The sequence below is a fragment of the Talpa occidentalis genome, unplaced genomic scaffold (assembly GCF_014898055.3).
Source record: "Talpa occidentalis isolate TD23 unplaced genomic scaffold, MPIMG_talOcc4v2.1 talOcc4.15, whole genome shotgun sequence".
Classification (NCBI taxonomy): Eukaryota; Metazoa; Chordata; class Mammalia; order Eulipotyphla; family Talpidae; genus Talpa; species Talpa occidentalis.
Genome location: NW_023601543.1, coordinates 66,144,169 through 66,432,526, shown reverse-complemented (window position 1 = coordinate 66,432,526; position 288,358 = coordinate 66,144,169). Strand labels below are relative to the sequence as shown.

At 40.9% G+C, this 288,358-nt stretch overlaps 6 protein-coding genes and 1 pseudogene across 8 annotated transcripts; 3 read left to right on the top strand and 4 right to left on the bottom strand.

Annotated features, from left to right (window-relative positions):
- The first annotated feature begins 56,415 nt into the window (after positions 1 to 56,415).
- On the top strand, positions 56,416 to 245,673 carry PRRG1 (proline rich and Gla domain 1). 3 transcript variants are annotated; one of them, XM_037512544.2, is made up of 5 exons: positions 56,416 to 56,655; positions 130,891 to 131,042; positions 184,827 to 184,877; positions 202,844 to 203,004; positions 241,420 to 245,673. In XM_037512544.2, exons 3-5 carry the CDS (start codon positions 184,868 to 184,870, stop codon positions 241,903 to 241,905), a joined length of 657 nt encoding a protein of 218 aa, XP_037368441.1. In that variant the 5' UTR covers positions 56,416 to 56,655; positions 130,891 to 131,042; positions 184,827 to 184,867; the 3' UTR covers positions 241,906 to 245,673. The 3 variants fall into 3 exon arrangements, with proteins under 3 accessions (XP_037368441.1, XP_054551762.1, XP_054551763.1); XM_054695787.1 differs by lacking the exons at positions 56,416 to 56,655; positions 130,891 to 131,042 and adding an exon at positions 140,171 to 140,211; XM_054695788.1 differs by lacking the exons at positions 56,416 to 56,655; positions 130,891 to 131,042 and adding an exon at positions 140,598 to 140,643.
- LOC119246239 (ferritin heavy chain-like) lies at positions 58,263 to 59,176 on the bottom strand. The gene has a single exon (XM_037512546.2). The coding sequence runs from the start codon at positions 59,012 to 59,014 to the stop codon at positions 58,460 to 58,462; it is 555 nt and encodes a 184-aa protein (XP_037368443.1). The 5' UTR covers positions 59,015 to 59,176; the 3' UTR covers positions 58,263 to 58,459.
- On the bottom strand, positions 81,061 to 81,822 carry LOC119246238 (ferritin heavy chain-like). Its single transcript, XM_037512545.2, has one exon. It carries the CDS (start codon positions 81,756 to 81,758, stop codon positions 81,198 to 81,200), a length of 561 nt encoding a protein of 186 aa, XP_037368442.1. The 5' UTR covers positions 81,759 to 81,822; the 3' UTR covers positions 81,061 to 81,197.
- Positions 81,788 to 91,141, bottom strand: LOC119245707 (putative protein FAM47D). The gene is made up of 2 exons (XM_054695899.1): positions 89,764 to 91,141; positions 81,788 to 81,947 (listed from the first exon to the last, which is right to left on the bottom strand). The coding sequence occupies exons 1-2, from the start codon at positions 91,125 to 91,127 to the stop codon at positions 81,788 to 81,790; spliced, it is 1,524 nt and encodes a 507-aa protein (XP_054551874.1). The 5' UTR covers positions 91,128 to 91,141.
- Positions 100,138 to 100,750, top strand: LOC119245706 (MOB kinase activator 1A-like; annotated as a pseudogene).
- Positions 123,262 to 124,284, bottom strand: LOC119246235 (coiled-coil domain-containing protein 25-like). The gene is given in 2 exon segments (XM_037512542.2): positions 123,262 to 124,118; positions 124,121 to 124,284. Coding segments are annotated over 2 exon segments (624 nt in total). The 5' UTR covers positions 124,257 to 124,284; the 3' UTR covers positions 123,262 to 123,630.
- A 30,771-nt stretch (positions 245,674 to 276,444) lies between the features above and the next one.
- Positions 276,445 to 277,439, top strand: LOC119246752 (ferritin heavy chain-like). Its single transcript, XM_037513091.2, has one exon. The coding sequence runs from the start codon at positions 276,535 to 276,537 to the stop codon at positions 277,105 to 277,107; it is 573 nt and encodes a 190-aa protein (XP_037368988.1). The 5' UTR covers positions 276,445 to 276,534; the 3' UTR covers positions 277,108 to 277,439.
- The last annotated feature ends 10,919 nt before the right edge of the window (positions 277,440 to 288,358 follow it).

Below are 288,358 nucleotides of genomic sequence, written 5' to 3'. Positions count from 1 at the left end.
AGCTAGAGTGACTAAAAAAAAGAGATAACATTTAAATTATTAAAATCAGAAATGAGGGCCTCCCCAGTGGCACAGCGGTTGAGCGCTGAGCGGCAAAGCTGCCCGCAGCCTCTGCAGCACTGGTTCAATCCCCAGCCGGTGAGGGTCTCACATGGCATGACAGACCGCTCCTGCAGTGCCCGCTGCTCCCCTCAGCAGTGTATTTTGTCAGTCTGACTGTTCTGTTCCCCGCTCTGGCTCTGGTGAATTCTCTCATCCCACCGCACTTCTGACTGACAGTGCTTGTATAAATAAATAAATCTTTAAAATCAGAAATGAGATAGAATAAGTAATTCAAACCTTCCAGTAAAGAAAAGCAAAGACCGTGTGGCTCCACTGGTGAGTTATACCAAACAGCTTTATAATGTATACTACTGTTTCCTGAACATATTTTTTAAAAAATACAAGAGGAAGGAACACTAACTAGTTTGTACCATAACACTGTCTTTATCTTGGTATCAGAACCAATTAAAGTTATCATTAGACAGAAAACTACAAAATTATATATCATATAAATATAGATAGAAAATCTTCAACAATGTAATGGCAGTACTAACAGCATATTAAAAGGATTATACAACATGACTAAGTGGAACTTACCCATTAAATCAAGAGCAATTTAAGACATACAATCAATTTATCATATTAATAGAATTAAGGTGAAAAAACACACAATCATCTCAATTGATGCAGACAAAATCCAATAATATCCTTTCATGATAAAAAACACTCAACAGTCTAGGAAACCCACAGCTAATATTATTGCTGATAGTGAACTACCAAAAGATTTCTTCCTAAGAGCAGGGAAAAAATAAAGATGCCTACTTTTGCCACTTCTGTTTAACATGGTATTGGTAGTTCTAGCTAGCTAGAGGAAATAGGTAATAAAATAATAAAAAGGCATTGAAATTGGAAAGGAGAAAGTAAAACTGTTTCTACTTGCTATTGACCTGATTATATATAGAGAAAAATCTGCAAAGATTCCCCCAAAGAACTATTTCAATCATTAAATGAAATCAGGAAAAAAGCAAGATATAAAATGAACACTCAAAATGGTTTTACTGCTATACATGTACAATGAATAGTCAAGAATAAATTAAGAAAGCAGTTTCATTTATAATAGCATAATGAAAAATAAAATACGTGGGCCTTCCTGGTGGCGCAAGGACTTAAGACGCAACCTATGAAGCTGTCCGCAGCCTCTGCAGCATGAGTTCAATCCCCCGGCCACCAGGGAGCAACCCACATGGCGCAGCAGACCTCTCCTGACTTGCCTGCTCCTCCCCTCAGTAGTGTACTTAGGTCAATCTGCCTGTTCTGTTCCCCACTCTGTCTCTGGTGAATCCTCTCACCCCCGACACCTCTGAGCTGTATCCCAGCTCTTGTATGCATAAATAAATAAATCTTTAAAGAAAAAGAAAATGCTTAAGAATAATTTTTTTAAGAATAAATTTTTAACCAAGGTAGTAAAAGATTTACACACTGAAAACTACAACACTTTGCTGAAAGACATTTTAAAGACATCCATGTTTTTGGGTCAGTTTCCTAAGTCTTTAAGTTAAGAGAGGAAGTCAGCGTTGTAATCACCATCTATTAAGCTTAATAAATTATTCTTGTGACTATGAATAGTGCTGTTAGTCAATGAATCAAGACCAAAGACCATTCTTTTAAAGATTTATTTCTATTTATGCATACAAGAACCGGGGTCTAGGCCAGAGGGGCTGGTGGAAGAGGGGTGAGAGGATTCACCAGACAGAGTGGGATGCAGAACAGGCAGATCTACTGAAATATACTGCTGAGGGGAGCAGCGGGAGACAGGAGAGGTCTGCTGTGCCATGTGGGTCAGCTCCCTGGTCGGGGATTGAATTTATGCCACAGTGGCTGGCAATATCTTGATAGCACAGAGACTTTAACCCCTGCGCCACCAGGGAGTCCCAAGACCAAAGAACATTCAGTATTAGAAAGTAGAGATACTTCCTTTGAAGCACTCTAGATATCTAATCATAATCAAGTAGCTGGTTCATACTGGAACTAACACAGGTTTCTCTTGTTAAAATATCCATATTCTTTTATAATAAGAGATTATTCCTTTTTTAAAATGTATGTATCAAATTATTAAAAATAACTACAGCTGGTTTGGTGTTTATTTTGAGGAGAAAACTGTGTTAGTCACCTCCATTTTACAGATGAGGAAAGAGATTTTAAGGGGCTCAAGTATTTAAATGATCAATATCTAGCTGTTTGGTCTGATGTTAGAGTTGAATTACATCTGTGTGGTTCAAAGCCCTTGTTCATTTCATGATACCTGTGTCTTTCATGAATTTTATATTGTGTACTACCATCACTGGTATTTTCATCTCTGCATGCAATATACACTATTATATATTGAATATTTTTAAATGAACTATGAAGCTTCTTGCTTTGGATAGGTTTAGACTATGTATCATGGAAGTCCCAAAAGTGAAATCACCAGTTTGATGGACTAGTTCTATTATTGCTAATACACAGTCAAATATACAAATAACTTTAAAAAAGAAAATTTAAAAGACATCCATGTTCATGTAGGAAAACACTTGATATCATTAAGATGACAATACTTCCCCAAGTGATTTACACTTTCAGTGCAATGCCCACAAAATTCTGGGGTTTTCTGAAGTGGAAGACTGATTCTAAAATGTATGAAGAGTTTCAGGGGCCACAGATAGCCAAACAATCTTGAAAAAGAAGCTTCAGCAATAATGTGGAACAAAAAGACTGAGAATAACTCTGAAAAGGGTAGGAGAATCAGTTCGGTTTTGCCTGCATTATCCTATCCTCTGGGCCAGCCCTGATCAGTGCAAATAGGGAACTTCCCCAGCCTTTCAGGGCACTGCATGAAAAACTTGTTGTGTTTCACCCCAACCAGAGACTGGCAAATTCGAGAGGCCTGGAGATGGCTTGGGACAAGGAAGAAGGGCAGAGTCTACCAGTAACAGCCATACAGAGGGGGTGACTGTGGTTTTCAGTGGTCTGCTTTGTAGAAGACCTGGTAGCCTCTACCACCAAGGACCTCAACAGACATTGCAGATGCTGCAGACCCTTCCTAGCTTTCATCTTGGAGTATGTCATTCTGAACCCTAGCAAACTGTCCTGTGCAGCACCCAAACAGCTTTTGCCTCTAAGGAAAAAATGGCCAAAATAGCCATGGCGGACCCCCTGCATATTTCACATTTCACCATTGAGATTTCACCCCTTGCTCTTCCCAGCTTCTGCAGCTGCTCCCTTCCTGCAAGATGCCAATGTGGACTTCACTTGACTACCCCCAGTCATCAGCTTCTGCTGCCATATACACACCTATCGCTAACTCCTGTAGCTACATGATTACACACCAAATTAAGACTCATGGCCGCTATGGGCCTAGATCCTGCCCTGACTCCTATAACATGCCAAAAGGTCGTCAGTGCAGCTGTGCAGCTGCACACCAGCAACCAACCCCTGGTGTCAGCCTTCACTGCTGAGGGCTGACATTTGGCTGGCCACTGCAGGTACATGGGTACCCTTGCAGGGTGACAGCTGAGGCCCCCACAGATGCTCATGGGCCTGGATACAGCCATGATATATGTCACTGGCCTGTATGACTGCATGTATGACTGCATGAGAGTAGAACCTTAATGTTCTCACCATAACAACAAAATGGTAATTGTGTGAGGTCAAGAATGTATAGACTAGCCTTGTTAACATTGTGCAATAGCTACACATATCAAATCATCACATGTATGCCTTAAGCTTACACAATGTTATATGTTAATTATATCTCAGTAAAGCTGGAAAAAAATAATTTTGAGGACCAGTGATCTAGCTCAGTGTTTCTAATGTACTGACAGTACCACCTTGGGAATCTTGTTAAAATGCAGATGTGCAGATTCTGACTCAGTAGATCTGGAGTGAAGACTGAGATTCTGCATCCCCAAGCTCTCAGGAAGTGCCGATGCTATTGGTCCTAGACCACACTTGACATGGCAGGATGCCAGCCAGCCTCCCTGTCACAGGGGTTGGATCAGAATTGTGAATGCTCTGATCTGGAAAATTGAAAATAGAAAAATAATCACTTATCCCTGTGTTGTGCAGGCAAGGAGGTGAGGAGAAAGAATCTAGGTCAAGTGTTGGGTAGTTTATGAGCCCTGGTTAAAATTGAAAAGTGGTGAAGAAGGGACAGGAGAATTCCAAAGGAGTCTAATTAGAGACATAAGACACAGGAGGCAGAGAGAAGAATGGATTGGAGAGTCAGAATAATGGGGGGAAGAACACTGACAACACCAGTACACCTGGCATTTCTGGTCTGAGTTTCATTGGGTGCACACATTGCCAAATGCTAGTTTTGCTGTATTCCTAAGCAGTTAAGTCCTCATTTTTTTTTTTTTTGAAGACATGGCTTCTACCTGTGCACAACCTACCAACTCTTGCCTGTTTTCTCCACACTGACTCCCTTATTTAGGAACTTTTCTTTTGAAGAGCGTCCAAACTGAGAGTAAAAATATTGCAGAGGTTCGAAAAACTAGAATTCAAACAAAAATGCCACCCTACATAATGATATATTTAATTATCTTTAGTTTACTGGAGCTAGTGTAATTTCCAGTGTTTTCCTTGTCAAAGACTTTTCACCTGTTATTTTGTTTGTTTAGTTAATACAGATGTTTTGGGGAGGATTAGGGTGTTGGTCATTTCTAGTGGTATTTTGGGGGTAAATTTGTTTTTTTTTATTTTTATGATTTTTTAAAATTTCATATATTTTACATCATTTTTCATTTTTGCACAATGTATACATTTTCATCTTGGTTATAGTCCCCATACAATTCCCACGCCCCTTGTTTTGATCCTACTCCCTCCTCCCCCATCAAATATTTGGGGTAAATTTGAAGCATCCGTTAGCATATGTTTCCACTGCTGGACTTCAGTGTCCAGGAGGCAATGACCATGTTCTGTTAAGATCTCTTACAAATAACAGAGCATCTCAAATAACAGAGTATACTTTACTCCCTACTTCTAAATAAATATGTTGAGACAAACTTTTAAGTGAAGTATTTTGCAGCTACCATAATCATTAGGTGCTAATGGATCTGTGTGTATGGTTCAATGATATGACCAAAAAAAAAAAAAAAACTGAAAACAAATGAAAAATAGTATATTTTAGCCTACTGACTGGTTGAGAGGAAAAAATACTTTCATTTATAAATTTTAAAATATATTACAATGGTTCCATTTATACAAAACCGCAGGTTGTTTTCACAAGGAACTTACCCTCTTATAAGATGAGAAATAAATTTTGTTGGCTACCCCACCTATATGGTTGCTACAAAATGAAAGTCTTTACAAAAGTGTCAAGCCAAGGCTATCATTTACTGTCTAAAATCTGTGTTCTCTTTACTTTAAGCAATAATTTTCCCAATAGTATTTTTTTATTCGGTGTCATCCCTATTATTTCTGTCTCTACGTTGGGGATCAGATTTCTAGTGGTTTCATGATAGTAAAAAATAAATGAATTATGAAGATTATTTAAATGAATGTTAAACCTTATTAAAGTAGTTGAGTTATTTGTATTTTCCTCCCACTGGAGCAATAAAAATATCATTTAGTCAAATTATTTTCACTTTTCTATCAGTTTCTGGATTTCTTATACCTGAAAAATCTTTAGAGCATTATTACCCTCTAAGGATTTTAGAAGCCAAGTGTTTGACCTTAGGTGGGAAAGATGGATTTATCATTGTCTTATGCAGTCACATGAATCCTCTTCTACACACAAGAGGTTTTGAAGGAAAAAAGTGAACGATGGGATAATCAATAGAATAACCATTCCCATTAAAGTAATTAAATCTTTGAACTTCCTTTTTTTTTTCATTTCTGATTATAGGCTTTTCTCCCTCTACCTGTCTGTACTTCCCCTGATGTGCGTTCTTGTCACAAAATGCTCACTTTTACCCATTAACTGAAAAAATTATCAAAGATTTCTTTCTTAGCATTTCAATCATACTGATTTGAGGACTACCTTAGAAGTTCCCAATTAATGCTGGTTCTTTTGAACCTTGTTCTCACTCGATATTACCCTTCAAGTGGAAGTTTTCTGTCCTTGTTGAGGCTACCCAGGATATTTTTCATAATCTGTGGCCCTGCAGGTTCTCTAATGTTGTTAAATGCTATTTACATCACAGAAATGGTGTTAATTTCTTCCCTGACACTTCACTCTAGTCTGTGAAAATCAAGTACTCCTAATGCTTCCCTTAATGTTTTCCTTGACAGATGGCTCGGATCTTTGAATGACTGAGAATTAACAATTTTCTTCATACGAACTCCCTGACTTACAATAAATAGCTTCCCATTTTATAGGAAACATAACCTTTTCTTTTTGAATATATTAAGAGCAGCTGCAATAATATAAACTCACAGGGAAGGGTTTTTGAATAATTTTACATATGATTCTTTTAGTATTTATAGTCACACCAAAATAATTCAAAAACAAAAAGTCGTTTTCTGTCCAGTTTTAGGAGAAATGGCCAATATTGGCATTGGGAAATATTTATGAGATTTAAAAAAGGATTCACATTCTGGTATAGAATTCTAAATTAAATCCACTAACATATTTTAAAGTGTATGTAGGTTTATATTTTTGGTTTTGGACAGAAGATAGGTGGGTGGAGATATGTAGGAGCTGAATGGCACAGGGAACATGCTTATTATTCATTTTGGTTCTGTGGAGAAAGATTACTGAAGGAGTTGGGCTATAGCCAGAAGGATTAGCAGCAATTCTTTGTGATGAGGATGCAGTGATTCATGGGAACTCATGTTCTTAGGGCTATACTGTGAAAGAGAATGCAATTTCAACAATATTAGAGAAGATCACCACTTAGCATGGATTTGTGGTGAAGTGGCACCTTTCTTAGAAGGAACCTATTGATCTTTATTGATGAATAAATGACTAATTTAAATACCCACTGCATTTTGTCTGATTATAGCTACATCCATTCTTGGCTATCCCAGAGAAACAATTCTCTTTTTAAAACAACTTTATTGAGATATAAATGAGATACCAGAACTGCACACATTTAATATGTACAATTTCAGTTATTCTTAAATAGCTAGTCTCTTCTTGTCCTCACACGCAGGCTGTTATACATGGCTGTGTGGTGTGGCATTCCCCACTCTGTACCAGGATTAGGACCCAGAGTGGAGAGTCCCTTAGGAATGCAGTCAGATAGGGAAGCAACTCCCATCATGCAGTGCATGTTCATGGGGTATCTGGTGCTAAACCATTCATAGATAACCTGCTTCTCTTCTCGGTTTGGTTTTTGAATCTAACATAGCAGCTCCCTCACCATGGTACATATACTGATCCATTGTCACATATGTTTTCAATATGTACAATTCTGCCGTTAAAAAGGAGTGCAGTACTGAAATGTACATATATAGGCAGATCTCTGAAATATTATCCTGAATGAAAGAAGTCAGACAGAAAAGATCACATACTGTATAATCCATATGTATGAAATATCTAAAAACAGAAAGCCTACTGGCAGTTGCCTAATGAGGCTAATAAGAAAAATATTGGAATAACTTCTGCATGAAATAATAAGCGGTGGTCTTGAAAATTGTCGTTTTCTATAGGAAAGTAGTACTATTTTTCTTATACCACTGAGAAGTAAGATTAAAAGCCTAAAGTGCTACATAGGTGGGATAAGAAATAACTCTATAAATTGGCTTCATAAGGCTGATGTTTCACAGCCTAAGATTTGGAAAATACTTAGGACAATACCGGACTTGCAAGACTGCCGCCTAGTGTCATAATTCAATTTAGAAAATGAATGAATATCACCTAGTTCTTCATACAGTTACCTCTCAGACAATTGGATGCCTCGGCAAAATCAAGTTCATCATAGTTTACAGAGGAAGACATATAGTAACTAACCTGTTAGATCAGGGAGAACTGATAGATGAAGACATTGTGATAATAGCATCAATCTGTGATAGCAAAACAACATAGCACTAGTATTTTGGACATTGTATCTTGACATGTATCTTGACGTCGTATCTAGTGTATCATACATGATCTGAGTGTTGGGGGTGGGGGTTCTCTGATTGTTTTCATTGCTCAAAGAACATTTGACTGTTAACATTGAGCAAGACAGCACTGTCCAGAAGATCTTCATCCCTGGAGACTTGCTTTATTTACCTTTCGGGGTTAAAGAACAAAACAGATGGAGATAGTATATGTTTTATATGCAGGTATTTGAAATTAATAAAATTTCCTAGTCTGTGGTCATCTTAATGACTATTTCCATTTTTCCAATCAACAGTCTGATTTGCTTGCTGTGCAATTCTCTATTATAATTATTCTAGAATTATGAAAGAAATACCAGATATAAGATGTGAGCATTTCCCTAATCAGAGTAGAAAACTGAAATTTTAATAAGCCTATTTAAAATGCTCTAGGGTCTTTAATAAAAACGCTGATATAACACAGAATATAGTATTAAACATATGTACACACTAAATGTCCCCTAATGTTGTATAAATACTAGATCTTAACAGAGCCTAGTTTATATTCCGTATTATTAAAATCCCATTTTTCCCACTCCATAAATTATTTTACAGGCAATTTTTACCAGCAAATGATAGTAAAGTGCTATTATCTTTCTCCTCTTTAAATACATTTCAAAATTTAACACAGTGGGAAATTTCTGCTCTGTAGGAAATTATATATAGCTGTGCTAGGCAAATGAATTTGAGTTGTCTTTCAAATAGAACATGTTAATTTGTTTCCAGTTTTATTGATGTATAATTGGCAAATAAAAATTATATATAAGGTATACAGATAGTTTTTGAAATAATCACCATAATCAGACTAATTAACATATAATCACCTTGCTTAGTTACCATTTGTGTGTGTGTGTGTGTGTGTGTGTGTGTGTGTGTAAGAGCAATGATGATTTACCACTTAGAGGATTTCAGGTATGCAATACAACCACCATTCTACATTGTTTCTATACTTCATTGTTTTTCAGTCCACATAAAAGTGAGATCATACAGTATTTGTTTTTCTGTGTTTGGCTTACTACAATTAGTATAATGTTCTCCAATTTAATTCATGTTGTTGCAAATGGCAGAAATTCCTTGTTTTTTTTTTTTTAATTTTCAATGGAAAGCAACTTTAATAGAATTAATGTGCAGTAGAAAGAAGAGAACATAATAGTTTACAATCAAACACCCAAAGTTACCTATCCCCTCATGGCTAAATGCCCAGCCAATCAGGCTTGGCCTAAAGCAGGGCCGCCGAGGCCCAAAAGCTTGCCACAAGATTTAATGCACCTTCTGGTGGTGAACTATAAGAAAGGGGCAAAAGGCAAGTTTGGATGGAAAGGAGCAAAATTAAAATGCAAATCAAGATAAAGGCTGCCATTGTCAGCCTCCCCACAGGTCTCTCACCCACGTCTCTGTCTCTTTCAAGTGTCTTCCATGTCCCCCAAGTCCCTGTACAAGCCCCAAATCCAGGAAACAAGTGTTGCTCCTTCGTCACATGTCTCTGTTCCATGTTCCTCCTCAAGTCTTCTCCCAGCCTTCTCAAGTCCTTTTTAGCTTCCCCTCTCTACTCAGCTCCACCCTTCCTGAGGTAGGTTAGGGAACCCGGAACCTCCCCTTTCTATGGGGATTACACTGTTACAATCCCCCCCTTTTTATTTTCTTCCAGCCATTTCTATAGTGGCGAAGATCTAGAGATAGTCTTTTGCAGGGTTCCAGTGCATTCTAGAAGAACAACAGTCACCAGGCATTCTCCATGGATGTCCAGTGTGGCAAAGTCCTTCCTCCACTTCTGAAAAATAATTCATCAGTCCAAGCCAAAAGGAAAAAAAATCTAGAGGCTTTGTTCAAACAAAGCAGCAAACAGAATATCAGAAAATTCCCAGCAAGAAAAATCTTAAAACGGGGCCAACTTGTTTAAAATCAATTTCTCTCCACCTTGATCCCAATTCTAATAGTAGAGCAAAATAATTTTACAAACTAAGTCCACTTCCAATCAGTTTGTTCTATTTTTGCATAAACTCACAAGGCAGAATAAGCAAGCAACAATTTAGTAGTCTTTGTTGGAATAGTCCATATGGGTTTGGAGTGGGCTGTTAACATCTGGTCTGTACAGGCTTCAGGATTAAGTCCACAGCCTTAGCAGACTCCACTCTTTCTTCTTCTCCATGTTCCAGGGCTAACAGTCTCAGGGTTGTCCAGTCCTGCCACTGGAGGCAAGCTCCCCCACCTTCATTGGAGGTCTCTGGAACCCTACAAGCAAAGTGGCAGGTTTTCTTCTTCTTGGCTCAGCTCAAATTCAACTCCTGGAATAATTTCAATCAAAGCCACAAAATGAAACATGTTTCCAATTCTTTAGTTTGAGGAGATGAAATTCCATATTGAAATTATGTAAAAGTAAGCCCACTGCCATGAGTGATAAGAATTATTACCATTTTTTTCATATTATGGTGAAATCAAGGAGAGAGAAAACACAAACGCAAGTTAGTTCTGCTTACAAGAATGTAACATGCTGCAAATTCTGGTCAGTCAAAATAAATTTTTTCTTGAGTCAAAACAAAACAATATAGTGGAAAAAATAGCATTATTTCAAACAAAACTTATGAAAAACCATGTTCTCCAATAATCTCTTGAGTTCCATTTAGAAATTTGCATTCTTAAGTTCCATCCATTAGCGTGACTTGAGGTCTTTTTCCCATTAATTTTTTCAGAAACATGTTCTGCAGACCTCAAGCCACTGAAATAACCAACAATATTGTAGGACCACAATAATCAAAACTGACAATTTACATATCAGCACTTAAAGTTTTCGTATATATTTGCGACCGTCAGTGTGCCATAGTGCCCATAATCAAAAATGCTGTATTTATGCTTTTAAAAATATAAGAGAGTAAATTTTATGTTAAATTGTTCTTACCACACACAAAATAAAAGAGAGATAAAGAAACTTGAGATGGATATGTCTAGTACATTGAGGGTGGTGGTGCTTGCATATATTCAAATTAATTAAATAGAGTACGTTAAAATATATGCAGTTTTTGCATATTAATTATACTTCAGTAAAGCTATTTTTTTCAATTTAGCTTGGTGAAATTCTAAACTCTTCTACCTTTCTGTTTATGTGGGAAATGTACAAATTTCTGTCTGAAGGTAGAGTTAGCAAAGGAGATGTGAGAAAATATTTGAGTGACAACATAGAGGTTGCAAATAATTCTGCTTACTGTTCTCTTTTTATTTTTTTCTTCTATATTTTTCCATAGGAAAAATGAGAGAAGTAGGCTATCTCTGCAGGAAAAGCATGACATTGTCACCACATGTTCAGCAATAAAAAGGTATGTCTTATTTCAAAAAAATATTTGAAACATGGAAAAATGTTGGGTGTGCCAGGCTAAGGCTCCGCCGTCATTTTGCTCATATTCAAAATAAGTAGCCAGGCTTTTGTTCAGAAATCCTCTACCCTAATGCTATTGGATATGCTTTAGAAGTAGATGAAATTCATGAGGTGAATTACCATGGCAAACTCTGAATTTTTCACCCCTGTCTCTGCTTAAATTCTGCCCAGAATCCACTGTGCTAAAAACTTGGGCTTGCTGAAATTACATGCTAAAGGACAAGAAAGCTCTATTGGAGAAATCAAGTATGTAACAATCACAAGCAGTGTGGCACAAGTGTGACAATAAGGGCACCCTGTGTGTAGAGTAATCATATCCATTAAGGAGGGAAAATAAGGAAAGCTCTTCATTTATGAGCCAAACCTATTTCCCGAGGAGCAAATATGTTGACTAATATTAGGATTTTAAAATGAAAGCAACTTGGCTCCTTTTTATTTTGTGCTAGTAGAAAATTAATAGGGAGGGGAAGGAGTTTCTGGAAGTTTTTAAAAGATCGTTGTCTATGGTGGGGAGTGTTTTGTGCTTGACATTTTATGTTTCCAAGAAATCCGTCATTTTGCAGTGGGATCTCATTCCCGTCCTCATCCTCACGGTTGTGTGTTCATGCTGATGCCAAAGTGTGGCCAGGCCAAACCTTGTCTCTTGGATTTACTGCCATTTTATTCCAGCTATTTGGAAATATGTTCCTGTTGCTGCAGTGATGTCAAGATGAGTTGGGAATGTTGATTTTTTTTTCAGTGTGTATTCTTTCAAATCGGCCTTTTCTTTGGCAGTCTATTTCAGTTAGTGCAGCAAGAACGAATTGTATTATCCAAACAGAGGGAAATAAAATCACAGCTGGGTGTTATCTCAGCAGCAGGCGTCTAGTAGTGAGCACCCCCATATCATCTGGCTGATTGTTCCCTAAATTGCCCCAATGCCGAGAAACTTCTGTCACCAGATATCACCATGAATTGGAATGAGAAGACTTCTGTGATCTTAGAGATACTTCGTCTCCACACGGCCCTTGGAGGCTCCTTCCTGGACTTAAGTTGCTCAGAGTTCGAGTTGGTGACAAGCTTTCCTTTGTTCCCCTCTCTGAGGAAATAGTGACGTGCTCCTCCCTCCCTCCCCGCAGTGAGAAACAGGTGCGCTGTGTGTTCTTGGCTCTCACCAGTCAGGCGCCTGTGCAGCGTCGTAGCTGCAGGCAGGTCGTGCTGTGTGTGCTGAAAACAATCGGTGATAGAACATCTTGGGTCTGACTTCGGAGCCAGCTCGGCAGTGCAGTGGAAAGCCCAGCGAAAATCTGGGAGTAGGCATGGCAGAAAGAAGGGCAATCCCATCTTGCTGGGGTGGCAAGCCCGCTGGAATAACTGCTATTTTCTATTTTCGTAATGTCACCCACCCTCGCTGTGGCATATCTTGCTCTGCCACTTGTGCTTCTGTTCAGCATGTGTGATGCTCTTGGTCTGCTCCTGCAAGAGAAAGTGTTTGCCATTTCGTCAGGCTCACATTGCTCATGAGTTGGATTTATGGAAGGGAAAACATGATTTTAGCACTGCGACTTTATGCAGCTGTCTTACCACATTTCACTCATTAGCGTAAGATGAAAGATGTTTATTGGCATAAAGAGAATCTCTCTGTGCCTTTCTCAAAATAATACAGGTTTTCATTTTTGTTATAAAGTCATTCTCTGTAGAAGTCTCTGTCCACAGAGAGTAGTAGATGGTGGGGATTTAGAAGAGGAAGCCAGGGATTTCTCAAAGATGTAGAGCTAAAGGGCTTCTTTGCACTGCTTCTATTTACCCACATAATTTCCAAACTCCAATCCTGACCCACAGTCCACTTATGCCCCAGGGCCCATAATGAAGAATAGATTATGTGGAAAAGTACTTGTTTCCTATATGTTTGGATTAGGAGACCATGAGGCTGTATTATTTAAAATTCATTGTTTCCTCTCTGACCTCCCAGCTCTAGATCCATCCCATCAAGAGGGAAGTCCACCACAGCAGAGGTCTCCCCTGCTCCACCCACCACTGAAAGTGGCTGCCAATCACCCACTGGGCCCAGCCTTCCCAGACTCTTTGAACTCTCCAAACCCTAACAGCCTTCACTTGCTCCTCTTTCTCCTCTCTTTTTCTCTCTCTCTCTTACCCTCTCCTTCAGTCTGACATCCTGTCAAGTATTCAACGTTTCATTCATCATTGGTTGATTCCACATTTTTTTTTCATGACATTTAGCTCACTTGGAACTATTGTCTTTTGCCGGTTGCATATAATTCCCTGTGTAAACCTCTTTTCTTATCCAGATTTCCTACAAATGCCAAGGTACAGCTCAAGATTGACATTTTATTTCTTTGAATGCTTTAATGCCTATATGACTAATCTAGTTTCCATGAAGGATTGTTTCTGTGAATTCTGTACCACACTATTTAGTACTTTGTGATTGAATAGCATAATCTTCTAGTATTGCCTAAACATTTCATAGACACACATACACAGCAACACATAGACTTAATCTTATCCCCTAATCTGATATCCTACACTTCGTATTTCAATAAATATCTATTACTCTTTTGCCATGGGTCAAATACTGTGCTAAGAATTATAGATGATAATAAAACATAAAATATATGGTCTCTGCTTTCAAGGAGACCACAATGCTGTCAGTAAACTTTAGGTACATGAATAAATAACAGGAGGAAGATAATTCTGTATAGTGATGATTACATTGAAAAGCATATAGACATGGGTCTTAAAAACTTAAAAACTCAAAGACAAATAACAGAGAATATGTCCCTAACACAAAATGAAAATACAAAGAATTCCAACTAGATGAATAGTCTCAGCAAAAGTAGTTTATTTTATTTTTTAATTTTATATATTTTTTACATAATTTTTCATTTTTGCACAATGTATGCATTTTCATCTTGGTTATAGTTCCCATACAATTCTCACCACTCTTGTTTTGATCCTAAATTAAAGAGCTTCTGTACAGCAAAAGAGACAGTAACCAAAACAAAGAAACACCCCACGGATTGGGAGAAAATTTTTGCACACAACACCAATGATAAAGGACTGATCACAAAAATCTACAAAGAGCTAATGAGATTCAACAAAAACAAAGTAAGCAACCCAGTCAAAGAGCTAAAAAGACACTTCTCCAAAGAGGAAATGCAAATGGCCAGCAGGCATATGAAAAAATGTACAACATCACTTGTAATCAGGGAAATGCAAATCAAAACTGCACTGAGATACCATCTTACACCAGTGAGAATGGCACATATCAGCAAAAGTAGTTGTTTGTTTTTTTTAAAGATAGATTTATTTATTTATTTATTTATTTATTTATTTATTTATTTATTTATTTGTTTGTTTGTTTGTTTGTTTGTTTATTTATTTATACAAGAACCAGAGTACAGGCCAGATGCGAGGGAGGATGAGAGGATTCATCAAAGACAGAGCGGGGAACAGAACAGGCAGACTGACAAAATACACTGCTGAGGGGAGCAGCGGGCGCGACAGGAGAGGTCTGCAGCGCCATGTGGGACCCTTGCCGGCCGGCCAGGATCAAACTGGTGCTGCAGAAGCTGCGGACAGATTCACAGTGTGGCGCTCCACTGCCTGTGCCTCCAGGGGAGGCCCAAGCAGCAAAAGTAGTTTTGACAAATTCTTCTACAGTATAAAAATGTTGACATTTATTAGATTTGATGTTGATAAGATCTTATACTATTTTTCAGTTCTAAGCTTTGAACGTGTGGAAATATATCCCCATATGCTGGCCCCTCTAATCATCACAATTGTACTCTTAAAACTGAAACTGTGGAAAGATAGACAATTACTAGAAATTCTCCAGTGCTCAAAATACCATGAAATGTAAGGGCCGCTGGCTTGAAATTGAGAGGCCTGAATTTTGGCAGATTTACTACATTCTCCATATAAAAACAGTAACAGCAAGAAACATTTATTAAGCACTGATTAGGGGCGAAACATTGTGTCACATGGGGAGATGTAGCAGTCAGTTTGATGACATGAAGTAGATGCCCCATTCAGAAATGACAAATTGAGATTTAGTGAAAGGTAGACTTAAGGGGAACTGACAAGGCGTGGTAAAGTATCCTGGGGCTAGTAACTAGGGAGCTCAAAGAGCAGTTAGGCCTGAAGAGATAAGGGAAGTCAGCTACCTGAAACCTAGGGAACTGATAGCTGGAGGTGAGGGCCATCGAAAAGGAAATGAAGGCCTTGGGGGGAAATGTCACTGTAAAATCCTGGCCCAAGAGACAGGAGACCCTTAGACCCTGATCTCTGATGTCTAGCTTTGCCTAAAACCAACCAGGAAAGAGCCTAGTTGATACAGTAGAGAGAGGTCAGCCTCCTGAGGCACAGATCATGGTGCAATAATGTGTTTTGGTCAATGTCACTTTCATTTAGATATTTGGTTTTGTTTTGTTTTTTTTCAGCTTCCTGCACTTCCAAGTTTCAGTTCTTTCCTTAGGTTTGAGAGGCTCTTGTCGCATTCTTTTCTTTCACCGGGGTCATTTGCACACTTGTATCTTCTATTTCTGAAATTCTCTCTTAAACTTGCTTAACTTTCTTTAATGTGCTTTCCATATTTTTCATTTCATTTAGTAGCTCTTTGTGTGTGTGTGTGTGAGTGTGTATGTAAATATGTATTCTCAATCTCTTTAATGAGGAACTATTTTTTTCCTGAATCTATTTCCCAGGATCCTGTACCTGCCTTTCTGTGGTTACTTGTCCTTACAGAATTTCATTGAGCTTTCATATACTTGTTATTCTGAAACCTTTGTCTGTTGGGTCCTCAAATTCTGTGTCCTATATGTAGGTTTTCTGGGCTTGTATTCTTTTTTTTTTTTTTTTAGAGGCATGTTTATTTATTTATTTGTTTGTTTGTTTGTTTGTTTATACATGCACTGGGTACAGTCAGAAGTGCAGGAGGGTGAGAGAATTCACCAGAGCCAGAGCGGGGAGCAGAGCAGGCAGAAGGACCGAAGTACACTGCTGAGGGGAGCAGCGGGCTGCGGGAGAGGTCTGCGCGCCATGTGGGACCCTCCTCCGGTGGCCGGGGAGCAGCCGGGGATCGAACCGGCACTGCAGAGGCTGCGGGCAGCTTCACAACCCAGCGCTCAACCGCTGCGCCACCGGGGAAGCCCTGGGCTTGTAGTCTTTTAGGTTTTCCATCATGTGGTCTGATGCTAGATAAGTATAGTGCCTTTTTTTTTTTTTTTTTTTGATTTTTGCATTTGGAACCCAGTGCCTTTGCTTTTGTTTGTTTATCTTCTTTGTTTAACATGGTGGCTGCAGAGGGAGGGAGGGAATGTGGATACAAAGATTTGGATCGGTCTGGTCTGGAGGAAGGGTTAATTCAGTAGATCTATTTATAGCCCTTCTTCCCTTATTCTGTAAGGCAAATGCTGTTCACTGCTTCATGGAACCCAAACACCCAGGCCCCTCCTCCTTGCCACTCCTGTGCTGGTGGTGGGATGCGTAGGCCTCCACTCAGGCGAAAAAGTCATTGCTGAGAACCATTTCAATCTAAGAAATAAAACAGATATTCCAATCCAAGAGGCCCAAACAGATCCAAATATAAAAGCTTTTACATGGCAAAGGAGAATAAAACTAGATCAAAAAGACATCCTACTGATGGGGAGAATATATTCACACATTATACACAGCAGCATATCCAGGATAAATACAAAATTAATACAATTCAACAATTCAAAAAACAACCCAATTAATAAGTGGGCAGCAGAACTAAATGGACAGTTCATCAAAGAGGCTATCCAGGAGCCAATAGATACATGGAAAAATGGTTACCATCACTTCTAATTAGGGAGATGCAAGACACAACCACAATGAAATAGCGTCTCAAACCTGTGAGAATGGCATGTGTTAAAAAGACCCCTGACAACAGGTGCTAGAGAGGATGTAGAGAAAGCAGGACTGTATTACACTGTTGGTGGGAATTTAAATTGGTGTGGAAAGCAATCTGGATTTACCTTAAACAACTACATTTAGAAATACTGTATGACCCACATCAAATTAAAGAGCTTCTGCACAGAAAGAGACAATAACAAAAACAAAGAGAAACCCCACCAACTGGGAGAACATTTTTGCACCCAACACTAATGATAAAGGACTGATCACAAAAATCTGCAAAGAGCTGATGAGACTCAGCAACAACAAAGAAAATAATCCAGTCAAAAAATGGGCAGAAGAGCTAAAAAGAAACTTCTCTGAAGAGGAAATGCAAATGGCCAACAGACATATGAAAAAATGTTCAACATCACTTGTAATCAGGGAAATGCAAATCAAAACTACCATGAGATACCATCTCACACCAGTGAGAATGGCACATATTAAAAAAACTAGCAACAACAAATGTTGGCGAGGGTGTGGAGAAAAAGGAACTCTTCTGCACTGTTGGTGGGAGTGCAAACTGGTCCAACCACTATGGAGAGCTGTGTGGAGATTTCTGGACCTACTAAACATAGAGCTTCCATATGATCCAGCAATTCCACTCCTAGGTATTTACCCAAAGGACACAGAAACATCAATTCCAAAGAGCACCTGCACCCCTATGTTTATAGCAGCACTATTTACAATAGCTAAGCTTTGGAAACAACCCAAATGCCCAAAAATAGATGACTGGATCAAGAAGATGTGGTACATATATACCATGGAATATTACTCAACATTCAAAAAAGATAAACACATGCAATTTGCAGCAACATGGATGGCGCTGGAAGGGATCATGCTCAGCGAAATAAGCCAAAAAGAAAAAGAAAAATACCGGATGGTCTCACTCATAGCAGGAATCTAGAAAACTTAAATAAGGGACCAGGAAAATGAATATAAGAAAGTGAAAATCAAAATCAACAAAAAAACTATGAACCAGAGACACTTTTTGGGGGGTGGGGGCGGGAGGGGAAGGATTGGGGTCAGAATGGGGTGTTTGCAATTGTATGGGGGAATATAAAAATAAAATTTATTATTAAAAAAAAAAAAAAAAGAAATACTGTATGACCCAGCAATCCACTGTTGGTCATCCACCCAAAAAACATGAAGCCATCCACTCAAAAAATTTGATACTCTTCAATGTTTAGTATAGCATTTTATTTAAATAATAGCTAGAACATGGAAACCACCTAAGTACCTACTGATAGGAAGACTAATTCAAGAAGGTGTGGTATATCTGTTCAGTGGAATACTCTTCAGCCATAAGGAAAGATAAAATGTTGCCATTTATAGCAAAGTGGAAGGCATTCAGGGGAATCATGTGTAGTAAAGCAAGTTAGAATGACAAAGACAAGTATTGGACACTTACATAGCAGAAAATTTGACAACACAAAATACTTATGCAAATTATTGTATACTAATAAGTGAAATGAGATTTCTGAAGAGAAATGGGGAGAGAGGAAGAGTGAAAGGGGTATAAGACGTGTTGGTGGAGAAAAATTTAGATATTAAGAAATGACACTACGGAGCACTTTTAAGAGAGAGGACATATTTTACAGGGAATAATCTCCAAAGCTTCTAGTTGTTTCCACATGTCTTTTGTCTCTGTCAAAGAAACTATTGCATTTATGATCTAAAATTTCTAAGCGTGGACCTTAAATACCTTAAATACCTAATGACCATATCAAGTCCCAATTATCTATTATGCATATTAAAAATATATTAACAATTATTTTATTGTGATTTAGATTTGTTTCAAAAAAAGAATGAAAGCATTACCGAAGGTCAGTAAATAAAATGCCTGAGTAATTGCCAAGAGAAAATAAAAAGAAAAGAGGGGCTGACTATGCATTCTCCCTATTTTACTCAACATTGTCTTGCTAGTGTCTGAGACTATATGAGCTCATGTTCCTTGGAATTTTCTTTACTCGAGTGAAAAAAAATCAAAGAATCCTGTTACCAGTCCTTTTGTCATTACATTACTTGCTCAAGGGGACACTTAGAATGAATTCAGAGAAGTGGTTTCTGATCAGTAGTCTAAGACTCTCCCCTCTTGTAAACTGGACATTGTTTCTATAAATGCAGCCAATGATGGAGGCAAATGGGCTGTGGCATTAAGTATTGCCAGATGTTCATGGAGAGACTCCACTGTAGCTTACACATTTCTAAGTGAAAGTGAATTTATAAATAGCTGAGTTGCCGTTCTAATAATTCACAGTTCTCTCGTGTCCTTAGAACTCTGTTTTTATCAAAAATCACTGCCAATCATGGCAAGTGACTGCCTGATCTATTTTTTTAAAGATTTATTTATTTATGCATACAAGAACTGGGGTACAGGCCAGAGGTGTGTGGTGGTGGTGATAGGATTCACCAGAGACAGAGTGGGTAATAGAACAGGCAGCTTGACCGAAATACACTGCTGAGGGGAGCAGCGGGTGAGTCAGGAGAGGTCTGCTGCGCCATGAGAGTAGCTCCCTGGCCAGGGATCGAACTCATGCTGCAGTGGCTGGGGATAGCTTCATAGGTTGTGTCTTAACCCCTTGCACCACCAGGGAGGCCCCGCCTGATCTATTTTTTGGTGAGGGAGGTTTGGGGAAATACCTTTGCTTTCTCTCATATTAAATAGTGATTATTTCTTACCTCATAACTTCTAAAACTTTCCCTATTTCCCCTTATACACAGGACCTCAGTGGAATTCTTTCTTTCAATGAGCCAGTGTGTTTCTTTTTATATCTATTATCTCTTTAGTCCTCTAAAAGCTGCCAGAAAGGACTCTTGGGAAGGATGCCCTTGGGGGAAAAAATAGAGTTAATCATTCCTTTAGCTCTGTTGAAAGTGAAAATTCATGTTGAAAACTTCCTGATGTTACAAGATGCAAATGACTTAAATGTAGACACTGGGAGACTGAGTCAGAGAGGGCAGTATTTTTCCCTAGAAATATAGTCACGCTGCAGTGAACTGTAATGTCATGGGCCTTGTCACGTCCTTGCCAGGGAGTCTATATTTAAACCCAGTAGAGGAAATGAAGGGGCGGGGGAAAGAGTTGGGTGGCAGCAGCAAATATAAGGGCATTTCCACAGTGAGTATGTGTGCTTCTTAGAGGATACATAACTGTCATCATTTAGTTATTTATCACTTTGCTGACCTAGAAAATACCATTTTGATACTAGTGTTAAAGAAAACAGCTGTTTAGTGCTCGTAGAGTTTTCTCCAGAAGCGTGCATGACCTTTACTATTTCATGCCTGGGAAGGAAATATTATTTATAGGAACAATAGGACTACTAAATTATTAAGCATATGAAAAGGGTTTAGAAGATGGGACTTTAATTCTAGTCTGCTTGCCAACACACTGTGTGGAAGAATTCCAATATCTAAATAACTCAAGGCCTTTATACATAGGATGGGAACATTAAAGTTTGTTTTTTATGGCTCCTATGTTTTCTCATTACAAATTAAATGTAAGCTGAAACATATATGTGATTGTATAAAGAGTGTGCTACTTTATGAGGATTAATATTATAATGCAATCAGTTAAAAAGTGGAAAAAGTTATTTTCAGGGTCTCCCTGGTGGCGCAAGGGGAGAACCTATAAAGCTATCCCCAGCCACTGTAGCACGAGTTTTATCCCCAGCCAGGGAGCAGCCCACATGGTGCAGCAGACTTTCCCGCTGCTCCCCTCAGCAGTGTATTTCAATCAATCTGCTTGTTCTGCTCTCCACTCTGTCTCTGGTGAATCCTCTCACTGACCACACCTCTGGCCTCTACCCCAGTTTTTGTATGCATAAATAAATAAATCTTAAAAAAGTTGTTTTCAAGCAGAATAAAACAAAATAATAAATATTATGTTGTTCACATAAGCTAAACTATAGATAAAATCATTTTTATCATGAACAAAATGGACATGTAATATGGTACCATCTCAATTTGTATCATCTACACACATTGTTATTTAAGGAATTTTATTTTGTATGGTGTGCTTGCATTATTATTTAAGAATATATAGTTGCATATCATATAAATATAATATATAAATACAATATATGTATAAATAAGTAAAAGTGAGTGTTTTATAAATATTTGGTAGGAAAAATTCAAAATCTAAAATTCAATAGTTCATTAATATATACGGACACAAAATCCATTTTTGTCACAATAAACCTAACAAATTAGCGATCTCTGTATGTATAATTAAATAATTGATCTTCTCTTCACAAATAATGGTTATTTTGTAAAATTCTCTCCAGGATTATGTGAAGCATAATAAAAATTTCAAGACATAATACTTCTATAATAAGAATATGGGGTAGAGACTTAAGTATCATCTTTTTCAATAATAACTGTAATAGACTGTGTAATTTCAGTAAGCCAACTTAAATTCTACATTTTATGTCTCAACCATTAATCTGACAATTTCAAAGTGATGTAGGAAAATGAATTACTAAAAATACTGATGGAAAGTATGTTTTATTTTCTCTCAACTACTTTCCACTCTTTTTACTCTATAGCAAGATGGGGATTGTATTAGCACTGCCAACAGAATTTGGAGTGTAGATGTTAGGTGATTCTAATAATATCGTAAAATAGTGTAGGTAAAATGTTTGGACATACTATATTAATTTTTTTAAATTATATATACACTCAGCACCAAATATGAAACACACTTTCTTTCAACTTCAGTTAAATAATCGATTAAAGTTACCCCCTCTTGTCTTTTTCCCATGTCTATCAGTTCAAATTCTCCAGAGTCATCATCAGTCTCCAAAAATCTTTACAAAATCATTCATACAAACTGTATTCTAAACAGTTTTAAAATATTGTAAGTTCTGTTTTACCATTTTATTTTTTAATTTTTTAAAAATATTTATGTGTTTATGCATACAAGAGCTGGGGTACAGACCAGAAGCATGGGAGGGTGAGAGAATTCACCAGAGACAGGGCCAGGAGCAGAACAGGCAGACAGACCAAAAACACTGCATCGGGCAAGACAGGAGAGGTCTGCTGTGCCATGTGGGCAGCTCCCTGGCCAGAGTTAGAACTCCTGCTGCAGAGGCTAAGGATAGATTCATGGTGCTGTGCTTAACCCTTTGCGCCACCAGGGAGGCCCTGTTCTACCATTTTATAATATTTTCTGCTCAATGATGAAGCGGTTCATTTTCTTCTTCTTGATCTGCTGTTTTCATTCTTGAAATTGCCTGATTTTGCAGGTTGTGACAGAAGGAAGGAGTAAAGGGGAAAAGAAGTCTTGAAAAAGAAGCAGAGTATAGTCAGTACCAGGAATGGGGCAGGATGATATTTAGGAAAAAATTTAAAAAATTACCCTCTTATTGGCTCTCTCTTTCTTCCCTTTGACTATCACCTCTTCAGTCAAAGAGCCACAGTGCATGACTCAAAAGAAATGGAGAAAGGGGAACCTATAAATAATCAAATTTTGTCTTTTGAATTTTAAGCATCTAGGGTGAAAGGAGATAATTAGAAATAGAAATAATTAGTATTCAAAGATAATACATTTATAAGAGGTTATGATAAAGTAGAAAGAAAATTCCCTAATTTGAGAAAATAAGTGATGGCAGAAGTGTGAAAACTAAGAAAAACCAGTGACAAAATAAAATTTAGCGTGAAAGGGAGTGACATCAGCAAGATGGTCAAATTAGAAATCCCTGTTCACATTACTCCCTCAACAATATTTTAGCATGCATCCACAGACAAATGTGTCTGTAGGAAATAGGGGTTCCCAGTAGGAGGTAACAAAACCCGGGTGCAGTCCAAAAATGAGGCAGCTGACTCGGTGATCAGGGTCCTGGCTAGAAACCTGGAAACATTCCAGAAAACAGAGGAGAAGAGACGGAGATTTGGAAAGTAGTTGGAAATTAACAATACACTTCTGAACAATGAGTGGGTCAAATAAGAAATTAAGAAAAAAATAAAAATATCTTGAAACAAATGAAAATTAAAATAAATTCCTGACCTCCCCAGTGATGCAGCGGGTTAATCACAGCACTGTGAAGCTGTCCGCAGCCTCTGCAGCGTGGGTTCAATTCCCGGCTGGCCAGGAAGATACCCACATGGCGCGGCAGACCTCTCCTGTCTCTCCCGCTGCTCTCCTCAGCAGTGTTTTCAGTCCATCTGCCTGTTCTACTCCCAGCTCTGTCTCTGAATTCTCTCATCCTCCCGTACCTCTGGCCTGTACCCCAGTTCTTGTATAAATAAATAAATCTATAAAATAAAATAAAATAAAATAAATGCCAAAACATAATGGATGCAGCAAAGCTATCCTAAGAGGGATGTTTTTGGCAATACTTACATTTACAAAAAGAAAAATCCCAAATAACCTCCATATAATATATTGATTATATTTTACAATATATTCTATACATATTTATATCTTATATATGTATAAGAACATATATACAAAATGGAATATTTTTCAGTCATGAGAAAAAAAGGAACATTTGCAACATGGATTAACCTATGCTAAGTGAGATAAGTCTAACAGAGAATGGCAAATATTGCATGATCTCACATGTGGAATCTAAAAATGTCATACTCGTAGAAGAGGGTAATAGAACTGTGGTTGCCAGGGGCTCAGGGGCTTGGGAATCAGGGAGATATTGGTCAAAGTATACAAAGTTCCAGTTATAAGATAATATGTATCAGGGTTTTAATATACAACATGGTGACTTTAATCAATAAGACTGTATTATGTATTGAAAATTGCCAAGAGAGCAACTCTTAAATGTCCACAAAACAGAAATGGTAATTATGTAAGGTGATGGAGGTATTAACTAACCCTATTGTAGTAATCATTTTATGATATATAGGTGTATTGGGTGATCATTGTATACTCTAAACTGTACAATGTTATTTGTCAACTGTCAATTATATCTCAATAAATCTATATAAAAAAAAAGGAATTTAGAGCGCCTCCCCGGTGGCGCAGTGGTTGAGCGCTGGGTTGTGAAGCTGCCCGCAGCCTCTGTGGCACCAGTTCAATCCCCGGCTGCTCCCCGGACCACAGGAGGAGGGTCCTGCATGGCACGCAGACCTCTCCTGCCGCCCGCTGCTCCCCTCAGCAGTGTACTTCAGTCCTTCTGCCTGCTCTGCTTCCTGCTCTGGCTCTGGTGAATTCTCTTACCCTCCCGCGCTTCTGACTGTACCCAGTGCTTGTATAAATCAATCAATCAATCAATCAATCAATCTTTAAAAAAAAATTTAGAATGAAAGAACCCGTCCTGGAATGAATAATAGAGAGGAGCAGTGACTAAAGTTCATCACTAAAGGGGCAATTTAGTTGTCTTAGAGTTGGTAAGTGGTGAATGTTAAAGAAAGAAAATCAAAATCAACAAAAACTATGAACCAGAGACACTTTTTGGGGGGGTGGGGAGCGGGAGGGGAAGGATTGGGGTCAGAATGGGGCATTTGCAATTGTATGGGGGAATATAAAAATAAAATTTAATATTAAAAAAAAAAGCCCCTTGGATAACAGTTTATTTTTGATTGCATATTCAGTAGGTATGTTGTCAGGCTGGGCTCAATTCCCATTCAGTTTTGTCAATTTGCTCAATTCCCATTCAGTTTTGTCAGTATATACCCCATTTTCCTTGTGTCAAAACAGTCTTAAACCTTGAGAAATGGGGTGGGATCTCAACCTCTTGAGAAGGTTACATGAAAGGAAAAGTATCTTGCATATGTGCATAGGTGTAACTAAACAGGTTCAACTCAGTAACAAGGTTTTTTGAAGTCACTGCCATCCTGTGAACCTGAGTTTGTATTGCAGAGTGCTCCTGTACAAGAGTTGAACTTGTTTCTCTACTCTTTGAGCCTAATTCAAGGAAGTGAGTAGTTTGTGCATAGAGCTACCCAGGTATAACACAAGCAACTTTGTGATCTACATTTTCCTTGTGCAAATTTGTAGTTCAGAGGTAGATATATCAGTAGGATATTAGTTCACATATCATTTTGTATAAAATTCATAGTGAAAGCATATGTGTATAAAATAAACTAAAAACCATAGAGGAAAATTGAGCCCTTTGTTAGTGTGGGTTCTGCAAAAAACAACATGTGTCAAGAAGCTTAGGTGTTAATACATTAAGGAGCACAACTCTAAGAAGAAGAGGTGGTGGAAGGCAACATAGTGAGGTTAAGATGGAAAGAAAATCAATACAAATTTATACAAGATGGTACTTCAGACTGGTCAGATTATCGGTGTCAAGCACTACTGGCTGGTATCAAGCCATCTCTGGTATCATTTTTAAAAATGCCATATGAAAAACTGCATCTCAGGGGAAGCCCTTCCATTGGTACCACTGGTTCCAGTTTCCCATTGTCCAAACTTCTCACCACTGCAAGATTTGCTCTGCTGCTCTTGGATGGTATTTGCATCAGAACTAACCAGGTACTACAGCATTTCATGTCTTGGAATCAATGAAGGATGCCCTAGAGAAGTATGATGCACAGAAAGTTGCTATTGGTCTGTATTTTTGTGAAGTTGGTCAGAATATATCCCAAGATGGCAGTCACAAAAGTGGCTGGACCACAAGTACCCAAAAGACTGTGACATACTGGATCAAGATTATTATTATTTGAAGTGATATTTGAGATGCATTTATATAATCTTTCCCATCCCCACCATTAGCCAAGGGTAGCCCCACTTAGAGTATGAATTCCCTTCTAATTAGCCTAAAGAATAGATAAGACCTACACAGCTATGGAGAAAATAGCCCTCCGGTTCCTACATGAAACAGTTATTAACAGATGAGCTATTTTTTTTTTTAGAATTTTGGCATGGATGAAGCAGAGGATTGAGATATGGATGGGTAGTCAGAATCTGATTCTGAAAAATGCTCCAGAATAGATTGATGACACTTCTGAGAGACTAAGCATGGAGGTTAGTAGCACTCTCAGGACAAAACATTGATTACTAGCAGAATGTCTAAATTAAGTTGAGCCAAGTAGAGATGGAAGGAGTAGCAATTTCTATAACACTCTAGATGTCTACAGAAAATAGTAACTATATTTGTGCTGAGTTTATACAGAATTTGTTGCATTCTGTGTTTACTGAGACAGTTCTAAGTGATCCTCTCATTCTAAGCTTAATTGGGTTAAATTAGAAGAAATACAAGAAGAAAGTGAAAGTAACATGTCTCTTAGAAACCAGAAGTTAAAAAAAAAATTAAGGATGCAAACAATCCAATACAAACCTTAAATTAATATATCTGTTATATATGTACCTAGAACAAGGAAAATAAAATTTGTTTTTCAAGCACTCATATAATATTGCAAAAACTTAAATTTCAAAATTTCCAAAAATGTCAAATTTCCTAAAACTACCACACAAGTAATCGCAAAACAAAATATGGTGAAATAAAGTTGGAACAATCATGACAAAAACACTAATACAGTTATCTCAAAAATTAGGTGTGCATTTGAATAATTTGTAGGTAAACAAATTGGAGTTCAAAGTGGAAGTAGCCAAATTTTTTAAAGAAAATTAATAAACCACTATATTTCAAACCTAGCAATAGTATAGTAATACAGTATAATAACTATATTTACTCAAACTAGAAAGTTTGAAAAAAATGAATTAATATTTCAACTCAAACAAAAATATACAAAGGAAAAAACACACAAAATAGAAGACAGTGACAATTAAGATCATTTGCAATATAGAAATTATAAAAAAACAAAATTCACCAATCAATATTTGACAAGAAAAATGAAACATAGGACATTCTGTCAACTATTATTTTGTTTGTTAAGTGGTTGGAAATAATGACAGTAATGAAAAATTGAAATATAGCTTAAAATTATTTTATACTATACATTTTAATATTTTATGTGAGCACTTTTTTTTTTTTTTCCATTTCTTTTTTTTTTTTAATCTTAAATTTTAATTTTATATTCCCCCATACAATTGCAAACGCCCCATTCTGACCCCAATCCTTCCCCTCCCGCCCCCCACCCCCAAAAAGTGTCTCTGGTTCATAGTTTTTTGTTGATTTTGATTTTCACTTTCTTATATTCATTTTCCTGGTCCCTTATTTAAGTTTTCTAGATTCCTGCTATGAGTGAGACCATTATGTGAGCACTTTTTAAGTTTTAAAGTCTAGTTCTATATATTGCACTACATTTGATAATTCTTTTTATTCCAGTTTTGAGTCACAATTGACACATAACTTTGTATGGGTTTAAGGTATGCTACATAATGATTTGCTATGTGTATATATTGCAAATGATTCCCAAAGTGAATTTAGTTAACATCCAATACCTCACATAGTTACATTTTTTTTCTTGTGATGAGACTTTTTAATATATACTCTCTTAGCAGCTTGCAAATCCAATATTGTATTTTTTTAAGATTTATTTATTTATACAAGCACTGGGTACAGTCAGAAGCACGGGAGGGTGAGAGAATTCACCAGAGCCAGAGCGGGGAGCAGAACAGGCAGACTGATGAAATACACTGCTGAGGGGAGCAGCGGGTGGCAGGATATGTCTGCGTGCCATGTGGGACCCTCGCCTGCGGCCGGGGATCAAACTGGCACTGCAGAGGCTGCGGGCAGCTTCGCAGCCCAGCACTCAACTGCTGTGCCACCAAGGGAGGCCCTTGCAAAAACAATATTGCTAACTGTAATCACCATTCTGTATACCACATCCCCTGAACTTGGAAGTTAGTACTTGTGACCACCTTCACACAGATCCCCACCTTACACCCCCATCTTTGGCACCATCAATCAATCTATTCTGTATGAGTTTGTTTTTTTTAGATTCCATATATAAGTGAGATCATAAAGTATTTGTCTTTCTCTGACTTATTTCACTTAAGACACACTATGTGTATTGTGTTCTGTTTTAGGTTGATAGCTCCTTGACTTTGAACAGATTCCAGAACTTTACATTTTTAATCCTCCCCCCCATTTTATGTTTTTGATGTTTCATGTTATCTTTATAGTATAAACGCCTTATTATTATAGTTTGATTTTATTTATTTTTTCTTCTACTCTTCATACTTGCTTTATAAGTGATTGAACTCCTACTTTTATTGTATAATTATCTTTTCAGTGAGATTTTTTTTCTTTCAGGTGTTTCTTGCTGTTAGTGCCATTTCTTTTCAGTTTAAGGAAGTTCCTTTAACATTTCTTGCAAGGCTGGCTTACTGATGAACTCCTTCAGCTTTTGCTTATTGGGGAAGTTCTTAATCTCTCTTCAAATCCTAAATGATAACCTTTCTGAGTAAAGAATTCTTGGTTGTAAGTTTTTTTTTTTTTTCTTTCTTTTCAGCACTATGAGAATGTCCTACCACTCTCTTCTGGCCTCTAAAGTTTTTGTTGAAAAATCTTTTGATAGTTTTATAGGATTTCTCTTGTATGTAACTTGCTGCTTTTAAGACCTTCCTTATCTTTAACTTTTAATTATAATTTTAATTAAAATATGTCTTCACTTGGATCTGTTTTAAGTTCTTATTTAGAACTCTGGTACTTCTGATTTGGAACTACCTGGATGTTTATTTTCTACCGCACATTGGGGCAGTTTTTGGCTATTATTTCCTTAAATGACTTTTCCAGCACTTTTTCCTTCTTCCCCTTCAAGGACCCCTATAATGCAAATATTATCCCCTTGAAGTTGTACCATGTGCCTCTTAAGGAGTCTTCACTTTTCATCATTCTTTTCTCATTTTGCTTTTCTGTCTGCATGAGTTCTATTACTTTGTCTTCCAGATGACTTACCCAGTCAGTCCTGCTTCATTCAGTTTACTGTTGGACCCCGCTGTTGTATTTTTTGACTTTATCATTGTATTCTTCAGTTCTATAATTTCTGTTCAAAGGTTCCACAATTTTTCTAGATCAGCCCCTCTTCTCCTGAATTCAATGAACATCTTTACAACCATACTATGAACTATTCATCAGGTAGTGTTCTTATGTCTATTTCTTTAGTCTTCTTCAAGGGCTTTGTCTTGCTCTTTCCTTTGGAACATGTTCCTCTCTTTCCCCATTTTTCCTGACTCAATGATTGCTTCTGTATGTTGGTCAGCGCTGCTACCTCTCCTGGCTTTGTAGGCCAGAATGCCCTTCTTTTTTTTTTTTTAAAAAAAAAAAAGATTTATGTATGTATGTATGTATTTATTTATTTGTTTGTTTGTTTGTTTGTTTATTTATTTATACAAGCACTGGGTACGGTCAGAAGTGTGGCAGCCTCGCAGCCCAGCACTCAACCGCTGCACCACCAGGGGAGGCCCCAGAATGCCCTTCTGCAGGTGCTGTCCTGTGAAGTCCAGAAGCACAAACCCCATGGCCATACCCAGCAAGGTGCTCAGGTCATCTCCTGTGTGAGCAGCACCCACCCTCCTGCTATGTCAGTGTGACACAAATATGTGGGACTGTTAGCCCTGCCTGTAGTTCTTAGATTCTTCTGGCTGTTTTTCCTGCCAGCACTCAATACCAGGATCTAGAGGCTTGTCTCTGCCTTGCAGAATCAAGTGGTTTGGGTGCCTGACTTAGAGCACCACACTCCCCAATCCCCAGGGGAAGTTGAACACCTATAGAATCCCTTCCAACTGCCAATCTTCACACCCAAGATGAAGTGGAGTATCTTCTCTGTGAAGTTGTTTCTGTTTTGTTTTGTTTTGTGTTCAACCCATCGAAGTGCTGTCCTCTTAGTTTATGTTATGGGATCTCTACTTGACTGGTTTTCAGGTTTCCTTCCTTATAAATTATTCCACATGTAGTTGTAGACTTGTGTCCATGGGAGAAGGTAAGTTCATTACACTGCCTTCTTGAACTAATTCATAATTTAAGAGTTTAAAAATAAGCCTAAGATCAATATAATAGTATGAGCAAGCAGATAGGGATTAAATATGAAAAGTAGTTGGCTTGGAAAATTTTCTAAGGAAGGGATAAATTAGCAAGATCGTCAACAAGGAAAAGAAAACTATACATGTACAGTAAATGAAAGAAAAGTGAATTCCCATTAGAGGAATATAAATAAACTTAAGAAAGTGCAATTTAAAGTCCTGACATGTTCCTTGTTTTTGTTTTTAATATATTCCTCCCAGAAAGTCAGTTGAAAATCTCTGAGAACAGTTAGCTTCCTTAGTGGAACAAAATGTCCTGCATAATCAAAATAATGTGGTTGAGTGTCTTATTCAAAGGAATATTGTTTAGTTAAGGAATGATAAGCAGAGATGAAATTATGTTCAATGCAAAACAAAGCTAGCATTATTAGAGGTGTTGCTTCAAGAATAATATATAACCTTTATTACTCTCTTGATGCATAGTTACGACAATAAATAGACCTTGTTTGTGTTGATAACAGCATTCTATCAGTTCTGGAATATGCAAATTGCATCATGTAGTTTATTGTTTAATATACACATGAATAGAGATCAAAGGAAAACTCATTTTTCATATTGAAATGTAAAGGGATGAAGAAACAAAGATAGCTACATATACTTTGCTCAACCCTACTGCAGTGTATTGTACCACATTAAAAACATCTTTATTAGATCTTAAACCTGTTGATTGATGAACTATTTAATATTCTTTTTCTTGGAGATGCACCAGGTATGCACACACATAATGCAATTCATTTCTCATATATACAGAACCACTTAAAGTTGAATAAAAACAAACAGCCTTTTAATCTCATGACATTTGGAAAACAGCATGTGGAAAAGAAATTAGAGCATGGATTTGGCAGTAAAATAAAATGACAGAATTGGATTCTCTCATCTCTTCTTTTCCAGCTTGAGGGGGTCTAAATTAAGGAGATGGTAAAGAGGTAAAATGAGCCAATCAGAAATAAAATCATCTATTTGCAGAGCATTTCATTTTTAAATGTGCCAGTGATTTATTTATCTACATATGACTCCAACATTTTTCTTTAGTTTGTAAATGTTTAGAGTTTGTCTTGTGGCCAGTTACTGACAATGAGCTCAATCTCTTTCACTTTAGAAAAAACAAGTCTACTCAGATTGGTCTGTAGGTATAACTATGGATTTTGAAAGCTAGTAAGCCATTATAAGGAATGCAACCCTGCCTCTACCCTAATAGATTTAGAAGCTTCCAATGTAGCAGTGCTAATAATAAGATTTTGAAAGCAATTTTAACCCACAAAGTCAGGCAGTGACCTGTAAGATTGATTCTACTTCCCCGAAGATATATTAATATGTCATTTCTTTGGATTTCAGAAATAACAGTTATTTCACTATAAATACAAAAGCTCTGAAGGCAGCTGTAATATTGAATTATTAGAGTTATTTTGTGTCTACAAATATTACAAAATATTATTTAGAATTAGATACTTAGGAACTACTAAAATGTGTCAAATTAATTTTCAGTAGCACCTAACAGTATAGCTCCTATTAGCCAAGTGCTTTGTTTTAATTTATTGTACAAAAAATGCTCATTTTGGTAGGGTTTATAGGTAAGTTTCATTTTCGAGGCTGACATTAAAGCATTTATTTAGCATTCTGGTAATAACAGATCGATCATGTTTTTCCCACATGTAAGGAAAATAAGAAATCATTTCTATATGTAGAAATATTAACTTCAAAAGACAAATAAAAAGCACATTGTTAGTTGTTGGTGCCATCTAGTGCTGAATAGGTGGCAGAGGATGGGTGAAACACAATAACAGAGGAAGCAAAGAGTACAAAGTAATTATTTCAGCACTTCAATGTGTGCTGGTAAGATGGGTGAAATGTGTTTAGATGTTGCACAAAGCTAAAACATTTTCAAGTTTTAGATAATATTCAATTCTATTTCATCTTATGGATCCTGACACTCTAAAGCAAAAATCAGCAAGCTATCACCTAGGGGCTAATTTCAGCCTGTTTTTGATACCTGTTTTTGTACAGCGCATGAGCTAACAATGGTTTTTACATGATTACATAGTTGAAAAAACTGAAAGGGAGAATACTAGTTAGTTACATAAGAAAAGTATGTGAAACTCTAGTTTCACTGTCCATAAGCAAAACGTAATTGGAACAAAAGCCCTTTTGTTTATGTGTTGTCTGTGGTTGCTTTTGAGCTACAGTGTAAGAGTGGAGTAAGTGTAATATATGGTCCACAAAGCCTAAAATATTTTACTTATCTGGCCTTTACAGAAAGTTTGTTGATGCCTGGTCTAAAACATGTCAGATTTTGAAAAACATCCCGCGAAAGAACACACGCATATTTTATAGTTAGTACATGTAATTTATGTGTTTCGATATGTGTATCTGTAGCTCGCTCTCTAGCTTTATACATATATTTGTCATATTATTTATCCAGTTCCAATTAAATGCCACTTTCCTTAAATACAGGAAAGTGTATTTTTTATATGCACTTTTATATAGCTTCATTCTTGGGAAATGTAGGGTACAAGGCTTAAAGGTTAAGCTCCATTATTTTTGTCCCGTATGTATTCATGGCTGGTTTGAGCCTAGTCCTGAGTATACAAAGTCTGTAGGATTAGTTTATCATAATCTTTGGGTAAATGCCTTGAAGTAGGATTAACATCTTTATAAAAAGAGGAGACCCTAGAACATCCTCTCTCCTCCCTGTGAGAACACAAAAACAAGGCAGCTATATGGAAGCTAGGAAGAGTGCTATCAATAAACAGAATCTGCAGGCATCTTGATCTTGGACTCCCCAACTTCTAGAACTATGAGAAATAAGCCTCCAGTCTGTGGTATTTGTTATAGAAGTCTAAGCTAACTAAGACAGTATTACACAGTATTTGCATACTATAATTTACTAAATAATTCTCTTTTTTAAAAAAGATTTATTTATGCATACAAGAACTCAGCTGTAGGCCAGAGGTGCGGGAGGTAAGAGGATTCACCAGAGACAAAGTGGGGAGCAGAACAGGCAGATCTACTGAAACACACTGCAGTGGGCGGGAGCAGTGGGCGAGACAGGAGAGGTCTGCTGCGCCATGTGGGTTAGCTCTCTGGCTGGCTAGGGATCGAACTCATGCTGCAGTGGCTGTCAATAGCTTGATAGCGCTGAGACTTTAACCTCTGTGCCACCAGAGAGGCCCATAAATAATTCTTAACTATTTGCTTATTAACACCCTTTTAGGTTTTCTCCCCAATACCTTGCTGTTACAAAAAGGCTGGAGCACATATCCATTCTATGCATCTGTGTAAATGTTTGAGTATTTCAGTAGGAGAGATTAATAAAAATGGAATTGCTTGATCATAACATTTGAAGGAAATGTGTAAGTTACCTATGTCCCCTCATATACCCCCAAATTGGAGATTTCCCAAACCCTGTTTTCCTTAGAGTGCTAACATACTTATCCTTCCCCTCCCCCATCTAACGATGAACCTATGGAAAGATATGATTTAAAATTAACATTGCATAATACTTTTGAATTTTGAATTTTGCCCTCTATATCAAGTTTATCCCTATACAAATGCCAGAAGCTGGCTCTTATTAGTCTTAATTTTTGCTAAATGGAGTGAGGCATTTTAATAAATGAGAAAGTTATGAAAAAGAATTATAATCAAATATTCTGATGCTAATTTCTTATATTATTGTATTCAGTGATTCTGGTTTCCCCGATACAAGGTCTGTGTAATGCATATATCAAGAGGAATGCAAGAACTTTCCACTGGAGCATTTCTAGAATGTATTTCACCACCCAAAGGCAACTTCATTATGTAGCTTCATCACATTTTCCAAAACTGATTTTCATGGCAGTAGGTGTGCAATCAGGCCTCATAGTGACCCTGAAGTCAACTGAAATTGCAATTTCTTGTTCAGTTGTTTGCTGCTGCTACTGTTACTGTTGTAATATTAAACAAAAGACCACTTATCTAGATATCCCCAAACTGTTCATATATGCGATGGATTCCTTTCTAATCTTCAGTAAAGAAATTCCATATATATCTTTACAGGATATGAATATGTTGCCTTGCTATTTTTGTCTCCTTTATCCATTTGTCCAGATCTTCTTGACACTTGGTTCTGCCGTCTGTCATATTAGCTGACTCTTCCATTTCTGCATCATCCATGCATTTAACAAACACATTTTTTTTGTGGATTAATTCAGCTCATTAAAATGTTAAGTGGGATATATCCAAATGCAGCACATGTCTGTGCCACTAGCGTCTTGTCTGAACATAGACACCATTCTATGTATAAAAAAGCCTGTCTCATCTTTCATCAGAAGAGCTGTGACCCTGAATTGAAATGAGTCTGATGTCACTAGCTGAGGCACGAGGTATATGAGATGACTGTGGCCGAAAGAAATGTTAATGGAAAGTATGAAGCTGCTACTTTCCACACAGATCTATATTTAAACTTGCCTCACAGGAAAGATAGTAGAGGAAAACATATAAATTGTATTAAATTCTCATAAAATGAGATGCCTTTAATTTATTTTTTCCCGAGTATCTGTGTAATGAATAATTTTAAATGCCCTTTCTCTTCTTAGATTTGTAGAACGCAGTGAACTTTTCATACTCACTTGGCAGGTTTATTGGCTAATCTTTTTCCTTTTTTTCCAAAGGGGTCATCTGTCTGCTGAATAGTATTTTTGTCATCTTAGCAATTATGTATTTTTAATTGAGATAAAATTCACATAACTTCAAATTCACTTTAACCATTTAAAAATGCTCAAATCAACGTTTTTATTATATTCACAATCTTGTACAAACATCACTACTAAGTAATTCAAGAACATTTTCCTTACCCCGAAAGAAATCCCTGTTACCCATTAAGCAGTCACTCGATAACATGATCCCTGGCAACCCTTTATTTATTTTCTCTCTCTATGGACTTGCCTATTATGGATATTTTACATTGCAGTTTAACATTACCAGTGGAGCCGAATCAAGGGACAATGAAGAGCACAGGGCTGAGAACCACCAACAGGTGATTGACTCAGAGATGAGGTTGAACATGGCACTTGCCTTTCCCTGGCTGGTTCAGAGACCCCGCTGTTGGACTGTCTCCTGTGAGCTATATCACGTGGAAGAGCTGGGTTCAGTGGAGGTTCAGGAAGACCAGTCCTGTCAAAGCTCCTGATTATCCCCTTCTCGATACATCCCCTCCTCCCTTGAGAATCAGGGGTCTCAGTCTCCCAGCTACACTGAGGCTAAACTAAAAGATCCTGCCTCTCCACTCCAACTGCAGCATCCCTGCCTCTGTCCACTTCCCTCCTTCACATAAAGTCAGTTCTACTCCAGATTTGAATGGTTGCTAATCTGTGACCCCATGTGGCTAACATGTCTGCATGCCAATAGGGACTTTCAGGTGTTCTTCCTTATGGCAGTTGATAATGTGGGACTTATAGAGGAGAAGGGGAGGGGTTTTGGAGGGTGGAACTGGGGTTGGGGACGGCAGTTCACATTGAAGGTATTTGGGAAGAGGCACATCTGTTCCAGAATCATCCAGATAATACCCCACCAGCCACAGCTTCCTATTCTGCCTAGAGTGGATCAAATATCTTAGCAGCCGACTGTAACCTGATCGCTAAGGACTTGAGCAGAACTTATCCACCTTCCCACCCACCCCCATTTTCACTGACTAGTAATTTATGGATGTGCACACCCCAGACTCCCCCACAAGGTCTGAAATCATTGCTTTTCCAGGCAGACACACTCTTCAGTGTGGGTTGAGGAATTGAACAGGAGACCTGATTCTCTCCCATGATTTCGTGACATGTCCCCTGTTGTATTCACATGGTCCTTGCTATACAGCCTCTCCAAATGAACGTTCTTAAGCTGTGCATTTCTGTTGATTCCCTGCCTTCAGTGTGAGCAGCTGTGCTGCTCTTCACAGCTTCATGTTCTTTGGGGAAACCATGTGACCATGTAAAAGTCAATTGTGTCCTCATCTCTGATGACAGGTAAAACCACTTGTGGTATCATACCGTGCAACTCCCTTGGGAGGGCTTGCACATGGACGCCACCAATATCATTTGTTAAATTTTAAAAACACAGGCTTAAAGACACAGTGCATTTCCATGCTTGTTGAAATGCATTATGTTATAAAACGAATCATATTTCATAAATGAATTGAATGAAATTTAAGAGCACAAATCCTAACACCTGAAGTCTGAAGGCTACATTCTTTTCCCACTTAATGTTTACTCTCAAGTCTATTTGATGTCAGTCCTAAATGGGTTTGATGTGGTATTTCAGACATACTATACCTTCTACATCTTTATCAGAACTTGGGAGAGCTGGGTTTGTCAATAGACTATTCAGATAGTAACAAAATAAATAGGAAATCAGAGCAAGAACTTTCACAAGTTAGATACAAAACATCTTCCATCATCTTCCATGGCTGCTGAAGCAGCTCAGTGAGGTTGGATACAAACAAAACCTGTGAGATCTTATAACATGTAGTTTGCTCTATAATCACTAGATTATGTTTTGTATATACATTGCAAGAAAAAAAATAAGTCATTACTCAGGACACAACTGCACTTAACAAAAAATAAAATAATGTATTGATTTTTATGAAGACTAAAATCAGGAATTTCAACTCCTTATGCTTTCATTTGTAATGTTTAATAGAATAATTCTAGCTATAAAGTTCCAAAGACTTAAATGTCTCCCTTGTTATAAGTTCATCCATCAATGCTAAACATGTGTTATGCAAGTTATAAAATTTCTAATATCTATTTTAAGAGGACTACAAAGCTATATAACTGATATAATTTTTTCAAGAAAATATAATCGTTTCTAAACCAGAATTTATAAAGTTCAAGCAATCACCAAATGAAAGGCAGTGTTTTTTAGTTACTTTAGAGAAACTGGCTGATTTGCAAAATGGGTGCTATCCCAGTGGATTAACTGAAGGGCATTTGTGAATAGAGATGGAAATAAAGGCTGTTTAAGTGAGTAACCAAATGGCCACTACAGTCCATCAAAAACAACCAAGCCATGATTTTGGGTCTCTGGAAAATATGTTTCATCTGCCCCAGACCCAGTGAAAGCCATTCTCTGCTCCTGTCTGAGTCCCGGGAGGCTGAGCCCTGCTGTATGTGTGATCCGGGCTCCTCTGCACTCTGGCTGCTCTTGGGTTTGGCCACTAGAAGGTGTCAGCAGAAGCTTGGGGGGCAGGAGGAGAGCCAGTTCGTGGACTAACTCTCACCTCTGTCTGACTTGGGCAGTTATGGTGGTGACTGTACGCCTCCATGGAGACTGTTCCTGCCAGAGACCCCTCCTGGGAGGCTCCCCCTTTCAGACAGCTGCCAAAATGCCTTTCCCCTTCAGCTGTGGGAAGTTTCTGTTGTTTTGGGTCCCAGAGTGTCTCAGCAACCCCCCTAGTCTTCTTTAACCCAGCCACACCTCTTTAAATCATCAAATACTAAAAAAATCACCTAAAGGATCATCTTGTCAGTAAGTCTCCCAACTTTCTGACAGATGACATTAATCAAGTGTCCTATAACTATTGCAAAATTAGGGTTAGAAGTTAATTCCCTGGACTCCCAGCCTAGGCATTACCCACGCAGTCCTCTGCCACCCACCCATATGAAAGGACTGGGGGCAGGGGTGATGATAGTGGAAGGTAAGGCCGTGGCACGTGGACAAGGAGAGGGGTGGAAGGGCATGGGGAGAGAGGCGTGGTCTGTGCACCTGTGTTGGTGTCGACAGCATGTGCCGGGGGCCACACCCCTTAGATGTCAGAGATGCAGAAAAATTTCAAATTGAGAAAAGTACTCATGCAGATTTCATGCCTCCTCCTGCAAGCGTCAACTCAAATCTCACCTTCTTTTTCAAGCCTTCCTGGAACTGAAACCACCTAACAAAATTAAATTCTCATAGAATTTATTGCTGGTAAGGTTGTTGTGAAGATCAAATGAGATCGTGCATATTGGAATGGCAGAGTTACAGAATTATTACTGAGCACCATCAGTTAAGGAAGAGAACCCTGGCTCCTAGATATGGGGTCCGTGGGACATGAACGGGAATGTGTAAAAGATGCTGCTATGTCAACCTGTAATGAATAATTCTGAACTATCTAGGGCTTAATGAAGGTGCTCGATAAAAAACGAGTAAACAACTTGATTTGACTTAGATTGTCATCAGAATGTTTGCTTCAATGCCTGTTTTCATCTTCACTTGTACGTCTTGACTACAGGCTGTTAGTAACCAGGTTTCCTTTCTATAACAAGGGATGAGCTGGACTCAACAGACCCCGAGGGTGTCTGTCTGTAGAGGGGGGCAGGACACGATCTCCCTGGGTGTTGAATTCCCAGAACATAGCAGAGTTGGCCAGTGTTGGGGCAATTACATGATTCCCAGTGGGTTTTCCACTAACCTTGAATATAACAGCTCCCACAAAAATTGAGGATTTACTAAATATTTTTCAGAGGTATCATTTGACTCAGAACTGGCAGTGTCAGTTCTAAGTGAGAAGGAAACAAGGCATCTTTCCCTGACCTCTGCTTAACATAAATGTGGCCAGAGAACTCTCTGAAACTCCACTTTGCTAGGAGAACATGGCTTCCAATGCCTGATAGAGATGCCAGGCTCTGAAACCCATAAAACCCTGACCATCGCAGCATCAGACATCCGCGCTCCCACCTGAGCTGAGGATACAGAACCAACTAGAGAAACAGACTAAACAGTGAAGAATGAAGCCATTCTGCAGAGAGGATTCTGGACTCTGGTAGGCACTTCACAGAGGGTGCAGGAGTTAGTGCCCACTAAAGTGGCACCACACAGATGAGGCTGCTACAGACTCAGCTGCTACAGATGACAACTGGACCAACAGACACAGCACCATGATCCATGTGGACAAGTTGCTTGTTTTCATGAGCGTGAATCTGCAACAATGTCAGCATGTTCGGAAGAAAGCAGATAAGCGTGTGACGGTACTTCTGGCTTAGAAGAGCCAAAAAAAAAAATTACCTTTATTTAAAAGACCTCGGATATGCAACCCTGATTCTGACTTAAGACAGTGGAACAGTGTGTTTCAGAGGTGGATTCCTAGGGGAGTCCGTCTTCGTTTAACCTCTGTTGCTGGTGTGTTTGAATGCTGCTCGCGAGCCCTAGAAGTTGGGCAGCGGGTCCCTGAATTCGTTGGAATACAGCCCTTAGGTTATAAGTCAAGAAAACATTTACTTCTGGAACAACAAAAATCAAGTGAATTTTCCAGGCTGTGAGAGGAAGCCTCGCAGAGAACCATTTGGCCATTCGCCTAGGGACCATATGGTGACCTTTTGTCATTTTCACAAGGGCTAGGTCAGGCACCTTAGCAGCCCACCACCTGGACTAACCCTTCCCAGGAGCTCGACCCCAGGGGAATATCTCTGATCTCAGGGCCTAAGCTGACATCAGAGATCTCAGGAAGCACTTCCTAAAGAGCTCACCCCGCAGGCTTTCAAATCAAATGCTGTTTGCCCACACCCTTGTATGGCACTGCTGGGCTTCTCACTGGCAACAAACCTCTGGAAGGGCTGCACAGACTCGGGCTGCATCTCTGCTCAGCTTGTCTTGTGGATGAGTGCCCTCCTGTGCACATGTCTGTTATTGCACTGGAAAGAAACGCCATAACTCTATTTATGGATACTGGCTCTAATGCTAGAAAGAATTGTAGAAGACTGTGCCAGGCATGACACCTTAGTTGCTGCATAGGTCATAGGTAGTGAGGGGGACTGTCTAAGGCAATGGCAAAGAGAGGTTTGGGAACTCAAGGAAGTAACTAATAACCAACTGGTACTCAGACACCTCCATGTATCGATATAGTTTTCCCATCTCTCAGGAACCAGATTTTAATCCAGGAGCCTGGAGGCAGTTTAGATGACAGCTGCATGTTGGTCCAGGCGAGGAGTACAGCATGGCATTGGAACACACAGTACCAGCCAAGCCACTTGCTGGTTGTGCCTGTGGCATGTTCCTTTTCTCTCCAGCAGTGAAATGGGGTGACCACACCTATCTCACAAAGGTGTTGTGAAGTCAATTAAATAGGAAAATGCTCAGTGTAGTAGCCCAGTAATCGCTGGAATATAATGTCACACTGGAAGGGTGTACATAAGATCTCAGCCAATTCCCTCGTTCTGTAAATGAGAAACATTAGGTCCAGGGATGCTTGTAACTTCCTCACAGTTACCCAGTATATAGCCACAAACTCAGAAGACGAACGTGGTCTCCTGTTTCTCAGCCAAATCTTAACTGTACATTGCACCGTAGCCCTTATTTTTATTTTTTATTTTTATTTTATATATTTTTTACATCATTTTTCATTTTTGCACAATGTATGCATTTTCATCTTGGTTATAGTCCCCATACAATTGCCAACCCCCTTATTTTGACCGTAATCCCTCCTTTTCTCTTTGTACAAATAATTTTCTGTAACTTTGTCTCTATGGTGTGTTACTAAGATACATTCATGTTAATTTTTGCTGTAGGACACATAGTAGGGCAGGGGGGAATCTAGACATAGACCGAGGTTTTATGCATAAAGGATGCAACCTATAGAGATGCTTTGCGGTGCAGGCTGGGGAGTCCAATGTCGATATCACACATATATATATAAGCTACGAGCCCATTCCTTCAAGTATTTCCCAGTTATTCTCCAACTTGATCTCCAGAAGCTCAGCACCGGGAGTAGATTCTGAAGGAACATGGCCAACCTTGCCTTGGGAACTGTGCCCCCAAGTCTTCCGTGAACCCGCATTTCTAAACTGCATTGCTGGCTTCACGATGTCTACAAACAGCAGTCGGTCAGTGAATGGCCACAGCATGAAGAGACTGTCACCAGAGTAGTCTACTCCTGACTGCTAGGGACTGCAAACACATTTAAAGAAAAATGCCAGGTGTGTCACCCTGGTCTTTGGTTTTCATTTATTTATTAGCCTAAATCAATACACATATTTGTGTGTGGAGAAAGCAAAGAAAAACCAGCATCAGGCCTGGATTTTAGCAACCCTCCATTCCCTACCTTCTCCCCAACTTGTAGATCTGTGGGTGAGCAGCTCCACAGAGGGCAGTTGAGATCAGGAGTGTGTGTGTGTGTCTACGTTTTTTCATGTGCATAAACTCTCAGTAGTCACTAAGGCAGCCGGGCATGTTCTACCTTTCAGGAAGCAGAAAAAACAGTCATAATCTGTCAGAAAACAACTGTTTGCCAAGGAACTCTTCCAGAAGCACTAACCTTTGTTGAATATGTTACAGATTTTCTAAACTGTGTGCTTTATAATAGCATTAACCTATATAATACCAGTCATTACATCAATTAATACCTAATTCATTAACACAAGTGTGTTTGCCATATGTATTTAAGTGGAAAAATTGTGTGTGAGAGACTTGTAATAAGAGATTTCCAAGTGAACATTAGTTAACTCTTTTTAAATGACTGATAGGAGTTTTGCTGTTCATCCCAGACTCTTCTTGTCCTTTCTTCCTAGAGGAAGCAAGCCTGCTCTTTGCACGTCTGTCTGAAGCCCCTCTGGGCTTATCAAGATAATCTACAATTAGGCATTAGAAAGCAATGTGTGGGGGTAAAAAAAAATCACAACTGATGGAAAGATCTATTTGTGTGGGTATGTGCATATGCACAGGTGCTGAACTTGGATATAGGCTAAAGAATTTTAAACTATACTTGGGGAAGGTAAGATTCATGTCTTTTCTTTTACAGGGAGTTTATTAGTCGGCTAGGCATGCCATAACAAATTACCAAGACAGGGTGACTTAAAAACAAAGGGTCAGGGGACCTTCCTGGTGGCTCAACAGGTTAAGTCTCAGCAATATGAAACTATCAGCAGCCACTGTGGCATGAGTTCAAGCCCTGGCCAAGGAGATACCCACTTGGCGCAGCAGACCTCTCCTGTCTTGCCCGCTGCTCCCCTCAGCAGTGTATTTCGGTCAGTCTGCCTGTTCTGCTCCCCACTCTGTCTCTGGTGAATCCTCTCACCCCCCTCCCCACCCCGCTGCATCTTTGGCCTACACCCAGCTCTTCTATGCACAAATAAATAAAATAAATCTTTTTTAAAAAGATAAAGCCAAAGCAATAACAGATAAAGCCAAACCAATAACAAACCCTAGATATTTCACTGTATAATTAAGGCTATCAGAGTGCCAGGGGGAGTAAACATGGGGAGCGGCATAGTGGACTATGGTGGGGGACTAGGGGTGTCTTGGTGGTGGGTGTGGTTTGGTAACATCTGAAGGGGGTGATCCTATACCGGTAAATCATATAAAAAGCTATAAGCCAAGGTTACTTCAATTCAAAAAATCATAGATTTTCTTACAGTCTAGGGAAAAGGATCCCTGTGGATCCCCCACCACACAACTCTGGTACCCACAGCACTATGGGAAGCTTGGACACTTGATGCTCACTGGAGGCAACCTTCAATACCCAGCTGTCCTACTTCCTTCCTACATAGCACCTCTTACCAGCACCTGTGCCCCAGCCATTTGAATGGGTGCAAAGGCATCCGCCTATGAAATAATAAACACCAAAAATCGTGGATAAAATAAACAAGCATTATACTCAGCTTCTTGTCAGAGGAGTAAAAGGTCCATTTACCAAGATAAAAGAAATAACCTCCCTATTACAACTCACAAAAACTAAAACTGATGAGATGGAACAACTTATCACAAATCCTAGAATAAACAAGCCCCAAGAGAAGTCCCAATTCAGCCAAACTGTTAAATGTATCACATGAGAAGTTGACGGTAACAGTTATAATAACCATGTTGGCTGAATTCAGAAAAGCAGTGGGTTTATTCCAAATCTCTCCCCTTTCTTCTCTAAGACACACACCACGTGGGCCACTCAGGTCACGGGGGCCACTCTTGTGGGTGTGACCCTGTGCACCATGTATACCCTTGCTGCATGCCCCCTACCCAGGGGGGAACCTGTGAGCCTGTGCTGCCTGCAGGGCAAGGCGCTGCTCTTTGAGAATGTGGGTCAGTCTGAAGCACAGTGCTAAGGACGCCACCTGATGAATGAGATACAGCAGGACTTAGGGCCCAGGGCCTGGTGTGCTCAGCTTCCCATGCAGCCAGTTCAGGCATCAGGAAAAACACCAAGAATGAAGAGATCCTGAATTTTCTCAGGAACATCCTACCCAGAAACCAAGTTGACCCCTAGTCTCTAGTGCCATGATGACATGTCTTGGAACACCGAGTAGTTCCTGCGGGGCCGGCATGGTGTACCTGTGCATAATGTGGCCGCACTCTCTTACCCCTGACATCCCCGCCCTGCTGTCCCAAATAACCATTTGTCTTATGCATCTGTCCTTCCCTTCTCACCCATTAAATACCTGCAATTGTGAAGAGAAGAGACTTTACCAGTTCAGTATCTGGCCCAATCATTTTTCCTTTTAGTTTCTGTTGCTTCTAGTTCAAGTTATCGTTACCTCTTAGCCCTAAGTGATCTTCTGTTTACCAGCTTCTCTCTGTTCTAGATGGATGTTAGCTTGGATCCTCCTCTCACACCCCGCACCTCTGGCCTGTACCCCAGTTCTTGTATGCATAAATAAATAAATCTTTGAAAAATAAATAAATAGGGCCTCCCCGATGGCGCAGCGGTTGAGCGCTGGGTTGCAAAGCTGCCCGCAGCCTCTGCAGTGCCGGTTCGATCCCCGGCCGCCGGGCGAGGGTCCCACAGGGCGCACAGACCTCTCCTGCCGCCCACTGCTCCCCTCAGCAGTGTCCTTCGTCAGTCTGCCTGCTCTGCTCCCCGCTCTGGCTCTGGTGAATTCTCTCACCCTCCTGCACCTCTGACTGTACCCAGTGCTTGTAAAAATAAATAAATAAATCTTTTTAAAAAAATAAAAAATAAAAATAAATAAATAAAATTGGCTAAACAAGCTGACTCCTTTAAAAAAAAAAAAAAGGGAATAGGAGAGCTCCTTGTGGAGACGGGGTTTAATTAAATGATAGAACAGCTCCTTGCACAGAGAAAGGTCCTGAAACAGGGTTACTACCTGTGAGTTCAAGTCTAGGGGTACTTATAGTGCCTTGTGAGGGTATGAAAATCCTTTAGACATTCTTTTTTTTTGCCTATGCATTGTTTTTACATACATTGTTTTTGCAGTAGAGTTGAATTTTGCAAAGCTATTTCTCACATTCTCCCAGCTTCCCTCATTTCCCATGGATTTGCACAAGCTGGAGTTTTTCTACCCATTTTATCTTGTAGCTGCTTTTCCTTCTATTAGTCTATAGATTTATACTTGCCCAGCGTGGGGCCCCTCTAACTTGGGTATTTTTCTGCCCAGTTTATCTTTGTAACTCTTCTTCTTCCTATCATTCTATAGATTTTTACTTGTCTAGCCCGGGGCCCCTCTCACGTGCTCTCATCTCTTTTAAAAGAGTAATGTTTGGTCGCTTTCTGGAGCTTCTCCTGTGTCTGCTGTTTTGTAAAATAGACAGCACAAGATAAACCTTATGCTAAAGGGTCGCATTTTCAGGTGACATATTCTGCTCCCTTCACCTCACATCTGGGACTGTAGTTTAAGGTGGGTATTTTCCTGTAATATATTGGGATCTGGGATCTGGCAGTATATATGGTCTTGAAAAACTGCTATGGGATGTTTTAAGTTTGAATTATCATAGTAGTTCAGAGCAAGTTATGCTGCCTTCCAACCAGCCTGAATTTTTAATATCTCTAAGTTAAAATGGGTTAGGATGGGCTGAGGAATCATCTTCTCTGATATTCTCAATAAGAGGAAACACACGAATCGGCCCCTCGGGCTCTGATTCATGTTTAACATGTGGCAAAAAAGGAGAGGGTGTTCTACCGATGGGGCATGGAGAAGGCAGAATGACCTAGAGTATTTACAACTCTCCTCCTGCCAAACTCTTTGCCTGCTGATTCTGGGGCCTTTGGTTGGACAGGCTTGGTGAAATGGCAAGATTAAGGATGTTAGGGAATGGATAGAGCTAGGCTACATTGGAATCTGTGCTTCTGATCTAACCAGGTCACATCCTTCACTGCTCAGAAAGCCAGACTCTGAACCATGTGATTATTTTTACAAAGGAAGCCCTTTTAATGAACCTTGTGGTACCGGGTCAGGAGAATGGCAGTTAGCGCTCTAAAAAAAATGTCTCCCCAAGTGATGAAGAAATAATGCAAAGACTTGCTGGCATGAGATGGGTTTCTTCATTTCCAGGTCCAGGAGAGCACTGGGCAATCGAGCAGTTAGTGAGAGATTATCAATGACTTCCTGGAATAGCTGCCCCCTCCTGTGTTAATCAGTGTAAAAATGACCCCCAGGTGTTCACCAGGCACTGACATTATCAGCATGCTCAGAAGGAGCAAAAAATATCTCCTTAAGCATTAAGCAACCGTTTGCCATGTAGGTGAGGAATGCAATACACTGTGTTTAACTAAATTGTTAGGTTACAGTTTAAGGCAGGGGTCATGTTGCATTCACCAGGAGGTTGTTGTAGATGAGCTCCCAAATACATGACACGACATGGTATGATGAACCCGGAGCCATGGCTGGTGGAACAAAGACTTGAAACACCACAGGCAAACAGCAGTAAGCATGTTACAGGGCAGGGAGAGGGGCAGCCCAAACCCCGCAAACCTGCCTATTCTAAATGGGTTCTGCCATCCGCCTCATCAACACAAAACATATGAGACTTTAATGGGAAGGAACTTTAATACAATTAGGAAACAATACAGGAAAGGCAAAGAATCTAATTTCTAAATCAAGCACCCAAAGTTACCCGTCCCCTCGTGGGTAAAACTCCATCCAAATGGGATTGGCCCAGAGCAGGGCCCCAAAGCCTGCCACAAGTCTAAAGCATCTTCCAGTGGGGACCCACAGAAAAGGGTCAGAACCAGACAAGCCCGGAAGGAAAAGAGCAAAATCAAAATCAAGATAAAAACTGCCATTGTCACCTCCCCACGGGTCTCACCCACATCTGTGTCACCCAGTCCACGACCAAAAGAGAAGTGCAGTTTCTTCACGTGTCTCTAGGCTCCATGCGCCTCCTCCAGGTCTCCTTCTGGCTCCATCCTGCTTCCTTCCTCACTCTCCTCTGCAGCTTCTTCTCTTCCTGCTCAGCTCCACCCTCCCTTGGGTGGGGCAGGAAACCTGGAACCTCCCTCTTTCCTGGGGACCACCCTGTTACAAGCAGACCAAAGGAAGTTGGCTCAAAGACACAGGCCAGCTCTCCAATGCAAAGCCGCAAGGGTTAAAGAAACAGGCTAATGGCTGCAGCAAGCTAGCCTGAGATTTATGCAAAGACAGATAAAAAGCAAAAACAGCTCCCGCTGGCGGGGTCCCGAATGGGTTGCTCCTGGTGAAAACAACTACGGGGTTTTTATAGTTAGGCTCATGTTTTGGGTCTAGGAGGTGAGCCTTGGTGATGGTGATTGTGATCATGCAGTTTCTTGATGGGTCAACCTTGGCCAGTGTCCTAACAGATTAACAGATGATAGTGTCATGGGCTTTTTTTTTTGTTACTGACTTTTCTCTCTTGTTATGTGTCCACTGGATCCCCGTTTCTTGTCACGATCTAGCCCCTCAATGTCATTGTCCTCAGTCTAGGCCTCACCACAGCAGCAAAGAGAGACTATGAATTGGACTGTATTTGGGGAAAAAAGAGCTTATGGACTAGAGACTAGATTTGAGGAACTGGATCATTTCATTTAAGCGAAGGGAAAGACAGATTCTGTTGCCATGCGATATTGTAAGTGAAAAGGACAAAGAGTTTTAAATTGTATAGACTGTTAAAGAGAATTAACATCCATAGCCATCTCTTTAAAGACTAAAGTAAAAATATTGCTCTTGTGAGGTGTGTCTCCCCAGCTGGGTCAAATAGGCCTTTCTCCGTATGCCCAGAAGCCTCTTCCAATAAATGTCACTTTGATATAAACTAAAGGTCAATTGAGGCTATATGAGCTTCAGGAAGTCTATTACCATTACTTAAAGAAAGAAGATTATTTTTAGTAAAGAGTAGCAAAGGTCTAGGAGATTTTTAGCCTTTGCCTTTTTTCCTGATCAGAAGCTATCACTGTGTTAACATGAAAATGAGGCACACCTTGAGACCCCCAAACTGCACGGTCTAAATGGGTCCGGCCATTAGCTCTATAAGGACAAAGCAGACTCTTAGTGTGAAAGAAATTTAATAGGATAGTGCGCATAGAGAGAAGGAAAGAAAGGATAATAGTTTCCCAATAAAACACCTAAAGTAACCCATCCCTGCGTGGGTAGATGCCCAGCCAAACAGGGTTGGCCCAAAGCTGGGCCACTGCGGCTCAAAATTTTGCCACAAGTCTAAGGCACCTTCTGGTGGAGAACAATAGGAAAGGGGCAGAAGGGACCATACAATTCTGGAAGGAAAAGAGCAAAATCAAAACCCAAGTCAAGCCTCCCCGTCTCTTCCAAGTTATTCTTCTGTGTCTCCCCAAGTCCCTGGTGCAAGTCCAAAGCCAAGAAACAAGAGTGACTCCTTCTTCATGTCTTTTTCATCCATGTGCTTCCTCCTAGTCTTCTTTCCAAATTTTGTTCTCTGCCTTCTTCTGCTTCTCTCCACTCAGCTCTGCCTTTTCTTAGGTGACTACTGGGAACATGGAACCTCCCCTTTTTATGGAGATTACACTGTTACAGCTTCTCCCCCTTTTATGACCTTGAAGAATGTCATTTGAGGGAAGAACTGCTTCCCATGATATAGATTTATCACTAAGCATGTTCTCTTCTCTATCTGAAAATTTCATCCTTATTGTCATAGTGAAGATGAGGTTACCCCTTCTTAACTATCACGTGAAGTCTCCCCCTTTCTTTCCATAATTCCCCATATTAAGCAATTAAATTTTGACCTTTTCCCCTATTAATCTGTGTGGTGATAATTTGTCCATCAGGCCTTAGAAGAACCCAAGTGAGGTGACTAGTCAATTGTTTTTCCATCTGAGATCCAGCTACTTGGTGCTTCAGTTTTCCATTGGTTTAAACCATGTTGGAATTGAAATGCTTAAATGAGGATTCTTTACTTCTTTCACTTCCAGCTGAGGACAGAAAAGTACAGCTTTAACTTTAGCATCTATATTATTATATCTAGAGGGTAGATAGATATAGCTGTAGGTAATAAGATGGCTATCATTTACTGAGACTCTATAATGAGTTGTGATATTTTGTATACAATATCTAATCCTGACAAAGTAATGACTGCTGTGCTCATCATACAAGTAAAATAACTGTGGTTCAGAAATGTTAATTGATTTATTCAAAACCACACAGCTACTAAGTTGGGCTGCTGGAGATCTGTATCAATGCAAAATCTATTAACTTTGTGACTCTTTCGTGCTGCTGTTCCCTGCATTCTTCTTGCGTGGAGGAAGTATAAGCATTGGAGAAAAGGACTATTAAACTTTCCCTTTTATCGCTGTGCTGTCAAACATAAATATTTATTCCAGAAATTCATTTTAATCAAAACTGGAGCATGGGGAAATAGGAAGGCACTGGCCAAAGGATAAAAATTTCCAGTTATGGAGGCCTCCCCTGGTGGCGCTGCGGTTGAGCGCTGGGCTGCAAAGCTACCAGCAGCCTCTGCAAAGTCAGTTCAATCCCCGGCCACCAGGCAAGGGTCCCACATGGCGCGCAGACCTCTCCTGCTGCCCGCTGCACCCCTCAGCAGTGTACTTCATCAGTCTGCCTGTTCTGCTCTCTGCTCTGCCTCTGGTGAATTCTCTCACCCTCCCACAATTCTGACTGTACCCAGTGCTTGTATAAATAAATCTTAAAAAAAAAAAATTAAAAATTTCCAGTTATGAGATGAACAAGTTTTGGTGATCTAATGCACCATTTGGTGTCTGTAGCTAATAATATTGCCTTTTATACTTGAAAGTTGCTGGGAGAATAGAAATGTTCTCACCACAAAAAAGAAACACAATTTTATGACAGGATGGAGGTGCTTGCTAATGCTATGGTAGTAATTATTTTGCAACAAAATTCTCAAAGCAACATACTGTACACTTTAAACCTGTACAATGTGATATGTTAATCAGATCTCAATAAAGCTGGAAAAAATTAAAACTAGAAAACTAATCTTTTTTTTAAAGATTTATTTATTTATTTATACAAGCACTGGGTACAGTCAGAAGTGTGGGAGGGTGAGAGAATTCACCAGAGCCAGAGCGGGGAACAGAACAGGCAGACTGACGAAGTACACTGCTGAGGGGAGAAGCAGGTGCGACAGGAGAGGTCTGCGCACCTTGTGGGACCCTCGCTGGAGGCCAGGGATCGAATAGAACCAGCACTGCAGAGGCTGCAGGCAGCTTCTCAGCCCAGAACTCAACCCCTGTGCCACCAGAGGAGGTCCTTAAAAACTAATCTTTATTACATAATAACATATAATTTAAAGGAACAGACAACTATCTGGTTCATTGAATTTCATTTGATTTATTTCTTCAAATAGACACCACTTTTATTGTGGGTGACAGAACACACATAGAAAGAGGGAATCATCAGTTTGTGATACCATTACGTGATAGGTGTGCTCCGTCCCTTCACACAGATCAAAAGCCAATATGTGTTCTCAAAGACTGAAAGAGTTGCAGCTATGAGAAAAACAGAAACCAGTACTAAAGTCTCCGTTTTCCAAAGAAAAGAGGAATAACACAGAAATATGAAGTCGTGTGGCTTCACTGATCATTTTTTCTTCCTGGGATATTTTTGTGGGTAATGGCTCACTTGTATGCTCAGTGCTCAGCAGATATCAAACACGGGATGCCAAGTGTTTGAAACAGGAAAAGAGTTTAATATCTGGGTGCTACAGATCAGGGTACAGGCTCTTTCACAGGGAAATTTATGAGCAGAAAGATGGGAAGTTATGGGAGCCATTTGGGGAAGAGGTTGGGTTGGGCAAGAGATGTATATTGTCAGCTGTGAACTTGAGGGTACCATGGTCAGAAGTTAGGAGTGTCGGATGTTTGTCATTTCTGCTGGTTCAGTGGGTTCCTGCAAAACATATTAGTCCTCATCTTGCATCTGTTGAGTTCCTCAGCCTATAAACAGAGAGATAGTCAAGTTGTGTTGCGATGATTTCTATCTGGCTGAGACTTACGTTGTATATAGATTGACCATATATCTACCGGGCCAGTGTTGGGCCTGACTTTAATACTTGAATGCTTGTCTAGTACAACATATATAATATGTCATATGTTGCTGACCTCTGACAAAAAGCAACTGATAATTTCACCAACAAAATGGGTTTATTTGGAAACAGCAACACACAGGCAACTTGAAAAGTGCAGTCTCGTGAAAAGACACATGCATTTTTCTAGAACAAAAGCCAGCACCCTCTTGTACAGCTTTTGGAGGGGGATGCCAGTGGGCAAAGAGGCACCTCCTTCCTTCCTCTGGTGCAGGGAAGCATCTTCCTGTCGGAGATGCTAGGCATGTTGGGTCTTGTAGTTTGCTGACTGCAAATGTGTAGGAACTTTCTTCCAGCCTCCTGACCTTATTTATTTCTTTTCTCTTTTTTACAATTTCTTGGTTGATTTTGGGATTATATTTTCACACGTCCATATGTGCATATGCTTCACTCACCCGTCTCCAAAACTCCAATGCAGTTCCCCTGTCCCCTCACCCCTCCCCTTTATTTCCTCTGGTAACCAGTGTATTTGTCAGTGGGTAAAGGTTATTTTTACTGTGCTTTGTCCGTTTGCTTTCTTTGGTTATTTATATTCCATAGAAGAGTAGCCATAACTATCTTCTACCTTCTGACTTATTTCACTTAGCGTGATCACCGCAAGATCCATTCATTTTATCTCAAAGGGCCCTCTTTCATCTTTGTTAACAGCTGAGTAGTATTCCATTGAGTATATATTCCACAATTTCTTTATCCAGTCAACTGTCCTTGAGCATTTAGATTGGTTCCATGACTTGGCCATTGTATATAATGCTGCTGTGAACATAGGAGTGCCTAGATCCTTTTGTATTAGCATTTTCATATACTTTGGACAAATACCTAGCCATCATATTGCTGGATCATACAGTGTTAACATTTTATTCTTTTAAGGAATCTCCATACTTTTTTCCATAGAGGCTGCACCAGATTACATTCCAACAGTAGATGAATATGCCTTCTCCACATTCTTGCCAACATTTGTTGTACCCAGTCTGTTGGATATAGGCAATTCTCACAGAGGTGAGGTGATTATAGAAAAATCAATATATTTTTTAAATATTTAACAAATATTTTTTAAATATTTGTTAAAATTCACCAGTGTACCCTGGTGCTTTATATCTTAGAAATTTACTAATTATTGATTCAATTTCTTTAGTAGATAAAGATATAGTCAGATTTCCTATTCCATTCAATTTAAGTAGAAAAGACCTCAGATATATATACAAGATTTACCATTGCTTTTTTTTTTTCCCACATAAGGTTTACCATTGCTTTTCCCACATTTAATTTCACAATTTTTTAAAGTTGTCTCACCTTCATGGAATCATACAAAAGTATCCACCTTAGTTTTCATTAAGTTACTGTATCTTAAATTGTTTCCATTGCTTTCAAAAATTAAATTATGAACTTATCAGAACATGTACAAGTACTGTAAACAAATATCATAACAAGCACATATCGTTCTTGTTAGACATTCATCTCCAGGGGGATTGGGCTTACAATAGAGCGGTTTACTAGCCCTGAGTCTTGAATGTACCCTGGTCATTAGTTGGCTTGCTTTACAGAGACAGTGCAGAGCACTGGTTAATTTCGTGAATTGGTTGAGTAGACATAGGTTTGTTAAATGAACGCATGATATATTAAATGACATATAAAGTATTGCAGTATGAAAGAAGTATGAAATGAGACCTCCTTGCTGGCCTAGGGCTTAAGTCTCAGCGCTATCACCTCTACCGCCTGAGTTCGATCCCCGGCCAAGCAGCTGACCCACATATGGCACAGCAGACCTCTCCTATTTTCCCTGCTGCTCCCCTTAGCAGTATATTTCAGTAAAGTTGCCTGCTCTGCTCTCTGCTCTGTTTCTGGTGAATATTCTCACTCCCTGCAGCTGTGGCCTGTACCCCAGTTATTCTACACACACACACACACACACAAAGAAATATGAAATGGAAAGCACCAGTGGCCCAAAATGTTTTATGTCTGACTTAATCTTCTAGGACTTCAATCTCTCCTAGTGCAGTGGTGATAATAACGGTGCCCACAGAAGGAGTGCTCTGGAACAGGGAATCCCTTATATTCCCTGGACAGGTGTTAGAGGAAATCATATTTATAGTGCACTTAACAAAGAGCTTTGCATATCTTTTATCTTTAGACCATACGAGTCTAAGCTCCTTAGTTAACAAAAGGCCACTTCTATAAAATAAGATTATTTTGACACATAGCAGATGGCCAAGAATAATGTCATTTCTAAATTGATTATAATAAAAAAAATTTTCAAAAATTCACACGCCAGATGTCTTCATTCATCCCTGGTTAATATACATTTTTTTTTGTTTAATTATTGAGATCATGCTTTGCACAATGTCAGCTTGATGTGAGTTTTTTTCTAACTATTGCTAAATCTGAAAGATTAAATTTCGAGGTGGGGAGAAAGACAATTATTAATGACAAGGGAAAGGTAAGGTTGAATAAGGTGTATGCGTTTTCAAAAATTTTGAGTCACTGCTTTCTTTTTGAAAATGAGTTTGTGTGTAGATTATGTGAGAGACTAAATATGACAACAGAAAAAGCAGTAACATGAGTGATGTTTCTAAAATGATAAAAAGTAAGTCGTGCACAGTTGACCTTTGAGCAATGCAGGGGTGGGAGATCAGGGGCATCAACACCCCCCTCACCCAGCAGCCAAACATCCCAATATAACTTTTGATTCTCCCAAAACTTAACTACTAATAAATAGCCTGCTATTGACCAGAAGACTTACTCATAACATCAACAATTATCAGTTTACTGTGGACAGTTTACTGTTCATCAAGTAGAAGTTGATCATCATTTAGAACTTCCAGTTCTTGTATGCATAAATAAATAAAAAATAAATCTTTTTTAGAAAGAAAGAAAAGATCTTCATCTTCCATGTTTTCATTTTGAATACGGTGAGGAAGAGGAGGAAGAAAGGTTGTTCTTACTGTCTCAGAAGTGGAAGAAATGGGCCTCCCCTGGTGGCGCAGGGGTTGAGCGCTGGGCTGCAAAGCTGCCTGCAGCCTCTGCAGCGCTGGTTCCATCCCTGGCCGCTGGGGAGGGTCCCACATGGCGCACAGACCTCTCCTGCCGCCCACTGCTCCCCTCAGCAGTGTACTTCGGTCCTTCTGCCTGTTTTGCTCCCCATTCTGGCTCTGGTGAATTCTCTCACCCTCCCGCACTTCTGACTGTACCCAGTGCTTGTATAAATAAATAAATCTTAAAAAAAAAAAAAGAAGTGGAAGAAATGGAGAAGATGAAGGGGAAGAATTTTTGCTTTATTATTGCCTTAAAAAATGTTTCTGTATGGTACTAATTCTTCCACTATTTGTCTTAGTTTCAGTGCCCATATCACAAAAGGGCCCATGTCCTAAAAGAAGTCAAAAGTGGTCTTGAATACAGGAATCCTTCTGCTAGATTGTCCAATGTCAGTTTGTTTTCTGGAGCTGCTTCTTCTATGTCTTCTGCATCGTCTGGCACTGGTTTGGGAACACTGATCTCCGTTAAGTAGTCATTTGTTAATCCCTCTGTTGTGCTGTTTGTTCACGTGTAAGTGGACCCATGCAGTTCAACCCCATGTTGTTCATTGGCCAACTCTACTTTGTTAAGAAATGCCGTCTTTATTTATATTTTTTATCTCTCTTACTCTCCTCCCGCTCTCCCTACCTCCTGCTTTCGTGTAGGAGCTTAGGAGTAACCACTGAAAAATGAAAATAGGAAAATACCAATAATTTGAAATATCCTAAATGCATGTATAAGGGTTGAGTAACTGAAAGTATTTTGTAGCAAATTAGCAACAACTAAAACATGCCCTTTTAAATCATTGCTATTTTAATTTATATTAATAGATTCAATAGATTGTTTTAATAGGTTAAAGCATAGCTTTAATTTTCTTTTTAATTTAAATAGAATGGTTATGAAAATTGACAGTGATTTTGTTCATATGGAGGCAAAATTGTATAAGAATAATCAATGATATTTGGGGGGAAAATCTCAAGTAGTGTGTATGTACAATATCATACATCAAAAGAGAGTATGGTATTTAAAACAGGCTTGTATTGAGCCAGCAATAGGTAGTAAGTCCATGGAACAGATACTAGACAGAGTCCAGAAACAGAATAGTGCAACTTTAATTTTTAAATTTTCTCATCTTATTTTGCAATGAAATCAGAAACTTAGGCAACAAAAGGAAACCAGACTTGCCTTTTCTATGTGAGCATCTTGCTTTCTTAAAATGAAACCTGTCTCTAAAATAAGAAAATTTCACAAGGCATACTAGGACAATCATGAGCATCAGCAGTGCATATCAACTCAATTTATAGAAAACATATGCCCCTTCCCCCACTGAGACACAAAAAATATTAAAACATAAGAGTGAAAGAGTGTTTAAAGAATGAAATGAAAGTTACAATGAATTGGCAAAAACATTTAAGCCACTAAAAAATCATTTCAGTAGGTCCTGAAGAGAAGAATATATTGAGGGAACTATACATCTCTGAATGTATGATTCTGCTTTATCTTTCTTGTTTTATCAAAATTTGTGATATCTTGCTAAGTAATAATGAAGTGTTAGAAATCACAGCTTCACTTATTTCACTCCAAAGTGATAGCCAACATAGAAATCCGGTGTGAATCACCCTTCTACTATGCTAGTTATGAAAAAAATGTTTCTTGCAAGGGTTACCACTTGACTTTCTGTCTTGTCAACTAATACTCATTAACTTTTTTTGGTTTTTATACAAAATAGCAACTATTAGTATAAGTTGAGCTTTTATAATTTTTTTAAAAGATTTATTTATTTTATGCAAGAACCAAGGTACAGGCCAGATGTGTGGGAGGGTAAGAGGATTCACCAGAGACAGAGACGGGAACAGAACAGGCAGACTGACGAAGTACACTGCTGAGGGGAGCAGCGGGTGGCAGTAGAGGTCTACCCCGCCATGTGGGACCCTCGCCCGCAGGTCGGGATCGAACTGGCGCTGCAGAAGCTGCGGACCGCTTTACAGCACGGCGCTCAACCGCCTGCCCAACCAGGGGAGGCCCTATAATTTTTCTTTAAACTTATCTTTCACTTTCCCTCCATTTTCCATTTATCTGGTCTTCACGCATAATAGCTTTTGCCCCCAGTTTATTGGGGAGATGGGAGATGCCCTCAAATGCTGAACTCACTGGCGTAGCTCTTAAGCAAGGCAAAACTGTGGAATCCTGGGTATTGTTTCTATCTTGAATGCCATGGCCTGCCACCATTCTTACTTAGAGCAGTAGATGGAGTTAACTCTCACGATCGGTTTAATGATAATATATATGCATATCTATGCATGTATATATGAATATTTTTCATCCTTAAAAAGGTATGGAAATCTGATTCAGCTGCAAAATGAATGAACCTTGAAAGCATTATGCTAAGTGAAGCAAGCCGAACACAGAAGAACAATTATATGATTCCACTTAGGAGAGAGGGAAAGTGGCTCCCTGCTCAGGGATTGAGCGAAGGCACCTTCGAGGAATTGTCCGGTCCGGTCGGGAAGGGGGAATGAGAAAGCCGCTCCTGTCAGCACGGAGCAGTGGCCAGGCTGTAGCAGCAGATCTGGAGTCTGGTGCCCCGGGGTGCTTACACACCCGCGGGTCCCTTCCAGCTTTGTGCGCTGCTGCCTCCCGCTGCCCGGGGAGGGGCCGGGGCGGAGCGCGCTGGCAAAGTGTGCACAGCTGGAGCTGAGCGCCCCACCGGGGCTGGCGGCAAAGGTCCACTGCTCCTCCCGCCTTCGGCTGCAGACCATCGGTGCCGGCCGGAGGCGCATGCAGCCCCGAGGAGCTGCACCCAAGGAGCAAGTCTCCGCGTCCCCGTGCGCCAGATCGGCCGCCTCCCTCCCGAGGAGGTCGGGTTCCCGGCTCTCCGGACCCGCCCGGCGTCCTGCTCTCGGCGGGGCGGGCCGGGCCGACTGCGGCGCCCGGGGCATGGCTTCGGCGGGCAGCGGCATGGAGGAGGTGCGCGTGTCGGTGCTGACCCCGCTGAAGCTGGTCGGGTTGGTGTGCATCTTCCTGGCGCTGTGCCTGGACCTGGGGGCCGTGCTGAGCCCGGCGTGGGTCACGGCCGACCACCAGTACTACCTGTCCCTGTGGGAGTCCTGCCGCAAGCCCGCCAGCCTGGACATCTGGCACTGCGAGTCCACGCTCAGCAGCGGTGAGGGCCCCCGCGCGCGCCCCCTGCCCCGCCGGCGCGCCCGCGCCCCCCGCGCCCCGGCCCGCGCCCCGCGCCCCGGCCGCCTCCCGGGTCCCCGCCCCGCCCGGCCCCCGAGCCCACGGCGACTTCCCGCGCCCTCTCCCGCCGCCCCTGGACAAAACTCGGGCTCTGGAGTAACACGTCGGCTATTTTCGGGAATTGTTATCGTTTAAGGCGAGAGCCATGTGGCTGTGTTTGAAATGCAAGGCTTTGCACACCCCCGTCAAAAATCAAGCCAAATGTGCAGGAGTTCACCTCGGAGCGCACACGTTTCTTTCTGCCTGTCTTAGTGCAGTTTATCTGGTTTCCCCCCAATGAGTTTCGGTTTGGATGTTCTTCTATTTTTGAGAATCATGGAGAGTTCAGAAAGGGTAGGCTTAATTTCCTTTTTGGTGACAACCTTTGTTGGTCCTGAGTTGGCCTTCTACCCCACTCCCAATACCGCCTGCATTTTCTAGACCTTTCTTTCTCATCATGAGATACTCACAGATGCCTGGAAAGTTGTGGCTTATTTAGCCAGGTTTAGAAGCTGCAAATGGATCCCCACGTGAGGGCTCCCAAGACACAGTTGATGCCTGAATTAGAAGTTGGAGAGGAAACAAAAAAAAATGCTATAAAGGACATTATTAGAATGACTGTGCAATTCAGATAGGGATATTAGATCATTTCATATAATTAGAAAATATTCTATCAATGTAAAAATCCTGATTTTTTAAACAGATATAGCAATCTCTTTATTTTTTTTTTATTTTTTAAAGATTTATTTATTAATGCGTACAAGAACTGGGGTACAGGCCAGAGGTGCAGGGGGGTGAGAGAATCCACCAAAGACAGAGCAGGGAACAGAACAGGCAGAGCGACTGAAATACACTGCTGAGGGGAGCAGCGGGCAAGACAGGAGAGGTCTGTTGTGCCATGTGGGTAGCTCCCTGGCGGGCTGGGGATTGAACTTGTGCCGCAGAGGCTGCCGATAGCTTCCCAATGCTGTGCTTAATCCCGTGGGATACCATGTTACCTTAATGGAAGAATTAGTGCAATTGATGGAAATAAAACATATTTGGGTGACCTATGTAGTCACTCCCTTATCTCTGGGAAGGCTCTGTTACCATTATCACTGTTGCCAGGGTGATCTTGTCAAAGAGATGTTTACTCTGTCATATCCACTCTAGGAACCCCATGTTGCCAGTCAGACTTAACAAATTTTAACATTTGCTTATTTTAATAAACTAAAAGTTTTCAGGTAAAGTTGAAGACTCCCTTTATTTTAATCCCTGTTCAATCCCATTCATCATCATTAGAGGCAGCACTATGAATTCTATACTATAGCTTTTTGGTATACTTTTACCATCAATATGCATGCAAGGTACCAGGACCCCAGACCACCCACCCACCCACCCACCCTCCCCACTCCCACATTGTTTGTAAGGGGAAAGTTAACTTTGTGATTTCCAGGGTCCCTTCTCCCTGCACCCCTAGAGACCCAGAGCAGCATGAGGATGGGGCTTGGGTAGGTGGAAAGTTTCCTGGGTACCTGTTTTAAAATATAAAAGGTAAGAGTTTTGCACATACACATAAAACAGAGAACTTTATTTAAGAACCAATAACTTTACTGGGAAACTGGTAAAACTGAAAGAAGGGAAGAAAAAAGAAAACAAAAAAAACTGAAATGAACTTTCTGAAAGGCAATATTGCAAAATGCATGCACCAGATGGTGAGCCGGGGGAAGGCATCAGGCTCCCCGTGCTACGGGCCAGACAGTCCAGTCTCAGTGCTTGTCGGTGTCACTCAGGGAGAGCTTGTCAAAGAAGTACTCTGCCATGAGGGATTCCGAAGCCCCCATCTTCCGCAGGTTGGTCAGATGGTCCGCGGCCTCTTTGATGGCTACAACTTGCTCATGCAGGTGGCGGCGGTCCAGGAAGTCACACAGGTGGGCATCTCGCATCTGGGTGGCCAGCTGGTGCAGATTCAGCAGGTTTTGGTTAACGCTCTTCTTCAGGTGCAGGGCGCACTCCATGGCCTTCAAGCCGCTGTTCCAGGTCTCGCGTTCCGGCTTCTGGAAATCATGGAGACGGATGCGGCCCCCTCGCAGATTTTGGTACTCCATCAGCTTCTCGGCGTGCTCCCTCTCCTTCTGGAACTGCTGCAGAAAGTACTGGGCGAAGTGTTTCAAGGCCACATCATCTCGATCGAAGAACGAAGCCATGGAAAAGTAGATGTAGGCGGCGTAGAGCTCCAGGTTGACCTGGAAGTTGATGGCGGCCTCGCAGTCGGGGTGGTAGTTCTGGAGCACTTGTGAGTCACTCATCGCGGCTGGCAGCATAGTGGATAGAACACCCGCGGATGGCGGCTGAGGCGGCTGGGTCCTCAGAGAGTTTCTAGGATTAGATGACTAGAGAGGCCAGAGGCAGTCTGGCAGCCGGGCTAGGTGACAGTTGGATGGCGGATGTCCCCCACAATGGAACCGGAAGTTGAAGTGCTGAAGGTGGAATGCTTTACTCAGTATTGAGGGGCGTGGTGAAGGGAGGCGGGGCTGAACTGAATCTATAACAGGATTGGTTGAGAGCAAGCAGAGGGCGGGTCCTTTACATTGAGTGGGAGGGGCTGAAGGGCTGATCCCTGTGTTCCAAGTTACCTCAGCACTTGGAGGGTGAGACAGGGGGGCTGCTGAGCATCTCTCATCTAATGATTTTTTAATTTGGCAATAATATTGCTAATGTAGAACTTTATCCTGTTCTCTAATATTTCCCTTCTCTAACTGCCAGTTCTTATTTTATAAATCCATTTCTTTCCTCAAAGTTCTGAGAATGTGTATTTCAATTTTTGACAGATCCTCTTCTGTTTCCTGATTTTGTTTTCTTTTTCCAGAAACAGTTGTTTATTCATCTTGAACGTCTCTTTCACTTTTTTCAAATACTTGGCAAACCTGTGTTCACTTATATTTATGTATCAATGACTCATTTGATTAGCCCAGGTAATTAACATTGATCTGATATAGTGTGATATCCATTTCACACTTCTTGAAATGTGCAAAGTGTGTCAATTATTCACTGGTCTTCTCCTCTGTAGGTACTTGACATGGGGTTTTAGAGACCCACCCTGTTGTCAAAACAAGCATTTCTGACCTTGGAAGACGTATTACTCCTTTCTAGAGTATGTATTTTTCCTGTCTTTGCAGATCTGCTGTTGTCTTAAATTCATTCACTGTCTTTGGCTGGAAGTGTTGGGGGATTAAAGAGGTTAATGCCACACTTATTTATTGCTCAAAGTAGTGGTGGGGGAAGATAAGAGCAGGACTGAGCAAACAGATGCGCTGTTCACATTGTAACTCTTTATCTTACAAGGGACTAAGGAGCCTGGAAGGTACTGCAGTTTCACTTACTGTCCTTAAAGTTTCTCTGAATTTTGATCTGATTTCCTACTGGAGATGTTTAAAGTTCTCTGAACTAAGCAACCTAATAGTATCTGCTTTTCTTCCAAGAGTTCCTCACATTTCTGATGTAATGGCACCCTTTGGGTGTGTGTATAGTATAGATAAATGTGTTAAGTTCACCCCTATGATTCAATTTGTTTTCCATTTAAAAATTAAAATGCCTACTTTTGTTTTTTTTTAAAAGATTTATTTATGCACACAAGAGCTGGGGTACAGGCCAGAGATGCGGGGGTGAGAGGATTCACCAGAGACAGAGCGGGGAGCAGAACAGGCAGACTGACTGAAATACACTGCTGAGGGGAGCAGTGGGCGAGTCAGTAGAGGTCTGCTGCGCCATGAGTGTTTCTCTCTGGCCAGCTGGAGATCGAACTCATGCTGCAGAGGCTGCGGATTGCTTTGTAGTGTGGTGCTTAACCCCTTGTGCCACCAGGGAAGCCCAGAATGCCTACTTTTGAATAGGCAATACCTTTCATTAAATTTTATTAATTTAAAATACTAAAATTTGGAGGAGTACAGCTCCACACCTCTACCTGTGCATAAGCCTCACATCACCCACCACCAAAGTTCTAGTGCCAGTATCAGATTGACACCCTTTACCTTCCCCATCCCTTTCTCAAGCCTGTCTGGTAACCACCATATAATTCACAGCGTCTAAGTGATTTTTGTTGGGATTTGTTAGTTCCTTTTATTTGGTTATTCATAAGCCTCATGTGACAGAAAACACTCATTAATTTTCTTTCATTTTCTGACTTATTTGGCTCACCATAATCACCTCAAGTTCCAATGTGTAGTTGAATCACATTCTATTGAGTATATATGGCATGATTTCTTTCTGCAGTCATCCTTCCATAGGCATTTGAACGTCTATTTTACTTGTTTCCATATCTTGACATTGTGAATAATGCCACTACGAACTTAAAATGTTATATATCTTTTTTAATTCATGTTTTCATATTCCTTTGATAAATACCTAGAAGTGGTATTTCTGGATTATTTATTTCTCTTTTTAGTTCTCAATGAGACCTTCAGACCATTTTCCCTAGAAGCAATATCAATGTACATTCCAGTGAACAGTGTGTAAGAGTGCCTTTTTCTTCACACCCTTGCCAATACTTGTTTCTAGTCTTTTTGATATAAGCCATTTTCACAAGGGTGAGGTGATACTTCATGGTGGATTTAATTTGCATTCCCATATTAGTAAGTGAAGTTAATAATTTTTTCATGATCCTGTTAGCCATCTCTATGTCTTCTTTGAAGACGTGTCTATTCAGGTCTTCTGTTCCTTTTTGACTGGATTATTTTGTTGTTTGGGGCTGTATGAGTTCTTTATATCGTTTAGCTATGAGCCTTTTATCAGACCTATGATGTACAAATATCTTCCCCCATCGGCAGTTTTGGGGATTAAAGGAGGTTAATGCCACAGTTACTTATTGCTCAAAGTAGTGGTGGGGGAAGGTAAGAGCAGGGCGGGACAAACAGATGTCCCTAGTCCCAGGAAGAAACCTGGGCCCTTGAGTACCTCAAAACTAAGATTAGAATGATGAACTCAAGGTGCTGGTAAAGGAAAGATTTATTGAAAAGAGACAGAGCAAGAAAGAGAGCCTCGGGGAGCCCTCCTTAAACAAAGAGGCTCTCCAAGAGGCCAGGGCTAGGGTACTTTGTAGGTTTTTAGGGTACTTTGTAGGGCTGGCGGTTGGGGACAAAGGAATTAAACTTTATTGGCTGAGAAGGGGTCACCTCGCAGGGTAGCAGCAGTGGTATGGGATGAGGGAAAAGATTACTCGAAGTCCTTGTGGAACACTGAGAAGCCTAGAGGGCCTATACCAGGAAGTAATGTGCAGCCGCCATCCTCAGGCAGTCTTGTATTTATTAGCATCAAGTACAAAGGTGGGGCAAGTAAGGAGTGTACATGCATGGGGGAAGCAGTTATTGGGGATGTAAGCTAGGGTGGTGAGACCAGGGGCTATTCCATGGGACCTCCATTGTTCCTGCTGGTAAAAAAACATATTGTCTGGTCTCACTCATAGCAGGAATTTAGAAAACCTAAATAAGGGACCAGGAAAAAGACTAATTAATACAAAGTAAAAATCAAAATCAACAAGCAACTATAAACCAGAGACACACTACCGTGGGGGGGAGAAAAGGGGATTGGAAGGACTAGGGTCAAAATAAGGGAGGGGGTGCAATTGTATGGGGAATATAACCAAAATGATAATGCATACATTGTGTGAAAATGAAAAATGATGTAAGAATTATATAAAATAAAATATTAATTTTAAAAAAGCACAAAAAAATGAAAGCTAAGAACATGGTAAAAAAAAATAATAAATAAATAAATAAATAAATATTTTCTTGTGAAAAATGAAAAAAAAAAACATATTGTCTGGGGCCTTCCCAGGGTGCAGTGGTTGAGCGCTGGGCTGCAAAGCTGCCTGCAGCCTCTGCAGCGCTGGTTCAATCCCCGGCCACCAGCGAGGGTCCCACATGGTGCGCAGACCTCTCCTGCTGCCCGCTGATCCCCTCAGCAGTGTACTTCCTCAGTCTGCCTGTTCTGTTCCCCACTCTGGCTCTAGTGAATTCCCTCACCCTCCCGTGCTTCTGACTGTACCCAGTGCTTGTATAAATAAATAAATAAATCTTTAAAAAAAAATAAAACATATTGGGTGTCTTCTAATACCTGCCTACTGTTTTCAGCAGACACTGGTTTCCCAGTATGTTCCTGATACCGGGACTTTTGTCCTTGGTTAGAGGCCTCCTACCTGACTGTATGCCTAGCTGATCAGCAAGAACTCTGGGTTCCAAGATAGTAGCCCCAAGAACAAGGAGGGCCTGGGATCCCACCACAAGGCAAGGAGCGTGGACTTGACTGAAACCCATATGTCCTTCTGAGTGTTGCCAGTATGAGCATCAGTCAGCTGCTGCTCGGTGGTCACGCAGGGCTCATGAACGTCTCATATTTGAATATCTCATGGCGACCGTGCCTGGGGCTCCAGTCTGACCCAGTTTAGGCTCAAGGTCTGTAGCTTCTTCAACAAACTAACTTGAGAAGTTGCAAAGAGATAGCTCAGCAATGCTGGGAAATTTTAAAAAACAGAAACCATTATGGACCAAGGACATTGATGGCAGCATTTATGGTCTAGTGTCAGATATACTTGGCCTCCTCTTACCAGTCTGAGAAAAACAATGGGAATGTTACAGGGCAGCCCAAATGTGAAGTGGGTTGGCCTGAGTGTGAGTCCTCACCTGCGTGCTAAAAGAGAAAACAATTTATGAGACCCAACTGCAGGCCCACACAAAAAGGTTAATAAAAGGTTTATTTGCAAAAATGGGGAAATGAAGAGAGGAATAACCCAGGGAGAAAGAGAGAGAGAGAAATTGGTGAGTGCATCCTACCAGTTCTGCTGAGCTGGGACCCCAAGAACATGTTGCAGGCCGGAGAAAAACCAACCACCCGAGGCCTGGGTGCTTATCTCCACCTGGGTGCTTATCTCCACCTTTAGTTTCCAACAATCTTCCCTTCGGTGGTGATAACATAATGGGATTTGAAGTCCTTGGTGACTTGGATCTCTTTGGCCTGTGGTGGGGGTAGAGTCCATAAAACCTGAGTGTGTGGAGTTCGTTCAGGACATCCTCTCCCCTCAACAGGAACAACAAAGTTCTGTACTTGAGTCCTGTAGCTCTGTCCTGGGACCTTTCCTGTCTCATAAATAACTGGTTGAAGTGAAATAAAAGCATTTTATGTGTTTTTTGTTTTTTAAGGACTGCAGCCCAGGGAACATGCTTGAAGTGCTTGAGTCGTGGGCCAGAGTTGCCCATGGTGGGAAATGCTTATACGTACAAAATAGGCGAGTTCACACTCATTCCACCTTATGCAAGTCAGTGGTTTTCAGTCAGTGCAGTTTTGATTGTTGGAAAGTTTGTCAGGTGATGATTGGTCAAGTTGCAGACCTTGGTGGTCTGTGAAGGGCAGGCTTTACTTCAGCTCTGTCCTAAGGATGATGCCTGGATATTTCTGGACCTGCCTGGGGCCTGCCACTCAAGAGCCTCCCAACTCTATCAACAGTTACCAAGGCCCAAATGACTCCAAAATGTTCCATAATTCTTGTAGAGAATCTTGAATGAAAATTATACAGAAATTCTTTAGTCAAAGCAAATAATTTCATCTCAGCAATATTGTAAGAATTATGGTCATTCTCACAGGCTCACTCAGTCTCATATAATCAGTTTTTGCTCTGTTTAAAACAAGTTATCCAGGGGCCTCCCTGGTGGCACAAGGGGTTAAACACCGCACTATGGAGCTATCTGCAGCCTCTGTAGCATGAGTTCGATCCCCGGACGGCCAGGGAGCAACCCACATGGCACGGCAGACCTTTCCTGACTCGCCTGCTGCTCCCCTCAGCAGTGTATTTCAGTCAGTCTGCATGTTCTGTTCCCTGGCTCTGTCACTGGTGAATCCTCTCACCCTCCACATCTCTGGCCTGTACCCCAGTTCTTGTATGCATAAATAAATAAATCTTAAAAAAAATTAAAAAAAAAACAACTTATCCATAAGTTCTGGGAATTCTACCAGTTCAGTTTATTAATTTTAATGTTATCAGAAATCTATATCCTAGAACATTTGAACATTTTTCGTGTGGACTGGGCTGGGGAAAGCAAGACGACTCCTCCGCATGTCTGGGCCAACTTTAGTGGGGCCAGAGGTAGGAGCTGGGTGCCCCTGCTCAGCCTGGGTCCTGGTCAGGAGGTTACAGCCCACCCTCTCGAGGCCTAATCCAAAAGCCTGGGGGGGTGCCAAGGGGAAGTCTCTCTCTGACCTGACCCCCATTCATATCAGTGCCAGTCACCTGCAATTCAGGCATCCCCGCTGCAGACCTCCAGGAGATGAGAGGGACAAATCAAAGTCCTGGACACAGTCATCGTCTGGGGTGGACCCTAACAGGGCATGGTCGGGGCCATGAGAGATAAGACCGTGAGATGAGCTAGTGAGGCGACCTCCCATATGAGCTCCATCCCAATGTCTCCAGGAGCTGGGGAACCAAACTCCTGGAGTTTTTCCATGAGTGAGGCTTCATCCTTTCCAACTGGGGGAGGAAAAGATCAGAGATGTGACTGGGGGACACAGGACAGGACTGGAAACCACAAAAGCATTTTTCCTCCGTCACATCTCTTGCACCCCTTTAGACTTTTCCCCTCCCACCCTCCCTTGTCATCTCAAAAGCCTCACTTCATTTATTCGTATCTGCTAGTGGGTTTTTTTAAGATTTATTTTATTTATTTATGCAAAAAAGAGCTGGGGTGTAGGCCAGAGGTGCAGGGTTAGTGAGAGGATTCACCAGAGACAGAGTGGGGAGCAGAACATGCAGAATGACTGAAACACACTGCTGAGGGGAGCAGCGGGTGAGACAGGAGAGGTCTGCTGCGCCATGTGGGTTTCTCTCTGGCTGGGGGAGGCCTCTGGGGCCCTACAAATAAAATAGCAGGTTCCCCTCTTCTTGGTTTAGTACAAGTCCCAGGCCAAGAAGCAAGCATGGCTGCTTCCTCACATGTCTTTCTGCCCCAAGTGTCTCCTCCAGTTGTCTCTTTCCAATTCTTCTGCAGTCTCCTCCCCACATGCCCTTTTTAGTTTCTCCTCACAGCTCAGCTCCACCCTTCCTTAGGTGGGGCAGGGAATTTGGAACCTCCCCCTTTTAGATTACACTGTTATGGTAACATATATACATCAGATTGTCTGTCAATAAAGAGTGTTTTCTTCTTCCTTTCTACTCTGGAAGCCCTTTCCTCTTTGACCTGTTTTGTTTAGCTGGCTGCTGTTTCCTGAAATTGATTAGATGTGGTGACAGCATAGATACTCTCTTTATTTCTGGTCTTAGAGGGAAAATGGTCAATATTTCACCACTGACTAGAACGCTAGCTACAGTAGTACTTCTCTACGGGGTTTGTGATGTTGCCTTCTGTTATGTTTGTTGAAAGTTTCTATCATAAATATTCATTAAATTCTGAAAAATGCTGTTCATGCATCCATTGAGATAATTACAACTTCTGTCCTTTATTCTGTTATTATCCTGAATTAAATTGACTCATTTTTGAATTGTTACAGGGCAGATTGAGGGACACCCCAAAACCCCCAAACTTGCCTGTTCTAAATGGTTCTGCCATCTGCCACATAATGACAAAACATACTCTGGCACATAAGCCCTTCAGTGGAAAGGAACTTTAATACAATTAGTGTGTGATAGAGAGAAGAGGAGAGAAAGAATATAGTTTTAAAGTTCCCCCATGAAACACCCAAAGTTACCCATTCCCCTCTGACGTGACCTGATAAACCAAACCAGGAACTGCAGCCGGTGTAATAAAGAATTGAAACACCTCTCGCAAACAGCAGTAAGCAAGCCAAAGAAGTTTTTTTAAAGATTTATTTATTTATACATACCAGAATTGGGGTACAGACCAGAGGTGCCGGGGGTGAGAGGATTCACCAGAGACAGAGTAGGGAGCAGAACAGGCAGATGTGCTGAAACACACTGCTGAGGGGAGCAGCGGGTGAGACAGGAGAGGTCTGCCGCGCCATGTGGGTAGCTCCCTGGCCAGATTCCTACTGCAGAGGCTGCAGATAGCTTCAGTGCTGTGCTTAACCTCTTGCGCTTTAAGACACAGGCCAGGTCCTGGGAGCAAAGTTATAAGGGTTAAAGAAACAGGCTAGCTCCTGGCAGCAGCAAGCAGGCTTGAGGAAATTTATGCAAGGACAGATAAGAAGCTCCTGTGCATGTAGGAGGGGTCCCAAATGGGTTGCCACTGGTGATGACAGCTTCGGGGTTTTTATAATTATGCTCATGTTTTGGGTCTAGGGGATGAGCCGAGGTCTCCATGCAGTTTCTTAATGGGTCAACCTTGGCCGATGTCCTGACATAGACTAACTGCTGGGTGATGTGTCATGGGCTTTTTTCTTGTTACTCAATTTTCTCTCTTTTTAAATTGCTCAGGGGGTCCCATGTCTCCTGGGGCCCCAGTCCCTGTCCCTCCTGTTGTGTCTCCCAGGGCCCCAGTCCCTATCTTTTTGTCAAGGTCTAGCCCCTCACCTGCATGGGTAAATGTCCAGCCAAACAGCTTTGGCACAATGGGCGGCCACTGAGGCCCAAAAGCCTGCCACAAGTCTAAGGCACCTTCTGGTGGGGACCCATAGGAGAGGGGCAGAAGGGGCCAGGCAAGTCTGGAAGGAAAAGAGTAAAATCAAAAGCCACACCTAGATAAAGACGGCCATGGTCAGCCTCCCCACAGGTCTTTCACCCACGTCTCTGTCTCTTTCAAGTTCTCCTTCCATGTCCCCCAAGTCCCTGGAACACGTCCAAGGCCGAGAAGCAAATGCAGCTTCTTCACATGTGCCTCCATGTGCCTCCTCCAGGTCTCCTTGTGGCTCTTTCCTCCCTTCTCCCTGTGTTCTCTAGCGCCCCCTGGCTGCTCAGCTCCTCCCTTCCTTGCGTAGGGCAGGGACCCTGGAACCTCCCCTTTCCTTGGTTCTCATACTGTTGCAGAATGTTAAATCTCCCTTGTATTCCTGGGTGAAGCCCTCATAATTCATGATGTGTTATACTTTGTTCTATATCGTGATAGATTTGTTTCCCAGTGTTAGTGTTTTTCCCATGCATGTCCACAAGGATTATTTGTATTATTGTTTGTATGAAATCATTTGTATGCATTTGGTAGATTTTAGTATCAGGGTAGTACTAGACTAATAAACTGATTGTAGAAATAAATTCTACCTTTTACCCAGGCAGAGGAAGAACAAGCAGTACTTCAGGAATAGTGAGATCAGGAGAAACTTTATTTCTCATGCATGAGGTCCCAGACCTGGGTAGCCCAGTAAGGTCTGAGCACCTGTTTAAAGACAAAGAATTTCTTTTAAACATAACTATCCTTACATTGATAACATCATTTGCTGCAAAGTTCTTAAACAAGGTGCTGGGAAAAAGCAAAAAGGCGCAGACATCAGGGGTAGCCTGGACGAGATAGAACAACTTGGCGGGCTACCTGACCTTGTAACTTTGTTAGCCTTCTGAGGAAAGATTTGTTAAGTGAGCAAACTTGTTAATTACAATTGCGTTGGATTATTAAGGGCACCGGGCCTAAGACCCTTTAGCAGGGAGCTGGAAAGATTTATTTGCTTAGCGGTTGCCCTTCAAACTGAATTAGGATGTATTCTTATATTTTCTGAAAATGTTTTATAGGGTTATTATTACTTCTTAATTTAAATGTGCAATAGTGCTCACGAGTGAAGAAAATTCCCTGGCATTTTATTTATGGGACAAGTTTTAATAACAAATTTAATTATTTTCATCAGTTTAGAGCTGTTCAGATTTTATACTTCTTCTTGCATAATTTGTGTATTTCAAGGAATTTGCCCATTTAACCTACATTTATAAAATGTGTTGATATAAAGTTGTTTGTAATATTCTTTAATTATACTTTTAAAGATTGTGTCATGTATCATTGAAGCCAGTGTGTGCTGTTAATTTAGCCCTTGAGCCACCACAGGTTCCTGTCCTAAGAAGCCATAAAAAGGAATTTGCAGACTTTTCAGATAAGTAAGCAGGGAGATGCAAACCGCATTCAAGAAAGTAAAGAACGGTTTATTTAAAGGAAAAAGGCAAGGACTCCCAGCTACGCTATACTTGGGAGGGGCAAAGAAACCATTGTGGGCCCGTGTCTAGGGGCATTTAAACCTTTTTTCTCTATACCAAAATCTCATCATCCTATTTGTGACTGGCTCATTCTCCTAGTCCCAGCTCTTCTCTTAGAGTTTACCAACCCTGTCCAGGGTCTTAGTCTCTCAAGTTTTACTGTCTTGTTTTAGTCCTCCTGGACTTTCTGACCTCATCTCTGGAGTATGGTTTTGGTTAGCACCCCTTAGAATTTACTGTCCTTATCTCAGAAGCTTCTTTAACTCTCCTGATGTCCCTGCCTGTATTGTCCCTGAAGCTGCTTAATGAACCCTAACTTACCCTGGGACTCACCCACTCTCAGATGGACCCCCAAACTGCTATTAGGACAAAAGGCATCAGGCTGATCAGTAACTGCTTCCTGCTGAAAAAGGGTGTCGTTGTGGGATGCAGTCAGGGCTTGACCTCTGGGCAAAGATCTAAGGGACCTCAGAAGAAGCACAGTGGAGGCTTTGTGTTGGACTCCATCTCAAAGACCACTTGTAGTTTAACTGCCTTTAATCTAGAAGAAATAAATTTGACAATTAGGTTGAGAATGTATGGGCTCTTTGGAGCTCTGGTTTATTGACCTTGATTTGATTTGTCACCACACTCTAGACGTCGGCCTTACCGACTCCCTGTTCTTGTTTCCTGACTTTGGTCACCTTTGAGAGGAAAGAATAGCCCCCCACCCCCACCTTTTTTTTTTTTATCCAAGCCAGGTAAAACACAGTTTGGACTAGAATTTGAGATGGTATAGCAAAGAGGCATCAGATCAGCAGTCTCCACAGTAACCTGAAGTGTTATTGTACGTAGCATTAATTGAGTAATTAGCAATGCAAGCCAATTCTAGGAATGAAAGGCAAAAGTCAACAGCAGAAACAGTGGTAAGTCTTTTTTCTTTTGGCAATACACAGGTTAAGTTCCCATCAGAAAACAAGATTGTGGCTGGCAGCAGTGGCTTGCTTCCCAGGCTGGGGGCGTTTAGTCCAAACTGGGCAGTGCTGGCAGCTAAACACTGCCCTGCCATCCAGTCCCGGGTTAAGTCCACAGCCTGTTCTTGTGGCTGGATGGGGGCGGCAGCGTCTTCACAGGGGTCAGCTCTACTGGGCCAGTGGCCAGGGTCAGCGTGGGAGCCACAGCTTGCAGTTTTTGCTTCAACCCAAGGATGGTTGTCTGCTGGCATATGTCAATGGAAAGAAAGCATGAACCAGTTCATGTGTCCAACATGTGGCTCAGACCATCCTACAAGCATAACAAGCCTTTCTTAAACAATCTCGTGCCCACACTTATCTCCTTCATATGTCTGCTCATCATCCTCTTACCCTCATAGCACTTGCTTTTTCATTCTTGTAAAACCTTTCTTGGGGCCTTCTCTGGTGGCGCAGCAGTTGAGCGCTGGGCTGTGAAGCTGCCCACAGCCTCTACAGCGCAGGTTCGATCCCTGGCTGCCGGCAAGGGTCCCACATGGCGTGACAGACCTCTCCTGCCACGCCCGCTGCTCCCCTCAGCAGTGTATTTCATCAGTCTGCCTGTTCTGTTCCCCACCCTGGCTCTGGTGAATCCTCTCACCCTCCTGCGCTTCTGACTGTACCAAGTGCTTGTATAAATAAGTAAATAAATCTTAAAAAATAAATAAATAAAACCTTTCTTGGACCTCAAGGGTCCTGTTTTTCTATCTCTTCCCAAGAAGAGAATAACTTTTTTCCCCCATCTTTTTGAAAACCTTCCTTTTTCTTTGTTTCTCCATGAATCTCCCCTCTCTGACCCTCTTTTCACTTACTTTCCCCAGGTCTGGGGCATGATCCAAGAGTTGCTCGTTGGCGTGGGCTCTGGCTGTCTCCAGAGTTGCCTTTTGTTTAGAGCTAGTGAGCTCTGGTTAAGCAGAAGGACCACATTCTTTCATGCTGAACCAAAAACCTGGGAGACTGTGAAATGTCTCAATGCAGAAGGGGATGTGAACTCACTGAATGCCCTGAAGTACACTCACTACTGATACTAAACTTAAATATTTTTATCTCACTCAGAGCTTTAACAGTTTTTACTTTAAACAGTGTAAGCTTTTTAAGACTAGGAAGACACAGGGAAAAAAATTCTCTACCCATAGAAAGGACCAGAACAGTGTCTCAAGGTGGACCAGTCCCCAGCATTTTCTGAGCTGGAGAAAAGTATTACAGCTGAGGATGCTGTTTATAGGCCAGATGTTTCTACTGGGACCAGGCAGCAGTTAAATAAATATTAGATATTAGGTGATTTTTTTCTTTAGAGTCTGAGTTGAATTTGCTTCAGCTTTTTAAGAATGTAGCTTAAGAGCAAGCCCTGTAGAGCTGAGACGATAGAATCTGTTTTAAAAAAGATTTATTTATTTATGCATACAATAACTGGAGTGTAGGCCAGAGGTGTGGGGGGTGTGAGGATTCATCAGAAACAGAGTAGGGAGCAGAACAGGCAGACTGACTGAAATACACTGCTGAGGGGAGCAGCGGGTGAGACAGGAGAGGTCTGCTACACCTGGAGAAGGCACATGGAGCCGAGAGACATGTGAAGAAACTGTGCTTGCCTTTTGGTCCTGAAACAGATGTGGGTGAGAGACCCATAGGGAGGTTCACAGTGGCAGCTTTTATCTTGGTTTTGATTTTGCTCTTTTCCTCCTAGACTCATCTGACTCTTTCTGACCCTTTTTTATGGGTCCCCACCAAAAGGTGCTTTAGACTTGTGGCAGGCTTTCGGGTCTCGCTTTGGGCCAATCCTGTTTGGCTGGACATTTATCCATGAGGGGATGGGTAACATTGGGTGCTTGATTTAGAAACTATATTTTTGGTTGTTTTTTTTTTCTGTATTGTTCACTAATTGTATTAAAGTTCTTTTCCATCAAAGGTCTTATATGTTTTGTTGATGCAGTGGATGGCAGAACCTATTTAGAGTGGGCAGTTTGGGGGTTCTAGGGTGCCCCTCTCCCTGCCCTGTAACAAAGGTAAGGGTCTTCTTCTAGATAGTTCTAGATAGTCAGGCTTCTGTGACTCTTGTCTAGGTGCCAACCTAACAGAATGCCTTGTCTGTGCCGTTGGATCTCCTGAATGTACAGGGCTCCAAGGGCCACAGCTTGATTGTCCTGAGCGCCCTCAAGAGTCCACAGATGATAGAGAAAAGCAAAGAATTAGTGACAGGAGAATCCCGACATTCCCTCTCAGTAAGTGGGGGATCAGGAACCCTGCCAACTGAGAGACTCACCTGAGACTCAAAGAATGGTGATCTCATGCTAGCCATTTTTACCGGGCTGACAGGTGCCCCTTAATTTTGTAACAAAATAAAGGACAGAGAACGTTTGTGAAGTATCTACAGCCTATCTGAAGCAACAAGGATCAGAGGACAAAAATCCAAACCCAACAGATAATAAAGAAGTAAATCAGGGCCTCCCCGGTGGCGCAGCGGTTGAGCGCTGGGTTGCGAAGCTGCCCGCAGCCTCTGCAGCGCTGGTTCGATCCCCGGCTGCTCCCCGGCCACCCGAGGAGGGTCCCACATGGCATGCAGACCTCTCCTGCCGCCCGCTGCTCCCCACAGCAGTGTACTTAGGTCCTTCTGCCTGCTCTGCGCCCCGCTCTGGCTCTCTGGTGAATTCTCTCACCCTCCCGCGCTTCTGACTGTACCCAGTGCTTGTATAAATGAATGAATGAATGAATGAATGAATGAATGCATAGATAAATAGATAAATATATAGATAAATAAATAAATAAATAAAATCTTAAAAAAGAAGTAAATCATAGCAATGGAGGAGAGATTGAGAGGAGGATGGGGGGGGGGAGCGAGCTAGGAAAGACAAGGGGAGCCATTCAAATAACTCTGACAGGGATCTGCGGCTAGGTGGGGTTCTGTGTCTGATTGTATGTAGTGTTTAGTGAGGAATCACTTTCCCAATTGTCACATGGGGACCATTCATCTTCTACTTAGTCTTGGCAGGGGAGGAGGGACCGAGCTGCTGGGAGATCAGCTCCTTCTGTGCAGCTCTGGGATGGGCCTCTAGATCATGTATGTGCCTAGCTCTTCAGAAGCCAGACTTCCAACTGGCAGATGGGCTAGTCCTCTTACCTGGTCTGGTTAGCAGTTTATCCTTCCACAGGAGTCTTTAAGGTAGCTTCCCTTTGGCATTTACCGACTGTCCTGTGCCCTTTTGATGGCTTTGTTTTTTTTTTTTTTTTTTTTTTTGATGGCTCTGAAAGAAAGGAAACATTTAGCAGAAGGAACATAGGACAGAATACAGAATGAGAGCAGAGCAAAATTTGTGTTTCTCAGCCCACTTACCTTAAATCTTGCAGGATCCCAGACAATTGAGCCCTCAGTATGAAGCCAAATTGCACTGTTAATTTAGCCCTTGAAGCACCACAGGTTCTTGTCCCACGAAGCTGTAAAAAGTAAGCAGAGTGAAGCATACTTTATTCAAGAAAATAAAGAACGGTTTATGTAAAGGAAGAAAGCAAGAACTCCCAGGTGCGCTGTACCTGGGAAGGCCAAAGAAGCTGTTGTGGACCCTCTGTCCAGTGGTATTTAAACTTTGTTTTCTCTATTCTAAAATCTCATCACCCTACTTTGTGATGGGCCCTGTCTCCCAGTGGCCATGCTCCTCCTGCAGACATGTCCATTTTCCCAGATTTTATCTTAGAGTTTGTCCTTTTACCTCCCCTGTCCAAGGTCTTATTCTCTCAAGTTTTACTGTCTTTGTTTATTTAGTCCTCCTGGACCTCCTGACCTCACCTCTGGAGTATGTTTTGGTTAGCACCTCTTAGAATTTACTATCCTTATCTCAGAAGCCTCTTGAACTCTCCTGCAGTGCCTGCCTGGACTGTCCCGGAAGCTATATACTTAACCCTAACTTGCCCTGGAACTCATACTGACAATACTGGTGATTTGTTTCCCTCTTTTTTCTTATCAACCTTATCCTGAAATGTATCAGTTTGTTTTATTACTTTTCTGTATTCATATCTATAAATTTTATTCTAACTACTGCTTTATGTATGTCCCACACATTTCTATACATGGCTTTTTATATTTCTCTGTTCCTTGTCATTCATTTCATTTTCTAATTTCCCTGCAAGTTTTCTCTGAAATATGTTATTTATTTATAATTCTTCTATTTAATTTGCTGTTTTCAAGTGGCTGCATATAGCTCTCTGTTATGGGGAAGAATTGGGGTGTAGGCCAGAGGCACCAGGGTGAAAGAAAGCACCAGAAACTGAATGCAGAACAGAAAAGGGGAATTTATTGAAACACACTGCTGAGAGAAGCAGCAGGAAAGACAGGAGAGGTCATCTGTGCTGAGAGGGTCTTGAGGCTCTATTTATCCCCAGGCATCAGAGAATGGCTAGGATATTTAGCCTTGGGCCTGTCTTGACTCATGATGTGAATTATCAGCTTAATGGCCCATTGCCATGGCAGTCCAGCCCACTCCCCTTTATACATCCAAGCCTTCCAAACTCGCCTACTGGGCAAGCAGTGGGGGCCTAGTTTGCAATCTTAGTAATGATGCCACAACATTGCCCTTCTACCAAGAGGACAAAAGGAAAGTCCAGCCCCCCATCCCCCACAACTGGAAGGCAGCAGAGACATGCCAGTGATCTCAGTACTGGAGCAAAGGTCCAGGGGACTGCTTGCTAACAGCAAAGGCAGTTGCAATGGCGTTCCTCACTTGAGTCTCCGGCACGCTCATTGTTGATTTCACTTTAATTCCATTCTAGTCAGAGCACATAGCCTCTTGATTTAATGTTTTTCTAAATTAATTATTTTTCATATATCAGTATATACTCATTTTAGTGAATATTTCATGTGCTCTTTAAAAGAGTATATATTCTGCTATTGAGTGAAGTAGCCTGTAAGTGTCAATTAGGTTTAATTTGTTGTTAGTTTTGTTCAAGTCTCCTGTATACTTATTGTCTGCCTTCTTGTCTTGTTAATTAATAAAGAAGAACGGTTATAGTCTCCCATTATAATTTGCATTTGTTGATTTTTTTCCCCTTTTAGGTCAATTGACTTTGTGTCATATTATTATAGGGCAGGAGGAGGGGTACCCCAGGACCTCAAACCTGCCTCCTATAAGTGGGTACTGCCCTTAACCATATCAAGACAAAACATACTAAATGTGTAAGACCTTCAATAGAAAATAACTTTAGTAAAATTAGTGTGCAATAAAGAGAAAGAATATAGTTACCAAATCAAGCACCCATAGTTACCCATCCCCTCATGGGTAAATACCCAGCTTAACAGGATTAGTCCTAAGCAGGGCCACTGAGGCCCAAAAGTTTGCCTCAAACCTAAGGTACCTTCTGGTGGGGGACTCATAAAAAAGGGACAGAAGTCTGGAAAGAAAGGGAAGTCTGGAAAGAACGAAGCAATATCAAAACCCAAGTCAAGGGCTTCCCCGGTGGTGCAGCGGTTGAGCGCTGGGTTGCGAAGCTGACCGCAGCCTCTGCGGCGCCGGTTCGATCCCCGGCTGCTCCCCGGCCACTGGAGGAGGGTCCCACATGGCGCGCAGACCTCTCCTGCCTCCCGCTGCTCCCCTCAGCAGTGTACTTCGGTCCTTCTGCCTGCTCTGCTCCCCGCTCTGGCTCTATGAATTCTCTCACCCTCCCACGCTTCTGACTGTACCCAGTGCATGTATAAATAAATAAAAATAAATCTTAAAAAAAAATGGTCTTAATAAAAATAAATAAATAAAAATTAAAAAAACAAACAAACAAAAAACCCAAGTCAAGGTAAAGGCTGCCATTGTAAGACTCCCCCACAGGTCTCCCCAACACTTCAGTCTCTTTCAAGTTCTCTTTTCATGTCCCCCCAAGTCCCTGGATCAAGTTCAAGGCCAAGAAGCAAGTGCAGCTTCTTCACGTGTCTCTGCTCCAGTCTTCTCTATCTCCTTCTTCCTTCTCCCTGTCTCTCTCCAGCTTCTCCTGGCTGGTCAGCTCCACCCTTCCTTAGGGTGGGGCAGGGTACCTAGAACCTCCCCTTTCCCTAGGGATTACCCTGTTGCAATATATTTTGAAATTCTGTTATTAGATGCAAACAAATATAAGATTGCTATGGCTTCTTTCTTGTTCCTTCACCTGTGCCTTTGATAAACCACTTATTTGTTTTCTGCCTTTATGGTTTTGCTTTTTCTGGATGTCTTCTCTAAATGGAATGTTAAAATATGTGAGTTTTTGTGTCTGACTTCTTTCACTTACCTTTCGGTATTCAAGATTCATCCAGGTTGCAGTATGTACAAGTACTGCATTCCATTTTATGGCTAAATAGTAGTTCATTGTACAGGTAATGCTATATTGTGGCTATTCACTCTCTGTTGATAGACATTTGGATTGTTTCTACCTTTTGATTATTATAAATAGTGTGGCTATAAACATTAACGTACAAGTTCTTGTTTGACTACCTATTTCAGTTCTTTTGTATATAGATCTAGGAATGGAATTTCAGGGGCATGTGATAATTCTATATTTAACTGATTGAGGAACAGCCAAGGTGTTTTCCAAAGTGGTTGCAACCCTTTACATTCCCACTAGCAATGTATGAGGATGACAATTTTTTTCACATCCTCATAAGCACTTTTTTTTTTTTCACTGTAGTCATGTAGTCATCCCAGTGTGTGTGGAGTGGTATCTGATTGTGACTTTGAGTTGCATTTCCCTAATGACTAATGATACTGCATATATTTTCATGGGTTTTTTGGTCCTTTGCTTATCTTCTTTAAAGAAGTGTCTGTTTACGTCTTTTGTCCATTTCTTAATTAGGTTGCTTGTCTTCTTGTTATTGAATTGTAAGAATTCTTTATATGCTTTGGATACCAGAGCTTTATAGGTTTATTATATGCAAATAATTTTGTTGGGTTTTCATTCCCTTAATACTGTCCTTCAGGGTCTCCCTGGTGGTGCAAGGTGTTAAGTCTCAGCACTATAAAGCTATTGGCAGCCACTGCAGCTTGAGTTCGATCCCCAGCCAGGGTGCTGACCCACATGGCACAGCAGACTTCTCCTGTCTTGCCCACTGCTCCCCTCAGCAGTGTATTTCAGTGGATCTGCCTGTTCTGCTCCACACTCTGTCTCTTATGAATCCTCTCATACACACACACACACACACACACACACACACACATTCCAGCACCCGGCAGCATCTCTAGTCTACACCCCAACTCTGTCTGCATAAATAAATAAAATCAATCTTAAAAAATACTGTCCTTCAGTGCACAAAAATTTTTAATTTTGATGTTAATCTATTGTTTGATGTTAATCTATTGTTTCTTTTGTTACTTGTGTTTTGGTGTCATCTCTAAGAAACCATTACCAAATCAAGGTCATAAATTTTTACTCCTATGTTTTATTCTCAGAGTTACATAGTTTTAGTTCTTATATTTATATCTTTGATCCATTTTCAGGAATTTTTTTATATGTGATACGTAAGATCAAACTTCATTCTTTTAAATGTGAATGTCCAATTATCCCAGATAAGGAAAGTGAATTTTCTTTCCTTATTGAATGGTTTTAGCATCCTTGTCAAAACTCAATTAACTTGAGATATATAAGATATATTAACTTATGCCACCAGCACCATTTTTTTTTCATTATTGCAGCTGTAGTAAGTTTTGAATTCAGAAAGTATAAGTCTTCCAGCTTTTTTCTTCTTCAAGACTTTTTGTCTATTCATGTTCCCTTAAAATTCCTTATGTCCCTAAGATCAGCTTTTCTATTTCTGCAAAAAGGGCTATTGGAATCTTGAGAGGGATTACATTGAATCTGTAAATTCCTTTGGGGAATATTACCATATTTACAATAATAAATATTCCAGTAAATGAAATGAGATGTCTTTGTATTATGTAGGTCTAGCTTGATTTATTTCAGCAATGTTTTGTGATTTTCAGTGTAAATGTCTTACATCTCCTTGGTTGTGTTTATTCTTAACTATGTTATTCTTTCTTGTGCTATTGTGAGTGGAATTGTTTTCTTTTTTAAGATTTATTTATTTTTATATAAGAACTGGGGTTCAGGCTAGAGGCACGGGAGGGTGAGAGGATTCACCAGAGACAGAGTGAGGAGCAGAACAGGCAGACGGAACGAAGTACACTGCTGAGAGGAGCAGTGGGCGAGACAGGAGAGGTCTGCCCCGCCATGCGGGTATCTCCCTGGCTGGATGGGAATCGAACCAGCGCTGCAGAGGCTGCAGACAGCTTCACAACGCTGCTCTCAACCCACTGTGCCACCAGGGAGGCCCAGAATTATTTTCTTAATTTTCTTTTCAGATTACTCACTCATTGCTCAGGCATATAATACACCTGGACTGCTTAATGTGTTGATGTTGTGTTCTACAACTTTGCTTAATTTATTAATTCTAATTCTTTGTTGTTGATTATTTAGGATTATTTATGTTAGATCATGTCATCTATGAATAGAGAGTGTTCTAGTCCTTACATTCCAAATAGGATGTTGTTAATGTCTTCTTCTTGCCTAAGTGCTGTGACTAGAAATTCCAATAAAATGAACTGAATGGAAATGGCAAAAAACAGGCATTCTTTTATTTTTCCTGACTGAAACAGTACCTTACATATAGCATGTCTTAAACGGAGTATTCAAAAAGAAAGAAAAAAGGTGGATTTAACATTGAGTGACAACTACTTTCTCCTTGTAATTGGCTTATAAAGGTTAAGTTAGCCACAAGTAATAACAAAATATCAACATAAACACATAGACACACACACACCCCTACCCCTAAGATCTGAGACAAATAGGAGAGGAGAGGTTCTCGTAGCAGGTGGAGAAGGAACAATAATGAAAAGAGTAACTTTGACTAACAAAAGTTAATGGTCAATAGCATTTCCTGGAAACATCTAAAAGAATCATAATCCTCATTTTTATTTTTTAAAGATTTATTTATTTATGCATATAAGAACCGGGGTACAGGCTAGAGGTGTGGGGGTGAGAGGATTCACCAGAGACAGAGTGGGGAACAGAACAGGCAGATTGTCTGAAACACACTGCTGAGGGGAGCAGCGGGCAAGACAGGAGAGGTCTGCTGCGCCATGTGGGTCACCTCCCTGGCCAGACATTGAACTCGTGCTGCAGTGTCTGTAGATAGCTTCATAGTACTGCTTCTTAATCCCTTGCGCCACCAGGGGGGCCCCATAATCCTCATTTTTAAAGAAGGATTTGAAGCCCAGTCAGTCATGTGGGAAATGTGGGGTGTAATTCTGCTCACCTAAACTTGTTTATATTTTTTGAAATGCTTCAAGACCATCTGACTTTAAAAAAATTCTACCTTTTGTGTTTGAATATAAGGTTTAATACCTTATATTTTTAATTTTTGTCTTTGTAACCCCACACTTGGCAAAGAAGAATAGAATGTTTTGAGTGTTTTTCTCAGATATAGATGGCACTAGGTATTACATGGGTGAAAATTTTATTGGATTAAAATAGCAACGGACTGAAAAGGAGGCAGAATTTTGAAAGGGGAACATAAAGAGAAAAACATACAAATACATGTCTGTCATTTCCTTTGGGAATCTCTTTTTACTAGGAAATAGTTTCTTCCTACACATACCTATGAAGATAAGAAGGAAGATAAATCTCTGCTTCTTGAAAGGAGAAACCAGGGGACACATGAGTTCAGGAACAGGTTGATATGGGGGTGGAAAACACACGTAAGTGTACATTGTGTGGAATAAGGGTCAAGGTTCAGCATCAACTCTCTGGCTGTTCAAGTATCTTAACCTATTGTCTAAATATTATCTGTCCCAAGCCGGGGGATGGCTGTCCACACCCTCTCTGTAATCTCTTGTCATCTTATCCAGTCATAGTAGCTCCCTTATGCTGACATCCCACCTGAGCTTCAGATTCATTTTTATTCCCAGGTACCTGCATGACAGTTTTATTTTGATGTCTAATAGGCAACTCGGATTTTGCATGGCATCTTTCCCATCCCTCCACCCCCAACCATGTATGCCTGGCCAAAGCTCCTGAATTAATAAATAGTGCTACAGACAACCCAAGTGTTCAAGCCCAGACACCAGAATGTGGATGATTTTTCTCATTTCTCACTCTTTACTTCTGGCCCACAAGCAGTATCCACTCCATCTGGATTCTCTTATCGCCACAGTTCAAGCTACCATTATCCTTCGCTGGACCCACTACAGTATCCCCCCTCTGGTCTGCCAGCTTCAACTATCCCTTACCTCCTGCATTCTTAAAGCAACCAGAGTAACTAATAATCAGGGGGGCATCTTTCTACTTTATATTATATATCACAAATTTCAGCATAGGCCTTATATTTTTTTTTTACTTTTTTTTTTTAAAGATTTGTTTATACAAGAACTGGCATACAGGCCAGTCGTGCGCGAGGGTGAGAAGATTCACCAGAGACAGAGCGGGGAGCAAACCAGGTGGATCGACTGAAATACACTGCTGAGGGGAGCAGCGGGTGAGACAGAAGAGGTCTGCCGCGCCTTGTGGGATTCTTGCTGGCCGGCCGGGATCAAACCGGCGCTGCAGAGGCTGCAGGCAGCTCCAAAACGCTGCACTCAACTGCCTGTGCCACCAGGGAGGCCCCTAGGCCTTATATTTTTTAACCCTTTTCTTTGGGTAATTTGTTTTTTGGGTACCATGTTAGCTTAATGGAAGAATTAGAAAAAAAAACTTTTAGGATGTTTTATAAGGTGCAACAAGCATGCGTGGCAAGGTGACCTAAGGAAGTCACCCCCGTGTCTGTGGGGGAGGCAGCCTAAGGTTCATTTACCATTACTACTGTTGTCCAGGGCAAGTTTGTCATGGAGGTGCTCTGTCAAGCAGGCTTCTGAGGTCTCCTTGCTACCGAGAATCAATAAATATTAACTGGTCTGCATCTGTTAGTAAACTGAAACTTTTCAGGTATGCTTTAAGAGTCCTTTATGTTAATTCCTGCCCAATCCCATTCACCCATTCATTCCCTTTACCTTTTCTCCAGAGGCAACTGCAACTCCGATTTGCAGGTCATGCTTTTATATTTTTATTATTCACTAGGGCCCCAGATCATCCACCCCCACCACGCACATGTTTATAAGGGGAAAATGGATTTTGTGATCCAGGGTCCCATGGGATACCTTCTCCCTCCATCCCTGGAGACCCTGAGCTGCAGGAGGATGGGCCATGGGCGGGTGGAGAGACTTCCGGATACCTGTTTAAAACTTAGGAAGTGAGGGTTTTGTGCACACAATAAACCAGGCTTTCATTTTTTTAGCAACCAATAACTTTACTGAAACAAATGGTAAAACTGGAAGAAAAAAACTGAAACAAGGTATTGCAAAGGCAGTACTGCCATGTGAATGCAAACTGGGTGAGGAGGGGAAGGCACCGCACCCCCCCTGCCATGGGCAAGACAGTTCAGTCTAAGTCCATGGAGCTTTCACCCAGGGTGAGCTTGTCAAAGTTGTAATCGGCCATCATGGCATCCTGCAAGTCGAGCAGGTTGGTGAGATGCTCCCCCAACTCCTTCATGGCTCTGACTTGGTAGTCGAGGTGGTAGGTCTCCAGGAAGTAGCACAAATGAGGGTCATTGATATTAGTGGCCAAGTTGTGCAGATCGAGCAGGTGCTGGTTGATGGTCTTCTTCAGGTACAGGGCGCACTTCAGGGCCTTCAGGCCGCTCTGCCAGTTGTCGCGATCTGGCTTCTTGATGTCGCGGAGACGGAGGAGGCCGCCCCTCATGACCTGGAACTCCATCATCATCTCAGCGTTTTCGCTCTCTTTTTCTGACAGCATCAGGAAGTACTCGGCGAAGTGCTTCAAAGCCGTTTCTTCGCGATCGAAGTAAAAGGAGATGGACAGGTACATGTAGGAGGCGTAAAGCTCCAGGTTGGTCAGGTTGTTGATGGAGTTCTCGCAGTCGGGGTGGTAGTTTTGACGCACCTGCGAATGTTGCGCGAACACCATCACTGGAGGCATCACCACCGGAGGCACAGGCGCCGCCGGAGTCAAGGCGAAGGGATAGGCGGAGCGAACGCGCGGCTCACGGGGCGGGCAGCGGCGTCGTGCGTGAAGGCGGCGGCGGCCAGGGCCTCGTAAGAGCCCATGATGGTCGAGAGAGTGGCCGAAGATGACCAGCGATGGAAGCAGTGGTGGTGGCGGGAGCCTCTAAGAGATCCCAGGCAGGAGAGGCAAGCTGTGAGCCCACACAGGCTCTGGCTGGCAGCTGGCGGCAGGCTTTGGAATGAGGAACCAGGCCGCGTTGCCTAGGAGATGGGATTGCGCTCGTGATTTGCACGTTGGTGGGTTCAGGGTCATAGGAGCAAGGGTAAAGGTTCAGAGTAGGGTGGGGCCTGTTTGAGCTTTCATCGAACCCCAGTGGGACTGGGCAACGCAGCGCCAAGTTTCTGGTCTATCTAATATGTTAACTTATTGATGGACATAAGTGCAACTATTCTGGATCAATCACTGGCATGATTTCTTCGAGCATCATATTTAGATATTGTCCTGAAGTGACTGTTTCTTTAAATACAGTGCTTTTGTGGTGTCTTTGGTTATACTTAATATCACAAACTTTACTTAAATGTCATTGTCCTAGGTGACTTCAACACCCTTCCTAATGAGACTTCTGATAGCCTCCTCACTCAGTCCCCAGACCTTATTTACTTCAGTGATCACCTTCTATTTGCTCCAACCCACGATGGAGTTCACACATCTCTGGCAGCAGTGCACCACCTCCAAAGCCACAGTGACTTTCCACCTGTCCATCTGTCACTCTTTCTGAACTTGTTTCTCATCCCCTTTATTCTATCTCATTGCTCAGTCTTTCAGTACAGTCCTAGAAACACAGCCCTTCTGTCCTGTTTGGACCTCAGTATTGTAGACTTTCAAAGTTTCTTGGGAGATTCCATTGTAGATTTCACTGAAAAAATCTATTTAAATAGAAGAGGTCTTAATTTTTGCAGAACACGTTCTCATTATATTTCCGAGATGATTTAATAATTAATTTATCCTGGCAATTTTATTCCTCCATATTTAAAATAATATTATTATTCAATGCTTATATGTATACTAAAGGGTGATAGTGGTGTTTCTCCCTCATCATTCCATCCCTCATCATTACCTCCTAAGTGAAAACTGACACTTCAAAATGAACATTTTTTAAAGATTTATTTGTGCATACAAGAGCTGGGGTGTAGGCCAGTGGTGCAGGGGGTGAGAGGATTCACCAGACACAGAGTGGGGAGCAAACCAGGTGGATCTATTGAAATACACTACGGAGGGGAGCAGGGGGTGAGACAAGAGAGGTCTATCACACCATGTGAGTCACCTCCCTGGCCGGTGATGGAACTCGTGCTGCAGTAGCTGCAGATGGCTTCATAGAGCTAACACTTAACTCCTTGCACCACCAGGGAGGCCCCTCAAAACCAACATTTTTAAGGGAAAATAACAAACAGGCATGGGCTGTGACCTCCAGTTACCGTGATGGAAATGTACATAAGTATAAACAAAAGCATCCCATCCAATTTTTCTTTAATGAGAAATATAAAAGTAAATGCAAATGTAGAATGAAAAGGCTTCAGAACAGATCAAGTTTTTGAAAAATGTGACTTGTTTGTTGTCAGTATTTTTATTAGTTAGGGGTCTCCAGGAAACCAATAACTATAACTATATATATATATATTATATATATATATGAAATTTGAAAGTTGTTAACTTGTTAATTTCATATTATATATGAAAATATCATATATATGAAATTTGCTCATGCTACTATGGAGGCTGACAAGTCCCAAGAGCTGTAGTCAGCAAACTGGAGACCTAGGAGAGCCAGTGGTGTAGGTCCAGTCATAGGACAGGAGGCTTGAAAACCGGGAGGAGCTGATATTTTAGTTCAAGCTCAAAGGCAAGAAAAAAATCCTATATCCCAGATGGAAGGTAGTCAGACAGGAGGAGTTCCCTCTTACTCAAGGGGGCGGGGGCAGTCTTTTTGTTTTATTCAGGCTTCAACTGAATGGATAAGATTTGCCCACATTAAGAAGGGAGATCTGCTTTATTCCTTCTACTGATTCATATTTTTTAGGGCGAGGATCCCCCCCTCCGCCCAGTTTTATTGAGGTATAAGTGGCATGTAGCATTGTATTAGTCCAAGGTATACAGCATAATGATTTGATATATGTACATACTGTGAAATGATTACCACAGTAAGTTTAGTTAACATTAATCACCACTCATATAATCACATTTTTTTCTCTTGTTATGAGAACTTTTGAAATTTACTCTTAACAACTTTCAAATATACAATATAGACTATAGTCACCATGCTATACTTTACATTCCCAGAACTTCTTTATCTTATTACCGGACATGTTTACGTTTGGCTTGTTCATCCATTTCTCCCCTGCACCCTCCCTAGCCCCAGCTCTGGCAATGGCCTGTCTGTTCTTTGATCTATAATGTTAATTTACTGCTACATCATTTATGGTATGTAGGTGCAGAATGATGCCATAAGCACTCTTTATTCCCTTTTTAGGAGACAGTGAACGGTATGGGATTTTGTGTCAGATAGTACTCAATTAAAAGTGTGATTTCATGCCTTCCAAGCTGTGAATATTTCATCTTCCATGATAATGCTGAATGTAAGTGTGGAAATAATACAGACAATTGGAGGATTTTGTCTTGGACCTCATACTTGACCTTGGATAACTCAGTTATCTGAAATTTTCTCAGTTGCAACATGGAAAGAATAATGCTTTTCTGTGTGGTAAACCTCAAAACAAAAAAATTTACAAAGTAGTTCTATGAATTCTGTGAAGACTTTACTAACCCAATTATATATCAGGTTCTCTTGATTTCCCTCTCCTAAAAAAATGGACTTGAGATAAGGTGGTTGTTTTTTTATTTTAATCTTACAGGCATTTAATCCAAATTCTATTTGTTTCTGTTCATTTTTGTATAACTCCTTATACCAATGTGGGTAGTTGCTTCAGTGGAGAAAACCATATAATTTCTCTAACGAAAGTTTATTTCAATAGAAGTAGCAATTACCAATAAGCAATAGGAGATTTACTAAAATCTCTTATTTTGCAAATACATTTTTTTTTCATATTAAACAAAAGCTAAGACTGAGTGAGGTTTAAAGGCTAGCACATAGAATAAATATCGTCAGAAAGTTTATTTCGCGCTCAGCAAAATAAGCCAGAAAGAAAAAGAAAAATACCGGATGGTCTCACTCATAGCAGGAATCTAGAAAACCTAAATAAGGGACCAGGAAAAAGAATAACTGTAAGAAAGAAAAAATCAAAATCAACAAACAACTATGAACCAGAGACACTATGGGGGGTGGGGGGCGGGGAAAGGAGGGATTGGGGTCAAAATAAGGGGGTTGCAATTGTATGAGGAATATAAAAATAAAATTAAAAAAATAAAAGTTTATTTCTTAGCTTTATTTCTTTGTACCTTTTTAGTGCTATTCTTCCTTATCCCCTCCTTCCACCTTTCCCACAAATATAAGCTATCAATTCCCTGAAGTTGGTAGTATTAGGCAACTTCTGTAAAGTAATCCTTTAACTCTCATCAAAATTGAAGGTTGATGATATGGTCTCCATTTTATAGATGTGGCATATTCTTTGAACTACAAAGTCATATAACTAAAATGTGGAAAGGAAGGTTTTCCAGTCTGTGTCGTCTGCCTATAAACGTGGTGCTATTCTTCGTGCATACTCTTTAATTTACTTTTGAAATAGACGGCAATCTACTTTATTGATTCTAGTCTTGGTTAGATGAGAGCAAGATGTCCTTTCTTACTTGTCATGGACATCATAGATTTTCCGATGAATTGCTGCCCCCTAAGATATTTCAAACTACAGTTTAATTTACCTGATTTTATTATTTATTTCAAAGATGAATGATTGAGTACCTATAGTGTTTAGAAAGAGGTGATTTGTATTAAGATACATTGGGATAGAGAACTAGCACGTATAATGTTAACCTTACATACACAGTAAATGATAACCTTGTTATGGATGTAATTATATAGATACTGAGAAAGGCATGTATTATAAGAAACTGGTAAATTTTATTAAATTAGTAAAAAAAACAAAAGAGGTAGTTTTTTTTTTTTAATTCGATTAGGCAAAATATTGAGATGCAATGCACAAATGAGAGGTTTTACCTCGGGTAGAATAAAGGGTTTATCAATGACTCAGTGTTGAGAATAAAAAGTGTTTCCTTTATTTTATCAGTGAAGTGTAAAGCGATGCTTTGAGAGGGAGGAATAGAGACATCATGTTGGATTCTTCATGACAGAAGTAAAATGGTCATCTTGGAAAGCAGGAGAACCTATCAAGGGATTCTTTTGGCTGGAGTTAAAGTCTCATTTAAGACCTCTGCATATGGGCCTCTCTGGTGGTGCAGGGGTTAAAGTCTGAGTGCTATCAAGCTATCAAGCTGTTGCTAGCCCCTGCAGCCAGAGTTTGATCCCCAGCCAGGGAGCTACCCACATGGCACAACAGACCTCTCCTGTATTGCCTGCTGCTCCCCTCAGCAGTGTATTTCAGTAGATCCACCTGGTTTGCTCCCCACTCTGTTTGTGATGAGTCCTCTCACCCCCCGCACCTCTGGCCTACACCCTAGTTCTTGTATGCATAAACAAATAAAATAAATCTTTAGGAAAAAATAGATTTCTGCATATATGTAACTAGTCAGCATGGTATGTGATTATCTTTAACAAGTTTAAACATTTGGGTGCAGGTACAAGAATGGTGATTACAATTTAACCCAGTTGGGGTTTTATTAGAAAATACAAGCGTGGGAAAGAGAGGCAAGAGAGTGAAAAGTATATATACTCAAAGAAGTGGATAATAATTGATAATAAAATCTAAGTTGGGAAAGTAAGGAACTGAAAACAGAAAGCATGATTAATCCTGAAAAAAATGGTAAGGGTCATTGGATTAGAAATAATGTTTGAATCAAAGAATTCATGGTTTGAGAATATTCAAAAGGGTGATCAGCAAGGTAAGATGCAGGGGTCAGTACTGGGGATAATTGAAATTGAGATTTGAAATCAATGTATTTATTGCCAATAACAAAGCCAAGAGTCTGACTGAAGGTACTAGTGTCTAAAGTGACACTGAAGAACTGGTGTCAGGTTTTGAATGGATAGTCTTTGTGAATATATAAATCGACAGTGTTAATGAGAGTAGTCACAGGGAACAAGATAGTATTTGAAATACTAAGAAAACTCAGTGAAAAGGGGAAGTGAGTGAAAGAAGAATAGTTGATCTCAACAAGGAAATTAGTGGGTGATGCAACCCGATGGCTTGTGTTCCCTTCTTACAAGGACAAAATATACATATATACTTTTATTTACAGATGGATTCCTACATTTCTGGAAATAGCAGTGTACTTCATATCTGTGCTATAAATCTATTTTTACATAGTATAAGTGTCCAATTTTATTTTCTGCCAAAGGAATAGCCAGTGAATGCCAGCACAATTAGAAAAGATAACTGAGGGCCTCCCTGGTGGCCTAGGGGTTAAGTGTCAGTCCTATCATGTGATCTCTGATGTGGCTTGAGTTCAATCCTCTGCCAGGGAGATACCCCCATGGCATGGCAGATGTCTCCTGTCTCGCCCGCTGCTCCCCTCAGCAGTGTATTTCAGTGGATCCACCTATTCTGCTCCCTACTTTGTCTCTGGTGAATCCTCTCACTCCTCTGCTCCTGCACCTCTGGCTCACACCCCAGTTTTTCTGTGCAAACAGAAATAAATAAATCTTTTTAAAAAATGGTAACTGAGAAATTATTTAATATTCTTTAGCTTTCCCATTGAATTGAGCTACCCCACTTGTCATATATTGAAATCTCATTGATACTGTAACTTATCTGGATTTGTCATTCCAATCTATGGATTTTTTTATATAGCAGAACTAATAACCTTATTGATTTAAGGGGCTTTACTATGTACTGACACCAGATAAGGCAAATTACCTTACCCTGGTATTTTTCTGTTCTTTTTGATAATTCCTTATTGAAGTATTATTGACATAAATTATTGTAATTCTAAGGGTACAACATAATGTCTTAGTTCTTGTGTACATTGTGAAATGTTTATCACAATAAGTCTATTTGTCATATTTTCTTAGCAACTTTTACCTTTGCAATAACATATTATTATAGTCTCCATGGGCTACAAATATCTCCAGCTACAAAGTTAGTTGTCCCACTACCTTATCTGGTATTTTAGAAATGTAAATAAGCTGTTTGATTTCTATTTTAAATTTGAGAGAATTTTAAATTGCTATCCCTGAATTCCAAAGTTGAGTGGCTGCTGAAAAGATAGGAAGCTGTTGGATGTTGCTGTTTTGTTCACACATCTATTTTATTCACTAGATTTGAATGGAAGTTGAAGCCCCCTACTATTCTGTATCTGAGGTGATATGGAAGTACTTTTATGGTGAATTTTTATGAATAAGGTAGAAAAAATTAAATACATTCAGTTGGGCAATATGATATATGAACATAACTAAGCTTTCAGCTATAATTTTGCCAAGCAGTTTCTAATCTGGCTTTGGGCTTGATACAATCCTAAAAGGGGAGATAGCAATTTCATTATTAAATGCAGGTAACATTATTTTGGCTACAGATCTCAACTTGGGGTTAACAAAATACTTGCTATAATTCATTGTAATTTTTCTGTAAGGAAAGCTATATAAATTTCCTTTCTTCATATTTTGAAATTCATCACACATTATAACTGACATAGTTAGGTCATTTCTTTTTCAAAGTAATTATTTTATTTTACAAGTAATGAATATATTAGGATAACGATGTGTAATATTCTATTAATATAACAATGTATAATATTCAAAGCACTTAAAAATTGAGAGTAGAATATGTGCATATTGATTTCATATTAGAGAAAATAAATAAAATGTTGATGGACCCTAGCTGAAGGTCCCTGAGAAATATTTATAAGCATTAGGTGTTAAAGTTACTGACAGTCAATGTACATCCACGGTGGGAGACATCATGAATTCTCAGTGATGTTAAAATGAGAGAAAACCCTTTTACCTGGGTTTTTAGCAGAGTCTTGGCTTGGGAAGTGTCTGGAGTCGGGGTTTGGGATCCCCAACTGGAGAGTTCTGATCCGACTTGGTAAAACAAGTCTGCAAAAGTGAACTCACGGTGACGTGTTGAAGCAAATCATCAGCTGGCTAGCTGTGACAGAGTTAAATGTCGAGTGCATCATTGAGGAATGGCTTGCCTGGATGACGACATGAATGGAGCCTTGGAGCAGATGTCATATGTCATATGCCAATGGACAAGCAAAGAGTCAGTAGGCGGATGCACCTGTCCAAAGAAACACCGTGCTGAGAATAAGTACACAGAAGAGAAGGATGTGAAGACACCGTAAGAACAGTACTTTTTTATGCGTGGATGTATTTTTTTAAATATTCTGTTTGTTCTTTGTGCTATAATCTCCCTTCTTTTCTTCACAGTTGATGTTTGACCGTCATGTAGGATATCTTAAAAGGCTGGTGTCATTGTAGAGCTCATTCACATTTAAGTTTCTATCATATTCTTTCATCTCTAGATCACTGTGCAGAATGATGAAGAATAAAAATACTGATTTCTCCCTAAGAAATGAGAGAAATAGTTGTAAATAAGTAAATAGTAAACAGAAGGCACTTTATTCATCTTCTCCTGCCTGATGATGTTCCTCCTCCTCCTCTTCCCTCTTCTTCTCCTCCTCCTTCTCTTCCTTCTCCTTCTCTTCTCTTCTCCTCCTCCACAATCTTCTCCTCCTTCTCCTCCTTCTGCTTTTCCTTCTCCTCCGCCGCCACCTTCTCCTCCTTGTCCTTCTCCTCCTCCTTCTCTTCCTTTTTTTCCTCCTCCTCCTTCTTCTCTTCCTTTTCTTCTCCTCCTCCTCCTCCTTCTTCTCCTCCTTCTCTTTCTTCTCCCCTTCCTCTTCCTCCTCTTCCTCCTCTTCCTCCTCTTCCTCCACTTCCTCCAACTCCTCTTCCTCCAACACCTCTTCTTCCTCCTCCGCTTCCTCCTCTTCCTCTTCCTCCTCCTTCTTTGCCTCTTCCTCCCCCTCGTCCTCGTCATCATCTTTGAGTGCATGGATTCGCATTGCTCTCTCCATAGGCGTCTTCACAGAGTCATATGTCCATCCCTTCCTGGCAAACAACCTCTCAATCATGGCTGGCATAGCATAGCCTTTGCTCAGAATGAAATCTTTAAAGGCTAATGTTCCATAAAGTTCTTCAAGAATGTCTGGCTCAGCAGGCTCTTTTCCAAAAGGACCTTCCTCTAAGACCTTGGGGTCAATCAAAGGTTCATCATTTATTAGCTTTTTCCACAGCTTGGGCTTCAGGTACCATGCTCCATACCTCATCTTCATAGGTTTGCGTTTGTAACGACCCGTTTCTTTCAGGAGTTTTATCTCCCAGTCATCCTCATCTAAGCACGATTCTATATCCTTCGTGTCACTTAACTCTGTATTATACATCAGCTCCGGAGGAATGTCACGTATTTTCTTTATGGTGGCAGTTTCATGGGTGCGTTTGTAGTCACGGCTAAAGTCAAACAGGTTCATCATGAAGTCTTCATCAATGCCCAAGTCTCCAAAACTAGCAACCCATTTGCAGAATTCACGAACTCCTCTTGGAACTCTTCTAGGACGAGAAAGACGTTCTTGAAAATCCTCTGACAGTTCTTTAGGAGACAAATTTAGACGACATGCCCCGGGCATCTTCTTGGGAGGTTCTAAGTAGGCCTCTGCATAATGAGTTTTGCAAACCCTCTTTGGGAGCTTCCTCTTTATCCTGGTGCCCTCGCAGTAGGCCCATGTGTCTTCCAGTCTCCTGTCAGGATCGACCACTTGCAGCACCTTTAGTAAGAGCTCTGCAGGTACATCTTCGTCCAGATCCGGGAACATAGCCAAAGGATGACGCTTCAGGCGGGCTTCGACGTCCTCCATGAATTTCTTCCGCTCAAACTGGGCTGGCGAGAGCGTGGAAAACAGGCCTGCATCCTTGTACAGCACTTTGTGACTCTTTGGGGGTGGAGGTTGCGGCACTCTTTGAGGAATCAAGGGGAGGAAGCTCTTCTTAGGGCCACGGGTGATCACATCTTCACAAGGTGGACAACCCTTCCTGAAGTCGTCCAGTCCCTCTTTCACAAATCTCCACCGCCGACTATCCAGGGAGGTGGGAAATTTGAGTACCTTGTGTTTTGCCAAACACTGGGAAGGTAGTTTATCTTTGTACCAGGGCTTGCAGTGCATGCCCAGAGGTATCGGATCCAGCCGCTCTGATTCAAACAACCGCTTCTTGTCTGCCATGCTGCGCCTGGCTCCCAGACTGTAGCAGACTTCCGAGGTTTGTTTTCTCAGCGCGCTCTTGTTGCTAGGAGACCAGGTGCTGCCGGATTCTTCCCAATGGTGGAGGCGGAGGGAGAGTAGGTGGGGGGACACAGGTGCACTCGCTGCACAGCCTGCCTTCTCCTGGGATGGACAAGAAGTTTCTTTTCTTTTTGTTGTGGAGTTGTAGTCCATTCTATTTATTTTTTGCATTAAAAATTGTCCATTCATCTTTACATGGACATTTGTGTTGTTTCCAGTTTCAGGCAATTGTACATAAAGCCGCCACAGATATTTGTGTTCATGTATTTGTATGCACATATACTTTCGTTTCTCTCCGGTAAACCTTAGCTATGCATTGAATGGTGGAGTAATATCATAGCTGTGTAACATTTTAAGAAATCACCAAACTTTGCCAAAGCAGTTCTTATGTTTAATATTCCTTCTGTTAATGAATGAGATTTGCATTTCCTCTGCGTACTCCCCAACACTTGTTAGGATTACTCATTTTAATATGGGCTATTTTAATAGGTGTGCAGTAATATGTCATAATGAATGCTGGTGTTAGGAACCTGTCCTGTGTTTTTCATTCATACCTCTCCGTTGGTGAAGTAGCTATTAAAATTTTTTGCACATTTTTTAACCGTGTTGCTTGATAGCTCATTAAGTTTTGAGAGTTCTTTGTATACTTTGGATGTGAGTCTCTTATCAGATACACGATTCGTAAATTTCTCTCTTCATCTATGCCTTGTCCTTTCATTGTCTTTACAGTATCTTTCAAAAAGCAGACTTTATAAATTTGATGAAGGACAATTTATCAGCTTGATCTTTTATGGATACTTTTTGTGTTGAATCTAAGAAAACTTTGCCTATTTAAAGGTCACACGAGCTTTTTCTTAATTGTCAAGATTTTATAATCTTAAGTTTTTCATGTATTTAAATTTACTTTTCTTAGATGATACAAAGTGTCAGAATTTTAACTTTTTAATAATTTTTTGTTGGTGAATATCTAATAGGTTCAGATTTCTTTCTTTTGAATACAGTAGTTCTAGAATTTCATTTTGAAAGGATGAACTTTTTTTCACTGAATCACCTTTGTAACTTTGTAGGTATAACTTATCCATATTTTTCTAGATCCATTTCTGGATACTCTTTTTTATTTCATTGATTTTCCTGCCTTAAACCAATTCCATATTGTGTTGATATACTTTGTATTTTATAATAACTCTTGAAATTACACTGTATCAGTCCTTCAATTTCTTCTTTTACAAAGAGTTTTTGACTCTTCTAGGTCCTTTGAATTTTTATAGGAATTTTAGAATCAGTTTGCCAATCTCTTCATAAATCCTGTTGGGATTTTTATTAGGATGCTGTGAAATCTATAAATCCTTTAGAGGTAATTGGCATCTTTACAAGTTTCCTGGCCCATGAGTATGGTACACCTCTCCATTCATATCTGTGTTCTTTCTGGTCTTATCATCAGTGTGCAAAGTGCCTGCAGTTACACACATATTAAAGTGCCAGTAATCTTAGAATCCATCATTCTGTGTCTAATTCTTTTCTAAAGTAATCTGTTTACCCAGATTCACAGATTCACTTTTTATTATTATCTGAAAGAAGAAAATGACTGCAGTATTGTAACTGAGAGCTCATGTTAGGTGTGAAAAGAGTTGATGCTGATGGTAGCATCTGAATTGTTGCCTATGTTTCAAAATATTTTATTCTGAGAATAGTTTAAATAACAAGGCAGATTTTTCATTTCATGAAAAATATGTAATTTTTACATGAGTTTAGACATCTACATGAAGTATTTCAAAGCATTTTTAAAAGTAGGTTCATTATCTCAGTCATACTTGGGGGAAATTAGTGACAATTCCAGTGGTCAACCATCATCTGCAAAAGATGCTCATGTAAAAAAATAGCAGAAGTTGTACAGGAGGGAAAAAAATTAAAGAAAATTCACGATGACAGCAGAGGGAACAATGACATAAAAAACAGGAGTAAAAAAAATTAAAGACAGGAGTGTTGTGTGGTGTAAGAATAATGCAAATCATTGGACTTTCCATTTTGCATTATATCACACGCCCCCCCAGTTAAGAAAACCTTTGTACCGGATCCCTTCTAATGCAAGGTATGAAAATTGCCACCAGGCAAGTCTTTACAGTAAAAATCACACACGTTTGTTATACTTAAGTATTTTCATCCCTTCAGTCTCCACTAAGACTCTCAATCTAGGCAGCACGCACAGTGCATCTGAGACCAGGGCCCTCAGGGATGTGTCACCTCAAGATTAAAAAGCAAACTGCCATTCATCCATTGCTTCCTGCTGACATTGCCCACCTTCTGACTCTTAATACCTCTGACCTATGCCCAGTGTTCTTTATAGGTTGGCTTCCAAGGGGGCAGGAGGAGGCATTCCCAGCAGAAGGGAGGAGCATAAGCAAAGGTGTCAGGGTGAGGACCGGTAGAGGACATTTGAGAGACTGCAAACAGTTGTGTTGCTTTTGTAGCAAGACAAGAAATGGGAGGAGATGAAGCAGGACACGTCAGCAACGCCAGGTTGGGAAGGGCGCCAGTGCCAGCTGAGGAGTTAGGCTGGCGTAGGGAGCTCTCCAAGGTGTGAGCCAGGGGCGATGCTGTTAGATTTGCACTTGGGCACATCACTAGGGCCGCTGTGTGCTTTCGAAAGTGTGACTTTGAAAAAAAAACAATACTGGAAATCAAACCCAGAGGAAAGAGATGATTGGTCTATAGCAAGGCGATAAAAATTGGGGAGACTGGCTAAATTTGAGTGATATTTCAGGGCAGGAGCAGGGCTGTTTGATTAGGTGTTTCAAAGGATCTGGGGAGAGGAAGAAGGAGTCCCAGATCTGGTGGGTGCATGAAAGGTGGTGGGGGACTGACCGGGGCCAGGAGCAGCAGCACCAGGCCCTTCTTTAACTCAGCAGTGTCTGTAGAGGTCCTCTCTCCAGGGTTGAGCAGCTGGTACTAGAGAGGGTGAGTTTGAGCTCTTAGTGATATATGTGTAAATGTCTGATGTGAGAAATGGAACTTTGAAGTTTGCAGGAGAGGAGGGGGCCAAAGACACCAGGTCTATGAGTCACCAGCTCACACGTGGTAATTAAAACTGTGAGAGTGAATTATCTCCCCAGGGAGTGTGTGACAAGCGAACACTGGGCTTGGTAGAACTCTGAAATATTTGAACATTAAAATGTCTAATTACCTTTTTAGAAGTAGGTAATACATGCGCATTATATGCAATTCAAGGGATTCAAAAGACATAGAGGGAAAACTGAGTCTCCAAGCTTGTCCCTCCTCGTCCCCCACCCCAGCTGTAATGTTCCCAGCTCTGGAGGTTACCCCCTTTATTGATTTCTTGTCAGTCCTGTCAAAGACAGTCTCCAAATATGCAAATATATGTGTGATTGTTGGGATCGCTTTGTTGTAGAAATAAATTCTAGCCTTTTACCCAGGCAGAGGAATAACAAATGGTACTTCAGGAATGGTGAGGTCAGGAGAAGCTTTATTACTCATGCATGAGGTCCCACACCTGGGTAGCCCGTAAGGTCTGAGCACCAGTTTAAAGACCAAGGGTTCCTTTTATGCACAACTGTGTCCATATCTGTTACTTTGATAGCATCGTTTTTCTGCAGGCACAACCATTTGCGGCAAAGTCCCCAGACAAGGGGGGCATGGCAAGGGGGGGATGATGCAGACATTCAGGGATGGCCTTGGAGAGAGAGACCAGCTGGTTGACTGCCCGACCTTGTAGATAAAAATGCTGAGGCCCTGGCCATGAATCTTGAAAGGGAAGGAGCTTTAAGTAAGCAAACGTGTTAATCATGCCTGCATTGGAATGTTCGTTGCACCTGGGCTGGAAGTTCTGCTGGAATCTTTATTACATATCATTTGCTCTATAATGTATTTTCTCATAAGTTTCACACAATGCTGTGCAGAGTTTATTCTTGTAGAGATAAGGTCCTAGTGATACACCCCTGTGTAAACGTCTGACACTCTGAAAAATAGACATTTGAAGGTTGCTGGAGAGGTGTGGGCTAGAGATAATAGGTTTCTAAGTCACCAGTTCATAGGTGGTAATTGAAACAGTGAGAGTGACTTTATTCACCCAATGAGTGTGTGTTTCTTCTTCTAGAAATGCAACAGAGAAAGGAAGAGAGGAATGAGCCATAGAAAGAAAAACAGGGAGACAAAGGGTGTATAACCTTAAGGGAAGTGAAGAATCGGTGAAGAATTATTGTTTTTTTTGTTTTTTTTTTTTTTTTTTTATAGAGGCATGTTTTTTTTTTATTTATTTATTTGTTTGTTCGTTTGTTTCGTTTATACATGCACTGGGTACAGTCAGAAGCGCGGGAGGGTGAGAGAATTCACCAGAGCCAGAGCGGGGAGCAGAGCAGGCAGAAGGACCGAAGTACACTGCTGAGGGGAGCAGCGGGCGGCAGGAGAGATCTGCGCGCCATGTGGGACCCTCCTCTGGTGGCCGGGGAGCAGCCGGGGATCGAACTGGCACCGCAGAGGCCGCGGGCAGCTTCGCAACCCAGCGCTCAACCACTGCGCCACCGGGGAGACCCCAAGAATTATTGTTTTTTTAAGAAATTAAATTATTGGAGGAAAAAATAAAACACTTATAATTGATCTTTATTCCAAATAGATAAGGGGGGGGGAAATAAAGCATTATGATTAAAAGGAAAGTGTAGGGTTTTGGGAAGTATAGGGCCGTTGTGTGCACGCATACACACACACACACACACACACACACATTTTTCCTATTTATTTACTTACTTTTTTAAAATATTTATTTATTTATACAAGCACTGGGTACAGTCAGAAGCGCAGGAGGGTGAGAGAATTCACCGGGGCCAGAGCGGGGAGTAGAGCAGGCAGAAGGACCGAAGTACACTGCTGAGGGAAGCAGCAGGCGGCAGGAGAGGTCTGCGTGCCATGTGGGACCCTCCTCTGGTGGCCGGGGAGCAGCCGGGGATGGAACCGGCGCTGCAGAGGCTGCGGGCAGCTTCGCAACCCAGCGCTCAACCGCTGCGCCACCGGGGAGGCCCCTACTTACTTTTAATTGAGGTAATATTAGGATACCCACCATCAGGTATTGCCACCATAATGCACCCACCACCAAATCACCCACAATCCTCCACCATATGCTCTTGCTTCCCTCTTTGTTTTTACCTCTCCCTGCTCTGGATGCTTCAGCACTAGAGTCAGCTTTCAAGGGTGAGTTTTTAACCTTGTCTTTATCTCACCCTTAGTTTGTTTTCTCTATATTTCACACATTAGTAACACCATCTGATATTTATCTTTCTCCTGACTTCACTTAGGATTTCCTTTCCAGCTCCATCCATGTTGCTGCAAATGGCATAGTTTATCTTTTTTGATCCCTGAGTAATATTTCATTTTGTATATAAACTACATCTTGATCCATTCATCTGTTTTTGGGCATTTAGGTTGATTCCATGGCTTGACTATTGTAACTAGCACTGCAATAAACATGGAAGTGCAAGTTTCCTTTTGGATTAGTAATTTGGAATTTTTCCGGTAGATGCCTAGGAATGGAGATGCTGGGTCATATAGTAGATCCATGTTTAATGTTTGCGACATCTCCACACTGCTTTCCATAAGGGCTGGACTAGTTTGCATTCCCATCATCAGTGTATGAGGAGTCCCTTTTCTCTACCTCCTTGCAGGCATTTGTTTTTTTTTTTTTTTTGGTCTTTTCAATATGGACCATGCTCATCAGTGTGAGACAGCATCTCATTGTGATCTTGATTTGCATTTCCCTGATGATAAGTGATAATGAATGTTTTTTTCATGCAAAGACACACAGTCTTTACTTATGTAATTTGCTTGAGTCTTTCAAGGAAGCCTGTAGGCGTCTTAGTGGTACACCTTGAAACCATATGTCTTTTTTCCTAAAAACATTGTAGGTTCATTTTCATTTTTTAATTTTTTGTAATTTTTATTTTTATATTCCCTATACAATTGCACCTCCCTTATTTTGGCACCAATCTCTCCTTTCCCCGCCCCCACATAGTGTGTCTCTGGTTCATAGTTGTTGATTTTGATTTTTTCTTTCTTATAGTTACTCTTTTTCCTGGTCCCTTATTTCGGTTTTCTAGATTCCTGCTATGAGTGAGACCATCCGGTATTTTTCTTTTTCTTTCTGGCTTATTTCACTGAGCATGATCCCTTCCAGCTCCATCCATGTTGCTGCAAATTGCATGAGTTTATCTTTTTTGATTGCTGAGTAATATTCCATTGTATATATGTACCACATCTTCGAACTGGACATGGTGTAAGAAGCAGCGTGCTCCAGCCCAGAGGTCCTTAATTGTGGCTTGCTGGTCCCTAGGAAGAAATCTCTGAGCTCCTGATGCTGCCTGGAATCATTATGACTGCAGAGAGGAGGAGAGAAGGTCTGGGGAAAGCTGGTTATACTGAGTATCTTAGTTACTGACCAAGTTAAGGACTTTTTGAGAATATTGGATGGACAATCTCCTTCCTTACTAAAACTATTATTTACCTGGATAAGAAATTTTCCTTGATCTAGAACAAATTATGGAGGTAGCATTTAGGCCCAAAATCGAGTTCCTCATTTCTAAGATGTGGGTGATGTTCTAAAATAATGCTTCCCAGCTTCTCGAATGCGAGATACAAAAATAGATGACAGGCAAAGAATATTTGAAACAGATTTTCATGAGCATGTGAGGATGAAAATGCTAAAAAAAAGTTTATAAACTCTGAAGAATTACATACATTTACAATTATACACATATTATTTTTAGAAAAATACCAATGATCGTGTGTCCTCTGGACAATACTTTTCTAAGCTTTGGTTTGCTCATCCATACATGGGAATTCCCATGCACATATTCCCATGTACATTCCACATGCACATATTGCTGAAATTATATAACAGTAGGTAAAGTGCTTACTTTATCTTTCACTGTGTAGGATGGACACTTATTAAACATTTAACAAATTTAGCTGTTATTATTATCTTTAATTGGTATTATTCTCTAGTAGATACAGTCCCTTGCTGTATGACAAGTGTATGACAAGTGTATGACAAGATGGACTTTAAAGCCCTCACAGACCTAAAAGTCCACACATTTATGACCCAACGCTTAATTGCCTACACATTTATGAGCAGAGGTAAACAGCAGGAGAGACCAGAGAATGTCATAGTACAAGCCCATGGTCAACTCTGCCACGCGGTAAAGGGGAAGGCCAGTCTTTCCTCCTCAGAGACAGGCAGTCTGGTCCCTTCCAGTGCCGTATGCCAAGAATGCTTTCCAAGTGGAAAAAAGATTGGAATCAAACAGTAATAAATCAAAGTAGTCAGGCTTTGCAGGATAGCTTAAAAAACTAAAACAGACTTAAGTAAATAGTTGATAATAAAAACTGGCAAGAATGATTAGATATCAATCTTATTTTTTGTATAATATGAATAAGTTCTTAGTATTTGAGTGGAAATAATGCAAATAATATCATAGACTTTGTCCATTCTGACAGCAATAAATTTAACAGAACCCAGTAATTAGTACATAGGAAGAAAAATATAGAACCTATATTCTATAGGGCATAGAACCTACATGTTTTTAATTCTTTATGAAAGGGTATAATAGAAGTTGGTCAATTAACTAAATAATAATAGACCATACTTTCCTAAGAAGAATCTATCAGTATAAGTCAGCAAACATGTCCATCTGGAAGATACTATAGTTTCTTTTTTTGTTTGTTTGTTTGTTTGTTTTGTGGGACCCTCGCCGGTGGCTGGGGATCAAACTGGCGCTGCAGAGGCTGCAGGCAGCCTCGCAACCCAGCACTCAACCGCTGCGCCACCAGGGGAGGCCCCTACTATAGTTTGGAATTACAAAACAAGAATATAACATCAAATAGCGTATTGGTGAGCATTTCTTGAATACCAGATACTATATAAAGTACTTTTTTGGTATTATCTTATTGAATCCTTGAGACATTTGACATATCACATTTTATAGATGAAGACACTGAGGTTCTTGATAGAATTTCTTTCCTTTCATCTAATTTACCACAATTTATAATTATATATTTGTTTTGGGGATTTGATTGATGTCAGGTATTATCATAGTATAAGTGAAGGCTCTTCTTGGCAGGTGTAGCTGGGTTTGCTTTTTGGTCAGCCAGGTGGAGGAGGCAGCACAGAAATCTACAACAAGTTTGCCTGTGGCTCAGAACAGCAGTAGTCTGGGCTTAGCTGTCCACTGAGTGGGCTGTCTTCCTCCTCTGGTCTGCTTCTGCAGGCTCTGCTCCTGCAGGTCTGAATACTGACTACCTTAGAATATGTGGACTCATATCTATACCACTTTAGTGTCAGGAAGGCACAGAGCAGGGTTTCTATGATATGAGCAGTCGGGTAAAGGAGAATCCTGGAACTCTCGGTGGCTTTTCAGGCTTTTATTGAGCTTTTTACAAGCCAGGAGGGCAGGGAGGCTGGGGGCCCGGGAGACTGGTAGGCCTCCCAGCCCCCAGCAAGTCTTCATTCTTTCTGGGCTCTCTGGTGTTCTCTCGTGTTCTCTGCTGGTTCTGTGCTCGTTCTGCCATTGTTCTTTCTCATTCTCTGCTGGAGTCCCTGTGATGCCACCCTTATAACCCCAGTCTCTCAGCCCAGGTGCGCCCACCTATGCATGCCCACACCCTATTCCAGTTGTCTCCCATCAGGCATGCATGTAGGACTGCAGGGATCCATTATTAATGCTAATGGCAGGAGGGCAGAAAAGCCTGATAATTTTTCACTTTCCCTATAACCATGTAATGTTAAATCATATAGACCACTTTTAATGACTATTGCACATAGAGAAACAAAACAAAGAAACAGATAAAAACCAAACCAAGACAAAACTAAGATATATGACTGCATAATTGAGGCCACCAGAGGGGTAGGATGGAGGTGGGAAGCTCATGTCCACCCTGCCATGGAGAAAAGATGATCTTCCTTTTCAGCAGACATTCTTCTAATACATTCAAGTCAAAAAAAGAACATGCCTGAGGGCCCTCATAAGCATCCACATTTAAAATATGCAGAAGCACTTCGGAAGTCGGAACCAGAACAGCTATCATGTTGCCAGAGAAAGAGGACCTCATTCAACGGATGACACTTAGCACTGTGGATTTCTTCAGCCAGGTCAGAACTCTGCACTGAAGCATGTTGTCCAGTTGTGTGCAGGTGTAAGACCTGAATGTCACTGGGCAGATGGTACTAATATTAAGAAGCAGGTCAAGTATTCTGCTGCAAAGTATAAAGTATTGGGTGATTGAATTTAGGATTAACTTGATTATAAATCTTTTTCTTTCCTCCTAAAATTGGTGCTCTACTTCCCTAAAATTTTCTATCAGTGGTAACAACTAAAGTGTCTGTTCAAGTTTAATCCCATGTTTCCCACCAGTGCTTTGATTCTGTGATGCAATTGCAAGAGAAGGCAAAGCTCAATTTGTTATTTAAGTGCTTCATTTTATTTGTTCAAGACTTCAACATAATTGATAGGTGAGAGTTGGCACCACTTCAGGAACTCACTATGAAAAAGGGGAGGAAACTCTAAATAGAATCTGGTCTCCAGCTATTACCATTTGGCCAAGGTACTTGACTACTGCATGAATTTTGAATTTTGCATTCAACACAACATATCCCTGTCGGTTTTCATATAAAAATCATACCCCTTAATCTCTGAAGTAAAACTGTAACTTCTAGGGTAGGGACTGATCTTGAAACTCCACAGCACACTATTATCATTTGAAAAAACTTGAAAAAATACTGACGCCTGGGTCCCATGCCCAGAAACTCTAATTTATTAGTCTAGGGTTAGCTTGGGAATAATCATTCAATTATTTCTCTAACTATGTTATTTTCTACTGAGGTAACATTGGTTTACAGCACTGTATATGATTTAGAGGTATAGAAACACACCTCCTCAGATGTACGTCACCACACCACACCCACCTCCAACACACCCAGAATCATCTACCACGCTCCATCTGGCCCTCACCACACTGTGCTCCCCACCTGCATCCTACCCCTCTGGTGGCCTCAATTCTACAGTCAGATTTCTAGGGTTTGTTTTGGTTTGGTTTTATCTGTTTCTTTATGTGGAATAGGCATTAAAAAGTGTTCTATGTAATTTAACATTACATGATATAAATCAGTAAAAAATATTTAAGCCAGCGCTACATCAATCCACATGGAGAGATCTTACACCCCCCCCCCCACCAAAAGCAATGTATAGGAAGTAATCACAATATAATACAACAATAACTTTTCTATGATGATTAAACACACCTGTAGGGTAAGGAAAATGTATCAGGCTTTTCTGCCCTCCTGCCATTAGGGTAGATGAGGGAACCCTGCAGTCCTGAATGCATGCCTGATGGCGGGCACCTGAAGTGGGTACACCTGGGCTGAGAGACTGAGTTTATAAGGGCGGTGTCGCGGGGACACCAGCAGAAGCCAAGAACGAACGGAAGCCGAGAGAAAAAGAGAATCAGAGAGCACGCCAGAGAGAACGCCAGAAAGCCCAGGTAGAGTGAGGATTTGCTAGGGGCTGGGAGGACTGCCAGCCTCCCGGCCCCCCCAGCACCCTTGCCTGCCATATGCCTGGTAAATCTAAATAAGACCTGCAAAAGCCACTGAGGACTGTGACTCCTCCTTTACCCGCTCTGCTGGATCAGAAAACCTGCCCTGTGGTCTTCCTGCCCCAACAACACCTAAGCACTAAATCTATCTGCAAACGTGCAGACAATAGGGTTATATATTATCTAGGAATAAAAAACTTTTTAGGGCCTCCCCTGGTGGCACAGCCGTTGAGCGCTGGCTTGCGAAGCTGCCCGTAGCCTCTGCAGCGCTGGTTCAATCCCCGGCCACTGGCGAGGGTCCCACATGGCGGGCAGACCTCTCCTGTCTCGCCCGCTGCTCCCCTCAGCAGTCTACTTCGTCAGTCTGCCTGTTCTGTTCCCCGCTCTGGCTTTGGTGAATTCTCTCACCCACCCGCGCTTCTGACTGTACCCAGTGCTTGTATAAATAAATAAATCTTTTAAAAAAAGAAAAAAAAACTTTAAAAATGGCACTAACCAAGCAATTGTAGTTAACAGTTTATCCTGAAGGAATAATTAAAGATGCCCAGGCTAAATGATTTCACCATAAGAATGTCCTCCCTGGCAAAACAATGGCAGTTCTTAAATGTGCAATAGTGATCTGCTGGAATAAATTGTGATACCTCATATGATGGAATGTCATTACCCAGTAAAAGTTACATTGGACTGTGTATTGACTTAGATGTACGTCCTAACACATCATTCCATAAGAATAAATGAATTGCCAAACAACATATAAGAATTCAATTTCTGTAAGAAGACTAGTAGCATGTGTATGTGGCAGCAGGGAGGAAGGTACACATGAATATATTTGTATGTGTATGTATATAGATACACCAAATACGACTTCAACGGTATATATTAAAAGTTTTAAAGATATTCTCTCAGGGAGGAAAGCACTTTAGTTGTCTATGTTCCATATATTCTGAGTTTTCTGTACTAAAAACAAACTAAAATTCATAAAAGTTATAAACAATCTTATAAATAAATTAACATTAACTAGAGAAAAACAGACAATGCAGCAACATATTTGTGCTGTTTCTGCCCATAGAAGCCCTTTGAGACTCAGTCCAGGGTTTTTGCTAGAGGCTGGTCACAGAGGCACCCTCTGCCTATCATGTAGAAAAGCTCAGACTTCCAGAAGGAAAGCATGTGTTCAGAGTAAGACACTGTAGGGTAAGGAAAAGTGTCAGGCTTTTCTGCCCTCCCGCCATCAGGATAGATGATGGATCCTTGCGGTCCTGAATGCATGCCTGATGGCGGGCACCTGGAGTAGGGTGTGGGCATAGGTAGATGGGATTCACCTGGGCTGAGACTGGGCTTTTAAGGGCGGCGTCACGGGGACCCCAGCAGAAGCCGAAAGAAAAGCCAAGAATGAACGGAAGCTGAAAGAAGAAGAGAAGCAGAGAGAACACCAGAGAGCCCAGATAGAGTGAAGATTTGCTGGGGGCTGGGAGGACTGCCAGCCTCCTGGCCCCCCCAGCACCCCTGCCTGCCCCGTACCCGCTAAATCCCAATAAAAGAGCTTCAAAAAACCACTGAGGACTCTGACTCCTCCTTTACCCAGTCTGCTGGATTATAGGAAACCTGCACCGTGTCCAGTCCTGCCCCCTAAAATTGGCTTAAGTAGGCAAGATGATCCATGCAGATGGGTATTGGAGCCCTCCGAAGACCTGGAGGGACTAAGGAGAAATAGACTGTGTGTGCCTGTGACAACGCTGGAGGCACCATGGCGTCACAGGAGATGCACAAGGTCCAGGAGCTGCAGGACGACACCTCGCGTGGAGGCGATGCCCGAGAGGACCAGCCAACGACCCCTGAGGCAGCAGCGTTGGGGAAGAGAGGACCCCAATTTGGAGCTCACCAGTGCTGATGCAGGGAGAGGCCAACGGACTTGGACTAATGGACTTGGACTGATGAACTTGGACTGACAATCCCGCCAGAAGGCGGAGGAACTTTGGCAAGTTAAGTTTTGGGGGCCCTGGGAGGATGCTATTGTTTGTACACCCCAGGAAATGGGAATCTGGGGGTGACCAATGGGCCTTAATGGCCAAAAGCAGCCTGTGTATGCCCAGCAGCCAGGCAGAGGAGAAAAGTCAACTGAGAAAGCAAAAGCTGGTGCTGATGCTAAGTTGAGAAGCCCTGAGTGGCTGTTAAGCACTAAGTAAGCTGAGGAAGGCCAGTGAGTCTCGTAAAATCACCTGTGGGTGATACCTTGCTCGTTCTTGAGTGAGGATAAGGAGCCGAGGAATCTGTCCTTGGGGGATGGGTGGGGAATGTAGCTTGGGGTGGAGCCCAAGCTGAAGAGGGGACCTGAGAGAGGCCGCATGTAGAGCTTGGATCCCTGACCCATGTGCTTGTGCAGTGGGTTGGCCTGAGTGTAGGGGTCTGCGTGTCTCATTGGTGGCTATGACAGCCGAGTGTTGGAGAGACAGCAGACAAACCCTGGGGGTTGGGCGGTTACCCCCAAAGAGTAGAGAATCCCCAATCCAGGAGTGCGTGCATCCTGGGGGTGGATGTGGTGTGTGGCTTGTAGCCAAGACTACAGCCAGAGAAGGTCAGGAAGCCTGACGGCTCCTGGCATGTGACAGAGATGTCTGAGTGATTCCCCTCCCTCGTATGAGCAGTGCCTTCAGCAGCAGAAGTGGTGGATCATCTGCTGGTACCAATAATTCTTTTGCCACTAGGTTGGGGCCCTGCCTGGACTTATTTATGTTCTGTTGTATTTTGTTATATTGTGATGTATTTCATTTACTTTCGTGGGCCATGGCTGCAGTGTTCATATTGCCAAGAGACAAGTGTTTATGACTTGTACATAGAGATTGATAAAGACTATATGGCAGAAAACCCTGAGGGGGTGGACTGTAGGGTAAGGAAAAATGTCAGGCTTTTCTGCCCTCCCGCCATCAGGATAGATGATGGATCCTTGCGGTCCTGAATGCATGCCTGATGGCGGGCACCTGAAGTGGGTACACCTGGGCTAAGACTGTGCTTTTAAGGGCGGCGTCATGGGGACGCCAGCAGAAGCCGAAAGAGAAGCCAAAGGAGAAGCCGAGAAAGAAGCAGCAGAAGCCAAGAGAGAGAGAGAGAGAGAGAGAGAGAAGGCCGGAGAGCCCAGATAGAGTGAAGATTTGCTGGGGGCTGGTAGGCCTGCCAGCCTCCTGGCCCCCCAGTACCCCTGCCTGCCACATACCCGCTAAATCCCAATAAAAGAGCTGCAAAAAACAACTGAGGACTCTGACTCCTCCTTTACTGGGTCTGCTGGATCATAGAAAACCTACTCTGTGTCCTTCCTGCCCCTACAGACACATTGTTGATATAAACAGTCAAGGCATAGTAAATACCTTTATCAATTAGGTAGTGTTAAGAACCCTCCCAAAATCCATGCTCCAGGCACTACCAAGGGGTGCTAAGTTTGCAAGCAGCCCTGACCAGGAATACCTGTCTCAAACTTACTATGTTGACTCTTTCTGCCAAGGACAGTTGGATGAGACTTCAGATAATGCAATCAGAGGTATTATGGAACCCTGTGGGATAAAATAAGGCAAAACCAACAAGGTGAAGCCTATTAAGGGAAAACAAGAGCTTTGCATTAAAGTCCGAAAGATCGATTACTAGTACTGGATGTAGGAGACCCAGCTTGACAGCAATTAATCGTGAAAAACACCCTGGGGGGTTTTTGCTCAATATCAATTAACAGTGTTAACTGAGCCATTGGAAAAACTAATGGAAACTTACTCTAAATTAATGGGAGTGTCATGTCCTGATCAATGGACTTAGAAATCCCATAGTATTCTTGAAATGATCAAACATCATTTGGAAAATGTATGTATTTCTAAGGTTGTTATTCTAATGTCAAAAGAAATGTGGGTAGTACAAGTTGCTAGGGTGACCCGGATATGAGTAGACTTAACATTTTTGAAATGAGTTTTTGAAAATTTTGAAATGACTCATGGTTGGTTATTCTCTTTTGCTCCATTTGGCAGAATTGAGACCCATGGTGACAGCTTTAGGAAGGCAGATGCAGAAGCAATATAAAAGGAATTAGAACAACCCAAATGGAATTAGCTGACTTAGACAGAAATGTGTTTCTCAATAGTGGAAGTATTTACACAGCTGGATAAACATGTACCTTTAGACTGGCTAATACATTGAAATTGAAGATCTAAAGAGTTTTCTTTCTACTCTAAAATCCTTGAGTCTAGTTTTATTAATTTAGATATTTTCCATTTTACCTCCAGGCCTTTCCTTAAATTCATGCTGCAAACCTCTTGTGGGCCTTTAATGGAGCTGGGCCATCAGACTAAGTTTCCCTAATCTAGTCACTCTAAGTGTATCTCAAACTGTAGTGTGCCATAAATCAAGGGATCTTGATAGTTTCTGATGTTGCCATAGAATATGAGAGCCTGTGTTTCTAACAAGCTTCCTGGTGATGCTGACACTGCTGGTCCTTAAATAGCAAGGTCCTAGGTGACTATTTTATATTTTACTAACTGTCCTCAAACTTCTAACACCTCTTCTCCCGCCTCCTACTTTCTACTACACTGGGAAAATTGTACAAATCAGAAGAAGACTTCATCATTAATTCCACCACGTCATCTCCTTACCTGCCAGCATCTTGACCCATATGTCCTGCCTCCCATCTGTTAACAGACATCTGAAACATTATCTTGCTCAAGATTGCTCTTCTGATGTTGTCCCTACAATCTCTCATATCATTCCCTTGCACCCAGCTTTGCAGATGGCAGCGTCATTTTCTCTAGTTATTGAAATCAAAAGCCTTGAAATAATCCTATTCATTGTTCTTTCCTCCACACCCTATATATTCGATCCCATTTGCTTTATCGTCAAAATGTATACATAGTCTGACCACTTTTCAACATCTATACTATTTTTTCTCACTCCATGTTATCTTGATTATCAAAATCACCTGGTAAATGGCCTCGCTGCTTTTATTGTTGCCCTATACTAGAGTCTATTCAAAATCAAGTAGTGAGAATAATCTTGTTAAACATACCATATGTTATTGGATGGAAGATGCCATCAATTGTAAGAAATATTTTATGTAGAAGTAACATTACCATGAACTAAATTATGACTCATTGCCTTAATAATAATCTTACACAAAAATCACTTAGTCTCACCAGAATCTATTTGTTTTGAAGATACTTTCACCATTTCGGGATATTTGACACTTTTTAGTGAGTTCAGTGTCATTACTTGATATAATCATAGTGAATCCTTTCAGATGTGTACCATGAACAACAACAACAACAACAAAAAAAAAAACTCACGTCCAACTATTCATTGTTTTATTTTCTTTGATAAGTACTTATTTGGTCATTGCCTTCCCAGAAATTATGTATTCTGCCATGTTTTCAGAGCTCTACCTCTCACGCTGAATCTCTCTGACCTTTGCTGTGAGGTGTCTCCCTCTACTACCCCCCTCTGCCACATCTCTCTGACAGTTCTGCCTTCCTGTTTTGCTTTTCTGAATTTGTTAAAATCAGTGCCATAGACAATCCAGGATATCTTCCCTATATTTTTTTAGATTTTTAAAAAAATTATGCATATAAGAACTGGAGTGTAGGCCAGAGGTGCGGGGTGGCGGGGGGGGGGGATGAGAAGATTCAGCAGAAACAGAGTGGGGAGCAGAACAGGTGATCTACTGAAATACACTGCTGAGGGGAGCAGCAGGTGAGACAGGAGAGGTCTGCTATACCATGTGGGTCAGCTCCCTGACCGGGGATGGAACTCAGACTGCAGTGGCTGGTGATAGCTTCATAGTGCTGAGACTTTAACCCCTGCACCACCAGGGAGGACCCTATTCTCTCTATTTTAAGATAACTAATAACTGCCAATCAATTATTAATAAAACCATAAGTCTATTATAAGTCTGAAAACAGTAATAAACTGATTAATTACATCTGCTAAGTCCTGTTACAACAGTATCTAGATTAGTGTTTCATTGAATTACCAGGTAAAGGGAATCTTTAGAATTCTGCCTACCACACTCTCTCTGTTTTTGAAGATGTATATTCGAATTGCTTTCCAAAACATTTATTACCAGGCGCGTGAGCTTTCTTTGCTTGTGAATATGAGGGCCTTCCTGCCTCGTGCCTCTCAAAATTATGCCTGGAATGGTGGGGGAGACATTATCTGAGGGAGGTAAGTCTAGGGGAGTAAAAATAATTTTCCCGCTATATTTCTGGGTTTTTAGCTTCCTGTATATCTGGGAGAGACTCATGATAACTGAGTAACTGCCAGAAATACCCCCAAACACCTCTTTCAATATTATCTCCAGCTAACAGCAAAAGATGTTCAGTAGGGAGGCCGGTTATGGAGGTTACCAGGAAAAAAACACAGTAAACAAGTGTGAAGATGTTATGCAGATATAGGTCCCTGGCTTCTCCATTGATGACAGTTTCTAGAGGTTGGTTCATCTTCCTCTTCCTGGTACCAGAAGGGAGACACCTTTATAAACAGGGATTTCCCTTTCCCTTTTCCTTATAAAGGTTAACTTCTACTAGATTTTCAGAGCTTCTATGCCTGGTGATTCTTAAAAAAAAACAGATGGAGATAATCCTTACCCAAAGGGGCATATTCTGGGGTACCAACTAGTGCTTCCCTTTGTAAAAATATAAAGTAAAAGCCTCGTGGAGATTATTAATTACCTTTTATGCATACCACTGTGTGATTTTCCAAGGAGACCTGGGCACCAAATTATTTTCTCTAGAAGTTCATAAACTGAATTTGAACATTTCTCCTAGATTGGGAGTTTTCAGATTGTCCAGAATCTCCGGAGATATTTTCAAATGCTAGCAATGTAGGGTTATACTTAGTGCCCTGGGGCAGGAATATTTAAATTTTAAAAAATATCCTCCAAGAGATTCTAATCATTTTTATCATTTCTTTCTTCCTGATGACAACCACCAAGGAAAGGATGCTTAACTTCAGCATTCCACCCAAATGTCCACGTGAGTTGAATATATTCCTAAATGATTCAACTGAAGTCCTTGATATCTGTCAGTGATTCACTCCACCCAGGGTGTGGAGGGCAGAGTTCCCCTACAGCTGCTCCATGGCTAATGCTGAATAAAAAGTAAAGGTCTAGGGCCTCCCTGGTGGCGCAGTGGTTGAGCGCTGGGTTGTGAAGCTGCCCACAGCCTCTGCAGCACCTGTTAGATCCCCGGCCACCCGACGAGGGTCCCACATGGCACGCAGACCTCTCCTGCTGCCCCGGCTGCTCCCCTCAGCAGTGTACTTCGTCGGTCTGCCTGTTCTGTTCCCTGCTCTGGCTCTGGTGAATTCTCTCACCCTCCCGCACTTCTGACTGTACCCAGTGCTTGTATAAATAAATAAATAAATCTTTAAAAAAATAAATAAAAATAAAAAGTAAGGGTCTAGGGCCTCTACTGGAGGCTCAGCGGTTGCGTGCTGGGCTGCGAGACTGCCCGCAGCCTCTGCAGCGCCAGTTCGTTCCCTGGCTGCCTGCGAGGGTCCCACAAAAAAAAAAAAAAAAAAGCAAGGGTCTAAACAGCAACTGTGAGCCTCAGCTCTCCACACAGTGAGTTTCTCCTTCGGCTGAACTAGGATGTGAGACTGGCAAGCTGCCTGGCCCATCAGAGAGTGAATGTGAATGAATTTATTGTGATTGAATGCAGGAGGCAGGAGAAGTGGAAAAGGTCAAGGGCATGGTTGAACTCATACATATGCCTGGTCTCTAAAAAGACAAGAGTGAAGTGTGTCTAAAGGAATGGAGTCTGTGTCCTCTTTATCCTTCCTTCTTAAATAATGAGCGAACCCCTTTTCACTGACACCATATGCTTTTGTTTTTGTTTTTTGGTTTATCTAGAAGCTCTAATACCAAAAGAAATGACTTTCCTTGAGGTTTTTACATTCAAATTTTGACATAACAAAAGAGCAACTCCTGAAACATGTTCTGAAAGATCTGGAAACACCACAGCTCTGCCATTTCCAAATGATAAGCTTGGACAAGTCATTTAACATATCAGTGCCTTATCTGTAAGATGTAAATATAGTAGTTCTGACCTCACAGGGTTATTTTAAGAATTCAGTGAGTTCATAAATTTCAAGCACTTGTAACTAGGCACTGCATGGGAAGGCATACAACAAATGAAAATTAGTATTGCGGTTGTAGTCATTTTCCTTCCTTGCCCTGTATCTTTTTTTTTTTTTGAATTTTTTAAATTAAATGTATTTAAACATATGTATATATATTTTTGTGTTTTTTTTATTTTTTTACATCATTATTCATTTTTAAACAATACTTGCTTCCCCCCACCCCCTCAGGTGTAGTCCCCATAGAATTTCCTTCCCCAATGCACCCGGGTACCATCACCTTAGTCCCCTGTGCTCCTCCCTCCCTCCCTTTATTTTTTACCTCTCTCATTTCTCATCCCTCACCCAGTAAATACCATTCGCCAGGTAAACACAACGAGGGAGAAGACAGGAGCTATTCATTTGAGGTAAAATGAACACTGAGTCTTCCCAAAGTGCCAATGAAATGGCAGAGGTGAATGAGTAACAGTTATTTTAATCACTGGAAATATGGTCTTTTGCAATTTAGAAATGCAAAAGGTAGAAACTAGTAAAAACAAATTTTCACTATAACGTACAGGCTGTATCAGTCAGAATGTTCTAGACCCCGAAGCCTCCTTGCCTGGCTCTCACACATTAGTCCCACACAAATTTTGAAAGGACCAGTGGGTTTCAAGCAAGAAGACCCTCCATGATGCCTCTGATCTCTAATCACACGATAAATATCCCTGGTCTGTCCCATTGTTCTTTAGCATTTGCAACCATGTAAATTCTCCAAATTTATGCTTTTATGGTGAATTTTACTTTGCTAATGCAGCTGATACTCTTTTGATTACTCACCCAGCCCAGGAGGGGTTGGGGGCTTTCTTTTTCTTTTCTTTTCTTGTTTTCTTGTATCATTGTTCATTTTTGTACAATATTTGATTTCTACCCTCAGGTGTAATCCCCATAACTCTACCATCACCACATCAGCTGTGAACTGTCACCCTAGTCCCTCCCCTGTTTTGACCTCCCTCGGAATGGGGGATTTTCCACTGTGCCCCAACAGCTACCAGAATCTAGAGACTTGCTGTACTGTCACCAGGACATACGAAAAAGGGCACAGGAAAATCACACATGTGCTCTTAAATCTATAGGCCAGAAATGAGCCACTTCTTATATTCTTTTGGCTGAAGCAAATCACATATCTGTGCTTAATTTCAACAGGGGATTAAAAAAAGGGCAGTGCTACCAAGTGCTGTGCAAGAAAGTAGACACTGGAATATTTGCGAGACATCCTAATGACTACACACAGAGGTAGATTTACATTATTCCTTTTTATATTCAGATGGAGAAAGAGGCATCACCAACAAGCAAATGCTTCTCGGCATAAATAAAAAAGCTACTCAAAGGAATACTTTATAGTTTCTCAGTTGCTCTTTCTTCATTTTTGAAGGAGGCAGTCACTGTTCTGTACATGTTAGATGCCGTTGGGAATATATATGTATACATACACATACACATTGCCCACTTCCTATGTAATTCTAATATTCTAGTCAGAGTTTTTAATTTTCATGTCAATACAGGGGCCTCCCTGGTGGCTCAGGGTTTAAAGACAGCGCTATCAAGCTATCACCAGCCTCTGCAGCACAAGTTTGATTCCCCGGCCTGTCTGGAAGGTGACCCACATGGCACAGCAGACCTCTCCTGTCTCTCCTTCTGCTCCCCTCAGCAGTGTATTTCAGTAGATCTGCCTGCTCTGCTCCCCACTCTGTCCCTGGTGAATCTCTCACACCCAAGACCTGCTGACCGACACCCCAGCTTTAGTGTGCATAAATAAATAAATCTTAAAAAGTCAACACACCCCCAGACCTACCCTGAGTCTAAGGGCAGACCAGATCATCTCCCTTTCTGCATGCTTGGAAAGGATGGGGGAGGATGCCCTAAGTTTGATATTTATTTGAAATAATATTTATCTAAAAGCTATTGTGTCAACCAGTTCCCTCCAATCCCAGTAGACCAGACAGAGGCTGCTTTTGCAGCCTGGCTCCTGTTATACAGGCAAACTGGAGTAGAGCACCGTCTTTTCACAGTCATCATGTCACACACATGAGTAATAAAATACCTTTATTCCACACCATTGATAGTTTAAGTTTGCTTTTTATGGCTTTATGTCATAGCCTTTTTCACCCATATGCTTAAAAACTAATTTTTAAATAAATGGGATTCTATTTTAACTCAATAAGTATGCTTTTTAAAAAATCTACTGGGGCTTCCTCTGGTGGCGCAGCAGTTGAGCACTGGACTGCGAAGCTGCCCGCAGCCTCTGCAGCTTTGGTTCGATCCCCGGCCACCGGTGAGGGTCCCACATGGTGCGCAGACCTCTCCTGCCGCGCCTGCTACTCCCCTCAGCAGTGTGCTTCGGTCCTTCTGCCTGCTCTGCTCCCCGCTCTGGCTCTGGTGAATTCTCTCACCCTCCCGCGCTTCTGACTGTACCCAGTGCTTGTATAAATAGAAATTAATTTAAATAAATAATAAAAAATCCAATGGCAAATATTTTACTAAAACAACCCATAGCCCATTTAATTTATATTTTGTGTCATACCAATTTTATGTTCAGATATGGTAAACTACAGTGTGCATATTCAAAAATAATCTGTAATGGTCAAGAATATTTGGACTCAGTCTTAATTCCAATACTGAAAGAAATATTCTGAAAAATTCTTATTTTGATTATTTTTCCTTTTTAATTTGGCTTTAATTTGATTTGACATTAATGTGGCAGTATAATATCAGGGGAAGGCTGGAGGTGCAGGGGTGAAAGAATTTTCCAGAGACAGAGTGGAGAACAATAAAGGTGAATTTTTTGAAGTACCTTGCAAGGAAGTAGGGGGAGAAATGGGAGAGATCTCTGCAGTAAGAAGGATTTTTGGCTCTTTCATACTCTACTTTCATGGGCTTTTGAAGTTGGGGCCCAGTTTGCCCCAGTTATCTGCTGGGATGTCTGGTCTTGGGTGCTGCCCTTTGCTACAGAATGTGTCCTGGCCCTGCTTCAGCATTCCTGGAGCTGAGCTGGCATTCCTGGTCACAGTGGTTGGTCTTATGGCCTGCTTCCTTTATCATTCCCTTATCTATTCGAGCCTCCCAAACCTGCCTGCTGAGCCAGTATTGGGGGGCTTAATTTTTAAACTTATTAAACAGTGCCCCGACAATTAGCAAATGTAGTTTTAAATATTCTGAATTAAAGTTCCCTCAAAGACACTTTAGTGGGTGCATTAAGCATTTGAAACCGTATTCTGAAAATCATAAACACTATGTTTATAGTTACTATTGCTTCAAAAGAAATAATAAATGTAATATTTAGCAGTATAAAAAACAAAAATCAAGCTGAAATGAATCATCTCAACCCAAATTGCAAATTACATAAATTCCGTTTTTTCTGTCTTTAATTTTTACATGATTAGTGTATACTTTGGAAAGGATATTTTTGAGGAAACATAATCACAAGCAGAATGATATAATTTGCAAACATTTCAATTGTCTAAGAAAGAACCACATACAAAGTTCAAGCTGATTCCCATTTTAGGACAATAGATAAGGAGAAATTTTTTCCTGAATTGTTTATATTATTGTAAATTCATATATATGTAATTACTGAAGTATATTTTTCTATAATTTTCCCTGTGTTCAGTGTATTCATATATTTAGCAAATTGCTTTAATCCAAAATAATGTTTTTAAGATGTATTTTGACTATGAGGAATATTTTTGAGAAAGTCTACTAAGTTTACTAAGTTGTAAGGATGGACTCTGTTTTTTTTAAGTTAACATTGATAATAATGGCAATTCATTAGATATTTACACTTAATTCTACTCTGAATTATTGATAGTCATGGAATAATAATAACATCATTAAAGGGCCTCCCCGGTAGCGCTGGGTTGCAAAGCTGCCCGAAGCCTCTGCAGCACTGGTTCGATCCCCGGTTACCTGCTGAGGGTCCCACATGGCGCGCAGACCTCTCCTGCCACCCGCTGCTCCCCTCAGCAGTGTACTTCGTCAGTCTGCCTGTTCTGCTCTCCGCTCTGGCTCTGCTGAATTCTCTCACCCTCCCGACTTCTGACTGTACCCAGTGCTTATATAAATAATAAATAAATAAATTTTTTAAAAAAATAAATAACATTAAAATGATATCATAATTTACTAAGTTCTGTGTACTTTTAAAATTTAATCATCTCAATGCTCAAAAGAAATAGCTATTATTTCTTTTTTTAAAGATTTATTTATTTATTTATACAAGCACTGCGTACAGTCAGAAGCACGGGAGGGTGAGAGAATTCACCAGAGCCAGAGCGGGGAGCAGAGCAGGCAGAAGGACCGAAGTACACTGCTGAGGGGAGCAGCGGGCGGCAGGAGAGGTCTGCGCGCCATGTGGGACTCTCACCGGTGGCCGGGGATCAAACCGGCGCTGCAGAGGCTGCGGGCAGCTTCGCAGCCCAGCGCTCAACCGCTGCGCCACCAGGGAGACCCCAGGAATAGCTATTATTTCCCCCCCTATTTTACACATTAGGAGGTAGAGGAGAGTTGAAGCACTTTATCAGGATCACACAGTGTTTGGGAGATAGAGCACTGAAATCCCAGTCTTCTTGGCACCAGTCAGTACTCCTAAATAACACTCTAGGCTCAGTCTCTGTCCCAGCTTCACAAAATGAAATAGGGCCTTTTTGATTACCTAAGTGAATTTATCCAAATCTATCCCTGAATAAATAAAGCAAGAAAAGGATACTTAGGGCCAGGCAAAGATACATCCCAACAAGATTAGTGTAGGTATAGCTTGCCCAAAAGGATCATTTATCATTTATCTACTAGTTAAATGAATGCAATATAATGATAAAATATTAAATATATATCAAGTAGTAGGATTTTTAGGTTAAAAGATTTTTAAAAAATTGTGCTTAAATTAGTACTTTAAGATGGGGAGTTGAATTCTTAAAGGAAAAGCAAATAGGGTCTCCCTGGTGGCACAGCGGGTTGAGTGCAGTGCTATGAAGCTGTCCTCAGCCTTTGCAGAGCTGGTTTAATTCCTGGCTGGCCAGGGAGATACCCACATGGCGCGGCAGACCTCTCTTGTCTCGCCCGCTGCTCCCCTCAGCAGTGTTTTCAGTCCATCTGCCTGTTCTGCTCCCTGCTCTGTCTCTGGTGAATCCTCTCGCCCTCCCGCGCATCTGGCCTGTACCCCAGTTCTTGTATAAATAAATAAATCTTAAAAAAATGAAGGAAAAGTAAATATTAAAAAAATTGAGTTAAACTGATAGTTTTGTCAAAGGCTTCTTTATTAAAAGTAGGGATAAACAGCAAAGGCTTTGCAGTGACTTCAACTCACCTGTTGATCTTAGAGGAACTGAAGTGTCATAATAGGCTTTTAGTTTTCAATAGGCTCAGAGGGATTACATTTGAACTCAAATTAATCCCAACATCCTGTTAATTGAATACCTTGACAAGCTGGTTAATGAGACCATTGAAAGAAGAATGTAAGATCAATTGTTATTATTATGAGTTTTTAGTTTATATCCTCTTCATAAAAGCTGATAAATTACATTGGAAAATCTATAACTGTAACCAGAGAATAAATTGGTATTACAAAACTTTGCTGAGAGCGATAACCTACAGTATAAAGGGCATTTATTTTTAGGTAAACGGCTGGTGTTCCAGAATGTTCTGTTTGTAAGACTAGTTTAGTTAGCCACAGTGAGGAAAAGAGCTGAGATACCATGCCTCAGACTGTTCTCCTAAGAAAGTGTGGACTCTTGCTGGCATCTGGGAACTTAAGTTGGTGGGGAGGGGACTTGTCACCATTCCCAGAACTGAGAAGCATGGCTCACTGTGTCTGGCCTGTTTGCACAATGTTGTTTATGCTGAACACCTTTCCATCTGGAAATCTGGAGTTTGGATATATGTTTGATCATGAGTATGCATGTTGTCAGTCTCTAGTCAAAACCCTTGATTCTGAAGCTCATATGCTCTGGGGGAGAGAGAGAGCATAAAGAGTTATGAACATGGATTCTAGAGATTCGGCTTGTGCCTTTTCCCCGATGATCTGGTTGTGTGTCCATATGACATCATTATAAAAAATCTGTCATGTGCACAACTGATACCGAGGTCGTGAGTCCTTCTTGTGACTTTCCTCTTGAGGGGCTGGTCTTGCAGGGCCTTGGCACAGCCACTCTCCACAGGCATCTTACCTCCACAGGTTTTCAATTTAAAAGCAGTTCTGAGTTACTGTGTTTCATCAGAAAGTTGTGGAAAGACTTGGCATTTGCCCCTGTTCTTACAAGATAAATAAAACTAGAAATATATTTGCAGTCTGTGATTTCATTATATCACCTCTCAACAAACATTTCACACAGTTAGAAACTCTGGAAGGGAGTCAGGGAGGCAGAGAATGCACACAGCAGAAACAATAGTGCACTTTTAAGGAAAAATAAGCAGAAGTGTCATTGTGCCTTTGGCCTTAGGGCACAATTATTCTTTGTTCTGAGAATAGGAAGATCTCCTGTGGACTTTCAAAAATATCAGCATAGGGAGAAAACGGGCAGAAATAGAGAGGGACGGTGATATTAATGAATGTCATTATTAATGTATTTGGACTTTTAAAATTATTACTAGTATTTTGAATCAGATGACATGAGGACTTTGAGGAGAAACACACTGGTTCTTATAATTCAGCATTTATGTGGGATATGAAAAGGGCCTGGAACCCAGTGGAGAAAATCAAACCATGAGGAGAGGGTGCTAATGGGATTAGGCAAAAAGCCCTGAACTCTAATGTCACTGTCAGAAAATACCTCTTGCAAAGTATTAATAATGACAGATGAATGTGAATGTCATCTTTTGAAATGACAATAACATTATCTTCACTACAGCATATGTAGTTTTGTTTACTCTCCTTTTTGAGTGCTGGAGGGCTGTTAAATATTTGTGAACAAAGGATGGAAAAATATTCATACAGTATGGTTTGGCATTGAATTGAAAGCGAAAGAACAAAGCAGTGTTCATTGCAATCTTCATATTAAAAGATGCCTGACATGAGATTGAATTAAAAGGCCAATTGCATTATAAATGCCATGAAGAGCTGCTGCAACACTGGCCAATTCCATAATAAATATGTCATGAAGAGCTGCTGTACTATAAAATATTGGAAAACAGAAATGCAATATACATCCTGTAAGCATCATGATAAATATTTTCTCATTTTTGAAAGCATTGCGATTTTTCAGAATGCATAAAATGCAATGTTGTAACAGTGTTTAACACATTTTATGTAGTTTCACAGGCTGTTTCCAGAAAATGGGTAATAATTTAAGAGTTAATCTATTCGGGCTATGGCTGGGAACTCTTTCTCCTTCCTCTAAGATTCTCCTGTGTCCTCCTGTGACATTTATGCCTCCTTACCATCTACCTCCCTTGTCTTTCTCCTTGCCACCCACTTACTACTTTGTAATTAACTTTATTTTCCCCTGCATACTAAGTGACATTTAATGGAAGAGAAGTTAAAAGACTGGCTTTGAGGAGAAAAGGGTTTTGAGATAAAGTTGCAAGAGGATAAAATTAAAAGAAGAAAGGTAGTGATGGATAGTTTGAGGATTATAAATCTTTATCACCAACATGAAGTTACTCTAATGGCATTGCCTAAGCCTTTTGAAATGACCTGTCATTAACATAGAAGTGATGTGACAAAAAGAATGTCTATCAAGGAATTTTAACATTGTCATAGAAAGGATTATTTTCCAGCACTCTTAGTCTGGTTAGAATATATAAATCAGTTGTAACAAAGATATTTTTATTACATTCTTCATAATAAAGGCGAAGGGATTTGATTTCACAAACTTCCAAGACTTTTAAGTCCTTTAGGGAAGGGAAGGGAAGGAAATCCACCACCCCTTACTTATGTTGCTCCCCCCACACCTCAGATTCTATTCAATGTTTACTCCATAATAGGAATTTGGAGAAAATGGTAAGGGTTCACGAGGGTGTGTAGTGCAAGGATGGGCCACTGAGCAGGTTTTCTATGATGCGAGCAGACCGGTAAAGGAGAGTCTTGGAGCCCTCCGTGGCTTTCTCAGGCTTTTATTGAGCTTCTGCATGAGTGCAGCAACCAGGTACACAGCAGGAAGGAGTGGGGTGGGGGGAGAGGCCGGGCTGGTAGGAGGCTGGTAGGCCTCCTAGCAAGTCTTCACTCTGGCCTTCTCTCTCTCTTCTGCCTCTTTCTCCTGCCTCTGCTTCTCTGGTGAGTATCTCTATAATGTTGCCATAGCCCACAGAAGTAAACAACATAACTATAACAATGCAACAAATGCAGGTGTCCCATTAGGCAGGGCAATCCTAATGGCAGGAGGGCAGAAAAGCCTGAAAATCATTTACCCTACAGGGTGTTTTGCTCCTTTTGCAACTATGTTATTAAAAATTACTTTTTACTTTATAATTAGTGAAAAAATATTTTTACTTTATAATTCATAATTGAGAAGTAAACTGCATCTCTGTATGATTTTAGTTCTAGAATTTCCACTGGATTCTTTCTAGTTAACTGTTGTGATCCCCTATCTTTATATTCGTTGTAAGGGCATTTTTTTTCACATTTTATTTAAATTTTATTTTTTATATTCCCCATACAATTACAAGCCCCTTATTTTGACCCCAATCCCTCCTTTCCCTGCCCCCACCCCCCCATAGAGTGTCTCTGGTTCATAGTTTTTTGTTGATTTTGATATTTTCTTTCTTATAGTTATTCTTTTTCCTGGTCCCTTATTTAAGTTTTCTAGAGACCATCCGGTATTTTTCTTTTTCTTTCTGGCTTATTTCGCTGAGCATGATCCCTTCCAGCGCCATCCATGTTGCTGCAAATTGCATGTGCTTATCTTTTTTGAATGCTGAGTAAATAGTCCATGGTGTATATGTACCACATCTTCTTGATCCAGTCATCTATTTTTGGGCATTTGGGTTGTTACAAAACTTAGCTATTGTAAACAGTGCTGCTATAAACATAGGGGTGCAGGTGCCATTTGGAATTGATGTTTCTGTGTCCTTTGGGTAAATACCTAGGAGTGGAATTGCTGGATCATATGGAAGCTCTATGTTTAGTAGGTCCAGAAATCTCCACACAGCTCTCCATAGTGGTTGGACCAGTTTGCACTCCCACCAACAGTGCAGGAGAGTTCTAAGGGCATTTTTATTTGCTCCCCGAGCATAATTAAAATGGCTCCTTTATTTTGTAAAAAAAATGTTTGATTAAAGTAACATCACATTATATAAATTGCAGGTGTGCACTATTAAAATCAATGTCTGTATATACTACGTTAAGCTCACCACTGAAAGACCATGTCTATCCTTCATCACACAATTGACCTTTTTTAAAAAAAAAAAAAAAAACATTTATTTATGCATATAAGAGCTGGTGTATAGGCCCGAGGTGTAGGAGGGTGAGAGGATTCACCAGAGACAGAGTGGGGAGCAGAACAGGCAGATCTACTGAAATACACTGCTGAGGGGAGCAGAGGGTGAGGCAGGAGAGGTCCAGGTCCGCTGCGCCTTATATAGCTCCCTGGCCGGGGATCGAACTGATGGAACTCGTGCTGCAGTGGCTGCAGATAGCTTCGTAGTGCTGCCACTTAACCCCTTTCACCACCAGGGAGGCCCACAATTGATCTTTTACTTGATTTACCCACCTCCCCTTCCCCTTTTTGTAACCACTAATTTTGTCTTATAGTCTAACGTTTATTTATTTTTTGTTTGTTTATTTATTTTTGTTTAGCTCATTTGTTTGTTTGGCTTCTCTATGTACCACGTATGAGTAAAATCATGCAGTGTTTATCTTTTTCCATCTGACTTATTTCACTAAAGTGAAACCTTTAGGTTCATCTATGTTGTGAATGGCAGGATTTCATATTTTTTTGTTTGTTTTTTATAACTGAGTAGTATTCTATCGTGTAGGTAAACAGATTTTCTTTATCCAATCATCTGACGTTGAGCACTTAGTTTGTTTCCAACGTTGTGAATAATACTGTAAGGAAGATGGAGATGCAGATCTCTCTTCAAAACATAGCCCCTTTAATATCCTTGACTAATAAACAATGAGATCATTAGAGTTGATCTCTGACGATTATCTTTTCTCCTAAAATTGGGTCACATTTTCCTGTTTTGTTGTGTAATTTTAGAGTTCACCCTGGATATTTTGTGTTTGTTTTTAAATCAGGTACATCATTTGGTTGGTTTCAAACTGCATAGTGTGAATCTCCAGAATGGCATCATCTCAAAGTTTAGTTCTTTTAGATTTAGCTGTGTTAATTTGAGCCTATCCTAGCATGTGTGTGGTTAATGGGAGGGCCACAGAACTGAGCAAAAATTGATAGAAATTAATGTGTACCCCTGCCGTCTCCTTCCTCGTGTCAGCCTCATATTTTCCAGTGGCTGTGGTCATCCTAGACTTTTTCCTCTGGTTCTTCAGGCCAGAAATATTGCAGATTTTCCATCAAGTTTTAGCTGCTACATGTAGAGTTAGCTTTTTTTCTGTTCCCAGTTTAAAACATAGAAACTGGCACTGTACTCTGCTCCTTCTTCCAAGTTTTAAATATCCTCCAGGATCTACATGCTTTTGTTTATTTTCCTATGTCTTCCAGTCATTTGTATCATTCTTTCCAGAATTTCTAATTATTTCCTGTGGCAGAGTTGGATCTCGTAGCGCTACTGAGCTGTACAAACAGCAAAGCTTTATAGTGATATATGATTTCAAATATTATAACTGTAAAATAAACTTTGTGACTGTAGAGATTTCTATGGTATTTTTGTTAGTGGGACATTATACTAGAAATAATCAATTGAGATGTAAAGTATAGCTTTTCCAGGAGATATTTAATACGGAAAAATATAACTTTTCAAATGATTATAAATTAAAAATAAGAAATAAGAAGAAAGGTAATTACTTGGAAATTAATATAATGGTATTTGAAGGAAGAATAATTGTCATTACAGAAGATGAAAAGTAGGAAGTAAATGCAAGGAGTGTGACCTTGATTCCAAATTGTTGCAAAGACATTGAATGTCAGTCCCTCTAAAGTCTGATATGGGTTAGAGGGGGCTTCCTCCATTTGGTGACTCAGGAATCAGGGTTTTCAACATCTTGTGATGTTGCCACGTCAACAGGTGGTTTGCATAATCTTTACTATAGGGAAAGAGAGAGCCACAGCATTTCTTGTACAGAAGCTTTTTATACCCAAACCTGGAAATGACATGCCACTTCTATGTATATGCACTGGCTGGAACTTAGTGAAATGGTCCCAGTCCATCTGCTAGGGAGATTGGGAATGTTGTCTTTCCAGGAAAAAAAATAGCATGGTGAACACACAGTATTGTGTGTGCTGCATTTCCTTTTAATCCAGGCTATTAGGGAAAAAAGATGGTTCTTGCCCTACGCATTTCTTTTCTTAATAGGACATAGATATTACATTCTTTCCACTTTGCTAATTTTTGCATATTACAAGTATATTTATCCGACCAAGATTACTTCAGAAAAGTATGCAATTGACTCAAAGGGATAGAGGCCACTTCCAATGAAGAATAATATCTTTGTTTATAGACACAAGAATATTTTTTTGGAGGGGATCTTGTGTTTTAGATGTCAATTCTGCTCCCTCTTCTCGGTAGTCTTAGTAACTTGGTCTGTATTACAATGGCAATATAGAATGTATGATTGTTGAACAATAACAGAAAGTGTATTTGATTGCTGAACAATAGCAGGTAGTGTTTGTAGTTTTTATATTTAAGAAGATAATCTATAGCCTGCATGGAGGGTAGGAGTTCTGGAAACCTGCCAGGGAGGTTGGTGAGTGGGACTTTGTCCTTACTCTCTTGGCACTGTGCCCTAACATAAGAGAGGACTGCATTTAATCCATTCAGAAACCAAACATGAAAAGGTCTCCACTGATTACTGATTCTTCCCTAAAAGGTGTAGACCCTGCATTGGACTTATTACACATGGATTGTTTTGTTGTTATCACTGGGCTTTAATTTTTTATTTAACTTAGGATAGCTTAGCTGAGATTTCAAGGCTTGTTTGGTGGGTTTCCTTGTATTATTCTAACTAACATTAAACTTTTTCCTCAATGTTATCAAGTTTTACTTTTCTAGTTCCTTTCATACACATATGAAGTAGAGAGAGAAACTAAAAGATAAAGGAGTAGATGGAGACTTCTATACATAATACAGTATTGTTGTACAGAAATTATCAAAAACTATTTTCTGAAAGAACCAACATCTCTGTCACACTACATAATTTTAGCAAAAAAATATTGTGATTTTACTATAGTATATAGTATTTTCTATTATGGAGTTTATACAATATTAAGTATGGAAAATGTCCTCTAAAAGTCAAAGAAAAGGAAAAAAAAGGTCATAGGCCCCTAATTCATTCACTGTTGACAACTTTGAGGGGTTTTTTCATTGAAAACTTGCTGATGTTTATAAATGGATAGAGAGTAAATTTACTCAAAATCGTGAGGTTAGCTGAGAAGGTGATCTAGAGAAATGGAGAATGGAAGATTTAAGATTTTGATGTTATAAATGCATAAAGCAACTAAGTGATTTAAAAGGAGTAAAGCTATTATCAAGTTTTAATGTTTTGATTTTTTATTTATTTATTTTTTATATATTTTATTTTATATAATTCTTTCATCATTGTTCATTTTCCCACATGTACGCATTTTCATTTTGGTTATATTCCCCATACAATTTCCACCCCCCTTACTTTGGCCCTGATCCCTCTTCTCCTCCCCCCCCCCTTACTTGTTGATTTTGATTTTTTTCTTTATTATAATTGGTCTTTTTCTTGGTCCCTTATTTAGGTTTTCTAAATTCCTGCTATGAGTGAGACCATCCGGTATTTTTCTTTTTCTTTCTGCCTTATTTTGCTGAGTGTGATCCCTTCCAGCTCCATCCATGTTGCTGCAAATTGCATGTGTTTATCTTTTTTGAATGCTGAGTAATATTCCATGGTGTATATGTACCACATCTTCTTGATCCAGTCATCTATTTTTGGGCATTTGGGCTGTTTCCAAAGCTTAGCTATTGTAAATAGTGCTGCTATAAACATAGGGGTGCAGGTGTTCTTTGGAATGGATGTTTCTGTGTCCTTTGGGTAAAGACCTAGGAGTGGAATTGCTGGATCATATGGAAGCTCTATGTTTAGTAGGTCCAGAAATCTCCACACAGCTCTCCATAGTGGTTGGACCAGTTTGCACTCCCACCAACAGTGCAGGAGAGTTCCTTTTGCTCCACATCCTCGCCAACATTTGTTGTTGCTAAGTTTTCTTAATATGTGCCATTCTAACTGGTGTAAGATGGTATCTCATTGTAGGTTTTTTTTTTTTTTTTTTTCACTTTTTAAGACATCTATTTTCAGGGGCAAACCACAGTAATAGAAATACTCTAAAGAGCTGGTTCGTTCTAAAGTCTTTTCCAAGAACAAGGGCAGCCAACTTCCAGGAGGTACCAAGACATGTTCTGGCAAAAATATTTTCACTTTCTTAAAGTTAAATGCTGTCTTCAAGTCCAACAATATTACATATATACATATATTTTGATCCTTTTCTGTCAGCAAAAAAGGGGAACAATTTTTTAAATTCCAAAACTGATTAATATTTGTGTTGAAGGAAGGTAGTTTCAGTTGTTTATGACTCAGACCACAGGTGTAATCAAAATATCAGCAACTGTCCTTAAATTCACATCTGTCAAAGGTCCTTTTCTCTACTCACATGAATTCGTCTGAATCATTGCCATCCTGATTTGAAGACATATTCTCAACTTTCATTAATGACGAATAGCTCCTGAGCTCGTCCATCTCCCTCTTCTTCTTCATCTCCTCCTTTTCTCTCCTTTTCATTTCCTGAATCTGGGCTTTCTTCTCGTTCTGCTCTTCCTGGTCCCTGCACTCCTTCTCCGCAGCTAGGTCCGGGAACCGCTCTGTCTTGGTCTTTTCTAACCGGTTCAGGATCTCATTCACTTTCTTCTCCACGGTCACCATTTTCACGTCCTTCTGCCTGTGAAAGCCTATCTGCCCCACATCCATGTTGGCTGTTTTCTTCAGGTTGGCCCACGACGTATAGACCACAGTGATGTTGTTCATCTTGCAGCCTTGAATGCTATTGGCCTTCACAAGGTGGGCACAGTCCATCAGCACGTCCTTGGGAATGTCCTCTATCTTCTCTCCCTTATGCAATCGTAGGTATACATGAGCGAGGAGAGTTTGTCCACATGAAACCAGATATCCTCCGGCCAGCCATGCTTTATTAGATCTTCATTTTCATATTTATCCTTTCCCATGTAAATAGTGTAAGCAGATGAATTAACGCTGCTGCTGGTGAAGTAGAACACCATGATCCCCGCGGCGGCGAGCGGCGGCTGCTCCACACACCCAGGCTCCGGACTCCACACGCACGGAGGCCAACATGGGCCTGGGCCTCTCATTGTAGTTTTGATTTGCATTTCCCTGATTACAAGTGATGTTGAACATTTTTTCATATGCCTGTTGGCCATTTGCATTTCCTCTTTGGAGAAGTTTCTTTTTAGCTCTTCTGCCCATTTTTTGACCGGATTATTTTCTTTGTTTTTGTTGAGTCTCATCAGCTCTTTATAGATTTTTGTGATCAGTCCTTTATCATTAGTGTTGTGTGCAAAAATTTCTCCCAGTTGGTGGGGTTGGAGCAAAGAAAGTTTGTTCAGTAAATGGTATTGGGAAAACTGGGTCGCTACATGCAAAAGAATGAAGCTTGACTACTACCTCAAACCATGCACAAAAACCAATTCAAGACAGATTAAAGCACTAGACATAAAGCACTAGAAACCATAAAATATATAGAAGGAAATATAGGTAAAACACTACATGACATGCACCTCAAAAACATCTTTATAGACACATCACCAAAGCAGTGATAGTGAAGGCAAGGATAAACAGCTGGAACTACATCAAATTAAAGAGCTTTTGTACAGCAAAAGTTTTAATGTTTTTAAAAGGAAAGAAAAGGAGGCAATAAACCACAAGCAAAATCTCTCAGATCAAGAAAAAAAAACCCTAGAACTAGTTCCTCTCTAGAAAAAGCTAGAGGTAACTCATAAGACCCCAGATGTAGAAAATCTGATGTCACCCCAAAGACATTTAATAACATTAGGGGCCCTGTGGGAATTCAGAGTAGCCAAAGTTCTTCAGAGTGTTCTTCCCGATGGAAATAAACAGTGTGAGGTAAAACTAATTAATCTAACTTAATGGAAAAAATAAATTATTCTGTTTACATTTATTTGGCTTACATATTTTATATGTGAGGTTAGCATCATCTTTTTTTAAAAGATTTATTTATTTATGCGTACAAGAGCTGGGATACAGGCCAGAGATGCGGGGGTGGAGGGTGAGAGGATTCACCAGACACAGAGTGGAGAATAGAACAGGCAGACTGACAAAACACACTGCTGAGGGGAGCAGTAGGCGAGTCAGCAGAGGTCTGCTGCACTATGTGGGTAGCTCCCTGGCAGGGGATCGAACTCGTGCTGCAGAGGCTGTGGATTGCTTCATTGAGCTGTGCTTAACCCCTTGCTCCACCAGGGAGGCCCCAGCATCATCTTTTTGCAAGTATGTACTGCCCTTCCATTTAGGGTTGATAACAGAAAATGTATTCAAGCTGGGATTGTGTTTATTATTAGTTCACGATTGATTGAGAAGTGACTGAAGCTCAAGAACTTACATTGAATTATTGAATAATATGTAGAGGAGCATTATTGAGAGAAGGAAGAGAAGACTGAAAAGAATAGAAGCACAAAGGAGGGAAAGAGAGAAGACAGGTGGAGGGAGGTTTTTTCCTTATGTTTTGAATAGATTTTGTTTTTCAAAAGAAATGAGCCATGTATGCTACCAGTTCCCAAATTCAATGTGAAATCTCCATTACCAAAGTTCTTAAATTGCTTTTAAAGTTAAATTGCTGTTTAATTTCTTACAGTTTAGGCATTCTAGGTGTACCTTTTTAGATCATTGACCTGATTAGTTTTTTGGTTTACTTTTGGAAATTAGTTCTTCAGCTCCTAATTAAGCCAACCTTGGTAGTCTGAAGAGTAACCTCCAAAGATAGCCATTTCCTAATCCCTGGTAGCTGTGAATATATTACTTAACATGGTGAAAATGTCTTTGCAGATGTGATTAAGCTCATGATCTTCAGATGGGGGCCCTGTTTATACTGCATTATTTAAGTGGGCCTTAAATGTAATCACATGGGTTCTTGTAAGAGGGAGGAAGAAGACTTGGCAACAGAAGAGGAAATGTGACTTCCATTTGGCAAGAGGCTGGAGACATGTGAGGAAGTCCATTAACCAAAGAATACCTTTAGGAGGTGACTCCCAAAGGTTGGAAAAGGCAAGGACGTAAATTCTGCCCTGAAGCCTCCGGGAAGAAACCAACACTACTTTCAGTTTTAATTTGGACATTTTTAGATTTTTGGCAATGGTGACCTCCAACACTGCAAGAGAACAAATACATGTTTGAAGTCACTAAATGTGTGGTAATTTGTTACAGCAATATAGGAAACTAATACAGCAAATCAATTTGAATAGGTCTGAAAGCTGAAGAAAAGGACTGTATGTGTAAAATGGCCATATTGACATTCATATATACATATATTTAAAGGCTGTGTGCATATGTTGTATTTATACAAGCTAATATCCATATTTAAGAACTCTTAACATATATATGAAATCAATTATCTGACATGTTGACTTAATGAAAACAACACATTCCTCAGGAATCATATGAAGATACTGTTATGATATGTGGTATCCCTATGCCACTTGTGATTACAGTAAGACACAGAGTAAATTTAAATATGGCAGACACTCTTGACTTATCTCTTCCTGCAGGAGTTATGGATTAATTGGTAATGTCCATTTCAACAATAACAATACTAAGTGGTGTTCACAGCACACTGAGTACTCTTGGGCAGTCATAATCATGACTACTTCTAATCCCACCAGTTACTGTCTGCTCTGAGAACAGTTGTGTTTGTTTCCAAACTAATTTATTTCAAGTATATGTTTGTGAATTGATCAGATAGTGTAATTCTATGTGTTCAGTTTCAATATCATAATTTGGCTAAATATTTCATAGGCTAATGAAATTTAAATTGGAAAAGAAACCTGTTGTTTCTATGGAAATGCTTTGGAAAGATTTAATGCAAATGATTAGCCAATAAAAAGTTACTGCTAAGGTATGTGTGCAAAGTCTGGAAGGATTCTTAGATTGCTTCATAAATGTCTTTAGTTTCTTAAAAATTCTTCTCTTAGGACACCCAGAAATGAAAATTGAAGGTGTTGTTATGCAGGTTAAGATTGTAAATTAAGAGCCAGACAATCTGTTTTCATCTTATGTGTACCATTTACTGACTATGTAATCTTAGGCAAGTTACTTAACTTCAGACGTAAAATGAGGATAAGTGCTACCACAAAGAGATACTAGAAGGATTAAAAGTGGCTGACTCAGAGTAGGTCCTCAACTATTATTATTAACCCTACAACAGCTACTATGTTTGTGATCTATTCAACAATGAATGACTATATTGGTGGCACCACACTCAAAGAAAGGTTCTGGACTTTATGTCAAAGAACTGATAAATGTACATATAGTTTAATGTTAAAATAAACTGTCCAGTTCTCCCCTTTAGCTAACATTGCCAATTAATCCATTCCAACTTTAATTGCTTCTGATAGGGGATTCTTCTATAAGTTGGTTAATTTTTCTAATAATTATTCACTTATTAGCTCACATATAAGATCCAAATCCTATGAAAATTCGAAGTTCCCATGCCATGTAAATATTACTACATCAATCCGGTCTTCGCATACTTTTTTTTTAAGATTAAGAGTCTAAAGGGCCTCCCCTGGTGGCGCAGGCGGTTGAGTGCTGCCCTGTGAAACTGTCTGCAGCCTCTGCAGTGCAGGTTGGATCCTGGCTGGCAGGCGAGGGTCCCACATGGCGCGACAGACCTCTCCTGTCACGCCCGCTGCTCCCCTCAGCAATGTATTTCGTCAGTCTGCCTGTTCTGTTCCCTGCTCTCTGGTGAATCCTCTCACCCTCCCGTGCATCTGGCCTGTACCACAGTTCTTGTATTAAATAAATAAATAAATCTTAAAAAAAAAAAAAGATTAAGAGTCTAAAACAATCTGCCTGTGGCATATGACGTTCTGGTACCACTCTAACTCTGCTCTTTTGTCTCCATGCACCATTCATCTTTAAAATAAGGGCAAAGGTCCTGTCAAGCTGAGATTGCCTTCTGTAGCTGGCACAAGAGGATTCCCTTTGCATCTGCTTTCAAACATTTCAGTGTTGTTGCATTTCTCTTGTTATCTCACCATCAGAATCATATTGAAGTAGATGGTGTTTAAACTACCCTGAGCCTAGCTTATCATATTACCCTGAGTCACTGAAAGGAGCCGTCCAACCAGAAATGAGGGAAATTAATCACTATCTATTTCCTTGTTCTGGATCATAAAAACTTAACTACTTCTAGTCAAACATCGGGATGAAGTGAAGAGGGTAGTGGAATCCTACGCTGTCTCAGATAGAATCATCTCAACATTGTAGTCATTATTAGGCTTTTCTCCAATGTTTTATGTTGGAAAATTGTGGTTATTTAGGGACAAAACTTTTGCCACTTTTTGGATCATACTGGGGGTAAAATACCCAGAGTCCGCAGCTGTTGATCAGAAGGGAAGATTAATAGGAAACAAATGTCCAATGTTATTTGGGATTTGACCCTTCTTTCCCCAACTATAATAGGTTTAGGAAAATCTACTCAAATTGTGATGAAACTAAAGTTATATTAGAGCTGAAGACAAAATGGCCAACAGAAATTCAGACTCAATAGAGTCTGAATGGGAAATTACTAAATGGGAAATTACTAAATGTTGCCTCTTTATTTTTCTGAGAGCTGGATTTTTTTTTCACTAAAGGAATCCAGGTTTCAGCCAAACATCTTAGATTAAGAGCAATAATGTTTAGCATTAAAAGGAAACTCATAGTTTAGAGTCAAGAGCATAAAGTGAGGTGCCAGAAAACCTGGATTCTAGTCCCAGCTCCACTACATTATTAAAATGAAGACAATTAACATCTCAGAGATAAGCGAGCTGGGACTAGACACTTTCTGGGTTCTAATGCAGGCCCTGACCCTTACCAGCCATGGACTTGGGCACAGTACTTAGTGTTTCTTAGCTTTGGATTCGTCATTTGCAAAACAGAACCAAACTATTGTGGGTAGAAGTGATGGTTACCTGGAATAACACATGTAAATGGCACTGTGTTTGTCATGCAATTGCTCAATGAATATCGGTTGTGGTTTCCTTGTTCATTTGATGGGGAGGGTAGACTGGCAGGAAGGAATGCATGCAGGAAAGGAGGCTATTTTTAAGAGTTATTATTTATTATTTACAATTTTTCAGCCTCTAAAGAAATATTGGAAGGCTAAGGTAAAGTCCCAATTGACCACACCTTAGTCAATCAAATATCTCGTCACAGATTTTATTTTTTTATATGAAGGTACAGGATGTGAATAGCTTTTGTGATAGCCATTCTGTTAAATCATAAATTAGCCTTGGAAATAAAAGAATATACAAAATTACAATTTACATTTCTGGACATTAGTTTTTATTCCAATATTACCAATACTGTATTAATATTGAGTATCCTTCCACAGCTATTGAGAACTATGTTTGGACCCTCCAGGAAAGTTGACTTTGAGATCATCAGGATTATAAAAGCGTTTGGAGAAGAGCAGAGAAATAACATCTGTGTAAGGAAAATGGGGAGAAAGTAGGATTGCACAGAGTAAACCTTGAACCTAAGATGCTGGTTGACGCTTTTGAGAGGCAGGCTGGAAAGAAGACAGGTCAGGGAAAACCTGGGACCAAACTGTAGATCTGCTAAAATCTCAGCCAACCCAAGAGGGAGCTCCAGAGCAAAGATTTGCTCCTTAGAGGAGTCCTGCTGGGGGTAGGAATGACCTGGCACCAGTGCCCACCATGTGCAGTTACTTGGTGGGAGTTGCCTGGGGAACATGAATTGACTTCCCCCTTAAAAGTGAAGAATCATCTTGAAGGTGATAGAGCTATAGCTGCCAGCTAAGTCTACCTGTAGCTGAACAACAGATTTCTTTCTAGAAGATCAGAGCTGTGTAACCCAACTGCTGTGTGTATACTTTACATGATTTAAAAGTTCATAATTTAAAACTTTTATATTTTTCTTGAATATATTTGACCAAATTCTTGAGTTATTAGTGTTCAATAAATTACAAATTATCGTAAAGGATTTTTATATATGTATTGAAGTAATATTTTTATTATTTCAAGCATATGTTAGAGTAAAAGTCAGCATTCTCTTCTAGTTTTCAAGTTCTTTGAGGATGGGTGTTGTACCAGTATTGCCAAGTATATTCCAAGAGATTCTGTGCTATCCAGTTGTAATGAACGAAGAATCACCTTGCATTTCTTGAATGTGACAAAGGATTTTTAAAAATACACCTTTCAACATGAATAGACCTAGAGAGTATTATGTTAAGTGAAATAAATCAGATGGAGAAAGACAAATAACATAAAATTTAATTTAATGCATCCTTCATTAAATTTATTCCTAACCATTTTATTATTTCTGATATTAATGAAAATCAAATTGCTTTAAATCCTATTTTCTAATTGTGTGCTAATAAATAAAGCAACTGGTTTTTATATTATTTAATTTTCAAAAATAGGGAGTTTTTTCAAGATATATTGACACTTCTAATTTTATTTCTTTGTAGCTAGGGCACATGCTGTGTGTGATTTTAATCCTCTTAAATGTATTGAGCCTGTGTTTGCTTCGGCAGCACATATATTAAATGTATTGAGCCTGGTTTTATGGCCCATCATTTGGTTTACATGCTACTTGTATGTTTATCAAGATTCTTAGTACAAAAGAAATAAAAAATTAAACTCTGCTTTCTTGTAGTTTGCCAGCCACATGGAAGTTAAACATGTAAACACATGGAACAATACAACAAAGTAAGGAAAGTATAAGATCGGATGACCAGTATGGATTAAGCACATAAATGATGAAAAGTCCTAAAAAAGAGGAGTCATCAGAGCAGGGGCTCCATTAAGGTATGTACCTCTCTACTCTTTCTGGAAAATGAGGGTTTAAGCCAGGTGTTGGGCATAAAATATTGGATTGGTAGTTGGAGAATGACTAAGTGAAATGATTGTTAACACTGTTAACAATCAACACTGATTGTTAACATTGTTAACAACACAAATGATTGCTAACATTGTTAACAAATATTGGGCAAATCATGAGCAGAAGACAGCATGGAATATCTGTCTTCCTTCTCTTTGTTCCTTCTTTTTGCCCAAGGGAATTTTTCCAACCTGTGTGTGTCCCGCTTAGTGATTAATGCTTGAGATACTCTCTGCTTTCCTCACAGAGCTCTCAGGGAAGAAGTTGTTTCAGGTGTAAATGCATTAAGGCATAAGCATTACGTATAAGGGAGGTCCATATACTAGGATAGCAAGGGGAGTAACAATAACTTATTTACTTTACATGGGGTGGCACCGGGAAGATCTTCTATAGCAGGTGTCTTTTAAGATAGGTCTTTTAAACTGTGTCTGTCACACAGAGAGAATAGACGTTCCCAGCAGCATGAAACTCAAGTCAAATACAGCTTAGGGTGTTTATGATGGATAGAGGTATGAATTTGGAAAGCTGTGCTATAGCCAGATAATTAGAAAATTTGATTGTGCTATGGAGTTTATTTACAGTGATGAACATCATTAAATGTTTTTAAGCTGCACAGTGGCTTGATCATTTGTGTTTATAAAGATATCTGGCAGAATTGAGAAAGATGGATTTGGATGTCAGTGAAACTAAAGACAGGGAAAGTAGTTGGGTGACCATGTTCTAAGTCAGGTGATTAATGATGACTCACTTAATTAATGTGAGACACGTAGGAGGTGGACTGATATAGACGACCGAGGATCAAAAAGAAGGGATCATAGGTAACTTTACCATTTCTAATGTGTGTGATGTGGATGTATGATGGTTTTATTAACAAGGAAAGGAATTGCAGGAGGAAAGACAGAACGGAAGAAACATTGAGTTTTCTTTCTTATAAATTGAACAGGAATGATCCATTAGTCAGTTTTACCTATCAATTTAAATATTAGGAATTGGCTAAGGGCTAGAGATATTTTACAAGTCATTAATATTTACTTGACATCAGTCAAACAGAGAATTAAATCTATTCCCAGTTGGTATGACTTAAGGAGACCAGATTGTTGAATGGGGATTAGGCTGAGGTAACTTTTAAGACTCCTGGGTCTGTGAGTAACTATTAGGATAGAGGGGTGGAAGAATATGGGATAATCAGGATATGGGGTGCTAGTGACAGATCTGAAATACTCTGTCAGTTTGTTTCTTAAACTTGCAGTCTTAAACAAGAGACATCTCATGAAAAAGATTAGGGGGAAATTAAACTCACAACATGTATTAATTAGAATATTTGGGGGCTGTGCAAGGAGACCAATTTGAGGTACCTTCATTAAAATAAGAGACCTGGGACTCCCTGGTGGTGCAAGGGGTTAAGACACAACCTATGAAGCTATCTGCAGCCTCCGCAGCACAAGCTCAATCCCTGGCCTGCCAGGGAGCAGCCCACATGGTGCAGCAGACCTCTCCTGACTCGCCCGCTGCTCCCCTCAGCAGTGTACTTCAGACAGTCTGCCTGTTCGGTTTCTCACTCTGTCTCTGGTGAATCCTCTCGCTCCCCACATCTCTGGCCTGTGTCCCAGCTCTTGTATGCATAAATAAATCAATCTTTAAAAAAATAAGAGACCTTCTTATGAGAATTCAGTGGTATCCCATAAGAAGCCAAGGGTACGAATGCTACTTACCCAGGAGGCAGACAAACATTGAGGATCTGGGTTTGGGTCCACTTTGTTTACTTCTTTTCTCTTTAACTCTCCCCTGTCTTCCATTCCCTCCAGACTTATGTTTTTCTATTTCTCCTGATGCCATAGCTGATAAACTGATGTTATAGCTCCAGAAACTCAGTGTTACCATGTCCCCATCCCCATTCTTCATCCCTGGGGAGGTTCTGATTGACCCAGCAAGGGTGAGATGCCCCATGGACATCCAATCAAATGTGTTTGTGTGTCTGTATTTAGGGGGCCAGTGGATTCCAGGCCAATTAAATCATACTATCTGGGGGTGGTATCCAGACATCAGTATTTTTTATAAGTGTCTCAGGTTGGGACACTTGCAGACAAAATGCCTAGTCTGGTGCATGCACAGGGCAGGTTCACCGTCGATTCCGGCAGATGGATAGAGAGTCCTGGAGCCCTCGATGCATTTTTACAGGACTTTAATACCCTCTCAGGGAACCAGGTACATAGGCAGCCCAGGCAGGGAGGCTGGCCTGCAAGGAGGCAGGCTTAGGCAGGGGCAGGGCTGGGCTGGGCAGGGAGGAATGCAATCTTTGCGTTCTTTCTCTGGTCTTTCTCTTTCTGTGGCCTTGTGGTCTTGCCTCAGAGTGATGCAGCCCTTTTAGTCATCACTTCTAGGCACAGGTGTGTGAGCATTAACACACGCGCATGCTCCATGCTCCCTGGGCCCAGGTGTCCACAATCACAGGCGTGTGTGCCCCGAGCTTGGGCCCCTCATCCCGGGCAACCATGCTAGGGGTGGGAGGGAACAGAAAAAGCCTAATAATTTCGTTTACCCTACACCTAGGCTCTGCTGTTTTTCTGAAAATAACGACTGTGGTTGGGATGATAATGGTCCTACAAAAAATGTCCATGTGTTACTACCAAGAGCCTGTGGAAACCTTATGTTACACAGTGTCAGAGAGGAGAGGATATTCCCCCTTCTCCCATATCACCCCCCAACCCTTCTGACCTCTCCTTGGGCTGATGGAGAAATCAAATTAATATAAGACAGGTTAGTAGGAGAAAAAGTAACACATTTAATTACATACATATGGAGAATCGACACAGAAACAAAGATTCTGATTTTAGTGGGGGACGTGAGAGTATGCATCAGGAGCTAAAGAATGCGATAGGGGCTTGAGACTTTATGGAGGAAGGAGGGGGGACACACACAGGCGACAAGGAGAGTGACTTTAAAAAAGATTTATGCATATGTAAGAGAAGGAGCGGACACTGAGCAGGTTTTCTATGATCCAGCAGACCGAGTAAAGGAGGAGTCAGAGTTCTTAGTGGCTTTTGCAGGTCTTTTATTGGGGTTCACCAGACATATGGCAGGCAGGGGTACCGGGGGGCCGGGAGGCTGGCAGGCCTCCCAACCCCCAGCAAGTCTTCAAGTCTTCACTCTATCTGGGCTCTCCGGCCTTCTCTCTCTCTCTCTCTCTCTCTCTCTCTCTCTCTCTCTCTCTCTCTCTCTCTCTCTCTCTCGGCTTCTCCTGGCATCTCCGCGACACCACCCCTAAAAGCCCAGTCTCAGCCCAGGTGAATCCCACCTACCTATGCCCACACCCTATTCCAGGTGCCTGCCATCAGGCATGTATTCAGGACCGCAAGGATCCATCATCTATCCTGATGGCGGGAGGGCAGAAAAGCCTGACATTTTTCCTTACCCTACAGCATACAAGAGCTGGGGTGCAGGCCAGAGATGTGAGGGGTGAGAGGATCCACCAGAGACAGAGTGGGGAACAGAACAGGCAGACTGACTGAAACACACTGCTAAGGGGAGCAGCAGGCGAGACAGGAGAGGTCTGCCTCACCATGTGGGTTGCTCCCTGGTCGGCCGGTCCGGGAATTGAACTCGTGCTGCAGAGGCTTCTGATCGCTTCATAGTGTGGTGCTTAACCCCTTGCGCCCCAGGGAGGCCCAAAGAGAGTGACTCTTATGACAAAGACCAGATAGTCTATAATGAGATGTTGGCCTTGCCTTATAGACAGCTTATGTAGCTATAGAGGTTATTTCTGAGAAAAACCCTGATTCTGGATAATATCCCCAATTTTCATTTTTGTAGGTAGTTAGGGAATGGCCAGAGTTTCTTGTGAGACACCAGGGCCTCTATTGACATTAGCTCAAAATAATCCACATGCTAAAGTGACACATCTTGGGAAGGCCTGTTCTGAACTTCTCAGGGAGGCCTATCCTTTAGTGGCTGTAGGGGCAGGAAGGCACAGAGTAGGATCTCTGTGATCGGGGCAGACGGGTAAAGGAGAGTCCTTTGGCTTTTTTCAGGCTTTTTCTGAGATTTTACTAGTCACACGGCAGGCGGGGGGTCGGGGGGGAGACAGGAGGCTGGCAGGCCCCCTAACCCCCGGGAGGCCCCCAGCCTCCAGCAAATTTTCACTCTTCCTGGGCTCTCTGGCATTCTTTCATGGTCTCTGCTTCTCCTTTGTTGCTCTGCTGGTTCTGCTCTCTTCAGTTCCATTCTTGTTCTTGTTCTTCTCGTTCTAGTTCTCTCTCGTTCTCTGGTTCATGCTGGCGTCCCCCTGACACCACCTTATAAGCCCAATCTCTCAGCCCAGGTGCGCCCACCTATGCATGCCCACACCTACTCCAGGTGCCCACCATCAGGCATGCATGGAGGACCGCAGGGATCCGTCATTAATGCTAATGACGGGAGGGTGGAAAAGCCTGATAATTTTTCACTGACTACAGTGGAAAAAAGGAATTCAAGCTACAAATGGAATTAAAATTATTAATCAGCAAATCTCAAAATAAGGAGATCATTTTAGAGATTTGTTGGTTGGGCACAATATCATCACAAGGGTTCTTCAATGTGCAAAGGAGTAGGCAGAAGTATCAGAGTAATGGCACTGCTGGCTTTGAGGATGGAAGGAACCATGAAGCAAGGAATGTGGGTGCTCTATAGAGTGTGGAAAAGAAAAGGGGTTCTCCTTAAAGCCTCTGTAAAGGTACTCAGCTCTGCTGATGCCTTGATTCTAACCCAGTGTGACCCTTTTCAGACTTCTGAACTCCAGAGCTGTAATAAATTTGTGTTGTTTTAAAATCACTAAATTTGTGGTCATTTTTTTATAGAAGCCACAGAAAACCAATAGAGATTAGAAAAAAAAAACTGGCTAATACTTGAACGTGGGGGGGTGGAGATCAAATATCATGCCCAGGCTGTATTCCTTAAGCACAGTTGTTACCTTTGTAAACATTTCTTTTTGGGCTATCTAGAACCTTTGTCCTCAGAAAACAGCATCTCACCCTGTCCTTTGTTTTCATTTAGAAATTGTCTCTTCATTTTTTTCCCTCAAACTACGTGGTTCTCCTGAGGTACAGTTCTTCTGTTACACGTGTACTTTCTCTCCATGAATGGTTCTCACTCAAGTTCACACATTCATGTTCTTTATCTGGTGTTTTATAAATTGGAACTGAGGAAAGAGAGACCCTTCAATCTGGTAACAACTTGGGAGGTGTAAACCCACAGTTTGTGAGAGGCCATGGTTCCAGGCCTGAAGAACATGGCTTTCAGAGTTTCTGAAAGAATGACTCTGTCAGAGAGCAGGATAGAGTCTAACCTGGAATTTGAGGCCTTCCAGTTGCTGGTTCCATTTACTCCCAAGGCCAATTTACTTCATTTTGGTTTTGGTAACATCTATCGAAATATCCTGACAAATTCCAGCATAACATAAAAAAGAATAAGCCCAGTAATCAGATGAAAATGTAAAAACTCATATACACGTGTAGGAAAGATACAAAAATTACCTTTATTAACCCAGTGCTGTTTTTAGCCCTTTCTGCATGTGAAACATTTCACTAGGGGAATGAATAAGACCAGGTCCTGCTTCCATGCACTTAGAAATCCATTGATCCTACAGACTTTGTATGCACGTTGTAGGGGCTGGAAGGGGCACAGTGCAGGTTTTCTGATCCCATGCAGACCGGGTAAAGGAGGAGTCAGAGTCCTCAGTAGTTTTGCAGGTTTTTTATTTGGGGTTCACCAGGCATATGGCAGGCAGGGGTGCTGGCTGGGGGGCTGGGAGGCTGGCAGGCCTCCCAGCCCCCAGCAAGTCCTCACTCTATCTGGGCTCTCTAGCGTTCGTTCTGCTGCTTGTCGGCTTCGGCTTCGGCTGCGGCGGCTGCTGGTGCTGGTGTTGCTGGCGTCCCCCGTGACGCCGCCCTTAAAAGCACAGTCTTAGCTCAGCTGAATCCCATCTACCTATGCCCACACCCTATTCCAGGTGCCCACCATCAGGCATGCATTCAGGACAAGGATCCATCATCTATCCTGATGGCGGAAGGGCAGAAAAGCCTGATATTTTCTTTACCCTACAGTCCACCCCCTCAGGGTTTTCTGCCATACAGTCTATACATACATATACAATTTTCTAAGCAAACAAACAATGCAGCCATGGCCCACAAAAGCAAATACATCAAATATAACAAAATACAATATAACAAAATACAACAGAACACAAATAAGTCCAGGCAGGGCACCAACCAAGTGCAAAAGACAATTATTGGTACCAGCAGATGAGCCACCAAATCTGCTGCCGAAGGCACTGCTCATACGAGGGAGGGGAATCACTCACGGCATCTACTATAACATACCAGGAGCCGTCAGGCTTCCTGGCCTTCTCTGGCTGTAGTCTCGGCTACAAGGCGCACACAGCATCCACCCCCAGGATGCACTAGCTCTGGGATTGGCAATTTTATTCTGTTGGGGGTAATCGCCAACCCTCAGGGTTTCTGTCTGCAGTCGCTCCAACACTCGGCCTTCATGGCCACCCATGCGACTCGCAGACCCCTGCACTCAAGCCAACCCACTGCACAAGCACATGGGTCGGGGATCCAAACTCTGCATTTGGCTTGGGCTCCACCCCAAGCCACATTCCCCACCCGTCCCCCAAGGACGGGCTCCTCAGCTCCTCACCCTCACTCAAGAATGAGCAGGGCATCACCCATAGGTGATTTTACGAGACTCACAGGGCTTCAGCATACCCAGGCTGCTTAACAGCTGCTTTAGGGCTTCTCAACTTAGCATCAGTACCAGCTTTTGCCACCTTAGTTGGCTTTTCTCCTCCACCTGGCCACTGGGCATACACAGGCTGCTTTTGGCCATCTAGGCCCACTGGCCACCCCCAGATTCTCAAAAAATAAACATAACCTGCTAAGGTCCTCCGCCTTCTGGCGGGATTGTCAGTCCAAAATCATCAGTTCATCAGTCTATCAGTCCATTGGCCTCTCCCTGCTTCAGCAATGGCCTGCTGCCTCAGGGGTCATTGGCTGGTCCTTTCCGGTGTCGTTGGCTGGTCCTATCCGGTGTCGTTGGCTGGTCCTTTCCGGTGTCGTTGGCTGGTCCTTTCGGGCGTCTCCTTCACGCCAGGTCTCATCCTGTAGCTCGTGGACGTATCCATCTTCTATACCGCCATGGTGCCTCCAGCGTCGTCACAGGCAAAGTCTGTTCTCCTTAGTCCCTCCAGGTCTTCGGAGGGCTCCAATACCCGTCTGCATGGATCCTGCCGACTACGCCAATTGTAGGGGCTGGAAGGGGCACAGTGCAGGTTTTCTGATCCCATGCAGACCGGGTAAAGGAGGAGTCAGAGTCCTCAGTAGTTTTGCAGGTTTTTTATTTGGGGTTCACCAGGCATATGGCAGGCAGGGGTGCTGGCTGGGGGGCTGGGAGGCTGGCAGGCCTCCCAGCCCCCAGCAAGTCCTCACTCTATCTGGGCTCTCTAGCGTTCGTTCTGCTGCTTGTCGGCTTCGGCTTCGGCTGCGGCGGCTGCTGGTGCTGGTGTTGCTGGCGTCCCCCCGTGACGCCGCCCTTAAAAGCACAGTCTTAGCTCAGCTGAATCCCATCTACCTATGCCCACACCCTATTCCAGGTGCCCACCATCAGGCATGCATTCAGGACAAGGATCCATCATCTATCCTGATGGCGGAAGGGCAGAAAAGCCTGATATTTTCTTTACCCTACACACGTGTACCAATATGCATACCCTCTTACAGGTCATTTCTGCCACCCCCCTATGCTTTTTTGGCAAATGCAAAACAAAAGTGAGTTCAAGGAATTCTGGTTTGTAAAATACACAAATGGAAGAACCACGAAGGTTAATGGAAAGAATTTCAGAATATTCAGATACCTAAGGGTAATTACCAGACTGTCCCCCAAATGCTGCCATCAGAGTCAAAATACTGGCCAGGAAGGGCTATTGCTGTGGCCCTGTGGCAATTTTTTTTCATCCTTACTATGCCAAATGTTTCTGAATTCTATCATAAGTAAAGTCAAAAAAGAAAGGAAAAGTAATTTGGGGTAAATCACAGCCACAGCCCAATTCACTGTGGATTCACGCAGGTGTGTTTATTTTAATAGCTGATCGGAAGGCACGTGAGATAGCACAGCTGACCAGATTCTAAACAGAAAAGCATAGGACTTAAAACTAAGCACGCATGCAGCATGGAATAATAATCAAGTTAGCCTCCTTAAAATGCTAAATGCCAGAAAACCTGAAACCACTAGGGCAAAGTCCACACAGCACAAGCCAAATATTCTATTTCTCACAGGGACTTTTAGAAGGCTCAGATTCTAGAGAGCCTGCTTTAAACGGCAGAGTCAAAGATGGGTCTTACTTGACAACCTGTGTTCTTCTCTCCAAGATATGCGGGTGGGTTTTTTTCGGGACTCTTTAAGAAAAAGCAGATTGTTGCCACCAAAAGTTCAGAAACAACAGAAATAGTTTGTTGTCAGGGAAAGGGCTGAGCTGCAGCGGTGGGCAAAGGTTGGGTAATCAACAACCATGATCTGGCTCGCGTACTGCAAAGACACACGTTAGCAAGGGTGCCCAGCACGGGCGTGTGCGTGTGCTTGTCTGGGCGCCCCTCACCTCCCGTGCGCTGCGTGCACCCCCGGGCGGGGGTCTGGGGAAGGCAGGGCGGAGAATGACGTGCGGTGAGACTGGCAAAAGGATGAAGGTTGGCAAAGATCGGGTGGTTTCAGAGAGGGGCGCGGGGGTCCCGTGAGGGCTGGCTGTTCTGGAGGATGAGTGTGGGGGTCCACCGAGAGGTTTCGAAGACTTGTGTGCTAGCTTTCTGCTCGGTCCTCTAGGTCGTGGCGCTAGAGCCCCGGGCCCGGAGCGCTAGTTCTTCCGGACCCGGGCGTCGGAGGCCCCGCCCCTCCGTTTCCCACCCAGCCTGGCCCCACCCTCCCTCCTAACCCCGCCCTGCCCGGCCCCCGCTATTTCCCAGCGCCCTGCCCCTCGCCCTGCTCCAGGCTTCGGCTGGGCTCAGCGGCGGTGGGAGCGCGCAGGCGCGGCTGGAGGCTCGCGGACCGCGGAGTAGCGGCGCGGGGCGCGCGGTGAGTGGGGCGGCGGCGCGGGGCTCAGCGGCGGGGACGGGGTTCGGCGGAGCATCTGGGCAGGGGACGGGGTGTGTGGGGGTAACTGCGCCCGGAAACCTTCCTTTCCGTTAGGAGACACGGGCCAGGCGTGCGGTGGCAGGGGAGCCCACGCTGCTTGAGGGTGTCCCCGGCCGCGTGGGGAGCGGAGTGCGTGCCGGCGGGAGCCGGGGAGGGTACGTGTGCCGAGACAGGGAAGCAAAGGGTTTCGGAGGCTGGAAGTCCGCGCTCAGGCTTGGCAGGAGCGGGAAGCCAGCCAAGGGTGCTGGAGGGTGTCCCAGCTTCAAGTTCAGTCCCCCCGCTAGGTGCCCCTGAGCGGCGTCACGGGCCCACCCCTTCCCCCGCGCTGCCGCCTCCAAGTGCTGAGTTGCCAGGACTCTTCCTCCGGCTCGGGTGAGGATTTGGGGGAGGTGGGCTGTCGCTCCGGGCTAGTGCCAGGGAGGGCGTGGCGTTCCTGTGACTTTCCTTCACCCCCACTCCCGGGAATGTGTCCGTCTTCTGGTCCATTGTATTCATGAACATTTTAACAAAGACTATGACTGTTTTCTAGCCTGTGGCGGGTGACAGCGGGGGCGGGTCAGGGGAGGGGGGCTCCTGCACGAGGTCGCGGTGCAGCCCTGGGGGACCGGGGAAGGAGGGGGGGGGCTGGCTTGAGGGGAGTGGGAGGAAGGGAACGACCTTCCTTACTGCCTCAGCTTTTTCCTTCTTCCTGGTCCGCTGATTTTGATCATTGGTACGAACAGCCTCGAGAGGGATAGGGCTAGAAATTAGTGTGTTCATGCTGTTGCTGCAGCCATTGGTTTTCTAATTGCGCTATTGATGTATTTTCTAAGTGTCCCTTCAGGAGAAAAGCGAAGCTAATGGAATTTAAGAGGAAATAATTGAATGAAAGGGTGAAGAGGTGGAGTGTCAAACTTAGAGCTATATGAATACCTTGTGATCGTCACAGTAAATCAGGCCAGTCTTTGAAGAATAGGAAGGTGCGTAAGTTAGGGTAACTAAGAAGTTGATTAGGTGGCTGTTGATTGATTCAATCAAGAGATTATCGGATGCGGGTGTGCTCCTACGTTCTTGGGCCAACTCACTTTAGAACCCTTAACGAAAATAGGAATATCGAACACTCAGGCAAATATGTTTTTGGATAACGTTCCATGTGCTTTCATTTTCCAACTTAGGATCTTTTTGAAAAGTAGTATATGTGCTCCCTAGCCCAGATACTGATATTTTTACTCATTTGTTTAACTTAATACAAGAAAACAAACTGAACTTCTTCCTCCTCCACCCCTTTCCCTTGATTGTGAATCCTGTTTTATAAACATTTACTTTCAAACCTGAAGTGTGTTTAAAGGCACAATCCTCCCTCCCCCGAAGCATTTCTGCTTGTGTTATTGGCATTTTACTCTTTCTTTTCTGGTTATTTTAAGTTAAATGCTGCCAACATTACCAAATTTGGAAAGGGAGGTGTTAGAGGTATCTTTTTTTCTTTTCCAGTAATGAACTCCTTATTCATCCTTCCATACTAGCCCAATTCACTTCTTGGGAAAATTTTCCAGCTGTCCTAGAATGAATCACCCCCTTTTCTGCTAAACGGATAAAACTGACCTTATTTCTCTCAGGCTCAGCCTTCTCTGTTACCCAATGCCTAGGTCTGCTCAATATATTGTAAGTGCCTAGTAAGTGTACTTACAGTTACATGTTAATAAATGTTCAAAAGATAATTCATAATCCATAAAAATCATGGGATAATAGAAGAAAATCAGAATGCTGAATGCTGTTTGGAACATGAATAAGAAATGAATATGAAAGTATGTTCCCATATATTCTGTAGTTTATCCTTCTAAAAGAGGTATAAAAACTGTGATAGAGACAAAATAGGAATCAGAAAATGGCAAAAAATTTTAAAAGGGTCAATTTCTAATAAACTAGTGAAAAGTGAACACAGAAAAAAATGAATCATATGTTAAATGATGCAAATATTGCACTGCCAGAGTTTAGGACTTTACACGTGTGTCAATAGCTGACCAGATGACATACTCAGAACGCAAATGTAACTGAAAGAAATCAACCTAGTCAGCTGTATTGTACTCCTAAATCTCAAGGTGGTTTGCACATTGGGCTAAAGGGTCTCCATGTTAAAGTGCCCTTTATAGGCTTGGCCTGTTTCTGCCAGCCTGTCTTTGACATCTCCCAACTCCCAGCATTATTGGCCTTTCTGGTTACTTTCAGCTCATAACAGGTGTTGTCTTCCTCTTGGTTCTTGCCACTTCATCACCTCCACATCTAGCTTTCATCTCCTGAATGGATTTACCCATTGGAGAGAATATCATGAGCAAATCGTCACTTAATTTAAAAGTGAATAAAAGTGGTACTTTATTTTAAAATCAGTTAGAGTTGACTTACTGGCTACAGTCCAGTTTCCTGTACCTATGAAGCAGAGAATCTATCCTGGCTATTAGTAACTTCCCTTTTTCTACCCTCACTTCATTTATCCCCTTTCCACCTAATTATCAAAGTGCTTTTTCTCCATGTCACTTTTTTTTTTTAATAACTAACCATTGTTCCCTAAACATTTTATTAGTGCCTGACTTTTATTTGTAAACCTTGGGACGCAGAGAACAGATGAACAGAATCCATGGAACATTTTTTTAAAAAAGATTTATTTATGCATACAAGAGCCTGGGGCACAGGCCAGAGATGTGGGGGTTGAGAGAGGGGAGCAGAACAGGTAGATTGACTGAAATACACTGCTGAAGGGAGCAACAGGGAGACAGGAGAGGTCTGCCTTGCCATGTGGGTTTCTCCCTGGCCAGATGGGGATGGAACTCGTGCTGCAGAGACTGCAGATTGCTTCATAGTGCGGTGCTTAACCCCTTGTGCCACCAGGGAGGCCCCATAGAACTTTAAAAAAAATTCTATATCATCTGTGGCCTTTAGATTATAATTTTTTTTCAGTAAATCAATCTGTGATTATGGTTTACTTCTTAAGGAGTTCCTTCTTTCTGCACCTAGATTTCCTGCCAACATTTCTGGTTTTTCCTATAATTGTTTGACCAGTCAACTTCAATCACTTCTGCTGAGTCTTCTTTTTAGGACTTCCTTTAAGACTTCCTTTCCTACTCTATGTGAGAGACAATAATATGGTGGTCAAGGACATGGAATTTGGAGGGAAAATGTTCTGCTTCTTTCTCTAAGAGTCAGTTTTCTCATCTGTAACAGTTACAATAACTGATAAGTGAGATCAAGTATGTTAACAGATTCTCATAATACCTAGGACATATTGTTTGCCCTAAAAATGATAGTTATTATCATTGGTGGCTATTATTATTTGTAAACTGCCATTTCTCATGAGAAACATCATTTTGATAGCAATTAATTTTAAAATGTGGATGTATTCACATCTACCCTGTTTGAGCGACTCCCTCACAGAGGATCCCTGCTATATATGGATTTCTCCCATATATCTCCAGCAGAGAGAACATGGTTAAGCATAGTGGATCACAAACACTAGCATGCACGATAGTCACAAGAATCATGTGTGGGATGGGGCCTGGGAATTATCGTTTCTAATAGGGTTTCAAATGATAGTGATGGTGCTGGCTCTCAGATCACCCCGAGTGGTACTGATCTTGATGGCATTCAGACAGGTTGGCAGGGAGGAAGGGAGAGGAGACCAGAAAACCAAAAAGTTAGAGATGTTAAGAGAGGAGTGCTTCAAATTGGTAGTATCAGATAGCATGTCAAGTTTAGAAACAACGGGACTAAGAGCACAGTTAGATTTGTTAACCAGGAACTTTTTTGTTTATTTTGTGTTTGTGTCAGGTACAGAGGATTGATTTAATTATACTCCTGAAATGGTGGACTAGTATCAGTATTACGACCGTGAAACAAATGGCAAATATTTGAGGCAATGGTTCTTAATCTGGAGTGTGCATTAGACTTTCTTTTGGAGCTACTTAGGACTAGTGCCCCTTCCCTTAATGTAAACCCATCAAATTAGAATCGCAGAGCATGGAACCTGGGCATGAAAAAGTTTTAGGCGATTTTGATGTGCATCCTAGTTAAGAAACACTTCTTTGAACAATGGTGGTCTGTAAGTAGAAGCAGTGAAAATAATTTTTTAATTGTTGGCAAATGGAGAAAGGAAGAAAAAAGATTGGGATTTGAGAATTTTAAGCGATCAAGAAAGTGGGAATTTGTAGAGTTGAAAATCCTCCTGGAGAAGGGAAGTGATGAGGTAGTAATGCTAAGTGGATAAAAAATAGGGTCCTAGGGCTGGAGTAGAGAAGGGAATCAGAGGTACCAAGAAGGGAATCAGAGGTACCAAGAAAAGAGGAGGAGAGATCAACTGAAGAAAAATATATCTAGGGCCTCCCTGGTGTCGCAGGCAGTTGAGCACTGTACTGTGAAGCTGTCTGCAACCTCTGCAGCGTTGGTTTGATCCCGGCCAGCCAGCAAGGGTCCCACATGGGGCGGCAGATCTCTCCTGTCTCCCCTGCTGCTCCCCTCAGCAGTGTATTTCATCAGTCTGCCTGTTCTGTTCCCCACTCTGTCTCTGGTGAATCCTCTCACCCTCCCACGCATCTGGCCTGTACCCTGGTTCTTGTATAAATAAATCTTCAGAAAAAAAAGAAAAAGAAAAAATATATCTAAAGGTAAAGAGGGGAGAAGTTGAAGCAGCATTCTTTAAGGGTGGTTTGTTTGCACACTACTGTTCAGTGGAATTTAAAAAGCCCATGAACCCTATGGCTTTTTCAGCTTTAATAATGCTGATAAATGAATTAGTAATTTCAGCTATTCATAGCTACCTCTAATAGTTACACCATTGTTTTTTCAAACTTTTCTCATTTAGAAGAATTTTTAAATTACATTTAGACATACTGAGCTGTCATGCTGTTGTCCTAGCCCTTGCTGGAAGATGGACATAAGTTTGTATATGATTATTCACCAACTAATTGTATACCTATCAATTGCCAGACATTATTCTGAGCACTGGAGATACAACAGTGAATATAACAGTTGTATTTTATTGGAGATTTTTGTCACCAAGTAGCTTATATTCTATTTGAAGGAGGCCGGTAATAAAATAAAACATGAACTATCAGTTTATGGATGTACATATCTATTTGTCTATCTGTCTACCTATCATCACATAGCACTGCTTGCATTCTTTGGAAAATATAAAATGGGGAAGACAAATAGTGGGAGTATTGGAGGGTGGTGATGTAATCAGGGAAGACTTTGCTATCAACAGAGGCTTGTAAGCAATGAGAAAAACATTTGGATGACGAGAAGAGCTTTCTAGACATGGAGGCTAGCAAGTGCAAAGGTCCTGAGATGGTACCTTTTGGAGACCTTTTCACTGGGAATCACAAAGCAGTCAATTGGGACTAAAGAAGCACAAATGAGGGAGGATGAATAATAAGAAACAGGGTCTGATAAATAAGTTATTTTGGAGGGTGAGAAGATCTTGTAGGGCATTGTAAGGCTATCTATGGAATGAGAAGAAAAACCTTGCAGGCTTTAAAGAGAGAAATAGTCCAGTCTGGTTTCTATTTTGTAAGGATCAATCTGAGTGCTTTGCGGAGAATGGATTGCAAGGAGAGCCAGAACAGAGTGAAACCAATTTGGAGAGAGGTTATGGTGACTTGGACCAAGTAGTATAATGCTGGAGGTATAAGGATCAGATTTCCTGCTCATTTATTGGAAGGGGAATGTGACAAAGGACAAGAGTTCAGCATGGTGCCAAAGATTTTGATAAGAGCAATTGGAAGGGGGGGTCATTTTAATGATGGAACATTTCAGGAGGAGAAAACTTGAGAAGAAAACCCAAAGATTTGGTACTAGGCATGCTGAGTTTGGGATAACTATTTGATATCCAGGTAGAATTTAGAATAGAGGTATGGGTAGACATGAAGCTCTGGAAATGGATCAAATCATTACAAGGGAAGAAGAGAGGTCATCCATTTGCTTTCTTAAAAATTAATGTACTTTTTTTTTGTGGGGGGCACCTTAGGTTCACGGCAAATTTTTTTAGAAAGTACAGAGTACCCATATGTACCCCTCACCTCAGACACACATGACCTTCCTCACTGTCACTATCCTGCACTATGTTGGTACATTTGTTATAAGCCATGAACCTACCCTGATTCATGATTATCTAAAGTCCGTGATTATCAACTAAAGTCCACATTAGGCTTCACTCTTGGTCATTGCACAGTCTATGAATTTGGAAAAATGTTTACTACTATATATCTACCATTACAGTATCAAGCAGAATAGTTTCATGGCCCCAAAACTTTTCTATGCTCTGCCTGTTCATTCTCCCCAGCCCCTGGAGACCCTGATCTTTTTACAATTCCAGAATGTCTATCTTTGGGGTTACACCTTATATGGGCTTTTTACATTGGTTCCTTTCACTTAATTTCCCTTCATGTCTCTTTCATGACTTGATTGCACTTTTTTTTTCAGCACTGAGTAATATTCATTGTCTAGATAAACCATGAATTTTTTATTCATGAACCTTGGTTGCTTCCAAGTTTTAGCAGTTGTAAATAAACTGCTTGGAGGTTTATGTTTTTGCATTTTACATTTAATCTATGATCTATTTTGAGTTAAATGTTGTGAAGTGTAAAATCTGTGTCTAGATTCCTTTTTTATTTTTATAGGTGGATGTCCAATTGTTTCAGCATGATTTGGTGAAAATACTGTCACTGCTCCATTGTATTGTCTTTGCTCCTTTGTCAGTGCTCAATTGACTATATGTGGGTCTGTTTCTGCCTCTCTATTCCATTGATCTATTTGTATTATTTCACCAATACCACACTCTTAATTATTGTACCTTTACAGTCAGTCTGTAAATAGTGTAGTGTCAGTCTTCCAACTATTTCTCCTTCAATATTGAATAGACTATTCTGGGTCTTTTGCTTCTCCATTTAAATTTTGGAATAACTTTGTCATTATCCACAAAATAACTTGCTAGGATTTTGATTAGGGTTGCATTGAATAAATAGACAAACTTGGGAAGAACTGACATCTTGACAGTTTTCAGTATTTCCATCTATGAACCTGGAACACTTCTCCATATACTTTCATGATGTCTTTTATCACTGTTCTTTAGTTTTCCTTATTTAGATTTTGCTTGCCTTGAATTTATTTTGCTGTTGTATTTTTCAAAAATGGAAGCTTAGATTGTTGATTTTAGATCTTTTGTCTAATATATGCATTCAATGCTATAAATTTCCTCTAAGCACTGCTTTAACTTCATCCTACAATATCTGATAAGTTGTATTTTCATTTTCATTTAGTTCAAAATATTTTAAAATTTCTCTTGAGTTTGTCTTTGACTCATACATTATTTTGGAATCTTCCAGTTATTGTACTTTAATGATTTCTGGTTTAATTACATTGTGTCCCAGAGGAGCCATTATATGAATCCTATTATTTAAAAAATTGCTGAGGTGTGTTTTATGTTCCAAAAATTGGTCTATCTTGGTGCATAATTCCATTGAGCTAGAGAAAAATGTGAATTCTGCTGTTGTTGGATGAAGTAGTCTAAATATCAACTTTATCCAGTTGATTGATGGTGCAGTTACATACTTAACTGATTTTCTGCCTGCGGGATATGTCTATTTCTATTAGAGGGGTGTTAAAGTTGGCAGCTACAATAGGAGATACATCTGTTTTTCTATGCAGTTCTGTTGGGTTTTCCACAATATTTTGATGCTTTCTTGTTTATGTGCATACACATTAAGTATTATGTCTTGCAGAATCAGCCCCTTTGTTATCTATTATTCCTCTTTGCCCCTGATAAATTCCTTGCTCAAGTCTGCTCCTCCTTTATTTTGGCTAGTAATAGCATGATACATCTTTCTCTATCCCTTTTAAACTCTGTGTCTTTATATCTAAAATGGTCTTCTTGTAGACAACATGTAATTTTTTGTTTGTTTTCATTTACTATGACAGTCTCCTTTAATTGGTATATTTGGATCATTGGCATTTAAAGGAATCATTGATATTTTTTGATTAATATTGAGCATATTTATTACTGTTCCCTAGTTCTTGCCTTTGTTCTTTTGTTCCTGTTTTTATTTTTCACACTTTCCTGTGTTTTGTGGTTTTTACATTTTATGATCCATTTTATTTGTGTCAATTGTGCTATTCTTTTTAAAATGGTAGCCCTAGTGTTTGCAAAGAATATATTTTGAACTTCCACTTTCAATTAATATATACAGAGAATTTTTTATGGGTAATACAAGTTCCTCATATTAACAAAGTAATCGGAACTTCTCCCATCAAGTCCTTGTAACATTGTTACTCATTTAATGTATAAATAAAACATATATATAAGCATTCATAATTGAATGCATTGTTGACATTGTTTTGAGCAAACTTATCTTTCAGATCAATGAAAGAAAAAAAAGAAAGTTTTCAATTTTTACCTTTATTCTCTCTTCTGTACTTTATGTAGATCTGAGTTTTTGACCTGTATTATTTTCCTTCTATCTTTTAGGCAGATCTACTGACATAAAATTCCCTTAATTTTTGTTTGTTTTAGAAAATCTTTAATTTTCCTTCTCTTTTGAAAGATACTATCTCCATATACAAAATTCTGAGTTGGATTTTTTTCTCTCAACACTGTAGATACCATGTTCTCTTCGTACTTGCATGGTTTCTGAGGGGAAGTCATATATAATTGTCACCTTTGCTCCTTTCTACGTGTAAGGTGTTTTCCCCTCTGACCTCTTTCAAAATTTTTAATCTTTGATTATGATTTGCACCTTGATGTAGGATTTTTGTTTTTTAGCTTTTATCCTGCTTGGTGCTCTCTTAACGTCCTGGATCTATGGTTTAGTGTCTGATATTTATTGGGGGGAAATCTCAGTCACTATTGTTTCAAATATTGCTTCTATTCCTCTCCCTTTCCTTTTTCTGGTATTTTCATTTACCTATATGTTACACCTTTTTTACTTGTCTTACAGTTCTTGGATGTTCTGTTCTCTTTTTATCAGTCTTTTTACTCTTTATCAGTCTTTTTACTCTTTTCAGCCTTAGAAGTTTCTATTGTCATATTTTCAAACTTTGGAGTTCTTTTCTCGGCCACTAATAATTCCATTGAAGAAATTATTTCTTTTATAGCATTTGTGATTGGCAGCATTTTTTCCTTATTCTTAGAATTTCCATTTCTCTGCTTACATTATCTGTATTTGTATATTGTTTGCTTTTTCATTAAATATTAATCCTCGTGTGTGTAACTCCTGGTCTGATAATTCTAATATTACTGCACCAATTGATTCTGATATTTTTCAGTCTCTTTGAGCTGTGTTTTTTGCCTTTTCATATAGCCTGCATTTTGTTGTTGAACAGTGAATATGATGTACTGGGTAAAAGGAACTACAGTGAATAGGCCTTAAGTGATGTTGTAAGGGTTGTGGGGGAAAACAAGTATTCTATTGCCCTATGATTTGTTTTCAATGTTTGTTGAGTCCGTGCCCCTGGACTATGAACTTCACTAGCCTTTCTCAGTCTCCTCTCACTACCACCCCCTCTTCAAGTCATAACAGGATGGATAGAGGAGGATGAAGTTAGTTATTTCATTCTCCTAGGTAGTTAGGCTGTGATAAAATCCTAACTTGGATTCTATTTGGTTAAATTGTCATTCTCTGTATCTGAATCTCTCCGGTTTGGGGTCAGCAGTTTGCCCTGTGATTTGACTTCTCTGACAGATTTAAGAAGAGTTTATTTCCGTCAGCTTTTTATTTGTTAGGAAACAGTTGCTACTTCTAAGCTCTTTGCATGCCAGACTGATAACTGGTTGTCCCTCTTTGCTTTTCATGAGATTTTTACCACCTAATTATCTCTAAATACGTAATCTACATATTAGTTGTTCTTGCCTGTTTTGAACTTGATATAGAGGGGATCATCCATGCATACAATGTCTTTCTCGGTCATCATTACATTTTACGGGATAAATTCATTAGTTTGATACTGCTCAAACATTGGTATGCACATGTATTCCAGGGGATCTTGTTAAAATGCAGATAATCTGATTTAGGAGGTTTGGTTTGTGGTGGGTCCCGAGATTGTCTTTCTTTTTTTTTTTTTTTTAATTTCATTTTTATATTCCCCATACAATTGCAACCCCCTTATTTTGACCCCAATCCCCCTTTCCCCGCACCCCCCATAGTGTGTCTCTGGTTCATAGTTGTTTGTTGATTTTGATTTTTTCTTTCTTATGGTTATTCTTTTTCCTGGTCCCTTATTTAAGTTTTCTAGATTCCTGCTATGAGGACCATCCGGTATTTTTCTTTTTCTTTTTGGCTTATTTCGCTGAGCATGATCCCTTCCAGCGCCATCCATGTTGCTGCAAATTGCATGTGTTTATCTTTTTTTTTTTTCTTTGAAAACAATTGTATTTTATTCCCCAGTCTTTTGATGTAGGTCCAAGATCTTTTTTTAACAATGAACATACTCATTAGAAATATACATGCTCTTCCTTGCATAAATTACATTTCTACTCTTTTTTTTGACTCTCATTTTAAATTTACTTTACAGTTATGTGAAAAATTCAACGTATTTCAACCAATTTGAATACAGAATTCTACCTTTTGCAAGGGCTTTTCCCCCAGTCCTTTACATTTCTCACCTAAACTTAATTTTTTTTTAATTTTATTTTCTTTTTTTTTCTTTTTTTTTATTAGATAATAAATTTTATTGTTATATTCCCCATACAATTGCAGCCCCCCATTCTGACCCCAATCCCTCCCCTCCCGCCCCCGCCCCCCTAAAAGTGTCTCTGGTTCATAGTTTTTTGCTGATTTTGATTTTCACTTTCTTATAGTTATTCATTTTCCTGGTCCCTTATTTAAGTTTTCTAGATTCCTGCTATGAGTGAGACCATCCGGTGTTTTTCTTTTTCTTTTTGGCTTATTTCACTGAGCATGATCCCTTCCAGCGCCATCCATGTTGCTGCAAATTGCATGTGTTTATCTTTTTTGAATGCTGAGTAATATTCCATGGTATATATGTACCACATCTTCTTGATCCAGTCATCTATTTTTGGGCATTTGGGTTGTTTCCAAAGCTTAGCTATTGTAAACAGTGCTGCTATAAACATAGGGGTGCAGGTGTTCTTTGGAATTGATGTTTCTGTGTCCTTTGGGTAAATACCTAGGAGTGGAATTCCTGGATCATATGGAAGCTCTATGTTTAGTAGGTCCAGAAATCTCCACACAGCTTTCCACAGTGGTTGGACCAGTTTGCACTCCCACCAACAGTGCAGAAGAGTTCCTTTTTCTCCACACCCTCGCCAACATTTGTTGTTGCTAGTTTTTTTAATATGTGCCATTCTCACTGGTGTAAGATGGTATCTCATGGTAGTTTTGATTTGCATTTCCCTGATGACAAGTGATGTTGAACATTGTGTTTATCTTTTTTGATTGCTGAGTAATAGTCCATGGTATATATGTACCGCATCTTCTTGATCCAGTCATCTATTTTTGGGCATTTGGGTTGATATTCTGTCTTTCTAACCAGCTCCCATATATTGCTTTTGCATAGACAATGCTGAAGTAATGAAGGCTTTCTTCCTGGAAGAGGAAAAATACTGGAACCTGTCCCTTTAATGTCTGTCTAGTATCATTTTCCAGAATTGGGAGCTAGAAAACAAGTTATTTAATATGTAAAATGGATATTGTTATAATAGTGCAACAAAATATTAGCAATATGGGTCTATCAAATTTCTCATGTTGCTTTATTAATTAAGGTTTTGTCAACTTTATTCTGTACAGGTAGTTTTTAGGTAAACAAATAAAGCCAAGTTAATGTGCTGTGTGCATGTATGATTGTTCACTCAGATATGTATGGAACAGTCAATATATAAAACTGTATTTTAGGGCTTTTTGGACAGGAAATAATAACTCCACTGTTTTGTTTTCATTTCTCCCCACCTATTCAGAAGGCCTAGGCAACAGCCTCTTCTAAAGATATTGCAACACCTTTTCTACAGTGACAAAATGGTTTGGTTATCCTAAAAACCCTGAGGACCATAGAGATAAATTTGTCAGTGCCAATTGACTTTTAGAGTCTCCTAAGAAAATGGCTTTCTACGCTATGTATCAAACAATTCAGTTCTTACTGTACACCTTCACTGTGTAAGGCGTGTGTGTATTAACCTTACCCTTTGTAAAGTAGAGACATACTTTTCATGAATGTTGTTGAGCATAATGAAGTGAGAAGCAAATAAAGTGCCACAATTCAGGGATAATCAGCTTTTAGAAATCTTCAATGGTTGCTTTGCTTTCTCAGTTACTGGGTGGTAATAACTGGTATACTTGTTTTCAATCTCTTTCAAATACTGACCATGAATTTTTGATAGCACTCATTATCTTCTTGAAAGACTTGGCAGTTAAATGGACCAGACTTTAAATAACAATTTGAACTTGCTAGGTACATTATTTTAGGGCCTCAGAGATTGGAAAGTAGGATTTTTTTTTTAAAGATTTTGTTTATTTATTTATACAAGCACTGGGTACAGTCAGAAGTGCGGGAAGGTGAGAGAATTCACCAGAGCCAGGGCGGGGAGCAGAACAGGCAGACTGAGGATACACTGCTGAGGGGAGCAGCGGGTGGCAGGAGAGATCTGCGTGCCCTGTGGGACCCTCGCCCAGCAGCCGGGGATCGAACCAGCGCTGTAGAGGCTGCAGGCAGCTTCGTAGCCCAGTGCTCAACCACTGCGCCACCCGGGAGGCCCGGAAATTAGGATTTTTTTTTTAAGGAAATGTGTTATATTTTACATTCCTGACTTGGAAAAAATTCCTTATGTTTTATTTCGCCCCCCCCCCATCTTTTAAAACTATATCTTAGAAGATACATGTTATTTTCTGGAATCCTAGGTAGTCAAACTTACCTTTTTGAGTGACAGAGCCTGGTTATTCCAAGCACTGTATATTCTGTGTATCTACTCCAGTCTATCTCCAGTGTGCCTGTTCTTTGTGGTTTGGTTTATAATGTTATGCATTCCAGTTTTGTTTTGAAAAAAAAAAAAAGAAAATCCATATGACTAACTTGCCATGGTAATTCTCTCTGACATGCCTGCTTCAGGGAGAAAGCTGGCAAAGTTAGAAACACATGCCTACTTTTAAAATTTGCTGTCACTGCAAAATAAAGTTAATGGAATATATTCCTTGTTTCTTTCTTTGTGTTAGTATTACTCATGGGACCAGAATAATGATTTTGGGAAGGATATAGTTCCTTTGCTATGTAATTTGGTCATGCTTCAGTATCTCACTCATTTTCCCCCAATATTTATCAAGAAAATATTATTACATATAAAAGAAAATGTCTTTTTTAGGCTCAGTCATTCTGAAAATACAAATGCTTTTGTTGCATTCATATGGTCTAAATTGAAAAATTCAATGTATTTGAATTTTGACATTTCCTTAATATAAAATGCAAATGATAGACATAAGTATTTATTAGCATTTTCTTTGTATTCCATTTTCTAAGCTATGAATGTTCATCCAGTTTATAAAATCTACTTTGACTTTGTTTTGAGTAGTCTATTCCTATTGCTCTTGTCCTAGTTCAGGGTTTGTTAATTCTTTCCTAACATTATAATCATATCCTTTTTATTGGTCTCCCAGGTCATTTACTACTAGCCCCTAACCGAAATCTGTCCATCCACATAAGATGAAAGCCCCCTACCTGCACCACCCTTCACAGTGCTTCTAGAAAGCCCCATCAACCCCTATAGACTGAACTTTTAACTCTCTCAAAGGTGTATGTGCCTAACATTTGAGTTGGGGTTTACTTTTTCTTAGTTCTTCATTTGCATTTCAGTTTTTAATCATTTAACTAGGGCTTGTTTTCTGTCAGAACCTCAGACATTCTAGCAAGGGATCAGAGCATCTACATTGTCTTTACTTGGTCTTCTGCAGGGTTCCAGGAATCAGGATGCTAAATATCTCTATACTGTGCTACTAGAATGGGTGGACACTAGTATAGTTCAATGAGATTGATAAAAGAAAGAAAAATACCAGGGCCCTTAGAAGATCAGGAATGTGACTGGGGCAAATTTTATGTAGAACAGGATTTTGTGTTTTCTCTGGAACTCACTCAGTTTTGGCAGCCCTGTCCTTCACAAAAGTATAGTGAGGTAATTATTCAGAAAATTGTCCCAATTTTTTTTGTTCTCTTCTCTCAAGCAATCACATGGGTTATCTTCTTTAATAATATCAGTAGCAGCAGCAATAGCAATGACAATAACTCCTTTGTTATACTATTTTACTTTCACTGTTTTTACCAACCTGTATAGGATATGACATTTATCCCTGATTTATAGTGAGGACATTACTGTTCAGAGAGATTAAGTGGCCCAGATCATTGCGTGGTCTGGGGTGTGTGGTAGCACTGGAATTTTAATCCAGGGCCCTTTTGACATGAAATCTTGGAACTTTTTAAGGGTGCCCCCATTGCATAAGGCTTTTGGGCTACTACTACTATTCTCATTTTCACACAGTAAATACTGAAATTCTGTGCTCAGGAAGAGAAAAATGTGTATGGAATATTTACTATATGTGCATTTCAACCATCAGCCATGGCCTAGCAAGCATTAAGTGCTTAATGAGTGTGGAATGAATGAGAGTATACTATGTAAATTAATTAGTAATCTCCATGTGATTAGCACAGTGGCAGGCATGTGGCAGGCACTCAAAAAATAGTTGAAACGGTGAGATTATCCACTCAAATATTGCTCAGATTACTCACTGTGCTCTTCTATTAAAAAAGGTTGTTATGAATACAAGTATTTGAGTCATAGATCTAGTTTTCTGGAGGAAAAAAAAAACATGTGTTTTAATGAATGCCTTTTCATTTAAATCCCTGAAAGAGTAATTGATATCATATGCTGAACTCTGCTTCCAGAAGGTTTCATTTTCCCACTTCATCTTACTGGCCCTCTCATTTTTTCATTCCCTAAAACAACTTCTTGAGTTATGCATTTTCCCTGGATAATACGATCCAATCCCTATAACTTTAGCTTCATTCTACACACCATCAAGCCCCGCAGCTATATGCAGTCAGATTTTTTTCCTTGAAGAGCCAAAACTGACAATCTACCTTAAACTACAGTGTCTTCAGAATTTTGCCCCCTACCTGCTACCCCACATAAGAGTCTGCTTTTCCTCTGTTGTGTCTCATATTAAAGGGAATGATGAAGATCTCTGGGTAAAAGGGCCTGAGTATAGTAAGGATGAATGTGACCACATAAATTTCCCTCAACCACTCTGGAGAAATCAGTCTGGTCCCAAAGTTAAGGTCTCTACATCAAGGGGATAGTCCGCATCCTCCCCTCCAAAGAAGTTTTTGTGTCTCAATGATTTTCCATGACAATTGACTTTCTAACAGGGTGACAGAATAAACCTTTTTCATCAACTCATTTGCTCAAGCATAATATGGAGAGAATATACACAGTATATTACCTATAACAAATCTCATTTCAAATTTTAGGTAAAATACAAGTCTTGGGATTAAAATCCTCTTTTCATCTAACAGTGATGTCAATAATCATATGACTTAGTAAATTGCTTTGGGAGTTTATCCTGCATTCTAGGTTTAGCTTATCCAAATGTCTGTAGCCCTTAATTAATGAATACAATTATATTATCCTGAATGTTCAAGTTTCACATGTACAGAACTTGCTCAAGGTTTGTGTGGCTGTTTCCCCCCATTGTCTGTTTCTTTCCTAGATGGATAATGAACCATAAGTGATTTTGTGAGTTATTTTTCCTGCTACTTCCAGTCCTCACAGAGGGTCTATGCAGGATACTGCATTAATTCTTGCCTACCTCTCTGGGCCTAGCCATGGTTTCCCCTCTTTGTGTTATACTTACTGAACTTCAAATGATTGTGTTATGTTTTTTCCTGTTTCATTACTACATTGGCATGTGGTTTTGTTTCTCTTTTTTCTTATATCACACACTGGGTTGCACCTATTTTGTTTAAATAGCATATTGTCTTCAGCCTTAATTCAGTTATCAGTGTATAATGTTGGCAAAATAATCTTAAGCCTTTCCTTCCTACATTTAGTCATATTAAATAGAAATTTATAAGGGACATTTCATTTTTTTATTTCAAAAGTTTTTGCTATAACACCTTATGTAGCATTGATGGATACTATGAAAACTATCAAGATGACCAAAACTTAATGCCCTCTAGCCTCCTTTTCAGCATAGGTAAATCTTGGTTACTGTATGGTCTTCCATGGTCTCTCTGTTCATACCTGTATTTAAAGAACTGTAATTTAAATGCATTTTGTTGTAGGTTCTGCAGCCAGCTGGGACAAAGGCCGGCTGTCTTAGAGCACTCTGATATGGGTTTGTTTACAACCTATAGTTCTAGCACTGTCTGGGCTAAACCTTTCTGACTGTAGTGTACTGGTTATTTCAGAGCCATAGCCTTTTTGACCTGACCTTACTCCATTTGACCAAAAGCAGAAGCATTAATTCTAGGGAGTATTACCAGATCCCGAGTGGAATTTTCTGTAGGACAAAGAGTGAGTGGCTAGGGAAGTCAAAAAGCTGGCGCTTCCTTCATCACGCAATGCACATACATCCCACAACAGGCTCTCTGCTTCAAAGGCTCAGTCAGACCATTAGCCTGCCTGTGTAGATGAAAGGATATTCTGTTAACAACTTGATGCTCACCTTACTCTCATATTTTTTTAACTAAATCAGGGCCCAGCTAAAACACTCAGTGTCACCTCTCAGTGACTCAGCTTCAGAAATCTTGGCTTGTCTGGTACTTCTGGTGTTTCTGCTTCACAGAGAAGCAGCATATTGTAGAAAAGTTGGTCTGTGCAGCACTGTGGCAACCTTGCATGCTTCATTCAGTTCATGGGGGCAATGCTTGACCAGTCTGACCTCTTTTGAGGAAATGTCCTGGGATTCCTCCTGGAGCAAGGGGCCATAAGTAGCCTGGTCAGGAGCTGCCACAGGCAGTTTCTTATACTGTATCTTTCAGGTAACTGCCCCAAGGCATTTCTCCCCTATCTCCTTGTTCCAGTTGTGTGTAGACATTTTCACCTTGAATCCTGAGGGGTCCAACTTCAGGTTTATTTGTAAGTCTCTAAGACTACTAGGGTTCAGTCTCAATGTGGCTCCTCAGCCACATAACACACCGCGGGGGCCGTCTGTCTCCTCGCCCCTTCTGTTTGATGACTTCATGTGGGGTTAGGGACTCGGGAGCTGACACCATCCTGATTTTGCTTTTGCTGTCTGTGTAAGTCATAAATTGTCTGAGTCCATTTGAGCTCATTGTCTCTTACCGACTGACTCTACAGAAGATGGCAAGCCAGCCCCACGGCTGCAGTGGTAATACTTGTGTCCCCATTAGCCATGGAGTTGCTGGTTTGGGAACGTTTGACTATTTGACACATTGGGGCTCTCACTTGACCAAGCATTCAGTTGCCCTGTGTACTGTGGGATAGTCTTTGAGCCCTTTAACTTGTCTCTAGGCAGAGTGGGGACCCCAGTTTGCCATGGACAGAAGTCAGGGATTTCCACTAGCCTTGCTCTTTCCTCATTGCCCGAGCAAGAAAAGTACTAAGGTCTGCTCAATAGAAAGTTTTATGTACCATCACCATACTCCCTTGTGCTGAGAAAGCATACATTGTAAAAGAAAAAAATAAAAAAAAAAGATGTAAAAAAATATTAAAAAAATGTATAAGAAACGAAAGTTTTATGTAACTGGAAGGACCACACAAACTCTGAGGCTGACACCCCCCTGTTCCCTCTGTGCCCATGCTCAAAACCCCCTAAAGTGTGGTAGGAAACAAAGCATAATCACAGTGTTTGGGCTTGCTCAGAGAGGTGCAGTTTAAATGGCATATTCCTGCTCAGGAGGTGATTGCTTCCTGCTCATAGATCTCTGTCTCATCACTCTTTGGTTTTTTGCTTTCCAAAGAAGCTGAATGATTCGCCATAATAGCGAATCCAAAACATTCCTGTGCCAGCATTAGAAAAAGAAGACAACTTGAAGGTTAATTTCTACTTATATATTTTTGAGTATTTTTTTTTTGCAATACTTCTTTATTTTGCATTATGATTTCTTTAAGTATAGACATTTAAAGCTACAAGTTTCCCTCTAAGTATTACTTTAGCATCATGTCCCTGATAATGATATTGTATTTTCATTACTGATTAGTTGAAAATATAATTTCTCTTGTAATTTACCTGTTGATCTAATGATTATTTAGGGTTTTATTGTTTACTTTCCAAATATGTAGGATTTTCTTGGTCTTCATGTTGGTATTTGTGAGGAAAATGTTAACACAGCAGGTCTGCTTCCTAACTCTCATGTCTCTAAGGGATCCTGGAGCCATTACTGACTCGTGGTGAACCCTGGGAATGTGGCCTTCTGAGTGTTTGAATGTTAATGGTTGGATTTGTTTTGTACACCAGGAGCAATAGACCATGCTGTACCTTGTCAGAATTATTTTGTACAAAACAGGAATGAGCACTTGGTTTCATTGTGTACTTGGCTTGTTGGGGTCCAGAGTTTCGGTTACTGTGGCTGATAGTATAGGCCACGAGCACTGAGACTCAGATGATGTCTCCGTTCTTCCCAGTGCAGAGGTATTTTGTGCATCCCTGTATTTTGCCACTAGAGAGAAAGTGTGTATGAAAAACCTATGTGTGACCTCTCCAGGTCATGAGAATAATCTACAGTTGAGTCCTTCTGGTAAATCACTAGACTTGAGGGTGATCCTATGTGCCATAACACTGTCCTGTATTCCAATTTAATTCTGTTGTGGTCAGAACATTGTATGATTTCAATTTTTAAAACAATTACTGAAACCTGTTTTATAACCTAGACTATGGTCTATCCTGGTAAGTGTACCACATAAACCTAAAAGAATGTATAGTGTCATTATTGGGTGTATCTATAAGCACCAGTTAGGTCAAGGTGGCCTCGTAGTGGTGTTCAGCTCTTCTGTCTATATGGATTTTCTTTTCTATAGTTCAATCCATTGCTAAGACAAAAGTGTCAAAGTTCCCAACTATGATTGGGGAATTGTCTCTTTCTCCCTTCAGTTCTGTCAGTTCTTGTCTCATATAATTAGAAGCTCTGTTACAGGATGCATACACATTGGGGATGATGCCTTTCTGTTGAATTGACACTTTTATCATTATGACGATTCCTCCTCTATCTCTGCTAATACCTCTGGTTTTGAAATTTGCCTTATGATATTAATGGCCATTCCAGTGATTTACTTACACTTTGCAAGGTATGTATTTTTCATCTGTTCAGTTGTAACCTGTCTGTGTATCTGTATTTAAAGTGAGTGTCTTGTATACAGCAGGTACTTGTCTGATTGATTTGTTTTACTTTTGCCTTCTGACAATGTATATTTCTTTTTTTTAATATTTATGCATACAAGAGCTGGGGTACAGACCAGAGATATGGGGAGGGAGGTGAGAGGATCCACCAGAGACAGAATGGGGAACAGAACAGGCAGACTGACTGAAATACACTGCTGAGGGGAGCAGCAGGTGAGACAGGAGAGGTCTGCCTCACCATATGGGTTTCTCCCTGGCTGGCCGGGGATCAAACGTATGCTGCAGAGGCTGTGGATTGCTTCATAGTGCAGTGCTTAACCCCTTGCGCCACCAGGGAGGCCCTGACAATGTATATTTCTTAACTGGAGTTTTAGTTCAATAATCTTTAGTGTAATTCCTGACATGATAGTGCTTAGATCTAATATTTTATGTTTTGCACATCTGTTTTTCCTTCCTCTCTTTCCTGCCTTGATTTTAGAGTATTTGAATCTTTTTTTTCTAATGATACTATAGCTGTTCTTTTATTGGTATTGTTTTTACAGTGCCTGTCCTAGGGATTACAGTATATAAACATAAATTGTCAGTCTTTTTGATGAGTTAATAATACACTATTTAGTATATTAGTAATGTACTACTACCAGTAAAGTATGGAAATATTACAAAATTGCAATTCTACACCACATTGTTATAGTTATTATATGTCCACACATCACAAGACAGTGTTACCTGTATTAAACCATTATTTGATTTGTAAACAAATTTAGGGGAGGAAAGCAAAAAAACAGTCTTTTGCCATTAACTATTTCTGATGCTCTTTATTCCTTTTTTAGTATCTCAGTTCCATCTGTTATTCTCTTCCATCTAATTTTAATATTTCTATTATGCAAATCTGCTGGCAATAAATGCATTTCTTTTAGTGCAGATATATAGATGATAAATGCTTTTAGTTTTATTTGAAAATACCTTTGTTTTAAACTCCCCAGTGATTTTTTTGCTGCATATAGAATTCTGGATTAACATTGTTTTTCTTAAAGGCTTTATAAAGATGTTCCAGTCCTTCTGTCCTCCATGCTTTCCTATGAGAAGTTAACCATTAGTCAGATCATTATTCTCTTAACTATTCTTGTTACTTTCAAGATTTGTTCTTTATCTTTGGCTTACAATGTTGTTGTTTTGTTTTGTTTTTTTAATGTTCTTTGCATGGTTTTCTCTGTTTATTCTGCTTAGTATTCAATATTTTGTTATCTGTGGATTTCTTTCATTAATTTTGGGAATTTTCCATCAATTATGCTTTAGATTTTTTTCTCCTCTTCATTTAGTATTCTATTTACACTTATTGATGGCTATTCAATATCTAACCTAGACCTTTTATTCTTTGTGTTTCCATTTTTCTCTATTCTTCACCTTCTATAATTTCTATTGATCTATAAGTTCACTTATTCACTATTAATCTAATGATTTCTTTTCAGAAATTACACTTTTTAATTCTAAAATTTCCCTTTTTATTGTCTTTCTCTCCTGAGACTTAAATTTTCTTTGCAGAGGTTTTCATGATTTGATAATTCTAACATCTCTGCCATAATTGAGTCTGGGTCTCATGTTTTCTTTGTCTTACCAGGTTTTTAAAAAATCTAATGGAAATGGCTCTTGAACTTTGGTAGTGGATACAGTAAAGCTTATATACATATAGAAGTGTAAAGCTATATTCCTGAAATTATTATAAACCAAAGGTTAGTCAATAAAATTTTATATGAAGGACTTTTTTCCTTAATTATACCTTGTAATTTTTTTTATTGAAAGCTGGATTTGGTGTACTGGGTAAAGGGAACTGAGATAAATTAGCCTTTAATGTGAGATTTGATGTTTATTTGGCTAGAGATTAGGTTGTGTTTAGTGTTTGCTGTAGCTGTCAGAGATAAAATTTCCTCTTGTGTCTTTGTTTTTGACACCCTTGTTTCTGGATTTCTCTAGAGACTTATTCTTTTTTGTTGTTATTTGTTTTTTTTCCCTTCATTTTTTAATTTTATGTATTTTTACATTTTTCATTTTTGCACAATGTATGCATTTTCATCTTGGTTATAGTCCCCACACAATTCCCACCCCCTTGTTTTGATCCTAGTCCCTCCTCCCCCACCCCATAGTGTGCCTCTGGTATATAGTTGCTTGTTGATTTTGATTTTTACTTTATTATAATTAGTCTTTTTTCCTAGTCCCTTATTTAGGTTTTCTAAATTCCTGCACTATTTACAATAACTAAGCTATGGAAACAACCCAAATGCCCAAACTAGATGACTGGATCAAGAAGATGTGGTACATATACACAATGGAATATTACTCAGCAATCAAAAAAGATAAACACATGCAATTTGCAGCAACGTGGATGGAGCTTGAAGGGATTATGTGCAGCAAAATAAGCCAGAAAGAAAAAGAAAAAAATACCAGATGGTCTCACTCATAGAGACTTATTCTTAAATAAAGGTCTGAGGTGCAGCTTTGTGTTTTTTTTAGTTAGATTCCCTAGTTATTAATACAGGAGTCCTATTGATATGGTGGTATGGTATGGGGGAAGAGGAAGCATACTATAGTCCTGCAACTGTGCCCCCCTTTTAGAGAACCTGTGCTCCTGGACTGTGATCTTCCCAAATACTTCTCAGTCTTGTTTTGTTTTTACTCCTTAGGTGATATAGGAAGGCTAGATGGAAGCTGGAATTGAGTTTCCCCCCCACATGGAAGGTTAGAAGGGATTAGAGCCATCTGGGTATTTGGGTATTTTGAACCAAATTGGGTATTTTAATTCCTCAAGATTTGTTATGCGCTGGTGAATAGTTCCTCTTGAGAGCAGGCCTTGTGAAGAATAAGAATGATTGAGACATATTACAAAGTGGTTATTAATCTCCCCTTCCTCTGCTGGAAGCCTGAGGAAGTTTTTCTCTGATCCTCACTGTGAGAACCTGTCAAGGTTCCCAACGGTAAAACTTAGATATTTTGGGTGACCCCTTAACTTTGTTCTCTCACCCCTGGAGTTCTAGAAACTTGACCATCCTGAGGCTCCACCAATTATTTACAGCTTGTTTTTCTACTTTGTTACTGGATTCAGCTCCCGGACTTCAGCTTTGCTAAGTTGGATTTTCTATATTTGCTTGTCTCTACAATTTCGGAGACAGTGGGTTTGCACTATGACCTCGATCCTCTGAATCTAGGAAGAGTTGTTGATTTTAAGTATGCTCATCTTTTTTTCTTTTTTTTAAGGATGGGAATGATGACTTCTCTAAGTTCCTTTTGTGCCAGAACAGAAATCTGAATTTATGAATTAAAAGCATGCCTCTTTGAATTTTATGAAGGACAGATACTTGAACATCCTTGTCTGTTAGTTTTAATATCTGGTTTATCTTGGACTTGGATTTGGATGTGTTTCTTTTTTCTTGATACTGTGTTGTATTTTCTTTGTATGTTGAATCTTGATATTATGAATATTAAATTGGGGGTGATTCTAGGCTATGTTTTTTTAATCCAATAAGTATTTTTTCTGTTGTTTAGGGAACTTTTTTTTTTTTTTTTTTTTGCTCTGGACTAGAATAGTTAGCTCTATTTCCTGTGTAGTAGCTCTTGTCTTTGTTCAGATCTTTTGTTTTTGGATGGACTGCTGAGAGTTTAGTCTGTGTAAGCACTGTTCGGGGTTTAGTCAGAGATGTGGGTAATACATGTTTTGGGATCTCTTCAATGCTCATGATTTCCTAGATTCTTTTTATCTGGTTTTCTGAGCTGTATGACTGGGTTTTTCACATATGCTCACTTCTGCTTGAGAGCCTTGGACTGTACCAAATCTCAGAATTAAAAGACACTGGCCCGCTTCCTCCAAGTGAGTGCACATTCTCTGCCAAATGTCTGTCTTCTTCTCTTGACTCACCAGTGCTAGTAGTAACTGTAGTCACAGTTCAGAATTTTTTATTCTGCTTTGCATTTGTTCTCTGTACAGCCATGGTTCAGGTAGAATCAGAAATGTGGGGAGACAGAGTTTAGGGATTCTCTTCTCTGGCCCTCTTCTTTTTGGGATCCCCCTGGCTCTCTTCTTTTTGGGATTCCCCCACTTCTTTCCACATTTTTCAGATTCAACTTTGTGGTCCCATAGGTGATAAAGACTCCTGCCCTCCCACCCCAGTGTGGGTCCCCTCCTCCACCAACTTCTATTCACAAGTGCTGCATTTAGCCTCAGGCTAAAATTTGATGATTAAAACTTATTTGTATGACTCCCTATTCCTCCTAACAATTGAGTTCTTTGTGACAAGCCTGTATGTTTTTGTCTAGTACTCTAAGTTAGTTTCTCTTCTCTTTCTGTTATATCTGGGTTTTGTAGTTTCCTGTGTATATGTCTGCATGGAGGGAGATATTCCTATAGGTTCTGAGGTCATCATACCCAGAAATGGGAAGTTTCAAGGAATATTTCCTTAAGGAGGAAAAAAACACTTCACTGAATAACCTCTTAGAAGCCACCTTGAATCTTGTGGTGTCCTAGCCTCTTGCTTTCTATACATAGGGGAGTAGGAGAGGCTGACATTTTAGAGACAAGCCAAACCTGTTATAGCTGTGAACAAACCTATATGATCCTCCCTCACTATTTTGGTGAAAATAGAACAACTTTTCAAAAAGCCTGGAACTTTCTAAAGACCTGTCTATAACTGTTTTGTGCCAATTGCGAGATTCTGTTTTGCTGTACAATGCCTATCATAATAATCAGTAAAGTTTGGTTGAATCCATTCATTATGAACTCCCCATAATAAATTACCATTAATCAATTAGTTAAGTGTGAACATTTGATTATCTCAGAAATAAGGTGCTTGTAGAAAAATAATTGTATACTTTTCTCGTGCTAGTATAGACATACAGCTGATATGTTTCAAGCCATTTGAAAAAAAGATACATTTATCTATGATATGCTTTGTTATATAGTGCTGTATAGATGAGTTGTTTGAGGGGAAATCCCTGTAATGGTTATTTCCTTCTTCTGTCTAATTCATTTGTTGAAGGACTGTGGCTATGTAATTAAAGTTCATTTTGTGCTTTCTACACAATATGACAACCAAAGTGAAGGAGATTGTTAACTTGAACACCTTAAGAATGCATGTAGTAATTAGGTTTATAAAAGTTACAGAAGAATTTCAGTTGGAGAATAGCAAAAAAAATGAAGTTTAATATTGCGGTTAAAATTCATCAAAATATGACTCACAGCACTCTGCTCATTGTTAACTCACATGTAAGAGTTTTCATAGGGTCAGAGGCTGTACTGTAAGTGCTACTCGCTATTGAATGAGATCAAAGCAGCCTTGTCTATCACTAACATTAAAGATTTGCCATTGCCTTGTCAGTTTGATTATAATAAAAGAGATAGAGTACAAAACTATTTCCTGAGATTCATCCAAGTATTCAGCATCATAACTCAGAAACTCCCTACAGTTCTCTGTGGTTTGCCTCTATTTACTCAGTGCTAGGCAGAGTCAGGAACTGTGAGAAAGGCTTAGGACTTCTGAGTTCATTAAGGTCCTTTATATAGATGTGGTAGTTGTCTTGCCATTAGATCTAGTGACCCAAAGCTACAGATTCCTGTGTGTAGCCTCTTTCTTCCTCAGGTACCCTGGGTCGAAATACAGTGCCCTCAAATGGCTTTGAGGCCTTAATTGCATGAGTGAGCACTAAAAATGTGAAAATAGTCATAAACCAGAATACCAGAGCAAGTAAGGATAAAGAATGTTTTTTATGGATATTCAAGCATATTGCCAGCAGGATGCAATTTTTTCCCAGATGATTCTAAAAGCTTCATTTGTAATTTAGCACATTGTTTGATTCTTCTGACCACCGAGTTGTGTTCCTGTTTTGATTCTTTACAAGGCCACATGAATTACTACCCTTCATCTTACTCTCACTTGTCTGGTATGAATGCTTCAGCTGAATTGGAGATAAGGAGCTATATTTTCAAGGGACTTTCCTCTGTTTTCACCATGTCTGTGAAAGAAGGACAGGGAGACAGTCTATTTTAAAGGAAGCTGCACATGGTATTAGAACCTTATAATGCCTGTATGAAGTTTGGTGAAATGCTTGACCAAAAAGAATTTTCTCTTCAAATTAGCAACTAACTTAATATGTGGGAGGAGCCTTCACTACAACTGACTTTCATTGGTAGCTAAAGTTCAACTAGACATTTGAGAAAGTTTCCAAGGAGGTGAATAGATGCTGAGGTAATTTTTTTAAGTTCTTGGATCCTGATTGTGTCCAGAGACTTTGAAGCTGTGAGTTACAAAATAGACTGGTTTGATCTCCTGGGATCTTTGCCAGGTTTGTAATTGTACTCAGATTTTTGGTGATCACAGATGACAACATGATGTCTTTCCCTTTGTTCTAGAAGAGTGGCAATTCCTAGATGATGAGGAACAGGTATAGATTTTAATTTGGCAGACATGGAAGATCAGACTTCTTATAGGTCAAGCAAACAGCGGTATATCTAAGATAGAGTTCTGCAAACATTGAGTTGTGATTGCTTGTTTTATTGAGATAGTCTTGATAATGTTCATTAGACTGTAAGCTACATGAGGGCAGGTTTTATGTCATTTTTGGTAATCATTAAGTCCTGGCACAGTGCTTATAAATTTTTGTTGAAAGAATGGGAATTATTTTGTATTATGTCCTAGGTTTCCTTACTTGTTTTAACCTGGGAATAGAAGAAGCCTTATTGGACAGAAAGCAAAGTCAAATATTCTTCCCTTTTTGCTCCTGGCAAAGAAATCTTCATTTTTATTTATTTATTTATTTTAAAGATTTATTTATTTATACAAGCACTCGGTACAGTCAGAAGCGCGGGAGGGTGAGAGAATTCACCAGGGCCAGAGTGGGGAGCAGAGTCAGGCAGAAGGACCGAAGTCCACTGCTGAGGGGAGCAGCGGGGCGGCAGGAGAGGTCTGCGTGCCATGTGGGACCCTCCTCCAGTGGCCGGGGAGCAGCCGGGGATCGAACCAGCGCAGAGGCCGCGGGCAGCTTCGCAACCCAGCGCTCAACCGCTGCGCCACCGGGGAGGCCCAAGAAATCTTCATTTTTAAAGACTCTTGAATATTTCCTTGTATGTGAAGTCATCAAAACTTTTCTGGGTGCAATTGGCTTTACCACTTTTCCCTTAATGTATCCTTTTTCAATAGCATCTGTGACATTTTATTGTATTTTTATGTGTTTCTGCCTCTTTCTACCATAGTGGATAGCACAATTACTATTTGTCTACTCCTGGTAGGAATAAGTTGACTGTAATTAGAAGAAGTGCAATTAATAGAGACTTAGATCAAGACTCAGAAAATGAGTTTGGAGGTAGGCAGTGCAGGGCAAGTGTCCTTGAGGTGTCTTTAAGGACATATATCTTTTTGATTTTTCAGTCCACCAAGCTTAGCATGGGGTTCTCATTCTCATGATTATACATTGGCTATACTCCATACCTCACATCTGTACTCCATGCAAGAATAAAGAAGGCAAATGGCAGAAGGGTTTGCCAGAGGTATGTTCTCTTGAAGCAAAAACTTTCTCCTAATGTCATGTTGACTAGTACTGGTTGACCAGGCCACCCTTAGTTGCAAGGGAGTCTGTGAACTTTGCCAGTCCTTACTAAAGAAAGAGAGGTTGGGGACAAAGGCATGGTGGATGGCATTTGTGTAGGTGGCCTGCACTTTCATATTCATGATTCAGGTCTCCCTCAAAAATGACCTGGCACGTGTCCAGTCCATTATGTCATACACTGAACATATTTCAGCAGTAGGTTTACCATCTTAAATCTCAAGGGCAAAATCTTTCTTTGCTTTTTTTTTTTTTTTTGATTCTTTGTATCTATTTTAAAAGTGTGGTCTGGCTCATGGTTTCAAATTAAACTTAACTTTGACCAAGATCAGAGATGGATATAAGCAGTAGTGCAAGAGAATATTGACCCCGGCTATGTGGAAACCATTTAACTCTGATGAATTCCATAAATAATCTCTCTGCTTCTTAGAATTTTGTAATTTTTGAATATCGTTTAGCTTTCAGTTCCTCCTTCTGTGAATTGTGTTTGATAGAGAGGCTGCAGCACTTGATGGGCCTACTTATAATTTGAATTTTTAAAACTTCTGTATCAACAAAGTGTCTTTGGGTGTCCTTTAAGCAGGTTGAAATGGAGCACTGAGTACTGGGAACACTTAGGACCCTCCGATCCTTGCTGCTGCCCCCTGCTTTTTTTTTTTTTTCTAGTCTTCTCACGGCCCTCTTTCCAGAGATTCATGAGTTTACATGTGTCCATTACTGCGTTCTCTAGATAGTTGTGAATTTTAATGTCTCATTCTTTATCTGAATATAGAACTTTTATTCCAACCATGCATTCCCTTGTCCTTACTTACCACAGCAACAGAAAGCCTTGTAGTCATATCTGTTAGATTAATTCCTTTCCTCAGAGACCAAGCTTTCCTCCAGGACCTTCCATTTAATTTTTCTAGGAAAGGCAGAAGCTTTTCTGAAGGCCTCTATTTTGAAATTGCATCTAGGAAATTTATGTCCAATACACTAGTGGAGGATTTTTTTCCTTTGGCCACATATATGAGGAGAAAAAAATCGAAGAGGGACTACATATGTAGACATTCCACTTGTAGTAGTTTGGGGTGAAAGTTTTAATTTTTAACAAAAATGTTCATTTGTGCTTTTAAATTAAAAACAGAGTGCACACACCCATAAGAATAGAGAGGACAAATTTTAAGCCAAAAATTATAGGTTCATAAAAGAAGAAATACAACTAGTTCATACATATACTATACTATATATTATATATACATATACTATACTATATATTATATATACAGTCTGACTTGTGGTCAGGGAATTGTAAACTAAAGCAACCAGATACCATTTTATTGAATTTATTAATTATTGAATTTATATTTGAAAAACAAAATGCTTATACTCAATGCTGACAAGTATGGGGAATAGACAGTCTTTTAATTTTATTGATTTGCCACGAGCTTACATAACTATAATTTTGGGAGTGTAAGCACATGACTGAGAGGTACCCAGAAACCCCCAAACTGTTAAGAGGTGCATGCTCTAAGAGGGTTTGACACACTCAAGGAAAGCAGCTTCTTAGTTTCTTAGCATGATAAATCATTGATTGGTCAGAGGGCGAGAGGAGGGAAAAAGGATTTCAAATAACAGATTCTCAGGAAAACCCATTCCCTAGTGTGAAGCATCCAGCCAATCAGGCTCAGATCAAAAAGTGATGGCTATGGCCTGAAAGCACCAGAACAAGTGTAAGGCACACCCTGGCAGGAACCATAGGAAAGGAGTGAGGCAGAGCCCAGAGAGTTGGGATAGAAGAAGAGAACAGAAACTCAAAATGTGCAATGTAGCCCACCTTTAGGTCAAGGAAACAGCTGCCATTGTCTCTGCCAAGGAGCAGGAACAGCCCGCTACATGCCTCACCCCTGTGTTCCTTCTCCAGGTAGCTCCTTTGTTCCACCTCCATTTATATGTCTACCCTGCTCCCTCCCAGCTGCCCCCCCACCCCGTTCAGGCACAGCATGCTGGGAATTGTGTTCCAAGACAGCTGTGTGTCAGTAGGAGTGGGGAAATGGCTTCCTTCACTGCACTGTGCCGCTCCTCCCCCTCAGTGGAGATGCATTCTGTACGAATACAACTTCACACCTCCATGTATGCCACAACCCTGTAATCTTCCATCCCTTTCCCCTCCTCCCTCTCAGAAGGTTTTTTTCATGTCTACCATTTTATTTCAGACATTCAAAAAAAAAAAAAAAAAGACCTAGCCCTCTCCAATCTGATTCTCTTTCTTCTTCCTTAACATCAGCCTGAGGCAGTTACTGTCTGTAAACAAGCACTCTTTCAAGCTTGTGATGAAAGTGAAACTGCTTGTACCATCACTAGGGATAATATTAGAACCCTACAAGTTTTGATCTCAGAAAATAATATGTGCATAAAATATAGGTAGGGACCTTTATCAGCATTGTTTAAAATAAAGAAATGGAAGCTACAAAAATTCAGACAACAGAGAGATGATGTCCCGTTGGGCTGGTAGAGATATATTTCCATGGTGGTAGGAATTACACTGTTATTAGCAAGGACTTTAGGATTTAAGTAAGCCTAAAGAAAGGGACATACTATTTAAATTAAAGGTAGTGATAAGAACAAAGACAGCTTTTGTGCAAAGCTAGCTTGTCTTGATTTGTCCAACTCTTTTGGAGTGGAAAAGCAAATAAAAGGGGTCAGAACTCAGCCTAGATTGCCATCCTCTTAGGATCTCTTGGGTGTGCATGCAGATGTATTTGTTGCTTTCAATTACAACTGGCAAAAGTGGCCGTTTTAGTATTAGAAAATCCACTGTAAGACATGTGAAGTTGACAGTTGAAAATGCTCCATTCTTGGGTCACTACTATAGTGAAGACAGCATTTGTGAGAATCAGACCTGGCGTGTGCTACAGATTCTACGTAGTGAGTCATTTTGTAACCAAACCAGGTCTTAATGTCAAACTTGTTTTAATAGAAGAAATTATCAACTCCAGGCTCATAGGGTTCCTAATGTGCAGATCAAGTAAAATAATTAAAGATTCTTCTTGGGGCAGGCAAAAAAGTCTTCAGGCCAAAGCCCCTCTGTACCCTTTGCTTCCTCACCTCACTCTGATGAGAAATAAATAAAACATCAGTGTAAAAAAATAATACAAACACAACAAAACAGAAACAGACAATTATAAATCAGAGACATCCTGCAGGGAAGGAGGAGGGAGAGGGATCAGAGGGAGGGAGGGAGGAGCACAGGGGAACTGAGGTGATGGTGCACGGGTGCATTGGGGAAGGGAATTCTCTGAGGACTACACCTGAGGCGGGGGGGGGAGGGGAAGCAAATATTGTTTAAAAATGAACAATGATGTAAAAATAAATAAAAATGAATTAATAAAAATAGAACTAAACAAAAATAAAGACTATCTGGAGAAATTTGAACCCACTTAAAAAATGGAGTCCATAAGTGGCAATGGTCCAGAAAAATGTCTCCCCTACCCAGTACCAGAACCTTTAGTACACTGTCTCCAGACAGATTCCACTATAAGGCTTTAGTGCTACTTTTTAGCCATGACTATATCATAACAAACGTCCTCATTTGTTTTCAGCTGATTGATCCCAGGACTACAATGATATGGTGATTCAGTTTGGCAAACTTTCCACAATGTACTTCTGAGGAGTAGTAATTCATAGCCACCCAAGGCCACCCCCACGAAAACTACAGGCCCTCACCCTCAATTATTTAGAATGGTATGATATTCTGAATTCTCTTGGCCCATGGGATTGCTAATCAGCATTTCTTTCAGGCTGCTGTTCTCTTTTGGAGATGGGCCATGAGAGTGAGTCAAATCTTTTAAATTTTGTTCATAGAGTGGCCATTAGGATATTTGTCTGGATTAGTGGGTGCAACGAGTTTCTTTTGGCTTGGCCATCCCACTGGGCCTGTGTGTTTTTGATTGTATCTAGGCAATTTTCAGAAGCTATTTGAATAGGTCAGTTTCTAAATAAATATACAAATCTCTGCTACTTTGGCCATTGGCCTACTTGTAACAAAGAAATTGTAAGAAATTGTACTATAAATGCCTGGTTCGTTGTATGGATATTGAAGTCATTGCTCATTACATTTCTTCTTAGGATACCAGGGATAATTTTTCTCTCTGATCTCAAAAATGGGAAGTGGTGAGGCTCTGGGCTACTGGTTTGCTATGACCTTAAGGGTGTCAGGTCTCCTGTAACTAATTGTGTTTTTCTCTTGGCCTTGGCTACTGGAAGGCTTGTCTCTTCCTTTAACAAAGATGCATAACCTTTCAGCAAGTTTTTTATAATCAAATCTGAGTTCTGGCTATTTCTGAATCTTTTATTTTTGATTTTTCCCTTTGTCATATTTTTTTTCCAAATACTTTTTATTTTTAACTGGATTTTATCTAAGTCATCTAATTCTTTCTTAGAACTAGGTAGGGGATCGAGTAAGTAGAATAAATTCCGTACTGAAATGTTAAGTTTATTTTTTCCCAAATATGTTTACTGAGATAATGAAGTACTAAGTTTAATGCATAGACGTGGTGTCTGTTTTGCTTTCTGTTGTTTATTTGTTTGCCATGAATTGGGGTGATCTCAGATCCAAATTAGGTGATATTCAAAAGTACCTAACAGTTGAACTTTTAGATAAGATAGCATAAGAGGTAAAGCATCAAATGACCATATGTGTCCGCCAACCTCTGCAATGAATTCCTCAAGGCTTACACAGGTTGTAGCTTAGCCCTTTCCTCACCAGATTCTCCAGCCTTGGTTCCTTTCACTAGGAAGCCTTTTATAGGAAAGGAAACAGAGTCCCAGAAATGTCTCGCAAATGATTAAGTGACAGAATGAAGGGCTGGCCTAGTGCATATTCCCTAGTCAGGGTCAACGCCTCCATACCCACTCCCCATGATGCACCTCTTCCACTGCCATGCCAGCTCCATTTTGCCACAGGAAAAAAAAAAAAAAAAACTCAGTGAAATTTTTGTAGTTCATTTTCAGTTCTTAGGTATTAAGAAGCAAGTTGATTAAAATAACTCATGTGTGTGAAGGGCTGATATCTTCCCCTTCCCCTAATTTTCCCAGTAATACATGCTTGCTTGCCCCACAGGGTAAGATAGCTCTATCTCTAGTGTCTATGTGTAGATTCTCACATTTATCTGTCCCAAAGAAGTAATCAGACATAACCTTTTTTTTTTTACATTTTAAAATATATACTGCTGCATTATTTATAATAGCAAAAGATAGGATCAGTTCTTACCGACTGCCTAATTTTTTACTGTATGGATGTAAGAGTGTTTATTTTTGAATGATATAGCATTTGTTAAATTGTGGTACATGAATATAATGCGGCCATTAAGACTCATGTTTGCGAAGTATTTAATTTCTTAGGCAGGTTATTACAATGCACGAATGAAAAAAGTTGGACACAAAATGGAATATCATATGAACTCAACTTGTTAAAATGCATCATATTGTAATAAATTTGGCATGCCTGGTATGTGTCAAGTATAGTGATGTGTATGGAGATACCGCATCAAACAAGATATCCATGATCCTTGCCAGCATTAAACAAAATAGGACATCGTTATGAAATTAAATCTCCTCTTGGGGATTGGTGATTTCTAGTCAAATGCGATTAGGCTCGTTTCATTTATGGACTCTTCAGGACTTTGGTTTCATCACTCTCCTGCTTTTGTCTGCTTTTTGTCATGACTCTCCAGTTCAATTAGATTGAGCTGTAGAGCTTATAAAGAAGAGCAACAGACAATCTAAAGCTAGCCTTCCCCACCATCTTGAGATTTTCTTTACCTGTGCGGTCAGTATTACCCAACAGCATCAGTGTGACGGCTTCTCCAAGGAATGCTTCATGGTGATTTTGTCTGGGCTGCATCTGCAGGGAAAGATACTAGAATAGTTTGCAAAGGAGAAAAGCCCTTCTGGTGGGCCTTTTAATTTCATTCTGCAAACTCAATCCTGGTGTATTTATAGAATGTGATTCTTTTTGTTGTGCAGTGTTATTAACTTAGCTCTGTTCTTGAGACAAACTTCCTTTTAAACATTAATGATACTTATAGGAAATGGATCTTTACTAAGAAATATTTTATTATAGCAGCTATAAATGTTTATTTAAGGATGTTTCAGAATTGAGTCAATGTTTTAATTGTCTGTGCCAGACAAATTTGGGTTCTCCCAGGAACTTGAGTGTAATATCCTTGAACATACTAAAGTGACATGCTTTGTTAGATAGCGATGCAACATTTTCACAAGTCACAGAAAGAGCAGTTCATTTTAAAGCATCAGGCGTGTATCAGATTTATCCTATGTACTAATTGAGATAATTTCTCAATGCAATTTGTCATGCCTACACATGAAAACAGTAGGGATATTAAATATGTGAGAACCACATTTGTTTCTGTTTGCATGGTAAATATTGACCTCTTGAAGTTATTTTGTATATCTGACCTCATTGTTAAAAAACATTGCAATATCTAACTTCTTATACGATCACATTTAAAACACCAGTTTGTTGCTTTGGAGGCTAAGATTGTGTGCTGTAGCATGCCTAAGGTAATATAGCCAAAGCCGCATTATTTATTCTTCGACGTTTTCAATCACACATGGTGTCCATTATGCATTGATCTTGTCCAGCAATATTAACTTTCTTTAACTGATTGTTCTGCTAGCTGAAGAGTCTTATTAAAATTTAATCAGTAAACTAAAAATAAATAGCAAATGCCATAGTGCATTCTGGTAACTCATAAATGAAAAAAAAAAAGTAAAGCCTAATGTAAGCTTGTGAGGTTAAAGGAAGGTGAGTGTGTATTTATTGACTATTCAAGGAAAAATATCATTTTTCCTCTTGAGAAGTGTGATGTACTGGGACCATGCTTGTAGCTGATAATGCTTTTCCATTTGTAAAATATTTACTGTTTTTCCTACTAGCACTGAACTGCCCTGAATTATAACACTCTAATAGTGTTAAAGCTCATTTCTGTCTGTGGTTTGCATCAGAAAAGTCTTTCTGGATGGTCACTATGCCTAACGTGACTCAATTGAGTTAAGTCCCATCCACCAGAATGAAGCAAATCCGATTGTCCACGTGCACCACCTTCTTGTTGGCCTCGCCCTCTTCTTTCACTCCTCCATTGAGGGTTCCCTCCACTTCACAGCTTCTCTGGTTTCTCTTCTCAAAACAGAAAGGAGTAGGATCAAAACAGGGGTGGGAAGAGCACAGGGACTATGGTGAGGGTACACGGGTGAATTGGTGGCAGGAATTTCACAGGGACTATACCCGAGATGAGAAAGCATACATTGTACAAAAATGAAGATGTAAAAAATATATAAATTAATTGGGGAAAAAAAAACAAAACAGGGGCCTCCTGGTAGCACAAGGGCTTAAGTCTCAGCACTGTGATGCTATTGGCAGCCACTGCGGCTCAAGTTAGATCCCCGGCCAGGGAGCTACCCACATGGCATAGCAGACCTCTCCTGTCTCACCTGCTCCCCTCCGCAGTGTACTTTAGTCAGTCTGCCTGTTCTGCTCCCCACTCTGTCTCTAGTGAATCCTCTGAACACCCTGGCACCTCTGGCCTATATCCCAGCTCTTGTATACATAAATAAATAAATCCTTAAAATATGTATTTATAGAATTTAGAGGGTAAGCTACTTTATATGTGAGGTGTAGTAAATATTTGGTTTTAGATCTGTGACATTTGGAATTATGGAAATTGAGAAAAGGTCAAAGTTAGATATATAGATTTGTGTTTTATTGGGATGGAAGTGATAATCGAAACATAAGTGTGGATGAAACTATTTCTATTAGAGAATACAGTTGACTTCAAGTGATTTATAGGACAACTGATTATTTGATATAGTTTATGATGACTTCCTTTTATTCACCAAGGAACTACTATAGTTTTAGCATGATTTATTTAGATAGTTACACCATTATCTTTAATATTTTATTGTGTAATTGAAACATAAGTCTCACTGTCATATAAAATTAATATCTCTAACTTAAAAATTATTAGAATTTTCTGTTATTGGTGGTGGTGGATCTTTGTGTTTCAATAATATTTATTTCTGAGCTTACTTGTATTTTGACTTGTTGATTTATAAAAGTTCAGGAAGCCATTTCATTGTGTGCACCAGGGGTTGACAAATAATTGCCCAATGCCTGTGTTTGTATAGTCCATGAACTGTGAATAGCTTTTACACTCTTAGTTGGTTGAAAATTTCATGGCACACTACAATTATATAAAATTACGATTTCAGTATCCATAAATAAAATTTTCTTATAAGAACACAGCTTTACACAGATTGGTTACTGTGACTGCTTTTGTGCTATAATAGCAAGAGATTAGTAGTTACAACAGAAACCACTTGGCCTGCAAAGCTTAAATATTTATTCTGGTCTTTTACAGAAATGTTTGTTCACCTCTGGTATACACCAACAGTTGTGTCATTGATAAACTGCTAAAAGACAAGTATCAGATTGTCTTACGCAATCATCATTTAAATAATTTCTACCCTTCTTTCCTGCCCTTTTTCTCTTCCTTCTTGGTACATAACCATTATTTATCACAATTTAGCATGCTTAAATAAAATCAGCACAGTTGGATCGCTACTTCCTGCTAGATTGTAACTTTCATAAGGGCAGGGATTTTTGCCTTTTGATCTTCTTCACCTAGGCTGGCAAATATTAGAAACACCATGTTGTATTTAGCCACAGTATTTATTTAGTGAGTTGAAAAGATGACTGTGCTGAACTGCATACATATTATTATACCCAATCTGAGGCAAACTGGAGATCAAATGAAAACAAAGTGTCCTTTCTTCATTTAAATAATTTTCCTGGCTTCATTCTCCAGATTCTATCCAAGAAACTCAGCAATATATGACAGGACATTTGGTGCTGTTCCTTTGTGTTTATCACTGGAAGAAGTAGCATCTACATTTATATATTACATATATATTCAGTTTTTAAATAATTTGCTAGTATACTTTCAGAATGTATTTTATAGCTATCACTGTGTGATATATATTAGACAGGTATTCATGTCTTATGTTTATACATTGAGGTAAATGGATGTGGTGAAGTGAGTGGCACGTAATAAGTGTATAAAGGTTATGGTAACTGAAAAGTGAAATAAGTTCTTTGGAAATAGGTCATTTTATGAATGAAGGGGTGTTTAGTGGTTTCCCACTACATTTAGAATAAAACGCCATACATCCCCCCCCCCCAATAATGTCTTATATGATTCAACCATTTGTCTCTTTATCCAATCTCTTCTCTGTTGGTAGCTGTGCTAAAGCATACTGATTTTCTTTAAATTCCTCTAATACTTAAAAAACTATTATCACTCTCCCATAGACCCTAAGCTTTGTTGGGCAGGGATCACATCGTTATTCACCATCAAGTCTTATTCACCATCAAGTCCTTGGTGTTGAGCAAAATTACTGAAATGTCATAAGCAGCAGGTAAATATTTGTTGAGTGACTACATTTATGATTGAAAAGACAATGGAATTGGTATCATAGATTCTGCATTAAAATTCAGGAATGTGTTCTGATTCTTGATCTGGATGCCAGTTACAGGTGTGTATGAAGCTATTGAGCTGTACAGTTATAATGTGAGAGCTTTCACTGTAAATATGTTGATAAGTTAAATGGAACAAAAGGGTCGGTATCTGACTGTGATACTGAGTTGGCCAGAGTGGGAGAGTGGTGAGTAGCAGTGGTGGAAAAGGAACCCAGAGCAATGTGGTGGAGGATTGTTGGGCCACTAGTGATGGGCAGGGTGTGAGTATACATTTGTAGAGGTTTGAACCTATAACCCCTGGAGCAGATACAAAGATGAAAACCCACTTCACCACACACACACCAAAAAAAACCCATAATCTGGGGAAAAGTAATAACCCTGCAATGCCCCTGCTTACTAACTGTGTGAACTGATTTCTCTGAAACTTAATTGTATCATTTATCAGTAGGTATTGTACCTGCCTTGTGTGGTTGTTGCAACCACTGGTGAGATGACAGGTGAAACTGCCTTCTTATTGTAGATATGCAACATGTGTCAGTTGACTCTTTTGAAGGTTGTGGAAATGGAAGATGACAAAGACAAAGCGCTCAGAAACCAAGTAGAATAAACCAGTCTCTTCAAGAGCAGCCCTTAAGGGCCTCCACGGTGGCGCAGCGGTTGAGTGCTGGGCTGCAAAGCTGCTGGCAGCCTCTGCAGCTCCGGTTCAATCCCTGGCCACCAGCGAGGGTCCCACATGGCACTGCAGACCTCTCCTGTCTCGCCCGCTGCTCCCCTTAGCAGTGTACTTCGTCATTCTGCCTGTTCTGCTCCCTGCTCTGGCTCTGGTGAATTCTCTCACCCTCCCGTGTTTCTGACTAAACCCAGTGCTTAAATAAATAAATAAATGAATGAATGAATGAATGAATAAATCTTAAAAAAAAAAAAAGAGCAGCCCTTAGGTAGCTGACTCGAGCTGACTCTAAGAGACACCCTGAGGAAAGAGTGGACTCCATCTCATCTCTAGGGTATGCCACAGGTCCTTAGGCCCTCTTACCTTTACAAATTGTAAGAACCTTGGGGTGTGGGGGAGAAAAGACTAGGACTGGTGAAACCTTTAGTAGGGCGGCCAGAAATCAATATAATGCTATGTCTGAGCACAGCCAGGAGAGAAGCCCTGTGGCAAAAAGTCAGCCAACATTGAAGTGCTTGTCTCCAGATCAAAATGTAATCTGCAGTGTTTCAAAACTCATAAAGAGCTTGATATAATTGAATCTCAGAGGATTCCTGGGAGAAGAACCACTACCAGGATTAGGAGTCTCCAGGCTGTGACTGTCACTTGATGGCTGGGAAAAGAGGGGCAAGTGTGTAGAGGGGGCGTCAAGAATCACAAAGGAAACTCTTAAAGAATTCAGGGTATTGGTGTATGCAACTGAAGCTGGGGGCCTCGGGGGAACTGGCCCTAGTTGGGAGGAACTGCCCTTAACAATAGAACAGTGCCTGGCAAGTAAAAGATTTACCAGATATTTTGGAATGGACCAAAGATAGGAATACTATTCATATAGTATTCCACAAAGTGTATTGCTTGTAATATACAAAATAGCTAGGGGAAATTTTATAAAAGCTCCAGAACTTTCAAAGTTAGGCATTTTTATGATGATTGCAACTATGCATTCATAGTTGCCACTGATTTTTCAGTGATAATTTTAAAATGACCTTGTAATAAGAGAGAGACTACTTTTTGAGTGGAAAAAAAAAAGTTAGGCTTTTTTATATGTGCTTAAAAAAATATTGAATCCGTTTTTCATATACTGGTTTGTAGGGCAAAGTGAAAGTTGTATACTATACTGAAGTAAAAGCAATGACTTAATTGGAAGAAGCATTAAGTAAGTGTAGATAATAAATACACTTAGCAAATATCATAAAGTTAATTAAGGCGGTATGTAAATGACCAGAGGTTAATGTATTGATCCATAGTAAGGGAATCTTTGGCAAACATAATTTGTCCTGAACATACTTGCTGTAAGAGCTTTCCCTGTCTGATTTGTGTAGGTCACTAAAACCTTCATTGGGAATAATCTAGTGCCCTGTGTGAACAAGATACAAATGTAGAAGGCAAGTTGGCTACCTTTGAGCATTGGATAGTGTGAGAGATAATATAAGTAGCTATATGAGTTAGCACCTATGTTTTTATACTGTGTGAGAACTTAAATAAAAAAAGATTACTTTCTGTTCAGGTAGTGAGGAAAGCCTTCCTACTAATATTGAAGGATGCATGGAATTCGAGTAGGTGTGAGTAGTGCAGAGGAAAAGTGCAGAAGCATAGAGCTGGAACAGTGTAAAGCATTTATAAGGGTTGAGTAGAGGCTGGTTTGGCCAAAATGCCATATAATTGTTAAGGGAGGTGCATCCTGCTTGTGGAGAGCGGTTAATGCCAGGTTGGATAAATCCAGTGAATTGTATTTCTTAATGACTAAAAGCTGGGTTTTGGGCCTCCCTGGTGGTGCAGCAGGTTGAGCGCAGAGCTGTGAAGCTGTCTGAAGCCACTGCCACTGCAGTGTGGGTTCGATTCCTGACTGGTCAGGGAGATACCCACATGGCACGGCAGACCTCTCCTACCTTGCCTGCTGCTCCCCTCAGCAGTGTTTTTGGTCCCTCTGCCTGTTCTGCTCCCCACTCTGTCTCTGGTGAATTCTCTCACCCTCCGGCGCCTCTGGCCTATACCCCAGTTCTCGTATAAAAATAAAATCTTAAAAAAAAAAAAGCTGGGTTACTTGACTGTTGTCATTGCTTTAGAAGTAATGTTGCGCTTGGGATGGCCACCTGATTGACAAATACTCCAGCTTAGCGAGCTATAAAAACTAGCACATGCATACACAGATCCAGACTCAGATCAGCAGAAGAAAGAGAGTAGAGTTACAGGGGATGTGATCAGAGTGAGCAGGCTAAAAACCCTGCCAACAAGAAGCAGGGGGGTAACGTGGGATGGGGAGCTTAAGGGTTAGGGTTTGGTTGGCTGGTGGTGATGGTGGTGGGCCTTATACCTCTGTAATTGTCTTCTTTAAATAAGATTTTGATCTTTGGAAGTTTATTGCTGGATCGCAAGGGGAGTACAGGCAGTAGAGATGTTTGTCTCCTTGGTTTCATCTTCCCTCAGAAGTGTGTTGCTTCCCGTGTCTGTTCTCTCCACCATGTTGACCTCTAGAGAAGTGTCCTCTCTGAAAACCCTCGCCCATTCCTGACAAGCCTTTCCTTTGTGGTTCCCCTAGCACAGCTGAGATAGGCTTGATTTTTTCCAAAGATACTTTATTAAATATTAAAACATAAACAAGAAATGAAATACAAGAAGTCCTGCCAGATTTACCTGGCATGTGGTATCACTGGCCTGCTCAAGCCGCTCTCACAGTCAAATCTCCCTTCCCTACTGCCCGAGATGTCTTAAAGTCCAAAGTTAGCCACGTGACTCCCCCCACTTAACTCTTGCATGGCTTCTCACTTGTAAGGGATTGCATTTTAGTGCATTAATTTTCTTGTGGTTTTTCCTAGAGTAGAGTTTTATAATTCTCTTTACACAATGCTTATCTGACTTGGCAGAGTTATAGTTAAAATTGAGATGATACTTTGGAAAGTTGAAGCACCTTCCTGTGAATATGTATGGAGGTCAGCTTTCCTAGTTCCTCCCCAGAATAGCTTCACCTGAGGGACCAGGGGTCACTAGATTTCACCCTGCTTTCTTTTGGCAGTGGGTTTCTGAGAAGGTACATCTGGATTGCCGCAAGGAGAAATCCCAGTGGGTGGATCTCAGCCCTCTGCTTTAATTCGACTTGAGCAGGCCTTCCTAAATCCATGTTATATATTGGTGTTTTGTATGAGATTTTCGGAGGGTGGTGTGCTGCTTTGAGTAAAAGGTGGGGTGCTGAGAAATGATTACTTGTTTTCTAAAGTTCCTTTTGGCTCCAAAATTCTGAGAATGCAGCCTCCTGACTCCTTTCTTGATTTGCTTTGTTTATTTCTTACATTCAATTAATACTTTGTTAGAAAATAATGAAATTTTGGAGCTGTAAGAAGTTTCAGCAATTATTCAGTTTCCCGGACTGAGTTCCAAAGACTAGGACTCCTGAGAAATACTGATTGCTTATGGAATAGTTTCTGTGGGCAAATGCACTGAGAGACTCTGCTTCTGTCACATTGTTCTTTAGCATTTTAAAGATTCTGAGAAGTCATAGAATAAAGGAACCTGTTAAATTTTAAGAAAACATTCCCTACTTATACTTGATGAGAGCCCCGGTTTTCCATGAGCCACCCTTTGACATCCCACGGTTGTCGTTTTGTTTCAGTATGCACAAGCTTTTTAGTCCGATGCAGTCCCACTTATATTTGCTTTTATTGCGTGTTTTGCTGTCAGAGCCAAAAAATCATTGGCAAGACCCCATTGACAAAGGACTTTTTCTCTGTTTTCTTCTAGGACTTGTATGGCTTCAGGTCTTACATTTCAGTCTTTGAGTTACTTTTTGTCAGTGATGGAGAAGGTTCATTTTCTTTCTTTTGCATGTGACTATGTCTAGTTTCTCCAGCACCAGTTATTGAAGAGACTATTTTTCCCTCATTGAGTACTCTCAGTTCCCTTGTCAAATATTAGTTGGATTTTATATGCATGGCATTGTTTCTTAGTTCTGGACTCTGTTCCTTTGGTCTATTTGTCTGTTTTCAATGCCAGTCATACCATTTTGATTTGCTCTAGCTTTGTAGCATAGTTTGAAGTCAGGAACTATAATGTTTTCCTTAAGATTACATTAGGTGCATAAATAGTTATGTCTTCTTTATGAATTAGCTATTTCTTATATATAAATACCTTCTTTGTCCATTGTGACAATTTTTAGCTTAAAATATGCAGTCATGCATCACTTACTCATCAGGATATGTCTGATAAATGCATCATTAGGTGCTCTCATCCTTGCATAAACATTAGAGCATGTAATTATGCAAACCTACATGGTATATAGCGTACTACATACATAGGCTGTATGGTATAGCCTATTGGTGTCATCGTTATATATGCAGTTCATTTTTTTAATTTGTGCAGTTCATTGTTGACTAAAATGTCATTAAGTGACACATGACTTTTTGCCTGCTGGGATAAGACTACTGCTTATTCCACTGAATTGGAATAAGCAGTTTGGAATGAATGAAAATATTTTACTGTTTAATATTAGAAGTGTTTTATGTAATTATTTTGAAACTTGGTGGTGTTCTTGTGACCAGAAATATGCCACAAGAACTAAAATTGGCTTCCTTCTACATTGTTTCACCTGAAGTCACAGTTCGCAAGAATCTATTGATGACATTGTGGACTGAATGTAATTTTTTGATAAAGGAATTACTATTGCCATTTTCATCTATTGAGTGCTTCAGCCATTATATTCTTCAGCTCTAAGATTTCTGTTCGTTTTTGTATGGTTTCCAATTCCTTTTTGAATGTCTCCTTCTATTCATGCACTGTGTTCCTAATTTCCTTTGATTGACTGTATATAATCTTTAAGAGGATTTTTCTGAATTCTTTTTTCAGGCAATTCATAGATCTTCATTTTTTAGGGTCATCTGTTGGGGCTTTGTTAGTTTCTTTTGGTAATGTCATGTTTCTCTGTTGATTTATGTTCTTGGTTCCTTGCATTATACCGTGCATTTGCTCTGTCCATTTGTTCAAGCAGTTTCCTTTTCCAGACTTTACAGCTTCGCTTTAGCAGGAAAGACTTTCACCAGTCACTTCAGTTTGGGGTACTGGGCAGGGCAGCTAAGTAGCTTCTGCAGGCAGGGCTTGTTATTGGGGTCCCTAGTTGGGTGAGACCATTGCCTATACTCAGAGGTTGGGGGGAGACTGCTGGCTAAGCTCCATGCTTGGATGAACCCATTGAATGGACTCCATGTTCAAGCAGGATCACTGGAAGACTCTCCCCCTGTTAGGGTGGGGCTACTCATTGTTCTCTCCAAGCAAATGGGGTCACTTGCTGGGCTAGTGGTTAGGCAAAGTTCCAAGCTGTGTTTCCTCGTATGGCAGGTTGGACTTGGGGATTGATTGATCAGGGCTGCAGGTTGGGCTCTGCAACTGCACCTAGTTATGCGGGGGTCTCAAATTGTGCTCCACACTTGATGGTGACACTGTCTAGAGTCTGTTTAGGCAGGGCCACAGACATGGTTTAGAATCCTGCTGTTGCTTCAGGCTGTGCTCTGGCACTAGGCTGAAGACTGTCAGTGAAGCTGAGAAGAGCTGCGTGTATCCCTGTGATCACTGTTAGGCGGGGTCAGTGACTGAACTTTCTTATCCCATGGGGCCTCAGACTGTGCTCCTTGGTTGGGCGGGGTTACTCTCTGGGCTTCCTGCCTTGGCAAGGTAGTAGGCTGTGTTCAGCAGTTGGACAGTGTCATAGACTGGGCTCCCCTGCTTGTCAGGGTTGTAGGCCGAACTCCATGGTTGGATGGAATCATACATGGGCAGGGCTGTGCACCTGGCAGGTGTAGTAGGCTGGGCCCCCGTGTTGCTCTGGGACAGTTTAGGTTCCCTAGTTATGTGGGTCCTGCAGCTATGCTTAATAGTTGGGCACGGCTGCTGACTTGGCTGCCTGGCCACATGGGGCTGGAGCATGGGCAGTACAGCTGCCCCAGTGCTCTGGCTCAGCACTTAGGTGGGATTGGGATTTTGCTTCCCTCCCTGGGCAGGGTGGTAGACCAGGCTCCACTGCCAGCATATGACCCACTGACTGGGTCTCCAAATCAGACAGAACTGCCAGGTCAGCTCCCTATCAAAGGGGGTCACTGGCTCAACTCTGCAGATGGCCGGGCTCTCCGCTGAGGTGCTGTGGCAAGCAGGAAGGCCGCCTGCTAAGACCTGAGCACTGGTTGCTCTGTGTCTTCCCCCCTTCTCCATATCACTCTTATCCCCATTTGTCAAGTCCCGAAGATTCTTGCAGTAATCCCTGTGAGGCAAAACCTGAGTGGACCTCCTGGGAAGTGCTCCGCGTGCTGGGGGAGCTAGATGGCCACCTTGGACTCTTCTCCATTATCGAAACCTTAGGCCTAGGGGGCCCTCTCGGTGTGGCAGTTGCTAGCACAGAGGAGAGGCCATGAGCTCGGAGTATATCCGGTTCTCTTCCCCTTCCAGAGTCGTCCATCTTGGCCTCTGCTGTCCAAGGGAGTGCTTCAGCCTTAACCCCCGGGCTCTGGGATTTTCACAGTGCAGTCCTTTCTGTGGCTGGCTACCAGCTGGTCTTCTTGTGAGGGGAACTGGGGTCAGGAATGACCTGTGTGACCGTCGTGATGACAGCACTCTTCCCTATATGCTTAACTTCAACTAGGTTAGACATTCCTTAACCAACTGACAGGCTGTATCTTATAATCTTACCTTTCTGGGAGTGCGGCAGGTGAGAAATAAATGTGGTTAACTGTACGATCGAACCCTATAAGAAAATGCAGCACGAGGGCATGAATTAGCTTCTGTGTATGTATTTTCGTATTTTAAAAACAGAAATGTTGCTCCTCCGTGTAACCTGAATTTGCAATACGTTTTCCTTTTCCCTCCAGGGTGTCCATTGTCTCTTGTTTGCGGCTGTTGATTCATCCTGTGTGTTGGTAGTAACTCTATGAGCCACTTAGCCACAGGGGTGATTTGATTAGGGGTGCTGCTGTTTGACACCTTTCAGGAAAATGTTACACTGAAACGGATATTAAATTTGTCCCAGAATGATACTGAATAGAAGCCAGGGATGGACAATCTAAACATGTTAGCCTGGTTATTGAAAGTAGACCTCCTTTAGCATTTTTTTGCCCACATATATTTGGTTAACAGCACCGCTTTCCTAACAAGATAAGCCTGTGACAAATTTGATGATTTTTATTTGGCAAGGGCAGAAAGTAATGCCAGATAAAGAAAGTCATCGTATGTTGATGAAGAGCCCTTGCTGCGAGAATGCTAGGAGTCTGTCCTCTGAGGTTAGGTGACTGTTTGTGATGGAGACAATGTTTATGTAAGGGGGCAAGATTTGAACGCACTGAAATGAAGTGCTCATGTAGACTGCATCAGCTTTAGTGGAATTTATTTGATGGAGACTCGACCTCTGTGAATCTGACTGTGTGTGTGCTGTGTTTTAATACAGGGAATCGTCATCCGGGGACCTGCAGCAGACCACAAGGAGACATGGGGAGGAGTAAGTTTCCCTTCACTTTTGAATAATTTAGACCCTCTCCATATTAATCTACTGCATCCAGGAAATAAGATTTGCAATTCAGATTTAGGTGGATACCTAAATTGTATTTCTGGTTAGTGTCAGAAAGGTTTTGTCTGACGTGGGGATGTGCAGAGAAAGACCGGCAGACCATCTGTTGCTCACTGACAGAGGTCTTCCCCCGCTGCTCTTTTCTGACTGTCTCCCGGTATAGGGAGAGCAGGCTCAGATTTGATTCAGTATAGACTTGTCTTAATTCCAGCTTCTTTACCCGCTCAGCAAAGTTACTGATTTGCTTCCAATAGTATCCCAGCCTTATTAATAATAGCATAAATTAAATAAATGATTCTACTATGCAGCCAGTAATAAGTAAAAATTTCAAATGTGAGATTGATTTGTAAATGTTTTTGGCTTCTCCTTAATTGGTATGTCTGACCTTAAGGACATTAGGTGAATTCCTTTCATTTTTCCTTTCTCATAAACCTATTTATGGGTAGCAGACAATAGACAAATTTAAGGTCATTTCTTGTTAATATTAACCAGCAACTGCAGTGACTTTGTAAATAATCTTAATTGACGTAGGCCATAAAATCAGATGTTACATGAAGGACATCAGAGGGAAAACTGGTGTTCTGTGTAATGTAGTGAGAAGCATCCTGGGCGGAATTAGAAGGCTTGAAAGCAGGTGCAAAGTCTATTACCTGGATCAAGTCCTACTGCTCCCCTAAACTTGTTTGTTCATCTCTGAGGTAGGATTAATCCTTTCTGCACTTCTAGCCTCAGGAAGTTCTGATTCACATAATGTGATTATACATATGAAAGCACTTTGGGAATGCTATAAAGTATAATGGAAGAGAGTAGTGGTGACTGCTCATCGCTGCCCTTATTGAATAAGTGTATCTGCACTGGTTTTGCTTTTAACAGTTAAAAGGAAGTTATTTGATCAGATGCTTCTGTTGGCAACAGGGCAGAGGCTAGCGCTATGCAGATGGACGATGTCTCATGTGTCCTGTGTTCTAGACACCTCACTTGCCCACCCTAGAGTGGGTTCTGGTAGGCAGCCCTTTGGATTATGTCTCGGATTATGGCAGATTTCTTCCTGAACCATTTTGGGTCTTATTTTGCCTGTTTTCTCCCTCGGCAATTGATTTGACACAGAGATTCTGGCTCCTTTCCAATATTCACAAGATTCCAATCTCTGATAATTAAATTTTTTTTAAATAATGGTCAGAGGTCTAGGACATATCATATCCTAACTCGGCTATTAACAGTAGCTTCCAAAGTAACTCACTGTGGCGTGGTTCTCACCTAATCTCAAGCCTTTGGTGGATTTGGAGAATATTCTGATTGTTGGGTTTCATCATGGCCAGATGGAAAGGGGAGCTGAGCTGAGGCAGGCAGCACATTTCTTCTTGTTTCTGCTCTTTACAGCATGATCATTGGCGCATCAGTGGGGACACCTGTAGGTACTTGAAAAGGTGCTTCAGCAAGTATTTGCTTAAATGGTCAGGCAGTTAGTAGAATTCTTGCTAAAGGACAAGGCCTGCTAATGTTCTCTGCAAAGATGGGCAGATTTCCAACCTGGAGACAAGGGAAGTGTTTCAAAAAATGTTACTTTACAAACACATTGAAGTTTGTAATAGCAGCATTTTGACCATTTGTGTTGACCACTTAAAAGCATTCTTAACATCCTGAATGTAAAAAAGATCTATCCTTTACTCTCAAAGCTTTGCTTAGTTAGCCTGATAACACTTGTTAATTGCTGACAATGTTAGTGGAAAAAAGAGATGCTACTGTCTGCTCATGTTTTTTTTTTTTTTTTTTTTTTTTTCTTTCTGGCAATATACAATGAAGTTTTTACTGGATTTGGCAAAGATTCTCAAATACACAGCTCAGTGTGTCATACAAAGGGACAGCAGAGGAAACTGTCACAAAGACATTGCACTGGCCTTACTAATTAAGGAGCCATGAAAACAACACAGCTGGAAAACCATATAGATTAGGTAAAAAATTTAAATTAAAATTGAGGTAAATTTCTTTTACTCTTCTTTGATATTGGGTGAAGAGTATATAGGTATGTGTTAGAAGACTCATTCTGTTATTTATGTGGCATGAAAGAATTATAAACTTTAAAAATAGGGGGATGAGAAGAGATTGTTTAATTTCTTATTAGGTCATGTCCATTTTGTGTGATATTAAAATCCCATTTAATATGTGTGAGTCCTGAGCCAGGACTTAGTATTTAGGACTGTTAAAATTATATACTTGTTTTTAATATAACAGGTATAATTCATGGATATTTCACCTACTTTATCTTATTTGAGCTGTAAGAGAACCCTGTAATGTGAATAGGGATTATTATCTTCATTTTATATATTATAAAACTGAGGGGTCATGAGAGAAAGTTTTAGCTGAAGTCCACAGCCTGTAAATGAAGAGTCACAATGCAGACCTAGGTGTCCTCTTGTCATATTCATTTTTCCACCCAATAAGCCATGTTCTGAACACCCTAGCGATCGCTAGTGTATAAAGTCAATTAAACACGTAGGAGCTATCTGTGGCTATGAAAGGTTGGAAGAAAATGTTTTCTAGGATCTGTGATGATGTGCAGATATTTCTCACAGCATGGGGCACTAGGCAGATAGGCAAAGGGAAGTGACTCAGCATTCCTTACCATTATGGTAACAGTTAAATCACATGTGTATCAGATAATAGAGTGCCTCAAACATCAAATCCTCTGACAGTGGTGGGCCAGGACTGCAGTAATGCAAAATGCTGTGGCATGGATTAACGGTGGATAAGTAGATAATTCAACTAAGCAGCTTGCTGCATACAACCCACAGTGGGGCTTGCCTAAAGGAAGGGGCTGTGGACACTGTGTACCTGGCGTGTGGACACTATGTGAAAGTCACCATTCTTGACTGACAGGTTTTTAATCTTTGAGGTTTCTCTTAGTACAAAGGATATATAGTACATTACAGAACACCAGAGTAGTATGAGAAGACAAGAGAAAATGCTGTTACAAAAAACAAAACAAACAAACAAAAAAAAACACCCTACACACAACAGCAAAGCAGCATGTATAAATAAAATAAGATCTTAATAGAGAATAATTTCACAAAGAAGAGAATGTGAGCATTGTACAAATCTGTATATATAGGCTCACAAAATGTGATGTACGTAATGCTTCAATACTTATCTTTAACCATCATTTCAAATGGAAGTTAGAAATTCTTTTCACCACCATCCCTTCCTCCCATCCTCCCCCCTCCCCCCAGCAGCTGGTATATTTGTGACAAAATGACAAGACTTGGTTCTCCACAAAACATTTTCTTGGGCATTTTCTTGCTAAGAAAGCTAAACCGTAATAAAGCCTGGAAATATGACTGCAAAATTTGAGGCTACTAGAAGGGGAGGGAAAGTGGACTTGGGAATAAAGGTGGGAGGGGACCCCGTGGTCTAGGATAAAGGACAGTGGTGCTTGGATGGCCAGGGTGGGGTGACAGCATGCATCTGATGATGTGTGAACCTGTTCACCTGAATCACACAGTATTGTAAATCAATGTTACCTCAATAAAAGGAAAATATTTGGGATTATTTATTAAACTGAGTCAAATGTGATTTTTAAAATATATCTGTTTTCCATGTGAATTTTTTCCTATGTGAGAACACACTTATATGTACTCAGTGGGATAGCAGCAATTTGTGGTATTTATAGCCTGATGATGCAATTATTTAAGACTCATTTCACTGTGTTTAAATTAAGAGCAGAGCTTTTTGAAGAAATTCATGCTGTCTCAATACTAGGAAACCATAGATGCTCCTGCTCAAAATAATATTTAGCCAAGACTCTTTGGAACGATTAATTTTGCTTTGTCATCTAGAAAGTAATATCTGAAATAGCTGAATGACAGTAAGCAGACAGGTCTTATTTGTGTACAATAATTATAATAAAAATTTGAAGATAACTTAGCATTTTCTCTGTTTCTCCTCATCCAGTTTTTAGTCTTTGGAAGTAGGTTTTACTAGCCTAGTAGAAAATCTTAGGTCTATAAAATCTTAATCTGAAAGCTTAGTTTCCATCTTCATTTTCCATACTTAGTAGTATAGTAACATGCCTTTGACTTTCTAGTATAAATAAACATAGTCTCACTATAGAAAAACTGTGGCAATGCTGCCAGTTAGTCTTCGCTGTTTATGAAAGCATAGCATAATCCCTTTGGGTTTCTGGATGTATATGGCTCCTTTAGCCCAAGGAGCCTAAAGATATCCCCAACTTGTCAAGACTCAGTGGAAAGGAAGAGGGCTCACAGTTACCACGGTATATCCCTTTCTTTGATTCACTGTGAAGTTCTGGTCAGGCCAATCATAAATTTTATTTATTTTAAATTTTGAATTTTTTAAGTGAGGTAACATTGGCTTACATTATTTTTGGTATTTTGCAAGTGCAGATTCCCCACTCCCACCCCCTCACGATCCTAAACTTGAATTCTTTTTTTTTTTTTTTAATATTATACAAGCACTGATGTGCAGGCCAGAGGCGCGGGAGGGTGAGAGGATTCACCAGAGACAGAGCAGGGAACAGAACAGGCAGAAGGACTGAAATACACTGCTGAGGGGAGCAGCGAGCGAGACAGGAGAGGTCTGCCTCGCCATGTGGGTATCTCCGTGGCTGGCCGGGAATCGAACCTGCGCTGCAGAGGCTGTAGACAGCTTCACAATGCTGTGCTCAACCCACTGCGCCACCAGAGAGGCCCCTAAACTTGAATTCTGAGCATGCAGTTCCCAGGAATGAACCTTGAAACACAATCCTTGTAAAATGACTTTCTCATAATGTAATATCTGATTTTATTTGACAACACCCTGTTTTATAGTTCAAGTGAAGGCACACATTTAAAGACAATTAATTATTTCATTTTCTGGTCTTTATTAAATTTGAGTCTCTTTATTACAGTAGCTTATTCATGCCTCTGTAGTTTAGATGATGTCACCAGTTTATCGTAAATCCTTATCTTCATAATTTTATAACAGTAATTCAAATCTGCTTGGGCCTGACAACAGCTATTATTTTTTCCTGGCAAGTCTTTCCCACCAGCAAAAAAAAATGAGCTAACTATTTAATGATCAGCCTCTTTTTTAAAAAAAAACATTGCAGTGCTTGATATTTTTTTGTTTTTGACACAATCCTCCCTGCCTTTTACCTATAAATTTGGTACATAAGTTTAGAATGGTTTCTCAACCTCAGCACTGTTGAGTTTATTTTTAATTGAGGCAGAATTTATATAACATACAATTGACCATATTAAAGCATATAGTCAGTGACACTTAGTGCATTCACAATGTTGTGCATCCATCTTCTTCCAAAACATTGTCATCACCCCCCCCCCCAAAGGAGAACTGAACTGCCCATGAAGAAGTTGGTCTCTGTTCCTCCCTCTTCTCAGACCCTGACAACCTGTAACCTGCCTTCTCTCTCTCTGGACTTATTTAGTCTGGATATGCCACAAAAATGGAATAATGTGACCTTTTGTGTTGGGTTTTTTTCCAGTTAGCATGTTTATTTTTAGGTTATTCATGCTATATGTATTTGTACATTATTCCTTTTTATGGCTGAATAATATCCCACTCTGTGACTATACCATTTTTTAAATACATTTATCAATTGATGGACATTTGGGTTGTTTCCAGCCCTTGGATATTGTGAATAGTGTTGCTTGTGAACACCCATGTACAAGTTTTTGCATCAGTGTCTGGTTCTGTTTTTAGCACATATGAAAGGTGTGGCTATTTAAATTTTTAATCACATAATTCTTTATGATTTATTTCTATATATCATCGTGCTCAAGATTTCATGTTGTTTTTTCAGCTCGTGTAGAATGCCTTTCAACATTTCTTGTAGGGTGGGTCTGGTAGTATAAAACTATTGTTTGTTCATTGGAAAGAATCTTTATCCATTAAATGATGAAAGTTTTGCAAGTTAAGAGTATTCTTGGCTGGTGATTTTAATGTTTTAAAATTTCCTCTCTTCTCTTTCACTCTCTCCTAGCCTGAAGAGATTTCTGTCGAGGTATCTGATGATAGCTTATATGGGTAACATTTGTGTGTTTCATATTCTTTATTGTCAAGGCTGCCCTGTGTGTTGTAAGAGGTTTAGCAGCATCCTTGTCCTCTCCCAAGATGCCAGTGGTACTTCCCTTGGGTTGTGACAACCAAATATGTATCCAGACACTGTCAAATGTTTCCTCAGGTGCAAAATCACACAATTGAGATCCACTGATTTAGAATAAAGGGAAGGAAGTCTTTAGAGATAAACCACAGTTCATGTGTTGTGGTATTCTTCCTAGAAGTATTTGAGTGTAAAGGAGAACACTGTTTGGTTCCAGAAACCATGGTATATTACTAATCCTACAATCAAGCAGCTGTGTCCTAGGATAAGCCACATAACCTCTGTATTATAGTTTTCTCATCAGTAAAACGAGGGGATGGAGCTGTATCGGTGGTTGCCAGTGTTCAGTGAAGTGCCAGGCTATCTAAAGGGGTTCCCTGAGGAAAGGGTGGGTACTTGCTCTCCTTCAGATGAAGTAAAACCTGAATTTCTGCTGTCATTTCTAGAGAAAATTAACATATAAACAACATTGATTTCACCAGTGAAAAGTTATTTCTAAAATGTGCTAATTAACCAGGCACTAATTTGTCGACAACATGCCATTTCTTAAATCCATTATATTCTTGTTGAAGATATGCCACTACTTAAATCCATTATGTTCTGTTGTGGTCTAGAGAAAAAGATACCTGAGTGTTATCTTTGTTTTTTTTTAAAGATTTTATTTATTTATGCACACAAGAGGTGGGGTGCAGGCCAGAGATGCGGGGCGGGGGTTGTGAGAGGATTCACCAGAGACAGAGTAGGGAGCAGAACAGGCGGATCTACTGAAATACACTGCTGAGGGGAGCAGCGAGCAAGTCAGCAGTGGTCTGCTGTACCATGTGGGTAGCTCCCTGGCTGGGGATCAAACTCATGCTGCAGTGGTTGCGGGATAGCTTCATAGTGCTCAGACTTAACCCAGGGAGGCCCCTGAGTGTTATCTTTGAATGCTATCTGAATAGCCACCTCTGGAATGTAGCTTTTCGGTTTAATGTAGTATGTGTTTTATTAACACAATTATCCACTCCTGAACTCTAGATTACAGCTTTCCCATAGATATATATCATACTGTCAGTGTTGAAGAGTTGTGAAGCACCCTACTGAGGTTACCATAACATAGTCACGTATTTCAAACTGGGTTTCTTATTTGGTGGATTCTATTTTCTCCCCATTGAATGGGGTTATTGGTTATAGTTATTTCCATTTGGGACAGAAGTGTAGGTAGTATAGGGAGAGTCCATAAGCTAAAAAGAAAGGTTTATGGTTTAACAGTTGTAAACATTATGACTAATTTGATATTCTTGCTGATATCATTAAAGAGAAATAACCCATCTTTGGAATTCTCCTGTTGTGATGATTCTACCTGATTGTGTGCTTAATTAAGTGCAAATTTGATCATTTGCTAATTCCGTATAGATTTGCTTCTTATAGGTCAGGCATTGCCCCTAGTCTATAAATATTGTGCCAGAGTGTCATACCTTTAAATCAGTTATGTAATTGCTAGTAATGTGATTGCTGTCTTCTACCATATCATGAAAAATTCTTCCTGAGAAAATTCAGCCTTTTACCTGACTTTCTGGGAGAATCTGTTATACCATTTCTCTCTATCTCATTTTTCCTTACAAGACATAAATTCATTAGACAGGACATCTGAGAGTATGATCTAAAACTGGTTTTTAGAAAGCCCTATTGAGTTAGTTAGAGTCACTCTGGGGGAACCATGTTCTGTTTTTAAAGAATATTGACTTTGTAGTTGCATATTACCTCTTTTGTCTTCTCTCATAGAAATCCATTTCTGGCATTTTATCCACACTTATTCCTGGAAACCTGTCTGCTATCATTTGACATTTCATTGCATGCTTCCAGTAGCACAAAGATACATTTTTTTTTAAATGTCTTAGGTAGTGATCCTCATCTCCCCATTATCTTAAAGAACAGGTTCAGGATATTGAAGATATTGATAGCAGTTATCTCTTCTCTCAAATCCTTAGACTTTCTACTGTTACTTAGTCCTGTAACTTCAAGTTACTTTTTAAATGTATGCATTCCTGAATGGGTTTCAGCTCCCTAATTCGTGTGTAAGCATATACTACATGCCATTCTCACTAAATTACAAGTTTCTGACAACCTGGTTGGGCACATGAACACTCCCATACAAAATCTGAAATATAAACCTACCTGCTATGAAAAAGTTAATCTTTAATTTCCATAAATTGATTGCATTAGTGAAATAAATTTGGAAACATTCTGTTTTACCACCTTCCTAAGTAGTTGGAGAGTGATTCAAATAGCATCTTTCCATTTGCATAATTTTGTTTTTCAGTAAGTGAAATGTCACTTCAGAATGTGATGCTTGTTTTCCCAGGGAAAGTTATTTCCATCAATCTATGATAAGAAATACCTATTTAACACCTACTTCAGCAGAATAAAAAACCTGAAGGCATTCTATGCATGCTCAACAGAGTAAAGAAAAATATAAAAACAGCTTAAAAGCAGGAAAACAAGGAATTGTGAGTGTGGCACTTTATAAGGTTTTCTGGGTTTTGTTTTGTTTTTTAACTGAGTACAAGGTTGGGTGGGGAAGGTGTGTTGTTGATTTTCTTGTTTAAATTTTTGTTCTTCACCGGGGTAGGTGATGGTTTGGCTGAAAGTAGTGTATTCAGATCCCAAAGGATCTGGATGTGATATACTATTCTCACTTAACAAAATCCTTTTCATTTATAAAACTCAGTACAGTTGAAACAGGAAGAACCTGAGAAATCATATACAATACCTTACCTTAGCTTCACAAATTAGGAGACCAGCTCAGAGAAATTAGGCAACAAATACAGAATTCATGTAGCCCACTTAGCTCCCGAGCTGGAACAGGAATCTGCAGTATCCTGACTAGAAGTTCAGGACCTTTTCACCATACCACTTTTTTCTCTTCCTGCAGTTTCATTTGCCTTTCTCCAGGGTTGGTGAAAGCAGCGAATGGATACCAGCTTTCTTTGACTTCAACAAGGTAGTCTCACAGGCAGTTTTCATTTGACAAATGGAATTCTCATAAAAGACAATAACTTGGCACATCCAGTCTTTTGTGAGAAATCCACAACTAAATAACATAGCAGAGATTCATTCAGAAAGAAAAATAACTTATTACTCTGTATGTGGACTCGGGTTCAGTCTACAGTACATCAGCATTTACACAACACCTCCTAGGAACAAACTTTCCATTTGAAGGGACACAGTTGCAGATGGCCGATGCTCACCTTTTAAATAAGTATCAAGAAACTTATTTAAAACTATTTTATATGGAATTCATTTGAAAATAAATCATATATGTTCGCTGCTTTCTGAAATTATATCCTAAATACCATACAGCCCTCTTATGGTGACTCAATAATTAATACACATGATCATTGGTGCCTACAGCTTTGGAAAATGTTAATGTAAGGGAGTTAGAGGCTACTCGAAATAGCTTTCAAAGGGCCTTCTCTCTTTTCTCTTGTGTTCGGAGTAATCAGTTTTCACTTCTTGTTGCTGTCAGTGTGTTGATCTAGTTCAGTCCACCATTGCACCTTCTACTTTTCAGCTCCAAGGTCCAGTGAGCCTTTCAAGTCTCATAGTCATTCTTGTGTATGTGGATTGAATGACTATTCTTGATCAATCTAAGAGGGTTGGGCCTCCCCTGGAGGTAAAGCATAAATCATACTGCATGGCCGTGGTCATCTCTTGTTCCTAAGTTCGTGAGACTGTGTTTGGTTTTGAGTGACTTCTGCATAAATGATGTATTACTAAACACTCACAAAGGTTATGTAAAATAAGGCAAGCTACCTCAACTCACAAGTAACCTAAGAATCAGCAGAACATAATTTAACTCTCCAGTGTAATTTGTACCTCTAAGCATATGTATCTGCCATGTGTGTAATTTTCATTTGTCCTTAACAGCTTCTTTGTGGGCTTTTATTAAAATTCTGATGATGATAGGCCATCATACTTCATTTGATCAAACTTTGAAGTGAATGAAAGTAAGCATATAAGCTATGGTAAAGAATATTTCTGAAATGTTTTAATTTCATGATAGTCACCCCAAATATTTATGAATCATTGAAGTGTATTATAGCCACCACATGGCATTAGAGAATTGAAAGGAACTATGAGATTCTCTCAGGTGTTAATAGTGTTTAGTGGTACAGTGCAGCGGAATGATAGCTAAGGCCATTTTTAGTCTCACAGAGTACACTTGGTCTTCTAATTGTGAACTACCAAAATATGTATAAAATAACTGGTTTCAGAAGAGCCAAGTTTACTGAGAATCTTTGATACCCTGCTGGTCATGTAGGCCATGTAATCGATTAAATCAGATGCAAACCATTAATGTATACATTGTCAATGTACAGTATTGACAAATTAGCAGAGAGCGCCTCCAAGTGTGTTTCAGAGTTTAAATAGCACTTTATAAAGCTGGCACATTCATCTCTAACTTGACCAAGGGGACCACACTCCCAGGTATTCCTGGAGTTAAGCATATAGACTCACTGCAAATTAACCCTGTTCGTGCTTGTTTATTCTGTATATTCTAAGTGTATTTGCATTTTCAAATCGATAAGTCTCTTGTTTTTCCTTTCATGACTGACAATGAGTCATACTATCAATAATATTTATTGAGCATCTGTTTTTTGCCAAGTCATAAGCAAAGCACTCTGCGTACATTACATCATTTATCACTAGAAGATTGGTGGTGTTATTCCAACTTTCCAGGTGAAGAAGGAAAACTTAGGGACTTTGCTTTCCTCACATTGCTGTTTGCTTTAACAATACATTTTCTTTCTAAATGTACGATTGGGGTGTACCACAGAACAAGCTTGGGATTTCAGTGAGATCACATCTGTTACTTACTTGAAACAACCATAGTCCCTGGTAATACAAGAATGCCTTTTTCCTTGCCTGACCAGTCCTGCTCCCATGGAAAATTTGAGAACTCTAAGATTGCACAGTTTTACAGGAGTACACCTTGACTCCGGCATTGAAAACATAACAGAATGTTAAGTTTACTTGTAGAAAGATCCCATTCTCTGTTGCTCTTGATAGTCATGCTGCTGTTGATCATATGCAGTTTTACATAAGTCAGGGCCCCCCCCGAAACCAGAATGTCTGGTAACCAGAACAGATCCAAGGACGCAAGAGGAATGACTAGTAACTGAGGCATAGATTGCCCCAGTTAGATTGGTAGTCATTTTTAGCAGTGCTGAGAAAAGGGGAGGGCATCTGTCTCCTCAACATTTCACTTAACCTGAATTCCATCCTTACTCCATAGTACAGGAAGCCTGATTTCTCCATGTTTCACCTATTTAGTGATCCTGTTGGTTCAGTCCCCAGGCAAGCTCATAGAATCAGAGTGACTAATTTTAGGGGAAGGGCTACTAAGGTATAGCATATATTTGAGTGATATGACTGGGCGACGTCAGAGACTATAGTCTTCTTTTTCTGCTAGCTGTAGTTCTTCCAGGGGCCACCATGATCATGTGTCGTATTTCAGTAACTTGGAACTTTCAAAAGGGATTTCAGTCTCTTTCCTCGAGAAAAAATTTCTTGGTCCATTCAAGCTCGGGGTGAAAAATGGATTTGGGAGAACAGTGTCGAGACTCCATCAGTGGCCAGAACCCGTAGGTGAGAGCTTCCTAAGGTTGTAGTAGTCTTAGTTGTCACAGTGACTTTCCCCATACCAACCATAGGCCAAAAGAAATACCTGCTAATTAGGTATTAAGCAATTAGCTTCAAAAAACTTATTTACATCCTGACAGCTTAGTAGCCATTTGAATAGCTATTATATATAAATTGAAATAAAGCAGTATTTTTAGCTGAGTCATATAGCCATGGCATTTCTTACTAATGGGCTGTGTATGTCTGTTGGCCACTGTGCAGCTTCTAAAAGCTTGGAATCAGATTGGACACTGCCACCTCCGTTTCCTATTCCACATTGATTTTTCACACAGCACTTTTTTTTTTTCAATCCACAGTTGAAAATCCAGCTTTACAAAGGAAGAAATACATAGTACTGTCTAAGCTGTTAGTAGTTTGTGTGGTATTCCACAGATGGTTAGCATCAAAGCATTTCCTTCAAAAATGTAAAATATCTGTATATTTTCTAGGAATTTTTTTGTATGACCTTGGAGGCCCTCGGTGCACACGTTGGAAATCAAGTTGCTAGTTCCTTGGCAGGTCATAAAGCATCTGTCCGTGCTGTCTTCGAAGGAGAGCAGGTGTCCAGTTACTCCTTTTCTGCCTAATTACTAAGGAAAATCAAGTGGTTCTTACAGAACAAAAACCTGTCTTCTCCACTGGTGGCAGGGAGGAGGGTTATAAGTAGAAGTATTTTTATAGATTTCAAAAGGTAGGTTTTTTCTCAAAGAAAAGAATACACCAGTGCTGTCTCACTAGAAATGACTATAGATGTATTAATTTCACCATCAGATTAATAGGAGGTGGTTTCCCAGCTTCTAGTCACCCAGTCTGCAAGCTTCTCCCACTTTACATTTTCATTTACTCCACACTTAGGAATTCTGTCCTGTACCAAGTTCTTTACTAGCTATTATTAAAGACAGCAGTGAGATCAAAATATTAATAATACATGGGCCCTGTCCCCAAGAAGCTTGCAGTTTTGAGAGGGGAGCCAGATAGGCTTCCAAAAGTCAAGATCATTTATTTAATTGATTACTCTTATCGAAGTACACATGACTAGTGAGAGTTCATAACAGCTCTGTCTGGTGAGGTGGAGAGTAGAATCGGGGGAAGGCTTTTAGAGCACATTCTAGCTGAATGGAATCAAAGTTCACTGGGCAGAGGAAATGTTAGCTACAAAAGTATGGCGGCACAAAAGAGCCTATTTGGAGAACGGTGAGACTGGTATGGGGAGTAAGGTGCACAGGGGGTGTGGAGGGCAGTCACTGCATATTCCAGGTTTATCCCTTTCCTTCCTGTTGCCACCATTCAGTCTCTCGGGCTCTTGTACACTTGTTCTCGCTGGTAGGCAGCAGATTTGTGTGTGTGTTTGTGTTTCTCATGTTTATTTATTTTTAAAGATTTATTTATACAAGAACTGGGGTAAAGGCAAGAGGTGTGTGTGTGGGGGGGGTGACAGGATTCACCAGAGACAGAGCGGGGGACAGAACAGGCAGATTGACTGAAACACACTGCTGAGGGGAGCAACGGGCAAGACAGGAGAGGTCTGCCACACCCTGTGGGTTGCTCCCCAGCTGGCCGGCCGGGATTGAACCCGCACTGCAGAGGCTGCAGACAGCTCCACAGCACCGCGCTCAACCCTCTGCACCACTGGGGAGGCCCTTTTTCATATTTATTGATATAGCAATTTTTTAATATCAAAAAGGGCAGGTTTATTATATAAAAGAAAGGAAAGGAGAAGAGGACGCTGCTTGCACAGACTCAAGCTGGAGGGAAGAGCTGAGGCAGCAGTTTTAATGAACAAGGGAACTTTCGAGGCTTTGTCTTGGGAGGCTGCGAGACAAGGCTTTTTTCTGTACCCCATTTGCCCCACCAAATCTTAAAGAGTTAAAACAGAGGCTTTAACTCTTCAGTTACATGTGCAGTGCAGATAGTCTCAACAACATATTTGACATTACAACACGTTTTATCAAAGCTGTATCCTTGAAGCAGCTGTTTTTTCCGGGGGGGTGTGGGGAGCAAAGGAATGTACATTCCAAAGTATTGCAACCACTAATGCATGATCTCATTTCTTAACCTAGTGATAGCTTTTTTTCCTTCCTCCTTTTTTTTTTGGTAACAGTGGAAATTTAATTTTCACATTTTAGGAGTTCTTTCAGGTGTGTCACCATAGTTCTCCCACCACCAACATGCCCACAATCCTCCAACACACTCCAGCATGCTCTCCTTCCACCCCACCCTTCCCTGATGCCTCAGATCTACAGTCTTTCAAGGGCCAGCCTTACAGTTTGTCTTTTTCTGATCCTCTGTTTGGTTTCTTTAGATTCCACATATTAGTGAAACCATCCAGTTTTTATCTTTCTCCTTCTGACTCACTTAGAATAATCCCTTCCAGGGGCCTCCCTGGTGGCGCAAGGGGTTAAGTCTCAGCACTTATGAAGCTGTCAGCAGCCACTGCAGCACGAGTTCGATCCCCAGCCAGGGAGGTGACCCACATGGCGCAGGAGACCTCTCCTGTCTCGCCCGCTGCTCCCCTCAGCAGTGTATTTCAGTAGCTCCGCCTGTTCTGCTCCCAGCTCTGTCTCCAGTGAGTCCTCTCACCCCCCCCCCCATGCCTCTGGCCTATACTGCAGCTCTTGTATGCATAAATAAATAAATCTTTTAAAAAGAAAGAATAATTCCTTCCATCTCTAACCATGTTGCCACAAACAGCTTGAGTTTATCTTTTTTGATCACTGAGTATACATACGCATCTTCTAGATCCACTCATCTGTTGTTAGTAGCTCTGTACCTGGATTTTCTTTCTCCATTTTCTCCTTATCCTACCCCCAAATCTGTTCATATATATATATGTCATGTTCCCCAGGTACGGTTACGTTCTGTTTACTTGTCACATCATGTGATCGCTGATGAAGGTGTACACGTGACTCCTGACAGCTGTGGGTGAGCTCACACAATAGGATGAGAAGGAGATAGAGGGAAATGGTGAACCTGAGTTTCAGATATCACTGCTGTGGTTGTGTCAGCCCAACCACAAGGCCCTGAATCTTGGAAATTGTGTTCTGTTTTTAGAAGACGCAGTCTGATCTCACCCTTTAAGTCTTAAGCTGCTCCTCTCACCTTTTTGTTTTCACATTGAAAGCATCCTCATTCTGGTAGTACCCATTAGATTACCAGATTTTTTAGATGTTAAATATTCTGCCACAACTTCCTATTTCCTGATGCATGGCAGGCATTATTAATCTCTGATAAGCTCTTTCCTACCAGTCAGATTCTCACTCCAGATTGCCTCGTCTTACTGGCCAGACAAGGCATGAGATAAAATCTAGTTGCTTAGTCCAGCTTATGTTACCTTCATCCCAACACACACACAGTGCACACAGGGTGTTTGTGGAATGTTCTTGGGATGTGATTAGGCTGGGAGTCAAAGATCTGTGTCCTGCTACATTAGCATAGAGTTGTGTCACCTTCTGAAAGAGCCTGCTTTCCTTCACCCTCCCCGCCTTTTCCATCTGGATAGCATTTAAGAAAATTATTTTCTTTTAAGAGATTTTCATTTTTTCCCTCTCTTAAAAGCTCAATACACAGATGTCCCCAAAGCTAGGGATATCTTACACTGCACTGCTGTTATCTGTTGCATTTAAAAACAAGGGAAACAGTTTGACCGGATCAGTTTTGCACTGGTCAGACGACACAAACAGCATTACACACAGTGTAAGACACAGTATTTTATGAGATAAAGGTTGTGTAGAGATTGTTATCCATTTTATTTGATCAACAGATGAAGGAACTGGACATGTTTGTGCTGGAAAAGGAACCCTCAAGGGAAATCAGTTACTATTTTTATGCATCGGTGGGAGAACTGTATGTCATTTCAGAGGGCATAATAGGCCCTGTGCCCAGAAAGTTGTTAATTCAGTGAATCATCTCTGAAAAGGGGTTCTGTAGGCAAATACATATGACAAAAGCCTGTGCCGTTTTCCTTTCCTGGAGATTTTCAGAGAGAGAGAGAGAGAGAGAGAGAGAGAGAGAGACTCCTGCAATGGTATGCAGTAAAAGATACTGTTAAACTTGTTAATCCCAGCATTCCATAAACACCCTCCTCAGAACTGGTTTTCTAAGGCGCTCTCATTTGGGTGTGATTCTCAAATTGGGGTAGTGCGACCTAGCATTACCTGGCAAGATACTGGAAATACATCTTTTTGGCCCTACCCTGGACCTGGAATCAGAAAGTCTGGGAGCTAGCCCGAGCAAGCTGTGCAATAAGTCCTCTAGGCCATAGTGATGCTGCTGAACTGTGAGAAATGCTGATAGAAAGTTCCACCACTCTTCTCCAACTCAACAGCACCCTTTTTGTTACCTTCATAACATTTGCCACAATGTTTATTTTTAAAGACATCTTGTAATGAATTTCTGGGACTCCGATGCATTTAATAGATGGTTACCCTCTGAGCGACAGAAGGAAGGAACACTTGGAAAAGGCCTACCACAGCTTTCTACCTAGTGTCAGTGCCAGCTCCCTGTTTTCAATTTGCATACTTGAAGTTATCCTATGTAATGAATCTCTATCTTCTATAAAATGGAGCACACATTTCTACGTTTCTATAATGTAATAATCCTTAAATTCATTGTTCCTGTTGCCATTTTTAAACAATTATCTACTGATTTTCATTTACTTCAAAATGTCCTTTTTAAAAAAAAAAAAACTTTTTTAAAGATCTTTTATATACCTTCTCCCTGTCAAAAGCCTATCAGATCAGGGAAGTTTGGAATTTCTTTGCATTAGCAGACATTAGATTCTCCTATCATTGTACTTATTTCTTTAAACAAGCATGGCACTTATTAAAAAAATGTATTATCGTTTTAAATGAATCCATATATAAAAGCAAAAATGACTTCTCATAAGCATACATATAGTGGTTGCCTTAATTTATTTTAATGGGTGTTTTAAATGTGCATTTTGAATGTTTATAAAAAATTCCTGTTAAGTCACATAGAGGAATTTCTTCTGAAGGATGGTTGAACGTATTAAAGTGTCACAATAGATTTAACTTAATTGCATTCAACAAATTTTTCATTAGTGAATTATGGCCAAATTTATATTAATTTCTTGATATTTGCTTTGGCGTGTCTTTTTCATACAAAAGAGTTCCCTACAAGTATATTACAGTGATTACCTTTTAAACATACAGGGTATACTTATAGGAGGACTAGAGGGGAAACCAAATAAAGGGTAAGGAAAAAAAATAATAATAAATTAAAAAAACAAAAATAACCTGTAATTCAGAGATATTCTGCAAGGGAGGGGAGGAAGAAGGATCAAAACAGGGGATCGACGAGCACAGGGGACTATGGTGATGGTTCTTGGGTGAATTGGGGGTGGGAATTTTATGGGGGATATGCCTAAAAGGAGAAAGCAGACAAGCATATGTTATACAAAAATGAACAGTGATGCAATATATGTATACACATATAAGTAAAAATAAACATACAGGGTATGTTGGGTGTGCATTTTGATTGTTCATGTGCAATATCTTATTAGGAAGAATATTTTTTTTCTGAAAGACTGGAATGGGGTTAGGTGTGTCAGCATGTTACACTATCTGTCACGTACGTACATTTAGAATAAAAGTACAAGCTCTCCCTTGGAATAGATTTTAGCACATTTATCTTGACACCTTAATGTTATGTCACATTTTCTTTCCACACGAATAAGGGTTTCCTAAGTCAGACGGAGTTTTATTTTTTTTTTTAGTTAGGGGGACAAAGTCTGGTGGTCTAGAGACTGGATTTTGATTTGCTTGCTGCTATCCAGCGCAGAATGCCTTGGGGTGTCCACTCAGAGCAATGAGCGTCAGTGGCAGTATAACTCCAATAACCCCCCGCCCTCCGGCTGGCAGGGGTGTGCAACAGTCTGGATAGAACATGGTCAGTGATGTCACCTTCCCCGCCAGGACACCTGCTGCTGCAAGGACCTGTCTCCCCCCCCCTCCCCCGGAAGAGAGCAGCCTGAGGGGTAGAGCTAATTGTTAACTTCAGCGCCATGTTTTCTAAAGAGTGCCTAGCAGCTTTCAGGGTGTATAGTAACCTTGCACGTAGCTTTTAAATTACACTTTTATGCTTATTATTCTCTCTTTAGTTTTCCTCACAGGAGAAAAAGCTAATTCAGTATTGAAACGCTACCCAAGAGCCAATGGGCTTTTTGAAGAAATACGACAGGGCAACATTGAGCGCGAATGCAAAGAAGAAGTCTGCACATTTGAAGAAGCGAGGGAGGCTTTTGAAAATAATGAAAAAACTGTAAGTATTCTGGCAATTTTAGAAACAACTTTCAGTGATTTGCCTACCTTTTTGAAGTTGTGTGAAATCTGGATTCCCAAATGTGTGCATTGCTACCCGATGGGAACACCCCTAGGGAAGGACTCTGTAAGGAGCACCCAGCTAGGAAATCTCTGTGGGCCGGAGAGCTAGGATCACCTCCTGCATGTTGGTCTGTGTTTGAGCACCCCACTTCCACCGGGCTCTGCTGAACTGAGATGTATCATCTTAGCAAGGAGTGAGCATCTGTGTCACAAGGGGCTTCGTCTGGGAATGTTACAGATAACATCAGCAGCCAGGACCTTACTCTGCCCAGCCAGAGAAAGCGTGGAGGAAGCTAATAGATGAGGGCCCTGCTTCCAGATGTTTACTTCTTGCACCAAAGAAAAGACCTGACAGTACTTCCCTCCCCAATCTGTGAGAATAGTCTCACCCCTCTTTATTCTGGGCTGTGAGCTCCTCAAGGAGAGCAGGGATGAGGGAGCACTAGGCAGTGGTGGGAATTCTATAGAACTGCCCCCAGCTGGCAATGACATTGCCAGAGGTGACCATTATATAAAGGTATGAGCAGAATACTAGATAAATGATGTCCAGTGCACAGAAGAGACATCAGATATGTCTGAAGATCAGTGATTACAGAAGTTTTTCAAAAGGGATTGGGGGGGGGGGCGGTGGTTTGAGTGCTTGTTTGGTAGAGAAGGATCCAGGGTTAAATGGAAAGCCTTTGTCAAGGAAAGATCAGAGAACCATTGTTGCTCGTTGCAGTGTGCAGAGCAAAGCAAAATTAGTTGATAAATTGATAAACAGCATCATTGTCCTTAAATCACAGTTATAAACTGGGAAAAAGAAACATCCACAATCCCATCATGCAGTCACAAGGTATCGTTGGTGTTTTAATTTCTTTCCAACTTTTTTATTCTTCTACTTTTGCTTTGTCCTTGTTGATATTATTTCACATGCTTATGTTTTCTCTTTTTATAAAATTAAATCATTAACTGTATAAAGGGAAATTTAAAATATAGGTAAACAGAAATTGTTGGAATTTTTACCACCACCAGTTGTATGATTTGGATACATATCCCTCTGGCCTATAATTTTTAATGAGGAAAACTGACTGTAGTGTAGTGTTTTGTAACATGCAGTTTTTAATGCACTCTGGCTCAGGTATTTAAAACTTAAAGAGAATATTTTTTTTAAAGAATGTAAATTTAGATATTCTGATATGGTTTTTACAAAGCTAATGACTTTGTCCTACAGCTCATCATTATCCTTCAAAGAAATGGTAAGTACTTTATTTTTGTAAATATTTATTTATGTATACAAGAACTGGGGTACATGCCAGAGGTGTGAGGGGTGTGAGGATTCACCAGAGACAGAGTGAGGAATAGAACAGGCGGATTGCCTGAAATACACTGCTGAGGGTAACAGCGGGTGAGTCAGCAGAGGTCTGCTGCGCCTTGTGGGTAGCTCCCTGGCTGGGGCTCGAACTCATGCTGCAGTAGCTGCAGATAGCTCCATAGGCTTCATCCCAACCCCCTGCGCCACCAGAGAGGCCCGGAATGGTAAGTACTGTAGTGAAAAATATTTTGACAACTATGTTCCTATTTTATTGTTCACCAAACTCTTCTACCCACTAGTTTTAACTTCTGCTAGTGATGATTCTTAATTGGATCAATTAAAAGTTGCTGAAGTGAATTTCTAACTCCATCATTTTCTGTGTACTTGTTATACACAGAACATTCTACAGGTGGAAGCTTTCCCTTCATGTATCAATATGGACTTTTATTCAGTGAGTTATAAACTATAATCCATTGTTGTTATTTTTTAAATCAAATTGTCTCAATTTGACGAATGAAATTTTCTTCAAATTTTCTTCTCTCTCTTTTTGATGTATCCTTATTTCTTTTTTGAGCACTACTTTACTTTTTGGTCCAGTAACATGCTCCAAGATTCCCTGCCTCAGCCTTTGAATTGGCTGTTTCTCTGAGGAGCCTGTTTTCTTTTAGTTAGGAATAATGTTTAGAAACCACGATTTGGGAGCTATAGTATTATCATATGTACCAAGATATCCTTGCTTATGGGTCTTCCAACAACAGAACTATGAAAAAGAAAACCACACAGATGCATACAAGCATGTATATGTATATACATGCACATACATATGTATTAGTGTGTATATGTGTATGTTTGCATATGTGCTTACAAATTCATCCTGATCTCCAATTTAATAGAATCCCTTGGTGTTCTTTCCTTGTTTTCCTCATTCTATATCTGTACATGAGATGTACCACACTTGATCTTAGCCAAAAGGCCGAGAAGCGATGTACATGAGGTGTAGATATTTTTTGTGGATGTTCTTCCACAATGAGATCTCTGGCTCCCAAGAAAATCAGTATATTAACTCATTCGCTCAGTCCCACAATATACTCATAATGTTTTCAGGATTGTAATATTTATACCATAATGGGGAAGGGGAAAAATGTGTATTAATTCATTTATTCATCTGTCCATCCATCGTGGAAATTACATGTATTCAGGGATTTTCCTATTTTTAAAGGTAGTACTCCCTTGTAATGATGTGCCATGGTTTATTTAATCTACTGTATTTGGACACTGAGTACTTTTGAGTATTTTCACAATTACACCCAATGCTGCAGTAAATGATGTGCATATGTATTTCTGCATTATTGGAAGTGTGTCTTCAGGGTGAATTCTTAGAAGTGGATTGCAGTTCAAAGGGTTAATGGGAATTAGCTTTCTTGGATACTGCTAGAGTATTCTCTGGAGGAGTCATACTGTTTTAAGCTCTCATCAGATGAAAGTGCCTGTGTCCTCACAGTCTCACCAACAAGGTGGATTTTGTAAATTTTGACATCTTTGCCGGTCTGTTGATGGGACAGGATATGTAGGTGGTGTTTCTTCTGAGTGAGGTTGCTTATTTTGCTATATGTGTGCGAGCCATTTTTATATCAACCTTAAGCACTGTCTTTGTCTTTTGCCCTTTTTCTTTTCCACACAGAAGAACTGGGGTGTAGGCCATAATTGTGGGGGGTAAGAGGATTCACCAGAGACAGAGTGGGGAACAGAACAGGCAGACTGACTGAAATACACTGCTGAGGGGAGCAGCGGGTGACACAGGAGAGGTCTGCTGTGCCATGTGTGTTAGCTCCCTGGCTCGGGATGGAACTCAGGCCATAGCAGTGATAGCGCTGAGACTTAATCCCTAAGCCACCAGGGAGGCCCTTTTTGCCCATTTTTGAAATCAGATTTATGGTTTTCTTTTCCCTCAATTTTTAAAAAGTGTGTTGGTAATACTAACCTTTATTGGTGACATATGCTTCAACTATCTCCTTGCAGTTGTCATTTATATTTTGACTTTGCATATGGATTTTTCCTATGCAAATTTTAAACAATTTTATTGTAGTGATAAATCCATATTTTGTTGAATTCCAACTTAGATATAATAGAAACCATTCCCCTATAACCTGGTTATAGAGAAATCCATACAGTTTCTTCTAATATTTTTAAGTTTTTACATTTAGATCTCTTATGCACTTACAGTTCATTCTTGGGTATTGTGTGAGTTATGGATCTGCTTTTTTTTTTTTTTTTTACATTGCTATTAGTTGTCCAAACACCATTTATTATGCAGCCCTTCCTTATCCCCATCATTCCAGTTCCTCTTTAGGTTATAGCTGATTTCAATATGTGCTGAGTCAATTTCAGGATTTTATATCCTAGTTCACTGAGCCATTATTCTGCTCAAACATCAAGTACCACACTGTTTTATAGAGGATTTTTGATTTTTAGAATAAATTGGAGCTAGTTCACCTTATAAGCTCTTCCTTTTCAGTGCTTTGTGAGCTGTTCTTTTCATGCCTGTTTTTCCATATAAATCATAGTATTTGTCTAGGTCCCAACAGAATAATCTGTCACTGAAAAAAATCCTGGTAAAAGTCATTTGTAAATTAACCTAAGGGGAACTGACATCTTTAAGGTACTAAATCACTCTCTCCAAGAAGAGGTTTCTATTTGTTGAAGTCAACATTTTTGTCTTTCAGACATGTTTTATAGTTTTCATCATACAGGTTTTACCTATTTCTTAGATTTGATTCCAAAGTGTTGTTTTGTTGCTGTTGTAAATGGGGTGTTCCTTTCCATGACATACTGTAACTGCATGTTATTTGAGTATGTGTAAGCTGTTGATTTCTTTAAACCTTACTTGAGTTAGAATTGGCATAGTTAATTATGCATAGTTAAGGTATATAATTTGGTAAGTTTTGACCTATGTATATACCTGTGAAACTTTCATCACAAGATAGCAAACAAATTCATCAACCCCAAACATTCCTTTTTTTTTAAGATTTATTTATTTATACAAACACTGGGTACAGTCAGAAGCGCGGGAGGGTGAGAGAACTCACCAGAGCCAGAGCAGGGAGCAGAACAGGCAGAAGGATCAAAGTACACTGCTGAGGGGAGCAGCGGGCAACAGGAGAGGTCTTTGTGCCATGTGGGACCCTCACCCGGTGGCCGGGGATCGAACCAGTGCTGCAGAGGCTGCGGGCAGCTTCACAGCCCAGCACTCAACCACTGTGCCACCGGGGAGGCCCAACATTCCTTATTTTTAGGTCAGTGCAAGGAAGGCTTTATTTTTGTTTCTATTAAGATAATTTAATAATTTCTATTAAGATCATTTACAACCCTGTGTGTTTTAGGTGTACGGGTTCACAGCTCCTCAAATATATGTTACCGGACCACACCCACCACGAAAGTACCAGTAATCCTCAACTACAGTCAATTAGGCCCTCTCCTGCCTTTGCTTTCCTCCCCTTACCTGTCTCCATAACCTCAGCTCTGCATTCAGAATCCAAGGGTTTGTTTTGGTTTGGTTTTGTCTGAGCCTTTGTTTGTTTTGTTATATTCCAGATAGCAGTGAAATCATCTGGTATTTGACTTTCTCCTTACTTTTTTCACTTAATGTAATTCCCTTCCCAATTTCATCCATGTTGTTGCTAATTGCAAGATTTCATTGCTTTTTTTTTTAAATAGCTGAGTAAGTAGTATTCCATTGTGTATATATGCACCACATTTTCTTTATCCACTCATGTGTTGTTAGGCACTTGATTGTTCCATATCTTGGCTATTGTAAACAGTGCTGCAGTGAACATCAGGGTGCATGTATCCTTTCAAAGCAGTGTTTTTGTATTCTTCATATAGACACTTGGGAGTGGAATTGCTGAGTTGTATGGTATTCCTACTTCCAATATTTTGAGAAGCCTCCATACTGTTTTCCATTGAGGGTGGACCAGTTTACATTCCCATCAACAATGTGTGAGGGTTCTTTTTTCTCCAGACCCTTACCTTGTTGTTTCTTGTCTTTTAGAGCTGAGCCATTCTCACAGGCGTGAGCTGATATCTCACTGTGGTTTTGACTTGCATTTCCCTGACAGTGATGATGATGATTTTTTTCCTGTGTCTGTTGGTCATCTGTATGCCTTCTCTGGAGAAGTGTATTCAGACCTTCTGTTCATTTTTTGGATTGGATGATTTTCTTCTTGTTGAGTTGTAGGGTATAAGTTCTTTATAGATCTTAGATATTAACCCCTTGTGGGATGTACAATGTGTAAAATAGTTTCTCCCAGGGGCTCCCCGGTGGTGCAGTGGTTGCGCGCTGGGCTGTGAAGCTGCCCATAGTCTCTGCAGCACTGGTTCGATCCCCACATGGGTCCCACAGGGCGCGCAGACCTCTCCTGCCACCTGCTGCTCCCCTTAGCAGTGTATTTCATCAGTCTACCTGTTCTGTTCCCCGCTCTGGTGAATTCTCTCACCTTCCGCGCTTCTGACTGTACCCAGTGCTTGTATAAATAAATAAATCTTTTAAAAAAAATAGTTTCTACCATTCAGTAGAGTGTCTTTTCATTTTAATGACAGTTTCCTTCCGTGTGCAGAAACTTTTTAGTTTGATGTAGTTTCATTTGTTTTTGCTTTCATTCCCTTTGCCATTGGAGTTGAGTCCCCAAAGACAGCACTGAGGCCAACGTTGTGGAGTGTTTTGTCTGTTTTATTCAATGTATTCTATGATTTTGGTCTTACAGCCAACTATTTTATCCATTTTAAATTAAATGGTGTTATGGTGTGAGATAGTGGTCTAGTTTCATTCTTTTGCATGTGGCTGTCCAGTTTTCCCAACGCCATTTATTGAAAAGGCTTTCCTTTCTCAATGTGTATTCTTGGTTCCTTTGTCACTGATTAACCACACATACAGGTGTGGGTTTACTTCTGCACTCTCAATTCTATTCCATTGGTGTGTATATCTGGTTTTGGCCCGGTATAATACTGTTGTGATTATTATAGCTTTGTCGAATAGTTTGTAGTCTGGGCGTGTGATACTGCTTTTTTGTCAGGCTTGCTGTACTTATTCAGGGTCATTTGTAGTTGCATATGGATTTTAGTAATGTTTGTTATGTTTCTTCGAAGAACGCCATTGAAACTTTGATAGGGATTGCATTGAATCTGTATATATCGCTTTGGGTAAGATGGCCATTTTATCAGTGCTCGGTCTTCCAATCCCTTGCTGACAGTCTCTTAAACTTGACCTGAAGCTCCCTCAGCAGGTTTCCTCTCAGTGCCATTAACCTTTTCAGACCTGCTTTCAGAGACTGGGTATACGGGTGGGGTTGACAGGTCCATTTTTTTTGTCACTAGTAGAATCATCTGCACTATATGTCTGACATAACTGCATATTGTAGACAGTAACATCTAGTTAGGGATGCCCTGGTTATCTTCCAAATGTGAAGTTACTTACCCATAGTTAGACTGAAGGCACATGGAGAATGTGAGAGCTCATCAGTATTTCTTGTCAGAATTAATCAAATAGATCTTCTAATGGATCTGGTGAAAATCCAAGGATTTTGTGGCATCATTGCACCAGAGCATAAGGTCACATAAATAAGTATTTTAAAAGACCCTGCATTGTGTATTCACTCTCATTTGACTGTCTAAACTCCTTTTCCTAAGACACAGATCTCATTCCTTGCTAGGCACTGTTGACATCAAAACTCTTATCCAGTCTCTTTTTAAAACTTGTCTCTGGTGAATCCTCTCACCCTCCCGCACATCTGGCCTGTATCCCAGCTCTTGTATAAATAAATCTTTAAAAAAAGAAAACTTCAATGTTGGATTCGCTTTATGTTCACCTTTTCCTCCTCTACTCCTCCAGTTACTGTTAGGCCTTGACCTTAAGACCATGGAGTGAGGTGAATGGCATGATTCGCTCTTTAAACTTTACCTCTCCTATTTCTCTCTTCTCTGCTATTTTGAGGACCTGCAGGAAGGATGAGGAAAAGAGACAGATGTCTCTAATTTAACTGGTATGCTCTAGCCCCGTCTAGGCGACCACTAATTCTGCAGGGGGCCTCACTATATGTTGGGTGGGAGGTGGAGTCGTCTTCCTGAGATTCCAGAAGAAACTTCCCCGTAGACACAGTTCCGTTCCGGGAATAGGAGTTACGACTCTGCATTGAACTTTTTTGACCCTTTCCCCAGCTGGCTCCTGTCCTGGTGAACATACTTCACTTCCTCATTGCTGGGGCCGTGTGCCTGGCAAACGGCCCTCTGAGACAGAGTGGAAGCAACATTGTTCAAGCTTTCCACGGTAACCGCCTAACTATGGGAAATCCTCACACCCTCGCTTTAACGCTTGGAACTGTTCCATTGCTGACTGTTTTCTAACTTGCTTTTTCTTCAAATCCACCCTGTTCTTCATATGAGCATGGCAGGGCGGGGAGGAGGGACACAGATCAGCCAGCCCACTGCTTGAGCAGATGTCCACCAGGAGAATGAATTATCAGTGTTCTCTTCTTGCAGGTACCTTACAACTGGCTTTCTTAGAACTCTCTTTAGTAGTCAAAAGCCTTATGGTCTAAACAGTCCCTCTGAATCTATGAAAAGGGGCACAAGCCAGCCCAGCATGTGCAGGAGAGGTCCTCATGGCCCCCCTGAGGCACTGTGCTGCTGCTTGGAGATGCTGGGCTGCTGGAGAGGCGGTGCTGTCGTTGCTAGAAGGAGCTCACATTACCAGTGAGTGAGCTGTGATCAAAGGAACTGATCAGAATAAATAAAACCTTCACACTCACGTTGGGATTGCAGTGGAGACCGAGCTCAGCAACTTTGCTGAATGTTTACTGCATCTATTATTTCATCGGAAAGATGAAGTCACATGCCTCCTGAAGCATGCTGGGTGGAGGTTAGATGTGCGTTCAGAGAACAGGGGTTTACCTGTTACCCAAAGAATTCTATTCCTTAGCCTAATAAACTAAACCTCTCCCTCCATCTTTGTACGTGATACTGTAGACTTAGTTGTAGCCACAAATTACCAAAACACATATGATACATGTATTCAGGCAAGTACATGACAAAACCAGTAAATAATACCTTATTTCTTAGCTTTTTTTTGATCATGTATTCATATTTTAACTTCTCTGAAACTGAGGTGTAGTTTATAATCAGTGACATTAGTTAAAATCATGTGTTTTTTTTCTATTTTTAATACATAAAAATTGTATTTGAATTTATGGTATATCTGATAAAGTACAGCAAACAAGTCACCACCCTGCTCATTCCTCAGAGATTGTCATTTGGGTGAGACCATGACTATAAATGTGTTATATAGTGGGTGGCCGCAAATTCCTTTAACATTTGGGGCTGTCACTTGTTCTTCTTTGCCCCACTGCTAAGGCACACCTCCCCCAGGGCAAGACTTGTGACCACAGGCCTCATGGTTGGAATGTCAGTAACCATAGACATTCTGTCTGCGGCTTAGTCACTTCCAAGGTACCATGAAATCAGTGCCAGAGGAGATTGGAGTATGGCCATAGCCCTAGATCATCTGCCCAAGGTCTTGGGTACAAGCTGAAATGGGGATCTATCCCCCACTCGAGCAGTAGAGCAAAGCGGGCTGTGCCTTTTCTTGAGTTGTCTGTCTTAGAGGGTTGCACCAATTCTCTATTTTGAAATAGCATTATTATTTGAGTGTTAAGATATTATCCCATTCGCAAAGGTAGTAGTCAATACCTGTTTTTCATGAACAGGCTAAAGGCTAATTTTCCATTCCACTCCATTCATTCCATTGTAGAGGAAAGACTCATGGAAAGGGTCCAGTCATCTTTATAACTTACCAGGAAAACTGAGCAGATCAAGCTTTTCATTTCATGCATAAGGAGAAAGAACAGACCCAAAGAAATCGATTTGCTCATTTTCCTAGCAAGATACTGATTGATGTGGCCCAAAATAGAACAGTGGTCTCCTAATTCAGTGTCTTCCCTCCTCTCCTGCCATTGCTTTGAACACAGTGCCCTCCTAATTTACCTGGTGATGACTATTCCAGGATTTCACAGTGATTTTAGCCATAGGCTTCTCACTAGGCCATTGATAAAGTCACATCACAGTATAGTTATTCAAGCCCAGAAGCGGAAACATTGGTGGCTGGTATCTACTCTTAGCCATACTTTTACTTTCTACTATTTTAAAATGATTTAGAATAACACCCATTGAGACAGGTGAAGCTGGAGATATTCTGTCTATCTTTAGATCAATATTTTGAGGGCCAGAATGACCAATGATGTCACTGATTTCTGGTTGGAATTAGAACTTGTGGTTTTTGCTTCCTGTTAGTACTCATCGACACCATACCCTGTAGCTGACACGGTTGTAACATAAACAGAGTGTGTTAAAGAGAAGAAAACCTAATAGAACTTGCAATATAATTGGGCCAATTAGGAAAGAAGACGGGGTAGGCTGAGATTTCCTGTTATTATCTAAGAGGAGGCAACCCGAATGTTTAGACAATTGATATGATGAGGTCATTTTTCAACGGGGCTATCTTTTAAGCTAAATTGATGGGGCTTCATTATAAGTCTAGTGTAATGTCTGAAGAGGTGAAAGAGATGGCACAGAAGTAGATCTATTTAAAGTTAATGAAACTTCAATTCTTCGGATTCGTTTTTTATTATTTTGAAAGACAGATTCCCTTATAAAGAAAACATGCTTACTAATAAGTAAAATGAGATAAATTAATAAAAATAATAATTCTCCATAAACGGAACATAAACCGACCCTTTTCACATTAGTGTTTCTTATATTTATTTTTATATTTCTTTATTAATTTGTTCTTACATTGCTGTAGTCCCCATAGTTCTCCCCCCACGTCTCACATGAACCATCAAAGAAGACATGCAAAATGGCCAACAGGCATATGAAAAAAAGTTCAACATCACTAGTTATCAGGGAAATGCAAATCAAAACCACAGTGAGCTACCACCTCCCTCCAATGAGAATGGCCCACATTAAAAAAACCAGAAACAACAAATGCTCGGGAGGATGTGGAGATAAAGGAGCCCTCGTACACTGCTGGTGGGAACGTAAACTGGCCCAGCCACTGTAGGGTTTTCTATTTTTAAAATAGAAAAATCCAGGGCAAACTCTAGCTACTATGGATTTTAGTATATCTTTATTGAGCTTAGCATACGAAGATACTTTGTTCTAGCATGTGCTGCTCTACTATACCACTTGCATTACTCACTTTCATTATTCTAGAAATCCTGTGTGGACTGCAGTTTGCTCATGGATTGTGTTACCACCAACATTCTTGGGCAGAGAAGAAAGCACTCGCTTGCGTGAATGTATTATAAGTTGCTAATGAAGAGAAATGTGGCAAACAGTGTTGATTACTGATCTTTAAAAAGCCTCCTTTTCTTTCCCTGCTAAGAGAACCCCAACTTTGGGGAGTACTAATATAAACAGTTTGCTGGGGTGAATCATAATTAGTGGAAGTCATAGCAATGTTGTTTTCCTTTTCATGATCTGTAGTAATGTCTTCTCTCATTCTGGATTTTGGTAATTGATGGCCTCTCTTTTATTCCCAGTTATCTAGAGGCGTATTTTTTTTTGTTAATCCCAAGAATCTTCCATTGTGTGTATGTACCACATCTTCTTGATCCAGTCATCTATTTTGGGACATTTGGGTTGTTTCCAAAGCTTAGCTATTGTAAATAGTGCTGCTATAAACATAGGGGTGCAGGTGCCCTTTTGAATTAATGATTCTGTGTCCTCTGGGTGAATACCTAGGAGTGGAATTGCTGGATCATAGGAAAGCTCCATCTTTAGCAGGTTGAGGAATCTCCATACAGCTAAATAAGGGACCAGGAAAAAGACTAATTATAATAAAGTCAAAATCAAAATCAACAAGCAACTATAAACCAGAGACACACTACGGGATTAGGGGGAGAGGAGGAGGGATTAGGGTCAAAACAAGGGGGGTGGGAATTGTATGGGGGCTATAACCAAGATGAAAATGCATACATTGTGCAAAAATTAAAAATGTATATAAAATAAAAATAAATATTAAAATTATGAACCAATTTGTAGCACTTAAAATTATCTTTTAAGCCAAAAAAAATTTCCAAGAATCTGTATTTGGGTTTATTTTCTCTATTTTTTGTTTTCAATTCCACTGAGTACTACTAGTGTATCGTTTCCTGCTGCTGCCTGATCTGGGTGTATATTGCTTCTCTTTTTCCAAGTCCGTTAAGGTAGAGGGCTATGTGTTTGATTTGAGATGGATCTTCTTTTCTAATCTCGCTTATTTAAATCCTTTGAAATTTATTGAGATTTGGTTATGGTCCAGAAAATGATTTATCTTGGCAAATACTCCATGAGCGCTTGAGAAGAATATGCTTCTAAACAAGTTATTTTTATTCATTTATTTTTATTGAGTTGACATTGGTTTACCACACTGTACGTGATTCAGAGGCATAAGATCCCATCTCCTCAGATGCCTGTCACCACACCACACCCACCACTAAGGTAAAAAGTTATTTTAAAGTTGCTTCTCTTCTGCTCGAGAGTGTCACTTCCTCTGTCGCCTCCTGATTATAACATGCAGGAGCACAGTGGTTTCCTGCGGAGAGGAGAGCTGCGTTTCTGAGTCCTGTGAATACGTTACATAGTCACTGAGAAAAAAAATTTTTTGGGAAAAAAATTGAATCCTGGCAGCATGTAACAAACACACACCCACACACACACACACACACACACACACACACCCCATATGAGGAAGCACAGGGCAAGCACCTGATTGTGTTTATAACTGAGGATCCTTTCTTTGCTATTAAGGAGCAGCAATTCACTATTTTTTTCCTTTTTTTCTTACTTTTTTAATGTTATGGCTGAGTGAATTGATTTTTTAAATTTTTTTATATAATTCTTACATCATTTTTTCATTTTTGCACAATGTATGCATTTTCATTTTGGTTATATTCCCCATATAATTCCCACACCTCTTATTCTGACCTTAATCCCTCTTCTCCTCTCCCCCCCCTCAAGAAGATGTGGTCCATATACACCATGGAATATTACTCAGCAATCAAAAAAGATAAACACATGCAATTTGCAGCAACATGGATGGAGCTGGAAGGGATCATGCTCAGCGAAATAAGCCAGAAAGAAAAAGAAAAATACCGGATGGTCTCACTCATAGCAGGAATCTAGAAAACCTAGATAAGGGACCAGGAAAAAGACTAATTGTAATAAAACCAAAATCAAAATCAAAAAGCAACTATACTTATTTCTTAACCGGAGATTACCTAGGTTCAAATCCCAGTTTACCCACTTAGCTTGGGGGGAACTTCATGTTATTAACTTCTCTGTGTCTCTTTCCTGCCATGTAAAATAAGGGGGATAAAAGTGGCTGCTGCCAAAAATGCCATTGGATTTTTGAGATTAACTGAGTTGTAGGTAAATCTCTTAGAACAGTGCCTGGGACTTAGTAAATTCACCATGTATTAGCCATCCTTTATCATCACCATCCTCACGACTCACTTCTAAGTCACTCTGCGTTGTTGAAGTTTTGGAGAGAATTCATGTCTCCACACTGACCCGGGGCGGGAGGGGCTCCTTGCATTCAGATCAGCCGCATCCCCTTGCATATGGAGGAAAAGAAATTCTTCCTGTGCTGCTGGGGTGTCCGGATTCTGGAGGATAAACTGCTATTTTTCACTGCCCCAAACTCAGGCCCAAGCCTGGAGGCAAGGTTTGCTTTGACAAATCTCCGTGGTAACCCCCCATTCTTTCTCAACCAGCTTCCTCAGATGCTTTTTGCTTGTTCTTCCCAAATCCAGGTTGCCTGAGACTCCCTGCATCCTGAACACTCTCTCACTCTCAGAGGTGGGAAACAGCTCTTAGGAAAACTGCTGTAACTTCAACAACACTTAGTGAACTAACAAATATTTAAAAAAAAAACAACACTTAAAAACCTTCTTTCACTTCCACTGATGTTGCATGAACACACAAAAGCACATACATTGTATAAATGCTCTGCAGCCCATTTGTTTTATTACAAACGGGTTGACAAGCAATGGCCTATGAGCCAAATCCAGCCCACTGTCTGTTTCTTGTAAATTGTTTTGTTGGAACAAATGCACAACCATTTGATTGCATATTGCCTGTTGCTGGGTGTATGCTACAGTGGTAGCGCTAGAAGGGAAGACAGACACTACATAGCCCACAAAGTCTAAAATATTTACAGCCTTCATCTTAACAAAATGGTTGTCAATCTTTGTTTTATAGTAATTTGTTACAGGCCCTGTACCCTAAAGTTGCCAAATATTTTTAAATTTTCACTTTTCTTTATACCTTCAACATACACTCAAAGTAGTGTAATCGTCTGTTTCCCTACCCAGACGTCCTCTTCCAGGAAGGAGAGCAGTGTCCTGTATAAATGTAATCTGAGAGAACAGTGATTTGAAATAGCATCTCCAGCTGAAGAGGGGTGGCGGGCCCTGCCGCTTACTTGTCCAACAGCCACTTCACATCCTTCTTAAGAGAACGCTGATTGATTGGGAATGACAGTGCGCTCCGTTCCTTGTGCTGTGCCGTCGTTAGTCTGCATTGATCGTGCAGTTAGGTTCTCCTTAAAAGATACGTGCTTTATTAGTTTGTACTTTTGCTGGAGGCAACCACGTGTTGACTTCTCGCCTAAGACATAGCCTGGTTTTCCAGGAAAAGTTGATTTCCTTGATAAAAGAGACAGCTCTGTTTTGGTTTTTTTGTTTTTTTTGTTTTTTGTTTTCCCTCCTAATTCTTCTTGGCATGCTGGTAGAAGGATGTGATGCCAGGCGCAGAGACAACCACCATGTCGTCATGAGGAAAGGCCAAGGAATATTATACTTTGGCCAGTCATGAGCCCTGGCATTGTCTGCCACCTTGGCTTCCTGTAAGTGAAGACATCAGAGTAACTGGGCATTGTTACTTGTGGCTAATCTAATATATAAAAGATGATTATGGGGATAAGGCAGTGTTGTGACTCCCTGAAAATTAAATTTATCCCCCCCTCCTTTAACTAGTGCTGTAAGTGCATACGACATGTGACGTGCTGTTTCAGGTGCTCTGCAGACATTATCTGTGCCACTAGCAATAACCCTGTGAGATACGGATCTTCCTTATTTGATATATGTGAAAGTGGGTTTAAGGTCGTGCCATTTCGTAAAACCACACAGCTCCAAAGCACTAGAATCAGAATCATCTGGCTGCAGGGGAGAATGATAATGTCTTTGCATCACTTCTCTCATCTCAATTTCTTGTGACAGGTGATCATTATGACAAAAATGACTTCATTTAAGCAAGAGCCCTGTGAAATGAGTCACTTTATTCTAGTTTGTTGTTGTTCTTGTTGTTTTAATAAAAGGTGATGTGCAAACACTGCCTGCAAACCTAGCTACATTTCTTCCAGGTGTTGAGATCAGGAGTTCATGTTCTCCCTGGCACACCCCGCCCTGAATAACCTATCTCACCCGGCAGATTTGATATTTACCAAGCACACCCTGGTTCCTGAGCCGCTCCTGCATCTCAGACAGACGGCAGCCTCACCCTTTCGTGGATAGCCAGGCTCTGGCTGTGGTTACCTGTGCGCTTGTTCATGTTCCTGAAAAGAGGACTTTCTTAGCTGAAAAAATTTTTAATGTATTTTCATTTTTATTTTTGATGTAACATGGGCTTTTTCACGTAGCAACACTGTATATGATTCAGGGACTAGGGTCCCATCGCCTCAGATGGGTGTCACCGCACCACACCCACCACCGGACTTCCCAGGCCCCTCTCCCATCTACAGGTGGCGCTTCCCCAAGATTAAAAACTGAAACGTGAAGCAATTTCTATAGACTTACTCCTGCCCTGTCTCCTCCCATGCTCTCGGTTGCTCGCCCTCCCCTCCACTTGGGAGAAGGTAAGTTTGCAGTCCGCCCTTGCACACTCGAGCTTTATGAACATGGCAGCCTAAATGAATTTATACCTTCTCCTCTTAGCAAATAGTGGCACAATCCACAGGGTCCTGCATCTTGGCTTTTGTTTTTTGCTGAAGTGAATTTGCTGGTGGAAAGTCAGGACAGGACACAGTGCAGGTTTTCTGATCCAGCAGACCGGGTAAAGGAGGAGTCAGAGTCGTCAGTGGCTTTGCAGGCTTTTATTGGGATTTACCAGGCACACGGCAGGCAGGGGTGCTGGGGGGCCGGGAGGTTGGCAGGCCTCCCAGCCCCCAGCAAGTCTTCACTCTATCTGGGCTCTCCGGCCTTCTCTGCTTCTCTCTCGGCTTCTGCTGCTTCTTTCTCGGCTTCTCTTTTGGCTTCTGCTGGCGTCCCCATGACACTGCCCTTAAAAAAGCCCGGTCTCAGCCCAGGTGAATCCCATCTTCCTATGCCCACACCCTACTCCAGGTGCCCGCCATCAGGCATGCATTCAGGACCGCAAGGATCCATCATCTATCCTGATGGTGGGAGGGCAGAAAAGCCTGACATTTTTCTTACCCTACAGCTGGATCATAAGATAGTTCAATTTTTAGTTTTTTGAAGACTCTCTGTCCTGTTTTCCACAGTGGCCGCACCAGCTTACCTCCCCACCCACAGTGCAGGGGTGCCCTTTTCGCCACACCCTTGCCAACACTTGTTATTTCTCGTATGTTTGATACCATTCTGGCAGGTGCCAGGTAATATGGTGGTATTGACTTGCATTTCCCTGATGATTATTGATGGTAAGCAATTTCCATGTACCTTGTTGGCCATCCATTTGTCTTTCTGTATTGATTTTGTAAGCTGCCACTTGGCTGAACTGATTACCGCTTCAATTAGTTTTTTAAGTGGAATCTTTAGGGTTTCCTATGTATATTATACATCTGCAAATAATGGTAGCTTTACTACTTTTCCAATTTGGATTCTTTTTATCCTTTCTTGTGCCTAATTGCTTTAGCTAGGACTTCTAATATGATGTGGAATAATATTAGTGAGAGTGGCCATCCTTGTCTTACACCAGATCTCATAGGAAAAGCTTTCAGTGGTGCACCTTTGAGCACGATGTTAGCTGTGAGTTTGTCATATATGGCCTTCATTATGCTGAGGTGTAACCCATCTGGCCCCAACTGTTTGAGAGTTTTTATCAAAATAAATGTTAAATCTTATCAAAGGACTTCTCAGCATCTCTTGATAGGATCATGTGATTTTTATCTTTCCTTTCACTGATTTCCAGATGTGAGCCATCCTTGTATCTGTAGAATAAATCCCACTTGGTCATGGTGTATGATCCTCCTGATGCGTTGTTGGATTTGGTTAGCTAGGATTTTGTTGAGGACTTTTGCATGTGTGTTCATTAGAGAATTTGGTCTCTATTTTTCTTTTTTGTGTGTGGTGTCTTTGCTTTTGGTATCGGGGAGGTATTGAGCTCATAAAATGTGTTTGTAAGTACTCCTTTCTCAATTTTTTTTATTTTTTTGTTTTTTTTAAAAATTTTTTTTTTTTTTTTCGTGTGGGACCCTCGCCGGTGACTGGGGATCAAACTGGCGCTGCAGAGGCTGCGGGCAGCCTCGCAACCCAGCGCTCAACCGCTGCGCCACCAGGGGAGGCCCTTCTTTCTTAATTTTTGGGTAAGAGTTTGAGAAGAATAGGTATTAGCTCATCGTTGAAGGTTTGGTGGAACTTGCTAATGATTTTGGTCCTGGACTTTTGGATTGCGGGGAACATTTGATTACTGTTTCAGTTTCATTGCTTGTAATTGGTCTATTCAGGGCTTCTACTTCTTTCTAATTGAGTCTTGGATGGTTATATATTTCTTAGTATTTGCCCATCTCTTCTAAGTTAGTCAACTTACTAGCATACAGATGTTTATAGTATTCTCATGACCATCTGAATTCTGAGGTGTCTGTTTTAACTGCTGTTTTGTTTCCGATGCTATTTTATTTGACTTTTCTCCTTTTTTTTTTCTCTTGGAGAGCCAAGCTAGAGGTTTGGCTCTTTTTTTAAACACCCCCCACCCCCAAAGAACCAGCTTTTTATTTCATTCATTTTGGGGGCCTTCTTTTTGTTTTCTATTTCATTTATTTCTCCTCCGACTTTTATTACTTCCTTCCTTATACTGATTTTTTTGTTTGTTCATTTTTTTGTTGTTCGTTAGGGTGGCAGAAAATATTAGTTGAGCTCTTGTTTCTTGTTGTTGGCCTGTAGTGCTATATACTTCCTTCTTAGTACTGCTTTTGCTGTGCCCCATAAGTTCTGGAAGGTTGTGTCATTATCATTTGTCTAGAGGTATATTTTTATTTCCTCTTTAACCTAGTGGTCATTCAGTACTGGGTTGTTCAGTCTCCACATGTTAGAGATTTTTCTTGCTTTCTTTTTGTGGTTGATTTCTAGTTTCTTTTTGTGGTGAGAGAAGATGCTTGTAATGATTTCAATGTTTATGGACCTATTGATACTTGTTTTGTAATACAATGTGTGGTGAAACCTAGAGAATGTTCCACATGTACTTGAGAAGAATGTGTATCGTATTTAGCTTTTTCAGGGTAGAGTCCTTACAAATGTTTATTAAGCCCTTGTGATATAATTCTTTGTCTATGGCTTTTGTGTCCCTATGTTTTTTTTTCTGTCTGGTTCATCTGCCCATTGGTGAAAGTGTGATGTTGAACTCCCCAGTCAGTAATGTTTTTCCCAAAGTCTGTTTGCAGAAATGATAGCCATTGCCTTACATATTTTGATGCTCCTTCATCTTGTAAGTATATATTGATAAGTGTTAATGCCTTCCTGATGTATTCTTCCTTAGTCACTGTAACATATCTATCCCTGTCTCTTGTTGCCTTTTTTAGCTTAAAAACTATTTTCTCTGACACAAGTATGGTTGTCCTTGCCTTCCTTTGGGGGAAGCAAGGCATTTCCTTTGCTTGTAGGGTTGGTTGTCTTATGACCCTTTTACTCTGAGCCTGTGTTTATCTTTGGAGTCCAGGTGCTTTTCCTGGGAACAGCACAAAGTTGGATTCTGTTCACTGATCCAACCTGAGCCACTCTGTGTTTTTTTTTTTTTATGATTTGTTTATTTATGCATAGAAGAACTGCGGTATAGGCCAGAGGTGTGGTTGAGAGGACTCACCAGAGACAGAGTGGGGAGCAGAACAGGCAGACTGACTGAAATACACTGCTGAGGGGAGCAGCAGGCGAGACAGGAGAGGTCTGCTGTGCAATGTCAGTCACCTCCCTGGCCGGGGATCGAACTTGTGCTGCAGAGGCTGCGGATAGCTTCACAGCTCTGCGCTTAACCCCTTGTGCCACCAAGGGGGCCCTCTGAACCTTTTAAGCAGTGAGTTCAGTCCATTTATATTTAGAGTGATTATTGACATATGGAAGTCTGCTACTGCCACTTTGTCTTTAATTGTGTGGCTCTATTTCCTTCTTCATTCCTTTGTGGGTGTTTTCTTTGAAATATTTCTGAGAAGCAGGGGTGCTAGTGTTTTCAAACTTCTTCAGCTTCTATTTGTCTAAAAGGACCTTTATTTCTCCCTCATATCTGAAGGAGAGCACTGCAGAATAGAGTATTCTTGGCTGGTGTTTTTATCTTTTATCTTCAAGTATTTTGATGATGTCATTCCATCCATCCTTGCCCATAGTATTTCTTCACAACAGTCAAGTCTGAGTCTGATATCTCTGCCATAGCCAGCTTCAATATCTTCTTTTGTTGAACTCTTGGATGTTTTAGTGTTATGTATCTTGATGTAGGTTTCAATACATTGAGGTGTGCAGGTTGGCTTTTAGCTGCAAGTACTTATATATTTATATATTTGTTCTTTCTGAAGGTTTAAGAGGTTTTCTTCTATTTCATTAAATAAGTTCTCTGATCCCTTCACTCTCCTCTCCTTCTGGGCTACCCATTATCTTATATTGCCTTTCTTCATGGAGTCAGATGCTTCTCAAAGTGTTTTTCTTTTTTATTATTTTTATTTCTCATCCTTCTTCCACCTGGATTCTTTGTGCATCATCATCTTCGAGGTCACTGTTTTCATCTTCCATTTGGTCTTTTCTACTTCAGTAGCTTGTAATCTGCTCTATTGATTACATCCTGCATCACTGTTACTTTCTTATTTAAAGCTTCAGTTTTGATCTTGTACTCATTAATTTCTCAGGACTTTCACTTATTTTTCTGAGTTTCTTGCATATCTTCAATCAGCTTCTCTGTGTTTTCTTCCATTTCTTTGAATTTATTTATCATGGCAATTATGAACTCTCTACTCTGATAGGAATAAAGGCTCTTCCATATCTTTGTAGTTGGGTTTTGGAGATTTATGTTCTCTCTGTGGTATAGTATCCCCCTGAGCACTAAAGTTACTATTTTTTTTTTTAATGTTCTTTTGTCTCCCCATTTGGCTAAGTATTAAGGATGCAGAGCTTCCACTTTTCCAGCAGATGGCACTGTGTGTCAGGAAGAACTAATCTGTAGTGGGCTATTCCTGGGGTGAAGGAGGATCTGGGTAGGGGGAGATTGTCCCTTGCTGGTGACTGTGGTGTGTGTGTGTGGGCACGGCGTGTGTCTGTGGCAGCACTGATGGTCACCCTCCTCTGGATTGCAGGCCTTTGTCTCTGCAGTCTGAGCTGGGCTCTCCACACAGCTTCCTGGTGTTTTCAGCTCCATTTCATTGTATCCATCCAAGCTCTTTATCGTCCTGATCCCAAGGGAGGTGGGTGGGGGAACCTGCACCTTTCTGAGCTTTGTCTTCCTCCCTGAGGACCAGTTCAGCTGACTTACCCCTGCACTATTGCACAAATCTCCCCACAGTTACACAACATACAGCTCTGCCTTCCCTGGTCTCCATCCTAGCTGATGCCTCTTCCCACTCACCATCTTAGCCCAGAGTTGGGTTTCCTCAGTGTCCGTTGCGTCATGCATGCTCAGCACTGGTCTCCGACGTTCAGGTGGTGGGCCGGTTTCACCCCACGTCCTGGATTCTGCCGAGTTCAGTGCTTGCCTGGCCTACACCAGTTCACTCGCAGGAGTGAAGCAGAGACCTTCCTCTGAGGCCATCTTCCTCGGAAGCCTCATAGAGGTTTCAGATCTAATATTCAAGCCTTCAGTCCACTTTGAATTAAGTTTTGCGGACGAAGTAATGACCTAATTTCATTGTGTTGCACAAGGCTAGCCAGGTTTCCCAGCACAGTTTCTCCAATATATGGTCCTAACACCTTTGTCAAAGATCTGCTGTCCATATGGGTGTGGGTTTATTCCTGGGGGTGCGGTTCTATTTCATGGTTCTCTGTTTGCCCATCCCATACAGTCTTGATTACTATTACTGTTTACTTTGAAGTCGGGGGGGGGGTAATATCTCCATTTTTTTTTTCCCTCTCAGGGTTGCTTGGGCTACTTAGGGTCCTTTTGTGGGTCCACACAGATTTTATAATTGCCTGTTCTGAAGAATATTGGGATTTTAATAGGTATTGTGTCTCTTGAATGGAATTAGACAACATGGCCATTTTAACAATGTTTATTCTCCCATGAACGCAGTGTATCTCTCCATTTCTGTGTGTCTTTTATTTCCTTCAACATTGTCTTATAGTTTTCATTATATAATTCTGTTCTTTTGTTGATTCACAGGTATATCATCTTCTTAGAGCAATTTTAAATGGTATTTTTTCTTTTCTCATTCATTGTTTACATATAGAAATGCAATCGATTTTTGTATTCTGCCACTTCATCATATTCATTTATTATTTCTAATAGTTTTTTTTTTTTTGTAGTGCTTATGTTTTCTGTGTATACTACCATGTCATCTGTGAATAGTGGCATTTTTCACTTTTCCAATTTGGAATCCTTTTCTTTCTTTTGCCTGCCTGGTTCTTGTATTGGTTAGGATTTCCAATACAATGTTTATCAGTAGTGGTGATAGTGTACAATCTTGTTTTGTTCCTGATCTGAGGGGAAATGCTTTCAGTTTTATACCATTCAGTATGATTGCTATAAACTTGTCATAATTTTTATTATGTTGAAATGTTCCTTTATTCATTTTATTGAGGTTTTAATCATAAATGGGTGTTGAAACTTAGATACTTTCCCCACATCTATGGAAATTATCATGTGATTTTATCTTTTTGTTGATGTGATAAATCATTGATCAGTGTTTGTTGAAACAGCCTTGCATCCCTGGAATGAAACCTATTTGCTCATGCTGTGAATAATTCTCTTAATATATTGTTGAATTTGACTTGACAAGATTTTGTTGAAGATTTTTAGCATCTATTTTCATCAAAGATACCTGTGTGTGTGTTTGGTGGTATCATTGTTTGGGTTTTCAGGGTAAGTAATGTTAGCCCATGAAATGTGTTTGAAAACTCCCCCAATCTTCAGGTTTTCTTTTCTTTTCTTTTTTTTTTTTTCTTTCTTTTTTTAAGAGAGAAGTATAGGAATAGATCTTTTTTGAAGGCTGGGGAAAATTCACAGGTGAAGCCATCTGGTCCTGGGCTTTTGTTCTTAGAGAAACTTTGACTACTCTTTCAATTTTTGTGTCTGTCAGAAGTGTAAGCTGTCAGTTTCATTCTGGTTCAGTCTTAGAAGGTTCTGTGAATTCAGATTGTCATGTTTTTTTATCGATGTTCATAGTGATCTCTTACTGTGTTTCTGCAGTATCTGTTATTGTTTTGCCTCTTTTCTGATGCTTTTTATATGGGTTTGCTCACTTTTCTTAGTGAGCTTTGCTAAGTGTTCCGTTTATCCTTTCCAAGAACCAGGTCAAGTTTCGTTGTTCTTTTGTATCTTTCTGATTCTATTTCATTTATTTCTGCTCCATTGTACTCTTCCTCCTAATGATTTGGGGCACATGTTCTTTTTCTAGTTCCTTCAGATATAAAGTTAGATTGAGTTTTATTTATTGACATGAGCCTGTATTGCTGTGTACTTCCCTCTTAATACTGCTTTGAAAGAATCGCATAGTCTAGTAGCTTGTCTACTCATTTGTACTCGTGTCCACTTTTTTTTTAATTTTGCATTTGATTTCTTCATTGACCCAAGTGTTATTCAAAAGCACTTTGCTGAGTTTCCATATATTTGGGTTTTTTCCATGCTTATTCTTTTTATGATTGATGTCTAGCATTTATTACATTGTGATCAGAAAGGCTGCTCAGTATAATTTCAATTTTGGTATATTTGTTGAAACATTGTGTCCCAGCATATGGTCTAGCCTTGAGAAGGTTCTGTGTGTACTCTTCAGTGTCTTTTTTTGCTATGCTAGATCTCTTTAATGAAGGACTCTTTTTACTCCCTAAATCTCTTTCCTAATCATGCCCCCGCCTTTCTGTGTTTGGCTTCCCTTCCAGAGTTTCACTGAGATGTCTTAAATTGTTACTGTAAAATATTTTATTAGGTCCTGTAATTCTGTATCCTTTATCAGTTTTCTGGACTTGTTTTTCAGTTTTTCCATGTTGTATTCAGATATGTGCCTTGTTTACTAGGCGTGTGTGTTGCCTTATTTGCTAATTCCATCGTGGGAGATGTGTCTGGTTTTTGTTTTGTTTTGTTTTGTTTTTTCCTTAAATCTTTAACCTGGCAAGTGCAGAAGGAGGGAATGCTGGAGTTCAAAGATTTGCAATCAGTCTGACTGTGAGGGAGGGTTAATGTAGTCAGAGCTTTTGCATTCAAGGAGCCCAAATGCCAGCTGCCTACTTCTGTGCTGCTCCTGTCACGGGGTGTGAGGATCCTGATGTGGAGACTGGCACGGGGTGGCTGACAGTTGGGGCAGGACCAGTCCTGGCTCAGGTAATGGCTTTGGTGTGGAGCATGCAGTGGCGGGCACAAGCCTCTCTCAGTACACAAGGTGCCCCTCGTCTCTCAGTGTTCCCTGCAGAGGAGGAGCAGGGGACAGCCCTTTGTGGGGTGCAGCCTGATTTTCCATTAGTGAGGTCAACATCCCCCGCACTGGTACCTGCTCGCTGATGGAGGTCCCCCAGGTACCGTCTGCGCACCATGTTCAGTCTGCGCCTGGACCCTGGCTTGCTAGACCAAAATGACATGGCCGGGGCATGGTGTGGACCACGTAGTGATGGAGGGCACAAATCCTTCCCAATGTAAGACATGCAGCCCTCTTTCTGGTAGCACTGGCTGCAGGGAGGGAGGGGCACTCCCCCACCCCAGCTGTTAGCAGCAGTGTTTTCCAAAACTGAACTCCATAGTCCCGGCTCCTGTTGGCCAGGTTTGCATTGCCCGCATGCAGCCTGTTCCCCCTACTCAGGCTCTGTGTGGTCCCTGACCACAACCGTTCCCAGTTAGCTGCTTGACGCCACCAGCTAGTCACCGACCTTGGAGTAACGTGTGTTTCAGTTTCCTGTTGCTGAGGTTGAAATGATATTTTCTGTGATCACACTTTGTAAAGTTTTTCATAGTTGTATTTGAGGGAGATGTTTATCAGGACCTCCTATTCCAAGATAGTTGTTTAGTTGTAGTTTTCAATCCCAGTCAAAAAGATTGGGTGAAAAAAAAAATTAGGAGCCAGTTCAGTTCATAGGTTAAAAGAAGTAAAAACCTCAAAAATGATTAAGATGTTAGTGAAACATTTTTTTCTCCACCTTCCCTCCATATTCTACCAAATAACTATAGAAAAGCTAACTCAATTGAAAATTAAGTCTGGTTTCAATAAACCTGGCCTTTTTTTCCCTTCATGTGCATAGTGTGTATCAACTAGAACCTTTTTTACCTGCTTTGCTGGAATTTTTCATAAGGAATCTTAGATTGATAACAGCCTTTTAGGGCAAGCCATGATCACACCCTCAAGACTCTACCTGTGGGTTGGTAAGTTCCTATCTTATTCCTGAGGTCCCCCAAATATCTGGGGGTTCCAGATCTACCAATGCTGTGCTTCCTTACCCTTTGTCCTGATAGACCTGCTCTCTGAAAGCAAGGTATCAAGCTGTCTGATCCCAGAGCCTTCAAAGACAAAGCTGAAAGTTGTCTGGTCTCAGTGACAATTTGGTGAACGCATCAGTAATACAGCTGTGTTTCCAGTAGTCTGTTATGGGTAAAAAGTGTCTTATTTCTCATTGCCATGAGAAATAAGAATATTGAAAGTTCACATTTGGGGTGTTGGGAAAAGGAAAATGTTTGGTTGGGTTCTGCTCATAAAAAGAAGCAGTGATATTTTAAACTAAGTCATAAAAAAAAAAGTATTAGCCCTCAATAGTTCATGCAGTACCATGGTGAAAATGTCACTCTCTTGGTAGTTTTTATGAGTACAGCTTTTTCATAAGCACTTTAATTTCTTATCCTTACTTCCATGCCAAGCCTATATTTCTAGAATATTATTAAAGTTCTCTTCCTGTGAACCCCTATGAACATAAATTATCATCTACTCTGCTTTAAGTGGCAAGAGACTATTTTCATCATATCTTCATTATAGTATAGACAAGGAACGTCACTCAATTTTGTGACAGACAATATAAATAGCTATACTTCGCCTGAGGTTTCAATATACCCAATTCGGCCTAATTTATTTAATATCTCACTTTCTATTAAGGAGAAAACAATTTTTTTTAAATAAATTTTATTTTTATATTCCCCATACAATTGCGACCCCCCACCCCCCATTGAGTGTCTCTGGTTCATAGTTGTTTGTTGATTTTGATTTTTACTTTCTTATAGTTATTCTTTTTCCTGGTCCCTTATTTAAGTTTTCTAGATACCTGCTATGAGTGAGACCATCCGGTATTTTTCTTTTTCTTTTTGGCTTATTTCGCTGAGCATGATCCCTTCCAGCGCCATCCATGTTTCTGCAAATGGCATGTGTTTATCTTTTTTGATTGCTGAGTAATGTTCCATGGTATATATGTACCACATCTTCTTGATCCAGTCATCTATTTTTGGGCATTTGCGTTGTTTCCAAAGCTTAGCTATTGTAAACAGTGCTGCTGTAAACATCGGGGTGCAGGTGTTCTTTGGAATGGCTGTTTCTGTGTCCTTTGGGTAAATACCTAGGAGTGGAATTGCTGGATCATATGGAAGCTCTATGTTTAGTAGGTCAAGAAATGTCCACACAGCTCTCCATAGTGGTTGGACCAGTTTGCACTCCCACCAACAGTGCAGGAGAGTTCCTTTTAAGGAGAGAACAGTTATTATGAGGTACATTAGAATTTTTCCAAGACTTCCCATATCTTTTTTTTTCCTTGTAATCAACTACTTTACTATTTTAGAATTTCAATTTTCAGGGAAGTTTTTATACAGGCATTAATTAGAAGGTATAAAATACACAGAGCACCATGAAATAATAATTACTAGGAGTGATAATAGTAGATTTTAAGAGCAAATCTACTTTCCAGTCAAGACTGAGCTCAACCCTGTACTGACAGGATTAGATCTTTCTAGCTAAGCAGACCTTGAAACATTCAGATTTTTAAATCACTTAAAACTATGTTTATACAATTTGTTATTCAAAGTTAACCACAGTATTAAAGTACTTTTTGTTCTTTTAGCAGATGAAAGAAAATGTTGGTTTCACGTAAGTATGCTACTCATAATAAAGCTTAAAAGAATTCTAGCAAGTCACATAATCTTTTCCAGTCTGGACAGTTTTTTTTCCCTAAGCTATTTCCTTTTAAAACCTGCTAGATTTTTTTAGTTTTCCATTCCAAAGATATCTTCATTCATTATACCTTTCTTTTTTCCCCCAACCACACACATTTTACTTCACATACAGAATTGTTACCCTTATTATTTCCGTTAGTTTTAAATTTAAAACTCAGTTTTACGAACTGTTAAACCATTATCCCTTTAGATTGGAAGACTTACAAATAACATTTTTAGAATATATGCTCCCATTTTTCTAGGTGACATAAAACATTCTACTTAAATTCTTTAGTTTTCAGTAAGGCACCCAAACTAAACCTAAGTAAATTCAGTAATATAAAACTTTGTAAAGCCTTAATTTGGGAAACTTGGTGTTAACAGGATTGGATTATAAATGGAGTTATCCATGGTAAACTTTGACATTGCAGTTTTAGTTGCTGGGGATCCCCCATCCAACCAATCTGCAATTAGACTGGTAAAAGTCATTTTGCCCGAAATATTCCTTTCTTTGCTTTATTGTATGTATTTAACATGTTTCCTCTAAAACTTTAAGTTACCAGTAATCTCAGAGAGGCTATTATTGCTATAGGGAACTATTGCTTGTGTCGAAACCTTTACCTAAAAGGCAACTTTATCTGACCAGGAAACTTCAGACTTAAACAGCTCTGATGTTGGCTTGGAGAGGTGTTGGGTTCAGAGAGCAGGGTCCTGGGGTTACCTCTGAGAAAAGCTTCACTGGAGCCCCACTGTCAGCGGCACACAGCAAGTTTTCCACAAGACAGAGATTTGGGTTATAGCCCAAAAGGGCACGTTTATTAGGAAAAGGAGCGGCACCTGCAGTCCCCGGTGGGCAGGAGAGCTGCATTTTGAAAGGGGTGGGCATCAGCCACCTGCACGGTCCCAGCTGGGCAGCAGAGCTGGGTCTGGCCAGGGCAGAAATTGCACTGATAGTTTGGGAGGGGTGCATTCCTTTGTGGAATGATTATCTCTTGGTAAATTAATTACTTGTAGGGGCGACCAGTCTGATTGGTGTGGTAAGGACCCTTGATTCCCTACCAGGGCTCGCTCTCCATTTCCCCACGGCTAGCCTGTGCCTCAACATACTTTGTGTAGCTGTTGGGGTCTCAGGATTTTTCATTTCTGTCGCTGGTTTTAGGACTGTTAATCATCTGTACCTCCAGTATCTGGTCTTGTGATGCCTCCTTCCCACATTTTCTACTCTGCTCCATCGGTGGTCAGTAATCCTCTTTTGTTGTCTTTTAAAGAGGTATTTCAGGCAGCAAGGCCAGGGAGCTACATGAACAGGTTTTAGAAATTATGTGCTGAAGGGATGCCTGTGTAGAGCTTATACAGAATGATTAAATTCAGTAACAGAAACTCGTGTGTGAAGGATAAAGTGCAATACAATGAACAACGTTTTATCAAGTCTTAAACCTTTTCCCACTAAGAGCTTAACCAGTTGTTTAAAAAGGTGGCAGTGAGAGGGACTGAAGTTGTGTCTCAACAGATGTAGCATGTTACAGGATGGCCAGGAATATAGACACAGCATTTTGTTGTGATTATTGTGCAAATGTCTACCTGGACTCCAGTTAACATGTTCGCCCATTAATAGTCACGTTGACGGACAGAACGAGCAGCAAACCTGTCAGGGACGAATTTCAGCAAAGACAGACCATTTCTGGAGTGCTGTTGGGAGCAGATGGGCTCTCTGCTCACAGCAAAGAAGAGCTGTACATGCACCACCCACCAAGGGAGCCCGGACTCCTGGAGCAGGGCGGAGAGCCCCAAACCCAGCTGGAGGTTTGCTTGCTGCGAGTGCATAGTAGTGAGCCCAGAGAAAGGGATTAGCTCCCCGCTTTGTCAGGGACAGAGAGTCCTGGTCTCTCAGGGGAAAGTTGGGTGAGCTTATAAATTTAAATTAGGGATTACAGTCTGGTTTTACCTGAGAATGATGAATCCACAGTTCTGCTTCTTGCAATTTTGGGGCAGAGTGGGTGTTGGGAAGTATGGGTTTCAGAATCATGACACTTTCAAGTTTTCAGAAGCACCAGGAGAGTGGAAGTCTGTTAGAAGCAAATTTATGCAAAATAGTTAGATAATCAAAATGCCAGACTGAAGAGGACTAGAAATTAAATTACTGAAACATAATTTTGCTCTACCCTCACTTCAGTTTTACCAATTGACTAAGATTAACTGTAGTAACAAAACTGACTACTTCTAAGATTGACCCCCAGGAGTCTCCGATTGGGCCTTCTGTTAGCCCCTGCAGGCAGGGACCATGCCCAGTTTCTTTCTCATCAACGGTAGCTGAAAATACCTGTGTCTTTGGATAGGTTCCTCTCCTTGAGGTCCCAAAATGCACTTGGGGGGGGGGGTCCCTCCAGATCTCCCAAGGGAGTGACATTCATTACTCTTCCTGACAGACACAGACCCCTGACAGCAAGGCCCTGCTGTCTCTTCTAACACTCTGGAAACCAGAGTGCTTTCCGGAGTCCTCAGATTTCAAAGTCTTAAGTCACTTTACTGTAGAGAAAAAAGCAAATGTTCCAATTTACTCATTAAAAAATGTGATTTGCCGTTGTTGCTGATCATGGCCCAGTTCTAGGGGCAGCTTTCTGGAAGTAAAGGCAACATATTAAAGCTTCTTCTTTAGCCACACTAGGTAAGTCTCAATCTCCTGTTAGCAGTTTTCAGTCCAGTATGTCCATTCCATGACAAACCTGTATTTTCAGTACTGTTAGCTTCTTTCTGTGAATTTTCCTGACTACAAAGCTTAGTAGTAAGTAACCATGTTTAAAATCAGAGTGTAGAGCCTCCCCTGGTGGCGCAGCGGTTGAGCGCTGGGTTGTGAGGCTGCCCGCAGCCTCTGCAGCGTCAGCTCGATCCCCGGCCACCAGCGAGGGTCAATCCTACAAAAAAAAAAAAAAATAATAAAATTGGAGTGTAAAGTAAAGGAGTTGTGACCAGAATCTACATTAATTTCCTAAGGCCAGAAAGAGATTTTTTTGGAAGAGGCTTAGAGCCATGCCTCACATGACCTGATTTCTGAAATAACTTAAAGGCTAAAACCTAAGTTTGATACGCCCATTTAAGTTCTCCTCCAATATACTTTCATATCAAGGAGGTTTCCAACGAGATAGAGGCTAAAGTGCCTCCATGCTAGAATAAGTGTCCAATTTTAACCATCACCAAAGACCTCTAAGGGCCCAAACCTAGAATCATTTTTTACATTGCTCTCCAGAGGCCTTGTTCCTGCTGGAAATCAGGCCTCTTCCTGAGACAAAAGAACACCTTATTCATAGACGAGAGAGAGAGAGAGAGAGAGAGAGAGAGAGAGAGAGAGAGAGAGAGAGAGAGAGAGAGAGAGGGGGGGGGGAGGGGGAGGGGGAGGGAGGGAGGAGGAGGGAGGAGGGAGGAGGGAGAGAGAGAAGGGAGAGAGAGAAGGGAGAGAGAGAAGGAGAGAGAGAAGGGAGAGAGAGAAGGGAGAGAGAGGAGAGGGAGAGAGAGGAGAGAGAGAGAGAGAGAGAGAGAGAGGAGAGAGAGGAGAGAGAGAGAGAAGATTAAGGACTCTTATTTTGCATTTCACTCACATTAATTAGAAATCTCAGGTTTGGAATTTAGCTCTCAAAAGGCTGTATTTTCTGTCTCCATATCTTTTACCAAATTAAATGTAATGGGAAATAAAATTTTCACAGGTCCAATAAGCATCCTACATAGGTTACAAGTAAGACCAAAGCAATTTTACAGTTTTTACCCTAGAGTCTACAAGTGGCCTTTTTAAGAGCAGGAAAACATAGTGGGGGGCGAGGAGGCTCCCTTCCCCATGGGACAGACCAGAATAGTATCTCAAGGTGGAAGATAGGGGAAATCCAGTCCCCCACAGCTGGGAAGTGGCCGAGTCATACCAGTGATCTCCGCACGAGAGGAAAGGTCCAGGCAGCTGCTGCCGAGATCAAAGGAGCCGCGCGCGCACGCGCCACCCAAGGCGGTGTTCCTCACTTACTCCCCAGCATTTTTTCCTGACACTTGCCTGAGCTGCTGCAGAAGAGGTCTAGTTGGAAGATGGTGTTATAGCTTAGGGTGGCCCCGCCTCTTGGTTTTTTAATTTGTAGAGGTGCCAGGCTGAATTACAGTAAGAATCAAGGTCTTTTCACTCCAGGGGTGAGGCCTAGCCCATCCAATTGTTTTCAGAGACAGCCCAGAGGACAGTCCATAGAAATGGATTGCGCAGGGCCTCCCCGGTGGCGCAGCGGTTGAGCGCTGGGTTGCGAAGCTGCCCGCAGCCTCTGCAGCGCCGGTTCGATCCCCGGCTGCTCCCCAGCCACCAGAGGAGGGTCCCACATGGCGCACAGACCTCTCCTGCTGCCCGCTGCTCCCTCAGCAGTGTACTTCGGTCCTTCTGCCTGCTCTGCTCCCCGCTCTGGCTCTGGTGAATTCTCTCACCCTCCCGCGCTTCTAACTGTACCCAGTGCTTGTATGTATGTATGTATGTATATATCAATCAATAAATCTTTAAAAAAAAAATGGATTGAGCAGACCCCATAACAAATGAGAAAGAAAAGTGGAATCTGTCATGGACAGATTATCGTGGGGGCACCCATGGACATACCCCTCCCCTCCAGGGGAATAGTCCTATGACTGTGGGTGTCCCCACTTTAACTCACCTTGGGCTGGACATCCCCAGGCCACAACTTGCTACCTGCTCTGGCCATTCTCTCTTGTCTGTGGAAGGGGAAAATGTAAGAGGTTAGACCCGTTTAATTTACCCTCAGTCCATGTGGTGATCTTAATACTGGCTTGTGCGCACACCCTGTGGTATCTGATGAAATGATTTCAAAGACCAAACTCTGATTGTGCCACTTCAGGTTGCAGGGCTTCTGAGAGGAACTGTTCTGTCTTTAGAGTTTAAAGTTATGACAGATGTAACAGGAGTGCCTTGACCTTGAATGAAAGACTGGGCCCCCTGATCATCCGATGAGGTGGATCCCAAGGGAAGGAGGCTATGAAAGCACCGGTGGTGCAGGAAGGTACTCAAACGGCAGGGATGTATCAGGGAGGGGTCCCGGCCTTGGCTGTAGAAAGTCTGGGTGAGCTGCTGGTCGAGCAAAAGGAGAGGAAAAATGGATTTCCCAGGCAGAGGATTTGTTCACAGTGGCAAAGGAAAACGATAAGGGCTGCAGGACAGTCCACAACACGCTCCACTGCCGAAAAGCTCCCTGGAATGCCCCTACATGTGCACCGGCCAGATGCTGCCCTTAGGAAGACTGGGAGTATGTTTGTCTTGTGGGACCCAGGAATGGGAGCCTGACTGGCCACCAGAGCAAGGTAATGATGGGGTAGCCCCTGAGCAGCAATAACTGGGATAATAAACACATGTACAAGCTCCCCTCTGTGAGGTGCTGGCACGATGTAGTGCAGCAGCGAGGACGCTTGATAAAGCCAAAGGTCTCTGGAGGCTATAGTTGGCCCTTAAATGTCTGACTAACTAGAAGCCTGCCTCTTGGCCACAGCGTTGAAGATTCTAGCTAACGGGTCTCTTCCACAGGAGGACTGGGGGCTGCGTCTGACTCTGCGCACTGTGCTCTGCGGATGGGAGCTGGTTCAGACGTCTTCCTCCTTCAGTTACAGAGCCTTAGGCCTAAGTTTCACTAGTTGCCAGTGACCTCAAAGTGGATGGTAGGGGGCATCCCCACGGTACCCCTCCTCCTCCATACCCAAGGAGAGTACCTTTTTGTACTTCTGTATGCAAATATATACAAAACTGTGGGCCACAAGCACACATCCCACTTAAGTCAGGCAACCCAGCACTACGCTCCGGGCACGGGCCCCAGTACACAGGCTCCGAGGCAAGGGTCCACACCGCAAAACTGAGATGCTGGCAACCCTGGGTGAGAACAGCATCTTCTGGTGAGCTGGAGTGAGGGAGAGTACAGAAATGACACCCATGCGCTGTGGCCCAGGGCATTTTAGTGGGCCCCTAGCTGTGTGCCAGATTAGATGCTGCCTCTCGGGCTGATGCTTAAAATAAGCAAGCAGGTCTCCTTGCACATACGGCCTGACACGTCGCTGCCTCTGAACACGAGACCTTGAACAGTCATTTCTCGGTTCACTATACTCTTGTGCATGCTAGCTAGTGCCATTACCTTGGAAAGCTAGATGTTGTGGGGGCTCATCTCAGGTCCAGGTCTTAAAATCTGGGGTATCCAGTGTAGAGTTTTGAACCCCTCATGCCTCAGTGAGAGGCTGGGTTTTGATTTCTCCCAACATTGCACTGTCAGGGATGGAGTTTATGGCAAGATTGTCTCTGCTTACCTGCAATAATGTGGCCTTTTTCTCCTTCACCCGAAGTGTAAGTTCAACCAGTTTTGAGGTTTTTTCCAAAGGAAATTGTTCTATATGTATCGAGGTGAGTTCAGGAACTTCCTGTTGTCATCTTGAACCCTGGAAGAATTTTTAAACAGTCAAAATTTGAAATAGTGGGGCCTCCCCGGTGGTGCAGCGGTTGAGCGCTGGGTTGCAAAGCTGCCCGCAGCCTCTGCAGCGCCGGTTCAATCCCCGGCTGAGGGTCCCACATGGCGCGCAGACCTCTCCTGCCTCCCGCTGCTCCCCTCAGCAGTGTACTTCAGTCCTTCTGCCTGCTCTGCTCCCCGCTCTGGATCTGGTGAATTCTCTCACCCTCCCGCGCTTGTATAAATAAATAAATCTTTAAAAAAATATTGAAATAGTGGTCACTAGGGAGATTCTGGAAATTGAGATTCCTCCTATCAGCTCCTATACCAAGACAGCTACGAATTCCTCTATCCAGAATCTGAAACTTGAATCCAAACTAACAGTTTCCAAATAATTATGTCAAAGTTAAGGAGGTTTTACTTTTATGAAAGCTGTGTGACATGCTGTAAAGTAACATTTCAGAAGGAAACAACAAAAATGCATTCTCCATCACACCCCCCCAACTATCTTCTACTACTAGGAGAATGAATATTGTTGAATTGACCCCATACTCAGCAACTTCTCTACACCTTAGTGGTGGTTTTCAAGAAAAATATCCTACTTTTTCCCTTCAAGCTCCATCCATGTTGCTGCAAATTGCATGAGTTTATCTTTGATCGCTGAATAGTATTCCATGGTGTATATGTACCACATCTTCTTGATCCAGTCATCTAATTTTGGGCATTTGGGTTGATACCAAGCCTTAAACAGTGCTGCAATAAACATAGGGGTTCATATATTCTTTTGAATCAATGTTTTTGTGTTCTTTGGGTAGATCCCTAGGAGTGGAATTGCTGGGTCATATGGGAGCTCCATTTTTAGTAGACTGAGGAACCTCCACCCAGCTTTCCATAGTGGTTGGGCCAGTTTGCACTCCCACGAGCAGTTTAGGAGAGTTCCTTTTTCACCACATCATTGGCAACATTTGTAGTTGCTAGTTTTTTTTAATATGCCATTCTTGTGTAAGGTGGTATCTCATTGTGGGTTTGATTTGCATTTCCTCTTTGTATAAGTATCTTCTAAGTTCTTCTGCCCATTTTTTGACTGAATTGCAAACTTTGTTGAATCATGAGTTCTTTGTAGATCTTTGTGATCAGTCCCTTATCAGTTGTATGGAAAGGAAAAATTTTCTAATCAGTGGGATGTCTATTTGTTTTGGTTAATGTCTCTTTTGCTGTACAGAAGCTTTTTAATTTGATGTAGTCCCAGCTGTTTATCTTTTCCTTCACTTTCTTTGCTTTAGGTGATGAGTCTTTAAAGATATTACTGAGATGTCTGTCATGTAGTGTTTTTGCCTATATTTTCTTCCATATATTTTATGGATTCAGGTCTTATGTCTAATTCTTTGATCCATTTTGAGTTGTTTTTGTGCATGTTATGCTCAGTGAAATAAGTCAAAGAAGAAAACTACCAGATGGTTTCACTTATAGGAGGAATATAGGGGATCAAGGAAAAATATAACAATAAAAAATAGACAACTATATAAATCAGAGACATTCTGCAGGGGAGGGAAAGTAATCAAAACGAGGGTGGGAAGAGCACCCTATGGTGATGGTGCACGGGTGAACCAGTGGTGGAAATTCTATGGGGACTACACCTGAGAAAAGAAAGCAAATATTGTAAGAAAAAAGATTTTTAAAATACCCTACTTTTTGTATAGTACTTTACAATTTACAAATCTGTTTCCTCGGATGTTATATCTCCATATTCCTACCCTACTGAGAAAGGAATTGGCACAAAAATGTTAAGCTATTTTCCCTAGGATATCCCCCTTGATAAAGAATGTTAAATTTTTTGGACAAGCTCTTGCTGAATGTCGCAACTCGATCTCAACAAGGCAACATTTGGAGATAAGGGGGAAAAACGCAGACAAGAGACAAATCACAATCCTGTCATTCTTGTCCAAGGACAGGGATAAGCCAACGTCAGAGCTGACTATAAGTGCTTCTGGGCAATCCAAGTTCAAGGAATATCCCTACCTCCAAAATGTAAAGACAGGCTCTGAGCTGACTAACCACATTATAAAACATGCTGGGCTCTGCTTTTTTCCAGGTTATGAATAGAGTCCTTCAGGCCTTAAATCACTTGAATTCTATTTCAGAAATGGTAGTAAGAAAGTTCAAATCAGAAAAGCACAATTTTTTTTTAAGAAATAGCAACAAAAATCCCTCAATAAAACAAAATTCAGCTACTGGGATAAAGCATTTACCTCTTGGGGCTCTTCCCTGTGAAACAGTTCAAAACTCTGGAAGATCTAAAACTACTGAGAACTTGTTGCCATATTTTCTTTATCAAACAAATTTTCATTACCTTTTAAGCACCGCTTACCACCTTTTGGACTCAGTTGCTCTTTTGAATATATTTTACTTATTTCAGTAAGATAGAGGGATATTTAAATAGTTTACAAAAGACAAACTGGGTTTATCTATATGAATGATACTTATGTTAGTCTTGATTTCAAGTGATTTAATCTTATTCTCCATTTTAAAGGACAACTCTAGTTCAGTTGCAAAGAAACATGTCAGTATCACTTTAGTCATATCAATGTTATATTTAATCTACAAAATGAGCCAGCCACAATTTAACATGATTGGAAGATTAAATTTTCTTGGAAAGTGGCCAAACCAGTTTACAGTCTCTCCTGTGTCACCAAGACAGCTTGCTCAGATGCCTACCTCTTACGTTCAAATCACATCTCCAGCATTTACATGTTAAATAACCTTGGGTTTATTATTAACCTTTCTAACCTACATTATTATTAGATAAGGACTGGATTATTATGGATCAGATAAAAATCTTGTTTTTAATTCCATTTTTGCCTAAACTTTGTTTTCTTCTTGGTGGATGGAGCAAAATATTTGCACGTCATATACCCTATACTCTAAGGAGTTTAATATCCAAGATAAAGAATTCATACAACTCAACAAAAGAAATGCATGACCTCACTTATTAAAGTAAGAATGTCCTATATCAAAAAAGAACCACAACAAGGTGTTGGTATGGGGGGAAAAGGAACCATCATACATGGAAATCAGTGCAGACTCTATGGGAAGAAGTTACTATATGATACAGCAATTTCACTTCTAAGTAACCAAAGAATAAACTGCACGAATTCAAAAAGATAATATGCACCCCTATGTTCATTGCAGCATGACTGACAATAGCCTATTTGTGGAAACATTCTAAGTATTCACTGATAAGTGAAACTAACAACTGGTTCGTAGATAGACAAGTCATCACAGGAGACTATCCAGATTGTTGGTGCAGAGTTGTTATAATCTAGTGGATAAATTCGTGAGAGGTTAGAATCATACACTCTTCCAAGATTGAATAGACTACCAATTTCATTGTGTTACTTATAATTAATCAAAAGCCTCCCCACAAAATTCCATGACCAAAGGTTTCTATTGGTACCTGCCAACCCTTATCAAAGCATTCCAAAAAAATGGAAGAGAACTCTTTTGGACTCCTTTTAGGAATCCAGCATTACCCTGATACCGAAACCAGGCAGGCATGTCACAAGAAAATTACAAGGCAACATCCCTGATGAGTATAAATACAAAAACCCTATGAAAGATATTAGCAAACTGAATTCAAGAATACATTAAAAGGATCATATACCACAATGAAGTGGGATTTATTCCAGGGATGCAAGGATGGTTCAGCATCTGTGAATCAAATGTGATACATCATACTAACAAAGGATAACAATATTATAATCATCTCAATAGATGCAGAAAAAGCTTTTGAAAAATTCAATATGCAATTATGATAAAAAGCTCTCAACAAAGTATATATAGAGAGAATGGACCTCAGCATAACATCATATTCAACAGGGACTAATTGAAAGATTTTCCTCTAAGTTTAGGAACAAGACAAGGTGCCCACTAGTTTTGAAAGATTTAGACATAGCAGATAGACCAGAGCAAACGGAAGGTACTCAAATCAAAAGAAAACATAAGAGTCTCACTATTTACTGATGACATGTTATATACAGAAAAGCCCAATGATGCCACAAAAGAATGTTTAGAACTAATAAGTAAAGTTGCATGGAACAAAATCAATATAGAAATTGGCTCTGTTTCTATACACTAACAGTAAAGCATCAAAGAGAAATTAATCCCAGTCAATAGAACGTGTGTGTGCATATACATATAATGAAATACTCGGCCATAAAGAATGAAATCTTGCCATTTGCAACATGAATAGACCTTGAAGGAATTATGCTAAGTGAAATAAGTCACACAGAGAAAGAGAAACACTGTATATTTTCCCTTAGGTGTGGAATCTTAAAAACAACAAACTCATAGGTAACAAAAAGTAGAATAGTTATTGGAGGGAGGAGGGTCTTAGAGAGTGGGTAAGACAGGTAAACTGGGTCTAGAAGTACAAACATCATACATAATGCAGAGCAGAATTAAAAGTTGCCAAGAATGCATCTAAAGTGATTATCTTTGAGATGTGATTGTATATTTTCTCTTTAGATGTTTCTGTGTATTAAAATTGTATGTAACTATTACTCTATAATCGGAAGTATTTGATGTTTGCAGTCCTAAAAGGGACGATTATACAAAAAATTAATATAAAAAATTAAAAGCACGTGTATTGTCTTAAAAGTAAGCTTCATGAGTTTTTACCTGCGATTAAGTTTTTATTAGTGAAACAAATTTCATCATTTGACAATTTCAGGTTTTGGGCAATGTCCTACAAATAATGCTGTATACTTTAGGGTATACTTTTTCTACTCTTATTTTAATATTGAACTGAACTTTGCATATTTTCACCTGTATACTGCCTGTCATAAATCATACGGTTCTTCCAACACGCCCCAAATTCATCTTAGAAACACAGAACGCCAGAATAATGTGTACCATAGAAAAGATCTATTTCACAAGTAGAATATTCATGATTTTGGGTCATTGTTATGCCCACAATGTACCTTATGCTTAGTGTCGGTGACTGTAAAGCCAGCAGCATTAGTATCCAGAGTGTTACTCTGGACCAGCGTCATAGATTTATGTAAATGTCTTGCTCCCCTGGCACATCTGAGGTTAACAATCCCTGACCTAATCCAGCAACCTCTGTTTGCCCATCTGGATAATGACAACTCCCTTCCCCAACTCTACCTTTGCCAATTTGGATTAAATAATGTCAGTGACCTATAGTGCCTGCCAATAAATATAGAGAGAAGCAGTTTTTGGCTAAGTTTAGGCAGTGTAAACGGAGTCAGTAGCACCATGGTTGGGGCAGTCTTTGTACCAAAGTATCAGATAGATTCAGCAATCAATTTGAAGCAGAGACTTGATCTTGATATACAAAAATTACCATTAATTTATATGCCAGGAACCTCATTAGTACATGGTCTCATGTAGTGCCCAGGTAGCCTCTGTGGCTGGTTTGTGTAACTAAGGTGTCCAAGAGCAACTTGTCCAGGTTTCCTTTTTATTTTTTTTAATACTTCCCCCACAGACATTCAAGGCTGAGCTACTACATCACATGTCATCGGGGATTACAGTCTAGCTTTGCAAATCATTTTTTCACTAGCCAGACCTTCCTATTTTAGAGGCAGTGTGTACCTGCAGCACTTAGCCAACATCTGCACTAACTTTGGGAGGGAGAGATGTGGAGGGATGTAGGGGAGACCCCAGAGAGAACCATTAGAAAATGAGGTGTTGATCTGTCAAGTGTTTGAGTACTGAAAGCTACAGCCACCTAGAAAAGCAGATGTTGCTATGCTAGTAATGCTGTTTGGATACAATGAGTTGGACATGGAAAATAATAATTGAGATTCTAAGGGAAGAGGATTTAGTATAATTTGGAAGGGGAAATCTCTCAAGTTTTATTTTTCCCACTGATATTTCACAGCTAGAAAGGATAAAACTCTCCAAGTCTTGAAAAAGACTCTTGGCTCTGACAGCCCTTTTAGGGAGGATTCAGAGTATCATGTAATTTTAATGGAATTTCTTTGATGTTGATCAGACTAATTTTCAATGTATTTTATCTTCTCAGAAGGAGTTTTGGAACACCTACACTAAAGCGCAACAAGGAGAGAGTAACAGAGGAAGTGACTGGTTTCAGTTTTACCTTACCTTCCCACTCATCTTTGGCCTCTTCATTATCCTCCTTGTCATTTTCCTAATCTGGAGATGCTTCCTGAGAAACAAGACTCGCAGACAAACGGTGACTGAAGGCCATATTCCTTTCCCTCAGCACCTTAATATCATCACTCAGCCGCCCCCACCAGATGATGTATTTGACAGCAGTGGATTGTCGCCAGGCTTTCTGGAATATGTAGTCGGACGCTCAGATTCTGTCTCCACTCGCCTGTCTAACTGTGATCCCCCACCCACCTATGAGGAAGCCACTGGACAGGTGAGCCTGCACAGGAACGAAACAGAGCCTCACTTAGACCCCCCGCCAGAGTATGAGGACATCATCAACTCCAGCTCAGCCAGTGCCATTGCTATGGTGCCTGTGGTCACCACCATCAAATGAAGCTACATTTTTTTTTACTATAATCATTTTTAAATACTAATGAAAGAACTTTCTAGCACTTTACCACTACATAAATGTGCATTGACTCATTTTATTACTCTTACAGCATACCACTTCACATTTTCTGATTTGATTTTCATTAGTTTTGTTTCCTATTATAAAAACATTCACGCTCATTTTTGCTAATGGAAATATGTGTAGAAAAACATACTAGTGGAGGTCTTCATGTGCCACGAGGAGCTATACATGTGTGTATATATGTATATGCATATATGTGCAAGTGTCTTACAAAATATTAACTTCTGTCTGAATCATGTGTAAAGAGAACATTACTCACCAAAATTGGGGAGAAGGGCACCAACAATTTGTAGACTAGACAGCCAGCAACATGCTGTTGGATTTTGAAAATAAGATGAACTTGGGATGTTTTCTAACTCTTACTGGCTTTTATTAACCTTTTTCCTTCACCTACCTTCGAAGGGAAAAAAAATGTATGTAGTCGATCTCCATTTTAGAAACATCTCCGAGAGGAAAGGCACCTTAGCTTAGTGTGTGTGCCAAGACAACTGTTGGTCATTAGCGGCACCTGAGCTAGTTTTGGAGGGATCATGTTGACTGCCTCCCAATCCTCCCCCCCCAAAAAAAATTAAAATGTTTTGTGTGTTTGACGGTCTCATGCTCTTTGTATTAACAACTTAGTGGAGACGAATTTCTGGTAACAGTGTCTCCTGAAGCAGATCTGTGTGTCAATGGCAGGAAATAGATGTGAGCATGCCTTTGCTCACTGGGGACAATGACTTCTACAGTTTCATCGCCTGTTACTCTTGTCTACTCCCTCGCCTACCACCACAAAATCTTCAAGTACCTAAGAGTTTAGTTAAAGTTCTAAAAATTACTTTCTTAATGTTTTCATATAACCTGACGTCTTTGCCTCAAGATGATTAAGAGGCAATTTTCCATTCCATGAAGAACTGTGATTTTTATATTGCTCCCTAGTTGGTGGAAGAAAACTGCAGTCTGTGTTGTGCCAGGGGCACAGTAAATCTGGTTTTAACTTCACAAAGCCCGCATTTTTGTTGCTCTTTCATTTTGTGTTTTCATCGGATTTTCTTTTAACTACAGGATTTTTACTTTTCCCTTGGAGCAGAGGGAACAGACTGTGAATGAACTGCCAACATAAACTGGCTCAGAAAGAAAAAAAGGGACTTATGTAGTATGAAGTCCCCTTATATAGGCACGAGTGGCAAATTCATTACGTCTGTTCAGGGCAACGTCTGCACCACGCCCAAGTCTCCTGTGTGTTGGATAAAATGTTTGCTGAGGTAGAAGTGATGCTGACTGTAGGTGTTAACACCCTCTGCCTAGTCTCTGCTGACCCTCCCTTCAATCCCACCCTCAGGGAAGGGAAGGCTGGCAGGGAGAACAGTAAACTAGAAATCAGGTGGATTCTAGATCTCTTTCTATGACTTCTATGACGCATTTCCATTGTACTTTGGGAAGGACCATAGGCCACCCTCAAATTTCTCAACTCAAAAGTAGATCTTTGACCTGCCCTTTTCCATAGGCCCCCACTCCTCCCCCTGCCTCTGGGCTTAAAAAGGATCTCAGGAGATGGAATGTGTGAAACTAAGTTGTGAGCTGTGAAGGGCTATCTAGGGGTCCAGACATAGCAATGCTCTGACTGTGGTGAAGGGACAGCTTTCTGAGTCTGTTTCCCTAAAATGTATCAGTTTTCACATAGTAAGAAAAGGAGCAGACTCCAAGTGTGTGGGTGTTAGTTAAGCTCCTGACATTCCCTGGTCTGTATCACTGCTGTACCCACTTAAAGGCCACAGCCAGCTCAGCACAAACAGGATTAAGCAAATATCAAAAAGGAACTGAGACGTGTGTTAACAGATTTTGTAGCTTTCGCAGACTAAAAATGAAAAAATCTTGAGCCTGATCTGATCTCAGCAGAAAAGAGTGTTGTTTTGAATTTGACCATAAGTATTTGGTGATCTCTGGCTTTTAAAGTTGAAAGTGGGGGCGGGGCCTCCTTGGTGGCACAAGGATTAAGACGCAACCTCTGAAGCTATCTTCAGCCTCTGCAGCATGAGTTTGATTCCTGGCCAGCCAGGGAGCTACCCACATGGCATGGCAGACCTCTCCGACTTGCCCGCTGCTCCCCTCAGCAGTGTACTTCGGTCAATCTGCCCGTTCTGTTCCCCACTCTGTCTCTGGTGAATCCTCTTACCCCTCCCCCCACACCTCTGGCCTGTACCCCAGCTCTTGTATGCCTAAATAAATCTTTAAAAAAAGAAAATTCTAAGTGGGAGTATTTGATCCAGTGGTGGATATGTGTGTGTGTTGGTTTTGAGGGTTTAAGTGAAAAATAAGACTCCTTTTGTGTAGCCTTATGTGGTCACTAATATCAGGCCTTAGACTAGACCAGCAGTTTTCAGAGTGGTCCCTGGGCCCCCTGGAGTCCTTGAGAAACTTTCAGGGGATCTGTGAGATAAATCATGTTTGTGTTATTAAGAAAATAGCCTTTTTTCTTTTTCACGCTCTCAAAAATAGTTAAAAATATAAATGCCTGCTTCTCACAAATCTTTTTTTAGAAAATATGGATATTTTCTTTATAATGTTATTTGTGTTAGCATGTAATGGACATTTAAATTTTTAAATATTTTAAACTTTTTCTGTTTTATTATTTAATATGGCAAATACTGATAGACAGAATCTATGCATGAACAAAAAGCCCACTGGCATCCATATCCCAAATACATTCTCAGAGTGTAAAGGGTTCTGGAGGTGCAAAGGATAGAGAAAAGGGCAGGAGCTTATGTTACTAGGTATCTACAACTTGGTTTTACATTTTAAGCACCTCATACTGGAGTTAGTACTGCCGCTTACAAACCAATTACTGTGTCAAAATGAGTGTCAAACCTTGAGGCAAAAGCCAAATGCTTAAACTGATCAGTGACTATGGTTTTTTTTTTTTTTTTTTTGGCTGTTGGTCAAAGAAGATAACCCTACACTTCTTAAGGATAAGTGGTATCAGTCAGAGGCACCCCCACAATGACAAGATAAATTCCATTCCCTTCAAGAAACAGTCTCTTAGTTTGGTTGGCTTGATTTGGTTTGGATTTTACATTTTTAAAAAGCCCATTTGCTATCCCATCTGACTTTATAAGCTGAGTTTCTTAACATGTGTTATAATTACAGGGGTGTGTCTGGAATAATATCAATATATATTTTTATGTGTTTGCCTTATCTGATTGATATTCACCTTTGATCATTTCTAATAAAGGCTTATTTTTGCAGCATATATGCAGTATCTTTCTTAAGCAATGACTAAACTGAATCAACCAGTTTGCATTTTAATGAAGAAATGGGTTCAAGGGCCTTCCAGTGGAATGTTTTCCAAACCCTCACAGGAAGTGCTTGAGTCTGGAACCTTAGAACTGTCACTTTCCGCCTCCCTACTTTGAATGTCACAATGAATCCTATCTGCTTAAAGTAAATTAAAGGATCTCCTTTTGTCCTATTAGTACCAATGCTGTGTTTCATTGTTATGATGACTTCAAGACTAATCTGATACCAGAACTGTGGAGGTGGCTTTAATTTGGTTCTGTGTAAATAGCATGTATTTTATTATGTCACATTTTAAAATTGTTTACATTAAATTATGGTATTTAACTGTTTTTATGTTTATACTAGGTAAGGTTTTTCTTATGTGTCTGTGGTTTTGGTATGCTAAATAAAGCTATTTTTAAACCCAAGAGATTCTTCTGCCATATATTAGTTATATCATCAGTAGATGGTAAACATACTACATAAGCTCTGTTCATTGTGGTTTTGACAAGGTAGATACGTTTCTCTTATGAATTCAGGGAATGTTGCTCGACAAATTACCTGGTGAAACTCTCAAAGTGTTCTCAGCATAAAAAGGAACTTTCCATATGGCTTTTGAATTATGCACGCATGATCAAATGGGAATACTTGCTCCAAAGGGACAGATCGAGCTCCCTGCTGTAATGTTGTTTTGTGAAGTCCTGAGGGTACCAAATACCAAGGAACTGGTTTTTCCCCCCTTAGCAGAACAGCTTCTATTTGCCATTTGAGAAGATGAGAAAGAAAAGCACCAGGTGTAAACTGTTGTGACTGTTGTGACCACAGGGCATCTTCCTAAGCATAGCTACCTTGAAGACCAGAGGCTAATACAGCCTGTCGTTAACCAAACAAATGCAAAGTGCCTACCTTGTGTAAAGCACCAAGCAGGTTAGAAAGTGATGGTACCTATAGCCCTTGTCCCTGGGGATTCTGCAATCTGCTTAAGACTGGAATACCCTTCCAAAATTAGAAACTTGTCCTAATTTTGTGTAACCCAAGGGTCCACCTCCAGCTCACAGTGACTCTTTTTGCTTGAAATCCCTTGGTGTTTACCAACAGTCCTTTTTATCACACAGTCCTGTATATCAGTTTGTTTTATGTTTTCAACAATGGAAACTTTCAAAAAATTTTTCATAAAACTCATTAGAGATGAAGACTATCGTGGCGGACTACAGAAGGGAAAGCTTAGAACCTGACCATCTGTGACCTTCCTTGTCAATCCTCCTTATTTCAGGTCAGAAGTCACCGTTCAAACACTGGAATTCTATAAACATGATTGGAAAAGCACTGTTATTTATTGGGTCGTCAGAAAAGCCATGACTTACTTTTTCTCTGTTTTTCAAGCAAAAATGTGTCATGACTTCTGACAACCCGGTAATATCCACTGATGTCTAATTTATAGTTCCTCATCTTCACGCACACACAATCCACAGACTCTGCTCTACTAAAACTACATGGAGTTCAAATGTTCTTTTTGGTCCAGTGCCTAATTCACAAGGATGCTGCACTGGCCACCAGTATACACCATATAAAGATTTTGTTGGAAGAGAGAACCACGGAAAGTTAATGCTTCTAATTCTTGGTTTACATTCTCTCCATCATCGCCACACTTTATGCGACATTTTCAATACTCAGTCCTTTTGCATCTGTGCAAAATGACGTTTTTAATATATTCATATTGAAAAGCACAGTGATGTCAATGAAAGCAGCATGGAGTGGGAAGTTCTTCTACAAAAATGCCTGTTCTTCTACAAAATCAGCAAATAAACTGGCAAAACCTCTCAGAATCAGCTTCGTCAGAACTCTGGAAACTGAACTGATAGCAAACAAGCAAGAAAAAAGCTTGAACTTACCCGGGCCTTATCCCCTGCTTCCCTTTGCAGTGGCACCTTGCAGGACAACCACCCACACTTCAGGCATAGGTTTCCAGTATCAGAGCACACAGAATGGACCTTATTCTCAAAGAACTGAGAGTTGTTCCTTAGTCCTGAATGTTGACTTCCTGAAATACCACCTCACAGGGCTTACCTTATTTCACCTTACTTAGAACTTTACAACTCTAGCTGGAGACAACTACTTGGAGGGTTTTTTTTTTTTTTTTTTTTTTTTTTTTTTTTCCAAAAACAAAGGTCAATGCATGAGCTGTCAGAATGAAATGCCTGGGACGTGAAGAGAAGCTTCCCATTGAAAAGCAACCATGTAGTCTTAGGAGTCTAGAAGTACAAGCCATATGCAGAACGGGGAGTGTGCTCCCAAAAAAAAAAAAAAAAAAAGAGAGAGAGAGAAGGCCCTATACCTCACCTTTGACCTTCAGGTTGTACAGAAGCAGGAAGTGAAGTTTATGGTAGAGTTAGGTACTATCTGGGAGGGAGTGCGTGCGCGCGCACACACACACACACACACACTCTCACACACACTCTCGCACACAAAGCACATCTACCAAAGCCAGGATCATTCTTTGGCAGGGACAGGAGGTTCTAGATGTTTAAGAAACACCCCTATCAAATCACTAACCAAACACTGTAACAAGACCAGTGGCCACACATGACTAAGAATATAAACTTTACAAAGCAAGTTTAAAATGCCACTAAACCAAGTACCAACGAGAAAAAAACAGCAAACAAACAAAAACCCTAAGGAGGGGGCAGAATCTAATTTCCAGGGTTGCCATATAACATTAATGCCTAGTCCCACCAACTTCTAGGTATAGTGCCCAGTCCCAAGCATCTGGGTAGCATGGCCAGAGAACCCAGGAAAAGGTGTAGCCCATCCTCCAAGCCTCACTTAGGCAAGGAAGCAGTCAGCGGTCCTATCCAGTTCTCAGTGGCACAGCCCCTTGACCTTAGAGTGCAAGCAGTGACCTTGCCCAATAGACCCTGATGGAAAGTTCCACCTACCCGAGGACATGAAACACAAAAAACAAACTGAGCTGACTAGTAAAGAGCTGTTTGCCAAAGTAAACCTGTAGTGTCTGGAAGAGGAGACAATGTACTCACATGCACAGATGCCAAAGTAAGGAATCCATGATCCCAAAAAATCAGGTAAATATAATACCACCAAGGAAACTAATTCAGCTGTAATAATAAACCCTAAGGAACGCAGTTCTAGATGAAGGGGCTCAAGATGGCAGAGAAGATCCTGATCTTCCCTCCTCTCCACAGACAAAAGAAACCTGCACTCCACAGGAGCACTGCCTTTGAGAGAGGAGGAGGACTGGCGAACCAGCTTCCACATGGAAAAGGAACAGAAACCACGGAAAAGGGCAGGAAAGGCTGAGACACAGCTGCATCAGGAACGCCACTAGGCACCGTGACCCAGGATTGGAAGGCCATAAGTGACACAGAGACTCTAGGAAATGTAGGTATTACTTCCCACATCCAGTGTGCAAGCATGTAGGAACGGCACCAGAGGAGAGCACCCACATTCAGGTGTAGACAACAGAGGGCTCTCCTCTGGAGCGGAGTCTGGGGAGCAGAGATCCTGGGCTGAGCACAAAGGCAGCGGACTGATGGGCCTAAAGAATCTACACTTGTGTGTCGAACCTCACCTGGAGTAATGGGAAGGGGGAGTTTCTCTGAGTGGAGGCGATGCTGGGTGCTGTCTTAGGGGCTCTCTTATTTTTCTGTGTGGTGCTGGGGCAGGCAGATGCCACAGTGATTAAAATCAATAGGAAAGCCAGGGTCAAGGAGCAAAACACCTCACCCCTTTGCCACAGGCAGTGGTTGTTATGGTTTCCAGATAGTTCCTGTGAATTCTAGAGCCACACTCACCCCCAGGAACTGCCTGCAGCCTGTGCTCATAGCCCTGGGTTCTGGCAGCTGGAGCTTGTGCCTCTGAGGATAATTGTGGAACCAGCTGGGAGCAGACTAAAGTCAGGGCTCCCTCCCGGGGCTGTAGCCCCAAGAAAGGCTAGCACAGGAGACACTTTCCTACAGGCAGTTCACAGGACTCCTGTGAGACACCTACCCAGGCCCCACCTGAATTTCCACTGACTTCTAGGCAAACTTAGCCACTACTGGGGCTGCATTCACTCACAGTAACTGCCTGCAGCCAGAGCCCACTGCCTTCCAACCATTCAGCTCTTGCCTGTGCCTCTGGGGAAAAACTGCTTGCAGAACCTGTTATCAGAGCTCGGCTGAAGCTGAGCTGTCAGTTCCAGGCCTGAGACTACAGAGAAAGCTCTACCTGTGGAAAGTGCCTTGAGCTGGCCTTGGTTGCACATCCCTTCCTCAGTTCCAGCAGCTCAAGGCCCCTGGGAGGCTTATGCCCACAGCAATCTATAGTAGCAACGTCCTTGCCTCCCACCACCCTCCTTCCCAACCAACAGGCTGGTTTCTCAGGCCACGCAACCACGATGACTTGTGAGCTCCAGTCATACTGGTTAGAGGCTTCTATATACCAAAATAAAGCTCAGCATGCTGGGCCAATGCCCCAGACCTCCATTCTGCAACATTCAACATAAGGCCATTACATCAAGGCTGAGAAATAAAGATCTTTAGCCTAAGCTACAGAAATACAGATAATGAAACAAAATGAGGAGACAGGAATGTATCCCAAATGATTGTTCAAGACTAACCCCCAGGAAAAATCCTAATGCAATAAGAATTAAGTAAACTATGTGAAGATTTTAAAGCAACAGTCTTAATGATGCTTACAGAAATTAGGAGAGGAATGGATGAAAAATGAGAACTACAACAAAACCAGAAAATAATAAGGTTCAAAAGAGACAGAGCTAAAGAATGTAATAACTGCACTAAACAATACAATAGAGGTGTTCATCAGTAGATTAGATGAAGCAGCAAAGAGAATCAGTAACCTGGAAGATAGGGTGATAGAATTTATGCCAGGCATGCAAGCAGAGTTCAATGTATGCAAAACAGACCAGCGAAAATTAGAAAAGATTTGAGTGCTGGGTTGCGAGGCTGCCCACAGCTTCTGCAGTGCCAGTTCGATCCCCAGTCACCGGCGAGGGTCCCACAAAAAAAAGAAAAAAGAAAGAAATGAAGATAACTGCAGTAATTTATGGGATAACATCAAGAGGTACAACATCCGCATTTGTAGAGGATAGAGAAAGAAAAGAGACAAAAATCTTATTTGAAGAAAAATACCTGAGGACTTCCCTAAACTGTGGAAGGAAAGAGACATCCAGGTAAAAGAAGCTCAAAGATTTCCAATCAAACCCAAACAGAGACACATGGTGACACCCTAAATTAAATATTAAAAAATGCAGCGAGAAATGTCTCAAATTAAACTAAACTTACACCAAAAGGAACTAGAAAAAGAGCAAATGAATTAGAAGTCAGTGGAAGGAAGGAAATAATAAAAACCAGAACAGAAATAAACAAAATAGAAATCAAAGAAACAATACAAAAGATCAATGAAACCAACAGTAGGATGTTTAAAACCAAACAAAATAGACACTTTTAGTTAGGCTCACTTAGAAAACAGAACATTAATAAAAATCAGAAATAAAGATTACAACAGGTTCTATAGAAATGCAAAAGATCAGAAGAGACTGCTATAAACATCTACATGCCAAGAAGACAAGCAACACGAAATGGAAAAATTCTTAGAAGCATACAACTTTACAGAATTAAATCAGGAAGAAATAGAAAACCTGAACAAAGAGATCACAAGCAAGGAAATTAAAACATTAATAAATGTCTTCTAAAAAAAAAAACAAAAGACCAGGACAAAGAGGGTGAACTAGTAAGTTCTATCAAAACTTCATAGATCTTATCTACCCACCTTTGTCAAGCTTTTCCAAAAAAAAAAAAGAAGGTAAGAATGCATCCAAACAAATTTGATAAGGCCAACTTTACCAGATACCAAAAGTAGGCAAAAACAAAGAAACTACAGTTATCTAGGATGAATACAGATGCAAAAGTTCTCAACATAAACTAATCAAACTGAATTCAACAACACATTAAAAGAATCGTACATCATGACCAAGTGGAATTTATACCAGGGATTCAAGAACAGTTCAATGTATGCAAATAAATTGATAGGATGCACCCCATCAACAAAAGGATTAAAATCACATGATCCTATCAACCTATTCAGGGAAAGCATTTGACAAAATTCAAAGACCTATTATGATGAAAACTCTAAATAAAATGGGAACAAAAGGAAAATACTTCTACATAATAAAGGCCATACATGAAAAATCCAGAAATAAACCCACACTTATAGGACAGGGAATCTAGAGTAGTCAGTTAAATAAGCAAAGTCTCTTCAAACAATGATGTTGAGAAAGCTGAAAAAACACATGCAAAAGAATTAAACTAGACTATCTCACATCACACACACATATTAACTCAAAAGGGATTATTAAAGACTTGGCTATAAGATCTGAAACAAACAAACAAAAAAAAATACATGGAAAAAATTAACAAGTGCAAAACACTCCAGAACACTGACTTCAGGGATGTCTTTAGAGACTTGAGTCCAACAGCAATGGAAATATATGCAAAAATAAACAAACGAGACTACAATAAACTAAAAGGCTTCTCTGTACAGTGAATAAACTTTTTGAAAGGAAAAGACACCCTATTAAAAGGGAGAAAATATTTTCACATCAGACATCTGACAAGGAATATTATCCAATATCTACAAAGAATTCATACAACTCAACAGAAAGAAAACAAATATCCCAATCCATAAATTATATATATACATACACATATATGTACGCGTATGTACATACACATATATGTATGCGTATGTACATACACACACATACAGAAGAATTACTCTTTTCCAAAGACATATGGCCTAATCCCTATGGAAAAGAGTATGGAGGTGTCTCAAATATTAAAAATGGACCTACCCTATGACCCAGCAATCCCACTCCTAATATCTACCCAAGAATGCAAAAACACTCATTTTAAGGGAGACATGCCTTCCTATGTTCATTGCAGCACTATTTACAGTAGCTCAATTATGAAAACATCTATCCAAGGATAGATGAAGGGGTCAAGATGATGTGGCACATATACACAATGGAATACTACTCAGCTATTTAAAAAAAAATAAAATATTGGCATTTGCAGCAACATTGAGGGAACTGGATGGGATTAAGTGAAGTCAGAAAGATAATCATGGGATGATTTCACTCATGTGTAAAATAGACAGAAATAAAACAGAGGGACACACAATACTAAACCAAAATGAAGCCTAGAAATCTGACTACAGAATGAGGCTAGCAGAGGGGGAGAGAGGCAGGTGGGGAACAAAGGAGAGAGGGGCCCCACAGACAATGGGAGAGGATTATGGGTGCCGCGTAGCGCGTATGTATGGTAACATACATCTGAAGAGGCACGAACCTATCCCTCTCAATCATGTACAGTGTTGTAAACCAACGTTAACTCAAAAAAATGAAGCAATAAAAATAAAAGCAAAGGGCACAAGAGTGAGCTGGAAAGCGGGGATGCACTTGTATGGGGAATAGAACCAAAATGAAAATGCATACATTGTGCAAGAATGAAAAATGATGTAAGAATTATATAAAATATCTTTTTAAAAAAGTGTGAGCTGGGAAGAGCTGTGGACAGAGCTCCTGGCAGGAACACCAAGAGAATCAACAGATTAACAGCCTAATGCCACTCTCCTCTATGTGACAAAAGCTGTCCTCTTTCGCCCACGTCTGAAAAGGATCTGGAGCTCCCCCGCCAAAGGCTGTGCTAGTGTGGGCTTTATGGGTCACTGGCGCTCACAAGTTCAGTTCACTATTTACTGATTTTGTTCCAATAAGCATCAGGTATTGGCTTTGGTTGACATTTCCTTTAAGCGGAAAGGAATTTACAGAAATCCAAACAAATTTCAAGGGCCAGTTAGGGCTACTGATGGACACGGAGAAAGAACAGAATTAAACAGGTGTCTGTATATTTACAAATCAACAGAATATTATACTCGGTCTATGTCTCACGGATACAGGAATCTTACAAGGATTAGGTATTACAACTACTTCTTGTGCATTCCAACTTCGTATACACCTATTGTTAAACCTATACAAATTGGGCTGGCAAAGTGGACTCCAGTAATGTTGCCAACTTCTTGCAGAGTGGCAAATATTAATACCACTTGAAGAGGTCACAAACAGGCATCTCCATGGTGGCACAAGGGGTTAAGCATCAGAACTATGAAGCTATCCACAGCCACTGCAGCACAAGTTTGATCCCCGGCCAGGGAACTAACCCACATGGCACAGCAGACCTCTCCTGTCTCCCCAGCTGCTCCCCTCAGCAGTGTATTTCAGTCAATCTGCCTGTTCTGCTCCCCACTCTCTCTGGTGAGTCCTCTCACTCCCTACACATCTGGCCTGTGCCCCAGTTCTTGTATGCATAAATAAATCTTTTATTAAAAAAAGAGGTCACAAAGAACTTGCAGCTACAATTATAGGATTAGAAAAAGCAGGAACGTTGTGCCCTATACACAGCCCGTGCAGCAGTCTTGCACAGAGTCAGTAAGAAAACCTGATGGGACATGAAAACTGACCATGCGTTACTGAGAGTTAAATAAGGTCACTCCACCACATGCTCCTGTCCCCATCATAGCTGATCCGCTTGGTCAAATTTCAGCTCCGCCACGGTTATATGACAATGTCTAGGATTTGTCTAATGCTTTCTTCAGCATCCCTTTGGATATCTCAGCCCAAGATCTCAACCCTTTATTTGGGATGGGTGACAGTGGACTTTATTTATATTCCCACAAAGATAATTACACAGTCCCCCTATTTGCTACAATCTAGTGGCTAGAGATCTGCAAAGGTGGGAGGGCTGTCCTCAGTGAGAGCGTTTTATTACATTGATATGTTAACCTGCGGTGACTTGCCTTTATCGTCTGAAGCTATCACTGTTCTGCAAGAGCTCCTGGTGTTATGAGAATGGGCAGTCAACACCAGCACGAGCCAGGGATGGGGACAGTCAGTAACATTCTCACGAGTTGTCTGGTCAGGTCAGAATAAAGTCAAGTCAGATGCTTGACAGATAAAATCCAAGCTCTCCCAGTGGCCACCATGTCAAACCACTACCCACTGTTATGGACTTTTTAGGATAATGGAGAACTTTCATATCCCACCTAGGCCAAGTCCTTTGTCCTTTATACAGACTGGTTAAAAAAAAAAAAAAGTGGGAAGAAGCCTTCACCCAGGAAAAACTTTTAGCACAGAAGGTACACGCCTTGGGCACATTATTGGCAGGGAATGCAAATTGGATGTAGCCAGTCTCCCTGACGGGTCTGGACAGGGTTCGTGGCAGTGGCCACAAGGAAAGGCATTCCTTTAGGCTTTCTGTCACAATTATGGAAGGGGCTGAAATTAGATGCAGCCCTACTGAGAGAGAGTTAGTAGCATTTCTGCCCTTACAACACACAGAAAAGATGGCACTTTACCTATTAAGGTGAAGATCTCTCTTCCTGCCAGAAGACGGATTAGAGAGATGTTTGCAAGCCCCGGGAGAGTGTGAGCCCAGCACACGCACTACAGAAATAGCACACTGCTGCTCACTTGCAACAGGCAAACAACAAATCAACAGAGTATTATACTCCGTGCTCTTCCCAAGAAAGCAACAGTGCTCCTTCCAAGAAAGCCCTTTTTCAAAAGAAATGCACCACCCATTAAGTCCAGTCATGCATGTGGACCCCTGAGGGCTTTTCTTCAATCCCTGAAACAATGATGAACATATAGACAGCGCTTGTGGGGAACTGGGCCCCACCTAACGAAACTGATACACAGATGGCAGGAACACAGACAACTGCTGGCATGATGTTGTCACTTCAGCGTGCTCGGATTCAGGTATTATTTGGGGAAAGGAGACAAGTGCTGAATGGCCTGTGGCCTGGACTAAGAGCCGTATGGACGGGGGTGGCATGGAAGCCCATGCCCTTGTCTATGGGCATGGACAGCTGCGCCAGCCACCAGGGGCTCACCATGTGGATGGCACAATGGCATCATCATGAGAAATGGACAATCCTTGGATTGCACAGGGATGGGAATGATGGGGGACATCTGGGAAAGATATTCCCTCCCCACTGGCCACTTGGCAGTGCCTCCCTGACCAAACTGACAGCGACCAAGATGCCCATTTCCTGGCAGAAAGACCAGGAATGGGCTAAAGATTTTTCACCTGCCTTGCAACCCACCACGGGGCTTGTGGAGAGGAAGAATGGACATTTGAAAGACATTTTAAAGAAAACCACGCCAGACCATTTTTCCAGGGATGGATGAAATCGTTAAATGAAGCCATCAGATCTCTGAACACGGCCTCCACCGCTGGGCATCCTCTGCTGTCCTTCTGGGTCTACATCACAGACCATAAGAATTTGAGTTTCAATGTATGGAGTGACCACTAATTACAGGCGAGGGGCTAGTGTTGAGGTTGCCACAAGCTTCATTGCCAGGCACTAGAAACTTATACCAGGGTCTAGACTGGAAAGTTCAAACCCACTGGTGGGGGACTGTACTCCCCTGGGGAGTAAGGGATAGAGGCGCACGTTTGTTGCATACTCGTGTTCTCTGATGGTCCAGGTCTCCAACAAAGTCTACTCACCCTTGCTAAACCTCATCCCCTGGGGCTCCTGTTGTCAAGATCACCTCCACACCACAGCCACCTCTGCCTCGCATTGGACTCTTTTATGGCCTCACTGCCCTCGCCGAGTACACACCATACAGACATTCCTATAATTCCCTGGGTTAGCTACGCCTCCTAGCAGAAACCTGACATAGCCATGGATGCTTTCTTGGTAAAAATGGAAATGGCATCTTCAGGAGAGGGCGCGACCTGATGTCAAAGGCCTTTCTAAATTACAACATGTGGCCCATGTTGAGGGAAGTGAGGAAGTGGTAACAGCGCCCTACTTTCCTCCTCTAGCTATTTGGGAACCTCGGGGACCAACGTCTGAGAGAGACAGTGTTCTTCATCCATGGCTCGTAGGAGGACGGCGCCACTCCACGTGGACTCCGGCCCCTGCCTAGGTGAGGCGCGCACTCCCAGCTCAACACAACTGGCAGAACTTGTAGCTGTTCACCCAGCGCTCCAGGCAGCCGAAAGCAGAGGCTTTCACAGCTCCACATTTTTACAAATTGCTGGACTTTTGCTAATGGCCTTGCAGTTTGATCTGGCTACCGACTAGGGACAATTTTCTCATATACAACAAGTCCATCTGGGTACCCGCTGGGGGCATCCAGACATGGAAGGAATTACCAGGGTTCCCAATCCCTACCATCGTTACTCATGTCTACACACACATTAACAACTCTACCCCAAAAGTCATTTATGCTATTGCAGACTCCCTCCCTCAACCCTCCACACTCTGTCCACTACAGGTGGCTCAGGGTACTAACCCCTGACACCAGTTCATGAAACAGGCCCATGAATCAAATCATCACTAACTTCATGCCTTAATAACTTGGACACAGCAGCCACGGCTGTGACAGGTGAGCAAACTCTCTGCTCCCAAAACCAAACAACTGAAGCTGCCCAAAGGAGACGTATCCCCTGGGAAGTAAGTCTACTCCTGCTGGCAGGTTCATCTCATTGGACCCCCTACGCCTCTCACTGGGGCTTCTAATGTGTTGTCACAAACACTGATAACACGTGGGGCTCCTCATGGGGCCTCACCCTGGGAACTCTCTCTTACCAAATGTATTCTTGCTCCCTTCGGATCACCAGGCATTTACTAACTGACCGGATACTTATTTTACCACTCAGAAGACTCAATGGTGGGCTCTGCCACACAGAAGTCTTTAAACACGCCCAGTGAGATTACTGCCCCCAGGCAGCGGATCTCCTGCACGTCAAGTACCGCTTCTTAAAGCGGTACTATTTACATTATTTTCAGGCAAGTGGTCCCCAAAATGGAGCAAACTCATAACACTGGCCCTGATCTTACTTAATCCATGTCCCTGGCGCCTCCATATATCACATCCCAACTGTTATACTCACCCCCATCCCACTTTTAGTGGGATATCAACTCGGGAAATCCTCAAGCTCTTGCCCTCCAGGACAATGCGCTTGTGTACTCTGACTCCACTTGCCCCTACCACTATGAGTTTTCCATCATCTCACCATCTGATTCACACTGATCGTCTGATCAAGGTTGGGTAACCCAATATGACCCCCTCATCTTGAAAGACCCTCACACCCCAAGCCAAAAGTCCACCAGGTTAGTTCGTGTAAGATTGTTCCTTTGGAAACCGTGACAGTGGTGAGCACGTTCTGAAAGGCGTGAACTCCATGCCAGCTACCCTACCCCAACACAGGGACTACAAGTGCTGACTAATGAAACTAAACTCCACTCATTTACAGGAAGTAGGAATCATCAACCGAGAATCAACCAGTGGGTTGAGTGTCTGAAAGAGGGAAAGCCACTCCATTTGGTAAATGTTAAGCCCTACTCGGAGATGAGAGCATAGCAAAAAAGCTACAAACTGGGGCCTTTCCGCACACTGGACAACATAAGCCACAACTTTCCTGCCAAGAGCCACACACTCAATATGCCAATAGCTCAGTGAGAAGGAACCTGTCCCAGGCCCATCAAGTACCAACGTTGTGTGGCCTGGAAGCTAGGGTCACTGAACACAACACTTGGAACCATCACATGGATTCAGGCATAATTCATTTCATCACACACCATGGTGTTTCAAGATAGTGCACAAGAGCGGCCAACAAAGATTACAGAGGATAGTCGGTATTTTTTAGCAATAAACTATTTTTTTAAAGATTTATTTATTTATGCATACAAGAGCTGGGGTACAGGCCAGAGGTGTGGGGGGTGAGAGGACTCTCCAGGGACAGAGTGAGGAGCAGAACAGGCAGAGCCATTGAAATACACTGCTGAGGAGAGCAGCGGGCGAGGCAGGAGAGGTCTGCTGTGCCATGTGGGTTGCTCTGTGGCTGGCCGGGGGATGGAACTCATGCTGCAGAGGCTGCGGAAGCTTCATGGGTTGTGTCTTAACCCCTTGTGCCACCAGGGAGGCCCAATAAAGTATTTTTAATTAAGATGTGCAATATTTAGTCATAATGCTGGCATAATGCATAATGTCAGCCTGCCACTGTGGGGGGCATGTTTTGAGTCAGGCTCCTTTTTGTCTCCAGCTGCCATGTTGAAACTTCTAGGTAAAAATTGAACAGCCTGACTCAGCCATTTGATAACTACCAAAAAATAAGGGCTCATCTGCTGATCATGAAAACAGGTCCACACAGCAGAACCTCCTGTCTGGAAACCTGTGCCCACCAATCAGAGGCAAATAGATCTGAGAACCAATCCATATATTTCACTGCAACTGACCTAAACTCAAACCATCTCCCTGGCCTGATCCCTTAAAACTCCCCTGTGCTGTGACCCTGTTGGTACACACCTTGGGGGGCTGCCCTTTGCACCCTAATTGTGATTCCTATTCTTGAACAAACACCTTCCTGCTTAAAGCCTGATTATGTCTCAGTCGATAATTTTGATATCAGAACGGTGGGGTCTGCGATTGCTATGCACCCCCTATGGAATGTTGCCTGGAAATTCCATTCAAGAGCTACCCACATATTAGCTACTTGTGCCAGAGAATTTTATTTCCTCTCTCCTCCCATCTCAGTACTGCACTCCTGGCCCCAAACTCCTGTTCCTTTTCAGTTAAATCCAGCCTTTATTCAAGATTTGTTGGCACCCCTGAGCGCTATCCATTTGGTGAGTACAATCTTTCATTTTTTCTGTGGGCAAAAGTGCCTCCCTTTGGCAGGGTATGTATATGTGAGATCCACTCATTTTGAGGCTTCAAATTTGCCTTCTTCCAGATGCAGCAGGTTTATGCAAAAATTCTGGGCCATTATCATGTGCTCATTGTGAAAAGTGGATTTGATAAATTAAGGAAGATGTGGGTGGAGAGGCTTTTAAGCTTTCAAAACTTCTTTGTTTAAACCTGTAGATTTAAAATAAGAGAAATTCTGAGATCTCATTCTTCTCTTCCTCTTTCCACTCTATGACCTCCTGTCTTTTTGAATCATTTGTCATAAGAAGGAAAATAATAGGGTCAGGATAGGTCTTCCTTTCGCTCTTGGTGTGCCAAGAGCTTGGCTTCACTCCCAAATAACTGCTATCCAGTGTCTGATAGGAATTTTTATCTTAAAACCCTTTGCATGACCAAAATGCAGCTCTAAAAGCAGTTCTTAAAGTCATTCTACCTAGTCTTCAAGAAATCTTTAGTAGAACCATTCCACTAGAAGGCAAGCTTTCGAGAGATAACAAAAGAAAGATGAAAAGGACAAAGGAAAGCCCTTTCCCCCCCTAAAATCAGCTGCTGAGGAAATTGATGTCCAAGCACAAGCACATGCAGTACCTTTAAATGATGCCCTGGACTGCCTTCTTCATGGTTTTGGTATGACTGTGCCCATGTTGGTGGGTAGCTGCCTTGCCCAGACTCTGGCCCATGACTTTCAAGTTGTTAGAAGAACAATAAGGAGCAGATGCTGAGCCTGTGATGACATTTTGAATGAACTCCACCCCCTGACGTTTTTTACAGACTCTGCTCCCATCTCCACTTCAAAGACATCTCAGATACTGAGAATTACAGCTCCCAGCAGGTGATGAACCTTATTTCCAGAATGGAATGGGGACTTCTGGGAACAAGGGGCAGAGTTAAGTGGCCATGTTTGAAGACATGCATGCTCTTGCTCTCTTGCTCTTCTGGTTCTGACTCGCACCCCGGTACTGACAGAAAAGATTCATGGGAGAGACAAGTGGGTGAGAGATGTGGGAGGCTGTTCCTGGTTATCGGCAGAGACAAATGACAGCCATCATCTTGACCTCATTGTGGATTATGTGGTACATTTTGAATTCTGACCCTTTCCTTCTGTCCCAACTCTCTGGGACCTGCCGAACCCCTCTCTCATTCCTTGCTGGAAGCTATCTTACACTTACGGCCAAATTTCAGGTCTCAGCAGCCATGTTTCAAGATGAGCCCATTTGGCTGGGCATTTGCCCATGAAGGGATGGGTAATTTTTGTAGTTTATTAGAAATATCCTTTCTTCTCTCTCTATGCACACCAAAAAAAAAAAAAAAAAATCTTTCATACTAAGAGTCTGCTTCCACTGCCTTCTTGCATCCATGGCCAAATTCTTTTTAGAGCATACACCCCTTAACAGTTTGGGGTCCCTGGGTATCCTCAGTCACTCACTAACAATGTGATTGCTTGTTGAAGGATTCAATTGTTCTTTTATAAATTAATGAGTTTTCGTATTGTACCTGACTCATGGCAAATCATTTTTTTCCCTGCAAACAAAATTTAAATAAAAGCCATGAAGTTTGTGTTTATGTCTGATTGTATGTTTCTGTGTGTCTCTCCACATTATACTGTTCTAATATCTGGATGACATTACCAAAGTTAACTTACTAATGAGTTTTATTTAATTATAAATGTTTATATAAATTATTGCTAAAACTGAGAAAAATAATAGAAACTAACCCAACTGATTTTCAAATTAATGTGATCTGGGATAATTTTTGGTAAATGAAAGCTAGTTTAATATTAGACAGTTTGATTTCAAACAGGCATGTCTTTAATGTTATGAGCAATAAGTATTTTTTATTAACTAAAGAGATTTGGGTTCTTAATAAACATGTGTTGTGCTATCTTGAAAAGCTATACTATGAGGAAGAAACATGAAAAGTATATTTCAATCGAAAGCATGCTGGTATAGCAGACTGTATTGTAAATTCCCAGAGTTGACTTTTACTTTTTGTAATACTAGTGCTTAATTCAAGCTTGAGGCCAAGCATCCTTATCAAGGAAGCATCTGTTTCAAAGAGGCCTCAAACACATGGCCTAGTCATGTGACTACATAAGACCCAGGCCACCATGCTCCTCCCCCAACTGTCCTTTGTTTTACAGATCCTGCCTGATTAGATAACTGTCCAATGAGAAATAATTATGTCTTTCCTTTTCCCTTCTTCTGTCTCTCTTCCCACACTTTAAACTACAACTTTTACTATTGCTATGAACCAAAAAAGAGTACGTCCACAAAACCCTAAAACCCTCATCTTCAGTGCCAATAAAAAAGCTGTACCCCAGACCTGGCTGGCTTTCGTGCTCGCTGGCTCTCTTCCCACACCACCAGCCTTACTGTGTCATTTCCAGATCTTCTTAGGAGGGACTATTCCTTTTCAAACTTTCCTAATGGTTATTGCTGAAAAAGGCATCCTTGTGACCATCAGAACACTAACTATTGGTCCAGTGATAATATCAACAGGTCAGCATCAGCACGGACAGTTCACAACTGCTTACATCTTACTTTCATTAGAAGGCAAGGTTCCTCAGAGTTATGAACTCTAAATTAATGGATATTAAAATTAATGAAAATAAAGAAAATATTTCTGTATAAAAAAAGTGAGATGGTTATTTTCAATAAGAGAAAGTATAAAGAATGGAAATGTGTATTTTTATTAAGAAAAAGAAGATAAATTTTGCTCTAAAGAAAATACCAACTTTAATGTGCTTGTTTTGAGAAACTTGCGTGGTGTACCATGGCCCGGAAGAAGTGATTAGATTCACAGTGGGCTGACCTCTAGGGCAAGTAGTTTGGCTAACACTGATGCCTCACTAGAGGTTAAAGTACGAATTGCAAAGTAGGAGGAAGAACTGAAGTTAGAGACTTTAGCATGCAGCCCAGCAAGGAAGGGAAAACAGAAGGTGCTGTAGATTAAGGTGGAAGCACTTGTGACAAGGCCTTATTAGGACATGTAGGCGTAGAATCCCTAAGAAAAAGGACAAAATTTAAATAGTAATTACCCTAGACTTCTAACAACAACAGAAAAATATGCCACAAAACTCCTAGAATTTGATTTTCTGTCCCTTTAAGTTGTAAATCTTTTTTTTCCAGTTTCATTTGAACATTTATTTTTTTAAGGTTTTTTTTTTTTTGCCTCAAATGGCAAAAAAATAAAAAAAATCTTTAAAACAAGGAAAAGTGTTTGTACCTTTCTGTTTGAACTCAAAATATTAACCAAACCACTTTCTACTGTCAAGGAATGAGTAAGGTCAAGTTCACTGGAAATGCTACAAATAAAGGCTTATCAAGCACAAAGGCCACTACATAAACTGTTCTTCTCAGGCGCCCCCCCCCCGGTGGCGCAAGGGGTTAAGCACTGCACTGTGAAGCTGTCCACATCCTCTGCAGCACGAGTTCGATCCCCGGACGTCCAGGGAGCTACCCACATGGCCCAGCAGACCTCTCCTGTCTACGTGCTGCTCCCCTCAGCAGTGCATTTCAGTCAGTCTGCCTGTTTTGCTCCCCACTCTGTCTCTGGTGAATCCTCTCACCGCCCCCTGCATCTCTGGCCTGTCCCCCAGCTCTTGTATGCATAAATAAATTAACATTTCAAAAAAATAAAAATAAACCGTTCTCCTCACCTGCTACTCTCTCACCTTCCCAAAGAGTAACTTCCAAAGCATGTAATAAAATTCACCTTAAATATTTAGGATGAGCTGCAGCATTTCTTACAATGGCATCAGTTAGTTTTTGGGGGAGGTTGTAGCTTTGAATTAAGTTTCAAATGAGGTGTGATTAGACAAGCCTAGTTGAGGGAGTCTACCCAGACATTCTAGCATAGCCTCATCTGCAGAGATTCTAGCACCTGACAGAAGCCTGCTTCACACCTTTATCTGGGCTCAGTGTTCGCCGGAAACTTGCATCCTTAACTCAGAGCCAGTGGGTCTGTCTGGAGGCCTGAATAATCTATAATTACTGCGTTAAGAGTCTTAACTTATTTACTGATAACTTTCAAATTCTAGCATCAAAAATGGTTACATTACTGAGGGCTCAGCGTGAAGACATGCTATGTTATTATATGACATACATTTTTCAGAGGAAGTCTGCTTTTCTCCAGCCTTCTAAACAGCAGCCTCTAGAGATAATCCAATGGGAGCTTTAATTATAAATTGAGGGACAAGTTTTAGGAAAAATTTTTTTAGAATAAGTCTCTGAAAACAACCTGGGAGAAAATAGTAAGGTAAATCAAGTACAAATACTACTTGTCCTAAGCTATATTTAGCACAAAATACAAATAATATATTGTAATTTTATTCATTTTTTCTATTTTTCTGACTGGTTAGAGTCAATCAAAGCCTTAGTAACCAATAATTTTCACATCTTTGAGGGGTCATTGTACAGAACATGAAATTAGGTGGCACAAGCTGTCAACAGAGCCACTGTAACACCACAGCTGTGGTTATTTATGTTTTCTGCCTAATCTGATCAGAAATGCAGAGATGTTCGATATCATGTGAGTGTTCTCTGTTGCTGAGCAAGGCATCATTCAAGAAAAGTCTGCCAAATTGGACCACATTGATGACAGGATCACATTAATAACCTGAAGTTGTAAACATTATCAGCCTCTGAAATGTAGACACCTAGAAGATAACCAAAAACCATTCTAAGAGACTGAAAAAAAAAGTAAGGACTTCAAATACAGACTGCAAGAGAATCTCCTTTGAATTTCAATTTTCATTAGAAATGATGGATTCTACCAGTCAAAAAGTGGAGCTAAAAGACACTTCTCCAAAGAGGAAATGCAGGTGGAAAACAGGCACATGAAAAATGCTCAATATCCCTTAATAATCAAGGAAATGCATATCAAAACCACAATGAGAACATCACCTCACACCAGTAAGAATGGCCCACATTAAAAAAACTAATAACATTTTGAGTTGATTATTAACTCAAAATGGATTAAAGAACTAGACATAAGACCTGAAACCATAAAATACATAGAAGGAAATATAGGCGAAACACTACGGATTTGCACATCAAAGACATCTTTACAGACACATCACCCAAAGCAGTGATAGTGAAGACAAAGATAAACAGCTGGACTACATCAAATTAAAGAGCTTCTGCACAGCAAAAGAGACAATAACAAAAACAAAGAGAAACCCCACCAACTGGGAGAACATTTTTGCACCCAACACTAATGATAAAGGACTGATCACAAAAATCTGCAAAGAGCTGATGAGACTCAGCAACAACAAAGAAAATAATCCAGTCAAAAAATGGGCAGAAGAGCTAAAAAGAAACTTCTCTGAAGAGGAAATGCAAATGGCCAACAGACATATGAAAAAATGTTCAACATCACTTGTCATCAGGGAAATGCAAATCAAAACTACCATGAGATACCATCTCACACCAGTGAGAATGGCACATATTAAAAAAACTAGCAACAACAAATGTTGGCGAGGTGTGTAGAAAAAGGAACTCTTCTGCACTGTTGTGGGAGTGCAAACTGGTCCAACCACTATGGAGAGCTGTGTGGAGATTTCTGGACCTACTAAACATAGAGCTTCCATATGATCCAGCAATTCCACTCCTAGGTATTTACCCAAAGGACACAGAAACATCAATTCCAAAGAGCACCTGCACCCCTATGTTTATAGCAGCACTGTTTACAATAGCTAAGCTTTGGAAACAACCCAAATGCCCAAAATAGATGACTGGATCAAGAAGATGTGTACATATATACCATGGAATATTACTCAGCATTCAAAAAAGATAAACACATGCAATTTGCAGCAACATGGATGCGCTGGAAGGGATCATGCTCAGCGAAATAAGCCAAAAAGAAAAGAAAAATACCGGATGGTCTCACTCATAGCAGGAATCTAGAAAACTTAAATAAGGGACGAGGAAAATGAAAATAAGAAAGTGAAAATCAAAATCAACAAAAAAAACTATGAACCAGAGACACTTTTTGGGGGGCGGGAGGGGAAGGATTGGGTCAGAATGGGGCGTTTTGCAATTGTATGGGGAATATAAAAATAAAATTTAATATTAAAAAAATAAATAAAATTAAAAAACTAATAACAAAAAAATGCTGGCGAAGATATAGAGAAGAAGGAATCCTTTTGCATTGCTGGTGGAAATGCAAACTGGTCTAACCACTATGGAAAGCTGTATGGAGGACCCTCAAATTACTAAAAATGGATCATGACCATTACATGACCCAGCAATTCTACTCCTAGGAATCTACCCAAAGGACATAAAAACATTAATTCAAAAGGAAACCTGCATTCCTATGTTCACTGCAGCACTATTTACAATAGCTAAAATATGCAAACAACCTAAATGCCCCAAAACAGATGACTAGATCAAGACCAAGAGACACACTATGGGGGTGTGGGGGCAGAGGTAGGAGAAGGGAGTAGGATCAAAACAAGGGGGTGGGAATTGTATGGGGACTATAACCAAGATGAAAACACATACATTGTGCCAAAATGAAAAATGATGTAAAAAAATATTGAAAAAAAAATAAGATGTGGAATACTATTCAGCAATCAAAAAAGTTTAACTCATGCCATTTGCAGCCACATGGATGGGGAAGGTATTATGCTCAGTGACATAGGTCAGGAGGAAAAAAGGAAAATATCAGGTGGTTTCACTTATAGGAGGAACACAGGGGAACCATACAAGGGATCAGGACAAAAAAAAGATAAAATTAGCAGGCAAACTATAAATTGGAGACATTCAAGGGGGGAGGGAGAGGGATCAAAACAGGAGGGAAGAGCACAAGAGTCTATGGGGACAACACCTGAGAGAATAAATCAAACATTGTACAAAAGTGAATAACAATGTAAAAATACATAAATAAAAAAAGAAATTAAGCATTCTAAAAGATGAAAGAAAACAAGTGTATACAGAAAGTAGGGTGAGGGGAACAGAATGTGCTTTTCTGGATAAAAAAGTAAATGACATGGATTTTCTTTTTGTAAAAGAGGGAAGAGAAAAATAACTTTGTCTTCAAATAAAATGTGTGTTCCAAGATGAATAAAGAAGTAGGACAAATGCTGGGCACTTGTCCAAGATGGCAACAGAACAGGTTCCTTGCTCACATCTGAGAGGAATAGCTAACAGTTAACCAGAGGGACGCGACATTGAGAGAATGCCACAACTTGTGCAAATGAAACATTCTTGGGCAGTGGAGACCAACACACACTGTACGGAGGAGACATGGAGAAGATTCATGCTTCACTGAACAGGAGCTGGGTTGAGAGAGATGGCTGGAGGCTGCAGTCTGGGGTGGGGTGCACAGATGAGAGGACTGTCACATCAGCCAGGAGACCCCAGGCTGACAGCATGAAAATGGTATGGAGGCATGCACTCAAGACAGGGGAAACCCATACTGAGGAGCTCAGTGGCCTACACAGGCTGATAGCATCGAAGGAAAAGAATATAAAGCAATTTAGACGGCACAACCTCTCCCCTACCCCTCTGGGATGGTGCTGACCTCATGAAGGGGGCTGACAAAGCACACACTGTCTAGCCCTGGATGTGGAACACCACAGGGGTGGGATATCAGTGGTAACACAAAAGCGAGTCCCCCACCCCACATATTACCACCACCAGACACACACTTTCAGACCCCTCTTCTACCCTGTTGACTCAGCAACTGCAAAAGCAGGTCTCAGGAGCTACAGGAGCAAGCAAAGCCTACAGAAAATGAAATCAGGGCCTCCCTGGTGGTGCAGCGGGTTGGGCACTCTGCAGTGCCGGTTCAATTCCTGGCCAGCCAGGGAGATTCCCACATGGCACGGCAGACCTCTCCTGTCTCGCCCGCTGCTCCCCTCAGCAGTGTACTTTGGTCCCTCTGCCTGTTCTGCTCCCTGCTCTGTCTCTGGTGAATACTGTCACCCTCCCATGCCTCTGGCCTGCACACCAGTGCTTGTATAAATAAATAAATCTTAAAAAAAATGAAATCAAATCAAACCCAAGAGCCACCTGTGGGAAAAATAAAAGGATTTCAACTCTCCAAGTTACTGCTACAGATAATGAAGAAAATAAGGAAAATTTTTAAAAACAGGCTGACAAAAAACACATGACATCTCAAGGGAATATATCACAAAGAGAGCACAACTCTGCAAAATGCAATCACATAAACATGGAAGATTTTATCTCCCTACCATATAAAGAGTTGTGATAGACATAACACAGTAAGGCAAATCAAAGTAAACAAGAGAACTCAGAAAAGCTAATCCAAGAGATATAAGAAATTCAGGGGAAAAAATGAGTTCAGGAAAAAAAAATCAATGAACAGAAGGTAAAAAATGGAAGCTTTAAATAAGAAAATAATGGATTCATAATGTCAAGGGCTCAGTATATAAGAGCAAGTATTCAAGAGAAATCCATGGAAGAACAGAACAAATAAATCAGGACCTTGAAGATATTAATGCACAAAAGAATCAGGTGAAATAAAATGTAAAGAAAAAAATGAAAATATATCCAAATCCACTGGGAAAGGCAACAGATGAACCTACTGGACATTTATAGGGCACTGCACACCCCCAAAAAGCTGAGTGTACACTCCTTTTCGGTACACATGGAACATTTTTGAGGATAGACCACATAGTGGGTCATAAAACAAATGTCAATAAATTCATAAAGGTTAAAATCCTATCAAGGATCTTCTCTGATTGCAATGGTATCAAACTAGAAATCAACCACAAAAAGTGTGAAAAAATGTGGAGACTAAACAACATGCTACTGAATAACTACTGGGTTAATGAGAAAATCAAAGGAGAATTTGAAAAATACCTGCAGAGAAATAAAAATGAAAACATGAGCTACCAGAAGCTGTGAGATACAGCAAAAGCATCTCTAAGTGGGATATAAATAACAATACAGACCTACATCAAAAAAAAAAAAAAAAAAAAGCCTTCAAATACTCTAACCTAATCTTATACCTTAAGGAACTAGGGAAAAAAGACAGGCATAACAAGTCAGTAGAAGGAAGGGAATAAGACAAATCACAGCAGAAATTAACAAACAAATAAAAACCCAGTATGAAGAAAATGAATGAAACCAAAAGCTCTTTCTTTGAAAAAATTAAAAAAAAAAAAGCGGGGGAGGGGTGGGGAGGGGAGAAACCTCTAATAATGCGATCATAAATGAAAGAGGAGAAGCTCCAACAAACATAAGGCTCATAATGGACTACTATGAACATCTTTATACCCATAAATTGGGCAACTTAAAAGAAATGTACAAATTTATAGGACACAACATTATAAAAATGAATCTGAAAAAAAGGAAAATCTGAACAGACCAATCACAAGGAAGGAAATTGAGGTAGTGATCAAAAGTCTCTCAAAAAAACTAAAGCCCAGGTTCAGATGGTTTCTCTAGTGAGTTCTACCAAATCTTCAAAGATGAATTAATACATTTCCTTCTCAAACTCTTTCAAAAAAAAGTAAGGGAATGTTTCAAAACATATTTTATGAGACCGTTACCTTGACAACAAAAGTAGACAAGAACATCACAAAAAAAGAAAACTACAGATTAGTTTCTCCAATGACCATAGGTGCAAATGTCCTAAACAAGATCTTAGCAAAACTAATTCAACAATGCATAAAAAAGATCATGACCATGTGACATTTATTCCAGGAAACAAGAATGGTTCAACATTCACAAATCATCCACTCATACACCACATCAGAAAAGGAACAATAAAATCATGGATCTTATCAATAGAAGCAGAGAAAATATTTGACAAGATTCAACATCCATTTATGATAAAAGTATGACCAAAATGGGGATCGAAGGAACATGCTCCCAACATAGTGAAGGCCATATGACAAACCTACAGCTAACACCACAAATGATGGTGCAAAAACGAGACAGTCACATGTACAAGAGTGACACTAAACCATTATCTCAAACTATACACAAAAACTAAAAAATGGTTAAAAACCTTGAATGCAAGACCTGAAATTCAAAAATATATAAAAGAAAACATAAGCAAAACATTCCAGGTCATTGGCTTCAAGGATATTTTTGAAGACTTGACACCAACAGCAAGGGAAAGAAAGCAAAAACAGACAGGATTATATCAAACGAAAAAGTTTCTGCCAGTGAAAGTCACTATTATTAAAATAAAAAGGAAGCCTACTGGGCCTCCCTGGTGGCGCAGCTGTTGAGCGCTGGGCTGCGAAGCAGCCCGCAGCCTCTGCAGCACCGGTTCGATCCCCGGCCGCTGGGCAAGGGTCCCACATGGCGCGCAGACCTCTTCTGCTGCCTGCTGCTCCCCTCAGCAGTGTATTTCGTCAGTCTGCCTGTTCTGTTTCCAGCTCTGGCTCTGGTGAATTCTCTCACCCTCCCGCGCTTCTGACTGTACCCAGTGCTTGTATAAATAAATAAATAAATCTTTAAAAAAATTAAAAAAAAAAAATAAAAAGGAAGCCTACTGAGTGGGAGAAAATATTTGCACATTATAATCCAACAAAGGACTAATATCCAGGATCTGAATAAAAAGAAATCTAGTAACCCAGTCAAAAATGAGCAGAACAGCTCCAAAGAAAACATGCACATGGTCTTCAGGCACATGAAAAATTGTTCAGCATCACTTATCCTCCAGGAAATGCAAATCAAAACCACAATCAGCACCCCAGGCCCGTGAGAATGGCCCATTTCAAAAAGAGCTGACACAAGAAGTGCTGGCCAGCGTGTGGAGGAAAAAAAGAACATTTTTACACTTTTGATGAGAATACAGATTGGTTCAGCCCCTATGGAAAACAGTGTGAAGGTTCCTCAAAATATTCAAGATAGATCTGCCATATAATCCAGCAACTTCATTCCAGGTATCCACCAAAAGCACATCAAAACACTGACTTGAAGGGATATATGCACTCCTATGTTCACTACAGTACTATTTGCAGTAGCTAAATTATAGAAACAACCTATGTATCCAATGACTGATGAGTAGATTAAGAAGATATGGAATCAGTGCACAATGGAATACAACTCAGCTATAGAAACAGATGAAATCCTGCCATTTGTAGCAACATGGATGGGACTCGGGGAGGATTATGCCAAGTAAAAGAAGTTAGAGGGATAAAGACAAATACTGGATGATTTCACTCCTAAGTGGAATATAAAGGATCAAAATAAATGATCAGAGAAAACTAAAGCAAAACACTCGAGAAATTTGCAGAAATGAGACTACTAGAAGGGGATGGTAGAGGAGAGGTGAAGAAAGAAGGGGCCAAAAGGATATGGTAGAGGGTAATGGGTGCTCTGATGGTGGGCATAGAGGGGTAATATACATCCAAAGATGTGTGGATCTATACCCCTAAATCATACAGTTTGTAAACCAATGTTACTTCAATTAAAAATTATAAAATTAAGAAAAATATGCTAAAAGCTTATAAAATACACAAATGGTAGAGGCTTATGGAAAAGGAATCTTGTAAAAGGAATTTTTATGTGTGGTGAAAGGAAGATTAGAATGGGTATCTATAACTTGACTTTCAGTTAAAAGGAGAAAGCTTTTTTGAATGCAAAAATTCATGCTTCTTATTATCTTTGTCATCAGATCTTTAGTTAACTAAGTAATCCTAGGCTTGTCAATATTAAGAGCTAAATTTTGCTCAAAACTATGTGAATCTTCTAAATATGCACTTGGAATCTGTGTCACTTTAAATGGAAAATTAAGTATTGTTTCATAATAATCTCTGATCTTATTTAAGTGCCCTAATCTTCTGATACTTTTTTTTAAAGATTTATTATTTATTTATTTATTTTTTTAATTTATACAAGCACTGGGTACAGTCAGAAGCGTGGGAGGGTGAGAGAATTCACCAGAGCCAGAGGGGAGAGCAGAGCAGGCAGACTGACAAAGTACACTGCTGAGGGGAGCAGCGGGCACAGCAGGAGAGGACTGCATGTCATGTGGGACCCTTGCACGGCCAGGGATCGAACCGGCGCCACAAAGGCTGCGGGCAGCTTTGCAACCCAGTGCTCAACCGCTGCACCACTGGGGAGGCCCCTTCTGATACTTTTGACAGACTTCTAACATCAAATTCTAGATAAAGTCTTGTATAGTTAATTACTATGAGATGTTCATCCAAAGGTTCCCTGAAACACCTTCCTGTAAGATTTGTTCTCCCTTTATAAAAGGAGGGCTATTACACCCATTAGATTTATTTTATGTCAAACTACATAGAATGCTCTGTTAAATAATACTAACCTTAATTTATACTTATTTGTATATGTTTTATTAATATAAGTGTTCTACAAATTATATGAACTTCCTCAAAGTCAGATAACTTCTGGTATAGCACCTGTGTTTCTGGTTATTATTTTAATGTATTGTCTATCAGAAAATTAAGCATAGTTCCTTGCCAAATGCATTATAATGGAATCTTTATGGTCACTTTTTATTATTTACAGAACTTATTTATTATGGTACATTTCCCAATTTGTTTCAGATTCACAGATTCACAGAAAAGACGAACAAATACTCTAGAATAAAGGTTTATAATAAAATTGAATTGGGTAAGGATTTCCAGATCTTATGGAGAAGCTAGATTTAAACAGAGCAAAGATAGGACTGGAGGAAATGAAAAGTATGATCGTAATTTTTATTTAAAACATTGTTGAAATTGAATTTGAGTTAGGAATGTTGCTTTGAGTTAGGAATGTATATGCAATTTTAATTCATGCTTTTCATAATATCAAATGCTAACAAAAGTATAGCAAAAGACATCATAATGGTATAAAAGTTTAAAACAAAATAGATGTTTGAGTTGAGAAAAAAATATTTGAATCCTTTTGAGTATTTAGGCATATGTGTGTTTACAAATAAGTGTACATACATATACTTTTCTAATGTATGTGCACAAGCATGTAAAACTCGGATTTAATGACAAGAAAAAATAATCAAATTAGGATTTTCATATATTAAGTATTCTTGTTTAAAATAATTTATTTGAAGCTATCAATTTGTGTCTAAAATTAACTATGGCACGTGAATGTTGTTTATATTGGGCTATTTACTGTCCGAGTTATAGATATCTACAGTATTTGTGTTGACATAATTTTGGTTTAAAATAGAATGAAAAACTAGATCTCTGAATTCTTATTTTAACATGCAAATTATTTTTATATCTTTTTGTCAATGTTTATTTCAGTATTGAACTGCCAAATCATACTATTGATATTTTCAGTTTATTTTGGAATATTAAAGTATAAACTATTAATGTCTTACCACTTTTGAAACTATCTTCACTTTTACAGAAACTATCTTCACTTTTACTTTTTCTGTAAACATATAGCAATACATGTTTAGCAGTAGCTAGTCATACCAAAAAGATTTACTTTGAGATTTAAATAGTGTGCATAACAGCAAAATGAGGCTTATATGAGATAAAAATGGAAAATGAATGAGTACCTTAACTGATAATTTACTGAAATGATTCTTCAAACTAACATTTCTAGGTTTTTCCCCCATTCTTCTGGCTTGGACTTATTAAAAATTAAAACTTTCATTTTTTTAAGCCATATAAGCTAAAATGAAAGAACTTGATACAAACTTCAGAGAATATCACATTAAATTACCTTCCTGAAGGATCATGCTCAGCGAAATAAGCCAAAAGAAAAAGAAAAATACCGGATGGTCTCACTCATAGCAGGAATCTAAAAACTTAAATAAGGGACAGGAAAATGAATAACTATAAGAAAGTGAAAATCAAAATCAAAACTAGACCAGAGACCTTTAGGGCGGGGTGGGAGGGGAGGGATTGGGTCAGAATGGGGGCTGCAATTGTATGGGGAATATAACATAAAATTTATTAAAAAAAAAAAAAAAATAAATTACCTTCCTGAATGCTGCTGGTGGGACACTCAGAAAGTTTACCTGAATGCCATCCAGCAACACCAGAGGCATTCCAGTGGCAAACCCGAGATGCATCCAGAACTCTTCCACTGGCTGCCCTCAGACTTCTGACTAAATTTGTGGTCTGCTCCCAACTTAACCTTTGTTTTTATTTCTACAGAAATGGCTCTTATTAAATACCCAAGGGCTTACACCAGAACCCTTTGCATTGGTAGCCATTGAATCTAACCTTTCAAAGGAGATATCCCTCTTAATTTTTGTAAACAGCTGTTGAAGCTGGTTAATAAAAGGAAAACTTAGTCATTAGCTCATCATAAGCTTTAACTCTGAAGATGGAAAGATCCCTATGGGATAAAGCCAGGAGACTCTGTTTACTGAAAAAGACATCTCCAACCGGGGCTCCCCTGTGGCGCAGCGGTTGACGCTGGGTTGCAAAGCTGCCCGCAGCCTCTGCAGCGCCGTTCAATCCCCTGCTCCCCGGCCACCGGAGGAGGGTCCCACATGGCACGCAGACCTCTCCTGCTGCCCGCTGCTCCCCTCAGCAGTGTACTTCAGTCCTTCTGTCTGCTCTGCTTCCTGCTCTGGCTCTGGTGAATTCTCTCACACCCGCACTTCTGACTGTACCCAGTATAAAATAATAAATAAATAAATCTTAAAAAAAAAAAAAAAAAAAAAAAAGACATCTCCAACGAGATGGAGAGGACCCAGTCAGATACTCTTAGCCACCTTTAAGGATTTATATTACAGGGCATGGACTCCTGGGTCCATCTTTCTCACCCAAAGGAGGCCTCTGGACCTGAAATCAGAAAAAGTCATCCAACTGGAGAGCTCACCTTCCACTTGACCAAGCAGATGACATCTAATGCAGACTGCTTACACAAGGCTCTGGACCAAGCCAGTGCATCATTCCTATAATATTCAGACTCAACTCTGTTCATCAGATTCTTATGATACTAACTTGTGCCAAGATGGAACACAGTAATAAATCTTTTTATTTATTGATAAATAAAGTACCCTATTGATTTATGCTTTATTAGAATTACAAGCATGGTTTAGGGAAATTACCCTTAGCATCTTCTGTATTGCATTTCGAGAGCTTTTAGCCCTCCAGACAGTAGGAATACCTTAAACATGGATACCCATAATTTTCCCTGGGTAGCCCCAACTGCTACTTAGAAAAACAATGTATTGTTAGGCTGTCTCAAAGACTTGCTGATTGAGGAAATTTAACTTATTAGTGGATATATCACCTAAACCCTCAATCTATTTATGAACACTCCGTGTCTCTAGTAGATCATTATAGGCCCTGTGATGCCCTATATCATTAACTTCCATTCTGGTCAAAGCCACAGTCTGCAAGGCATTTGAAGGGTAGAAGCTATGGTTAAAACTACTTACTGTACTTGAACACCACAGGAATACACACACACATAGAAAAAAAAATCACTGAAAACACGCATTGGCTACAGGAAGTTAAGAAAATGAATTCTCTATATAAGTGGTTTAGCATCTGTCAGTGAACACCATGTCACGGTTTAGAAAAATCCTTTAGGCTCCATGCTGGACAGGATACCATCTCAGACAACATTGCCCCAATCAAAGAGTTTGCCAGTAGAAATGCCTGTGCCTCCTACACCTGGAACGACACCTTACAGATATAGCACCATATCAGAGACTTTGCTGCATGCCCAGATAGCCCCACTCTCCAGTATACAGCAAACCTGGCAGAATGCCACATGGGGACTAAGAATGGGGAATGATGGACTGACTGTCCTGCCTTAGTGGATCAGGAGATCATTCTTGGAATATTATTTTATAGAATTTGCTGTGTGGGTTTGCGAGCTGATCCTAACCTGTATCAAGAGGCCTGTCAGTATGTCCCCTGTGGACTACAGGGCAGCATTCTATCATATTGACTGACTGTGGTAGGTTAAAACCCGAGACAGCTCCCCTGACTACAATACTGCAGGTTATTAATATTCTCACTGCTCACCCTAATGCCTCAGTATCACAAGGTGGATTGTAATGTAAGTGTCTGACAGTTTTGTTTTTTTTTTTTTTAATAGTAATGCAAGCACCTGACATTAAGCTTTTGATTACTCAGACATGGTTAGCTTCAATTAACACATTGCCTGGATAAGATCAGATCAAGAGCCAGGCTGCCCCAGACCCAAGTTCCTTTGTTTCAGAGAACCCTGCTTGATCTAGAAAACTGACTATCTGACCACCTGTTTTTCCCATCCTGTGTTTTCATTTCTGCTGTCATTTTTGTACAGCAACAATATTTCTGAAACAGAAAAATGAATAAAAAATTCTAGGAGGAAATTTAACTAATGAGGTGGGAGATCTTTACACTGAAAACTGTAAGGCACTGATGAAAGGAATCAAAGACAACACAAATAAATGGAAAAGTATCCTGTGTTCAATAATTAGAAAAACTAATATCAATAAAATGACAATACTACCAGAAGCCATCTATAGATGCAATACAATTCTTATGAAGATTCCTAAAGTATTTTTATAGAAGTTGAAAAAACATTCTTAAAATTTATATGGAACCACAAAAGAACCCAAATAGTCAAAGAAATTCTGAGAAACAAAAACAAAGCATGAGGTATCACACTTACTGATGTCAAGCTACACTGTAAAACTACAGTAATCAAAACAATATAGTACTGGAATAAAAATAGACACAACAACAATGGAATAGAATTGAGAGCCAGAAATAAACTCAAGCATGTATGGTCAACTTATATTTGATAAGACAGCTAAGAACATTCCATGGAGAAAAGATAATCTCTTCAGTAGGTGGCATGGGATTAAATGGATATTCACAAGTAACAGAATGGAACTAGATCCTTGTCCTACCACTCACAAAAATTAACTCAAATACATAAATATAAAACTTGAAACCTTGAAATTACTAGAAGAAAACACAGAATAAAGCTCCTTAGGATGTGTCTAGTAACCACTATTTGGATATGAATCTAAAGCACAAGAATCAAAATAAAAAAAAAAAAAACAGATGAGACTAGAGCAAACCAAAAATTTGTGTAGGACATAAGAAACCATGAAGATTGTGCCAAGACAACCTAAAGAAAGAGGAAAACTATTTACAAACCAAGAATCTGATAAGGGTTAATATCCAAAATATGTAAAGTACTTACATAACAAAATAGCAAAGAAAAAAAAATCAACCCAATTGGAAAATGGGCAAAGAACCTTAATAGATATTTCTCCAAAGATACAAGAAAGGACAATAGGTTCATGAAAGATTCTCAACATCACTAGTCATTGGAAAATGGAAATGTCATTACAAAATGTAAACCTTAGCCGATGCCAGGCACACAGAGCAGTCACAACACCCCACCCTGGCTCTGCGGGATCCTAGGATATAGTGCCCACACGCCTGCCCCTCTCCTCTGCCTCCCCCGCTCACCCCACTTACATCACGTGAAGGATCCCTGACCCCACCACGTACCGGAAGCCCCCACACGTACATACGTCACTTCCGCTCCCATCCGGAAGCCCTCCAGCACGCCTCAGCAGCCTTCTGTGCGCGGCCAGCACCAACTAACCGCCAGAACCGCTCGTGCGCGGCCTTCATCACCACCTTCATGGCCGCGGCCCCAGACCCGGCCGGCCCTGCAGGGCCACGCGTGCGCCAGAACTACCAGCCCCAGTGCGAGGCCGCCATCAACCTGCACATCAACGTGGAGCTGCACACCTCGTACTCGTTCCTGTCCATGGCCTTCTACTTCAGCCGCGACGACGTGGCCTTGAAGCATTTCGCCCAGTACTTCCGGCAGCAGGCCCGCGAGGCCAAGCGGCGCGCCAAGAAGCTGATGCACCTGCAGAGCCTGCGCGGGGCGCGCCTCCGCTTCCGCGACATCAGGAAGCCCGAGCACGACAACTGGGAGAGCAGCCTCCTGGCCTTCGAGTGCGCCCTGCGCCTCAAGAAGCGCGTCAACCAGAGCCTGCTCGACCTGCACCAGATGGCCACCTACTTCAGGGACGCCGAGCTCTGCGACTTCCTGCACACCCACTACCTGCGCGAGCAAGTCGACTCCATCAAAGAGCTGGGGGACCATCTCACCAACCTGCGCGACATCGGGGCCCCCGAAGACGGCCTGGCAGAGTACCTCTTTGACAAGCTCACCCTGGGTGAAAGCTCCATGGACTTAGACTGAACTGTCTTGCCCATGGCAGGGGGGGCGCGGTGCCTTCCCCTCCTCACCCAGTTTGCATTCACATGGCAGTACTGCCTTTGCAATACATTCGTTTCAGTGGTTTCTTCCCAGTTTTACAGTTTCTTTCAGTAATTTCCAGTTTTACCCTTTCTTTCAGTAGTTTCTTCCAGTTCTACCGTTTCTTTCTGTAAAGTTATTGATTGCAACAACAACAACAAAAAGGTCTGGTTTATTCGCGTGCACAAAACCCTCACTTTTTAAGTTTTAAACGGGTATCCGGAAGTCTCTCCACCTGCCCATGGCCCATCCTCTTGCAGCTCGGGGTCTCCAGGGATGGAGGGAGAAGGTATCCCATGGGACCCTGGAAATTACAAAATTAAAATTCCCCTTACAATGGGTAGGTGGGTGGTTTGGGGTGGTAGGTTAGCTGGGGATCAGTGCATATATATGAACAGTAAACATATAAAAAAACATTGTCTAGAATTCATCAGTCACTGCTGCTGGGGAAGAAGTGAAAGTGGGATTGAGCAGGGTTCAAATAAAGGTGGTCTTCACTTCAACTCAAATAACAATGGTTAATTATGGGTAGCAAGCTGGGGGCCTTCAAAGTGGTAGAATGTCAGTGCCCCTCTGCAAGCTCTCCCAGGGTGACAGTGAATGTAGGGTGGGCTTTGCCATAGACAAGAGGTGACTTCCTGTGGTCACCAATACCAGGCAGACTGTACTTACATCAATGTATATTTACTCCAGCTGTACCGTATTTTATCATCAAGCAACACAGTACAAAAAAAAAAATCCCATTGAGAAGGGTTGGAAAATATAATTAGGAAAAATATTTTTTATCTATAATTTGCCACTAAGAGGTGTCTTGCATTTCTACCAACCCTGTCACCCTGCTAACCAAAAAGAGAAAATCCTTTGTAGCTGCGTGGTTGTCAGGTGCTGTCAAGATTCAGAAGGGTTGATTGCTGTTTGAATGCCTCAAACTCAAGGCTAGTTCTCTCATGACAATTTTAACTGGTAAGTCACCCCCAACTCCATGTGTTTCAACAAGCTTTTCTTCCAGGTCCTTCCCTAAAACACTTTTTGCTTATTCTTCCCAAACCCTGGTTACCTGAGCCTCCACTTTCTGTTATGAATGACCTCCTACTTGTCAGAGGTGGACTAGAGCAAAAAGATGAACAGGAGGATGAGCCAGAAGTTGGGGATGGAAAAAGGGACCACACTAGGGTGATTGAGAAAACAATTTAAATTGCTAAATCACCATGCACTTTGCCATGGCAGTTCTTAAGCTTGGCTGTATGTTAGAATCACCTGCAGAGTTTTAAAACTCTGGATGCCCTGGACACAACCCAGGCCAATTCCACCAGTCTCTGGGGCAGGAGTTTGGCATCCCAGACAATTCAAGCCAGCAGGCACACATCCTCCATAATCAAAGTGTATTATGCGAACCAGCAGCCTCACCTCAGTTTGTCAGAAACACACTAGTCTTTTTTTTTTTTAATTTGAAGATTTATTTATTTATGCATACAAGAACTGGGGTACAGGCCAAAGGTGTGGGTGTGAGAGGATCACCAGAGAGAGAAGGGAACAGAACAGGCAGATTGACTGAAATACACGGCTGAGGGGAGCAGTGGGCGAGACAGGAGAGGTCTGCTGCACCAGGTGGGTAGCTCCCTGGCCAGGGATCCGACTCGTGCTGCAGTGGCTGCAACAGCTTCATAGGTTATGTCTTAACCCCTTGTGCCACCAGGGAGGCCCAGAAACACACCAGGCTTAAGCCTCACCCAGGTCTACTGAATCAGAATGTACATTTCAACGAGAAGCCAGGGGATGAATATGCACATTAGAATTTGAGAAGCACTCTGGCATCCTGGCTGTCAAACATGACTGCAACTACCAATCACCTGGAGGGCTGGAAATGAATAGTGTTGCATGCATTTAAAGTGAGTCAAAACTCACATGGCTCAACAAAAACAAAATAAACAATCCAGTCAAGAAATGGGCAGAGGAACTCAAAAGACATTTCTCCAAAGAGGAAATGCAAATGGCCAACAGGCACATGAAAAATGTTCAACATCACTTATAATCAGGGAAATGCAAATCAAAACCACACTGAGATACCACCTTACACCTGCAAGAATGGCACATATCAAAAAACAAGCAACAACAAATGCTGGCGAGGATGCGGTGAAAAAGGAACTCTCCTACATTGCTGGTGGGAGTGCCACTGTGAAAAGCTGTCTGGAGGTTCCTCAATCTACTAAAAACAGAGCTACCATACGATCCGGCAATTCCACTACTAGGGATCTACTTAAAGGACACAAAAATAGTGATTCAAAAGAGCACCTGTACACCTATGTTTATTGCAGCACTATTTACAATAGGTGAAACCTGGAAACAATCCAAATGCCCAAAAATAGATGACTGGATCAAGAAGATGTGTACATATACACAATGGAATATTATTCAACAATCAAAAGATAAACTCATGCCTTTCACAGCAACGTGGATGGAGCTAGAAGGAAGTATGCTCAGTGAAATAAGTCAGAAGGAAAAAGAAAAATAACAGATGGTTTCACTTATAGCAGGAATAGAGGGGAACCAAATAAGACTGAGGTGATGGTGCACAGGTGCCCTGGGGAAGGAAATTCTACGGGGACTCAATCTGAGGGGGTGGGGAGAAGCAAATATTGTCTAAAAAATGTAAAAAATGATGAATGTTAAAATAAAAACAAATAAAATAAAGTGAGTCTGTTGTACCTCATGTAGGTACTGGACCGAACACTATAAAAACTTATTCTATCTTCAACAACAGTTACTGGATTGGCAAATATCTCGGGGAACTTCATTTCATTTGAAGGTGCACACACAGAAACACACCAACACAACTTGACCCATTTTCTTCCATCGCAAATTGGTTTAACGTACCCATGGATTGTGGGACTATGACCGGCAAGAAATCCAGTCCACCATCTGTTGGTTTTGTAAAAATCTGTCAAAGACTTTATGTTTTGCAGTTCTGGCCTCACAGTAAAATTGAGAGAAAGGCACAGAGGTTTCCCACAGATGCATAGCTTACCCTACTATCCACAACCGGCACCAGAGTGGCAGATTTGTTACAACCGATAAACCTACATTGACTCATCATCACATCACCACCCAAGGGTCAAAGTTTACAGTAAGGGTCATGCGCACTGGTGTGCATTCTATGGGTTTGGACAAACGTATGATGACACCTACTCACCATTATAGGATCACACAGAGTGATTTCATAGCCCTAAATGTCTTCTAACGCCACCTGTTCTTCCCTCCTTCCCTCTCAAACCCTAGAAACTTCTGATCTCTTTCCAGTTTCCATTGTTTTATTGAAATACGACTGACAGCTGTACAGCATAATGATTTGCTAGCTGCATATATTGTGAAATGATCACTACACTAAGTCTAGTTAATATCCATCACCGCACGATTACATTTTTTTCTCATGAAGAGAACTTTCAACATCTGTTTTTGGTGCAGCAACTAAGTATGTGTCTTTCTCTGTTTCAACAGACGACTTTCCTCTAGGCTTAGTAAATCCTGTTTTTTTACATTCCAAGGGCAAAGAGGCTCACTACAAAGATAACATCAGAACTGCTGAGTCACAGATGGAGAAAGCAAGCTGGTTGGTGTCAACCAGAGAACAAGAATGGACAATACTGACCTTCGCCCACTCTCCCTTCCGCTCCCTTTTAATTCTAAATAAAAGCCTCTGCACTCTGCTAAACAGAAGGAAGGTGGTCTGTCAGACACTAGTCTGCCGCTGACCATCAATTTCTTGACAAATTAAACAGCTTTCCTTCTCACACTGTTTCATTTCATTGGCCAAGGGAACCCGGACTGGCCGGCATTCCAATATCACTCGGAAACTTTCAGATACACAGCAGAGCATGAGTAGCTACAGTCACCAAGCCGCACAATACACCACATAACATTCATTTATAACTGGGAGTTTGTACCTTTTCTACTTGTCACCCATTTTCTCCACCCCCACCTCCAACTCTGGCAATCACCAGTACCTATAAGCTTTTGTTTTGGGGGGCTTTTTTCATTTAAGATTTCACATAATCGTGAGACCATATTTGCCTTCCTCTGTCTGACCTGTTTCACATAGCATAACACTCTCTGCTCCATCCCCACAGTTGAAAATGACAAGAGCTTCATCTTTTTCATGGGTGAATAATACACCACTCTATTTACACATACCACATTTTCTTTATTCATTTCTCCATTGATGGACACCTGGGTTGTTTCCATATCTTGCTATTGCAAATAACAGCAATGAACAGGAGGGCACAGATATCTTTTCAAGTTAGAATTTTTGTATTCGGATAAGTACCTAGAAGTGGAAGTGCTGGGTCACATAGCTTTATTTTCAATTTATGGAGGCTCTCCATACTGTTTTTCATAGTGGCTATACCAACTTACATTCCAACTAGCAGTGCATAAGGTTCCCTTTTCTCCACAGCTTTGACAAAACTTGCCATTTCTTGTCGTTGTGATGCTAGCTATTCTGACTGGCATGAGGTGATAATACATCGTGGGTTTGATTTGCATTTCCATGATGGATAATGATGTTGACTACCTTTTTATGTGCCCGCTGGCCATCTGTATGTCCTCTTTGGAGTAATGTCAGTTAAGATCCTGTGCCCAGTTTTTAATTGGATTGTTGTTGTTGTTTTTTTTTTTTTTTTTTTTTTTTTGCTATTGAGTTGTATGAGTTCTTAATGCAGTTTGGATATTAATCCCTTAATGAGCTGCATGATTGGCAAGTATTTTGTCACATTTGGTAGGCTGCCTTTTACCCTGAATTTTCCTCTGCTGCACAGAAACTTTTAGTTGGATATAGTAACACTTGTTTATTTTTGCATTTACTGCCTTTGTTTTTGAGATGGATAAAATTATCTGCACAAGCTTGATGTACATCTATGTTTTCTTCCTGGAATTTTATGGTTGCAGATCAAATCTTTAATCCATTCTAAATTAATTTTTGTGGCAGCGTAAAATGATGGCCCATTTTTTCCAACATCACTTATTGAAGAAACTGTCCTTTCTCCATTCTATATTCTTGGTACCTTTGTTGTAAGCTAACCATGTATGTGTGGTTTTATTTCTGTGCTAGTTTCCAAATATTCTCTACTTTCTAATAGTAAAGTTCTAGGGAATGTCTGCATATCCTCATAAACACCTGTTTAGTGTATATAGAACATATATAGATATATAGCACCTTTAAATATTACTGTAATACATAGGTTCTTGCACTTTGCTTTTATGCTCATTCACAGTATATAAGCATTATTTTTTAACAGTCAATTTTCACAGTGGTCATAAGGGATACCTTGGGAGCTTCAGAGTGACTTTGCCCCTTATACCTATTCCCACCCCCAACTTAATTGTCTTCATTCAGTGTCCTGAATTCAAATCTTAACACCTTCCAATATTTTATCTAAATTAAGAGATTTCATCTTATATATAATGTGCCACCTTGCAAAAAAAAAAAAAAAAGTCTCCAGGTTAAATTTTAACAAGATGCAAGCAATCTCTGTCCTATTCTCCTCACTAGATCATCTTCAGCTAATAGTAAAAGAGATTCAGTGGGTGCTGGCAATGCACAGTATAAATATTTCTTCTAAGACTGCCAGTCAGCAGTGGTATGAGAGGCGTGACATATACACTATGCATGTAGCACTCAGTTCTCCGCACTTTCTGGTTGCACAATGCATGAGATTTTCCTCCCTTTTAAAAAGGGACACAAATACTAGAGAAAGGTGTCCTAGCACACATGTGGTCTACCAGGGCAATAGTGAAGGTGGGGGAGGGCCTTGGTTTCCTATACTTGAGACATAGCACGTCTATGGTGCAATCTCATAACAATTGTGCTACCTTTTCAAAGACTTGCCTCACATTACTGGCTCACACAGAAGTGTGCAATCAACTTCAACCACCAGAACAATTTTATATTAACGGTAGCAATAGAGTTGGGGTAGCTGATAAGAAGTATCAAGCCAATTACATAAAAATTGAAGTCTCATGGAAGAAGTGTGGCTGTATGGGGTTGCTGGGGCTGCCCTAACGCACACTGCAGACCGGGAGGTTGAATCAATAGAAATGTAGGTTGCACAGATCTCTGGCTGGAAGTCCAAGATCAGAGTTCCAGCAGGGCTTGTTTCTTCCTGAAACCCCTTCTGTGGTTCGTAGGAGGCCACCTTTTCCTTTGTCTGCCCGGGGCCTTTCCTCTGTGTGTTGTCTGTGTCCTAATCTGGTGTCGTAGAAGGACACCAATTGAACTGAACTGAGGCACACCCTCATGTCATCTCTTAAGTTGCATCTTTAAAGTGTCTCTCTCCATATACAGTCAAATTCTGAAGTTGTAAGGGATAGAACTTGAACCTATAACTCAGGGGACACAATTCAGGTCATATCTGTTGTAAATAAGAATTCCATCTTACAGGGCCTCCCTGGTGGTGCAGGGGTTAAAGTCTCAGTGCTATCAAGCTATCCCCAGCCACTGCATCATAAATTCAATTACTGGCCAGGGAGCTACCCACATGGCGCAGCAGACCTCTCCTGTCTTGCCTGCTGTTTCCCTCAGCTGGAGATTTCAGTAGATCTACCTGTTCTTCTCCCCACTCTGTCTCTGGTGAATCCTCTCATACCCCCCATTCCACACCTCTGGCCTATACCCCAGTTCTTATATGCATACAAAAATAAACCTTTTTTAAAAAAAGAACTCCCTCCTACACACTGCAAATTAATCAAGGTTTCTGGTAACACCTCAGGCACACTGCAAACACACAAAAGTAAAAAAAAAAAAAATGAGAACTTCACTACGTTTCAGTACCATTATCATCAATATGGATAATATTCATACATAAAAGGAAAAACTGCAAAAAGTAATTCATGGAGGGAAGCAATCAATTATGCATCCTATTCCCTGATGATAAATGTGTAAACTGGCAAGAAACAAAGAGGACAGAAGAGCTGGGCTGGTGCTGGGACATGTTTCTTCTGGGCAACATGGGCATAACTGTTTCTTTGACGTCTGAACTAGGGAAGAAATCCTGCTACTGAGCTGCAGTGCGGGTGTTGCTCTCCACTGCCCGATCCTGGGAGATGTTACTAGAATCTAGAGGGTAGTTTCACTAAATCATCCGCATCCTCCCATCCAGTCCTCACTTGGGGTCACACAATTGCATCTGCATCCTCCCACCCAGTCCTTACTTAGGGTCACACAATTGCAAGATAAACAAGTTGGTCTGGGGAGGAAAACGTTACTTAAACATCAATGACTGGCAGATGCTGAGAGGTGGCTTGAGTGGATTCATTTGATACAGCTCTCACATGAAGACTTTCCCCAGATGACCACGCGAGGGTGAGAGAAGTAACTGCCAAAAGTCTCATGGTGGTGACAGAGGTAGGATTCAAATTCAAGTTGGTCCAAAAACAGAGCATTGGTGCCTTTGATTATGGCAAATGAGTCTACACCAGGGTCCTCCAATATGGTAGCCACATGCAGCCCTTTAGATTTCAATGAATTGAAATGTTTCAAAAGATAAGTTTAACTTCTCAGTCTCACTAGCTAAATTTCAAGTGTTAAGAGTCCCAGGTGGCCAGTGGCTTCCATGCTGGACAGTGAAAATATCAAACATTTCCATCACCACTGCAATTCCTACTGGACAACACTGGTCTAGAAGAGGCCCTGACATGACTTAATTGTATAATCACTTCTGTGCATTTTTCACTGACAAGATGTTTTACAGCAACTACTTAGACCACGTCAACCAGAAGTGGCAACTTTCATCACTGTGCATTTTCAATCTGCTTAAACTTATTAAATTGACCCAGGAGGACATACACCATAAATGCACCACTGAATTAATAATTTTTAAGTGACAACCCATGACAGCGCCACGCAAGGTAAGCCCCAGAACATCGCCGGTCTTCTGGTGGCTCCACTCGATACACACCAGCCCTCTCCCCTCCCCCTGAGGAAGCCACCAGCCTCACTCTGCAATTGTCAGAAAAATGTTAGTAAGAGCTCTCCGTGCTGTTCCCCGGAGCTACAGCTCGTTCACTTCCTCACTGCATAGGAAATACCCCCATTGCAGAATCGCGCCACCATTCAGTGTCTCTTCCAGCGCTGATGGCACCTGAGTTGCCCAGTGTGTGATGATCACAAAAGGAGCCTTTTCCTTTCCGTGCAGGTGAGACTGGGGGCAGCAGCGGTTCACAACATCTCGCAGCTGTGAGCGCAGACGCCAACAAACACAGGCCGCGTTGTGGCCAAGGACCCGCATCAGCGGATGGAACTGAAGCAACGCTCCCCCTAGGAATAAGTGACTTCACCCGCGCAGCGCACTCTGCTCCTTCTCCCTTGGGTTCCATGCGGATCGAATTCCTGCCAAAAGAAATTCTGGTTGCGAGCTACCAAATTGCACCCTGGGCCTCAGGGTCTGCAGCCCGCGGGGGCAGAAGTTTGCAGTGGGCGTCGCAAAGGGTATGGCTGGACAGCGGGCTCGGAGCGCCCTTCCAGGACAAGCCGCCGCAGTTTCCATGACTACCCGGTTTTCAGGCCCCCCAAACCAACCCCTGGTGAACCAAAGCTCTGGGGGCAGAGGGCGCCGCTTCCCCAGAACTGGGAGCGCGGGCGGGCCGCACGGGCACGGCGGGACGGTGGCGTCCGCCCGGCGCTCACGTAGAAGCTGGGCCGGTCCCTGGGGGCAGAAGGGCGCGAGGGAACCTCTGTCTGCACGTGGCAGGGGCGCGGCCCCTCCTCCCCCCACAGCCTCCCAGAGGAGGCGGCTTCACTCCCTCACGGGCCCTTCCCGGCGCCCGGGGGCCGGGGGGCTGCCAGAAGACAGACTCCACTCCAACCAGAGGACGCGCCTCCTGGGGCGCCTCCCTCAGGTGGCCTAACACCCCCAGGGTCCCCGGCCTCCCTCGGCTCTGCAGACAGCGTGTCCCCGCCTCGCCCCGTCGCCGCCGCCGGGCTCACCCGCCCAGGTGGGGGCCGCAGGGGCGCCTGCCCGGCGGACGGAGCTGGGCCCCGACAAGGGGCGCGGCCTCTCCGGAGCAGCAGGTCACGACATGGCCGCAGGGCTGGGGGCGGACGAGGAGACGTCTGAACCCCGGGGGTGCGGGGCGCGCGGGGCGCCGGCGTCTTCCCCTCGGAGCGCGAAGCAGGCGCACGTGCTGCGCGAGGCCCTCGAGGCGGCGGCAGGGCAGGCAAGCGCTGGAGTCAGGGTGTGGCCGCGTCCCGGCCCCGCCCACTGCTGGCCCCCGGGCGGACGAGGAGTGGGCGCCGCCCGCGAGCCCCATGTGCTGGCCCATGAACGGGCGCGCGCGCGGCTCCACTCGGCCAGGCCCGGAGGAGGCGCCCCGCCGGGCGGCGGGTCGGGCCGCCGCTACCTCTGGCACAGCCCCGCGCACACACGCGCCCGCGCGGCTCCGGCCGGACGGCGGCGGGGCGGGTCTTGCGTCCGCGGCGGCGAGGAGGCTCTGCGCGCCCGAGGACCCCGAAGCCCCGCGAGCTCCGGCGGGCGCCAGGACGGCGTCTTGGCCGCGCGGCTTTTAAGCAGAGTCGGCGGGTCCGCGGAGGACTCGCCTCTCCCGCTCCTCCACCGTTTCACGTTGGATTTCCCAGGACTTCAAGGCGGCTCCTGGGAAGAGCCTCGTCCCGGGTCCGCCCACGCGGCGCCCGCAAAGCCTCCAGCCGGGCCTGCGAGGCCCGAGGCGACGCCGCGGGGTGCTCGGAGGGCGCAGGGCGGCGGGGCGGGCGCAGCAGCAGAGCGGAAAAGCAGCGGGAGGAAAGAAACAGCTGGGCGCAGGGCAAGGACGGCCGGCGGCGGGAGGAAGCTCCAGGGGGCCACCTGCGCCCCAGGCCCGAGCTCAAGCTGGGCCTGGAGCGGCTCCTGCCCCTCGGCGCCTGGCTGGGCCGGCAGCGCCCCCTGGCGGCCAGGGGGACATGCCCGCCCGGGTCAGCCTGCAAACCGCCTCATGGAAAGATGCGAGGAAGCAGGTGAATGGATAGAAAATGCAGGCATCCTTCAATGCCGTGTTTCGCCACGTGCGTGTAAATGTGCGCTGGGTAGGCGACCAGAGGGTAGCGGAAAGGAAAATGAGGGGCATTCATCCCTTTCTAATACCTGGTGTTCGCTGGCATCTGAGCACGGTCTGAGGTCAGTGATTCTGCTGCCTTTAGACGCCAGTAGCTGATGAAAGATTCACCTGCTATTAAGGCCCAGACATGGCCTTTGCTTATAAAGCAAGATTTCTGGAATGTTTGGGAGCCCAGGGGCATTGGAATTGCTGAGGAATTTTAAAAAACGCTGATGCCCAGATTTCACCCCAGACATCACCTTTGAATTAGGCTAGGGCATAGGTTGACATTGGAATTTTTTTAAGCTCCGCACATGGTTGTAGTGGGAAGCCAAGTTTTAAAACCACTATTAGCAAAACATTCTTTCCACTGCTCAAGATATGCTCACCGAGTACAGGAACAATACATTTGAGTAAGGAATGCCTCTTGGGGGCCTCCCTGATGGCTCAAGGGTTAAAGTCTCAGTGCTATCAAACTATCACCAGCCTCTGTGGCATGAGTACAATCCCTGGCCAGGGTGCAGCAGACCTCTCCTGTCTCCCTTCTTGCTCCCCTCAGTAGTGTGTTTCAGTAGATCCACCTGTTCTGCTCCCTACTATGTCTCTGGTGAATCCTCTCACCTCCTGCTCCTCTTGCCTACACCCCAGCTCTTGTATGCATAAGTAAATAAAAATAAATCTTAAAAAAAGGAGTGCCTCTCTCCTACTCTACACACAATTTCCTGACACAAGTAGAGGAAAATGCCATCCAAGGGTAAGACCTGGCTGAGCTGGCATTCCTGGTGCACGCAGCATTCTTGTAGAAAAAAGTCTTGGGGCCTCTCTGGTGGCACAAGGGGTTAAGCACAGCACTTTGAAGCTATCCACAGACTCTGCAGCATGAGTTCAATCCCTGGCAGGGTAGGAAGCTACCCACATGATGCAACAGACCTCTCCTGTCTCATCCACTGCTCCCTTTAGCAGTGTGTTTCAGTCAGTCTGCCTGTTCGGCTCTCCACTCTGTCTCTACTGAATCCTCTCGTCTCCCGCAACTCTGGCCTGTACCCCAGTTCTTGTATGCATAAATAAATCAATCTTTAAAAAAAAAAAGAAAAACAAATCTTCAAGGCATCAT

Coding starts and splice junctions, on each gene's coding strand:
- PRRG1 (XM_037512544.2), top strand. Junction 203,005..241,419: donor TTGAAAATAATGAAAAAACT/GTAAGTATTCTG, acceptor TTATCTTCTCAG/AAGGAGTTTTGGAACACCTA.
- LOC119245707 (XM_054695899.1), bottom strand. CDS start 91,127: ATGGCAGACAAGAAGCGGTTGTTTGAATCAGAGCGGCTGGATCCGATA. Junction 81,948..89,763: donor GAGGAAGAGGAGGAAGAGGA/GGAAGAGGAGGA, acceptor GGGATCTCTTAG/AGGCTCCCGCCACCACCACT.
- LOC119246752 (XM_037513091.2), top strand. CDS start 276,535: ATGGCCGCGGCCCCAGACCCGGCCGGCCCTGCAGGGCCACGCGTGCGC.
- LOC119246238 (XM_037512545.2), bottom strand. CDS start 81,758: ATGCCTCCAGTGATGGTGTTCGCGCAACATTCGCAGGTGCGTCAAAAC.
- LOC119246239 (XM_037512546.2), bottom strand. CDS start 59,014: ATGCTGCCAGCCGCGATGAGTGACTCACAAGTGCTCCAGAACTACCAC.